Here is a 270,805-nt window from a genome sequence, read left to right on the forward strand (position 1 = left end):
GGGACACTCTTCTCCTCTTCCTCTAAGCAAATACACGTTCTTCATTTTTATTCCCTAACAGTCTCCTTTGGGGACTGATGCTATTCTCTTTACTCTGCATTCCCCTATGCACAATGAACTCCTTTAGACTGTATTTTCATTCATGCTTATTTTATTTTTCTTTCTCTTTGTTTTTCCCCACAAGGCCAAGTCCTGAATATTCAGTTTGACTGAAATTTACTTATAGAAGGGGCAGTGTGAGATGGTGGGTTAAGAGTATTGATTTAAAACCCAGGCCGCCCTGGTCAGGATAGCAGCTCTTCTGCTTACCAGCAGTGTACCCTTGAGTCAGCTACTTAAAGTCTGTATCAGTCAGAGTCCTGCCAGAGAAATAAAACCACTAGGATATATATGTTTGTCTAGGCCTATGTCTATCTCTGTATCTATCTACACACACACACACACACACACACACACACACACACACACACATACTCACAGGTTATTTCAAGGAATTACCCAACTGTGTGGACTGGCTGGGCAAGCCTGAAGTCCAGGCCTTTTCTTGCTATACCAGCTGACAAGATCCCAACCCGAGGCCATTCTAGCTGTCTATACTTTTCTTACCAATTGGTGACGGAGCAATTTCAGCCAGTCAGTGAGCAATTTTCAGGAGACCTCATCTTGTCTCTGGTCTCCTCCCCCTCCTCTTCCTCCCAGTAGTGATTTCAAGCCTTATCTATTCCTCTCTGCTCTGTCAGAAAGGGGAATCCTTTTTTCTCACTCTAGTACCTGTTTTTTTTTAACACCGAGTTTTAAGTCACATCCACACAGTTTTCTTCTAATACTCCTCCAAATTCTAGTCTATTTCTTTTATTTTCAAGCTTCCCTGTCTACTTTGTCTGAATCTCAGCATGCAAATGTGCTCCTACTCTTTCCTTTGTCAGTCTTCAGCTACAGGGTCCTCTTCTGTCAAACAAACACCTTGAGAAAATAGCATATTCTGCTTTCTTCATTCTTCTCATGTACTCTTTTATTTATTGAAATACGACTTCTACCTCAACCTTCCCACCGAACCTGGCTCACAAGGTTGATGACCTAAAGCACAGATCCAAGAGGTGGCTGAAAAGCCTCTTGAGTGATCTCGTTCAAGTCTCTGTAGCTCTGGACACTGTTGACCACTATGCTCTGCTTGAACCCCTCTCTTCTCTCATCTTCATGGCACTGCCTTCTCATAACACTTATCTCCTTTCATATTCACAGTAATTTCTCAGCCACCCATTTGCTCAAATTAGCAGGATTTCACGCATTTCTCTCTTATCTGCCAATTAAATGTGTAAGAACTAAGACTTACTTAGTCCAAAAAGTCCAGCCCTATGTCCAAGTGCCAGGTGAAGAAGGAACTGAAGACTCTGAACAATCCACTGGGACTCTAGTTTTTCTGCTGCTGTTACTTCTGTTGCTCCACTCAGCTTTACTGTGGACAACCTGGGAGATGTGGAGCCTTGAACAACAACAGAAAATGCTGACCAAGTTGAAAAAGTGGATTCACCTAGAGAGAAAATCAGTTAAGAATGTTAAGTGGCCAATTAAAAAAAAAAATCCTGCCTAACTGAGCATTATTACATTTCACACAGAAGTTACTTTTTAATTACATGAAAATATAAATATTTGTCAAAATATAGCCACTTCATGTAGTTTAGACATATACATATTATTTTATGTTTTGTCGGTGTGGCCAACCGAATTCTATTAGCATCAGCTCCCTTGGTTATTATTTATTGACTCTGTGATTTGGGCAGTTCCTGGCTTATGCAGGGTTATTAGTGTTAAATTTGTGGGCTGTAACCTTAGGGTGTAAATTTTATTATCTACCATCTGCTATGAAAATATATGTGATGGTTTTTAGGGGTGTGAAATTATCAAGTGTAGAGTAGAGAAAGCCACAGGGCTGTATAATAATCACCTTGACTGGCTGATGGGTAGCTATAAAGAAAATGCAGTCAATGAAAAGGAGAATGTGAATGCCTTGAGGTGACTAGAGTGAGTCAGTATATTTCTGGAAGATCGAATAAAAAGAAATACACTTAAATCATTATAGAAAGTAGGACACCAGCTTCAGTTTTGTTGTCCAGAGCAAAAATAGCTGACATTATTACATCATACTTATTATTATATGTACAGACACTACTCCAAATTCTTTACATCCACTAATTTTTTAATCCTCCCAACACTTCTATGAAGGAGGAATTTTACTCTCTTCATTTTTTATTTCATATACTCCATGATACACAGAAAAATGAATTATTTTTCCTGAAGTCACACAGCTAGTAATGGTAAAAATATCATTTCCGTTTAAACTCTCCAAGTTGATCATTGCAACAAAAGCAGGACAGAGCTCTATGCCTCCATTTCTCCAATGTGAATGACAACAGTTACCTCTGTTTTTATTTTAATATTCTTTTTATTGGTTTTCCTTTTGCCATAAGAAAAGGACAAAATGGGCAAGTGATACTGTAGAACAAGCTGTGTCTGGGATACTGACTCTATTCCCAAAAGGCAAGAGAACAAGAAGTGACTGATGCCGCTCCAGGGATGTGAAGGAGGGGAGGGAGGAAGAGGGCGGATAGCGTTGGGGGAGCAGGGTCGGGAGCGGACTCGCCAGAGGATCGGAGGGTTCCCAGGATGTCTGCAGTTCTCCTGAGTCATTGGCATTTCGGCTATCTCCAATTCTTTCCAAAGAAAGAGGCACATTGGCTTCTATTCCCCTTTAGATCATTGGAAGCTGCTAAGACAAATTACTGTGAATGCTCAGCAGATGTGGGAAAAAAATCTTCTGATGGCCTTTTACTGGCTACGTATAAACTAATGTCTTGTTGATACTCTCTGCAGAGGCCAAAGTGTTTTGATATTCGTCTTATTAGGGTTTAAAAATAAAGAAGTAGAAAGCGTTATAAGTGTATCAACAAGAGCATTTCCTAATTAGTGAATATATTTCCATTCTTAAGAGCAAAACCTTTTTTTGAATGACATGATTTTCCTTTTTTACATCCAAATGGCTTATTTTACCTTTTTGCTCTTTTGGACTGAGATCCCACAGGACTATAGATTTTATAAAATGTACGTTAACAAGAAATCTATTTTCATATTTCAATAATAAACCTGAACAGCTTCTGTTTGAATACTTCCTGTGACAAGAAACTTAGTATTCGGAGGCAGCTCATTCTATTTTTAAAAATATAACTTCAAGTATCAGAACATTGATATTATGTAAGTGTCAGAAAATATTTTCATGATGTGTAAGTATGAACTATTCATCATGATTCATGGCTAAACAAATGTTTATCTGATAGAGATATAATCAGGATGCTGTTTAGGATCTTTCATTACCAGTTTAAAGGACTCCTCATTTCCTCCCTCTCTCCTCACGTCCAGTGATTTCTCCCCTGGTTGCCCAAACACTTCTGCTCACTGGGGACTGGGACTGGACCCTGGGGACATGCTTTGATGCGGTCTTGCACCCAGGGACACCACCCTGCTCAGTTGTAGCAAGAGCAGTTCTTCATGTAGAATGTTTAGAATAACAAACTGCTACAATTTTATTTCCTAATTTTCTAGTTGAGATAATTTCTTTCTTTTAAAACTGAGGTAACTTCGGTTAGTAACATTATATACGTTTCAGGTGTACAAAAACAAATTCATAGGTACAGATAACAGATGGGTGAGGACCAGAAGGGAGGAGGGGTGGGAAGAGAGCAAAATGGGTAATGGGGGTCAAATATATGGAGGCAATTTCTAGTTTTTCAGGTTTCTAGCACAAAAAGCAGGCTTGTTTCAGAAACCCCATGAAGAAATCATACTGTACACAAGAAAACTTGACCTTGAAATTGTAATACTAACATAAACAAATTAGAATTCTAATAAGACAGGGGCGTTCTTTGTTTAAAAGAGAAAATAGCCACATTGATGCCCTGAGTGTGGCTCCAAGACAATAGGCACTGCTTCACACACAGCTTGGAAAAAGAGCCAGAGAAATGGTTACTGGAAGTTGATTGGGTAATATTGGATTTGAAAGTCATCCAAGGTGTTAGTGTTGTCTTAGAGAAGAAACTTATGATATCCCCAAACACCAGAGGTAATATCTGTTACAAATGGTACGGGAAGAATATGTGTGAGAAGGAAACATTATCAACATTTTTTTGCAATTTTCCTTCATGAGTGAAACAGATATGCATTAGAAGCAGTGAAATGATGTGTTTCCCTTTTATGTAAATAATAATGGTCCCGGGGGGTTTCCATCTGACAGCAAGTGGATTTCAGTTCTTCAAAGGAACTACTGAATAAGCTATTTATTGCACGGGTATTTAGGGTTCTTGTAAAAGCAGTCTCCTGAGAGGCAAGGTTTGGTGAGGGAGAAAAAGATTTCTATATTTTCAGACTCCTTCAGATGGAAGCTCTGAAATTTATATTATACTGGGGATCACAGGAAGAGGGGGCATAGAGGCTGTGATGTAGGAAGGCTGCTGTTTGTGTAAGAAGAATGAGAGAGTTTGTGTAAGAGCAGAGGAGGAAGGCCCTAGGGTGAGAGGCGTTAAAAATTAAAAAAAAAAGAAAAAAAAAAGGACCTGGTAAATGAGAAAAGAGAGGCTTTCTCCTCATTTCCCTGAGCACGGGCTAGGATTTCAAGTCCCCTCAGAGAAGGAGAACAACCAATAAAGTGTTTGCCGATTAGAATGGTTGAAGGCAGGGGGAAGTCTCAAGAGAGGAGAGGAAGAATCAGCTGGTCTTCTCTCCAACCAAGACCAAGCTCAGTCATCAAGGAGGGGCCACCGCAGGGATCTGATCAGGAGAGAGAAAAGACTACCAGTTTCCCTTCCTGTGGATTTCAGCGGCAGATGCCAGAAGAATGCGTAGTGTCCCAGGCAGGATTAGGGAGAGCCTCCCAGAGGTGTGGGGGGGTGGTGGCTAGGAGCACAGTGCAGGACCCACACCCAGAACCCCAATGCCGGCACCCTTTTCTCCTCACCTCCGCACCAGGCACCCTCGGACAGGAGACACAATCTGAATGACTGAGCAGTTATTGGACATAAAAAAAGGTAAAACTCAACTGACTTTTAAAAGACAAGGGAGCCTAAGTTACCTTTAATTGGAAAATTTCACGTCCCTTTTGCTTCAAACCCTTATTGGAGAGGGACCTCAGATCAAGATGAGAAGGCCTTCTTTATTTTCAAGAAAAATAGAGAATGCTCCACTTTCTTATTATTTTCCTTGTCTGACAGTACTATAGAAATGCTTCTTCCTCCACAAAAACACAGAACTCTAGAAGTATTTGTTAATCTTTTTTGGTCCAGGCACTAGCTCTTATTAAGTAAATTTTAGTTTCAAAAATGATTTTGTATTTCACATGTGACAGACATCTCCATATCCTCTCCAAGCCTTGTCTTCTTTTTCTCCTGGGCACAGAGTTAAATTATTTTTAAAGATTTTATTTATTTAGTTTTAGACAGAGGGAAAGGGAGGGAGAAAGAGAGGAGAGACATCAATGTGTAGTTGCCTCTCACGTGCCCCCTCCTGGGGACGTGGCTTGCAACTCAGGCATGTGCCCTGACTGGGAATCGAACTGATGACCCCTTGGTTTGCAGGCCAGCACTCAATCCACTGAGCCACACCAGCCAACGCTAATTACTTTTAAATTACATCTCAATCTCCCCAGTAATAAGGATCATATGACTATATTCTTACTCATAAAATGTGGACAGACAAATAGATGCTACTCTCAGGCTTGGCCTCTAAAACCCCCTATGCAGTCCATGTTGGTCCTTTCCTCACCTGTCAACTAGGGGCTGAAGATCATGGCAAGAACTCTTTGTTTGTGAGAGTCCTTAGAGGTAATATTTTTGCGTGGAACAGAGCCCCAAACTTCGCCTGTCAAGAATTGAAGGGATTTTACGCGACTCAAAAGATAACAAGTTAACCTGTTACTGTTTCATGGATCCTGGCAGAAGACACAAAACGCTGAGCCAGAGACAAATGACTTTATTATTCACGGCAGAAGGGAGAGCCAGAGCTTCATATAGTTTTGTGTCTGTTTTCTCTTTGTCCTCTAAGTTACATTCAGACAACACAGGACACATGAGAGGTGTCTACCCATGCAATGGCTACATTACAGGAAAGGAATGCTAAGGTTGGAGAATTCACACTTTTTTTTCTTCTTTTTCCTTGAATCTTTATTGTATTTTTTCCCATTATCATTTAGTCCCCTTACACTCCCCTCTCCCCAGCAAACACCACACTGTGGTCCATGACCGTGAGTCCTTTCTCCTTTTTCCTCAGTCCCTTCACCCGCTAACCACCCCCCACACTAGCTGTCCTCCTGTTCTCCACTTCACACTTTTAGAGGAAGCAGAAGTAAGCCTGTTCTTTGCCACCATGGCAAGCATGCTCTTAATCAAGTTTCTGTTTTCACAGGGTTCCATGCAAGTGGCACTATGACTGCATCGCACTGAGTTATAGAGGAATGATCTATTTTTCCCTCCTGCAATTGGTCATTCTGGCATTTTATATTTTATAAAAATAGAAATTACCTGGATTTCTGGATGGCTTAACTTATGGGTATCCTACCAACTTCAGTGACTGATTTCTGCTGTGGCAAAACTAGTGACTGTATGTTATGTAGACGGATGCATCTAGGATTTGACTATGACTGAAACTAAAGCTTCGGTTAGCAACTGTGTGAGCCTAGCCCAAACCTGTGTCATCATCCAGATGTTGACTTCCAACTTCATTACTTGCCAGTATCTTTGTGTTCTTGTTCTTCATTCAAGCTCTTTCCTCTACTCAGTACTCTGTTCTCCCTTTTATCTTTTCCTTGACCTGATAAGCCACCATTTTCTTCTTTCCATCTCTTTTTTTCCAGAAGTAATACTTACTCATGATAAAAGCATTCAAACAAAAGAAAAGTATTAAAACAAAAGTCTGATATGCAAAAAAGTAAGCATTTTTAGTAAGTTCTTTTGTTTCCTTGGATATATTTTCTATGCATATTACAGTGTAAATAATACATCTACATCTTTGTTTTACACAAAAGCAATACAACTGTACATACTATTTTGAAATTTTTCCTATTTAAAATATGTTTCAACATCATTTTGAATGAACACAAATAATCTCATCCCATTTTTTTATACAATGAGGGGCATTTATTATGTATTGAACAAAAATTCCTGAGATTAGAATGCCCCCAGTCTCTACTCAGCTATTATTGGCTTTGTCCTCCTGGTTACAAAATGGGTGTCATAGTAGGAGGGATCATATTCTGACATGTCAAAGCACAGTATTAGGAGGACTGTTTCTTTTTGTCTCTTAATGAGTGAAGAAACCTTCCCCACAAGGCCTCTGGTAGGTTTTGCCCTCACACATCATTGGCCAAATCATTCCAAATGCCCATATCTAGCCCTGACTGGGTGGCTTGGTTGGTTGGTCATTGTCTTGCAAGGTGAAAAGTTGCTGGCTTGATTCCTGGCCAGGACACATGCATGGGTTAAAGGTCTGGTTCCCAGTCTGGACATATATGAGGCAACTGATTGATGTTTCTCTCTCACATTGATGTTTCTCATCCTCCTTTTCTTTCTCCCTTCCCCACTCTCTAAATAAATAAATAAATAAATAAATTCTTCAAATGCTCATATCTAACCCAATTACTGGCAAAAAAGAGTAGGGCCACAATTTTTGCCTAAGACCAGTTAGAATGTACCCTAGGAATGATATGTATGGGAATGGGGTATTCTTTTAGTTACACAGAAGGAGGTAAATATAACTGGAGCTCTACTAATAAGGCAGAATGGGGAAATGGCTGTTGTGTAGGCAACTAACTTTGTCAGTTATATTCTCCTTACTTTTCTTTTTTCAAAACCGTGTCAGATATCCTTAGGCATTTATTCCTTCATCTGTATTTGAAAATTGTCATATATTCTCTTGGTTCACCTGGACTTTGATTGGAACCACAAGTTTCTAGATTATGTGTTTGTGTGTGCGTGAAAAAATATCTTTACAATCTAATTTTTTTCCAGCCACAAACATTGTTATCTCTCCATTGATTAAGTTCCTTTAAAAAAATCCTTATTAGAGTTTAAAATTGATTTTCATAAAACTCTATATATTCTTTGTTAGATTAGTTCCTAGTCATTTTATAGTTTTATTGCCGTTGTTCATGGTATAGTTCCTAATACATTTTCTAGCTGGTTGTTCCTGCTGTAGAGGAATGTTGTTGATTTTTTATGTTGTTCTCACATTGAACAAAGTAACTGAACTTCCTTATTCTAATAAGATTCTCTGTATTGGTATAGGTTATTTTGTTTCTTTCCTTCAAATTCTTATGCCTATTATTTATTTTTCTTGTTTTGCTTTTTTGGCCAGGATTTCTAATAGTATTTTAAAAAATAGATGAGATAATAGATAGTGTCTTAGTCACACTTTTAAAAAAGATTTTATTTATTTATTTTTAGGGATAGGGAAATGGAAAGGGAAAGAGAGGGAGAGAAACAGTGATGTGAGAAAGAAACATGGACTGGTTGCCTCTTGTATGCACCCTCACCAGGGACAGAACCCGCAACCCAAGATTGTGCCCTGACCAGGAATCGAGCCTGCAACATTTTGCCTTGCAGAACGATGCCCGCCCAACTGAGCCACAGCAGTTGATTGGCTCTAAAATTGTGGTCTTCAACACAACTTAAAACAGAATGTATCTTAAGTTTCTTCATGAAATAAGATGGTTGCTGTAGTCTTGCAGTAAGTAGCTTTGATTGAATTAAGAAAGTTCCTTAGTTATCTAAGAGAAGCACATTTTTTTTGAATGGTTGCATAATATCCTCTTGTACAGATACATCATAGTTTCAGCAATCTTCTATTAAGGAACGTTTTTAGTTGTTTTCAGAATTTTATTTTTTTCTATTATAAAAATGCTAGAGTAAACATCTTTGTATATATTTCTTTCCACATTTTTGTAAGTATATGTTCCATATTTTTGTAATTATATGTTCCACATTTTTGTAAGTATAAGTGTAGGAAGATTTCTAGATACATAATTGCTGAGTAGTAGGATGTGCACCTTAAATTTTTTTTGATAAGTGCTATTAAAGAGAGAAAGAGCTAAGTATGTATTCATCTTGTTCTGTACACTATTTCATGCTAATTAAAGAGCCTTAGGTGATGAGAGTAAGTTGGTTTTATAGAAGACTTCAGATGGAACTATAAGGAGGGCAGTAGCATTATAAATGCACCATTTTGCAACTTGTAAAGTAATAATTGATTTAAACAGTGATCGTTAATGGATGTCAAAATCATCAAGAGGAAAATTGATGATTATAATGGAAAGATCAGACAACACTGTTTGAACTTGTTAGTCTTAACATCAACGCAGCTAAACAACCAAACATAATGCAGTGAACAGCACAGCATGTGAAATATTCTTGCAAGAAAGATTGAACCTGAATCTCAGCAAGGTTATAGATTTAAATTTCAGTTTAATGGGAGAAGGGGAAAAAGAAAAAAGTTAAACAGCAATAGGGAAAAGCAATCAGGCAAATTCATTTGGGGACATTCTACGGAGGAACTATTCATTCCATCCACAAGCCAATGACATGAATATAAAAAGGGGAGGTGACTATTCGAAGTTAGCAGAAACTTAAGAAATGTAATATAACAATCAACTGCCATGTGTGACCTTGTCTGTTTCTTGTTTCAAACAAGTCTGCAATAGATTTTTAAAGACAATTCAGGAAATATTACAAATAAGGTGGTAGATGATAATAAAGAATTATTTATGATTTTGTTAAAAATGAAAATAAGATGTGGCTACATATGAAAATGCTCCTATTTTTTAGTGAAACTTATGGAAGACCTATGATTTTAAATAAAACAATACCAGGAATTTTCTCAAAAATACTATAGCCCCTTCCCCTGACAAAACAAAGAAGAAAAAAAGTAATTGAAACAGAAATGGAAAACTGTTGATGATTGTTTAATCTGAGAAATATGCCCATTAGTTATACTATTCTCTGTCCTATTTTGAATGCTTGACAACTTCTTTTTTAACAAGATTTTAAAAATTTATTGAAAACTAGATAAAATCCCAAAGGCTTTAAAATCTGAAACCAAATTATTCTGCTTTTGTGAATTATAATTCCACACAAAAAATTAAGTCCTAATAAAATTTTCTTGATCTTTTCAAAGTCCAAAAAGATTATAATCCAAATTACTTAAATTACACCCCCCATTCTAATTTCTCAATCTTTTTTCTGCTCAATCTCAGCCAGATAAATCTCACTTCAGTGTAGATATAAGGTTTCTTTAATACAGTAATTTCTTAATCTGATGTCCAGGTTCCTCCTCCAATTTCTGATTTTATTTGCTTGAGATGAGTTAGGGTAGTGGTCCTCGAAGTTTAGTGTCTTGGAGTACCCTGGAAGGCTTAGTAAAACAGAAATTGCTGGAACCTATCCCCAGTTTGCATTCCTAACCAGTTCCAGGTGATGCTGATATTCTAATATTAAAACAGCCTTGAATTCCTAGAACAATATTATTCTTTTCACATATTGCAGGGTTCTATTTGCTAATATTTTGTTGAAAAATTTTATGGTAGTGTTCTCTTCTTACCTTTTCAATGTCTGTATGGTCTATAGTGATATCTCTTTTTCCTTCCTGATATTAGTAATATGTCTTTCTTCTTCTTTTTCCTGATTAAACTAGTGAGAGGTAAATTAATCTATTTAAATAATTGGCTTTTGGTTTTATTTATTTTACCTATTTTAAAAAAATATCAATGTGATTGATTTCTTCTGTTATTTTTGTTATTACCTTTCTTCCACTTGCTTTGGTTTCAATTCGTTCTCCTTTTTCTAGTTTCTTAAGATGAGATGTTAAATAATTGATTTTATACCTTTCTTCTTTTCTAATACAGTCTGTTATTTTATATGTGTGTGTGTGTGTATTTATGCACACACACACACACATATATACATGCACTCCTTATAGTCGCTAATCATATATATAAGGAATGTGTTTATATTTATATATATGTCACTATTTAGCTGCACAAGAAAAATTTTGACATATTTTCATTTTTACTCAGTTTAAATGACTTTATAATTTTCCCCCAACTTCCTATTTAATCCATGTGGCATTTAAAAACAAGTTGTATAATTTCTATTATTTGGAGATTTTTAATATTTTTTATTATTGATTTATAATTTAATTCTGTTACAGTCATAGAACATACTTTGTATAATTTCTTCCAAGTATGTTAGGGTTTATCTTACAGGCAAATATATGGCTTGTTTTGGTGAATTTTCATGTTAAGTTGAAATAAAAGTGTACTTTACTTTTATTAGGTAGATTATTCTATATTCTGTAAGTGTCTATATATTTCAGCCAGGTCAAGTTGGTTAGTAATGTTCAAGTCTTATATGTCCTTGCAATTTGACTGACTTTTTGTTCTGGGAATTACTAAAAGAGGACTTTTGAAACCTCCAAATATAATTGTGAATTTGTTTACTACTTCTTTTAGTCTGCTTGTTTGACTAACATATTTTGAAGTTCTTTTGTCAGGTGCAAATTTAGGATTCCTATATACTTTTGCAGAACTAACTTTTCATCATTATGTAAGGATCCTCTTTACCTTCTTTATCATAAGGTATACTTTGTCCCATATTAATGTAACTCAAGTTTTCTGTTGTTAATACTTGCATGATAGCACTGGCAAATGTAGCTCAGTTGGTAGGAGTGTTGTCCTGTACACTGAAAAGTTGTGGTTTGATTCCAGATCAAGGCACATACCTAGGTTGTGGGTTTGATCCCACATTGAGGAGCATATGGGAGACAACCAATGGACATTTCTTTCTTACATCAATGTTTCTCTCTCTCTCTCTCTTCCCCTTAACTGTCCTCAGGTGAGGATAAAAAAAATAATTGCATGGTATATATTTTTCTATTCTTTACTTTGAACATATCTATATCATTAAAGTGAATTTCTTGTAGATAGCATATAGTTAATTTAAGCCTCATTCTTTAATCCAGTCTGAATCTTTTGCCTTTAATTGAGGGCTTAGATTATTTACATATGATGTAAATATTAACATGCTTGGGGTTCAATCTATCATTTTATTATTTTTCCCTGTTTTTCATTTTCTCCATTCTTTTAGATTGTTTGATTTTTTTTGTATTTTGTTCATTTTATATAACTATTGGATATATATCATGTATTTTGCGTGTGTGAGCACTCTAAGGATTACAATAGACATACCTAATTTTTCACAGTTTACTTAAAGTTAATATTTACACTTCAAAGTGTAGAAATCTTCTTTATCCTCTTACTTTTGTTATAATTGTCACATGTTTTAAATATAAATAACAGAAAACCCACATCAGAAAATGTTATAATTTTTGCATCAAATAACTATATATACTTAAAGAACTTAGGAGAAGAATATAATTTTTTAAAATAGTTATCTAGCTATATACCCATTGATACTGCTCTTCCTTTATTCCTGAAGTTTCAGGTATTTCTTTGGTAGCATTTTCCTTTGCCAGAATATCATTTTCTACCATTTATTTTAGAGAAAATCTGTTGACAATAGTTCTTTTAGTTTCCTTCATTTGAGAAAATATTTATTTTGCCAACATTCCTAAAGGGTATTTTTACTGGACAAAGAATCGTGGATTGTCAGTTCTTTACTTTCAGTATTTTAAAAAGGTTGTTTCACTGTCTTCTGACTTCCCTAGTTTTTAATGAGAAATCCTAGCATTCAAATTGTTCTCTATGTTCAATGTGTCATTTTTTTAAAAAAATGGCTCTTTTCAAAGCTTTTCTTAATATTTAGTTTTAAGCAATTTTAATATGTGTTTGTACTTAGTTTTCTTTGAGTTTACCTTGAGTTTGGTGTTGTTTGCTGAACTATTTAAATATATAGACTTAAGCATTTCTTCAAATTTTGGAATATGTCGGCTTTACACATTGTCAGTTTGCACATTATTGCTAGCTGGGAGGAAGAAAAATTACTTCAGTATAGGTGACCAACTTGACTAAAGGGTCTTGCAAAATTAACTCTATTTATCTTAACAGAGAAATAGAAACTATAATAACAAACCAAATCAAATTTTTAGAACCAAAATATATAATACTGGAAATAAAAAAATGTCAGTGAATGGGTTCAATGGCACAATGGAGAAGAAAGCGAGAAGGGTGAATTAGAAGATAGATTAAGCAAAATTATCCAATCTGAAGAACAGAGGGAAAAATAGATAAAAATTAGATTAACAGAGCCATAGGGACTTCTGAGATAATGTTTTTTTAAAAAAATTTTGCTATCATTTTTTATTTTTTATTTTTCAAAGTATATTTTATTGATTATACTATTACAGTTGTCTCAGTTTTTCCCCCTTTCCCCACTCCGCCCCAAATCCACCTTCTGTCCAGCAATCTCTTTCCCCTTATTTCATGTCCATGGGTTGTTCATATAAGTTCTTTGGCTTCTCCATTTCCTTTACTTTTCTTAACAGCCCCCGTCTATTTTGTACTTACCAATTTATGCTTCTTAATCCCTGGACCATTTCCCCCATTCGCCCCTCACACTGATAACCCTCCAAATGTCTCCACATCTATCATTCTGGTCCTGTTCTAGTTGTTTGCTTAGTTTGTTTGTGTTTTTGTTTTTTAGAGTCAGTTGTTGACAGTTGTTTGTTGTCATTTTAATGTTCATAGTTTTGATATTCTTCTTTTTCTTAAATAAGTCCCTTTAACATTTCAAATAATAATGGCTTGGTGATGATGAACTCCTTTAGCTTTACCTTGTCTGGGAAGCACTTTATCTGCTCTTCCATTCTAAATGATAGCTTTGCTGGAGAGAATAACCTAGGTTGTGAGTCCTTGCTTTTCATCACTTGAATACTTCTTGCCAGTCCCTCCTAGCCTGCAAGGTTTCTTTTGAGAAATCAGCTGACAGTCTTATGGAAACTCCTTTGGAGGTAACTCTCTGCTTTTCTCTTGTTGCTTTTAAGATTCCTTCTTTATCTTTAACCTTTGGCATTTTAATTTTGATGTGTCCTGTTATGGTCCTCGTTGGGTCCCACTTGTTTGGGACGCTCTCTGCTTCCTGGACTTGTATGTCTATTTCCTTCACCAAATTGGAGACGTTTTCTTTCATTATTTTTTCAAATGATTTTTCAATTTCTTGTTCATCCTCATCTCCTTCTGGCACCCCTTATGGTTCAGATGTTGGCACTTTTGGAAATGTCCCAGAGCCTTCTATCTCTCCTCATTTTTTTTGAATTATTGTTTCTTCATTCTGTTCTGGTTGATTGTTTATTTCTTCCTTAGTTCCAAATCGTTGATTTGAACCCCGGCTTCCTTCCCTTCACTGTTGGTTCCCTATGGTTTTTTCTTTATTTCATTTAGTGTAGTCTTCATTTCTTCCTTTCTGCTTTTGCCACACTTAATGAGTTTTCTGAGCATCCTTATCATCAGTGTTTTGAACCCTGCATCTGATAGGTTGGTTATCTCCGTTTCACTTAGTTCCTTTTCTTGGGTTTTGTTCTGTTCTTTCATTTGGGCCGTATTTTTTTGTCTCCTCGATTTGGCAGCCTCTCTGTGTTTGTTTCTGTGTATTAGATAAGGCTGCTTTGACTCTGTCTTAGCGTACCTGTTAAGTTGTATGGGGTGGAGCCTTAGGTATTTGCCACAGTAGGGCAACCTGCTTCATCACCTTGTTGCTCTGTATGTGGGGAGCAGTTGGAGAGGGAGAATGTCACTGAGTCTTGCTCAGCACTTGCTCCGTTTCCAGTCAGTTTACTTCCTTCCCATAGGTGACTGGCATCCCTCTAGTTGCTGCCCTGGTAGTGGTTCTCAAACTGGGTAGGTTTGCAATTGTTCTAGGACTGTATGGTCCCTTTAAATGGCTTCTCCCGAGAGACCAGCAGTTTATTCTGCCTTTCCAACCCCCACTGATTTTTTACAGCCAGAAGCCATGAGGCTTTATTTTCCTGGCGCTAGAACTCTGGGCTGTGTGATCTGGCCTGGGGCTGGGATCTTTAGCTCCCAAGATGTCCCTCCTAATTTTACCCACTATATGTGAATGTGGGACCACCTATTCTGCTGGCCACCTCACTTCTTCCACCTCACCAGTGCCACACCACATCCTTTTTGCCCCAGCTCCCCATCTCTGCCCCTCCTACCTGTCTTGATGAATATGGCTTCTTTAAATCCTTAGCTGTCAGACTTCCATACAGTTTGATTTTCTGGCAGTTCTGGGTGTTTTTTGTTTTGAGGGTAGTTGTGGTCCTTCTTATGGTTGTGCAAGGTGGTGAAGGGTGTCTACTTATACTTCCATTTTGACTGGAAGTGTGAGACAGTATTAAGTGGTCTAATATTCATATCATTGACATCATAGAGGAAGAGGAGATACAATTAGTAAGGAAAAATATCTAAAGAAATCACACTGAAAACTTTCCAAAATAATTCTGATATCTAAAATACCTTTATATTTTGGGTAATATTAGATTCATACCATAAGCAAGAGTAGCTCAGAAGAGTTGTATTAAAATTGAAATAGTATATATAGGAGCACCCCACTGGCTGTGGCTCTGGGGGTGTATATAGTATCCATAATGCTGTTGCCACCTGCCATTAGGACCAACAATAGATGCCCCACAAACTGGCAGCTCCTGGAGCTGAATAGTTTGAATCACAGGTTTCTCTCCTAGTTAAAACAAAGTGAATTTCCTGGTTTACTGATAGAAGTTTCCAACCTGAGAATGCAATGCAGTCTAGTAGTTTGCCCCATTTGATCAGTGGTTTGTAAAACCTTGGCTGAAGAAGCAAGTGTAAGTCTGAACAATAGTAGAAATTGAGGGCAGTGTATTATAGTACAGCAAGAACCTTACCTTGCCAAGATTTTGATGTATAGTCAGACAATGCTTTGTAGTGAATCCAATATTGGAAATCCCTGGAGGAATTTCAAAGATAAATTGAAGTGGGTTATGTAGATGCCAAGTAGAAAAGCCCAGTTGGTTGGCTCAGAAAGGAACTGGAAGGGAGAGGCTGCTCTAGTCTAGCCCCTGGAAATAGTTACTTATGTACATAAACTGAGTAGCATGAAATGCTCACATTATAAAATGTTAGGTGCAAAAAAAGACAGATTCCTTTGCTTACTTCTGAAGTTGTTAATGAGGTAAGAGACTGTACAAAATATCAGAAAGGAGTCTCCTGAAGATGGTTTTGGATAAGAATTTCTGAGTGTGACAACATTTAGTTAACAAGTAGATACATAGGGCTCTCACTAGTGGCCCCGGTTGGCTTCAAATGGGTCCTCCCTGGAGTAGACGTGTAATTCACTTTGGTGTGTGTTTACCCGGTGACCTAGGCAATGGCTGAGAATACCAATTAAGGTATGCAGCATCAGGATGTACATTAATTAGCTCTCCAGACCAGATTTCATTAGACCAAGGTACATATTTAACTGTTGGCAATGTACAAAACTGGTCTGAAAAGAGTAATAATGCATAGACAGATATCCTTCACCATACTCAGAGTAAAGTTTGGTTGAGAACTGGGATGAGAAACTAAAATATCTATTAATTTGGGAGATAATGCAAGAAAAGGTGGCTGACTCAATTGAGTTACTGTTTGTTTCACCTGATTGTATGGGTAATAAAAGGAAGACAGGTTTTGGACAGGTTTCTGGAATGTGGAGTTGAGAAGAAAGGAGGAGGGTTTTACACCAATTCTGTATTCTTTCCATATCACAAATTTTTTCTTTGTTTTTCAGTGTCCAGATGTCCTAGGTCTGGGACTGCCCTTCTGTGTCTGGAAAAGGGAGGTAGTATTTAGGACACTTTTATTTTATTATTATTAAAATTAAATGTGTTGGCATAACATTGGTTAATAACATTATATAATTTTCAGATATACAAGATTACAATTTGGCGCCTGTGTACTCTACTGCATGCTCACCATCCAAAGTCTGGTTTCCTTCTATCACCATATACTTGACTCCCTTGACCCACTTCAGCCTCCCCACATTCCTTTTCCTCTGGTAGCCACCATTCTATTGTCTGTATCTATGAGTTTGTTTCATTAATTTATTTGCTATTTTTATTTTATACTCCACAAATGATTGAATAGAGTACTCTTTTAATTCCTCGGAATTTGACTTAGTGTATTCTTAAGGGAACAGTAAATTGGAGAGCATGCCCCATGGGTAAACTAGGTCTGACTGTGAATGCTGTCTCACTGCCTAATGGTAGATAGTTTCATCATCCATAACGCTTCTAACTCTAGTCCTGTTTCTGGGAAGTCACAGAAGAGGAAACTCTTGCAAAGCTCTGGGGGCTACCCGCCACATAACTGGGCAGAGATTCCCACCCAGGAAGGCTGAAAAAAAGTAATAAATGGAGACAAGTGGAAACTGTGGGAGATCAGAGGAGAGTATGTAACTGAGTAATGATGCTAGAAAGAGGCCTCAACATTTTTTTCTTAAGAGAACTTATCACCAGAGCAAGAGAATCCTACATTCAGGTGTTTCAGATGGGATGCTGAGTCATGGCCAATGCTAGACAAGGCCCCCAGGTTTGTTTTCCCCTAGAAGAACTGAGTTGATGTCATACTACAAGATACATCTGAAGACTGTACTTGGGAACATAAAGATAAGACATTAATCAGTATTCCATGATGACTCACTTAACATTTTATGATAAAAACAAGTTGAAATTGCCACTTGGATAATTGGTTATATTGGTTGTGTTTATCCCATTGATTCTTTTGCAGTGTGAAGAGGAAACTTATCTTTGAATTAGAATATGGATTCTAGATTTGACATCTGTAACTGATGTTGTGCCTTGCTGTGAATCAAGATGATAGCCTGGTAAAGCAACTGTGTATGACTGGAGGTGATTTGCTGTGTTGCTGCCTGCCTTGTATGTATGTCTCCTTACTCTTTTGACACTACCAGATGTGACTATGGATAGAGTGCTATACAAGTCATCTTAACGAAATCAGGATGGTGCCCCAGAGGGTGAATACTTGCTTGCTATGATTATCATATAGTACTGATAATTCATCCCTGCAACTTCAAAAATAGCATTTACTGGAAGTTTTAAGGCTTACTCAAAATGAATGGAGCCTAGCATTTACATAGGCTCAACTAATATGTATCTTGCCTTTCATTCAAACTACAAATACATAGTGGCAACACCTGTGCTTTAACCAATATTGGCTGCAATGTGCTAAGAGCAACTTGCAGGTTTTGAGAGTTGGACTTGATATCTTAAGACAAGTGGAGATAGCTCTTTTGGAGCCTTGCCATCAGGATAGAAAATATGTTGCAATATACATTTTCAGTTAGTCTAAGTCCACCTTCAAATAATGCTATATTGCTTTATGTGTAGTGCAAGCACTTTATAGCAGAATGTTTCCAGTTTCTCCCTCCTGACATGTATTTTTGACATTGCTGTCATTTACTTTACTTTTCCTTATGCTATCATCACCCTATATATTATTACTACTTCTACTTTAAGCAATTATCTTTTATGTAAATTAAAAATAAGAAAAATAATTTTTATTGTATCTTTATTCATTCTCTGATGTTCTTCCTTTCTTTATGTAGCTCTGAGTTTCTGACCTGTACTATTTCCTTCTCTTGAAGAGCTTTTTAAAACATTTTTTGCAGGGTGGATATGCTGATGATGAATTCCTTCTTTTTGGTGGATGGGGAAAGTCTTTTTATTTATCTTTTGCTTTGAAGGATACTTTCACTGGCTATGCAATCTTAGGTTAGTGTTTTTTTTTCTCTTAACACTTTAAATATTTCACTTTATTGGCTTCTTGCTTGTATGGTTTATGTTGAGAAGTTGGTTGTAATTCTTATTTTTTTCTTCTATAGATAAGGTGATTTCTCTCACCCCTACTGGTTTCCTTTAAGGTTTTCCCTTTGTCTTTGATTTCTGTAGTTTGAATACAAGATCATGTGTAGGTGTTTTTTTCCTTTTCTTTCTCTCTTTCTTTCTCTCTTTCTCTCTCTCTTTCTCTCTTCCTTCCTTCCTTTCCTTCCTTCCTTTCCTTTCCTTCCTTCCTTCCTTCCTTCCTCCTTCCCTTTCTCCCCCTCCCTTTCTCCCTCCCTCCCTCCTTCTCTCTCCCTTTCTTTTTCTTTCTTTCCTTTCCTTCTTTCTTTCATTCTTTCTTTCTTTCTTTCTTTCTTTCTTTCTTTCTTTCTTTCTTTCTTTCTTTCTTTCTTTCTTTCTTTCTTTCTTTCTTTCCTTCTTTCTCTCCCTCCCTCCCTCCCCCCCCCCCCCTTTCTTTCTTTCTTTCTTTCTTTCTTTCTTTCTTCTCTCTCTTTCTCTCTTTCTTTCTTTCTTTCTTTCTTTCTTTCTTTCTTTCTTTCTTTCTTTCTTTCTTTCTTTCTTTCTTTCTTTCTTTCTTTCTTTCTCTCTCTGTCTTTCTTTCTATCGTATCTGGTATTCTCTGAGATCCCTGGATCTGTGGTTTGATGTCCATCATTACATTGGAAATTTCTTAACTATTATTATTTCTAACATTTCCTATTTTTCTTTCACAATTTTCTCTCTGATAATTTGATTTTATATTTAACACTTTTTAAGTCAGTGGTTAATCCAACCACATTTTAAATTGGGAAGTTCTTACTGACCTGCCTTCAAGCTTGCTAATTCTCTCCTCAGCAACCTGATGAGCTCATCAGAAGTATACTTCATTTCTATTTTAGTGTTTTTGTTTTCTAGCATTTACATTTTATTCTTTCTTAGAATTTTGATCTCTCTGCTTACATTGACCATCTGTTCTTGCATATTGACTACATTTTTCAGTAAAGGCTTTAACATCTTAATCGTAGTGATTTTAAATTCTCTGTTGGATACTTTCAACACCTGGGTCATATGTTTTATGCTGTATCTGGTTATGATGTTTTCTTTGTCTCTTCAGTCTATTTTTCCCTTATATTATAGTATGCCTTATAATTTTTTCTTGAAAGTCAGACATGATGTACTAAGTAATAAGAACAGAGGTAAATATGCCTTTAGTATGAAGTTTTATGTTAATTTGGTTGGGAGTTTGGCTGTGTTTAATGTTTGTACTAGTTAAAAGTGCCAGAGGTTTCAAATTTCTCTAGTTTCATTGGTTTTGGCTAGTCTATTAACTTTAGGCTTTCCTAAGTATTTTTCCTCAGAGAATTTGCATCTTGTTGTTTTTTAGCTGTAATGCAAAGATATAATTAATATTGGATCTCTATTAGTGTGGTGGTAAGTTGTGGGAGAGAGGAAGTGTTCAATGAGCTTATGATTAAATTTCAGTCTTTTAGTGGGCTTTTGTCCCAGGGCTGTACACTTCACAACTGTTTCATACTTTTATTTTCCCAGATTAGGTGAGATAGGAAGGCTACTGGAGACTGAAGTGGGGTAAATGCCCTTCTTCCAGAAAGGATAAGACTATTACAAGGTATTTTTCCACAGATAGTAAGACTTTGTTACGGAGACACCTCTGGTCACATTTCACAATGGTTACTCTTTCTTTACCCCTGCCAGGGCCCCAAGAGGACCTTTCTCAGTTTTTCACCCTGATAATCTGGTAAGATTCCTCGAGGTAAAACTCACTGAAGTTGGTGGCCCACCTAAGTGTGATTTCCAGAAGTTTCTCACTCTTGTGCTACTCCACTCACTGATTCCACTAATTCTATTTCTTGTCAGTTCCAAATTATCTGCTCCAAAAGAACAGATCTTAACTCTGGAGCTGGCCTATTTCTGCAGATTGAGGGTGGTTATTTGCCTTGTAACTTCAGTTGGTGATTTTCAACTTGTTCAGCTCTCTTGTAAGATTGGGAATTACCAGTTCCAAGTTATTTCTGAGCTGAAACCAGAAGTTATTGATTGTTCTTTTGATATGAGGCACACCAGTTTCCCTAGCAATTTCTTCTGTCTCTCTCTCCTGCATGAAAGCCCTGGATTTTTGGATCCTTAGCTCCCTCTTTCCTGGTAAATCTCTTATTTTAGTGGAGTATCACCAATATCTTCTCATGAAAAATGCATGAATATAAAGTTTTTAAGATGTTGTGTTTGAAAGTGTCTATTCTACCTTCATATCTGAATCATATTTTGGTTAGGCAAGGAATTCCAAGCTGGAAAAAAATTTTTCCTAAGACTTTTGATAGCTTATGTTGGAAACTCTTCAAATATCTGTGCTCCTCGATTTTCTACTCTTATTTCAGAATGAGGCCTAACAAAGAGGCTAGCAGGTCTGTATGAGTGGAGCTTACCTACTGGTGGGCTTTACTATAGGGTATTAGGCAGGGATATGACTGATTGGAGACCACCTGCACATACCAGAATCTGTAGGTCTTCTCTTTTGTGCTGGTTAATTTCTCTAGAGAAGTAATCTCCTGTCTGAAACCAGGCAGGGCAATGAGATCTAAAAGCTTCATTGTTCCTTTCAGAGACTTTCAAACAAACTCTTTATTTTGTTTAATCCATCACTCTACCTCCAGGAGTACCAGGTGCCTCTAACTTCTGACTCTTTCGAGAGCTCTGTTGTACAAATTAGCCTTACTCTTTTTGGTGTTACACACACAAAAAAAACACTTAACTTCCACAGCTGAAAGACTTTTTAAAAGAAAGGGTTTATTGAGCCATATGCTTACCAGAAAAGGATCACACCCTGGAGCATGAAGTCTAAACCACCAGCAGCAGCACTGGGTGGAGAAGGCAACATGTCTACCATCCAGGAGTTTATATGTTATGTTCTGGGGGAGAAAGATATAAATTGTTTTGAATGAATTTACATTGGCTCTAGATAAGGGGGGGGGGGATGAAGCATGGGAAGTTCTATGATAGAAGTACAGTCTTTAAAGAAGAAATATCTACTACTTTTGATTGGTTTCAGACAACAGTCTTGAAAGTTCAGGCATATTCAGGATGCGGTGGTCAAGTAATAGACTCCTGGGGGTTGACTCAAATCTCCAACATACATTCAGAAATGTGAGCAGTCTTGTTAACTGGTCCAGAGATATTAACTGGTTAATTATTCCTGTCTCTTTCTTTCACTCTCTGATAGATGTAAGTTAATTTAGAACATCTCAGAATTTTTCTCTTGTCATTGGCCTGTCTACTCTACTCGCCCCTCCCCCCAACATACACACTGTCACTTGAAGGCCCAGGGCTTTCTCCAATTCAATAAATTAGTTATCATTGTTCAATTGTTTACCTGCTTATGAACCTTTTGACATGTATGTTTGCTTTTGTATTCCTTCTTTTTCTCTTTCTTTTTTGAGTTTATGTCTCTTTTATTCCTTACCTGTCCTTTTAATGGGGTCACAAGAGGTAATGAAGATAAGCAAATACATTTATCTAGATAAACTATTTTCATTCTACAATGCTATTTGTTTTGGTGTTGTAACTGTTTATGAAAAAAGCATGTTTTTATGTTTTTTGCTTTCCACCCCAAGTCATTCTGACAAGAAGAACTTGAGAGGACACTGAAGAAAGGCTGGCATTAAATTTTTTTTGTCTCAAATCTTTGACAGTTTTATTTAGTCTTTTAACAAGACATTTCTATGTGACTATCAATGTTTGTCTTCACACCCATTAACATTCAAGCTAGAAGATAAATTGTGTGTGTTCCATTCCCTCTGATCATCTTTCTGCATCTTGTTCCCTCTCAATGTTTCAATGAGAGGTGCTTCTTTTTCTTTCTTCTCCGTGGCTTTAGTTCTGTGGTGGTTATGTGTCTTACACAAGCTTTCATTACAACTCTTCTGTCACAGATGCATTGCCCAACAAGCTTACTTATGGTATAAAGTAACTTTGCACATGCTGTTTACTAGTTCAATAAATGAACATTTACAGAGTTTTAAAAATTGTTTGTTTCCTGAGCAAACCTTTTATGTATACTCAAATGCAGAAGAATAAAACAATACCTAAACTATGTACCAACAAGCATAAAAACTAGTTAGCTAAGTATCAGGTAAAATATTTTATTTAAAACATTAAACTGTGGGAGTTTATGCTTTTTTGTAAACAGTGTTGCCTTAGCAACAGTCTGAATGAATCTGAGGCCTTTGAATATATCAAGCAAACAATCAAACAACAATTATTTGTTGAGTATGTATGTGCTCCAGCCCGAATTGGTACCTGGAGGAATATGAGTAAAATACAAAACATTGTTCCTGCTCTTCCCTCAGACATGTAGGCATGTCACGCAGAGCCCTCATTTGGACCAAATGCACAGCTTGTCATTTGATATGAGAGACCAGATACTCTTACTGCCCAGTTGCTGAGACAAAGTTACGTATGAAAAATGCTAGTAACACAACACACTTAAATGTTTTATTGTCTGTTGGAGCCAGCAAATACTATAGACATTCAGAACAGAAGGTCTAAGGAGAGAGCAACTGAAAATCCACAAGCATTTATGGAGTTCCTACCCCATGAAGCCTGTGTTTTAGCTGGTAGAGGAACACATGCAGAGAGAAATGCCTAGCCAGTCGGGTTGACCTTGAGTGATGCATTGGATTTGTATGGAGGAATAAGAAAACATTCCATGGGAGGAGGAAGAAGCTGTGCAACAAAACAGTAAGACAAAAGAAGGTATACACGGAGGTATCCACTCTGGCCTAAGGAGAAAAAGGTAAGAGTCACAGGGAGATGAAAAAATGTTAATGCGGCCCCATAGAGACGACAAGACACAAAGGTTCCTTCTCATCTGCCACACCTTCAGGTTCATGCTCCTAAGAGTGTACGACAGTGCTGGAAGAATGAGACTACGGTAGCTGGTTGGTTTTGGTAAATAACTTTCTATCAACTTCTTAAGTCCTACTTCTTTGTGTAGCAAGGCCGCATAGAAGTCAACGTACGCAGCACTCGGCGCTGAAGCCTGGTCGGCTGAGCAAATGGCGCTAAGGCCGTAGATTCCCGTTTTCTGATTACTCAGCCAACCTGGATAGAAGGCAGCCGCTTTATCTTTGCACACTTTACGCTTGACGATGCTTAAGCAAACGCAATAAGCAACCGCTAGGAGGTACTCGAGCTCTGCGTCGGTCGCCGAGGCAAGCAGAAATGGTTAACAGTGGGTCCATCCGCTCCGCGGGGCCAGGGGGGTGGCACTTTTCCAAGGTCGAGGTTGTGAAGAACTAGTCCGTGGAGCCAGATAGACACGTTAAGAACAACGGCCCTTTAATTTAAAAGGTGCAGTTGGCGGACGCACCTCCAAGTCACTGTCACGTCCGGAGGTGTGCGTGCTTGGGAACCAGGTACCTACACATCTGGATGCTGCAACGCCTCTCCCTGCTGGGCGGAGGCGAGGCGGAGGACTCCGACGTGCACGCTCTTCCTCATGCGCGCGCGCGCGCGCCCGTGAGCGTCGGTGTGTCTGTGAGTGTGCACGTGCGCGCGTGCGCGCCCTTTGGAGCTGCGGCTCCGGGACTGGGTAATGTGGGTGGGAGCCCAGGAAAAGATAAATCTCCGCTTGCCTCCTCGCGTCTTTTTGCAGGTTAATAACCAAGCAGGTAGAAAGAGACCAGGGTGACCCGTCAGGGTGACAGTTCCTGCATGCCGGCTGCATGTCCAAGAGTGGGGTTATCAGTCTCTGCCACGCTGAAGGGTACACACACACACACACACACACGTATATATGTATATATTTATATTTGTAGATGTATATATATTTGTGTATATAATTTTTTTTATTGTTTGCCACTATCTCCAGAGAGCAAAGGCGAGACAGAGGGCCGCACGCTCCAGCCGAGCGTCGCGGATCTGAACGGGTCGAAGGAGGCAATTTTGCGAGTGGGGGAGGGAGGGGGACCTTGATTTCCACCAATCCCGGGGCGTTTGTCTGCGAAGTCCGGGGCGCAGCGGAAGGCTGCGGCGCTGCTGAATTAACTGATGAGAACGAATTCTTTTCTTCTCCGGGAGGGGTGGGGAGCGGGGGTCCTGGCTGACGAGGCGGAGAAGCCCGGGGCAGGATAGCGGTCCCGGGCCGCCGTGGAAATTTCCAAGGACTTGGCGCGGCGCGGAGAGCGCGTCCGGAGGGAGGGTGCCTGGCAGCGCGGGAGGCGGGGAGAGACGGCGAAGGACGCAGGAGCATCTCTCAGAAGGGGACGCCGCGGGCCAAATGTCTGGGAGGGAGCCGAGCGGCTCCCCGGACCCACGCGGAGAGCGACAGTGATGCTGCAAAACCAGCGGGAGCGATTCACCGCCGTAGCTCTCCGCGCTCGCGGAGACCCCCAACGCCCGCCTTCTTCAGGGGAAGCTACTATGGCCATAGCTCGTGACTTTCCCCCCAGCCACTTCCCTTAGAAAGAAATCCTTGAAAAAGTTGCATTGAAAAAAATCCTTGTTCTGACCTTTGGGGCCGTGGGGGCTGAAGAAGCATTTGTGCAAGTGCAAGCAAGAAAGTGAAAGGTGTGTGTGCATGGGGGGGCGGCGCTGGCGACACCCTCCACTGTCACTTCGCCTCTCTTAGTGCGGAGGCTCTGGCCTTCGTCCCCCCCGCCCCTCCCCCGGGACCCTGGGGCTGCGATGAGCCCCTGCGGGCGGGCCCGGCGACACACGTCCAGAGGGGCCATGGCTGTACTGGCGTGCAAGTTCCCGCGGACCCGGCTGCCGGTGGGGGCTAGTGCCCTCTGCGTCGTGGTCCTCTGTTGGCTCTACATTTTCCCCGTCTACCGGCTGCCCAACGAGAAGGAGATCGTGCAGGGGGTGCTGCAACAGGGCACGGCGTGGAGAAGGAACCAGACAGCGGCCAGACTTTTCAGGTACTCTTGCCCTCCCGGCTCCTCCCCGCTCGAGTCCTTTCCTCCCAGGGCACCAAGAACAGGGTCACCAGCGAGGACCGCCTCACAAAGGCATCCCTTTTTATCCAGCCTTGCTTGTCCTTTCCGTTCCCAACGTGCAGACTTTAGTCAGGAGCCCTTCCCAAGCCTTGCTCCAAGAGATGGGCAGACACCTGCTTTGTCCATACAAAAAGCCTTGCACATTTCTGGCTAAACCTGAGTTGTATGCGACCATTAGAAGATGACTGGTGGGAAGGGGAACTCAGGCGAACTTTGTGCCTAGCACTTAATGAGGATTTAGTTCTTGGGCTCTGCAGACGTTTGAAGCAATGGAGAGCTAGAAGCAGGTAAGCGATGTCTTAATGAGGTTAGGTGAATTGTTAGCAACATAAATCACTAATGAGGGAGTAATGGCCAAGTCCTGGGCAGTGAAAACATGCACGCTCAGCCAAGATCCAGTGGCTTTGTGCAGTGTGCCCATAACAAACACAGGGCACCTACTGAAGCCCTACTAAGAGCTATGTGCTATATGATTTTTATGTCGAAGTCTCAACAACTTTCTAATAACAGATGTTAACCCCATGTTATGAACCACAAACTGAGTCTTCAGAAGGATGAGCTACTCTCCCAAGGTCATGTGCACTTGAAGCGAGGCTGCTGGGATTTTCATCACAAAACCTCTAAAGCTCCCAGATCTTTCTCTTGGCTTAGACTGGGGAAGCCTTTTGAAGGATGGGAGATGGGTTTAGGAAAGGACCTTAAAGCAGAAAACTATAACCAGGTTGGATACTGGAACTCTGAGGATCACTCAGAGGTTGCAGTTTCCTTTTTTTTTTTTTTTTGTGGGGGTGGTGGTGGTGAGAATTTCAGTTTAAGTGTCTAAAAATAAGTTCTTGGCAGCAGGGGTTTTATGTGGATTGAAGGGGAAGGCAGAGCTGTTTCCGCTTCCTTTCTACTTCCCTGGGCACTTTGGGGGACACACTGGTGCTTCCACCTCAGCCAGGCACCCGTTGGCTCTCTGTCCCTGGGGCTGAGGAGGCTGCGGTTGGCTCTTCCTGTGATTTTAGTGGTCTGAATGGGAAGTGCTTTCCTTTCCTCTGCAGAGGATCTTTCAAATAGTATATGGGCAGGTGAGAGCCAAATGTAAACATTTTTCATTACTGTTACAACGTTCAGAAATATCTATAAATTTTAAAAAACCTTTAAACACAAATGGTTTCCCTCTGCATTTCAGGCCTGCTCCTGGAAAGAAGGTCAAAGAGCTAATAGCCAATTCTTTCAGGGTAGGTTGCTGAATTCTCCTTTAAACCAGGAGGGAAGACTTCTTTTCTCACTCTTTTTAGATTTCTTCTTTCATTAAGTTTAAAAATCACCCCATTCCCCTTGAAAAGATATAAGGGTTAACCTACTCTCACCTCCACAGTATTGAGTGTTAGACTCAAAAGCACCCAAAAGGCGTAGCACCCAGCAATTCTTTTCTCTAAAGACAGAAAGCACTTTCATTTCGAGTAGTATAAGGAAATGAGTTAAGAACTTCCCATTGGTTTGCAGTGAAAGAGTCCTTTTTTTTTTTTTTTTCCTGTATAGGAGGAGGAATAATGAAGCTCTGTTAGAGAGTAGATTTCTTTTAGAGGACATAATCAAGTGGAAAATGTTTCATATTCTGAGAAACTCAGGCTGATAGTTTCAGAGACACATTTGCCCCTTGCTGTCTGGAGCCTGGCGTGATCTTCAGTGTGTTTGGCTGTCATTTGGTCTGTCTCTATGTGCGGAGAATTACTCACTGGAATGCATACATTATAAAAACTGCCTAAACACTTACCCCTCAAAGTTAGTGTCTGTAAAATGGTGTGAGAGGCACTGTTGTTTACTGAAAAGAGTTGGAGCTTTGGAGTAGAAGCGTGAATTTTTAGATCGACTATGTCATGACTAGTTAAACAGGAGCATCCTGGGCGAGTTACTCTAACTTTTTGAGTCTTAGTTTCCTTATTTATAAATGGGATAATAACATCTACCTTCCAGGGTTGGTATAATCTTTAAATTAAAAAAACAAAACAAAACAAAACACTGATGCTAAGTGTCTGGCATACTTACCCAGCCAATGGTGTTGTTATAATTGTTAAAATTATAATTTTCTGTGTATGTTACAACTTCAGTAAGGAAAACTTGCTAACTCATATGAACTTGGACTGTATCATCTGCCAAATTTAAGAAAAATTTGATTGGGTCATGTATGCCCACGTTTCCTTACACCCTTCACACTTAAGCTAATAAACAGGGACAAGGAGTGTAAAATGATCAGAAAAGTATGAGTTGTAGTGTAGTTGTTAAATATTAGACAGGTTATACGGAAGACTTTATTATGTTCAGGAGACCCTACTTTGGCAAACAGGTACCTGCATTTTCCAGTTTGAAATATCCTCTGTACAAATGTATGTGTGTGTGTGTGTGTGTGTATTTGTGCAGATTAGATTATAAATATACACACAAATGTACACTATGTACTTACTGTATGGGGATGTATGCATATTTATTCATAAACCATAGAATTATATCATATTCATATATACATATACACAAATGCAATCAATTGACCAATATTTAATGAGCAACTGCTATGGACCAGATATGAGTTAGATACTAGAGGATAGGAGTGAATAAGATGGACAGATTGCTTTCTCTGAGAAAGCTTACTTCTGCTAGGAGGCGACTGATGAAAACAAATGAGTAAAGAAATATGAAGGTTTAAAGTACTGTGAAATGCAATGAGGACGAAAGACACTGTTTCATTATGTTTATAGGCATGAGGATTTCACATTACATTGGCCCCCTATGTTTCCATTTACTCTTGTGATTTTCTACTCCCAGCTCACAACTTGTTAAGGGGCTACCTACCCCTCCGAGGGGAGCCTTGACAAATCTCATAGGAAAGGTCAACAAGAAAGTAACAAAGCTGCAAGAGCTTTGTACTAAATAGGAAGTTTTCCTAACATCTACGTGGCAGTAGAAAGGTAAAGAAATCAATGGACCCTATCGCAGAAACTTAAGGAAGTTTCTATGCAACTCTTGTTGTTTCTGATAGAACAGTCAAGTAGCGTGGGGAAATGCCAAACCAAAGTGGCTTTGGCTCTCCTGGTCCTTATCTATTTTATTTGCTTCTCAGAAATTAACTTATTTCAGAATTCATGTACAAGGCTTTATTCTTGGCATGTGCCATGGTGACAACAACAATGACAATAACAACAAAACCAACAAATAATTTGGTACTTATTAATTGTATAGCACTATGCTAAGTGCTTTAAATGTACTGTCTCATTTTATTCTCCTTAGAACTTTGTATAAGTGAATGCATTATACATTTATAAAGATGGACATGCCCAGGTCCCTGTCCTTAAGGGATTTGCTATACACCCATGGGACAGGCATGTATGTATAGAGTTAACTAACCAAGTGGAAATAGGGCCATCAAGGAGAGGCAGCATAACTGAGTGAAAGACCTAGGGATTCAGGAGCTGACAGAACGTGCTCAGAATTCTGATGTATCCCTTTCTTGTTGTGTGGTCATTGGTGAGTTCAACTCAGTGCTTCAGTTTCCCCATGTGTAAAATGGGGGTCGTAATCATGTTATACAAGTTTGTAGAGAAATTACATGATAGCGTACAGAAAGCACCTAGAATAATGCTCACCGCATACCTCCGGATACTATAGGTTAGTTATAACAATAGCAACACAAGCAAAGGGTTAGGAAAATTTGTGAAACATGGCACTTTATTATATCAAAAGGAGGGAAATCAGAGAGAAGGTGGCGCTTGTACTAAGCCATAGAGGACGGTAAGACGGGGCAGTAGTAGGAGGTGAGGACAGGAGGGTGCTCCAGGCCGAGATAATAGCGAAGGCCAAAGCAGGGCGGTTTAGAAGCGCCTGGTGTGCTTTTTTATGCCAAGTTAGTAAGTGGCCCATGGAGGACGCAGTGGAAAGGCAGGTGGAAGCCAGGTCACAATGTCTGAATGAGCTTGAGATGTGGCTTCTGGTAAAGGGGGTAAAATTTATGGTGATGGAAGAAGATTCGAATGTGGGTGGTAGACACACAATACAATATACAGGTGATGTATTATAGAATTGTGCTCTTGAAACCTATGTAATTTTATTAACCAATATCACCCTGATCAATTTAATAAAAAGATATAAAAACAGAAGCAAAAAAATTACCAATCCCTTACTTTATACCAGGCACTATAATAAACCATTAAATACATTATTTCACTTAAAAAAAAGAGAGAGAGAGGGAAGTGAATGGACATCAAGTATCCAAGGCCACTGGCTGTGTGCCAGCTCTCAGCAGCGATGGCACATCACTGTTATTGGTGGATTCCGGGATGAGGTACCACACCAAAGTGCTTTGAAAATCCTGTCTATTTACTGGGTGGTAGCCATTAGTCTGAGCAACCATGTTCCTCTTTCCTTTCTGAGACTCTGACTGAAACACTACCCTTAGCAGTTAGAGCTTTATATGGCCTTTTTTCTGAGTCTGTTTTTGAATCGGTGCACACCAGGAGCTTCAGGTGTTTCCACAGCCGCCCCGGGGCGCAGAGGGCACTGGCGGCGCAGGGGACGGGACGGAGGGGATGAGACGGAGGCGCAACAGTCTATGTGTATAGGATGTAAGTTTTCTGTTAGCGAAGTTGGGTGATTTGTGGAATTCACTGAGGAAAAAGATGGTTTACTAAGTGGTGGTGATTGGGAAAATAAGCTTCAATTATGTCGTAGTTTACAAATGTGAAAAAAACACTTCATAAACAATAACCACAATAACAAAAATAAATTGTTAGTATTCATTAGACACAAAATATACCAGGCCTGGTTCTTAGTTCTTGTATTTGTTACCTTTTTTCCCACAGCCACTTAGTAAAGTAGATATTTGTATGTTCCTTGTTGTACAGATAAGGAAAGAGAAGCTCAGTGAGATCCTTTAACAAATTGATAGGGTAGGTTTTCTAACCCAGAATTAGATTCAAAGCCTTAATGCTCCTTCCCTGGTAATCTTGGATAAATGAAACATTGCTCTATGTTATCCCTTATGATCTGGCCATGATTACTTCTCCAAAGTCATCTTTCCTCAGTTTTCCTCTTTAGGCTTTGGTAATGTTGGTAAGGGTTATAGTTCCTGAAATAAGCCAGGCTGCATTGACTTTCCTTGTGTCATTCCCTCTGCCTGTAATGTTTTCCTTCAAGGCCACTTCCACTGCTCTTTACCTAGCCAGTTCTTACTCATTTTTTTTGACTATGTAATGTAGTGGTTAAGAGCAAACTTTCTGAAGTGCTCAAACCCTGATTCCACCGTGTGCTGTGTTTTCCAGCAAGCCAGCCTTCATTGTCCGTTTCCTTGACTTCTTGTGGTTGTGAGCTTCTTGTAGGACTGTTGTGAGCATTTGAATACATAATGTGTTGAAAATGCTTAGAACTGTTTGACATATAATTAGAGCTTAATCCATGTTGGCTTTCCTCAAGGCAGCATCCCATACGCCTGCCTTCCTTCTCATGCTGTGTTAGTAGCTTCTTCTTTCTTTTTGCTTTTTTATACTTTGCACAGATTACTGCATTTCTATCATTTATCCAAAGTATCTACTGGTATGTGACTATCACCATTACTGTAGAAGATATTGGAACTATAATAGTGAACTTAACAGAATTCTTACTTTCTTGAAGTTTATTGGCTAATGAGGGGAGACATAATGAAGAGAAAAATATGCATATATCTAATATCTGCTTGTGACAGACACATTTTTCATGCTGTGTTAAAAGTACCAATTTGTCTGCCTTTTCTGTTGATTCATTCATATTTGCATTCCCAGAGCTGAGCACCATCCCTGGCACACCTAATTTTTGTTGAATTACCGTGTGAACAAAGGTTTTTGAAAGGTGTGGGACCAGCGAGCCGGTCAGTCAGTGAACAAATATTTACTGAGTTCCAGCACCCTCTTTGCCCATGTGGGAATCAAAGGAGTAAATGACATCCTCTCTGTTCTAAGAGTTCTCACTTTAAAGCAGCGTTTCCTAGTCTCAGCACTACTAACTTTCAGCACCACTAACATTTCAGGTTGGATAGTTCTTCATTGTGAAGGGCTGTTCTGTACATTGTAGAATGTTTGGCAACATCTATGGCTTCTGTCCACTAAATGAAACAAACACATATGTCTCCAGACTTAGCAAAATGTCTTCTGGGTCGGGGGTGGGGGGCCACCACGCGCAAAATTGGCCCTGGCTGAGAACCACTGCTTTAGAGAAGCAAAACCAACCAGCTGACAGGATTTTACAAACCCAGAAAATAACAGGTAATTGAGAGACAAATTTGGAAACTGCAAACTATAAATGCTTTGACCACTGGAAGAGGAGTGAGTGAATTGTACTTTGGTAGATGTCCAGGTCTTGGTTAGGGAAGGGTAGGGGGACGGCATGCATTTTGAGAGATTTTCTAGAAGCAGCTGCCTCTGTTGAAAGCTTGTGTGAGAGCTGGGTTGGCTTCCCATCAGTGCCCTCCTTAGACCCCGGCCAGGGGAGCCCATGCTCTGCTCCTCCTGTGGCTTCACTGCTTCTTCAAGAGGGCAGGCGTCTGTGGGGCCTTTGTAGACCTTGGAATTCGCTGCCCAAATGACCCAAGACCACTTTCACAGCCTGCCTGCCTACAGGGAGCGTTTCCCCCAGCCCTCGACCTGCGAGTGGCTGATCCCTCTGCTGTATGCACTTGTAGGCGCAAGAGATGGCCAAGGAACAGCTTTGTGGGAAAAGCAGGTTGTGGAAGGAGCTTGTATATGCGATTGGGAGCATCGCATGTGCACTTGGGGGGATTCTCTCCTTGTCTTGCCATGTCTAGTACCAAACTTCTTGGAGTCTGAGAAGCCTAAATATGAATTTGACATCCCAGGTTGTTATGCAAATATATTTGTCCAGGGAAAAGGATAGGGAGATGGAACACATTTTGTGTTTGTTGATTTCATTATAACTTTAAAGTATTTAAATACGTTTGTTCTTTTGTCCTTTGCTTTGCAAAGGAGAGTTGTGTTTTGTAACTTGGGAACCCTATTAATCTTCATTTTGGAGAGGGGGGTTTAGGAAGCTAGTTGGATCAATTGAATAATTATATATGTTAGTGTAGAGTACGGCCAGTTGGTCTTTTGACAGAGCTGTGAATCATCTTGGAAGTGATGATGACTGTATATCATCAATGCAGTCTCCTATGATGGAGTTGATAAATATTGATTAACAATACCTTTTAGTTTTCCATTCCATTTTGGCTCTATTGGGAGCTATGTGGCCTTGGGAAAGCTGCTTAACCTCTCTATTTCATTTTGTCACCTGAAAAATAGTATAATATGCTAACCCACTTCATAGTGTTATGATGAGAATTAAGTGAGATAATTAGTGTAGAATCTATAGCCTCCTGCACCTGACTGGTGAGATGACAGGGCACTTGTTCCCACATAAAAAGAGTCTGGACTTTTGGGCCTTGGAGAATCAGGTTTTGATGCTGGTTCTGTCATTTATTAACCTTTTTAACTTGAAAAATTTATTTGGCCTTTCTGAGCCTTAGCTGTGAGTGTCATTACTTACCTTGAGAGGATTAGGTGCTGAATAATTGCTAATTACTAAGCCATAACGATGAGCCAAGCTGCTTCCTGGGCCATATCCTCTGCCTATTACTTGTACCTTCAGTAATGGAATATGTAACAATGAAATGTGACCTCCTGATATACCGTCTTCTTCCATAGAGTTAGCACTAAGGATGTTATAAAATGGCCAGCGGAATTTTAAGGAAGACAGCAGAGCCCAGCCATAAATCACCCGTTTATTCATTCATTTGTCCACATTTACGATGCCTATTATGTGCCAGGTAGGTGTTGGGATAGGGTGATGGAAGTAGGACCTGGTTCTCGATTTTATAAAATTTACAGTCTAGTCTGGTGTCATTAATTAAATCAGTAAGGAATTGAGTAATGTAGTGTTCCAAGATTTATTGTTTGTTTTGGATAATTATGCTGACTTTCAAAGCTATTGATTTTTTCCCCTTTCTGTTAGATTGTCTTGTAGCTATAGCGTTGTGTGAGAGGGAAGTAACCAAGACTGTAAGAGCTGTGTCACTGCTTTAATTAGATGCCAGGAAGAAGCTGAAATGAATTCAGAGTTACACGTTCTTCATTATTCAGGGCTTAAGTAACAGACTCCACTATCAGAGATTTCCAAGTGAGTGTAATGAGAAGGCACTTTTTTTAAATTAAAAAAACAAAGTGCCTGCTTCAGTTATTGATACAACAAATACATACAAGACTTTATGTCCCTATGTTTATTTAAACAATTTATAGTGTTTATTATTTGTCTGATTTTGGAAGTAATAGATACTTACTCTAGAAAAATCGTAAATGTAGTAGAAAGGAGGAAAAACCACTCATAATTTCAGCCATCAGAAATATTTATTGCAAACATTGTTTCTTTTGTGCAAATTTGTTTGCATATGTATATGTATTACTAAATTGTGTGTATTTTGTGTGTTTAGTCTTCTCTCTATTTATTCAATGTTATTCTTCAACATTTTCTCGTATAGTTAAGTAATTTTTTACTTTCAAGTTTATGATAAAATAGCTTTATGGTTTTCATTTTGGAAAATTATATTTACAGTGAGTTAAAACATATTACTATATTGGAACAAATAACTCTCTCCAAAAAGATCCTTTAAAAGAATATTGAAACTTGCATGTTAGAGTTTAAAAAATTTCTCCATATATATTTGGTAAATAGTAAACATGAGAAATCAAAAACCTTCTTTAAAGAATTCTTCTTTCTCAAAGTTGGCATTTAAATGGCTATTTTCATTTGTAAAAAGGACTGACATTTAATCACCTAGAGATAAACATCGCTAACATATTGGTCTATAGTCTTCCAAACTAATCCTCGCCTGTGTGCGTATGTGAATAAAACAAAAATATAATGAATTTGGCAGTACATTGTGAATACTTTTCTGGTAACAATGGATGTAGATACATTATCCCTTTTTAATGGCTGCAAGATCTTCCTTTGTTAGGGTAGTTAATAAGTTACTTAACCAATATACTGTTACTGGATATTCATGTTGCAATTTCTCACCATTATAAATAACCATGTGATAAACATCTTTGTGTATACATCTTAAATATTTATCTGGGTTTTTTTTTTTTTTTTGGTATAAGTTTCTAAAAGTAGTTTCTTGGCAGTTTTTCCCCCCAATATTTCTTAAAACTAGTTTCTTTTGTAGTTCATAGAAAATCTTGGACTTTGGCTAAGGGAAGATTTGAGGTTTTCTCCATTTCAGTGTGAATAGTGACTATTGCATACATAGCAAATATACAATGATTCTTAATAGTAAACGATGAAATTCCCCTTAGGGAATATTTTTTTATTACTGTTTAGTTACAGTTGTCCCTGTATTTTCCCTGTTGCTCTCCCCTGCTCTATTCAACCCTTGCTCCCAAAGATAATCCCTACCCCGTTTAGGGAATTTCCAAGAAGCCAAAGCAACTAAGAAAGAATCCCATACAACCGGATATGTGCAGCGGCTGTCTCCCCTCGTTGAGCATCATGGAGACCTAGCTATGGGGCATTTACTTACTGCACCGGAACATGTGCCTTCATCTCCATTAGCACGGTGTTTAATCTACATTTAAAAAGCAATGCCTTTATGGGACCATTTGCATCATTTTTCTAGGACTTCAGTTGTTAAATAAAACTGCAATTTAAAAAGAAAAACACACTTTTGCTTCACCATAAGGCAGAGATTTCAAGGAAAGAGAAAAGTGTTTAAATAAAACAATTGTATTTTCTGACTTTGTTATTTTAAGTGTTATTTTCCCGGTTACTGTAGTTAAGAGTCTTAGGCTTGAGTCTGGAGCAGATCATACCCACCTGGGTGGAGGGTGAGGTAAAAGGGCACAAAAATCCCATGATGGCATTTTGGGGAGTTAGTGTTGGGAGGGAGAGTGTGGGTGGTTGTGCTGACATTGATCTGTCATCTCTACCCCATGTCCTCCTCCCTGCATCTGGTTTAGATCCCTCATCACAGTCTTACTAATTGTCTAATAAGGATTCGTTATATGAATAAAACCCGTAGAATGTCTGAAAGGCCTGTAGACAGCTTTCAAGGGTAGTTTCATTTATTGCCTAATGTTAAGACTCCATGCTATACATATTCACTACTAATTCACTTATTCACTCCTCCATTCATTCCTTTGTTTAACAAACATCTGCTCAGCGCCTTCTCTGTGCCAGGCACGGTGGCCAGGTGCAGTTAGCCAGGAGGACGTGACCTTCCCTCATAGGAACTATATGCGCATGGCACGCATTATTTAAAGGAGCAGTCATAGTCTCCACAAAGTCCCTCAACTCCTTTTTTATGGAGGAAAAACAGGCCAAAGTTTAACTTCACTTTCAGGATTTAGCTTGTCTGTGTGCCTTTGGTACAGTCCAGGGAGTCGCAAAGTGCCTCTGATCCTTTCAGAGCTCGGCCCATATTGTGACTGTGAGGCCGGAGGCCTTTGTGCAGTTTAGTGGTGTAATATCTTTTGAATCTGTTTAACCTATGCAACATGTGAACTGTTAGAGAGCAAAATGCCTTTAAAACACTGTTAAAAGTTACACGAGTCCATGGGGGAAAGCAAAGCTCAATTACCAGTAGAATAAAAGAGACCAAAGACAGGCCTGCTTGGATGGGGATTGCTGACTTTGTTAAGCAACAGACCTCCACTCAACTAGCCTGCGTGCCATGACACGGTAAAGACAAGGAGCTGGAGGTCACCAGGAAGGGACGGGGCCAAAAATAGGACTCAAACACTGTGGATTGGAGTAAAAACACATAGTCATTTTATTTTTCCCCGGTAACTGCTCCAGCGATGCCTTGTCTGGTCTCTTTCCCCTCCCACCACTATTCCAGTTTGCTGACTCTAATGGATCTCTGATCAGGCTGGCAGATGTTGTCAGTTTGCATCCACCTTGGTTATTGGGACAGGCTTATTCATTCTGGTATTTAGCTCAGTTTTCTTGATTTTAAAGCTTCGGCACCACCTGAACCTCCAGCAGCTCTGAGTGGAAGTGCGAAGGGGCCTTCTGGGATGCAGAGCCCCATTTCTCCCCTGGAGGAGCTACTTCTTCCCCATTGGGCAAAGAGGACATGAATATTCCCAGTCTTTTCTCTTGGTGATTGCAGCTACTCAGGTGCACTGTGACAGGCTGTTCCTGCCCTGTCAGAGCAAACTGTTCTGGTTCCTTAGCCTGGCGGGCAGCCCTCAAAGGCACAGTACTAGTAAACACACCATCCTTGCCACACCAAAGGGATTTTCACCTCCTACTCCTCTCCACCTCATCATCTCTTTCCATTTCTGTTCTCTCTTCTAAATAGCACAGGGCCAAAGCAGCTAATGATCCAAGAACAAAATGCCCACTTCTCTTTATTGCAGAACCTCTCAGTCTTTACAAGTGATGGGTTTTGAACTCCCCCCACCCCTTGCCTCTTTGTTGGCAGGAAAAGAAAGCACTTGTCTCCAGTCTCTGTGGGGGTGAACAGGCAATAGCTTCACCCACAAACAAGGTATTCCCAAGGCTACTCACGCCTCCCTGTCCTTCCCCAGTATGAATCACTTGTGTGGTAGTGGGGCTGGTATTCTGGTCTGTTACTGGTTAGAAAAGCTGTAGAGAGGTGGTAGGTTCTGACTCCTGGCAACTTTCTGAACTTAAAAGATGGGGTACTTGGTACACATTGGTCTCTGTTTTATCCGTGACCATAATTCCAAGATAGAGAAAACCCTCACGTTTTGTAATACTTATTGCCTTGGTAAGGTTTGGACCCTTACAAAACTCAGTCACTGTGCACTGTTTCTTAAAGGATCCATTTAGGCCCCAGAAATAGCAAAATGCTCTACTGGGTCAGTTCACTGTCATCTTGAGCAGGCGGTCAAGGTTTCTCATCACAAAAAGGCATCCAAACCCCCAACCCCCATTTTGAGGGTTTAGCATGAATGTCTCCAACGGTCACCTAGCCATTTAGAGTCACTCTTTTACTGCAAATTCTTTCTCCTTTCTCCATTTTTCTTGCTCAGGAAGCTTGGGGAGCAAACCAGCAGATGCTGGCCAGGTACCTCCAGTCCTGATTTTTTCAGTGTTCCCTCTTTTCAGGGAAGGAAAGAATTCCCACTTCTCAACATGTTCCTCTTTCCCCGTTTTCCCTTTCTGTTGACCGGAGTTGGAGGCTGGTCATGGCGGCGGGACAGGATTGCTGATCAGACCCTGCCCCCACCAAGCCCTGCGGGAAGGCTGCCCACGCACCCAGTGGCTCTCTCAGCTCAGAATGTGGGGTGCTTAGCATCCATGTTTCCAGCTTCAGACTTAAACCTTCATTCGAGCATAAAATCCCCCTGAACATCCTGTTGCAAAAGGAAGGAACCTATAAAGAAGCCAGATGATTGCTTGTTGTGTATCAGGTTTCAGGATCTATAACTTATGAGCAGTTCAAAACATCCTCTTTGGACTTTTAAAATAGAGATGCAATATGGAAAAGGAAGTTGATATTTAATTAGCATTTATTGGGTACTGCTTATGTACAAGCACTATGCTAGGTGCTTAACATATCAATCCAATCCTGGATTTTAAAATCAGTTCCACTTTTCAGACAATAACGATGGTAATTTTAGTAGCATAGTTATTATTTATTTTGTGTCTTCCATATGCCAGGCACTGTTTTAAGTGCTTTACATGGTGTTATCATTTAACATTATTCACAAGTACTCTGTGAGGGAGATACCACTGTCCTTATTTTACAAAGAAGCAGGCTGTAATTATTTGCCTAAGGCCATTTAGATTATAGGTGATGCCGAGATATAGCATTTAATGATGCTTACTATGCGTCAGATCCTCTTTTAAATAATTTATATATATTAATATCATCATAGCAGCCCATCTCTCCCTTCTCTTTACTCCCAAACAACACACAGTCATGAAGTTTCTGCAGGGTAGAAGTCTAGCATGCGTCTCAGTGGGTTAACCTCAGAGTGTCAGCAGGCTGCATTCCTTTTGGGAGGCTCTGGAGGAGGATCCATGCCCTCCCTATAAGGGTTGTTGGCAGAATTTGCTTCCCTGTGGTTGCGTGAAGGAGGCGGCCATTTCCTTGCTGGACTGCAGCTGAAGGCTGCCCTCCCTCAGCTTCCAAATGCCACCCTTATTTCCGGGCTCATGTTTCACTTCCTTCTTAACAGTTCCCAAGGGCAGGTTGAATTTTTGTTTGTTTTTTTTTTAAGACTGTATTTTTATAGACCAGTTTTTAGATCCACAGCAAAACTGAGAGGAAGGCACAGAGACTCCTAAATATTGCCTGCCCCTACACATGCATTGCTACCCCCATTATCAACCTTCTCCCCCCAGAGCAGTGCGTAGTTACAATTAATGAACCTACGCTGCACATTATAATCACTGAAAGTCCATAGTTTATGTTACGGTTCACTCTTGGTGTTGTGCATCCTATGGGTTTGAACAAATGTATAATGACATGTATCCATCATTATAGTATCATACAGAGTATTTTTATTGCCCTAAAAATCCTCTATACTCTGCCTATTTATCTATTCCTTCTTTTCCCAACCCTTGGCAACCCCTGATCTTTTTACTGTCTTCATAGTTCTGTCCTTTCCAAAATGTCATTTAGTCGGAATCATACAGTATCTAGCATTTACAGACTGGCTTTCACTCAGTAGTATGCATTTAACGTTCCGCCATGTCTTTTCATGGCTTGGTAACTCCTTTCTTTTTAAGCTCTGAGTAATCTTTCACTGTATGAATGCACCACAGTTTGTTTATCTGTTCACCTACTGAAGGACATCTTGGTTGCTTCCAAGTTTTGGCAATTATGAATGAATCTCTTATAAACATTTGTGTGGGCATGTGTTCAATTCCTTTGGGTAAATACCAATAAGTGTGGCTGCTGGGCTGTATGGTAAGAGTAGGTTTAATTTCGTAAGAAACCACCACACTGTCTTCTAACGTGGCTGTTCCATTTGCCTTCCCACAGGCAATGAATGAGAGTTCCTGTTGCTCCACATCTTCCCCAGCAATTGGCATTGTCAGTGTCCTGGATTTTGGCCATTCTATAGATGTGTAACGGTATCTCATTGTTGTTTTAATTTGCATTTCCCTGATAACAGATGATATGGAACATTTTTCATATGCTTATTTGCCATCTGGTGAGGTGTCTGTAAGGTCTTTGTCTCATTTTTAAAAATTGAGGTATAATTGACATGTAACATTTTATTAGTTTCAGGTGTACAACATAACAATTCAATTTTGTATACGCTGCAAAATGATCATCACACTAAGTCTAATTAACTAATCTCCATCATCACACACAAAGTTTTCTTTCTTGTGATGAGAACTTTTGGGATCTATTAACAACCTATTTAATCAAACAGTACAGTATAATTAAGTATTACCATAGATGTCATGCTGTATATTCTATCCCTGGGACTTACTTATTTTAATACTAGCTGTTTGGAACTTTTTACACCTTCAGCCACATCCCTACTCTTCCTACCGTCCTCTGGCTGGAAATATTCACCTCCACAAAGTGAATATTTCCAACTGTGAGTTCAGTTTTTTTTGCATGTTTAAATTGGGTTGTTTGTTTCCTTATTAAATTTTAAGAGTCCTTTACTATTTTGGAGAATAGTCCTATATCAGCAGTGTCTTTGCAGACTGTATGTAGTCTCTGGCTTGTCTATTCATTCTCTTGACATTGGTTTTCACAGAGCAGAGTTTTTCATTTTAATGGAGTCCAGCTGATCAATTATTTCTTTCATGGTTTGTGCCTTTGATGTTATATCTAAAAAGTCATACTTAAAGTCATTTAGGTTTTCTCATGTTATCATCTAGAAGTTTTATAGCTTTGCATTTCACATTTAGGTCTATGATCCATTTGAGTAAATTGTTGTGAAAGGTGTAATGCTTGTGTCTAGATACACTTTTTTTTTTCTGTGTGTGTGTGGATATCCAGTGTTTCAGCATCATTTGCTGAAAAACTAAGATAGTTCTATTTTATTGGTAGAAAAACTGAAACAAAAAGAGCATGAAGGATCTTGTTCAGAGTTATGCAGTTAGTAAATGATCTCTCTGGCTGTAAGATTCATGAGACCTAGGGCTCTAGGCTCCTAACTATCTGGGACTTCTTTGCATTCGGGGCCTCAGGCTACAGCAGTGTCTCAGCACAAAGGAAACAATCTCAAATGGTAAAATTTCAGTTTGCAAAGGTGAAATAACATGCTGTATTTTACTACTGTTAATATACAAGACTGTTTTTACTACGCACTTTGCAAGGATCCTGTAAATAAAGCCATGAACTCAAGTCATGGAGAAAATAGTCTTTTTGTTTGAGTTCTCTCTCTGCCTAAAGCCTCTGATTCATCCTGGTTGTAGGGTTTTTTTCTTTTCTTTTTTCTTTTTGCTCCCTAATCTAGCTGTTGTAGTTCACTTGCTTAATTCCTATTTATATTTCTCTTCTCGCCAGTGCTGAAATCCCTAGGGGATTTTCTTTTGGGGTCAATCACTGTTTCTGAAATGGAACCCATGTGATAATATTTTGTATTAATCTGGAAGATAATCTAGACATCTAATGGACAATTTTCTGTTTTATAAAATTCTTTATTAAGGTAACATTTTTTATTGTAAATGTTAAAACTTCATGCAAGTGTGTATTAAGCAAACATAAAAGTTTCAGTCGTATTTCTTAGTGGTAAACAGTGTTAATGTTTTGATGTGTATCCTCTCAGATATTTTCCTATTCAGAGTATAATGTATTATCCAAACTGGGATACTTGAGGTAAAAATGCTATCATTACTCCAGGACAGCAGGCATACAGTAGGGCTGTTGCAAACAAACCAGGATCTATAATCTTCCTGCTCTATGTGAGTTTTTATACCTACATCTATCAAAACAACCAGATAGACTCCATATATATATTACGAGTATACACGGTGACAGCTTCTAAGATGGCTCCCAGTGATCCCCATCTCTGGTGCCCGGGTGTCATTCCCTCCCTTTGTGCGTCAGCAGGATTTAGTGCCTCACTTCTAGAATAGAGTAGGTTACTGCAGAAGTGATGGTATGTCACTTCTGAGATTAGGTTACAAAGATTGTGGCTTCTCTTTTGAATATTTTCTTTCTTTTGCTATTGGGTCACATGCTCTGAGTGAAGCCAGCTGCCATGTTGTGAGGACCTTTAGGCAGCTTATGGAACTGAGTTGTCTGGCCAACAGTCAGGGAGGACCTGAGACCTGGACATCCATGTATGCGAACTGGCACATGGCTCCTCCAGCTCGAGGTGGCTGCAGCCTCCACTGACAGCTTGTCTCCAGCTTCCTGAGGCCCTGAGCCAGAGCCGTCCAGCTGGGATGCTCCCGACCCTCAGAAACAATGTAGGAAAATAAGTCTTTTTTGCTTGAAGCTGCTGATTTTTGGAGTAATGTGCTATCTAGTAACAAATAACACATTTGTTAAGTAATAATCAAATTATATTAAATATTTTTTAAAACAACATCCTTACATCCTCCTTTTTCCACCCACAACATATCTGTCAGTAGCTACCTTATTTTAGTATGTGTAGCTGAAAGCAGTACAATCTCAAAAAAAGATGGAGAGAATAAAAAATTCCATTTTACAGTTGAATACGGTGTTTTTCTTTTCTATTTTTTAAAACCAAAAATGGCTTAACAAATATTGTGGAAATATGTTTTTCTTCTTCTACAATTATCTCCACAGGATAGCTCCCTAAAAAGAAAATTTCAGGGTCATGAAGCAACATGTTTAACTTTAGATTGATATTTACAGATTGTCTTTCAATTAGAGTCATCTCCATTGTGATCGAAAGCCTGTTGGCTTTTCCAGTGCTGAATATTATTAACTTGAAAATGTTTTGCTAGGAGAAAGGAGAAATGATAATTTTAACAGTTAGTGAGATTGAACTTTATTTCACTTTTTTCCTAAGGATTTCCTTTCCTATGAAGAGCACTTCCATGTCTTTGCCTACTTTCTTCTTTTTTGATGCTCAAAGTGTCCTGTGTTTATTAAAGGAATATATTTTTTGTCATATCTGTGGCAAATATTTTTCCTAATTTTTCCTTTGTTTATGTACATGTGTAATTATTTTTTTCTTTAAAGACTTCAAAAATAATCAACTTCATCAGTTTTTTCTTCGATGGCTTTTGAACCTTTGTGTTATAATTCCTACAGCCCAAGATATTTTCACCTGTTATTTTTATGATTTAACATTTTGCATTTAAATTTTAGACCTGTTTGTGATTTATTTTAGTATAATTTGGTAGAGATTACATATTTTTCCTATTTTTTCTAACATCATTATTCAAAAACAGAAATTAAAAACTTACCTTCCCCCACTGATTTGAAATGTCAAGTTTATCCATGCTAGGTAATGCTATGTGTGGGTCTATTTTGGAAGTCCCACTTTTCTTCCAAAGCTTTGTCTTATTAGTTCTATTCTACAGCCATGCTGTCTCAATTACTGTAGTTTTATAGTAAGTTTTAATGTCTTATAAGTCCATTCACTGTTCCTTTGTCAGAATTTTCTTTGCAATCCTTTCATATTCTTCTTCTAGGTAGATTTGAGATTGCTTTTCAATTTCAAATGAGTGCTCTTGATAGTTTTCTTAATTGATATATTATTATAAAATTGATTACTTCTACCCAAGAATAAGACATGTTTACTTCTATGTCCAATAGTTATTTTATTTCACTAAACAGAGTATTTAGTTATTTTCACTCAGATTCTGCACATTTCTTATTGAGATTACTCCTATATATTATATATATTTTTGATTCTTTTATTTTTATACCCAGTAGCGTCTTGCTTTCATAATTATTCCTGTGATTATTGTTTATAAATAGGAAAGTTATTAATTTTTATTTATAACAATCCACCTTATTTAAGTTTCTTAGAGTGTATTTTGGTTCAGTTTATTCTCCTGGATTGTCCAGATTTTCACATGCATATTTATATATCATAAATAATGGTATTTTTCACTAGTATTTTGTGTTCTTTAAGGGCATGATTTTAATGTTTCTTCAATTTATCAACGCTGGATTTCTTTCTCCTTCCTCTCCTCCTCTCTCTCTTCAGCTGAATCTTACCCCTCATCAATTTCTAGTTCTGTGACCTTGGGTAAGTTACTGACATAAGAAGAAAATGGAGCTTAGATAGAGAGTGATGAGAGCCAGGATGTAAAGTCAGGAATTTCCGACTTCAAGTCTCACACTCTAAACACTCTTTCTTCTGGCTTCAAAAATCATTTTGGAAGTTTGCTTGCCTCTAGAATGTCTCCTTTTCCCTTGTCAGGCTTTTTATCTGTTTGTTTCTCCCTCCCTCCCTCTCTTTTTTAAAAATTTACTTTCTCCTTCTTCCCACCTTCCTTTCTCTTCCTCCACCTTCTCCACCTCTTTCTCTTTCTCTTTCTCTCCTTCCTTCCCTTTCTCCCTACCTTTTCTCCCTTTACCCTCTTCTTCTTCCTCTCCCTTTCTGCCTTCCAATCAGCCTCCCCCACCCTAATTGTTTATAGATTCTCTAAATCTAGTCACCCAACCTCATCCAAGAATGCCTTCTATTTGAGTCATTGTGGTGGAAATCTACAATTGAGATAATAGGCATCCAGCTGTACCATTAAGGTGACTGGAAGCACGTATGGTGGACCTCTGACTTTAAGAACAATGGATTCATCATATAACATTGCTCTCTGTGAGGGAATTTTTGTTGTTGTTGGGGGGCACTCTGATTTGATCTGTTTGTTTGCCCTAACCACTTTCATCCCTTCAAGATTATTTCAATTTCTTAATTCCTTTACTATTTCAAAGACTCTTTCTGCATATTCTTCTTACACTCCATTGCCATAAGGTCTCCTGTTTGACAGGAAACACAGTTCACTGTGAGAGTCTTAAATCAAATGAATTTGGTTTCTGGAAATGTCATTATTTTAGGAAGGAGCACAGGAGGGAGTGTAGGAAAATAGTTTAGATTTTTGTGGGGAAATGGAAAGCAAGAGGCAAAATAGAAGGTCTGTTCAGAAGAGAGGAAATGGTGATAGGTTTTAAAAATCAGTCTGTGTTCATTTTGCTGTACTGTCTCTGCATGAATCTTACTTTAAAGAAAGATTGACTGCTCTAAACCATGGCTCTTGTTAGTAAAGGTTTGTCATAGGTGCTTGAGATGGGGATGGAAAAGTAGTTGGAAAAATGACGAAAATAGAAATATCTTACTTGCAGGTGATAGAATTTACAACTCTGCTTAGCCCATCTTTTATTTAACAAATCATGTTGAGGTCCTACCATGATGGTAACTTTGGAGATACAAAGAAAGGGTAAGGCATAGTTTCTGACCCCCCAGTGTTTGTACCAAATGGGTTAGACAACTAAGTAATTGCACTTGGGGACAGAGAAGAGTGCTGAACTGTTCCTAAAGGTTGCGTGGATTTTGAGTTGGCATATTACGAACCTGGGGAAGAGCATGAGAATGGCTGTGGGTTTCAAGTAGTCCTTAATGGTTAGTTTGAACAGAACGTGTGAGTGTGAGAAATGAAAAATATCTTGAGCAGTTAAGATGAGGTTATATAGAAGTTTGAGAGCCACTGTAGGTTCCTGGGTATGGAAGTAACTTGACAACTATGATTAGGAGAACGAATCTGGTAGTGGTGTTGCAGCAGATTGGCAGAGGGAAGGACATAATTTAAAAGGCAGTCGTGCCAAGAGCCCTGACAATGGGAATAGCATAGAATGGGCAGATCAGTGCAAAATCTAGAGTTTTTTAAGTCTAGAAAACCCTCTAGATTAAAACATGGTTTAGTAGGGCTAAGATATGGGGAGCTGCCAGCCCCAGCTCGCTGAGATGCTTGCTGTGCTCCGCCCACCCAGGCTGATATTTGAAGAACCTGCAGCTTGCTGTGTTCCAAAATGGTCAAGTAGTCTGACAAGGCCGTCAAGGTCTACACCCTGGAAGAGATACAGATGCACAACCACAGCAAGAGCACCTGACTGATCCTGCACTGCAAGGCGTATGATCTGACCAAGTTTTTGAAGGCATATCCTTGTGGAGAAGAAGTCTTCAGGAAACAAGCTGCAGGTGATACTACGGAAACCTTGGAGGATGTAGGGCACTCTACAGATGCTAGAGAATTGTCCTAAACAGATGTCATTGGGGAGCTTCATCCAGGTGACAGATCAAAGATAACCAAGCCTTCGGATACTCTTTTTAGTACCGAGACTCTATTTCCAGCTGGTGGGCCAACTGGCTGATCTCAACCATCTCAGCACTGGCCATGGGCCTGATGTGTCACTTCTACCTGGTAAAAGACTACACACGTCCTCGGGAGCCAACGAAAGAAAAGACTGCTTTGGATCAGGGAGAAAGGAGCCAATGTTAACTTCTTTCACTTACAGAAATCTTTACCTGAAAAGTAATTTTAATACATCTATTTTCCTTCCCTCCTATATTAGAAACAAAAAAAAACCCAAAAAGAACTGTTCTATTCCTTCTACTCTTGAACTTTTGCTGTGTGCCTTTTTATTCATCAACTTTATTTTGATGTTCTATGACTACATAATTTACTTATTGTACCATGATCTTTTAAAAACATATCTGGCTTTTTAAATATAAAAAATGATTTAGTAAAGTTAAAGAAAGAGAAGGAAGATACATAATAAATAAGGCTTGAGCTTCAAGTGCTGCTATTCAAAACTGGATTGACAGGAGAATTTGACATTTATTTACATACTTTCATCCTGAGTCATAGAATGTGGGCTGGAATTGAGGCAGTTATCATTTCATCAAAAATTTTTTCTAGTTGTTACATGGGAATCTTCATGCATTCCCATAGCTCTTTTATCACTTCTGTGTTGAGTTGACTTCAAGGGATCCTTCAGTAGATGGTCCAGCGATCGAAAGTCAAAGCTATCACTAGGATGGCAAAAATAGAGGAGGAGGTTAAAACCTGTGTCAGGAGACATGCTGGATGGTTTCCTTCTTTCTTTTTGATAATACAGGATAACTGTATTTGAGCTCTTTTATGACTAACAATCTACAATGAATGCTAGTAATTGTGAGCATGGAGGAGGGAAAGCTAGACCAGTTCCACTCTGTCCATTGTGCAGTGGATGCTGGTGCACTTGGTGGGGTTGAACCTGTGGGGTCTGGATAGATGGGAGAGGCAGGCTGGCTGACATACCTTTCCCCTTCTTTTATGCCTCCTCAGATAAACCAACTCAATGCTTTAATGACCACAAAGAGTTTACTCCAAGTGTACCCCTTGCTTTGCAACACACCCAAACACAGACATTCATGGCGGAACAAATGCAATCAAAATATATTTTTTTCAATATACAGACATTCTAAAAAATGAAAATCTCTGGCCCTGGCAGGGCAGCTTAGGCGGTTAGTTGCTTAGAGTGTCATTGCAATACACTAAGGCTGTGGGTGCAATCCGCATTCAGGCACATAAAAGAATCAGTTAATGAATGCATAAATAAGTGGAAAAACCAGTAGATGTTTCTCTCTTTCTCTACCTTCCTCTTTCTCTCTCTAAAATCAGTAAATTTTTAAAAAAGAAAATCTCTAAATTTGGGTTATGAGCAAATACCAAGGTATAAATAGAGTATATCTGCTGGTGCCAGGTATTTGACCACTGACTATTTGGCTCATATGCCCTAGGACAGCTTCCTGCTGGCAACACATGCCCTTGGCTCCATGGGCATTCCTAGCATATTCCAGATATAAAAGCACCTGTGTGAAAAGTTAATGTTTTTACCATGAAATTGGTAAATTGAGCTTATGCATAAATTCATCAATATTGGTATAATTAAATGTACATTTCAAAGAGTCTATTTTGTTGTTGACCATCAGGGAAATCTGGCTTAGTTCTCCAGGTTCACTGAATAAGGTGACATTTGTGGACAAGTGGTTACCCGAGCCCTTTGGCATGTGCCGCAATCCTCTTGCTTCTTATTTTCTCCTCCCTTGGATATTGTTTCATTCGCGATCTCTGCTGGTTTCGGTGTGAAAATAACTCTTCCAGCACTTGTTCTGTGCATTTTTTTTGTTTTCTTTGTTGACAAAACTCAACGAAGTGTGTTTATTTGGTAGCTTTCATGCACTGCGTTTTCTTGTTCTCCTATTTCACTTGTTCTTACTTTATGTTGAAATGAACTTAGTAATAATAATAAATAATAATAATAATAATAGCTACCTGAGAAATGTGATAGGTTTGATGGAAAGGGATTTATATGTATGAGCTTATTTAGTGGCCTCTGCCAACCTGTTTTGTTTCTATTTCCCATTTGAGAAAATGAGGCTTAGGGGTTTATGAGACATACCCACTTACATGTAGTAAGAAACAGAAGCAGAACTCAAATTCATGATATCTTGTTTCTAAAGCCTGCCAGCTATGAGCTGTTACTACACCAGCACATTTATGGATGATTCATAGTTGAACTGTAGTTAGTACAGATATGTCTAAAATTAAAATTGTTTGAAAATTATAGCATAAAATATTGTTAATGTAAATATTCATCTGTACATACCAAAGGGTTAATCCAATAATGCACAAGAAGTTAAAGGGTTTTTTTGTTTTGTTTTTGCTAAATTAATTAAAAATACAACATGGTATTCTCGGTTTAGCAAAGTTTTTGAATTTGCCCATAATGAGTACTTCCAATCTTTTTAGGAATTCAAGTATTAAATTATTAGAAAAACAATTTTTAAAAAATTTCTGTGATACCCCTAACTTGGTTGGCATACCAAATACAAAGCCTGCCTTTTGTTTAATTCAGCAATGCCTAAAGTAACTTATATTTACAAAGAAGAACTGCGGCAGTTAAAAATCACAGCCAGTTCCCCACAACACTGATGATGCACTGATAAAATATGTCTTTTCTAACAACTGTGGGAATTTCACAACTGCCATGTGTCAGACACAAAAGAAGCATTTTCCTGCAGCCAAGTGTTGCGTGGCAGCCAGGCTTCTTCGCAGAATGTTGAATGAGAATCCTTGGTAAACTCTAAAAATGTGCTAATTCTGGTATCTGAATACTAAATTTTAATAATTCTTAACAGTTGTGGATGGTTAGTAGGTAGTCCTTTGTCACAAATAAAAATCAGGCTGTGTGGAGACATGCATTTATCTACCAGAAGTCAGTCAGTGTCTTTCTGTTTTCATCATTCCATGGCCATCACTAGTGTCTGTTGGTTTAGTATCCTGGCCAGAGTGACTGGGGCAAAAAAGCAGGAGGCCAGATTTTCCAGGCTGATTAATTTATATATTTATTTAGAGGAGAGGAAGTATCTTATTAATATGAACTTTTTACCTTTAGAGAATACATTGGTGTTTATGGAGGATTTAGCTTTGAGCGCCCACAAGCCTGGGATTTGGGGTGGTTGTCCGCGCCAGCATTTTACACACAAGCACGAGAGAAAGAGACATGCCCAGCATCAAGCTTGCCCCTTCCTCACCCTTTTGAATGTCGCTCCCCTCCTTTTTGCCTATGGGATAGTCTAAACGCCTTCACCAGCCTTAGGAAGCCCTTCATAATCTGGTCCCTGCCTACTCTCCGACAGTAATCTCCCTTGTGAACGATTGCACACTTATTTACCAGATATACTATGGCAAGTACTTGTGGTTTTATTAATTGTGCTCAGGGCTTCCCAAATTCAGGATATAATGGTTTAGAAAGGTACCAAATAAATGAACAGGTTGATGGTTTTGTATTTTGGCAAGTAAGGAAAGGATGAAATACAACATTTCATTACAGACTTTACATGTAAACATCAAAATGTAGAAAGGACATAATCTCGGGGTCGGGGGGGGAGGCTGCTCATTAAAATAAAATATGAAAGCCTTACTCATTGCTGGTGTTTCCTTTCTTTTTCTTTTTTTTTCTTTTTTTCTTTTTTTTTGCCAGAGACTGTTGGAAAAAGTGTTCTGGACTGGCACTGGCTGTGGTGTTTGGGAACTTTGTTCCTTTGTACACACTGTTTTCTCTGACAGGAATTTTCTCCTTCTCTCATGCCATTAGCCTTTGGCCTGTCTGACTAAATCCCCTTAGTCCTTCAATTCTCAATTTACATGTTGACCTCAGAAAAACTTTCCCATCTCCGATCACCTGTTCTCTCTCACCCTGCCCACCCCTTCAGTTACCACTTCTTGGTGGCGGTCCGTGCATCCTCTCCCTGCCCCCGTAACTGCCCTGGGCTTGTGGATTTGCTGCTCTTTCTGGCCATGGACCATGAGATTCTAGAAAACAGAGAATGCATCTCCTTCACCCTTGTTCTCAAAGTTTAGCATATAGTCTTTTACACATACTCAGTGCGTAATAAATATTTCATAGATGAGTGAATGAATGAGTAAATACTTGGGTGCTCTTCATGCCCTTTGTTTGTGTCTTGTATGTCTTTTGTGACCTGCAGTTTCAAAGGCAGATGATTTATTCAAGCACACTTACTGAGTTGAATTAATTTATGAGTTTTGACCTCATCGGTTCTTCTATTTTTCTTTGTCAAGGAAAACTAATTATGTTCTCCATTATCAGAGTGTCTGGGAACAGTCTGCAGCTGCTGTCTGAAATACTTCCATGGATAATAATGCTTCTCTCGGCTCTTCTGGTCAGCTTGTGTTTTTCTTTTGGTCTGTTCACTTTTGGTTCACCATGCTGATTTTCACATTTTTATTTATTTTTATGGCAAAAGGAATGTCAACACACATTATGAAGTACGTATGGAGAATAATCAGCATTTCTCTATTTATAGTCTGATATTTCTAAATCCACAGAGGCTTATGACACTTTGCCTTTTCATTGCTATTCCTTTACAAAAAACCCTTTTTTTTGCCCTTTAACAAAATTGTCAAAACATCTTATCCAGAAAGGATAACCACAGCCTCTCATAAGATTCAATGGTGATATGAGCATCCTCTTTTGGGGACATAGTAATCTCTAGGCAATATGAGTTACTGGGTCGAACATTTTCACAGCTCACAAGATGGCTGTTACTCATGTCATTTCACTGACTTTTGCTCAGTCACGAGGGGACATGCTGCTTTGCCTTTCTCATAGAGATGCTCCCCTGTAGACAGAGAATTGCTTAGAGCTTTTCTCTAAGGCTGTACAGCCACAACTGCCCAGGCAGGCTTCAACCTGGACTTGGAAGAAACATTAATTCTTCTTGAAACTCTCTTTCCTTTCATGGCATTCTCTTTTGTTATGAAGGTAACCTGCTTTTTTTTTAGAGTCAGAATAATAATAATCACAACTACTGATGAGCACTACCTCAGTACTAGGTACTTTACATACCTTATTTACAATTCTTTCATTTGTTACCAACTAATTTTGTCCTCATTTTATAAATAAGAGAGCTGAAAATCTGAGTGTTAAGTGGTTTAGCCAAAGAACCTCAGCAGTAAGTGGTGGAGGTAAAGTCACATGACCCCAGAGCCTCTGTTCTCCCCATTACACCAAATAAATTACACTACCTTCCTCATCAGGCTACCAGCTCATAGCTCTGTGTTCTTGTGCTGCTGTTTAACTCCTGTGAAGATAAACAAAGTATCTGACTCACAGGATTTTGTTAAGAACTAAATAGGGTAATATATACAAAAGGGCCTGGCATAATGTTTTGTGCATAGTTAAAAAATGAATTTTTTTCTTAATTCTTTCCTTTTTCTGTGTGTCCTCCTGTCTCTCTACTCACCCAATCATACCCTGCCCCCAACCTTAGACATCTCCTGATGGGTCCATCCTAGGTCTGTCCTGGTTTGAATCTCGTTAGGGGACATGATTGGTTCTCATGGATTCAATATAAGGAATGTGACCGTGACTGAAGCTTTCATATTATTAGAATAAAAAATGCTGAGAAATGAAATTTAAGCCTTGGGACACAACCACATCTAAGTAATGGGAGGAAGAAGCGCTGTTTTGTCAGCAAAGAGAAGAAAAGTAAATAGAGAGGCAGTGGCTGGATAGGTTAATAACCTGCCATGGATATCCAAGGTGGAGGAGGTTATGAGAAGGAAGGAATTGGTCAACAAATATCAAATGCCAGAGTGGGCCAGATGGCCAAGAAATGTGGAAAGGCCATGTCATTTTATTTGTCATTTGAACGTATTTGAAGACCTTGAAGAAGGCAGTGTCCGTAAGGCCTTGAGCAGAAATCAAGTGAAAAGGCCGATGAAGAAATACAGGCAGCAGTGTTTTAATACGTTTTTTTGATGCCTTAAAGAGATGGCATATTTGAGGGAACTTTTCTTTAACTTAGGAAAAGTAGAAGTCTTTTTATGGACAGAAATTAGGGATTTGGTAAAGAAGAAGACTTTGAAGATGCTGGAAGGCAGGGATAGTTGATTGATAAATTTATATCATGTTTGAAGAAAGCCTGGTAACATAACATCAAGATCACAGGAAGATTTTGATGTTTGGGCAAGCAAAGGAACATGTATAAAGGACCCGTGGACATGGGCAATGGTGGTGGCGATGACTGAATGTGGGAGAGGGGTAGTGGGCAGGGCACAGGGCAGGCGAGAACAATGAGAAAAAACGGGGACAAATGTAATTGAGCAACAATAAAATTATATAAAATAATTTAATAAAAAGTATAAAACCTATTAACTGCTTTGAAAAGAAAAAAGAGTGAGGTACAATGATGAGGCAACAAATTTTTTGTGTAGAAAAGTTAAAATATCTTTCTGTTTCCGCTTGCCATTATTTTTCTTGGTCCCTCAAAGAATGCTTCCATGCCTCAAAATTTCACATAATTCCTCTGAAACATCCTCAACAATATGTACTGGCATGACCCCCTCTCACAAAGATTTAGATCAATGTTAGAGAAAGGCATGCGTTTCTCTTCTTATCTCATTTTTTCTTAAGCTTTCTCCTTCTCTAAGCAGAATGGCACATGCAGGCATGTTGTCCTGCGGATGGACTCTTAAGGACATGCATGTCCCATTATCTCACTGAATTTATATGACCATGTGTAAAGTTCAGGGGTGAAAATAACAGTTACAGTGGGTAATCCATATTAAAATATCATACTCCCACTGTATAAAATAAGCAGAAGTTTTTGAAAATGATACTTTTTAACACTGGTAGGCTGCAGTGAAACAGGAACTCCTTAGTACATAAATCAGGAGGGATAAAAATAGTTAATATTTGTAAAGATTAGTTTGGCAATCTACATCCAGGGATTCTCATCTCAGGATGAATAATAAGGAAATAAAAAACAGATATAAATTAATAATACATGTTTTCAAATACCTATGTGGTCATAGTTTGTAAAAAATCTAAATTTTTTTAAAATCAAAAAATGGGAGAATATGTAATTTAATTAAGGTATAATCATATATGTGATGTATATTACATGGTAATTAAAATAGTATTTTCCAGGTTCGTTGATGTGAGAGGAAAATAAGCAAATACAATGTTAATTTCAGAAAGCAAATACAAATTTTTATGTACATCCTGATCTCATTTAATTGCAAAAGATAAATATACTAATATACAAGTACCTATACAAATTTTTGTGTACATCCTGATCTCATTTAATTGCAAAAGATAAATATACTAATATACAAGTACGTATACAAATTTTTGTGTACCTTCTGATCTCATTTAATTGCAAAAGATAAGTATACTAATATACAGGTATGTATATTAGGGAGTATTGGAATATAATAGTTCTCTGGATAGTGATTTCTTTTAGGCTTTGTGAGACTGTTTTTTTTTTATATGTACCTTTCCGTATTTTTAAAACTATTTAAAATGATGATTACTTTCAAAATTGCAAATAAAGATATTTTAATAAGTAGTGTTAATAAAGTAATTAGGCATGAAAGAAAAATTATTGTAGCACAAAATAATAGCTTTTAGAATTTTAAGAAATAAAGATAATAATAAACTCAATGAGGATAATGACATTTAAAGAAAATACTTAAGAAAATTTGTCCTTTGACATTTATAATTTCTATCTACCACAGTATATGTACATGCAAGTTTTATATAAGCTCTTTTCTCTAGTTTTCCTCATGTAAACTCTCAGACCTATCTAGTGACTTTCAAAATACAAATGAAAAATTTATTTTTAATTTACAACATGAAATTTGCTTTCAAATAATTAAGAACTAAAAAAATAATGATTTTGCATAAAGAATGCATGTTTGAATATTCTGCATATGAAACCCTAATCCCATTAAAATTAAGGCTCTTGAATTATTAAAAAAAAATCACAGGAAGAAAAAGTGGTCGTATTATTTGTTAACTTTTAATTTCTTCTTTATCCTTTTAAATATTTTTCCAGATTTTCTACAATAAGAATCTATTCATTTTTATTTTTAATAGCACTATTTATAAATTATTTAGATTTATATTGATAAAGTAACATAAATTCATGGCACTTAAAAACTATAGAAACATATAAGATGAAAAATAAAAGTCCCTACATATCATAATAACTCATTTCCATTTGTTTGAAACAACTGCCATCAAAAATTTTCTTGGTAACCTTTCACACGTATATATTTTTAATTGATATATAGTTTGCATACAATATCACATTAGTTTCCAATGTACAACATAGTGATTTGACATTCAAATACCTTACAAAATGATCATCTCATTAAGTCTAGTAACTCATCTATCATCATACAAATTTATTGAAATATTATTGACTGTATTTTTTATGCTGTATTTTATACCCTCATGACTTACTTATTCCACCACTGGAAGGTTGTTTCTCCTAATCCTCTTCACCTTTTTTATTCAACCTCTCCCATTTCTTCTGGAAACCATAAATTTAGTTTTTGTGTCTATGAGTCTGCTTCTGTTTTCTTTAATTTGTTTTGCTTTTTAGATTCCACATATAAGTGAAATCATATGGTATTTGTTTTACATCTGACTTATTTCACTTGGCTTAATACCCTCTAGGTCCATCCATCATGTTACAAATAGCAAGATTTCATTTTTTTTTTTTCTGATGGTTAGTGATGCTGAGCATCCTTTCAAATGCCTCTGGGCCTTCTGTATCTCTTCCTTGGAAAAGCATCTGCCCAGGTCCTTTGCCCATTTTTTAATTGGATCATTTGTCTTTTTGGAGTGGAGTTGAGTGAGTTCTTTATATATTTTGGAGATCAAACCTCTATCTGATGTATCATTAGCAAATATATTTTCCCATATAGTTGACTCCCTTTTAATTTTGCTGATGTTTTCTTTAGCCGTGCAGAAGCTTCTTATTTTGATGAGGTCCCACTTGTTTGTTCTTTCCTTTATGTCCCTTGCTTTAGGAAACATATCAGTAAAAAGAATTGCTGCGTGGGATATCTGAGAGTTTCCTGCCAATGTTCTCCTCTAGGACTTTTATGGTGTTGCGACTTATATTTAAGTCTTTTATCCATCTTGAGTTTATTTTTGTGTATAGTGTCAGCTGATGATCCAATTTCAATTTTTTGCATGTAGTTGTCCAGCTCTCCCTCCCAACAGCATTTGTTGAAGAGGCTATTATTTCTCCACTTACGCTTCTGCCCACTTCATCAAATATTAGTTGCCCATATAGACCTGGGCTTATTTCTGGGATTTCTATTCTGTTCCACTGGTCTTCATTCTTTTTAATGGCTGATAATATGTCATTGTATGTATATACCATATCTTCTTAATCCACTTATTGATAGATACCTATGTTGCTTCCATATATTGGTAATTGTAAGTAATGCCGCAATGAACATGGGGGTACCAACACTTCTCAAATTAGTATTTTCACTTTCTTCGTATACATACTCATAAGTGGAATTGCTGGGTCATATGGTAATTTAATTTTTAACTTTTTGAGGAACCTTCATACTGTTTTCCATAGCAATCATACCAATTTACATTTCTACGAACAGTAGACTGGATTCCCTTTTCTCCACATCCTCACCAACTCTTGTTATTTGTTGTCTTTTCAATGACAGCCATTTTGACAAGTGTGAGGTGATATCTCAATATGGTTTTGATTTTAATTTTACTAATGTTTGTGATGGTGATCTTCTTTCCATATGGCTTAATGGCCATGTGTATGTCTTCTTTGGAAAAATGTCTATTAAGGCCTTCTGCCCATTTTTAAATCATGTTGCTTTTTTGTTCTTTTTGTGTTGAGTTGTATGAGTTATTTATATACTTTGGATATTAACCCCTTATCAGATATATCATTTGTAAATATCTTCTTTTAAGTAGATTGCTTTTTATATTTTAAAATCAGAAAATATTATCTAAAGTCATAGGAGAAGATGTTAAACTTCAAAAGAATAAGATCACCTGACATTGGGTTTTCTGACTCCTCTTGAAAGACTGATTAGATTCTAAGAGAGGAATATAAACAGGAATGAACTTGTAAAAATGAAGTGAATAGAAAGGAGACAATAGCTGACAAAAGACATCAACTTAATTTTATGAGATGAAAAGCAGATGGCCCAGTGATTTCTGAATCGGAGAGTAGAGAAATCTAAAACTTGAGTGCTTACAGCAGGGAGGGCCACCAAGAAGGAAGCCAGTTCATGTTGCAGAATTCCTGAAAGACTCAGCGATTAGAAGTGATGCCAAAGAAAGTAAAAATAGGAAAATTGGTTAGAAAGGTTCCAAATCTTCCCCTGCCCACAGACACAAGTTGCCTTGCCTTGCCTTTGCCCCTTTGTTAGAAGCCCGGAGATGAAACAGAGAGACTCTAGACTTGGGAAGAGGGGAATCGAGATAAATGTTGTATTCTAAAGAGTAAGACTTCACCCTGTCTTCTCACTTAGCTCTCAGAATATTATCAATAGGCTTATACCTTATCCGGATATTAGAATATTCCTCTCTGGGGAAACTGACTAGTGCAAGAGACAAGGCTGTGAATACTGACATGTGGGGATCCTCCAGTGAAAGGGCTGAGTCCCTGATGGATCACACCCTCATTCTTTTTAATCACTACTCTTTATAAGTGAGTAGTGATTAGCAGATACTGGGGATGAACCCAGTATCTGCTAATCACTACTCACTTAATGAGAGCTTTCATTCAGCTCTTTAGTACCTCATTCTTAAATGTACATGGATAGCTAAGGATCTGTAAATATTCCTAGAAAGCCTCTAACATGAAAGATAGAGACCAAACAAACCAATAGGAAAAGCACACACGAAACAGACAATGCAGGAATAAGAATACATTAACAAATGATGTAGTTATGATTCACACATTGCATACACAAAGGATAGGATGTATGAAAATAAAACTTTTTGATGTTACAAAAGAATTTTCTGGTTTTATAAATATAGTAATGGAAATTAAAAGGTCAATAGATGGATTTGTAAAATAATCTTTAGGAAATAATTCCCAAAAAGTAGAAAAGAAAAATAAAGAAGTGAGAAATAGAAAAATTAAGTTTGGTTAAGAGGAATGTTAGAAAGAGAAATATCAAAGAAAGGGAAAGTAGACATTATTAAAGAAGTAATACAAGGCTGTTTCCAGAACAGAAACGCTTACTTTCTGGTTGTGAGGGACCACCAAGTGTCTAGCACAATGAATGCAAAAAGATCTGTCCAAGGCATATCATTGTTAAATGTCAGAATCCCTACTTTAAGATCTTAAAAACTTTCAAAGATGAAAACTGGCTACAATCAAATGATTTGATTTAAGAAGGAAGCCATATCTCTCAACAGAAACACTGCAAGTTAGAAAACAATGGACAATGCCTTCAAAATCTGAGAAAAATTATTTCTAAATTAGAATTTTGTATTCAGCCAAACATTCAAAGATTCAAAATATGTTCTTTGCTTGCACCCTTTCTTACAAAGGAACTAGAATATATGCTGTACCAGAACAAAGAAGTATCAGTAAAGACAAAAAAAATTGGTAAAGGAATCTGGGTAGTACAATACAGAAAAAAGAAGAAGGCAGTTTCCAAGGTGACAGGTGTTTATCAAGGCTAGCAAGAAAGCAGCCCAAGTTAGAGCAAGAGAACAGAAGACTCTGGAAGAGAAATTAAACTGATGGATTTCTTGATGTGTTTGCATTGAGAAAAATTTCACAGTTCTTTGAAGAATTATAAGGAGAACTATTGAAAAGTACCTGACAAATGAAGCAAATGAAAAGTTAGGTAATAACTAACTCCAGAAAGAACAAATTTAGAGAGGCTACAAGAACGGAAATATAGTACACTGCATGACTCAGCTATTAAAGAATACTTATGACTTAAAATATTATAAACATAATTACTTTAACTAAAAAGTTTTATGTAATTTTGTAGGGAGTGTGGGGTGAAGAAAAGTCTGTTCATGTCTGTTAGGGGTAGGATTAGAAAGTGATTTCTGGATATTAGTTTTGTATCCTGCTACTTTACTGAATTCGTTTATCAGTTCTAGTAGTTTCTTGGTAGAATCTTTAGGGTTCTTCTTATACAGTATCATGTCATCTGCAAATAAAGACAGTTTTACTTCTTCCTTTCCAATTTGGATGCCTTTTTATTTCTTCTTCTTGTCTGATTGTTGTGGCTAGGACTTCCAGTAGTATGTTGAATAAGAGAGGTGAAAGTGAATATCCCTGTCTTGTTCCCAATTTTAAAGGGAACACTTGTAGTTTTTGCCCAGTGAGTATGATGCTGGCAGTGGGTTTGTCATATATGGCCTTTACTATGTTTAAATATGGTTCCTCTATTCCCACTTTGCTGAGAGTGTTTTTTTTTTTTTAATCATAAATGGGCACTGGATTTTATCAAAAGCTTTTTCTGCATTTATTGATATAATCATGTGGTTTTCATCCTTCCTATTTGTTTATATGGTGAATCCCATTTACTGATTTGCAAATATTGTACCATCCTTACATTTTTATATGCAAATTGTGAATTAACAGAAAGGGAAGCTAAGAAAACAATCCCATTCACAATTGCCTCAAAAAGAATAAAATTCCTATGAATAAACCTAGCCAAGGATGTTAAAGATCTGTACTCCAAAAAGTATATAGACACTGAAGAAAGAAATTGAAGAAGCTATAAACAAGTAGAAGCACATACCATGTTCATGTATAGGACAAATGAACATCATTAAAATGTCCATGTTACCAAAAACAACCTATAGCCTCAGTGCAATTCCTATCAAGATTCCAATGACATATTTCACAGAACTAAAACAAATATTTCAAAAATTTTTATGGAACCATAGAAGGCCCCACATAGCAACAGCAATCCTGAAAAAGAGGAACAAAGTTGGAGGACTCACGCTACCCAATATCAAACTATACTACAAGGCCATAGTAATGAAAACAGCCTGATACTGGCATAAAAACAGACACATAGATCAATGGAGCAGAATAGAGAGCCAAGAAATAAAACCACACCTTTATAGCCAGTTAATATTTGACAGAGGAAGCAAGCACATGCAGTGGGCTAAAGACAGTTTATTCAATGAGTGGTGTTGGGAAAATTGGACAAATACATGCAGAAAAATGAAACTAGACCACCTTCTTACACCACACACAAGAATAAATTCAAAATGGATCAAAGAATTAAATGTTATACCCCAAACCATAAAAATCCTAGAAGAAAACATAGGCAGCAAAATCTTGGACATTGCTCGTAGCAGTGTTTTTTTTTTTTTTTTTTTTTTTTTAGGACTTCATCAAACTAAAAAGCTTTTGCACAGCAAAGGAAATCATCAAGAAAATAAAAAGATAACCCACAGAATGGAGAACGTATTCACTGATACATCTGATAAGGGGTTAATATCCAGAATTTATAAAGTCCTTACAAAACTCACCACCAATAAAACAACCTAATTAAAAAATGGGCAAAGGATCTGAATAGACACTTTTCCAAAGAGGACATACAGATGGCCCATAGACATATGAAAGGTTGCTCAACATCCTTAATCATCAGAGAGTGCAAATAAAGACCATAATGAGATACCATCTTATACATGTCAGAATTGCTATGATCAATAAGTCAAAAACAACAAATTCTGGTGCGGATGTGGAGAAAGGGGAACCCTTTTGGACTGCTGGTGGGAATGCTGTCTGGTGCAGCCACTATAGAAAGCAGTATGGAGATACCTCAAAAAATTAACAATGGATCTGCCTTTTGACCCAGCAATACCACTTCGGGAAATATATCTGAAGGAACCCAAAACACTAATTCTAAAGAAAATACGCACCCTAAGTTCACTGCAGTGTTATTTACAGTTACCAATATATGGAAGCAGCCCAACTGTCCACCAGTAGGTGAGTGGATAAAACAACTATGAGACATTTACACAATGGAATTCTACTAAAAAGAATAAAATTTTACCTTTTGAAACAGTATGGATGGAACCTGGAGAACATTATGCTAAGTGAAATAAGCCAGCCCAGAGAAAAACAAATACCATATGATTCACTCATATGTGGCATCTGATGAACAACTAAACTAACAAGCAAACTAGAGACAAACCTATAGCTAGGGAGCAGGCTGACAGCTATTCAGGTGGGGGAGGTTGGAGATGGAGGGATTGAGCAAAAAGGAAAAAGAACTCTTTGACATGAACAATAGTGCGGTGATTGCGGGTGGGGGGAAGGGGGTATATGGGGACAATGGTTGGGAGATTGCCTGAGGGAGGGAGTAGGGGGTGCTGCGTGGGGGAGGGAAAAAGGAGAAAAATCAGGACAACTGTAACAGCATAACCAATAAAGTAAAATTCAAAAGAGAAAATAGAAAAGAGAAAAGAAAGTGATATCTTCACCTTTCATAGCAGTAAGTAAAATAGTAGGGTGGTACAAAATATTGGAAAATAGAAACAGCACTATTTAAATAATAATCAGAAATATGAAAACCATTGTCTTTTTGGTCCAGACATGGAGGTCAGAATATGAAAGGGAACTCTTGCTTGTGTTGCCTTATAGTAGTTTAAATTCTGTCCTATTTTGCTTTACTAAAAATAAAAATTAAGAAGAAATCAAAGAGGGTGTAACATCTTTTCTGAAACAAGAAGAACCCCATTAGTATTTACTTTTTAATTCAGCAAATATTCATAAAAATCTATCCCAGGAAAATGACCATGAATACGTTCACAAATTTAAGCATGGGAATGTTTACCCCTGAGTTGTTTGTAGCATCAATAAGTTGTAAATAGACTAAATTCCCATTTCAAGAGTGCAAGCAGTGAGCCTATCTTTTACTGCTGTATCTTCAGTTTCTAGAATTGTATTTTATTAATACTACATATACAATAAATGTTGAATATTTATTGACTAAGGGAGTAATTGAATTAATGCATAAGAAAAATGCACACAAAGCAATCTATTAATAGTGGTTATCTTTGTGTGGAGAGGTCATTGTGGTGTTTATTTTTGTCCATTTTCTAATTTGTATTTTTGAGAATTTCTAAAATTAAAGTTTTAAAATTTTAAATGTAAAAATACAGTACATTGACATTTTAAAAACAACCATTAATAAAGAGGAGAGGGATAGCAGTCTCTGGAATTGAGGCTGAGATAGTTTTATAACTGTACTGCATTTGCCGTGCGTCACATGGGGAAGCGCCAGGGTTGCTGCTCATCTCTGGTCCCTGCTGCGGGGACGGAGCGTGTAGTGGGGAGCGCCTCGCGGGGAGCGTGGCGCTCTGGGATCTGAGGGTTACTGTCCGGGCCGGTGGAGGAGAGAGTGGGGAATCCTGCAGAGCCCATCCAGGGGTTGTCATGGATGGGGGAATAAACACGAGTTGTCGCAAGCGCTCCTCTCTTTGCCAGGAGAAGGGACATGGCACATTCCCATAGTTGGGGAGGCCCGGAGCCCCTTTGTTCAAAGACTTTTATTGAAAGGGTTATGAGTGGTGCAAGGTAACAGGAATACACATGTTATTTCATTACATCAGTATGTTAATGTTTACGGAGACTAGATGATGCTTTGAAGAAAACAAATGGCAGGAACACACTGATTTACATGGGTCTGAGAGGAGACTAGTAAACAAGAGATGACTAAACGTGAGAGCATAGTAAACATGAGAGCGCCTAAGGGTATAGGGTTAGGGTCTGTGAATAATGTGAATTTCCTTCCCAGCATGAGCTGGCTATAGCTTCTGAGGGGAGAACAAAGCACACTTTAAAGAATTTACTTTGAGGCCTGATTTCCCCTGGGAACCGCCAGATCCAGTTTAGGGCTGTCTCCAGGATTGTTTCGAGCCTGAGCCAGGCAGAGCGGGGAGCCACCAAGAGACAAGGAGACCGCTTTCAGATAGAGTGAGGACTCTGGCTGAGCCTCAGAGTCCGAGCTGAGCCAAGGGCTGCGGGCCTTTTTGCCCTTTCTCTATGTCCCCCAAGTCCATGTCTGCTGCCCATACCAGCCAATGTTTGTCTTAGGTCGTTTTCCCCTCATGACAAAAACTTACCCGTCATCAACAAGAGACCATCACAGGGCCAAGCAGGGGGATCGGGGACGGGCAGGGGCGGTGCCCCTGCCGGGGGGACAGGTTTCGTCTCCTCAAGGACCTGTTTTCCGAAGGCCTCCTTGATTATTTCCAGCCTTGGGGCCCTCCCACCTGTTGGCAGGGCTACAGTTCCTGAGACCAGACAGCACATTTCCCAACAGTATTTACCTCTGAACTTTCTGATGACCTGCACCAGGGGAACATTTAGTGAATGGATCAAAATAATTTGTATTGTTTGATAAGTAGAAGTGTACATTTTTATTGAATTACAAAACATTTTCCTGACACCAAATTCAAGGAATAAGTTATGTAGATAAACAAGACTCTGGATACATAATAAATTTTATCCTCAACTTCTTTTTCATTGAAAATTGACTGCTACCTTTTATATTTTATTGATTATGCTACTATAGTTGTCCCAATTTTCCCCCCTTTGTCCCCTTCTACCTGGTACCCCTCATGCCCTCTGGCAATCCCCTCCCCCCGCCTTAGTTCATGTCCTTGGGTTGTGCATATAAGTTCCTTGGCTACTCCATTTATTATACTTGTCTTAACACCCTCCTGTGTATTCTGTATCTACCAATTTGTACTTCTTAATCCCTACACCTTGTCCCCCATTCTCCCCTTTCCCCCTCTTGACTAATAACCCTCCAAATGATCTCCATTCCATATCTATGATTCTGTTTCTGTTCTGCTTGTTTGCTTAGTGTTTGTTTTTTAGATTCAATTATTGATAGTTGTGAATTTATCGCCAATTTTAATGTTCATAGTTTTGATCTTTTTCTTAAATAAGTCCCTTTAACATTACATATAATAATGGCTTGGTGATAATGAACTCCTTTTGCTTTACCTTGTCTGGGAAGCACTTTACCTACCCTTCAATTCTAAATGATAGCTTTGCTGTATAGTGTAATCTAAGTTGTAGGTCCTTGCTTTTCATCACTTTGAATACCTCTTGCCAGCCCCTTCTAGCCTGCAAAGTTTCTTTTGAGAAATCAGCTGATAAGTCTTATGGAAACACCTTTGTAGGTAGCTGCTTTTCTCTTGCTGCTTTTAAGATTCTCTCTTTATCTTTAACCTTTGGAATTTTAATTATGATGTGTCTTGTTGTGGTCCTCTTTGTGTCCATCTTGTTTGAAACTTTCTGTGCTTCCTGGATTTGTCTGTCTATTTCCTTCACCAAATTGGAGAAGTTTTCTTTCATTATTTTGTCAAGTAAGTTTTCAATTTCTTGTTCTTTCTCTTCTCCTTCTAGCACCCCTATGATTCGAATGTTGTACGTTTTAAGTTGTCCCAGAGACTCCTTAACCTACCCTAGCTTTTCTGGATTCTTTTTTTTCTTCCTGTTTTGACTGAATGTTTTTTTCTTCCTTATGTTTCAAATCATTGACTTGCATCTCAGCTTCATCCACTCCACTGTTGGTTCTCTGTAAATTTTTCTTTATTTCACTTAGTGTAACCTTCATTTCTGCCTGGGTCTTTTTTATGTTGTTGAAGTATCCAAGGAGTTCCTTGAACGTCCTAATAACCAGTGTTTTGAACTCTGCATCTGATAGATTGCTTTTCCATTTTGTTTAGCTCTTTTTCTAAAGTTTTTTGCTGCTCTTTCATTTGGGCCCTATTTCTTTGTCTCCTCATTTTGCCAGCCTCCCTGTATAGCTGCTTCACTCACTATTTTAGTAGCGAGGTCTACTATAGATAAGTGCACCTGTAAGATGGATGGGGCAGGGCCTTAGGTAAATGCAAGGGTGGGGCAACCCATGTGAACCAGGTTGGTGGAGTTCTAATATGGTGTCCCGTTCTTTGGCTCTGTGTTGGGGAGGGCTCAGAAAGGGGACAATGCTGCTGCCTGGCCTCTAGAGTTTTGTCCACAAGGAAGATGTCCCCTGGCACTCACCCTGATGTCAGACACTTCAGTTTACCCCTGTATGCCACTGGTGTGAGCCAGGTTGATGGAGTCTGAGATATGGCACCCACCTGCCAGCTCTGTGGCTCTGTGGGAGGAGGGTTCAGAAAAGGAACAGTTGTCTCTGCCTGCCTTTCTGTCTGGAGAAAAGTTGTGCCCCAGCTCTCACCCTGATGCCAGGCACTTCAGTTCCTTCCCATATGCGACTGGTGCCTTTCAAGCTGCTACCCTGGTTCTGAACCCCAGAGGGAGTGAGTCTGTCTAAGTCATAAGTTCATTGTGGGCCCTTTGAGAAGAGACTCCTGAGAACCCCACAGTTTCTAGTGCCACCCCAACCACTACTGGTTTTTACAGCCAGTGGGGACTTATCTTCCTGGTACCAGAACCCTGGGCTCCTTGATCTGGTGCGGGACTGGGATCCCTCACTCCCAAGGTATCCCTCCCTATTTTTATCCACTGCATGTGGGTGTGGGACCACGCATCCTATGTCTCCATGTCTCCACATTTCTCTGCACATCTCTGTGTCTCCATCCCGCCAACCCATCTGGATGAGTGTGTCTTCTTTAATGCCTTCGTTGTTGAACTTTCATACAGCTTGATTTTCTGACAATTCTAGGTAGTATTTGTTTTGTAGTCGTAATTTTTGCTGTGGTTGTGTGAGCAGGTGAGTCATGTTTACCTATGCCTCCATCTTGACCTGAAGTTATAACTGCTATCCTTGATGTAGCTGTTTCTTTTACTGACCCTTAATAAAAGTATAACTTTGTAATGTAACTTGGTGAAGGCATTTTACAGGATGGTTAGTTAATTCAGAGACTTCTCAACTTTTGTATATGTTACAGGTCCAAAAGTTGTTTCTAAGTCTAAAATGACGAAAGGAATTTTTAACCTTGCTTTCCCAAATACATTTCTGCCAAATAGAGTTTGGGACTCTCCCTTGAAGGTATGCTCTTTGCTTTTGTTGTATAGCCAGTTAGATACATTTCCCCCAAATGTATCATTTGGTTTTGTCTGTGTTGAGGCAGGTAAGCACTTCCCTTTATCTCCTCAGATGTTGTGAGGGATTCCTCCTCAGCATGTACTCCATGAACATTTGCCTCTGGCTCCTGTAATGGACAAATTCAAAGAGACTTTATGGTAATCAGTGGTACTTGTACAGCCTCCTTTAAATTTTTTCATAATGCCCATCGTTACTCTGAATTATCATTGGGTTAATAGGCATTTGACAACTATGCTTTTTCTTTAACAATAAACTCAACATTTTTGTACTTCTGCCAGCCTTGTTAGTTTCTAAGCACTGAATATGTCATAGTCGGTTTATCTAGTCTCCGGTTTTCAGTCTCTTCTAATCCTTTATTGACAAACTAAAAAAAATTGCCCATTTCATGTCTTTTTCCTTTTTTTATGCTAATTGTTGTTTCTTTTATTCACTTTGTCAAATGACTCATTATATCTACACTTGTAGTATCCTTTATTTTCTCAATGTTTTCAGTTTTGAAAAATCATCTCTACTTTTGTTTCCATTCCCAAGCCTACGCTTCTCTGTACCTGTTGCTGTCAAGTCTCTCAATACCTCTGTGCTTTTCTATCACAATGGGGGGCAATGAAATGATATTCATAAAGCAATTCAAAATTAAGTACAAATGTAGCAAACATAGCAACAAGGTGAGGATGCTGGATGGATGAGATGAAATGTCTGCCTGACTGTTTTCCCAGTATGTTGATGGTAAGCTGAGTTGACATGTTTGACCTGAAGAGTAGCTGTGTTCCTATTTATGAAAGTTCATAAGTAGACACTTATGAAAAGCTACTTTATTTATTTAAAAAAATTTAATTGTATTTATTCCATTTCCATTTAACCCCCTTACACCCTCCTCCGACCTGCAATCACCACACTGTTGTTCATGTCATTTTTCCCTTTTTGCTTGATCCCTCCACCCCCTAACCTCCTCCACCTCAATAGCTGTCAGCCTGCTTTCCATCTATGGGTTTGCCTCTGTTTGCTTGTTAGTTCAGTTGTTCATTAGATTCCACATATGAGTGAAATCATATGGTATTTGTTTTTTCCTGACTGGCTTATTTCACTTAGCAGAAGGCTCTGCACTTCCATCCATACTGTTGCAAAGGGTAAAATTTTCTTTTTTTAAGGCCGAGTAGTATTGCATTGTATAAATGTCCCATAGTTGTTTTATCTTCTCATCTGCTTGTGAACACTTGGGCTCCCTCCATATCTTGGCAATTATAAATAACACTGCAATAAACACAGGGGTGCTTATTTTCTTTTGAATTAGTGTTTTGGGTTTCTTCGAATATATTCTTGGAAGTGGGATCGCTGGGTCAAAAGGCAGATCCATTTTTAATTTTTTGAGGTATCTCCATACCGCTTACTACAGTGGCTGCACCAATCTGAATTGCCACCAGCAGTGCACAAGGGTTCACTTTTCTCTACATCCTCGTCAGCAATCGTTTGTTGATTTGTTGATGGTAGCATTTCTGACTGGTTTGAGGAGATATTTCATTGTGGTTTTAATTTGCATCTCTGATGGCTGGTGATGTCAAGCATCTTTTCATATGGACCATCTGTATGTCCTCTTTAGAGGAGTGTCTATTCAGGTCTAAAAATAGTTGTTGACTTGCTTGTGATTTGACTTAAAAGGATATAAAGAATCTGGCTCCTACGGGAAATCAGCTAGCATCCCTTTGTCTCTCCCAATACCCATTCCTTAACCACACATTTAATGGGGACTAGATTATAGTCCACTAAAGGTTGTTGACAACCTGAAATGTTGATATTTTGTGCTGAGTAAAGAAAGCCCTATGTTTTAGATAAGCAGGTGGCATAGTTACTATTCTGTTAAGAAAATTGAGGAATTCTGGCTCATGTTGTTACACAGAATCCCATCCTGTGGAAATGGGTCATAAGGCAGAGCCAAAATTTTTCTCAGAAAATAATTTTGAATCTGTTCAAATCCTGGAACAGTTACAGAAATACCAAATGTGTGTCCTGTAAATCACGGAAGAGGCAATTATTGTTTGGAAAAATTGGGGGACAAATGCCCCGGTCCTGCATCTGTCTAGTAGACATTGGAGCTGAGCTGAATCCGAGGAGCTTGACTCTTAGACTTCACCATCTAAACTTTCCCACTCTCCCGCTCATCCTAATACTTGTTGGTTCTGTCCCCTAGTTTAGAAAAATCTTTGTGACTTGGAAAACTTGTGATGCAGTTTCTGTAATATTTGTCTTCTACTTTTTATTTGCTTTGCCTTCCACTCAGATGAACTTCTGCTCATATTTCACAGAAATAGTCTCAGATCTAGGTGTCATTTAAACAAGAAAAGAAAAGATGTTCCTGAATAGAGCCGTTAGTTTTGGTATGTAAGGTCTTGGTCTCCTAGTGCTCTCCGGTGACACTGCTGGTCACGGTTACATAGAGGAATGCTGCTGCTTCCCACCCTCTGTGGAAACTTGTGCATTGGAGAAACAGCTCAGTTGTAAATCCATGTAATTTGTAATTTGGAATATGTGCCACCTGGGCATCATATTAAAACCTAGTGGAGTATGGGGTTTATACAGAACCTCATGTTCTCACGGATGACTGCCTGACCGTTTCTTGGAGTGGATGCACCTGCCCGCTCCCTAGGCTCCCACCCAAGCCTCCAAAGTGAGTTTGTTGCATTCTCCCAAACCTGAGTTTAAGTTTCAAACCACTGAAAGCATACTATCCAAATTTGGTATATATCCATTTAGCTGTCTCATTGTGATGCTGTGAATAGTCCAAGAGAGAAATAATTTTATTCATAAATATTAAACATACATAATTGAAAAATTTTCTTTGTATCCATGTGATACATGTATCCTCCTCACCTCCTTCTGGTCTTTCCTAAATGTCCCTTATCCAATGAGGATTACTTAGTCCCCTATTAAAAACTTGAAATATTGGGGGAACGTATTGTAAAGTATATGGTTGCCTAACCACTATGCTGTATGCCTGATAGTGATACAAAATAATATTGAATGTGAACTGTAATTGAAAAATAAAATAAAATAATTACATGAATACAAATCTCTGCCCTACATTGAGTGTGCATTTTGACTCTCTTATGTGGACAGAAGCTATTCCCTTTGCCATGGAGCTGTGGCTGCCGCCTCCACTGCCTCCCCACAGGCAAGGCCCTACTGCGTGTTCGCTTCAGGGCAAACCCTGCAAGTTCTTGTCCTAGATCCTGGGCCCTCAGCCAACAGTGACTCCTGACCTAAACTTCTTTCAAAACTGATCATTTAAGACACAGATTTCTTTAGGTTGGAGGAAAAATAACTTATGATAGCCCAAACTTTACCTTTCACTATCTCTTATTGTGAATTTGCCATTTAGAATAAGAAACTTTGATTTCTTTGCAGGCCACCAGATTCTTCACTTAAAGAAGAGCCCTCTTTTATTGGATGCCAGCTGGTTAGCTTCTACTCTTAAAAGAGTGACTATATAATTTATCATCTAAATAGGGACATGTTTGGGAATGGAAGGGGTAACTATTAAAAAATTATATCTAAAAATAATAGTAAGTTAGGATACTGTGAGGTGAGCAGAGTTGCATGGTTCCTAACTACTGAAGAGAATGAAATGAATACTTATCAAGACCATATAATGTGCTTAGGTGCTTTATATACACTATATCAATTTTAAGCCATCTCTGTGGTGGAATGTGTCCATATTTTCAGCAATAAATCTGAGGCTCTGAGATATTAGCTCAAGGACTTGACATAGAATAGTCTAAAAGGAATTTTAGGAACTCAATTCAGGACAGTTTACAATGACTATTGATTTAGCTGTTTGGAGGAAATGCAGTAGATACACATTTTGGCCAAAAGCCAAATGTTAAAATCAATAATTGACTGAAGTTAGATATTAATGGAATAGAAAGAAGTTTTTGGAGACAAGATTAGATCTGAACCCTTATCAAACATTGAAAGTTTGACCCTATGGTGAAGGAAACAGTTTATTAGCAGTCAGTTCCTGTGGTCCCTCTGTTGCAATTCTGCAATCCTAAAGGGATGCTAGGTTTAGTCAGACTAATGCTTGATGCTCCGTATAAGAAACTTGGGATTCACCAGTCAGCAAATCTCAAAAATCCTGCATCTGCTACTACTGGAAATGTTTACCAGTCTATAGCAATTATTTTGACAGTCTTTTGTTTTTTGGTCTCCACACACTAAAACTATAAATAACTGACTTCTTCAGTTTGAACTTTGATTAATGAGAACAAAATGTGCATTGAGATTTCTTGTTTCTCTGATGTTTTCTTTTTTCTTTCCTACTTGTTATCTATTCATTCAATCAACATTTATTAAACACCTGTTCAGAGTATCAACCACCATTTCAGGAGATGGGGATACAGTAGTTAATAGAAGACAAAAGTTCCCCTCCTCATGGTTTGTAATCTGGGATTGGGGAGACAGGAAATACACAAACTATAAGTATATAATGTATAAATAGTGTTAAGTGCTGTAGAAAAGAATAAAGCAGGTAAGAGGGATATGATTAATTCTCTGTTAGCACTGAGACATGATGATTTCTGATGATATTTTTAAGAGCTTTTTTCCCCGTCATGAATTCTTTAGGGCCAAATGTGGCATTTAACTATTAATTCTTCATAACAAGATATAAAGAGTTCCCAGCTAGGACATTTTTTCCCTTGAACATCTCATTGTCCAAATGAAATTAAATAACTGAAAATTAAATATAGTTTTTAAAGGTTATTTTCTTTAACATTTTGAATGCTACTACATCAAATAAGTCTACAAAGATTTGATTTCTCATGTAACCTTAACTTTTTTATTCTGCCTTACATTATTTCAAAAAATTTTATAAATATCATTGGCAGAAAAATGATGTAGTATTTTTCCTAAGGTTATCTATTTTCCATTCTCTCTCCGCTGAGCTGAATTCGCCTCTTTTTATTTAACGAATACTTACACTGTGCCACTTATGTACAATAGAACATAGAGCCGGGCACAGTCCTAAGAACTTTACAAATACTAACTCATAGTCCTTTTTTTTTTTTTTTTTTAAATTTTAGGACAAGGTAGAAAAGAATGAGACAGAGAGGATCATAGTCCTTTTAACCAAGCAGGTATTGCTGGTTTTACTCTCAGGTTTGAGGACTTGAGAAAGGCTGAGGCGCTTGCTCCGGGGCACATGGCTGTAAATAGGACGGCCAGGTTTCAAACACAGGCAGTCTGGCTTCAGGGGCTGTGCTCTTAATCAGGATGCTGCATTGCCCAAGATTTGTCCTTGGCCAGGCACATGGGTCAGAGTCTACTAGCTGACATTCACTTAGCAAGGTTCATCCACTTGGCCTTTCCTTTTAACATATATTTACAGATGGCTTCTTTATATGTTTCTCTTTTTTCAGCTTCCATTTGTTTGTCAAAATTCACAATCTTATCTTTCGTTTCCTCAAACATATTAAACACAATTATTTTAATGTTTCTGTCTGAAAACTTCATTATCTTTACTCCTTCTTGTGCCTATTTTCTATTGTTCCTTTTCATTTGTAATCATATTTTCTTGTATCCTTTTTCTTGTGGGTAGTTTTAATTATGTACCAGACATTGTATCTGAACATTGAGAAGACATTTGAGAACTAGGATGATGTCATCTTCAGACAGCAAGGGGTATAATTAAATGACCTCAATCCGGTCAGAGATTGAGATCATTCAAAGTGGGGCTTCAGTTCCTTCAAGGGCTGGTCTGTTTCTTGCATACATGTACTTTTAAGTCATTTGTACCAACCAAGAGGCTGGGAGACTCTCAGGGTGACATCTCCTTGACATCCTTTGAACCTCAGTTTTCCTGCTTCCAGTTCCACACGTCTTTTGGAAGATTTTCTCAGCTTTTCAGCCTTTCAGCTGCCTCTTCCAGAACTGCCAGATACCCTTAGAAACAAAGAGGTCCTAACTGTGGGACTGCCCATTCTGAGTTTCTTTATTCTCCTAGATCTTGCCCTCATTTTTTTTTTCTATTCCTTGTTAGCTCTCAGATGCTTTCAAAATGATTTTGTTTTTTGTCCAACTTTTCTAATTGTGTTTTTAAATTTATTAATTTGAGAGAGAGAGAGAGAGATACAGATAGAGACATTGATTTATTGTTCCACTTATTTATGTATTCATTGATTGATTCTTGTATGTGCTCTGACCAGAGATAGAACTTGCAACCTTGGCATATCGGAATGATGTTCTAACCAACTGAACTACCCTGCCAGGACCTCTAATTGTTTTTAATGGGATAGTTTGTTCAAATTACCTAGACCACCCTTAATAAGAAATCTTTGTATAAACCATTTTCCAGCTGATGAACCAGACACAGTCTTGCCACCAGAGTCAGCGATGGCAATAGACCTGGAAACACACAAGGTTCAAGTGGAATAGAGTAAGAGGCCATTGAGTGCATTGGCTAAGACCATGGTCCCTGGAGTTAGATCAGGGTTTAAATCTGAGCTATTCCACCATGTGGCCTTGGTTAATAACTTGGTTTTATCATGAATACATGATAAAGAGGAGTGGCTAGGTCATAGAAGGGTCTGAATGTCAGGGTCCATAGTAGGCGCTGAAAATCTAGGGAAGATTTTTTCAGTTTTATTGAGAAATAATTTATATATGGTGGGTTTTTTTAAAATTTACAAAAGCAGATGGCAGGCTATAGTTTTTCAACACTGTTACATTAAATTTGAGAGATGACTAAAACCCCTCAGGGGCATATATTTTCCAGGAACTGTTCTAAAGAGATAGGAAGAAGTGCATGTTGAAAGAATATAAGTATTAACCTCTCCATTTCCTTTAAATTATAGTAATTACTATTTCCATTTCTATGGCCCTATAAGCTTTTCAAGGTATATTTAACTGTAGTGACTTTTATTTTATTTATTTTTAACTTTTTTGTTAAATAGCCATTTACATTCAATATTATTTTGTATTAGTTTCAGGTGTACAGCATAGTGGTTAGACAATCATATACTCTACAAAGTGTTCCCCCTGATATATCTAGTACCCACCTGACACCATACATAGTTGTTACAATATTATTGACTATATCTCCTATGCTGCTTTGGCTCCATTTTAAAATGGCCCTACTTATGTCAGCTTTCACAAATCTGTAGATGGCTTTTGGTGGTATTGCCATTTTAACAATATTAAATTTCTCTGATCCATGGACATGGGATACCTTTACATTTATTTATGTTTTCTTTGATTTTTTTCATTAATGTCTTGCAATTTTTAGAGTAGAGATCTTTTACTTCCTTAATTAAGTTTATTCCTAAGCATTTTATTGTTTTTGATGCTGTTGTAAATGGGGTCGATTTCTTTTTTTTCTTCAGAGAATTTGCTGTTAGCGTATAGAAATGCTACTCGTTTTTGTATGTTAATTTTGTATCCTGCAACTTTACTGCATTCACTTATTAGATCTAATTGTTTTTTAATTAATAAAAATCATGTCATCTGCAAATAGAGACAATTTTACTTCTTTCTTTCCAATTCTGATTCATTTTATATCCCTGATTGCTTCAGCTAGGACTTCTAGGACTATGTTAAGAATGGTGAGAGTGGGAGCTTTCAACCTTTCACCAATGAGTATGATGTTAGGTGTGAGCTAGTTATATGTGGCCTTTATTATGTTGAGATATTTTCTTTTCATGTCTGATTTTTAAAGTGTTTTTAGTTTTATTATCTTAAATGAAGGTTGAATTTTTTTAATTTTTTTTTTTTGGTGTCTATTAAGATGATCATATGTTCGTTTCTTTCTATTCAATGTCTATCACATTGCTTGATTTGCATATGGTGAACAATCCTTGCATCCCAGGGAAAAATTCTCCTTGACCATGGTGTATGATTTTTTTAGCGTGCTGCAAAGTTCAGTTTGCTAGTATTTTATTGAGAGTTTTTGCCGCTATATTCATGAGGGATTTTGGCCTGTACTTTCTTTTTTTAGTGGTATCTATTTTTCTTTTTTGTTTTGGCATCAGGATAATGCTGGTCTCATAATATGAGTTTGGGAGTGTTTCCTCCTCTGATTTTTTTGGAATAGTCTGAGAAGGATTGGTGTTTGTTTGTATTTAAATGTTGGTAAATTCACCAGTGAAGCCATCTGTTCCTGGGTTTTTCTTCACTGGGAGGTTTTTGATTACTGATTTAATCTCCTTATTAGCAGTTGGTCTACTTTAATTTTTCTATTTCTTTCTGATTCAGTCTTGGCAAATTGTGTGTTTCTAGGAATTTTTTCATTTCTTCTAGATCGTTCAGTTTGTTGGCATATAGTTGGTAATAGTAGCCTTTTATGATCCTTTGAATTTCTGGGGTATCAGTTGTAATGTTTCATTTTTCATTTATACGTTGCTGGCTTGAGTTCTTTTTCTTTTTTCCTTGGTTGTTCCTGCTAAGGCTTTGTCAATTTTGTTCATCTTTTCAAATAACCAAATCTTACTTGGTTGATATTTTCTATTGTTTTTCTGTTTTCTATTGTATTTATTTCTGCTCTACTCTATATTACATCCTTTCTTCTGCCAATTTTGGGCTCACTTTGTTCTTCTTTCTCTAATTGTTTACGGTGTAGAGTTAGGTTGTTTATTTGAGATCTTTCTTGATTCTTAATGCAGGCATTTATTGCCATGAACTTCCCTTTTAGAACTACTTTTGCTACATCCCACAAGTTCTAGTATGTTGTATTTTCATTTTTGTTTGTATCAATAAACTTTTTAAAGACAGATTTTATTTATTTATTTTTAGAGAGAAGGGAAGGGAGGAAGAAAGAGAGGGAAGGAAACACCAATGTGTGAGAAAAACATCAATCAGTTGCCTCTCGCATGCCCCCAACCAGCTATCTGGCCTGCAACCCAGACATGTGCCCTGACTGGGAATTGAGCCAGGGATCTTTCAGTTTGTGGAACAACGTCCAACCCAGTGAGCCATACCAGTCAGGGCTGTATCAATAAACTTTTTTCATTTCCCCTTTAATTTCTTCTTTAATCCATTGATTGTACAGTAGAGTGTTGTTTGATTTTCATGTGTTCATGAATTGCCTAGTTTTTCTCTTGCTATTGATTTCTAGTTTCATTCCACTGTGGTCAGGGAAGATACTTAGTCCATTTCAGTTTTCTTGAATTTGCTAAGACTTGTTTTGTGGCCTAACACTGAATCAGTTTATTCATCTCTGCAGTGAGGTTGGGGTTATGTAATAACAACAACCTGTATAGAACCTGTACTCTGTTTTCCACCTGTACATTCTCAGCAAATTCTTAGAAACAGTCTCTGAAGCCAGTTCTGAAGCCCAATAACATTCTCCACTTGTGGAGTTAGTAAATGGCAGAGTCAGGATTTGAACCCAGTGCTCTACATTACTATCCCATTTCAGCTCTAAGTTTCTGTTCTGTGGGTAGCAAAAATGTCTGAGCAAGCATGTCTCTGTGGGGTTGTCATTCAGAACTGGAATATGTCAGCAGGTCCTTCTAGAGGTAGGACTGGGGAATATGCTCTTTCACTCAGGAAAGCTCAGGGAATAAATGGCATTGGGGTTCAAAAGGCTTTTGATTAGAGGAGAATATAAAGACTGGCCTGTGGAACATTATCAGGGCTTATATTGGAGGGCCAAGTAGAGGAGCAGCCTATACGGGTGAGGTGACTTAGGAGATCCTGGTGTTCTAGACATGAAGGGAGTGAGGAGACCTCCCCAGAGGTCACGTCCTCAGCTGTGTTGAACACTGCTGGGAGTTTAGACAAAACGAGAACTGAAAAGCCCCATGAGGTTTACGACTTAGAAGGCGGGTTGTTTCACTAGTGTCTCAAATCACATCACCCATCTCATTTTCTTTCTATTTTTAAGTTCCCCAAGAGTTGTTCTTTAATCCTGTCTCTAGATGGGGAATGCACCCTCTTTTCAACCCCTGTGTGCACTCTCTACTCTACATGGCTCATTTAAGATCCCTTGTCACTGAACCTAACTACCTGATTTCACCATAAAGATGCATTTTGGCTATAGCTGAATATCTCAACGGTCTCCAAAGCCACCTTCTGGAACTGGATATTGAAATCAATCAATAAATATGCAATTACGATGATTATTTTTACCTTTGGACATATTTCACCTGCATCTGAGAGCCGATGCATTTTTCTTAAACTATTTTATTATGAAAAGTTCCAGTCAAGCATCCTGGTGGCTGGAAGAGTGAATTAATAGTAGTCTAATCACCCTGGAGACACAGATGCTTTTGTGAGTTGGCACTGAGGTAAGGCTGCACATCTCTGTGGGAATGACAAGTGAATGAGTCTGCTGCTCACTTAACCTGCTGTTCTTTTTTCTCTCTATTTTCTCTCCTAGGAAACAGATGGAAGACTGCTGTGACCCTGCCCATCTCTTTGCTATGACTAAAATGAATTCTCCCATGGGGAAGAGCATGTGGTATGATGGGGAGTTTTTATACTCATTCACCATTGACAATTCAACTTATTCTCTCTTCCCCCAGGTTCGTATAGAGCTTGTTGCCTTTCAGTATAGGTTCTTACATGTCTTGATTTTATAGGAAAGATATCATTGAATTTGTCTAACTAATCAGATCTACTTATTTTCATCTTCTCTTAATTTTAAATGTTTTCTTTATAGTTGTTATTTTTGTGAAGAAATCACATAATGTTTTGATGCAAGGGCAGAATTAAGATGCTATACAGTAACAGTTTTTCTACCCCTTCTGATTTGAGTCATATGAGACTGAAAGAAGAAAGCAGAGAAGGAGGCAAGGACAGGGAATTGTGGAATTCTAGTGTTTTGAGGTTGGCTGTGGAATGATCTCAAAGGTTTGCAGTACTGTGTTTCCTCCATGCTGATGTTGATCTTGGGGAGTGGGGACTGTATGGTCAGACATTTGCTTCTTAGAGCTCTTGAACCTTCACCATGTGCTATGAAGTGGAGAAGAGGTGGACATGGGGAGAAAGACTTTGACCACTTTTCAAATGGTCTAAAACAAGCTCTGCCTACTCAATGTTTTTCTTCTTGGTTTCTTGAGCATTGAAATCAAATATATTATTAAATTATCTCTATATGGAAAGTGGATAAAAAGGAAATATTTTCTCGGGGGGAGACCAAGTTGGAGAGGGGGTAGATCTTAGGTGATACTGCCACTAGGGAGAAATGGAGAAATGAATCTTGGCCTCCCCAAGTCTTCTACCTACTCTTGGTTTGGCCAGATGGTTGCACAGAAAGAGAATTCATGGTCAGAGTTGGAAAGTGGGATTGAACCTTTGTGTATCTGTATTAACAGCAAAAAGTCTCCAAGGGAGAGATTCTATAAAGTTGAGGCACAGGCTCTCCTGGATCCAAAGTCATGCTCTCTGTGAAATAGCTCATATTTTTTATTTTGTCCTTAGGTGTTTTAGTCTATTTTAATGGCTTTAGAGTGTTCTTGTAAGTTGTTTTTTAATTTTTATTTTTCAGTAGGAAATAGAAGGTTTAGTCATTGCCAGTGTTCATGTGCTTACTCTTCATTTGCCCTTGGGAGGCTTTCTGGTGTCAAAGGACATGATTAGAAGACATAGTCAGTAGGTTGTACACCTAAAACTAATATCCTTTTTATGTCAGCTGTAATTTAAACAGAAAAAAAGAGTCATAAAATGTGGGATTGAGTTTTGTATCCACCTCTTACTAAGTAAATGTCTTTCTAAGTCACCTAAATCTCCTGACGCTCTGCTTTCTCGTCTGTACAATGGGGAGAGCAGCCTGTCCTGCCACCTCTCAGAGCTGGGGTCAGGATTTATGTAGATAATTCATGTGTATGCACTTTGTAAACTACAACGCATTCTGCAAGTGTTAGGTATTAATGTTGTTTTGGTTCATACATTGCATCTTCAGATGGGGAGATGAAGAATATAATTATATTAGGAACAGAAGACTTCCTAGGTGTCTTTCACAGGAAGATATTTCATGTTGGGAACTAGGCACTTAGAAATCATTAGAAGAATGGAGGTGTGGGAGTCAGGAGGCGGCTCCTGGACCTGCTTAGTCCTGGAATAAACCGCAGTAGTAAGTGCGGTTTAGGGACTAGAAAGCCGCAGCTGCCATTGCCATGAGTGTGGCCAGAAGTGCCTCCAACTGAACCAGGGCCAGGGAGACAGGTTCCAACTCACCCCTTTCCTTCCACATCTCCTCCAGTGCATCTAATAGATAAGGTTAATTTGCATCTGGACCAAGAGTAGTTTAGCAGTCCTGGAGAGGCAGTCTTTAAATCAAGCTTCAGCAGGGAGCTAGAAAAAGGGTGGACTACAGGGCAAATAAGCCAATCCACAGAATCCTTTCTGTTCAAAACCTGATATCAACTTGCTATGAATTGAAGAAGAGATAAGGAAGCAATCGCTTTAACAGCTCATCAAATGGGAAAAAAAAAGTAAAGAAATCCAAAATAGGCTTTATATACAGGAGGGCTTTCAGTCATATGAACTGACTTCTAACTTTGTGCTGGAAAACAGATTTGAAGAAAAGAGACGCTTAAAGATATTCAATCTAGCTTGCCATCTTATCTGTCGGTTGCAGTAGGAGGATAAACATTTCCTTTTAAAGTGTGTGCACAGAACTCTGTGCCCCTTCATGCCATTTGAAAGGCCAATGAATCATTTAATGAGAAAAAAAAGAATGCTTTTTTCCTTAGGAAGCAGAAGTTATTGCATCACTGTGTGTGTGTGTGCGCGCGTGCGTGCGCGCGTGCACACGCACAGACTATGCAAACAGCTGAACCAGTTCAATGAGTAGATTTTTACAAATAGTGGTGTATTTTTACGCAATAGTTGCAGAGGTTCTGAAATGACTAATTAATTTATAAAAATCCTGGAAAATCAGTTTGCATCAACAAAAATGATGGAGTATATCCCCATACACTTACCACGCTATTATCTCCTAGTGAAATGTTTCTATTCTGATGCCAGGAAGCTAAGTTGCCAGTTAACGGATATGCTTTCTTCATGATTCTCCTGGGAAGAAAGTTGTATGTGTGCCAATTAGGCAGAAATGCAGGTGAGTGGACTGGGCTCAATGTTGGCATTTAAACATAGTGTCTCTCCTTTCCCTGGGTTTCAGAAAAACCATGCCATATCACTCATTCTCTAACTCAGATGTATATTTTTATATCACACCTTTAATTATATATCTTAATATATTTATTTTAATTATACAGTATAACATTTCCCTGAAATGCTCAATACATATGAGCCATCATTATTATTGTTTTTATTCCTTTGTCTACTTTTATCCGCTATTCTTTTGTTGTCATTGCTGTTGCCACCAGGCTATACAAGATGCTCTGTGTGCTGTGGAGAGTTAGCAGGTCCTGACAGTGCTGGAGGGTCCAGGAGGGTCCTATTGAGATGAGGTGCACTTGGAGATGCTGCACTGAATCTCCTTAATTACAATTAGTAGCTCTTATGTGGACCTCCAATGACACTCCATAGCTTTATCAAATTTATTCACTTCTGCCTCACGTGAAGTTATCGATGTATCAACATATTACAGTTTTCTTAAAGTCCTTCTCTGCTGATCTCAGTACCATCTTGTGAGCTTTTGAGGAAGAAGAACAACTTTTTATTTTTGTGCCTAGTGCAGTGCTTCCCATTCAGATGTTCATTTCCAGCTGCTCATGTTTACCAAGCGCTCCCTTTCTGTGTCACGCCCGGGCTGGACAACTGCAGCGCCCTGGCCTGCACTACAGGAGACCAAGCAGCACACATTGAAGCAGCTATTTCCAAATGGCTCTATAACTGTATTTTGGTGAAATAGTTGTTCAATGTTATTAGGCATGAAGGGCAGCAGTTTAACCCTCACAAATGTTTCCTAGAATATTCCGCGTATGTGTTGGGAGGGGACAGTGTGATGGTCTTCCACTTTGAGACTCTCCCCGCCCCCTGGGTTGGGGTCAGCCAGGAACTGTCCCTTTTAACCCTGCACGGTCCCATATCTGCAGATAATTACTGAGTAAATGCTATTTTAGCCTAAAACATTTATGCTCAGAAACAGCATAAGTTTTCTTAGAAATGAGTGAGGGTGTAGCAGGAAGGTTAGAAACCACATCTGTACTGATATAATTTGAAATATATTTTCTTTTGGTGTAATAAAAACATGGTTGGCTCATTATTCTCTTCCATTGTACTGAGTAGTCATGTGATATAAATCACAAACTAGTCTAGGCATTTTCCCTCAGAAGAGCCACCCAAGGCCGTATGTAAAGAATCACAGAACATCATTAATGCATCTCTAATGGACACTCATTTCCAGCTCCTGTGGTTATCATGAGCTCCCTGACATGTTCCACTCGGCCTGGACTCACAGTGCTCTTGGCCCATAAAAAACCCAGCAGGACACCTTGAAGTGCTTTTGTCAAAGTGGCTTTGTTAAAATGAATCCTCTGGGCTCCCGAATATCCCTGAGTCTCACAGCCATTGTCCCCCGCCCCCAGTCGAAGGAAATTTAGATCATACCGTATAATCTACAGCATTTGTGAGCTTACTTTTTAACTTATTAATATTATTGTAATCATTTTCCCAACAATGTATCTTTTCAAATAGAAGGAAACTAATGTTTGTTTAAGATTATTAACAAATAATCTTTGTTAATCATTTATGAGGTTCATGTTGTCAGGCTTGTGTTTGGCTACTTTATAACAGAAACCTGACACAGGAGCTTAGCCAAATAGGTGCTTATTTACTTCAAGCAATAATGAATTAGGAGGCGGGCAGTTCAGGGCCGGATGACAGCTACACAGGGCCATCGAGCTCCCAGGCTCCTATCGTCCTGCTCGAACATCCTGATGGCCAAGCATCTCCAGTTTTGGTCCAGCATTCCAGTAGAAAGAGGGAGGAAACAGAAGAGGAAATATGGACAGACTCCTGTAGATGTGTAATTGGTGAGGACTAAATCACATGGGCATGTGTACCTGCAAGAGAGACTGGGACTTTCAGTAGTTCAGCTCTAGGCAAATGCACTGCATGTGTCGACCTGTACCATCTGCCTCAATTTCATCACATGTTAATCCCTTCATCCGTACGACAACTCTGTGTGGTTTTCATTATTGTCTTCAATACATGGATAAAACTAAGACTGAAAAGGGTTAAATAACTTACTGAAGATTCTAGAACAGGAAGGTAGAAGGGCTGGGATATGAAACCTGGGCCATCTGGTTTCAGAAGTTTTGTTGTTATAGTCTTTTCAAAGACATAGGTTCTAGTGGATCTGTTGTTTATTTTTATCGCTCAGTCACTCTGAAACCATTTTAAGGTTTTTTTACCTCTCTTATATGAATATTTTTAGAGGAATTGAAAAAAATTCTTTCATAGCTGTTTGAGAGGAAAAAATAGTATAGATATGCAGGCTATAAGACCTTTTATGACACAATAGTTTCTTTTGACTTTGAGCTCCCTAGTGGTCCACATTGAAAGGACAAATAAGACCAGTTACATTTTTTCAACATCTATAATAGAGAAAAATAGGTTCTCAAAGGAAAGCAAAATTATTTTTTGCTCACTGTTTCTTTATTATAGGAATCTGGAACATGGTTTCACTACCACTCAATAATTCAGGTCATTTACTCTATCATTCTTGGGCCAAATGCCAGCATTAGAGAACTATGTAGGGAAGGGAGTCTAAAGATCTGGGTTTTAGACCTGGCCTTTCTGTCATGACATATGTGATCCCAGACAAATCATGTAACTGTTTTCAGACTGAATTTTATAATTTTTCAGCTTAAGACTGTTAATACCTGGTCTTTAGATTTCAGTGTTACTATGAGAAACAGTTAAAATGAGATTATGCATGTAAAGATGCTTTGTAATGAATGCACTATACAAACATATAATAATGTTATTGTTATTATCTGCCAAAGCTTTTATGGCACACAAGTATTTCCTTGGCATTTTGGTACTACCAGGACCTGATGGGAGGCAGGAACACCACTGGAAAATGGGGGAAATGACATTTTCCAGGCCAGCTAATGGTGAGAAGAGATAAGCCTCCTGAGTCTGGGACTCAGGGAACTATAAAGCATTAATGGGGAATCCTACAGGCTCTGCCAATTGCACATTTGCATCATTATAGATGGAAAATAATTATGATAAACTCAAAGGTCAATGTGAGGTAAATTATGAATTTCTAGGGAATTAAGATTGCATATATGAACAATGGCTTAATTTCCACTATTCTTCAAATTGCTCTTTAACTGAGATGAGGAAAGTGGATCATCATAGCTGTCCAAATATCTGTTATCTTTGTAGGAAGGGAAAGCAAATGATTAAAGTGAGGTAGTACAATGGAGTTGCCCCACAGAGGAGCTGAGGATAAACTATTAGATGCCTTGTCTGTGAAACTTAGAAAATAATTACAGATCAAGACCTTTCTCTAATAAAAATTCACAGGTTATCTATGGTTGGGAACAAAATGAAAGTAACATGTAAGGAATGGTTTATCTTGCCATGGTGTAGACCTTTCTAAAATATTTGACAGTGTGTAAAATTTAGTACAAAGCGTGATTATGACTCAGGCTTGTGGCTCCCTGGGACCTATGGAAAAGGATGCATGACACCAATTACCCCTGGGGCACATCTCATCCTGTAGGTCTGATGGAGTGGTGACTCTTTTTTAGGAGGTGTTAATGTTCCATATAACATTTTTTTTCTTAGTTTTGGTGACAAGACAAGGTGTGATTCTACAGAAAAAGCTGGTATAGCTTTTTTTTTTATTTTCCCCTTCAATTATTTTCTTCATCTTGGTCTTTCTCCTGGCAAAGGTCCAGGTGTAGAAAGGAATTTCCATCTTATTTTGATATAGTTTTGAGAATCTCTTTGCATACCAGGAAGCCTCTGTTTCATTTATGCTATTGATACGCTCATTGGCACTTCTTAACTCTATTAGAGATCTCTTAGATGCATAAATATACATTTGATTAATTTATAGAAAGGTATATTAATAATGAAATTTTCTGTGGCTTAACTCAACCAGGGAATAAAAAGATACAAATAAGTACTGAGAACATTTTCTTAACGTTTATATCTGTTCAAATCAATTCATTCATCTTCTTCTGCCCATTGACTGGTAATCTTTTGATCCCATGGCAGAGAGCATAATATTCTTGTCATCTCTCATAGCCTGACTAGTCATACTCTGTTAAATGCAGGGTTGAGACTTCGGGTAGGCTTGCCCAACGGAGTGGAAGGAGGGGTAAGATGGGAACGGGATGCAGAGTGAACTTAGCTGTGGGAACCAAAAGGAAGTCCAGCCAATAGCCAGAAGGGGTATCTAGATTCTAATCGGAAGATAGTAAGTGCTAACAAGATATGCCAATGCTGTGCACAATTAAGAGATGAAGAATGAGGGAGAATGGCACTTAAACAGAGATCCAGTTTAAACAGCAATTTATGTCAAGTTTGGAGGCACTAGCCTGGTGGTTTTAGTAACTGGCAGCTTCCAGGAGGTACTGGTCAAAAGAAGGCAGGACCCAACCCTTTCAGAAGCTTGGGAAGCTTGGGAATTAGGGACTGTTTTAGAGAACAAGACTGAAGCACATTTCTGAAACTGAGTATGAGCTGGGCATCAGGAAGGGCAACCCTGGGGCTGTGTTCTGAAGGTAAGACAGAAGCCAAGGGGGCAGAGCCACACCTCAAAGCCAGGGCTAGAAGCACAAAGGCATCGCTTGATGCTGAGTCCCACAGCTCTGAGTGAGCACTCCTCGAAACATCCCCCTGAATCCAGGATTGACCCACATTTCCCAGGGCTCAGCTGGGTCCACAGTTGATTTAGATTGGGGCTCAGCATATACACAGCGGCTGAGAAGTAGGCCTGATGAAACAGATTTTTTTTTTAAGACAAATGCATTAGGTTCTTACCTTCTCCTGTGTCTAGCTCTGTGGAGGTTGACAGTATCGAGTGAGCAAAAGCTAAGTGAAGGAAAGAATCTGGGCAAATTGTTAATAAGACAATATATTAGCAGCTTGTCAGGAAAATAGAATGTGTCGCGGAGAAATTTAGGATAGGTGGGGTGTGGGTCAAGATCTGCTGAATGTAATGGAAACAGAATTGCTTTTCGAGGATAGCCAACATTTGATACTCTGAAAACTACAATGGGTAAGATTCTTCTAGCTAAATTTTATTTTCCTGTCTACCTAGACTCAGAGTTCTGTTTGCTAAGAAAAAAAAAAGTGCTGAGAAAGAGACAGTTGCAAATAAAATTAATTCAATAATCTTTTTACTTGAGGTGGTCTCTATTACTAAAGCACTGGCTAACAGATTTTTATAAAATATAAAGTATACATTATTGGATTATTTTGCCTGAATTTTTCTCTTCCTAGTGTTCAATCTACTCTCATTTTATATACATTTTGGGTCTAATCTATTCCAATGTTAGTATATTCACAAAGTGTTGTCAATTCCAGATCCATAATTTATGAATTTCCTATTTTTTTGTTACAACCTGACATGGACTTTGAAATATACTAGCTCAATGAGAACTGAAGTAACTACAGTTTGCAGGTGCTTCCAGATGCTGAAGATAGAGATTGTCAGAGGATTTATTTCAATCAAAGGCCAATGATATCTATGAACTCAGGAAAAAACATAGTTCTTCTATACAAGCCATAAAATTTAGTTAAATCAAGCGTCTACAAAATAAAGTCAGAGTTGAAATTAAATTTAAAATACAGGTATTATACATCAGAAATTCCCTTTCATATTTGTTAGAGTCGTCGACCCAATGAATATGTCCTTCTGCCAGCAAAACTTTGCTTTCCTAAAATTTTGATGATTCTATACAAAGCAAGTGTTCAACCATTCATTCATCAGGGGTTTATTGAGCAGCTGCTTCTGTGTGCTAGGGACTGTGCTGGTTCCTGGGGGAATGATAGTGAGTAAACACAGACCCAGTCCCTTCTCTCATTTCTTCCATTGGGTGCTGTCTTCCATGTCGCCTGCTGCCACTATGGTCATTATAAGGATCTATTTGTGTAAATTCTCTGAAGTGACTCCTCACTGCCCCTCATGCAAAGAGCAGTGGCCAAGCAGCACACTCACCAGGCCTGCGGGGGGCAGCGTTCACTGCAGGGAACTCATGGGGAGGGGCGAGTGGCAACCAGCAGATACTCTGTAGCCTTTTCATGATTAAAATGATTAAATTCTAGATGTCCTAGACTCCAGGAAAGGGATCCTGAGACTGGTTTGGGATTTTTAGTGTTCTAATTAGGAATGTACAAACTCCTGCCCTGATATAATTAAAGGGCTGTGATTTCATAGTACTAAGAGGGTATGGCAGAGTCTTGGCTTTAGCCTGGTTTATAAGTTGTTGTTGTTGTTTAACCATTGCCCCTCTACGAGCTTATTTCAAATGACAGTGACCTCTTGCCTAGAATTCTAAAATAGTCTCTTACTGACCTTCTTGTGTCTAAACTAGCCTCCTCTCCAGGCCATTCCACGTCGGAGCTTCAATTATTGTTTTAAAATATAAATTTAGATTATGCCATCACTTTGATTAAAACCTGCGATTAGCTTCCCGCTGATTTCAGGAGAGACAGACTTCTTAAGGCCCACAGGCTCCGCTCGGCCCGGTGCCTGCACGTGGCTCCAGCATTAATCCCGGCGGTGTTCCCTCTCGCCCTTTTCACTTGCCTGCGCCAGACTTCGGCTCCCGAGAAACACTGTGCTCTCTCTTTCCATGGAGCTTTTCAATATACTGTTCCTATTCCTGGAAGACTGGTCTCCTATTACTTAGTTCATGTGTGTTAATCCTTTGGATCCTATTTGAAGTGTCATTTCCTCAGAGGAGCCTTCCTCATAGCACCTACCTGGTACTTCTCGTTGGCAACTTTGTAGTCAATTGTTTAAGTATTTAATTCAAGACCTTCTCTTTAGAGCTGTTTAATTTTGAGGGAAGAGGTGCTCTGGTATCTCATTATTATTAATATAACATCTGGGACATAGAGATTCAGTCAATTTTAGTGGAACGAATGAATGAATGGAGCTGCTTGGTTTTGTTTTATAAATTCACCGGTTGTAATCCTGGAAGACCCCACAGCCTATGCTTTGGTATAAACATAAAGAGACTTAGAGTTCACTGTCAGAGAGTGGAGGGGAAAATCTACACATTGGAAGCAACCCACGTAGGAACTCTGAGAATGACTGTATCAGGCTGAAGCTTTTAAGGAAAGACTGTTGAGGGGATTAAACAGGGTTACAGTGAGCGCCTTTTGTCACTGCATCTGCGCTTTGCCCTCATGTGGTTATTAACCACATAAAACAGGGTCTCAGGTGTTGCAATGAAATCAATCTTCCAAAAACACCATTATGGAGAAATGACTGCTCTTTCTGAAGATTTAAAATTGCTGTCAGAGATGTCAGCTCAGCCAGCCTCTGCCCTCTGCCCAACTAGAACTAACGAGCAGGAATAGTGATGGAGTCAAAGAGGAGGTGACTCTTGAGTCTCTTCCCTGCCACGAGGCGATACCCCAACACTAGGGCCCTGTGTTGAGGCCTTGGTGCTCTCTTTTCTTCAATCTCCTAAGTATCAGATAGCCCTGCACCAATTTTCCCACAAAATGAATTTGTGGGTTTTGCACTTTGAAATCACAACTCTTTATAAACCACCATCTTTCAAATTAGCAAACAGCTTCCTGCTTGTTTTTAAGCTATCTTGGCTCAGCTGATGGAGGAAAAGATTTTTTAATCTTTGTAGCACTTCAGAGCCAACATGTTTAGTAAACAAAACAACTAGTATACCTCCTAAATAACCTCTTGCTAGAGACTAATAATTTTTTAACCCATTGGAACTCTAACCGGGAAAAAGATTTCAGCCAGGTACACACTAGACTTGTGTGTAGTATTGTCAGTTAGAACAATTATCCTTTGATTTGAAAACTTTGTGACTTTTCTGGAAATTAGTTAAAACCATAACTTGATCCTCTGAAACATCTTTTTCAGATTGTAATCACAGTTCATGGAAATGACCTTGAAATAGAACTAACAAAATGATCTGCAAAGTTCAGAAGGAAGAATTTAACAGATCAAAAATTAAAAGTAAATAGCAGTCATCAAATTCTTAAGGCATGTTATAATTTCATTGTTAACCTTTTGTATTATGAGCAAATAAAGATAAGGAAGGATTTTAGAAGATGAAGACTGGGTTTAGGGAAACAACTAGTTAGCAGGAAGGATTTGTAAGATGTGAGGTGGGTAAAGTGAGGGCTAGGAAACCTTAGGGAGAAAGGCAAACTAGTGTCATATTAATAAAAATAGTGGCAATAGAATGTCATAGGTGATGTCATGTCTTTAAAAAGAGAATGCCTGAGGGAAGCACATTTTTTGTTTTAAGTCTGTTAAAAAACAAAATTCAACTGAGTAAATTTGAAGATCTAATTGGCTTTATTAGGCAGTTCATGAATTGTTAAGCATGCCTTCTGGCAAATGGAAGGACACTCTTAGGGGTTGTACAAATGGAAGGGTTTTATAGGAAGAAGGGTGTGGCAGAGGAGTTATTAGCGAAAGAAAAGACAGGACTGATTTAGACCAGAATATCTTTTTATTGGGGTGGGGGGAGGGACCACAGAGGTTTTATCATGCAGGTTACTGTACTAGTGCTAATCAGGAAATTTTAGATTGTTACACCTCACATTCCTGGGATAGATCGAAACTACACTAAGCCTTGGTTTGCTCTCATGGGGGCAAATCACTCCATTTTGGGCCTATTTCTTTTGTTAACAGTTGTATTACATTTAGTACACTTGAAAGGAAATCATTCTGGCCTCAGAAATTACCCTGTCAATGCACATTTTTGACTCACTGAGTCAGGTAAGAGACGTGGGAGCCAGATAAATATGGTCCATCAAAGCCACTGCTGACAAAACAAGGAAAGCTTCATTTATTTGAGAGTCCTATTGATAAATGCAAAAAAGAAAAAGAAAAATCTATGTATCTATTGGAAATGCAGACATTGTGAAATAATCCTGCAGCCAGTGAAAGGCTGCCACAATCACAAGAGAGACATGCGTGCAATGAAGAGCGGAGACAAGTGACTATGGCCAAATAAATAGGAAAGAAGACATTTTAATGAAGTTTCGAAGATGTTTCTGTTACCATTGCTGTTTACCTAATTATTAATAAGTGAAAGAGAGCAAAGGGAACTAGACATTGATTTTAATAAACTGGAGAGCATGAGCCTGCCTGCTTAGCCGGGAAGCTGCAGCTTCGCACCCCAGGGGACCACAGACCTGCTCCTTCAGGGGGATTAACGCTCCTCCCTCCCCACTTCATACCTAATTGTTGCGAGGTGCCGGGGGAAGTGCTGGACCAGAGAGTCCTGTCAGTCTAACTAGGGGGTATAAACCTATCCAAAGACAGCAAAAACTTGGGAAGTTCATCGGCCAATTTGAAAAAGCTTGTGGTTTTTTCCAAGCCCACGCTAATATAATCTAAGGGGGACAAAGAAGCACTCTCTGGCCCCCTCTCTTTCTCTCTTGTTCCTGACCTGCACTTCCACTGTGCAATCACGCCCTGTGATCCTAGCGGCCACGTGGCTCCTGGCCACGCTGACGCTGCATGCAGGCTCCGGCGGGGATCACAGCGATGGCCGGCAGCGGGAGCGCACAGACATGAAGCTAGCCACGCGCTGGATTGGACTCTGCTGTAACACGGAGCATAAACTCTGGGCAGTGGCCTTTTTACTCGCCTTATTGAAGACATGACTGAACTTTTTCAAGGGCAAGATGGGTGGAGATGGGACATCGAGGAGTCAGGAGAGGAACCCCCTTAATTTTACATCATCGGTAAAGTTTACTATGGAAATTCATCCTCCCATAGGGGCTCAGGAAATTATTTTCTTCAAGACACTACAAGAACTTGTTTTCCACTGATAACATTTCAATTGGCTACTTATGACTCTAAAACAGTGAATATAAACTGCTTATAACTCCTATAAAAGTTTCTTAATTGAAATAATTTTATTTAGAAGAAAACATATTGAATACATTTTTTTGTTTTAATTCTGTGTTTTTATTTTAAATTGTAATTAATAGATAAGTTCATTTAAATAAGTTAATTCAGTTTCTAAAAAAATGTAACCTTTAGGTAAAATGTCTAAGAAATATTAATGCAAATGAAATGTATTGGAGAAAATCTACTTAAAAATGATTTAATTATGTTTTCATAATGTGATTAGATTTTGTGAATACATTCTAGAGCTATATTTTGCTGAGAACTTACTCTGTGTTTTGCATATATTACCTGATAATTTCAACATAATGCTTGGTATTATTTTCTCCATTTTACATGTAGAAAGTGAAGCTGAGAGATGTTAATGACATGCTTAGATTAGCCAGCTAAGAACTGGTTTGAAGCTATGATTCCAAGCTGAGTCAGGGTTCAAACTCAGGCCTGTTGAAGCTAAATTCATTGAATTTAACCACTTAAACTGCCTTGCCTCTTCTCTCAGATTAAGTAATACACCATCGAATGATTACAACACGCTGGAGTCTCTTCCGATAAATCTGAAGTAGCTGTAATAGTATATAAGGAGTTTCCCATTGTGGTTTTTTTTTTTTTTCTCATGGAAGTAGATGAATACTTGCTCTGCTGCTGAAATTTATTGATATGATGCAAGTTGTTTCCCAGCAGCCAGATGAGGAGGCTGAAAAGTAGATGCTCTCAGGCACAATGGTACCAATGAACCTGGTACAATTTTTCTGGTGAGTCATACAGCAATGTGTATCAAAAGCCTTAAATATATGCTTATCATCTTAATCAGCAATTCCACATCTAAGGATTTTTCTTAAGTAAATAATTGGACAAATGTTCAAGGTTATATGTATCAGGTCAGTGACGATTCCATTTTGGTGAGAAAACAAGGTGGTTAGGGTAAGAAGCCTCAGCCACAGAGGGCTGAGAAATCACCGTAGGTAGTAGCTGAATATTCCTTAATGTAATTTTGAACTGAAATTAGGGAGACTTTCCAAGGACCCTTTGGTCTGTTCTTTGTCTCTTAGAATCCTGAATTTTTCACAAACAGCCTTTTGAAAAGCCCAATTGTTTCATTTGGGCCTGGCAAGGAGAAGGTCTCTCTAAATCTTTGGTTAAAAATTCCCTAAAACATGTATTTTTTTCCTACATGTTTTTGAATAATTTAAGATTTATACTCATCTCTAACCTCCCACTCTTTAAATAAATATAAGCCAGCCAGGGCTCTGTCTGGGTTCTGGAGCAGGAAATGCAGACTGGCTACCTGCAAGCCAAAACTGGCCGTGACGTGTGTTTTGACTTCTATTGTTTCAAAAAAATCATTTGAACTGTATTTGCCATATTAAAAACTAGGAGATGTCACATAAAAATCTGGATTTTTAGTGTCACTTGGAAAGAAAAATCAGAATATCCCTTGTTCATCCACAGGGCAGGAGAAACGCCCGACCTCTGTGGTTTAGTCCTGTCCCCTGCTAACCGCAGTCCTGAGCCCTCCCTGCGGTATCTTCCTTCCGCTGGCTCATGCTCTCTGCCTGGAGCCTGTAGGTATTTGATTTTGCAACTCTTGAGTTCCACACTCTCTTAGCTCATCTATATACCCTTAGTCTTCATACCAGTGGTCTGAAAAGTGAACAGACTTGCTTCGTTTGCTTATATTTCTGGCATTTTGGGGGGGGGTCAGTTAATCAGTGAAAACATCTGTGTGCTTGCTGTGGTCATAATTCACAATTGAGGACACTAAGAGTTACTAGACATGATTCACACCCTTGAGCATCTTATTCTCCCTTTGTGGATGATGGGCACATACAAAAAACAATGGCTAGCACCCGGTCCCAAATGCTAAGTGCCTAGACTATCTGGTTAGAAGGAATGACAGTGTTGTCTGTTTTTTTGGGGGGCCGGAGGGGAGGGCAATGGGCAGGATTGTGGATGCCGATTCCAGTAGGTGATATTGGTCAGGAAAAGTTCTGGGAAGAGGGGACCTTAAGTTGTAATTGAAAGGTGGTAAGATCTAGTGGGTCACAAACGTCACTGTGCACGTGAATTGCGTAGGGGAACTTTTCAGCTTTCCACGCTCTACCCAGAGATTCCATTTCAAGAGGGCTGAGGTGGGACCAAAAATATGAATCTTTTATATGCATTTCAGAGTGATGTTGATCTATGTGGGTTTCATTATGAAAAGAAGGGAAAAGATACTCCAAGCAGGTAGGGAGAAATAAGCATATGTGGCTCTATGAGTGGGGAATTTAGAGGCTATCAAATCCAGCTGATTGGAGGCTTGTATGCAGGAGTCTTAAGAGATGGTTAAGGAAGGGTGCCAGAAGAAAAGGATGCTCTGGAAACTTCTTTCCATTATCTCACCAGAAAGGATCATGGATACTGTTTATAGGGAGGGGCTGGGAGGTAGGGAAGCAGCAGGGGCCAGGTCTTCTCAAAGAGAATATTCTCTGCTTGATTTCTTTATTTTAAAATGGAAGTTATGTATGAGACAATCTTTGTTAATACTAATTAATGGTTAACCAACAGGCAGTTGATCCTGGTCCTGCTAGTTCAGGTGCTTAATCAGTTAACTTGGATTAACAGTTTAGCAATAAGCTGCATTATTGAGTAATTGCATATTATTTATAGTTGAAAATAAAATATATATCTGAATTCATACTACATTTTAGTGGAACAAACATTGAATTCAGAGTCAGGGTTTTTGCCCCAACACCTCTTACAGTGACTGGTATGTGGTTGGTTGTCATTCAGTAAACACCTGCCACATGTTCTTAACTGAAATGTGCTTGATATTTATAGTTCATTTCTGAAAAAACCTGGAGTTTGATTAGATGAGTGGTTTTCTGCACCAAAAATTTCTTGGGGTGTCTAAGTGTCACTTTCAGAAGTAAGAGAGAAGCCAAGAGATCAGGGAGGGGCACCCACCCCCTACCTCAAAGAGCATCTTTTGTTGTTTTATTTTTGTTGTTTAATGGGGTTTTTCTGCATGTGATCTTGACTTTCATTGTGAGACAAACAAAATAACACCAACGATAATAACTTTGAAAGTCTCTGAAGTATTGAAGAAATGATTTGATTCAATTGCACATATATTTAGAAGCCACTGTGCACAGCTTAGTACATAATTCTCATGACTCATTGAGCACAAATGAATTTTAATGTTCCTCTGATCTGTTTCATTTTTTGAGCATTCCTTGAATTTGTAGGGGATCTTATTGAACACAATATTTGCAGGCACTTTACAGCTCTTAAGGATGAAAAATAATGTGGTAGGTGGAAAATGGAGTTGGGAAACTAGGGGAATGGAGGGGAGGAGGCATTTTAGCATCCTCAACAAAAGCAGGGAGACAAGGAGTTCAGACTATGTTGGAGGAAATACAAGTCAATAAAATGGTGTGGAGGGAATCTTGGGAATGTAGATGATGTAGTGGGAGAAAAAAAATGAGTGGGGGTTTGGGCTCTCGGTGGGTCCTGAGAGCCTCAGTGAAGATCTCAATAGTTTTTGTCTATGGAAAGGGGTGAACATGACACATTTTGCACATTTTAAAAATAAGGAGTGATCTGTACTACCTTTTGTTTATTTAAAGATTTATTGAGAGATAATCTATATATGAAGGACTGCGCGTATTTAATGTGCATAATTTGATGTGTTTGGACGTTGCAAACACCTGTGATACTATCACCTTCATTTTAGAAGAATAACTAGCATGTGAGAGTGAAGGATGGACGATAGGCAACAATTAGAAGGTGACTAAGTTATAAGCCATTTTTTTATATAGGGTGGGGCAAAAGTAGTTTACAGTTGTTCTTACCAAAAATAATACAATAATAAATAATAATACAAGAATAAACTCTGTTTCGTATACTCACAACTGTAGACCTACTTTTGCCCACCCTGCATGTACAGTGAAGGTGGAGAGAGGAAAACAGAAGAGTCCCCGTAGAGGAGGTGTTAGGACAATATTAAGAGATGGGCAAAATTGACTCCCAGGTCTCTAGACTGTGTTGCTGAGAAAATGTTCCCCCACTGCAAATAAAAATAACTGTTATTGATCCCTTACCTTGTGCCACACAGAACTCATTTAATCCTCACAACAACTGCACAAGGTGCGGGCCATTATTACAAATGAGAAGGCTAAGACACTAAGGATAAATACCTTGCCGGGGGTCATGGAGCAAAGATTAAGCATGGATGCAGGCAGGCAGGCAGGCTCTAGGACCATGCTCCCAAACAGAAGACACACTGTATCCACAGGAAAAGGGTCCCTCAGTAGCACTTCCATCTCTGGAGTTGAGAATACGAAGTTTAGCGGTGTCATGAGGCTTAGTTCCTGCTGCTGCTGTGGCCATTTTCTGCTCCACTCCTAAGAATTACTAGCCAGTGCCTTTGAAAAGTTCTGCATGTTCCCCACATTTCCTTTTTATTCCACTATGAAAAAGTACCCCGCAGTTTTGAGAGCTCTTGTAATGTGGCCAACTTCAGGCCTAAAGTATGGTCATAGCCTTCCTCACTGTTTTGGCATTCATAGGTCAGAAACAACATGAGTAACGAATTCCACTTAACCAGGAATGGATAATGAAATGTTTAATGAATCTGCTGACTAGTCACACAAACGAATGTTATATTTGGTTTCTGAAGTCATACGCAGAATAACACATAATATGTGAAAAATACGTAATACTCCCTGCAATGCTTGTTATTTTTTAAAATTGATTGAGTAAACATTTTAATAGGGAAATAGTACCCATTATATAAATATTCACACCATTCAATTTTCAGAGATGCATCCTATGTACAAAGAATATTAATACTGCATATATCCTTTCAAAATCCCAATTTTATTAGTGGAAATGGGAATATAAATCCGAGCAATAGTGTTTGGGAAATTTCAGCAAATAGTTCATCTATTTGAAGAACAGTTACAACTTCCTTTAATGTTAGGGGTGTGCAAATATTCTATAATTAGTACTTATAAATATTTATCCCCAGGCAAAGTTTTGGGTAATGTGTTTTTAAGGATGCAATAATATCTGTAATGAGAAGCATTTGTCTCTGAGGTAAATTACTTACTGGACATTTTCATCATAAAAATGCATATGCATATAAAGTAAGAAAACAGCTGAAATTTTAATTTGAACATCCAAGGGGCTAGTTAAATGACTGAAAAAGTAAATACAAAGTTGCTTATTTACTGGGAAGGACCAAAGCTGTTTTTGATTTAGCTGTATCTTTCATTATCTTGCCTGTTTACCTGGGCACCATGCTTAGAACTAATTCACTTGTGGGAAGTTGTCATCTTTAGCTGAAATAATAAAATAGGGCACAGAGATAGAGAGCTGTGCATCTCAAGGATATTGTTAAAGGTTGGGGACTTAATTGATGCACTGGTTAGAATGTAAGCAGGTCCTTGAGCAGGGCAGTACAATTAAATATGTCAAGGAGGGCATAATTAGGTGGGTGGCTGAATGGTGTAATTACATTCATAAGAGGGGGATTGTAATTAGATGTGAGGCAGGGGGTGTATTTAGATGCCTAGGTTGAGGATTTAATTAACATATGGGTGAGAAATTATGTGTGGGGGTGCAACATAATTATGTGTGGGAGTCTATGTGGATATGTGGGTGAAGGTACATAGAAATGAATGGCTGAGACTGCAATTAAATATGTGAGTTCATGTTCTTATGGACAAAAGCTTGAGATTTCATCAATAAGGGCAAACGTATGTTTTGACATTGTGACTAATAGCAGCTGGCACTTAGTGACGGCTTTTCAGGCCGCTCTGAAGGATTGCAAATCAAAATCTTTGCTTTTCTACTAAGATTTGAGACCCACATCTAACAATGACATTGATTCCTCTTAATAGTGGTGCTTGATGGTGTTCTAAATACTGAATGGTTTGATAATTTTGCTAACTTCCAAACACAACTGCTTGGCTCCCCCTTCCTATCAAAGAGTTTGGACGGTGCAGTAAAGCAAAACAAACAAAAACAAATAATTTTTCTTTGAATTTTGACGTATGAAAATAAAAGAGCCAACTCTTTTAGCTAAGAGGTAAAATTACCTGTGTAACAAAATCAGCAAAATTTAGCTTGAAAGTCTCACTTTTTTTAAAGCTATGAAACAATGTTTATTCAGAAATATTTATGGCATTTCTCCTTTCCCCCAAGTATAAAAGCACCAAGGCATGAAATGTAGGTTACTTGTCAAACAGGAGCAGGGAGTGGTAGAGGGAAGCTAGAACAAGGGAGGTGAAAAAGTTATTTGGTGCATCTGAGAAATCAATATTGAAGCAGGGCAGTATGGTGAGAGATATCTGATAGTATCTGATATATCCTGTATTAAATTTAAAACACAAGAATCTGTTGTCATCTTCAAAAGTAAGTGAGCATTTAAAAATATAAGTTTGTTGCTTAGATAAATTCTTGAAATAAAGATATTTAATTGGCTACTAGTCTGCTTAATCTGACTTAGTCTGTTGTTCAATTCTCATAAAGGTGTGTGGTTTAGCACCTCCTCCCATCTGTTCGGGACTTAGATTGTTTCTAGCCGAGGTTCACTGGAGATGGAATCTTTAGTAGGCTGCTTCTGGGACTTCAAAACTTTTTGGCTTCCTTGTACTCCCAAGATTCCTAGATTCAAGGTTATCGAGTTTTTATAACTTGGATGCAGGGACATTATAGCCTGCCTCTTAATTTCTGCTCTTGTTCTTTTGAACACTTTTTGTTCTTTGATTCTGATTTTGTATCAATGCATGATGCTAATTTTTCATATTGTAGACATGCCTCAAAGCTATCCTCTTTCAAAGACTATTGTAATTTAATTTGTAATCAGAGGTACTTTCTTTTACCAAAATGTTGAGTATTCCTGTGAATGTAGTTATCACGGCATTGTTTAATTCAGTTCTCTTTCTACTAAATGGTTTACATGTTTCTTTTTCTCCATGCACCTCCTAACTTCTCCCCTCCTCGCCCCAAGTCATGCTCAAACTCAAACACAATTGGTGAGGACAGTTGCTAACTTGGTTGCTTAGAGAGGCAGTATAATTTTCATTCAAGACATCTAGTTAGGTCTACGGGATGGAAGATGAGCAGGCATGATCATACTGGTCACTGCCTCTTAGTGCTCTGCTGCCTTGTGTGGATTACACATGAAGAGGAGGGTGAAGTAGGAGGGTGAACTGAGGTATCTGGCTTTGGAAATGACTGGTAAATAATGTTTCATTCACTTAATTGTAAAAGCTATTCTGGGATACTCAGGAGCTACTTACATGTGGCACAAAAAAATAAACACCAAGGTATAAATTATCCAGATTTTAATAATATTCTTCCAAATATCATATTGTCAACCAGGAATTCTTTCAGAGTTTGCATTGGTGGTTAGTTTTCAAAAAAGTCTTCTAGCCAATAATGTCTTTTTACCTCTATTCATGCCATAAAACCTCAAAGGCCCTAACTTTTGCCTTTTTATTTAACCTTCCTAAAGTTATCTAACAGAATAGAAACCTCTACTACTTTTCTTATGTCTAAACTTCTGACCTCAGATCTCAGTGTTACTTCCCCAGGGATATTCCTTGGGGTATATTCCCCAGGGATATCCTGTTAGTCCTGGTAGAATATCAGCTCCACAAGTGGGGTGCGGGTGTGTGTCTATTTTGTTCACTAGTGTATTCCCAGTATCCAGAACAGTTCCTGGTGGTCCATAATAGGTGCTCAACAAATAGTTGTTGAATGGGAAGGAAAATTAGGCATCAGAGCTATTTAAGAAGAAACAAAGGCTATGTAGGTTGTTGGATGATGGTAAGGACGAGGGGTATGTCAGAAGCAAGATTCTGAATGGTTTTATTAATTGGCTTGTATTTAGATAGTGGTGGGGCTCACATTTGTTGTTTAATTTGGGGGATTAAATTATATATCCATCAAGATATTAAGTAAATGATTTTAGGTCAGGTATTGAAAATTGATTAGATGCTCAACATAAATCTGATGATTAAATGATTAACTTATTGAACATATTGTTGGTCTTCTGTGCTTTGTTTGGATATAGAGAGTAGAGCAAAAAGATATGTTACCTGCAATGAATCATACAAAATGTACATTTAAAAACTCATCGGTTGATTGAAGTAGGAGATATACTCTCAAAGGGCCAATGATAAAAAAATTTTTGTTCAAAATCTACATAAATCTTTGAAATTGAAAGTATCTCACAAAAAGATAAATGGCACTGGTCTAGCAATACAATGATATTTTCCCATAGAGTTCAATTTTTTAGTGTGTTATAATATACTCACATCATACATTGATATAGGACTTCAGAGTTTTCTGAAGTTCAATACCTCACCTTTTTCTAATTCTTATTATCATACTGGGAGATACATGGGATAGTTATTACCATTCTTGACTTCCATTGAAGCACTTAGAATTTGAGGGACCTGGCAAACCAGAATCTGAATTTAGATGATTAATATATTGAATAATATGCTCATTAAAAAGATGGGCAGAGTGATAGGTGAAAATATTTGGACAAAGATCTGTAAGATGAATTTGAATTTGAGCAACAGTTTGAGCCCATTGCTGTAGTCAATCTGCCTAGTTCATCTTTTCACTCAGAGTAGTAGTTTTTAAAGTTAGCAGAAATAGTGTACTATAGTCTCAGATCTAATAGATATTTACTTGCCTGGGCACATGAAGGTACCTTTGAGGAGAAAGGATGGAGTTTCTTAACAAAAGTACTTCTTGCCAAAAATCATAATATTCATGTGCAATTGGGTGATTAAAAGTTCTCGCTATGCAGTATACCCAAAAAAGAGAATGCCTTGTTTATATACTGTTCTGGTAAGTATTGGCCATTGTCAAGTTGAGATATTCTGTGCTCTAAACTAGCATAATGATATTACTGCAATTAGTTTTTTAAAATTTCAGTATTTTTTCAATTAAAATTTTTCTCTCTGTAATGCATCAGTGATTTCTTATTGTTCACTGATGTGTTACCAATGCCCAGAAGAGTGAACTTAGGCACTGAAGGAATATTTATTGAAATGAAATTGCTTGTGTGAGTGCTACAAATTGACCAAATGAAGAAGTAGTAAATGAATATTGCCAGGAAAAAACTCAGAAATGGCTTTAGTTTTTCTCATTGTGCATTTGTTGGAGGGCTTACATTTTTTGAGTTTATTGGTTTAATAGTTAAATGTTCTGATAGTAACCTATTCCAATTGTTAAGACAGCGTTAGATAAATCACTGTTTTACCATGTATCCACCAAACCCATGGACTCTAGGTATTTCACAGCTTGAACAAGTTAGTAAACTCTGCCGGAAGGAGGAAAGGGATGAAAGAAGTGAAGGAAGATGAGTGGATGACCATACCAGTGGCTCTGAGAGGTGGCTTACATATATCATCTCTCTCATGCCCTGGCCGAATAGCTCATTTGGTAGAGCGCCATCCTGATACACCAGAGCTGTGGGTTTGATCCCCGGTCAGGGCACATACAAGAATCAACCAATGAAGGTATAAATAAGTGGAACAACAAATTGATGTTTCCATCCCTCCCCACCTTTCTCTCTCTCTCTCTAAAAAAAGGAAAAAAAAGGCAACAACAACAAAAAATCCTGTGTAGCTTTATCCCCCTTTAGAGACAGGAAGTAGAGTCCCAAAGGGTCAGACAGGCTGCCCCACAATCCCACAACCCTACCACCTGGACATTAGCGGGTAGTGCTAGCACTGAGGTTGATGCTACTGCTGTTGCCGCTTCCCAGAGCTGCTTGCTCTGGGCCCAGATTCTTGCCTGGAAACGGGATTACCAGTCATCTTTGTTCTAGGACCTCTCTTAGAATAACGAGGGGGCATCTAACAAAGGAAATACTAGTTGAGGATGAGTGAGCCCACACTTTTCAAATAAACTGTAGTGTATTCAAATATATGTATATAACTCACTGAATTCAGATCAGTATTCTGTCCTCACTATTGAACCTAATCTGTCCTTGTTAAAGTTACCAGTGACCTCCATGTTGCTAAATCCAGTGGTAATTTTCAGCTGTTTTCCTACTTAATCTATCATAGCACTTGATGCAATTTTTCACCTTCCTTCTTGAGATACATTTTTTCACTTGGCTTCCGAGACACCACACTTTCTGTTATCTTCTCCTATTCCCTTGGTCACACTTTCTCAGTCTCCTTTACTGATCTCTCCTCAGTCTTCTGAGGGTTGCCCCAAGATTCAGGTCTGAGACCTCTTCTCTTCTCTGACAACACTCATTCACCATCTAGTTGCCTAACTTTAAATACCTATTGTATGCTGATCACTCCCAACTTTCTATCTCCAGGAAAGACCAGTTTTCTCACTGTATTCTCATATATCCAATTACCTAATTGACTTTGCCTCTAAACTGTCCAATGGGCATCTCACATTTGACATATTTAAAATTAAGCTCCAGGTCATCTACCTAAAACCTACCCCTCTTGTAATCTTCCATATCTTAATAAATGGCAAGTCCATCTTCACAATTGTTCAAGCCAAAAACCTTGGCATGATGCTTGATGTCTCTCGTTCTCTTACCTTACCTATTTCCATTGCATCAGTAAATCCAGTCAGCTCTTCTTCCAGAATATCTCCAGAATCTGCTTACCTCTCACTACCCTCACTGTTATCACTCTAGTCTAAACCACCAGAATCTAGTCTTCTGTAATAGGAGACTCCTACCTGGTCTCTTTTTTCTGCCCATGATATCCTATAGCCTATTCACACAGCAGCAAGTGATTGTTCCAAAATATGGCATATTATCATTCCTTTGCTCACCATTCAGTGGCTTGATTGTCATCTTAGAATAAAACTCAAAGCCTTCACCATACACTACAAGGCCCTATAGAATTTGTTCCCCAACGTCTCCACTAGTGAACTCCCTGTTCTCTCCTACTGTCTCCCTTGTTACCCATCTCCAGACACAGGGGGCTCTTTGCTGTTTTTTTCAAACCCCAGAATGTTTCCTCCTCAAGGTCTCTACCACAGGTTCCACCAGTATCTGTAAGGCTCACAACCTCATCTCCGTCAGGGATTTGCTTACGGACTCCTTTGAGTTCCTCCCTGCCCACCTATTTAAATCACAGGTCCTCTTCAAAAGCATTTCCTGATCCTCTGCTGCCAAGGATTTTGCTCCCTCCACAGCCCATTTCACCACCTGATGTGCTGTTCATTTTACTCATTTATCTTTATGTATCATCCATTTCCCCACTAGAATTACCCTCCAGGGAGACAGGGATTATTACTTATTTCTCTGCCACCCAGGACAATTCCTGGAATAGTAGGCACTTAGTAGATACTTGTGCAATACATGGAATAGCTGACTTGAGCATAAATACCTAAATCTTATGTAAGAATTTATAAATCTAATTAATGAGCTTCAACTGTTGGTTTCAACCCCTGCTCGCCCCCCCGCCCCTGCCAATCTCAGGAGTGACTGACAAAAATGCCACATATCATCCTGGATCATCCTGGATCATCCTTGATCATCCTGGATGTGTTAAAGTGCTGACCTTTGCCCTCCCCTCCTCTGGGTATCCTGCTCTGGAGTTCACACGAGGCATCGGTGTTGTGTTCATGCAGGGAATTCTTAACTCTCTGCAGGCAAGTGCTTAGACTTTACACTTTAAGTACTGTGCCGTTCTCAACTGTATTTTCATAGCTCTGGGTTGTTCCTTTGACATACTAGAAACCAAGGAAGTAAAGCTGTCCTCTTGTACTGCATTAAAAGCTTATCCCAGCTGCTAGGGGCACAAAGATTTCTCTAATCTTTTTTCTTGTTTAATTATTTTATGCCTGGCCAAGGTTTTTATATTCTACACTCATGTATTTATTCTAGTCAATATTTATTCTTTTGGTATAGTCCATATTATTTACTTCAGACTCATCCAGGATGGCCTACTTAATATCACTGTAGTTATTTTATGTACAGTTATATACAGTACAGTCGCTCGAAGAACCCCAGCCATTATGCACTGTTTCAGCAAGCAGGAGATTCTGTACCTGGTGGTTCTTGCTGATCTAGCTGAGAGACCAAATGACGCATTTCACTTTCAGGGCCTGGTGCTGGGTTTTGATATTCCCTGGTGCTATAAATAGAACTTCAGAACACTCAGGTACAGTGAATATTTTCTTTGCAGTCCAGTTCCATGTCTGCAGAAAGAAAGTCACATGCTGTCTGGTTCAGTTATAAGTCACTTGCTTCTCAGTGCCTCCTAAGTTCTAGACAGACCTACCCAGCATGTTTAGTTGCTCATAAACACAGCATTGGCTCTCAGCATACTTTTGTGCCTTTGTTTAGGCTGCTTTCTCTGCCTGGTCAAACTGCTCATCCTTTAAGATTCATCACAAGTAAAAAGGCTTTCCCTGAGCCGACTGGGCAGAAATGACTTCTTTCCCTTCTATAAGATTCTCCACAGTGTTTGGAGCAGACCTTTCCTACAGCGATTTCAGCATTACATTAGAGTCTGTTACATAAGTATGTCTGTTCACACTCTCCTCATGTCCCAGATTGTGAATCCTGAGGCCTGTGACTTCTGTATCCTTGTATCAATTCATAAGAGTTAGCATAAGAAATGCTCAGCAACATTTGTTGAGTGAATATAACCAATTGTATGAATAAATGAAATTGTATTTGAGTTTGTTCCCAGTTTAATGCCTTTAAAAATATTTCTATGTGTAGCTTGGGTTTTTCTTTTTTCCCTAGCAGACACTACTGTGTGCATGGCCAATTTGATACAGAAAAGTGTTTATTTAAATACACTTCAGAGAGTTAGTGTTTTGTTTTTTTTTTCCAAAGGAACAGGCTAGTTTGTTCCTTACAAACTTCTTGCATCTTTCTTTCTACATGTTCTCTTCACTCTGCCCAGCCTTCAGTCAAATTCCTCCAAAGGGTCTGCTGTAAACAATGATGTTGTGAGCAGTTGTATGTTCTCTGCAGTGAAAACCCGCCTTGTTTTCTGTTGCTAGGCAACCCCATTCCAGCTGCCCTTGAAGAAATGTGCGGTGGTGGGAAATGGTGGGATTCTGAAGAAGAGTGGCTGTGGCCGTCAAATAGATGAAGCAAATTTTGTCATGCGGTAAGAGAGAGCACCCACAGCGTGGCCTCTGACTTTCCTCCTTCTCCCCACCCCTCCCGCAAGCCCTGGGGCCTTTCGAAACTAGTCACTTGGGATTAATCAGTTGTAGCTGCTCTTTAGCTTCCCTTCAAGTTCCTATACACGTGAGTTCAGGAGAAGGGCCAGGGGAGTAAGAGAACCTGCCCCAAGGAAGTACCAAGCAGAGGAAGGTTCAGAAGTCTTGGGCAGACCCCTGAAGTGCAAACTCGCAGATTTTATTTTAGATTACCCAGCTGGGCAACTAAAACTTTAAACATTTTTCTGAAGACTGACTCTCTATAAATAAACACTTTAATTTATTCATTTCACTTTATACTGTTCTTTGTTCTTTTATAAAAGTATTTGTAAGTAGCAGGTAAGATTTGCAGAGGGATTTGCTCTGTGCCTGATGAGGAACTGGAAGCAGGAGAAGGAATACATTTTGAGCAAGGAGTAAGCTTGGAGTAAAGGACCGAGCAGAGTGGCGATGTGCGCATCACCTCCAGCAGGAAACAGGAGGCTTCTGCAGCAGCAAGGAAAAGGATTGCTAAAACACCTCCAGCCAAGGGTGGAGACCATCGCACTGTAGTGGCACCGACCTGTCCTGTTAGGTGATTTTGACAAGAAGTAAGGACAGCATGTGACTGAATTGACTCCTCAACTCAGACAAGTTGAGGGTTGTCTGAGTGAAAGGAAAGAAGGACAGAGAGTGACAGCATGTAGGGTCCTGGCTGGAGAGCGTGCGCAGTGACACACCTTGACGTCTGGCTGGCCAGGAAGTGGGCCCTGAAAGGCACGGAGAGAGGGAGGGAGGAACCACATGGGGCAAATGCTGGGGTCCTCTAGAGCCTTCTAGGGGTGTGTGGTGAGGATGAGAGAGATGTGGGATATAAGAGCTAAAGTCAAAGAATGGCTTGCTGGGGCATGTGATTGGGAGCTTACCTTCTCCGGGGATGCTCAGAGTGTTGTGGAAAATGAAGACATTTGTTAATGAAAATATTGAAGGAACTCAGAGGATGGAAACCTGAGCAAAAGAAGGAGGGGGATTTGGGTTTTGTGTTCACTTTTAAGAATAATAGTAAAAGTCCAAGTGGCAAAAAGTAGGTAAGAGAACACTAAACCACTTTTGAGCTCTGAGCTAAGCGGAGAAGGAGAAAGTAAAAACTCTGAGAGTATTTCAGGGGAAGCCATGTACAGGGGGGAGGACCAGATTTGCTCTCCGAAAGAAAGTTAGGTTTCTTTTCTTAAAAGATTTTATTTATATATTTTTAGAGAAAAAAGGAACTAGGGAAGAAAAAGAGGAAGAGAAACACTGATATGAGAGAGAAACATCAATCAGTTGCCTCTCACACATGCCCCAACTAAGGGCTGAACCTGCAACCCAAATATGTGCCCCGGCCTGGAAATCACACCCATGACCTTTGGCTTTGCAGGACAATGCCCAACCAACTGAACTATACCAATCAGGGCTTGGGCTTCCAGAGAATTTTTTTCTCACAGGTGAAGCCTGCAGCAGAACGGGGAGATCCTTTTATATCCGTCTTCCCTTCAAGGAGATGTCCTGCCATAGTTTTTCCTATGTAGGACAGCATTTTCTTCTCCGTTGCAATTATTTATTATTATTATTATTGTATAAATAAGAAAATAAGAGAAGATAAAAATATAGTTCTGTTCATTCAAGTCAATATAACTTCTGTTTATCGGGTGCCTACACTGTATTAGGCCTTAGCCAGACCTGGAAATGGCATGTTGAACAAGTCTGTCATGGGCTTCAAACCTGGAGGTGTGCTAGTGCTGAGATGGGGTAATTCAGAGACAGACAGACAGCTGCAGGAGCGGGGAGCATAGCTGGGACTTTCTGGGGAAAAGTGGTGTCTGGGATGAGCCAATCCACCCTTGGCAGAGGAATAGCCTTTTGCAAGGCTTTAGTGTCGGAAAGGCACCAAGGGCCAGCAGCACAGAGTCATAAGAGTGGTTTGGGGGGGCGGGGCGGGCAGAGACGTATTCCAGCCACAGAGGTGGAAACAGTGGCCTGAAGAGGACAGACAGGAGAACAGAGACCCTGGGGCAAATTCCGGTACTCACTTCAGTACGTTGGCATTAGGCAGAGGCTGAGAAACCAGCAAAGAAAGGGAGGTAGGAGGGCAGGCCCTCACCACAAACCAGCTCTATAACCCACAGTAAGTCACTTTACCTTTCCTGGGGCTCAGCTTTCTAATGTACTTCAGGAGGTGGGAGCAGGCAATTCCTCAGGCCTTCCCACTGTAGAAACTCCGATTCTATCTGTGATTGTATGAATACTATGTCATTGTAACACAGTTAATGTAGCCTAGTTTAAACTTTGAAATTGCTCTTGATTATAAATTCATTTTTTCTTTCCAAAAGCAATGTAAGGAAGAAGGAATGGATAATATTATGCTCACAGATTTAGGGAAGTTAAATGACTTTAAGAGGTCTTAAAGAAATGCAGAAGGAAGCAGTACAATAAATGTCTTTTTATATTGTGTTGGCCAAAATATTTGTTTGCTATTTTTCTGTAAGATGGGCCTAGCAGTGCTTAGTTGTTTTTAACTTCATTCAAAATAATTTTGTTAGATTGTATTGTGACAGCTGTCATATCAGCATGTATGTAAAAAAAGAAAAACATCAAGTTCGGTGAATTTTTGTGTAGCCATTTTAATAGTGAAAATAGAAAATATGTAACATTTATGGTATATTATGCTTTATTATTTCAAGAAAGGTAAAAATGCAATGGAAATGCAAAAGAATTGTTCAGTATATTGAGAACGTGCTGTGACTAAATGAATGTGTCAAAAGTGGTTTGCGAAGTTTTGTGCTGGAGATTTCTCACTGGACGATACTCCATGGTCGGGTAGACCAGTTGAAGTTGAGAGTGATGAGATAGAGACCTTGAAAACAATCAACATTATACCAGATGGGAGGCAGCTGACATACTCAAAATATTACAATCAATAAAATTATTAGTAAAAATGAAACATGTCTTTTATTTTAAGAAAAAATCATGTGGCCTTTTTGGCCAACCCAATATTATTCCTGAGTGTGTATGTGGGTGCCACTACATTTAGGAAGATGGATATTTTAAAGTTGAAGATAGATATTTCTAGTTGAAGACTAGACCTAAGTGTCTTAGGGGGTTATCTTATGAGGCTGTATTTATTACAAATAAACCAGACTGAGTTTGAGTTGTATACAATCTGGCATTGATATATTCAAGTTCAGAATTGGTGAGATCCTGTGATTAGAGTCCCCAGCACAGTAGTAAGCGTAATGGTAACAAACAGATGAGGGCAGTGAGGATTGAAAAGGATTCGAAGAAGATAGCATCATAACTAGCGCCACGTGTCGATGTGCCTTTAATTTAATTTCAAGGATAATGCTATTTTCATAACATATTTGAATTTTTTAAAACCCTCATTTATGGCCTACAGTATGGAAGTAATTAAATTTGATAAGTTGTTTAAAATTATTGGACCATTTATCGATCTATTTATAAATGGCTGCTTACTACACATTTTGGGGTACCTTTAGAAAATTAAAATGGTTCAAGATTCAACATTTAGGGAGTAAATGTAACTAGAAACACATAGTATGTCTAGTTCTAGACTGTAGGATCTAGGGACAGGTGCAGTCACAGCCATAGCCTCGTCTCTGCACAGGGATATACCAAAGTGGAGTTCAGAATGTCTCTCGGGACTAGAGTATAACAATGCCATAATTTTCTTTGCTTATACATTTCCAAATACACTGCTAATGCTAAAAAATCAATTTGCCATTTTTTGAAGTAAACATTTGCTCTATAACCAAAAACAAAACTTTAAAAATAATATTGTAGAGTAAAATTTATCTGGAAGGTCTGTAAGACAGAGATACGAGTGACAGCATCTTAGGAATTGGGAGGCTCAGGAACACAAATGAGAGCAACATAATTTTGGTGCCTTTGAATTATGCTCAGGTGTGTTTTGTATACTTAAAGTATACATAAGACTTAAAAAGTAATTTTATGCTTTTTTTTCTATTTAAAGATTCCTCTCCATCATGCTTATTCTCCACCCACCTCCATATCCCAATTCAAAGAATATTTCATTTTTCATCATTTCTGTGATTATATCTTTTAGGATTATGAGCACAGTTACTAAGATACTGTAGCCATTGATATCTGTTAATTGTGCTTACAAGTGATAATACAAAATTTGAAACATTATCATATAGTTTTGCCTTATTAGAAACAATCTGACTGTATTAAATATACCTTTATGTAAATCTATGTAATTATCAATTTAAAAGTTGAGGAGCTAAAATAATAGTGTGCTTTTTCTAAGAAAGGAGCTACAGGGGTGTGTTATAGACATTTTCACTTGAAGAGAAAGTTTACCCAAGGAATTTAAAGCAGATACACCAAACTATAATTTCATTATTTTACAGAAAAGCATTTCTAAAATACTGTCTTTATTGTTTTAAACATTTTCCTCTGTAGTAGGATTTGGCAGTCAGTATTTGCAAGTTTTTCTTGAGTTTTTTCTCTGGTAGGAGGTATGAGGGAGCCTAGACATATGAGCCATTGTTCTGCCTACAGGGAACACACAGAAAAACAAAGTGCTTTCTTCATTTAATAGTGACAAAACAGGTAGACAGCACTTAGCAATATTCAGAATTTATAATTGTAATATAAACTTATGAATTCTCAAATGTCATGAAGGACCACCAAGGTCAAAGCTTCTTCAAGAGGCAAATCTCCAAATTTTAGCCTGTGTTTTACCCTAGAAGTTATCTTCATGTTTGCAAAAGATCAATTAAGTCACAAGACCACAGTCAGCACCACTGCCGGATGAGCCTGGTTGTTAATGCATAAGTTCACTCCCTCCTAAGGGTCCTCAGAAACCACATGGGATGTGGTGTGACCACTGGGCAAAAGACGCCTCAAGAGTAGGCTCTGTGACTTGGCTTCCCCTGGCCTCCCCACAATGCGAATTGTGTTTGTTCTCAGTGGACACTCGGCAAAGTTCACTGACTAGCTGACTATCTGTGGGTAGCTGCCAGAAGAACCAGTATCACGTTACCAAAGAACGGGTGAAAGGAAGTTTCCAAATCAACTGAGAAGAGGTTTCCACCTAGGATGCCCTGAGGGGGTGGAGGTCACAGGGTGAATAAGAAACAACATCTGGGAACTTGAGCTGATCAGCTGAGTGGGTGCCCAGACAATTGCATGTTCTGGGGAAAATCTGTAGGAAAGGTGTATCAGTTGGGGAACTGCAGAGACATTAATATTTGTAAGATCTCTTTACCTACAAATAAATATGCTTTAGTGTGTGGAAGTAATAAGAAGTTACCAATGCGCCCTGATTTGGTAGGAGCCAGGTTAGATATATGGGTGGAGAGGAGAAATTAGGACCCAGAAATAAAATACAAACTAATGGAAACTGTAGATTCATTTGGGGTTGTCATAAATAATAGATTTATGTAAAATTACACTTATATGCCACTTCTGGTATGTGGCATTCTTAAGCTTTTACTCTGTGTGAGACACCAAGGTAGGGACTATTTATACATTTCTTCCTTTAATCTTTACAACCTTCTTAGAAAGGCAAAGTCACTATCCTCATTTTGCATAATAGGCAAACTGAGGCCAGACAGATAAATTAACTTGCCTAATTCCCCACTGGCAGACAAGCCATGGGATTTGGATTTGCAGTTGCCATTTCTTCCATTGTAAACATTCATAACACATTGTGGCCAAGGAAAGCAAACCAGGGTGGAGTGGGAGGTGTGTGTGTGCGCGCATGTGCGCTATTTCTGTCCCCAGGGAAACATTACCTATATACTTTCCTTTGGCAGAACTGAGATGGTGGAGAATCATTACATTTTTCTAGATGACATATCATTATGACTTCATCAGTAATCAACCCATACATTAGTCATGTACACAAAAGAAGGGCATACTTTGATTTCGTACTTTATAATAGTACATTCAAGGCAGAGTTTGTTCTGAATGTACTATTATAATTTAGAATTTGGGAAAGGGAGGAAAAACACAAACAAATACAATTCTCCTCTGTCTCTTGAGGTTTATAGGTATGCAGAGAACAGTGTAGGACCTGTGTCCCCTAGTGTACCACACCCTCCTGGGCTCTAATTTCAAGTCTAATACTTCCTGTCCTCCCACCTCAAAAATATTTTGAATGGAGTAAATTCATTCTAAATACACCTCTTTCCTTTCATAGATCATTTACCTCTCTGGCTGATGTTTTCTTTCATTTGTGAATCGAGCTAGCCTTAGAAAAATTCCTGTTTGTTATGATAACTGATGATTTGAAAGTAGGAAAATCATTCCCAAATGCTTGTTCTTGTTTCTCTAGATGCAATCTTCCTCCCTTGTCAAGTGAATACACTAAAGATGTTGGATCCAAAAGTCATCTAGTGACAGCTAACCCCAGCATAATTCGGCAAAGGTAAGCGTTTATGACTTCTGTTGGTGAGGAGCTAAAGAGGAAGCTTTATGAAGTCTTTAGCATCATAAAGGCAGTGAGCATAACTCATTTTAGGAAGCAAAGAAGAACGCCATCTGGACAGGCGGGAAGGATGAAGGGAATTGTAAATAACCTAGGCAGCACTATGGAAATCCAAACACTATTTCACACTTCGGCTGGGATTCTGTTTCTTGCCTTCAGAGATGGTAGAAATAACATGAGGATCCATTGTTTTGCTTGAAGAAGCAACACGATATCCTGCTGACTCGTTACTACTGCTTTCCAATTTGTTGGCTTCAGTCCCAATTCATTGATCAGCAGTGATTGTTGAACTGAATTAATATCAGATTTACTAAGAACAAAAACAAGGAAATGGCTAATCTACTGCATATGCATGCATGAAAATAATAATATTGTCAAATGTAGACGAATCTGTGGTGATATTATATTACATTATATCTGATCAGATTTGGGAAAGCAGATGGAAAATTCTTGCTCTAGTATTGACTTCAGAAATGTTGGCAGCTGCTGTAGGAGCTTCTGTGGGACAGCCTCTAGCTGATGAAACCCATCAATAACCTGTGGAGAATGAGTCAGTCTCCTTGCAAAGACGATTCAGACATGGCCTTTAGACTCTTGTGTAGCTCGCAAGTAAGAGTGAAATACAGCCTTCCAAAATGTTCCATTTATATCCTCTTCAGTCATGGATAAGCCTGGCTGTTTCCTAATCCTGAAATCAACATTATGTATTATTAATCTTTTAAATTTTTGTTAGTTTGTTGGGTGAAAAATGGTACATTACTTACTTGCTTATGTATTTTTCCTGAATACAAGAAGGACTGAGTGGGTATTGGTTATTTGTGCTATGTGTGCTTTTGTGAATTGCATATTTATATTTCTTGTTCATTTTGTGCTTTAAAATATTTTTCTGTTGATTTATAGAAAATGCTTATATTATAGACATTGTCTTTGTTTGCTATATATATAACAAATATTTTCTTCTAGTCTATCAGACATCTTTTAACTTATGTCCTATCAAAATTTAACATTTTTTATGCAGTGAAATTTGTTAATCTTTTCCTTTACTACTTCTTTTTATTAAAAAGTATTTTTGGGGTCAATCTTTGTTATCCACATCCCCTTCAATGAGAAAATATTATACTATATTTATCTAGTACATTTATAGTTCCATCTTTCATATTTAATTTAGTCCATGTCTATGTATTTATTTTTATAATAATAATTTGATTGTCTTCAACAAAACACATGTTCATTATCAGAATGTAAAATGAAAGAGAAAAGTACAAAGGAGGTGAACAAAAATATCACCCCAAACCTAACCATTTAAAAATTATGGTAATTAATAATAGGTAAACTTTTTACAGATATTCCATATGTTCTCAGAATTTTGAAGCTATTGTTCCATTATCTTCTTAGATTCCAGTGTTACCAATCTGAAATCTAATATGAATCTATTTGTTTTTTGTGCAAGGGAAAGCTTTCCTCTCTCCACTGTTACCTTTTAAAACTTTCTTTTTTATCATTTAAATTCAGATAATTTACATATATATATCTCTTAGAATGAGTCTTTTTAAAATTAATGTTGCCTATCACATTAATGAGAGGTTCTTTAATGGTAGAAAGGAGGCTCCATTAATGGAAGACTTGAGGGTTTAGTGGTGAAGATTCTATATCTTAAAGCATGATGGCTTGGGTTTTACTCCCTGTTCATCCACTTATGAGCTGTGTGAGCTTGGCTAACTTACTTAACACTGTCTTCTTCAGTTTCCTCATCTGTAAAGCAGGATAATAACACTTTTATTATAGTTAATTACACTATATATGCATGTATATGTATGTATGTGCATATATGTGCATGTATGTATATATCGCTATATATTAAAAATATATAAAGTGCTGAGAATAGTGTCTGGTATACTGTAAGCACCACTTAAGTGCCAGCTATCATTAGCATTTTATTTTTTTCTCTGAACATTCTCTCTCTTATGTGTGCAACATGCTGCTGAGTCAGCTTCGATTCCTGGCAACCTTATGAATGGGTGATGTCCACGATGTCTTGTCCTCAGCAGTCTTGCTCGGCTCCAGTAGACTCATATTTGGTCTTCCTCTTTCCTGCTGCCTTCTATTTTTCCTAACATTGTTGTCCTTTCCTAAGAAACCTGCCTCCTCATGATGTGCCTGAAGTAGGATAGATTAGATAGTCTCTCTTATGTGTTCGGTTATTTCCTCTTACTCATTGTAGTTGCTCTTTCTTTCTGGTCTTCCTGTTATGTGGATATTAGAACATCTAGATCATTTATCCAAGGCTTCTAACTCTTCTTGTAGTTGTGTGTGTGTATGATGTATGTTTTGTGTTTCAAGAATAACTCTTCTTAGCTCACTAAATCATATTCCAGCTGTGTCCATTCTGCTATATAGAATACCATTTTTTAAAATCATGTTTTTATTTTCTGTAAGTCTAATTATTTTACTTTAAAGCAGCATATTTTTATGGACATGATGTCCTGTTAAATTTTATTAAGAATATTAATAGACTTAAAATTTTTGTGGTTTCGCTTATTTCTGTGTTCTAGATTATTTCCTTTTTTAAAAATTTAATGTTACATATATTATTTGACATTTTTAAAATTTGAATTTTAGTTTTCTATTCATTTTTGTATGATATCTGTTTGTCAGTGAATATAGGTATATTAATTAAAAAATAAACACTTAGCTTTTAAAATGTCACTGAAAACCAAAAATGCCATTCGAATTTATGAGTAAATAAATTAAATGAATAACCAAAGATTAGCTCGATGTTTAATTTTTAGGGTGGTTTGTTTTTGATGTACCTAATGTAAAATGAGAAGACAAAAACATCATTCTTTATAGTTAAATTATTGACTTGCACTCAATTCTTGTATGCATGCATTTATTTATTCACTTTTTATGGGAGTGTGATCAGGAAATTGGCAGAAAATCACAATGTTGATGGTGTCTCTTTAATTAAGTGGTTTGGGGTTCTGGGAGTCCTAAGAATGTGCAGTTTTTTAAATTTGAGGTGCATTTACCTCAGGTTTAAGAGATTGAACAAAAGGGTGAGAGAACTTACATGAATATTTTTTGATTATTTACATTTTTTACTGTTAAATAATTACAGATACACAAGAAGTTGCCCCCCAAAAAAAGTATAAGAAGATCCTATGTATTCTTCATCTAGTTTCACCCAATAAAAACATCTTGAAAAACCATAGTATGACACTTTAACTATTATTTTAATTTGGAAATAACTTTTAAGAAGTAAATGTTCGTGTGTAGGAAAATGAGACATTCAAGGACAAAAGATTTTTTTCCTACCTGAATATGAGGAGTTGGTGGTAAAATTTTAAAAGCAAGGTGAAAATAATATTTAGAGCAAGATTTAGAGCAAGATGAGATAGAGGTTGTAATTGTGTTTTTGAGAAAAATTACAGAAGCTACAGGAGAAAAAAGGAAAGAGTAAAAATGTAAATACTTAAGAGGAAAAGTAAACTTGTTGGTTAAGATTTAAGTGCTACATAAAGAATTAATGCAAGGTAAGTAAGAATCATTATGATTAATGTTGGTCAACATTTAGTCAACATTTCTATGTGCCAGGTATGTGCTAATTATATACAGTGCCACATTTAATCCTCAAAACAATCCTAATAGGTAGAATATTTTAATGTGTATTTACGGAAAAGGGAAATGTGATGTGGTAAGTTTAGTCACCTGCTCATACTCACAGCTGCTGGGAATCCCTCCGGGACTTCACCCAGACAAGCTCAATCCAAAGTCCATGCTCTTAGTCAGTGACCATACCACCAGGAGATCTTTCCAGGTGACTCATGTATTGTACAAGGAAACAATTGAGTTTTCACAAGTGATAAGTTATTTTGGAAAAAATGAATGAAATTTTTTTCTCTTAAAAATGTATTCAATGTAGCAAGGTTTTTAGATTCTTAATCAAAATGCACAGAGCCATCCTATTTTATGAAATAAGGAAATAATATACCATTTACAACAGAAGCAAGTAATATGATGTACTTAACAACTGAACAAAATGCAAGCCTTATAGAAAAATTACGGAATTTTATTGAGACATTTCAGACAACCTGACTAAATGTACTGCTGTGCCATGTCCATGACTGAAAGACTCAGGGTTGTTAAGGTATCAGTTCTTCCCAAATTGATCTATAGATTCATTGAAATTCCAGTAAAAACCCCAATAGTGATGTGTGTATATATAACTTGACAAGCTGATTCTAAACTTTATGTAGAAATGCAGAGCCAAGAATATCAAAGAAGATCTTTTGAATAAAAAAATGGTTGGAAGAGTTGCTCTACTATGTTATATAATACCTATATAGCGTTCCTGTAATTAAGGCAATGTGGTATAGGTGCATGGATAAACAAACAGACCAGTTAAACAGAATAGGGCCCCCCAATCAGATCCACGTACATAGAGACTCTGAATATATGACAGAGGTAACATTGTAAATCAATGAGAAAAGGGCAAACTTTTAAAAATGACATTGAGACAGTTAGGTGTCTATATGGGAAAAAGTGAAATTATACCTCTACCTCATACCTTATACCAAACATTGTTCCCAGATAGTTATGACCTAAATTTGAAAAGCAAATTAAGAAATCTTTTAGAAAATAACATAGGCCTCATGATTTGTTAAATAGCGCCAATTAAAAGGGAAAAGACTGATAAGTATGATTTATTAAAATTAAGAACTTTTATCTTAAAAAGACATGCTAGAAGTAGAGGAAATACAACCACATAGTAAAAAGAAGACCACTAACAAAGGACTTGTATTCAGAATATATGAATAACTTTCATATTTAACTTAGAAAGAAATTAATATGAAAAACAAATTCCAATAGGAAAAATAAGTCAGAATTGAACCAGACTTCAAAGCACAAGTCCAGATAGCCAGTAAATGGATGAATATATGGCTACCTCACTAGTAAAGAAAGAAGTTATTTCTGAAGGAAAACCTGAGATGCAGAGAAATCAGCTAGTATATAAACAAATCTAAAACAAACCTCATATGTATAAATAATTATACATATCTTTACACATGACTTGTAGTGTCAAAATAAAAGGCACAACTTAAATACTGGAAAATAATATCTCATATGGGGAGATTGGAGTTGAAGTGTTTTGAAGCTCTTGTTTTGGTTATTTATTGCTTGGTAACAAATCACTCTTTGGAGCTTAAACAAAAATAATTACTTTAGTGTTGTCACATTTTCTGTGGGTCAGGAGTTCAGGGAGGTCTAGGATGGGCAAATCTGCCTCTTGATCTCTCACCCCGTTGAAATGGTGCAAGGTTGGAACAGCTGGGGCTGGCTGGGCACCTCTCTTTCCCCATGTGGTTTCTCCTTGTGGCCTAGCTTGAGCTTGCTCACTGCATGATAGCTTCTGGGCAGCTGAACTGTTTACATAGTAGCTGGCTTCCCCAAAGCTTGTGCACTAAGAGAACAAAGCCGAAATGCTTGGCATTATTTCCTTGATGAGTTTACAAAACTCGTAAATTTTGATGCCTTTTTAGTGTTTCTGCCATTTTTGTTTGTTTCACCTTTTCCGCATTGGCAAATGTTTCCGAAACTTCGAGGACTTTTTTCGTTGGGGGAGATTAAAAAAGGTCACTGGGGGCAAGATATGATGAATAGGGAGACTGGGGCACAGGGGTCATGCGTTTTTGGTCAAAAAAGATAAACACTCAACTGGAGGTGGGCAGATGTACTTGTAAATCACCCACCATGAAATGGGCAAACACGTTGAAAGTCTTAAAAAAAAATTCAAACACGTTGAAGCCGAATGCAGCTCCTCACTCCACCACCAGCTATTACACTGATACAGATGGGTTCCCAGAAACCGACCCAGCATGGGAAGCCTGTGCTTCAAGGGGCCCATCCTTCAGAAGATAATTCCAGTTTTTGGGGTCCCCCCTCCTACATCCATCTCTTGTTGGAGACTTATGAAAGTAACATTGTTAGAAGAGTATGATAGTAGATGTTGTGACGGACATCTTTGGAAAATACCATCTATCACAATCTACCCTTAGGCCAAACAGTTCATATCTGTCACACATTCAAAATAAACTCAGCCCCTTCTTGAAGAACCCCCAAGACTCATCTCATGACAGCATCAACGTAAAGTCCCACGATCTCCAAATAGTTGAGAAAAGAAGAACAACAATAGCAAAACCCCAGAAAATAACCTAAAAATAAAAATACAACAGAGGGGATCCAAAAAAATCAAAGTAGATTTTCTGAAATCACGAAGTTGATTCACTGAAAAGTTGACAGTGGCCAGAGGGGAGGGGGTTGGGGAGTAATGGTGGAAAGAAGGGGAAGGAACTAGTCAAAAGACGCACATGAATGAGCCAAAGAGATGGTGTGGGGATTGACTGTCCCTGGACATTCCCCTTGTGGGGATTGACTGTGGGAGCCGGGTGGGGGGCAGGCTGGGCAGAGGATGGCAAAAGCAGAAAAACTGGGACAACTGTAATAGAATAACAATAAAAATATAAGAAAAATTATTTTAAAATATACTTTTTTATTATTTGTCTACAAATCCATCCTAAAAACAAAGAAGAAAACCCTTATGTATACAAATATACATATCATGTATATTATATAATTTGAAAATAATGAAACTCTTTAAACATATGAAAGTATATCAGTGGTTTTGTAGCTTATGTTATATATGTAATGATGGAATAATGTGCAATGATATTTTGAGATAATGTATAATTTTTAAATGGTAAGTTGCTCAAACTATAATATTTAGTGAAAATAAATATATATGTATGCTCCAATTATATAAAATTATATGCATAGAAAATTTTTAAGAAAAAATATTTTCCAAATTTGTGCAAAATTATATAATATGAAAAGAACTTTTAAGAAGCAAGCCTTTCAATTTTACATTTTCTTCCAATGAAAATTCATTTTGCCAATACAGAAGTCTTGTGAGTTAGAGGGGCAGACAACATGAATGAAGCCCTGATTTTGTTTGTGTAAGTGTGTGCCTGCCCCTCCAGATCTAAGAGAAATTAGCTTGGACCCCACATTTTATGTATTGAATTAAGAAAGTTAAGGTGTTCCCTGCATCTTTCTGTAACGTTGTCCTGGGGGCAGAGGAATTGAGTATGGCACCAAAAAGCCGGCTCCCGACTAGAGTAATTATTACATCAGTGTCCACTGGGTTTTTCTTTTTCTTTCCCTCTGTGACCTTCTGATCCTCAACATTAAATAGCAGATCAGATCTCTAAGGCCATAATTAGCACATAGATACTAGAATAGACTAAATTTTCATGGTGCTTTCATGCAAGTGCATTGAGAGTGGGTTTACCCCAGTGTGAAAACATTGGGGTGGACGCAGCATGGGTACCAGGTTAAGATCCTTTACACGAGATTTATATTGACTTGCAACATACTGAGACGACCGGACCAATCACTGTACCCACTTTCTCTGACCCAACCCTCCTCTGCCTTCTTTTTAATGTTTACTTCGATTGTATATTATTCTTGATCAGCAGAATATCAGTGAGTTTTAATTTCAGTGGAAGGAAAAATGTGCAGAAATATTTCTGGAAGCCAGTAGGACAGCATTGGCTGTGTGGTGTAAGATAAGTTACTTAACTACTCTTTGCATGCAACATGGTTGGAAAAAGTTTGTTAGCAGTTGGCACCAGCTGCTAACTGCTTAGAGAGCGTGCAGTTTGGTATAGAACTCTTTCTTGCCACCTCTGGGGCTCAGGAAGAGACTAACGGGCCTGGCATTGTTCCAAGGTTGGGTCTGAGTAATTGCAGAGGGTAGAACTGTTGGGATGCGCCAAAGAGAAGAGATAAGAAAGCGAGAAGGGCTGGAAAAGGGAGAAGCAATGAAGGACCAGGAAAGAAATCTTTGGGAACCTTAGGCAAGTTGATTAGAAAAGAACTGAGATGTCTAAAATCAATTGTAAATTATTTTTCAGAAACTGTGTATTTCTGAAAGACATAGGGATATTGTTTCCCCTTCACTTACCTCTCATTTTTCTCGGTCTTCAAATTTCTAATATATCTGTGCATTTTTTATATATCAGAATGTATGCATGTATGTGAGTGTATGTATAAATGATGAAGTGACTGTTTTGTCCGGGATCAATATGGTTTGTGCTCTGAATAATAGCACTTTCTCTGGCTGGTATGGCTCGGTGGACTGAGTGCTGGCCTGCAAACTGAAGGGTCACTCGTTCGATTCTCAGTCAAGGCCCATGCCTGGGTTGTAGGCCAGTTCCCCAGTTGAGGGTGTGCAACAGGCAACCAATCAATGTTTCTCTTGCTCATCAATGTTTCTCTTCCTCTTTTTCTCCCTCTCTTCCCCTCTCTCTGAAAATAAATAAATAAAATCTTAAAAAATATATAATGGCACTTACTGGGCAGACAGGGCCTTGAAAATGTAACTCTCCCGGGAATGTCCTGATTGAGACCCTGCCTGGAAAATGCTGCATTTGGACAGACTGCATGCCCTTTTTGGAATGTAGACACACTCTTGATTCACAAGGAGATTTTGTTACAGCCAAGGCATTTGTGTCCCAGCTTAACTGTGGGAGGAAACCTTAAAAGTGAAGCCTGAAACGTGCTAATTATTTTACTAAAGTCCTTATGTGCTCAGAGCTTCTTTGGGCAAGATAGTAGGTACCCATCTGTGAACACTTCCATTTCACAGAGTTCATTATGTATTCAGTGGTTTCAGATTGTTTGGCTATTAATGAGCTTTCCTAATATCCTCAAAAGAAAGGATAAGATAGTAATAATTATTAGTATGTATATGAATATTTCTGTAGTCTTTGAAAATTACATTGTTAAATTTCTATGTGTGATTAATTTTACTGGAGAATACGAAACAAGTTGAGTGAAAGTATATAATTTTAGAAATTATTAATTGTAATTGTTTTGATCATTTTGGTTAATCAGTTATATATTCTTAATGAAAAATGTTTGCTTTCCCACTGGAAATATAAGAATGTCTTTAGAGAGCACTATATTGGGTTGGCCAAAAAGTTCACTTGTGTTTTTCCATAAAATGGCCCTAGTTAGTGTTTAGTTGTCTTTAATTTCATTCAAAATAATTTTGTCAGATTGTATTGTGAGAGCTGTCATATGCATTAAAAATATGCATATGATTTAATGTCATATGCATTAAAAAACATCAAAATTGGCAAATTTTTGTTAAGTATTTTAATATTGAAGATGGAAGAAAATAAGCAACATTTTTGGTATATTATGCTTTATTATTTGAACAAGGTAGAAACACAACTGAATGCAAAAAAAATTTGTGCAGTGTATGGAGAAGGTGCTGTGACTGATCAAATGTGTCCAAAGGAGTTTGCAAAGTTTCTTCCTGGAGGTTTCTCCATGGATGACGCTCCAGAGCCAGGTAGACCAGTTGAAATTGATAGCGATCAAATTGAGATATTACTTGAGACCAATCAACATTATACTGCATGGGAAATAGCCTATATACTCAAAATATCCAAATCAATAAAGTTATTTGTGAAAATGAAAAATGTACCTCTCATTTTATGGAAAAAACTATATAGGCTTTTTGCCAGCTCAATATTATAGAAAATATTCTCTATAATTTTCTATTACTAAATTGCTTTCATTTGTTTAATAGAAACTTTTTCTTTAAATCAGAGCTTTAGTGTTTGGTTAGATCTCTAAATTGGTATGCATTTTAACTTAAATTTTCAGTATTATCTTTCATATCTGTATCTATATGACAGACCTGCACAGTAACACCAACACAACAAAAATAAGTCTTGATATAAATTATTGACAAAGGCAGAAAATAGATTGGTAAGACAGATAGCATATTTGATCAATACAATTGCATATACGAATGAAGGGCATAAGGAAGGGATGCCCACAAGATATAATTACATATTTTATCGATTATGTTTTGGTGTTTCAACATCTATGAGACTGAGTTGCCTTTTACTGCCTGTTTTGACCAAGTAGAAGCTGAAGCTTAGTTGGCAATGCCTGAGCGAAGATGACCTTGGTCATAGCTGCTTCTATACTGTCATTTCACCTGAGCTTTGTGCATCTTTGGTTCTACAAATGTTGAGTTTGGCATTTAAAATATCTCCAAAAAGATGAAATATCTGTTGTCTATAATGAAAGACATGGAAACAGAACACTGGGATGCCAGTTTGATTTACAAGCAAATTATTATTTTAGAGAAATGATGGAAGCAATTCTATATTTTCTTGTAAAGCAGCAAAATAAAAAAAAGAAAATACCCACAAGTAGATGAAGCTGAATTAGAAATAGATACTTAGCTGTGTTCAAAATAATTGTATTGATGTCACATGCCAAACAATGCAAGTAAAAATGGGAAAAATCTCTCAGTTCCTTAGAATGGATGAGAGAAATGTCAAAATAAGTGGTTAGTGCAGGACTGTTTGTATTGCTATTATAGAACCATTGACTCACAGTTCTATTGGCTGTGTTCTTTTTTCTGTGTTATTGGTAAATAATATGATAGCATCTTAGATTTGATAAAATATGATTTCTTTTAAATAAACAATACCTCCCACTCACTTAGAAATAAAAATGGTTAGATAGAAAAGTACGAATGTTTGGAGGAATATGTAAAAGAAAGAAAACATTAAGCATTGCATAACCATTAGGTATGTAGAACTGACACATGGAGAGAGAAGTAATGCAGGTATTAGCATTATCCTGATTTTTTTTCAGTGAAAACACTTGTGATAGGGTAAGTGATTTGCATCAGTCAGATATTAACTGGCAGAACTGGCTTGAACCTAGATCTCTGTATTCTTTTCTAGGGAAGTGGTTGGAGAGGTACCACCTGGGGGTTTACAGTTGGAATCACAGCCTAACTAGGTTTCACTGGGAGAGAAAACTCAAGAGGCCAAGAATGAGTTTATCACTTACAAGGGAAAGTATAAGGGAAAGGGAGGATTTATTGATTTAGAGATAACTTGGTGAAACTCCTGAAGAGGCAAAAAGAGTGATTTTATATTACTATGTAATCACTTTGCAATACTTTATTACAAAGATTCTGACAGCAACAAGAGATATGAAAGAGTGAAAGAATACATGTTCAATAAATGTTAAAAACACCAGAGGAAGCCACAAGATTACTACTTAAACACAATAAGCCAGTCGGAAAAAGACCACAGGACACTACTAAGTAATACATGAATTTTTTTTTGTTTTGTTAAAGTGTAATTCACATTATCTTCTATTTCCACGTGTTTTTTGGAGCTGATTAAAACAGAAGCATCCTGCCATAAAATAATTGCTTATTGTGGTAGCTCTAAATGAACTCCTAACCATTTTCCATCTGGGTAAAATGTAATTACTTTTTCTAGGATAAATTGTGATTACCCCTTATCAGGTTCTTTGTGCCTATTATCATCTGCCTTTTTACAATCAATTCTCATAGCCAAACTACCTTCTGATATTTTAACCATGAGATGTTCAAAAAAAATTTCTTCAAATTACTTTCCTCTAAATGCGGCCAGGTTATCCTCAGTTTCAAATCAGTAGGAAAAAAGCCACAAGACACTACTGAGTAATACATGAAATCTGTTTTGTTAAATATAATTCACATTATCTCCTATTTCCACTTGGTTTTTTTTTTTGGGGGGGGGGGGGGGGGGGTGTTTAAAACAGAAGCATCTTGTCACAAAATAATTGCTTGTAGTGGTATCCTTAAACTACCCCTAACCATTTTCCATCTGGATAAAAGGTCATTTCCTCCAACGTGTTTTGTAGCAATACTCCTCCACCGGGCCCCTCCTCCTCTAGACCACTCCTGCCATTTCTCCACTGGATTGATCTCTACCCTTGTTAGTGACCAAACAGGCTTATGGGCCACACTCTGCTTAGCCTTTCTTTCTCATACTGGAATAGTTTATGTTTGTCATACCTGCCATCACCTTCCTTAAGAGGTGTTTATCAGTCCAGAGAGATGGTAGTTGGCTAGTTCTTTCAGGTGCCACTAAGAATTGGTAGGCAATCCCACAGCATTTCTCAAGGCCATTCACTCCCCGACTTTTAGGTGATGATGTTGTATCTTCTCTCTCATACCTCCAACACTTACTTCTTATCTCAGGCAATAATTTTGCTTTCCACTGCTTTAATAAAATAGAAGTGATAAGAAGAATTTGCATATCTAAAGTTATCTTTATTCTGCTTTCACTTGATTGATATTTTTGCTATGATTTTATTTCTAGTTTGGAAATCCTTTTCTTTTAGCTTTTATAGACATTCCTCCATTGTTTTCTAGATTCCAGAGTTGCTTTTGAGAAAATTAATGTCATTCTGATTCCTGACCTGTTATATAGGATACGGATTTTTTATTTCTCCGTGCATTCCATGCTGGTCTTCTCTTTACTCCCTCATCACTCCCTCCACAACCCCAGTATTTGAAATTATACAATTACATGCCTTATTTTTGGCCTACTTTTATTCATTATGCTGGCACCCAGTGGACCTTTTCAATCTGCAAGTTCATTTCCTCCCATTCTGGAAAATTTTCTTGAGTTATTTCTGTAACCCCACATTGCCAATTACAATTGTCAGTCAGTTCTCATCTTATATGACCTGTTAGTACCACATGACCCATTTCATCCTTCTCTTTTAATTCACTTTCTTCGCTTAGGCTCCAAGTTGACACTTTTGATTCTCCTGCTTTTTAAAAAGCTCTGCTCCTTAGTAGCTTTTGCTGGTTTCTTCTTATCTCCTAAATCTATAAACATTGGAGTGGTCCAGGAATCTATCCTCTAACTTTTCTTTTTTTCTTTCTTCATTTAGTCCCTATGGGGACTTTCTGGTCTCATGGTGTTAAACGCTATGTTCCAAATAATCCTAAAGTTTCTATGAAGCCATGAAAGACCCTGAATCTTGAAAAAGAAGAACAGTTACAGGTATCACATGTCTGGATTTAAAACTATGACAAAGCTACAGTAATCAATAAAGCATGGTTCTGGCACAAAAACAGATACAAAAATCAATGAAACAGAATAGAGCCCAGAAATTAACCCTTGCTTATATGTGCAGTTAATCTAGAACAAAGAAGCAAGAATATGCAATGGGGAATAAAACAGTTTCCTCAATAAATGGTGTTGGGAAAACTGGACAACTACATGGAAAAAAATAAAACCAATCACTTTCTTACACCATATACAAAATAAACTCAAAATAGATTAAAGACTTAAATGTCAGTCCAGAAACTATTAAACTATTAGAAGAAAAACTAGGCAGTAAATCGTTTGATATTGGTCTTAGCAATACTCTTTGAGGGTATATCTCTCCAGGCAAGGACAACAAAAGGAAAAATAAAAAAGTGGAATTATATCAAGGTGAAACACTTTTTCACAATGAAGGAAACTATCGGCAAAATGACAAGGCAGCCCACTGAATGGGAGAAGATATTCTCAAATTATATACTATAAGAGACTAATATTCAACATGTATGAAGAACTCATATGATTCAACATAAAAAATTCTATTAAAAATGTGCAGATGACCTGAACAGACATTTTTCCTAAGAAGACATACAGATGGCCAACAGACACAAGAAAAGATGTACAACATCACTAATCATCAGGAGAATGCAAATCAAAAATCGCAATGAGATATCATTTTACACCAGTCAGATTAACTATTTTCAGAAAGACAACAAGTAATAAGTGTTGGCAAAGATGTAGAGAAAAGGAACACTCGTGAACTATTGGGACTGCAAATTGGTACAGCCCCTATGGAAGGCAGTACGGAGCTTTCTCAAAAAATTAAAAATAGAAATATTATATGATCCAGCAATTCCACTTCTGGGTATCTGTCTGAAGAAAATGAAAACATTACTTTGAAAAGGTATATGCATCCCTGTGTTCATTCGAGGATTACTCACAATAGCCAAGATATGGAAGCAACCAAAGGGATCCATCAACAGATGAATGGATAAAGAAGAAGTGGCATACATATACAATTGAATATAACTCAGCAAGAACAAAATCTTGCCATTTGTGACAGCTTGGATGGACCTAGAGGGTATTATGCTAAGTGAAATAAGTCAAAGTAGGACAAATATCATATGACATCACTTATTTGTATAATCTAAACAACAAAATAAATGAACAAACAAAACAAAACAAAAGCAGACTCATAGACTTAGAGGGCAAACTGGTTGTTGCCAGAGGGTAAGGGGGTGGGGAAAGGGTGAAAAAAGTAAATAGGAATAAGAGGTACAAATTTCCAGTTGTAAAACCAGTAAATCATAGGAATGTAATGTGCAGCATGGGAAGTATAGTCAATAATATCTTAACCTTTTATGATGTCAGGTGGTTATGAGAGTTATTGTGGTGATCACTTAAATATATAAATGTTGAGTAACTATTTTGTGCACCTTAAAGTAATATAATATTGTATATTAACTAAATTTAAATATATACTATTTTCTAATGACTCCTAAATTTCTATTGCATCTAGTACCTATTTTTTTATTTTCAGACTCATAAACTCAACTCCCAGCTTGGCTAACCTAGTTGGATATCTAATGTGAGTATCAAACTTATAATAATTAGTACAGAACTCCTAATCTCCCCCCAACACCTGCGTTCTGCCCTCTTCCCATATCAATAAATAGGAACTTCATTTTTACAGTTGCTCAGTCCAGAAAGCTTTGAGGTCTCCTTGGCTTATCTCTTTCACACCTCACATTTGATTAAGCCCCACTGCCACATTTTGGTGAACCTGCTTTCAATAACTATTCTTACCTCCTCCACTGCCACTACTCTGGTCCAACGAAGCAACCATACCTCCTTCCTTGAGTTATTGCAATTGTGTCCCAACAAAATGTTATGCTTCTACCCTTACCACTGTGCCAGAAACCTTGACTGTCTTAGAGTGGGGGACTGGGAGATATTTTAGGTGAAGAACTGAGAAGGAATCTTTAGTGTTATTTGTATCGCACCATTTATATGACTAGTTATCCCAGGGCTGGCTCTGTTGCCACTAGATTAACAGTGGCTTTTGGAGAACTAATGGGAAACATTCTCCATTCTTCTGTATTACAAACCCCATGGAGCACAGGATTCAGAGACCTACTGCTGTCCTCTAAGACCACAGGCTCTTAGAAGGTTGTCTCCGTTTTGAGTTACATTCCACTCTACCAACTCCGTGAAACAGAAAGGCTGCATTTTTCAAATATTTCCTAGATAATAACTTGTGGCAGATATCACCAAAAAGCCTAGAAGGCAGAGGTTTCGTAACACAAATTCTCATTGAATAAAAAAGGTTTCTAATTAGAAGCAGTTGTGTTATTTTGCAAGAGCTTTCTGGTATTATTTGTTCAATTGCAGTTCTTATTATTAAATAAATGTTCACAAATAGGGATTTTATAGAAGACTGAAACTAGTGGTTATCAGTATGTATATTACTTGATCTCTGCTACACTTAAAGCTGTTATTTCATGCTTCCCTGAAATTCTTTTCTTCTTGAGTCTCAACACATCTCTTTGTCTTGTTTCTTGTTAGCTCCCTTTGCTGGTTTTTTTTCACCTACCCCCTTAATGTTGCTATTTTCTCCCATGTCACCCCTCAGCTCTCTTTTTTTCTTACTGTATTTTCCTTCCCTTAGAGAAAACGTCCACAGCTTTCCCACTCAGCCATTAGCTCCCGAGCGCAGATCATCCCTATGTGTCTACTGGCCCCTCCATTTAGAAGCCCCACAGGCACCTCACACTCATCGTGTCCCCAAAGTGAAATAATTATCTTTCTCATCAAACCTTCCTTGTCCCTGGAGCCCCTATTACAGTTATGAGCACCATCTATCAAGTCACCGAGGCGGTAATTAAGTCATTCTTGTTCCTCCTCGCTTCATCATCCGTGTCTACTCAACCACCAACCCTATCAATATTACTTTCATATTATTTATTAGCTTTGTGCTATCTCATTATTTCCTCTAATATTGCCTTTATGGAGATCATAACAATCCTTTACCAGGATTCAAATAGTGTCCAAAGAGCTTCCTGAAATCTGATTTCTTTCTCCTATAGTACAGATTTGTCTCCTAAAATAAAAAATTAAAATTTTTCACTGGCTCCCCAATACTTTCTAGGTGAAGTCTCAGCTTATCCCCCCTCACCACTCTCTCAGTTGCCTCAGACGCCAGCATCGCTCTTCACTCCCCCAAGACCCTGCTTACCAGTACCTCTGCACACATGCAGTGCTCTCAGCCTCGATTGTCATTCTCAGTGTCTCTTATAAGGCTTAGCTCATAAGAAATTGTCCAAAGACAGTGACTCGGTCTTTTTCATCTTTATTCCCAGTGCCTACCAGAGTGTTTGATGCAGAGTGAGTCTTCAGCAAGTAACTAGGTTAATATGTGCCATTCTGGTGAAATGCTTTATTCTAAATTTTAAATTAAAACATCATAAATTAATCCATGGACCAAAATATTTACAAGAGAACTGAAAAATAAGGATAAGAAGAAGTCAAATGCTGGATCATCAGGGAATTTCCACCAACTGCAATGAGGAGAGAGTTCAGCTGAGAATCACACTTTTAAATTAAGCCCACTGAATGAGAATAGCCCAGAAATCTGGGAAGAAGGTGGGGAAAGGCTGTGCCTCAACCCCACTCTACCCACTGGCAAAGAAACACAGAAAATCCTAAAGTCATATGAACTCTGCCTTAGCTTGATAAAGTCATGCCCTTCCTTCATCAGTTTCTCTCTTTCTTCATTCACTTGGAAATCATCCTTCACAATACATCACAGGGCATGATTAGAGAGTAACAGGTAAGGGCGGTAGCACTTTGCAGGCCAAGTTGTGTAAGAGCTAGAAAATGTTCAGAAAGGGAAGATGAAGATGAGAAGAAGAGTCCTAAGAATAGCATCGGTGGAGGTGCAAGTTTTCCTTCTATCTGGGACTGAAGAACTGAAGCCTGCACATGACTCCCTGGCAGTTCGACACCTGGCCAGCTGGGGTAGATGATCCTCCCTTAGTCCAGCAGAAACATGAGGGGAATGCTCTCCAGGCACTGGGAACCAGGCTCAGGACTCAGTGCTTTTGCATTCTCCCTAGGCCTGGATTCAAGAGCGAGAATGTACAAACACCTCATGATCATTAGCTGTGGGTAAGAGGATACCTACCATTCACCCATTGTGTGGCCAGATATTGTTTTGGATCAGGGTGTGTGTGTGTGTGTGTGTGTGTGTGTGTGTGTGTGTGTGCCATCTAAGATAAATGAAAAAATATATATTTGGTATAGATCCTCCAAAATATTCTTCAACACAAGGGAATGTGACCTAAAGACTCAGAGGAAAAACACAAAAATTCTTTTCCATACAGGGGAGGAGGGGCTGGGGATGGGTGGCGGAAGGCCAAACAGTTGGAGTAGGGGCGGGGAATGGAGACATCTGTCATAGTGACAATAAAAATAAGGTAAAACAAATACAAAAAAAATCTTTTCCAGAGGGAATAGAAGAAAAATTTTCAAAGCCTTAGCTTGACGCACTTAATAGGAATTGACTCACTGAGTGCCAGAGATTTTTAGAAGAACAGAGAATGAGCTGAAAGAAAGTGGAGAGGCAAAGGGAGATGACTGAGAGCAGGCAGGGCTGCAAAGAAAGCAATAAAGAAAGAAAGCAATAAACTTCACATGAGGTGCAGCAAAGAGCAGAGTTAGAGTGCAGGAAATAAAGTCTAACATTTCAACTTTAAAAATACAGAAGGAAGAAAGATGTAGGTGATAGGAAGTAGATGGGGGAAAATAAAGGAGAGTTAACCTATAGGTTACAGGTTTTCTGAAGAAGAAGCAAAAAAGAATAAAAAGTAAGTTATAGACCCACTCAGAAAAAAATTTAAAAAAATAGTACACTAAAAAACTATTCTGAAACAGCCTTTATCACATTCTGGGTTAAATGAATGGGAAGTGACCCCCATTAAACTAATCCTGACAATATATTTACATTTTAAGGATAAACAGAAAAATTTGACAAGCAAACGTGATTTGCTTATAAATGAGGAAGAACTGCAGTGGCTTCAGATTTCTCTGTATCATTAAATTCCCAGAGAAACGTCACAATAGGTACAGAGGTTTAAAGAGCAGAATTCTGTATGCAGCTAAGTTATCACTCATATGTAATACAAAGGCTCAGAAAATACTTTCTCAAATACCATTCTTGAATTACTTATTATGTTCTATGTATATATTTATTATAGCTGTGAGCCAAATATCAAGATTAAGAAATTTGCTGTCTAAAGTACTATTAGTAAAATTTAAAAGCAATTAAAAATGTAGGAATCGAATAGTGGTCTACTGGTAAATATTTTAAAACCAGCTCAGGGATGGAGAGGAAAGATGGGATTTGCAGTTTACCTACTTCTATGGTGCAAGTTAATTGCCACTGTGATCAATTTCAGTCTTCCAGTATGATGTCCACATGGAGGTGGGGAGAAATGTGAGCAATTGACTCTCACATGCCTTTAAGGAGCTCTCACATGCTTTTAAGGAGCTAGCTTCAGGTAGACCTTTAGTTCACAATTTGAGAAAAAAAAATTTCATCTCAGACTGTATGCCAAAATCAATTGTATACTCGTATTAGTTTCGTAGAGTTGCCATAAAAATTACCACAAACTGAGAGATTTATTCACAAATAGGTCTGGAGGCTGGTACTCTGAAATCAAGGTATTGGCAAGGTGGCGCTTTCTTTAAGTTTCTAGGTGAGGATCCTTCCTCATCTCTTCCTACCTCCTGGCGGTGGCCAGTACCCCTTGGCATTCCTTGGTGTATAGACTCATCTCTCCAATCTCTGCCTCCATCACCACGTGGTATTCTCCCTGATTGGGTCTGTCTGTCTGTGTCTGTTTTGTCTTCTTATAAGGACACAAGTCATGGGATGAGGGCCCATGCTAATCTGCTATGACCTAATTGTAATTACTTATATCACAAAGACCCTATTTCCAAATAAGGTCACATTTTCTGAGTAGACGTAGATTTGAAGGAGACACTATTAAGGATTGACACATGAAATGTAAAATATAACACAAAAATAACATCAATGTGAATTTTTATTTGTTCTGAGGACAGAGTACTTTCTTCTAGAAGAATTCACAGAAGGTGAAATATATGTTTCACATTAAATACCTTTTAAATTTGTTCTTGTCAAAAACGTAACCTAAACTTAAACACCCAACAATAATTTGGAAAAAATAACATCAGGTATAAACAAAAAAGGGTAAATCTCTTTCATATACAAAGGTAGAATATATCAATAGATATGAAAAACATTTCAGTATCAGGAAAAATTGGATACAGAGGTTTAAAGTCATGAAGAAATAAATACAGATGGCTCATGGAATATATAAGTATTCAACCATATCAACAATTAAGTACAGTTACATTGAAAGAGCAGCAAGCTATTTTTAACCATCAAAGTTGCAAAAATGGAAAAGATAGAAATGGTGAATATTGTCATGGGAGAATAAATTAGTACAACTTCTAGAGAAACAAAAGAATTGACATGTGTCAAGAACCTTTAAAATGTTCTTACATTTTGAATTAGTAATAATACCTAAAAGCCAGTCTTAAGTTTTATGAAGCATAAAGAAGTAAAACATGAAAAAAAATGGTATCAAAGAATTATGTATTACCTTGAACAGTTAGAAACACTCTGTTGAGGATTTATTGCAGAGGATGTAATCCATTCTAGTTAGTTTAAGAATAAAGGGAATTACTTAAATGGGTTTTAGAGTTGGTGGAAGGGTGATGAAACATTGGGGAACGGAGAACAGCTCCCAAAGCCACACAGCAGAACCTGCTGCAGTTGAAGAGCGCAGAATCAGGGAGCCAGATGCCTCACTGGGAAGCAGCAGCTTCAGCTGCTAGCTCCATACTCAATATTACTTTAAGGAGAATCTGACTTTGAAAACTAGCCCCCCACCCTCTCTCCTCATTTAACTCAGTTTAGAATTCAAAACACACAGTTGTATCTCATTGGCTGAAACCTACATCACAACTGGAACCCTACCTGTAAAGAAGCTTGGGAAGTGCAGTTGTTAGCTCTCCAGCTTCCGAGTAGAGGAAGTCACAGAAGCAAGTTGCGGTGGACCTTGTGTGAGCCCATCCGTGTATTTGCCACACCCTGAACATCAGAAATATAGGAAATATACTCAATGGCTTTAAATGTCTTTGGAAATACTTTCAATTTAACATTTAGTTAAGCATGAAATGGAAACAAATATAATGTATGATCTCAACTATGTAGAAACTGTACAGTGGACAAAACAATGTAGAGAAATATGCCAATGCATGAAACACTTGCCTTAAACTATGAGAGATTTTCTTTCTCATAAGTTTTCTACAATGATCATATATTAATTGTAGAATCCTCATTTGCCATGAAAACAAGCAGATATGTATCTGATAAATAAATGGAAGAATAAGTGGCACAACCGAAAATAAATATCCATTGCTATTTGTTTTGCTGTTTTAGGGTTTAAAGAAATCCAAGCAAGTCTTGTTCATTTCCCTTGGAACTTTGCTTTTTCATAGCAGCTCTGAGTTGAGGTAGCACAGTTTAGCCTTTTAGATATACATTTAGGGTTTTTTGTGGATATGTTTGTCATAGGCCATATATAAATATATGTAAATATCAATATTAATATTTGTGTGTATAACATTTACAAATATATAATTTTGTATAAACATATGTGTGTATAAATATAAATATATAATGTCTATGTTAAAGTGTATGACTAGAAGAGTAGTTAGGGTTCTACCAAGAAACAGAACCAATAGGAGAAAGGTAGACAGAGACAGATCGATTGATTTGTTATAAAGAAGAGACTTACGCAGTCACGGAGGGCAGGATGTCCACCTTCTACTGTCTGCAAGAGGGAGGCCTGGAAAGCTGGCTGTGTAGTTCCAGTCTGAGCCTGAAGGACTGAGAACCCAGAAATCCAATAGTGTACATTCTAGTCCAGATCTGAAGGCCTGAGAATGAGGGGTGTAAATTTTAGTCTGAAAGCCAAAGACTGATATCCCAGCTCGGGTAGTCAGGCAGAGGGAGTGAATGCTCTCTTTCTCTGATGGTTTGCTTCATTCAGGCCCTCAGCAGGTTGGTGATACCCACCCACAGGTGGAACGCCATTTGTTTTACCTAGTCCACCAATACACATGCTAATCTCATTGGGAAACACCCTCCCACATGCATCCAGAAATAACATTTAACCAAATATCTGGGCACCCTGTGACTTAGTCAAGTTGACACATAAAATTAACAATTATAACTATATAGAATCTTATTTAATATTAATATATAGAGAAACTAATTTTAATTATTAATCATAATTGTAAATCAATGAGTAAATGTATTTGCTTGTAAAGAAAAACAAAACCCAGAAATGCAGTATGTATATGGTCTTTTCCTTAACTAGCTATAATATATGTCTCCTTCTCATAGAATGCTGTTTTTAATTAAAATTCCATTAGTCACTTAAATGGGTAATTTTCACTGTTTATCATAAGTGACAAAAATGATGTTCTTCAGTGTCTTTTCTCTTATCTTCCTTAAATATTGGAGATTTGCTTTTTGGAAAATTAGCAATTTTCTCATTTAAATCAATTTATAGAATGAAACTACCTAAGTAGAGCAACAGTGTTTTTCCTGTGGTTCTCCCTTGTGAGGCAGCTTTTATTGCTAACATCTGCCTGTAGCCTGCTTTCCAGCTTAGCATGTGAGCTAGCACATGACTTTCCTCAGAGATTCTGGGGAGGACTTGACTGCCTACCTCATTATGAGAAATCCCTACCCAGTAATGCTAAAAGGTATAGACTAACGTGTGAAAAAATTATACCCAATAACAGGTATAAACCTTTTTTCCTTAATTCATTCTTAATATATTTGGTCTCTTATCATAACACATGGTGATTATAGGGTGTGCTTTTAAAAAGTTTCCAATATATGCACTGTTCTTTTTTTAACTTTCTTTTCCATTTTTGAATAGTGGGTGAAGAAGGGTAGTATTAACCATATTTTAGAGAGATAGGAAAATGACTACTGTGTGTATATAACATAAAATTTGTTACTCAAAATGCATTTGAGCATAGGCAGACAGTCATGGAAGACAGAAATGGAAGAAATTGCTATTTGTACTGCGTCTAATATAGATGTAGGTGGAGAAAATGGTTTACTTTGAAAGCTGATGTAACCTACTAATACTTGAATCACAACATGAAATGAAAATAGATGTTCTGTTTTCAACAACTCTAATATCATCAACTCTTCAGCTGTTTTCATCTAGCCACAGAATCAACAGCTTTGCAGGCTGCTGAGGTTTGTTAGGGGCTCTTTGCAGTTCATGACTTGAAAGAATTGGAGGTGAAATGAAATGAGTGTGTAATTAGTCCTTGAAGTTGAAGAGGGCAAGTGAGACACATCTCACCTCCTTCTTTGCTATTTTCTTTGCTTTGCTGATTCCCTCTCCATCTTTGTTCGGTGTGACAGAAAATAATGGGATGAGTGATAGGGAGGGAAGTGATTTTTGTTCCTTTTCTCTCTTAGTATCTCAAACTCTGTATTACACAAGCTTCTGATTGCCTGATTTTTGTCTTCCCATTTGTTTTTTTTTGTTTTTGGCATTTTTAAAATTGACCTCTCGTCCTTTTGTCCTTTCGTTTTTGTTCTTCTTTCGCCTCCATCTGTCCTCACTCTTCCTTTTTTCCAGGTGATGGGATAAATTGCAGAGTTAGGGCAGTAATAATGTGATGAGCAGGGGGTGTGCCTGAAAGGCCCGTGTACCTCTCTAAGAAGACCTGCAGCTCAGGTGTAGTCCCTCTTGGTTCTGGTAGGGAAATTAAAAATAGCTCAAAGGGAGGGCCCAAGGGGAGGCTTGAGATGGTAGCTCCAGTGTGTGATGTAGCCTGCATGTGGTATGTTGGGAGTCATGACATTTCCACAGCTCTGGTAGAAGATACAAAAACACTAAAGGTACTGATGGAGAAGAAGGGTCTAGGCTGGGAAACGGTAGCCATGAATTACAGGGACAGGGGAGAGGACCACCGACTTAAGGAGTGGTGGCCAGCTGGTGTCCAAAAAACCAGAGATACCGACCCCACCTCACGGACACCGGTGCCGGGACAAGACAAAATCAATCAACCACATGAGAGGCAGCCTAAGGATCTAAGATGTGTCAGGATGGCCGAGTGGTCTAAGGTGCCAGACTCAAGGATCTATTATTTCTAGGAGGAGCCAGAAGGTGAGGAGGCAGCGAGATCTCCTGAGAGGGGAAAACCGTTCTGAAGGAGGTTTTCATTTTAAGTAGATGTACTATTTACCCCAAAATCTGCTTCACTTTGAAGACCCTGAATTACTTTTAATTGACAAATGTAAGTATTTCTCCTGCCATTAGTAAGAATGGGAACACTAGAATAAGATGAAGGCAGTTGTAATGGGAAAAAATGCCAGACTTTTCCACATGTGAGTTGTGAGTAAATTTTAATCCTGCCATTGGCGGTGTTGTGTGTGTGAAAGATAGAGATCGGAACGTTAATCAAGGTCAACTCTGAATTGTGGAATCAGATGATTGTTTCATTTTTCCTCTTCCTTCTCCTCTCTCTCTCAAATTCAATATATATATTTATTGAACATTTACTATATGCCAAACTTCTTTGTGCTTACCTTTATTTTGCAATTTCTCAAGAATTATACAAGTACAATTTCTGCTTTTGTGAAGAGAAACATATAATTCAGTGTTATTTAAAAATAAATCTATCCAATTCCCTCATTGTGGTATTTGATGGATACATGTGCAACCATATGGGTTATAAACCAGGCCCTGGAGTTCATCTTCTGTTCTTGAATATATGCTTTTGAGGTTGGTTAATTGTAAATTCAAGGTTTTCAGGAATCATTTTGTGCAGCTTATATAGAGCTAAATTCCCATGTAAACCTTTTCAATTGCAACTTTAGACCCTCTGTGTTGTGATTATGTATAAACCAGCATCCTGCCTTGATCTTCAGAAGCAGAGCACATTTGCCAATTAGCATGGTTACCCCAGTATTCAAATGGTCATACCCAAAATGGATTAGAAGGTTCATGTTAAAGTCAAGTCTAGTAGTTGATTCTGTTATTGAGATAATGATCTCTGTACTGCACCATCTACAATGGGTTGTTTTGCAGACAGGTCATGGACACAGTGGCAGCCTGCAAAAGTAGCCTCTACAAGGTACAGGTGGCACTAACCACTGAGGTAGTTCCATCTGCTTTCTCACGAGTATCAAATACACACTCTGGTAGCTTTTGGGATTTGCAAATGACCAGTTAATGATGATTTCCTTTAAAAAAATTGTCATCAAGAAGTCTCCTCAAATTAATTATATCTTTTGGCTTGCAGTAGTCAGCATTCAACCTGCCAAGCTACCCAGCCAGAGGCAGCATGGGTGGATTGTTAGGTCCTCCTCTGTGTCTCAGGTTTAGTCAGTGGGTTGCACAATGGCATCAAGTGTTCTCGTGTTCCACTCGGTGCTGGCTCTGAAGTGCAGTGCAGCTGGCCAGCCCGCTCCTTCCCTGGAAACTGAGGGTAGAAGGACCCCTGTCTTCACACCCTTCCTAGGTTTTCAGTTTGAATGGAGTTCATGTCACAACAGAGAAATTCAAGTTACTTTATAACTCTTCAGTTGAGAAATAATCAAAGAAATCGAGACTCTAATCTAGAAATGGAATAAATTTAAAATATGTGATGTAGATTTATAACAAAGATCTTATAAGCAAATTTTAAAATTATAATTGAGTAATCAAATATGTAATTAAATGTGGTGCCTAGAATAAATGTGTAGTATATTAAAAATATACATGCAAATGGTTTCATTAATTGCTTTAAATTACATTATGAAGGGCATAGATAAATTCTTTGTGCTAAAATAGATGGTTATCTTTAATAATTTTTTGGACAGATCTCATTCTTTCATAAAACTTAGCTTATGTTTGGCATTTCCATTATAGAAAAGAGATTTTTTTGATATTCTATTTCTGCTCTAAATAAATCTCTGACAAACTACATGAAATTGACCATTTTCACTGGCCCCTTGCCTTGTCATTTCTGTTTGCTGACAGTCTGAAACATCAGTCACCTATTTATATTTTTTTTCAACACAGTAATTAAAAAAGTGAGGTCAGCCTCAGTATTACAGTAATGACTGCATAGAAACTTGCCAAAATATCCTGACTAGGAAGTGTTTTTTTAATTGTTAATTTGTAACTTGCATTCTTGGATATAATGTTTATTTCTCTAGAATTCTTTAAGAACTGGTTTCTCATCACCTGTTCTTTCAGAGAGGAGAGGAATGGGATGATGATGGTTATGAAGAAGATGATGATGGTGACGGTGGTGATGGTGCTGATAGTGAAATTTTAGATGAAAATAAAAAACGATAAGACTTCTTATGCGCCAGGCACTATTCAAAGGACACCACACAGATAAACTCGTCCGGTCCTCACAGCGACTCTGGCTAGGTGCTCTTCTTCAACACATTTTTTTCAGATGAGGAAATTGAAGCATAAAGAGATGACATAACTTGCTGAAGGATGCCCTGTGCCTGTGGAAGAGGCTGAACATGCAGTCTTGTACAGTACCCTCTATGATTGGAAGCCGCATTTTGAGACCATCATCTATATTACAAAATTCTGTAAGATATTGTATGGTTAAATCAGTGGGCTTCTAATATGCAATCTATTTTTTTAAATGCAAGATTATTGCATTGTGTGAACATTGCCATATTTTTTTTTAATTTAGAGTTAAATTCACAGATTAGAATATACCTCACTTAATTTTATCTCTCAAAATGAATTACTATATGTTTTTAAATTTTAGAATAGCTTTAATTTCATATTGAAATTTAAGGAAATGAAGATAGTTGATATTTTGAGAACTGCAAAAGTGAAAAAACCATGAAAGAACACCTATGATCAGAAAAACAAGTACGATTTTATTTGTCCTGGAAAAATATGAGATTTTTCTAAATGGTGCTAGCGATTGAAAATGATTATATACTTCTTGGATGTTTGTCAGAAATTACCGTATTCTGTTTACAAGAAAATGAACTAGTGCCTAATGAGAGATTTGTATTTCAGAATGCTATTCAGTTTCTAATTACTCATTTTTTTCATTCAAGGCAAAGAAATGGTTTGCATAAAAAACATTGCAAGAAAACGTTGCTTAACAAATATGAAGGCAATTGAAAATGTCTCTTACATTACCTTACTATTCCTGAAAGACAATTTTGTGTTTTTTTCCTGTAGCATATTTTGTAAAGAGTTAAATGCATTTGTGAAAAAGTTGCAAAGATGCTTAGAAATTCGTTCATTCCTTTATGTGTTTATTCATTCTGCAATGAATGCCTACACTGTGTCAGCTATAGTATTAGGCTTAGAGAACACAAAGATAAAGGACATTAGCTTTTTCTGAAGGAACTCAGTAAAGGAGTCATAAAAATTAAAGAGCTAATTATATGACAAGGTAATAAGTACTTTAATAAAAATAAAGCACACCAAGTTAGATACCTAATCCAGGCTTGGGGTCATGTAAGATTTTCTACAGCAGATGCCATCCACGAGTTGAGTCCTGAAAGATTAATAGGAATGAGCAGGGCAAAGGTACCTTTCACTTCAGACAGAAGCAGCATGTGCAATGGCTTAGAGGCATGAGTGGGCAATGACCCATTTGAGGAACCCCAAGTAATTTGGCCAGGCAAGGGTAGAGAGTGCTGATAAGTCACAGCAAAATGAGAGGCTAGAGATGTAGGCAGGGATAATATCACAAAAGGCTTTGAGTATGCACATTGCTTAGACTTTATTTGAACATGAGAACGAGCCATGGAAGAGCTTACTCTAGATAGTGACACAGTCAAATTGGGCCTTGGGACACACCTTGGGGAGCCTTGAGAAGTACGTACTGGAGACTGAGAGATCAGTTTGGATGCTGTTGTTATGGTACAGAGGAAGGTTGGTGGTTATTTGAAATAAAACCATAGTACTGAGAATATGCATTAGTTAGGGTGGACTCGCTGCTGTAACAAACTGCCCCAAACCTTCCTAGTTTAATACAATAAAGGTTTTTTTTTTTTTTTTCCTCACTCACGCACACAATATAAGCAGGGAAGGGGAAGAGTTCTGCCCCACCCTGTTACTTGTGGACTCAAACTTCTTCTTTCCAGTGGTCCCACCATTCTTCTAGGGCTACATAATCTTTGACTCTTTATTCAACGTTGCTGACACAGGAAGGACCAGAGCATACTATATATTGAGGGGAGATTTTAAGGTCAAGGCCAGGAAATTTCATACAAACATTCTGTCCAGAGCTTAACCATAGCACTACTTAACCGCACGGGTATCTGGGAAGTAGTCCTTCTGCATGCCCCAGAGGAAAACAAAATGGATTTAGTGAGCACATGCCAATATTCAACTGTTTTTGATGAGAGGAATGGCCATTTCATATGGCTCAACACATAAGTAACAGGTAGAAAGAGAAAAGTAGGCTCAAAAGATGTTATAAAAGGGGAACTTAGTGACTGAGTGGATATGGGAGTGGTGAGAATGGGAAGAATATATGTTTATAGCTGGGCTTGGTTGTGTCATTGGTGTATGGTTGTGCTATTTGTTTAGCTAAGGAATGAGGTTGTGCCACTTGTTCTTGTCTACAGAGCTGAAATCTGACCTACCCAGCACCACATAGAAATCCAGGCCATACATACCATTGCTTGGATCATATCTGATCCCCAGAGCAATGTGTTTCTGGGCCCCTACAGTTTTTGGAAAGAAGATGCTGATTTTGAGGTGCTTCCCACATATCTCCACAAGACTTGCTTCTTTTGTGTTTTCAGACCTCTGCTAAAATGTCAATCTAAATAAAATAGCAACACCTCCACCTTCTCTTTTCCTATGACCCTATTTATTTTCTTCATGTACTGCACACACACGGTTCATATTTTCATTGATTGTTTGTTGTTTGTCTCTTCTCATTTGAATGGAAGCTCCATTTGTCTGTATTGTTCACTGCTATATCCCATAGTGCATAGAATAGTGCATGACACATAGTGAGTACTCAAAAAATAACTGTTAAGTGTGCGAATGAATCCAAATAGAAATTTCTAGTGGCCTTTTGGTTATAATAGTAAATGTTAATATTTTTGAGTGTGTATTGATGCTATGGAACAGATATTTTTCTAAATACCTTGCAAGTATTAATTCATATAATAAGTAATCCCTATGAGCTAGATACAGCTAATATTTATATGTTACAGATGAGGAGACTAAAATAAATATGGCTTAAGAAACTTGACCAAATTCTCAAAGTTACTAAGTAGTTGAGAGGAGATTCAGATCTCCTAGATTCAGATCTCCTAGATTCAAATCTAGGTGTTGGGGCTTCAGAATTCATACCCTAAATCATTTAGCTGTTCTGCCATGCAATTTTTAATGTTAAAGAGTAGAACTGGAGATAGAGATTAGAAAGTCACCAGTATGGATTTAGATATGAGTAGAGATCAGCTTGTCCTGGAGGTTTTTTCAAATTGATTTGGAATTCCTAACCTGTATCTGCCAGAGAGGCCAATGCTCTCTCCAATTTTTGGAGAATTTCCCTAAAGTTAATTATATACGGTCATGGTTTGTCCCACTTACCTGTTTCCTTTGATTACCTTCAGTTTATTCATCTCCTCCCCTTGCCTCCTGTGACTGCTCCGCTCTGTCTACTCCACAGCAATGTAGACATCGATTAAGGCTCTCTTTTCTTGGTTTTTCCAGAATACCATTCCCAAAGGCATTATAACAAAATTTATAGAAGTTTCACATTGAGACAGAGGAAACACTGAAAAGCGATGAAGCAAATAATATAAAAATTGAGCATCAGACAACTCTGTTCTTAATAGTATTTCAACTACTCTGTCATTGAGAATGTTCAGCTTTTGTTACATCTTGTCTCTAGCCTTCCAGGATGTTGTCACCCTCATTCTTCCCTTTCTTTCTCCTTCTTCTCACCCTTTGGGTCTCCCAGCCCCCAAATTCCTGTTAACTACTTGTGCTGGAGAGGTTAATTATTACTTACTGTCCTTTCTGCTCCTAAGACAGGATCTAAGAATTTCACCTTCAACACACAATACACCCTGTACACCTAAATGAAGAGAATTCTTTTTCCACAGGGAGCTCTGATATCTCTTGTTAAAATAATATTTTCTACTCCCTTACCAGTTTAGGCACTAGTTAAGGTCATGGAAGTGAATGAAATCTCTCAGAAAGTATGAGTGAAATAGGAAGGAAATCAGCAATAGATAGGTAGAAGGGAAAATATCAGGAAGCAGCTAGAGAGGAAATTTTTGTTGTTTGTTTTCATTTGTGGAGACTTAGGCAAGAGCCCATGTGGGGAAAGCGTCCGTGAAAGGGCATGGATGAAGATAAAGGCAATAAAGAGGATAAGGTGGACCAAGTCCTTAAGAAGGTGAGAAGGGGTAAGAGCCCAGGTTACAGGTGAATGAATTCACACAGGACGGGAGCAACATGCCTTCCTTCTGGGAAAAGATACCCATTTGTAATTGAAAGAGTGTTGAATCTAGAATCAAACTGAACTGAAATCAAGAGTCTACCGCATTCCTGTTATGAAACTTTGCTAGAGTACTAAACCACTCTGATCCTCAACTACAACCAAGGGTAATTCTCTCTTCATAGTGTTACTACAAAGCTTAAACAAGATAACATGTATTAAGCAGGAATCTTATAATGTGCTGATATTTTTGTAATTTGATTATTGTCTTCCAATTCTTGTCCCAGGCTGCCACTAGTGTCATAAATGAACAAGAGGCCATGTCTATTACATTTTTTCCCATCCTTTCTAATGGGATTTCTGATTCCATGGTCATTGTCATTTAGAATTTTGAATAAGTTTTGAGGGTTAACATCAAACTTGTTTCTAACAAGCCAAGGCTGGTCTACATACTTGCTTTACTTGGCTTTTACTTTCTTTTTAATTTGAAATCCTTCAGATGGGACATGAACATTCCATTTCCAGATCCATACCCTCTTGTCTTATCCCTGGCCCTTTGACATATTTTTGTAAGCTGCTTGGCCCCTGTATGCAGTCAAGTTTTCATTCTATGATGTAGACTGATTTGCACTGAAAAAGCTCACGCCACTGAAAATTTCCATGTTGCTAAATCTCCAAATAGCATTTTGCCTTTATTTCATTTGATTTCTTCTCAGCATTTGCTATTGCTGATAAACTTTTTAAACTCTTTCATTTTTCTGTTATTGAACACTATTCTGACTTCTTCTCACCTCTCTGCCCATCTACCCTGTGCTACCACTCTGCCTCTTCTGCCCACTGTTTAAATGTTATAATTTGTCAGTGTACTGTATATTGGGCCATTGTTCTTCTGGGTGATCTTATGTCCATGGGTGGCTCAGTGTGTTCAAAATTGGGTAATATCTTTCCCTTCACACCACCTCCTCCTTTTATGTTACTTATCATGATGAAAGAAGCCACCAGAAGTCCAAGCCACTCAACCCCCCGAACTGAAACTACTGTCACACCTGAGAGGGATAAATATATATATATTTTTTGTCAAACATATATATATACATATATATATATATATATATATATATATATATATATATATATATATATTTATCCCTCTCAGGTGTTGTTTTATATATATATATATAAACAACATACACAGAATTGACACTGAATCAGGAAGGACGCTTATCCATACACTTCACCATTGAAGATTAACCCTGCTCCTCCCATTCACCAAAGTTGGCTTCTCCTTCCTTCCCTCCACTCCCTGTGGTTAAAACCGTCATCACTTCCCCCATGAACTAATGCATGCTAATTAGTCCCTATTTTTCCTTATGGGTAGAACTTAAGCTTGATTGGCAGTACATTATTCTTTTATTCTGCTCTATGCACTAAGTTAACCTCATCTCTAGCTACTCCCGAGGCAGTAAAGCTTTATTGTATTGAATTGTTTGCATTTCTCTGAACACTTCCCTCTCTCACCGCTGTGCCTTTGCCCACACTGCTCTCTCAGTCAAGAATGCTCTTTCTTTTCAACTCCATTTACATAGCTAATGCCTATCTGTTCTTCAAAACACAGTTTGGATGTATCCATCTCTGAAGGGGTTGTCTAAAATTTCTATCCTCTTAAGATCACTCTCCAGTGTAGTTTGGAATGCCCATTCTACAAATATTTCAGAAGTTTGCATTGTTAGGACGTATTTTAACATGCACTGTGTATGAATAGAATGGCTTGGTGTGATGTGTTTCTTTAAATCTGGTAAAATGTGTCCTGTGGAAGAGACACTCCTACAGGATAAGAAGATACCGAGGAGGAAAGATTTGTAATCAACACAAAGTTAATGTTCATTGACAAAGGAAAAGAAGGCAACAGCTGTGTAAACAAACAGCTGTGCAAGGAGATGGAAAAATGACAACAGGCAACCATGAATATAGCAAATGGTCTAAAATATTTTTAAAAGCTAGTAAATAATATGAGGAAATGAATTAAGCCACTGGAAATTACTGGGAGGTTTGAACAGGAAGTAAATAATAAGGAAAACATTCAAATAAAATTATAGAGAAAAAATTAGAAAATATTTTATGTAGAAGTGAACTTTTAAAATGAAATATATCTAAGATAAATTAACTTGAGCATTTGTAACTTTTTGTAAATGTGTTTTATATCATACAAACAACATTATATTAAAAACATGAAATTACAACAGTTCTAATTTACTGTGTTGAAAAAAGCAAACTAGATACAATGGTTTTACTTTGCACTTATGCGATTACTAAGGTGACTGACTTTTCGAAAGGAAATATTTAATAACACAAGTAACACATTAGCATACCTTCCTTCTGAAAAATGAAAGCATTCCAGATGAAGCTCATTTTCCTTGACCCTCTATTCAGACCCTCATCCCCACTCCTCTCCCCAGAGGTAGCCATTATTTTCAGCTTAATATCTATCCTTCTAACATTTTCCCATGCATCTACATGTGTAACTATAGAAAATATATATTCTGTATGATAATCCACTATACAAATTGCCATAGTAATTATGCAATTTCTTTGTTTTTCCTGTAACATGTCTTGGAAATATTCCTATTTCCATACAAATAGAGCCGTGTCATTAAACGGACTGTCTTGTATCTATAGTATGAATGTAATTATTTGTTTCGCCATTCCCTTAGTGACAGACTTTTAGGTTGCTTCTGATTTTCTGCATACTTCAGCAAACATTCATGAATATTTACTTAGTGCCATTCCTCAGCATCCTTTCCGGCTCTGTGGTTTTAACAGTAAACAAAACGAAGTTCTCCTTATGAACATTCAAGATGACAAAAACAATAAACAGACATATATAAAATAAAATGTCATGTAGTGATAGGTACTATGAAAAACTGCAACAAAGGTGAGAGACAAGGTGGGTGTTCAGGAAAATCTTCTCTGAGGTAATTTATTTGAGTCAAGACCTAAGAGAAGTGAGGGAGTTTGCTCTGTAAATATCAAGGGCACCAGCTGAGAAATGGAAGGGCTGGGTCAGTAAGTGTTTACTCAAAGTGCCAAATCACCTTCCAAACTGTCTGTAACAATTCATACTCCCATTTGAAGCATAAAAGTACCTGTTTCTCACACTTTTTCTAATTATTAACATGTTTCTTAATTTTTAACAATTAGATATGTGGAACACTGCTCTTTTGCTGTAGTTTTAATTGGTATACATTTCATGTTTGTGATTGTGCATATTTTAATATGTATGTTAGCCCTCTGGATTTGCTCATCTCTGACTTGGCAGTCCTAATTTTATAATGTATCTTTAATTTATTTTAATTCTCTAAAATGTGATTGCTATTGTGTGAAGAAGATATGATGGGCTTTTTAAATTATTTTATTTTTTTAGAGCAGTTTCAGGTTTGCAACAAAATTCAGAGGAAAATACACTACAAAGATTTTCCTTATACCTCCTACCCACATACGTGCAGCCTCTCCCATTAACTGCATCCACACTAGAGCGCTACATTTGTTGCAATTGATGAACCTGCATCAACACATTATAATCACCTAAAGTCCATAGTTTACATTATAGTTTGCTCTTGGTGCTGTACATCCTGGTGGTTCAGACAAATATATAATGAATGACATGTTTCCATCAATATGGTATCATGCAGTGTGTTTTCACTGCCCTAAAATTCCTCTGTGTCCCACCTGTTCTTTCCATTCTCCCTTCCCATCTCCAAGCAACCACTGATCTTTATACTGTCTCCACAGTTTTGCCTTTTCCAACACGTCATTTAGTTGAAATTGTACAGTATGTGGCCTTTTCAGATTGGCTTCTGTAACTTAGTAATATGAATTTAAGGTTCCCCCCCCCATCTTGTCGTGGCTTGATAACTCATTTCTTTTTAGTGTTGAATCATAATCCATTGTACTCCACCTAATGAAGGACCACTTGGGCACTCCAAGTTTGGCAGTTATGAATGTGCTTGTCCAGGTTCCTGTGTGGACATAAATTTTCAACACTTTTGGATAAATACCAAGGATCATGATTGTTAGATTGCATGGTAAAAGTCTGTTAATTTTGTAAGAAACCACCAAACTGCGTTCCAAAGTGGCTGTACCATTTTGCGTTCCCACCAGCAGTGAATGAGAGTTTCTGTAGCTCTACATTCTCACGGGCATTCGGGTACTGTCAATGTTCTGGATTTTGGCTCTTCTCATAGATGTGAATGTCATTTTAATTTACATTTTCCTGATGGTATATGATGTGAAGCTTTTTTAATATGCTTATATGCTGATGTCTGGTGAGGTGTCTATGAATGTCTTTGGACCATTTTTATTTTTTTTTATTACTAAGTTTTAAAGAGTTCTGTGTATATTTTGCCTAACAATTCTTTATTAGCTGTGTCATTTGAACATATTTTCTCCAAGGCTCTGGCTTGTCATCTTATTCTCTTGATGTTGCCTTTCATAGAGCAGAAGTTTTTAATTTTAATGAAGTTCAGTTTATGAACTAGATCTTTCATGTATTGTGCCTTTGGGGTATCTAAAAAGTCATTGCCATAGCCAAGGTCATCTAGGTTTTCTCCTGTGTTATCTTCTAGGAGGTTTATTTGCATTTTATATTTAGGTCTGTGATCCATTTTGAGTTAATTCTTGTGAAGGGTGTAAAATTTGTTTCTAGACTCATGTTTTTGCATGTGGATGTCTAGTTCCATTTGCTCCATTATATTGCCTTTGCTCCTTTCTCACAGATTTATGAGGGTCTATTTCTGGGCCTTCTGTTCTGTTCCATTGATCCATTTGTCTATTCTTTTGCCAGTACCACCCTGTCTTGATTACTGTAGCTTTATAGCAAGTCTTGAATTTGGGTAGTATCAGTACTCCAACTTTGCTCTTCTCCTTCAATAGCATATTGGCTATTCTAAGTCTTTTCCTTTTACTTATGAATTTTAGAATCAGTGTGTTGATATGCACAAAATTTCTAGGAATTTGATTGGGGTTGCAATGACTCTACAAAAAAGTTAGAAAGAACTGACATCTTGACAATATTGAGTCTTTCTATTCATGAATATCTCATATTTCTCAATTTATTATATATTTAGTTCCTTGCTTTTATTCAACTAGAGCTTTGTAGTTTTCTTCACATAGATCTTACACAGTCCATATTTTGTTAGATATATGCCTAAGTATTTCATTTTTGGAGGTACTAATGTAAATGGTATTGTGTTTTTTATTTCAAATTCCATTTGTTTGTTGCTAATATATAGAAAAGCAATTGACTTTCATATTAACCTTGCAAGGTTATTCATTTTTGGAGGTACTAATGTAAATGGTATTGTGTTTTTTATTTCAAATTCCATTTGTTTGTCGCTAATATATAGAAAAGCAATTGACTTTCATGTATTAACCTTGCAGGTTATCCTGCAACCTTGCTCTAGTCATTTATTAAATCCAGGAGGGGTTTCTTTTTTTTTTTTTGGTCTTTTAAAAAAATTTTCTACATAACAATTGTGTCAATTGCAAAGACAGTTTTACTTATTCTTTGCCAGTCTGTATAACTTTTATTTCCTTACTAGTCTAATTGTGTTAGCAATGACATCCACTATAATGTTGAAATCATTATACATCCTTGTATAATGATTTCAACATTATACAAGAGAGGATACATCCTTGGCTTGTGCCTGATCTTAATGGGAAAGCTTCAAGTTTCTCACCAAAACGTTCATTCGGTGAAGGGTTTTTGTGGACAGTCTTTATCAAGTTGAAGAAGTTCTCCTTTATTCCTGGTTTAGAGGTGGGTTTTTAAAAGTTGATCTTGTCCAAGTCTTTATTGGTTCCAATAAATAATTTTTCAATTGGTTCTCCTGTATATTCTAGATAGGTAATTATATTTTCTACAAATATTGACAGATTCCTCTAATAATCTTATGAACATACTTGAACTATGTTTTAAAATGTATTTTCTAATGTAGTATATGTATTAATGTATTGCTAACTTTTTATTTTATTATATTTCTGATTAGATGATATGATCTATATGATGATAATTACTTTAATATATATATTTTTTCTTTTGTGACATAATGTATAGTCATTTTTAGGAAATGCCTATTTATGTTTAAAAATAATAGACTTTTTAAATTGAAAGCCCTCACTATGATTGTGGATTTGTGAGTATCTATTTGAATTTTTATCAGTTTTTGCTACATATATTTTAAAACTATCTTGTTAGGTACATAAAGTTTCTTGAGTATTACATTGTACTAAATTGTTCATTTGATCAATGTAAATTGCTTTTTGCTTTTTATGATTTAAAATTTTTAATTTTCATTTTTAACAAAATAATGTGTACATAGTTTTAAAAATCAAGTAATATTAAAATAGAAAGCAGAAATCCTGTCCTGAAGTAAATCCTGAAGTAAAGTTCTAAGACTTTCAAATTCTCTGTTTTTTCTCTTGTTACACTTTAAAGTGTCATGCCTAATTGGAATTTTAAAATTTTCCATTTATTTACTCATTTATTATGGAAAAATAAAGATTTATTTTTCTTAAAGTGCTCCTCACAGCATCCCCCACCATATACACTTTCCCTTTTTGATCTCTCAGTCAAGATATATCACAATCTAAATCAATAGTCAGTACTTACCTTAGTGTCTACATAAGGTCCTGTTCACATCTGAGATAAAAGTCTATTACAATTATTTAATATGCTTTTCAACTTTTAATTTTTTCCCCAGAGCAAATAAAGATTTCTCATAAAATAGTCATTTTTTCATCTCTAGTCTCCACTAGAGCTGCAAATCTTCTTTCATTACTGCCAACATGTTAGTCTATCAGGGCCACATTTTTATTGTTGTTGAGACATCCTTTCAGAAACTATTTTTTTCTCTCACTAGAATTGGACTGATGACTTCCAATTCCTGCTGTGTAGCCATTTCCCGGAGCCCTCCTTGATCAGCATCCATCTGTTGTTATATGTTTTAATTGCCAAGAGGTCTCTCTTATTACCTAAATTCTCTCTCTCTCTCTCTCTCTCCTTTTTTCTTTTGTAGAGTATCCTACTCTTGGTTTATAGATGCAGTATCTATTATTATTTCCAAAAAACTAATTATAGATTATGATTTTTTTTCTTGCCCCTTGAATAATATTGTTTTCCTCTGAATTCTTTTGTTCTTCGGTTTTGTTTACTGACTCTCATGTTGGAGACTTCCTCAGTGTCTTCTGATCTTGGATGTCCTTGTTTGGTGACAGGAAGTTCTCTGCAGAGTTGAAAGCTCTTTGCATGGACAACTTCTTGACAGGCAGTCTTTACCCTCAGTTGAAGAGAAGGTGGTAAGGTGGCTTTCTTTTGAGTGACTCCCAAGTGTCACTATCTACTGGTCTTTCTTTTGGCCTTTCTGAGTCTATATTCTACTTGAGAACTATGAGTCTGCCTTCCAATATTCTATGAGTTGAAAAGTATCCTCAGTTTCCCCTGGGTTGTGCTAGCTATTTTTGTACAGTTACTCTCCCTAGAGCCTAGCATACCCTCACCCCCACCCCAGCCCTGTCTTTAAATAATTATTTTACTTATCTAAAATTATTTTATAATTTTCTTATCAGGTATGAATCTATTCCCCCTCAAATTTCAAATTGTTAACTAGTTGTCTTGGCATTGTTTATTAACTAATTTTTAAAATTTCATCAATTATGTCTCTAATATCACATATTAAATTTATTTGCAGTATGTGCTGTATTTATGTGTTTTGTGCTCTGTTTTATTAATACATTTTTCTATTTCTTTCCCATATTCACTATATTAATTTTTATTTTTAATGGCTAATCTGGGTTCACTTGCTTCTTTTTCAATTATTATTTAATAGTTTTCCATTCATATAGTATACCACCATTCTGAGCTAGGTTATAAAGATTAAAAGATGAATAAGATATTTCCCTGTATTCAAGGAGTACATGTTCTCAGATGGCACGATCAGTTCATATTAAGGAGTTTAAAGAAGACTCTTGAAAGATGAGGTTGGAAGTGGGGAATAGACTGTTGAAGGAAAAGCTTAAGCTGAGTCTTCATATATAGGCAGAACTTCACAAGTACATTGAATGATGAGCAAAAATATGGATGTAAAAATGTGGAAAGGTGTATGTACAGGGGTGGTTGGAGCATAGCGTGAGGGCATGGAGGGTAGCTGAGTATGACATGGCTGGAGAGATAAGCTAGGGACCTCTCTTTTATCATTCTAAATGAATTTTAAAATAATTTGGTAAAACTCGAAACTATTCTTATTAAACTCTTGATCAGGATAACATTAATTATATTAGTCATGCCACAAATAATTATTAAGTTGAGCCAAGTAATGTCATTTGTTGAAGAATGGGATAGGCAAAAGTAATAAAATATATACTATGGGATGGTTTTTTAGTAGTGCCAATGAAAGTAAGAGTCTAGTAAATCTAAGATGTGTGATTCTTTCCAAAGTTAAAACTCAAGTAAGGAAGACAGCCCTCTTCAAGAATAATCAGTCACCTTTAAGACAAAGAACGCAAAATCCACTGCCCTGATTTTATTGGCGCTGTGTGTGAGTCTCATTAGTATGCGGTCCACCAGAAAAAATGAGGAGTTTCCATCCACCAGCGGAGCCCTGTGGAATAGGAGTCATTCTGTACAGCAATAGGAAGGAATTCTTTGCAGGAAACAAAAGGGAACAACTAGACGTATATTAGCTGCTCTAGAATGTGGCTGGTGCAATGAAACCTAGAATGTAGCTCTGGGGACAGGGCAGACATCAGAAAAAATTTATTTCATTAAGTTTAAACAATGTTAAAAGGAGAGAGGGAGGTAATTCAATAGAGATGGAGAGGCTGAATGTTTTAAAGATCGGAAACCCACTTTGGACAAGAGTTCTTTAGAAAATGTGAAGTAGCTTGTTCCATGACAAGAGGGGAAGAGGGAGCACTCTTCCTCCTAGGGTTACAACAAGGATAAAATTAGATGAAAAGAAAGATGTTGAGGAGTAGATGGAGAGAGCTAGACAGATTGCACTGGCTTTGAGCTTGTAAGTATATCCCCTGGACACCAGCATCATGAAATCACTGGAGAGTGCTGGATATAAATTCAGATTTTCCAGCTATCATTTGGGAACCACCGTTCAAATGAAGCAGGATACTATCTGCAAGGTGTGTCTACATTATTGAGAATGAATTACTGTTGTAGGAAGAGAGTAGAAAATAGGGATGGGCAATTTAAAAATGAGAGCATTTAAAATTGTCTAAGAAGAGCCTATTTGGAAGTTGGAAAGCGGGAATTTCTGTTGGAGAAGCAGGCTCAGCCCCAGAATATGGTTCAATATGTTTCCATGACTTCTATGGTAAAGGGATTCCACCTAAAAACCCTGTGATCATTTCTCTATTTGTCAGGACCCAGTAAAAATTGCTAAAGCAGGCTGCTGAATCAAGGTCATGAAGAAAACTTGAGCAATTTCCCTTCCTTTGGGCTTGAGAAACACACCTTTCTTGGCAGGCAGAGTTAATAGCACTGATTGTTGCATAAAATCCTGTGGATTTGTGTATTCAGAATTTTGGTTTCACATGTTTCTGATGAGCCCTGCCAAGATGTCAGGCCAGACTCGCTCTGCTAGTTGTGGCTCAGTTCCATTCCTGGATGCTGCTGCAAGGCTCTCGTCTATTTCATTGTCTTTCTCTTTGCTCTCACTTGAGCTGTATCAGCAACCTCTGAACTGGTTTTTAGGCCACTAACCTCTTCCTTCCCCAGAACATCTTCTAACTGCCAGAGTTACCTTTTTGACATAGACTGACCACTAAACAAATAATGAAATACTTGTGTCCAAATAGTACTCACTGCTGTGAAGCCTCCTCGTCACTAGAGTGAAATCCAAAGACACACAAGTTTTTTTCAACATGCCTCATCTTCAACCACTGCCCTAGTCAGTCCCGCCTTGCTCATCACAGGAACACTGAATCCTCATCCTTGTTTTAGTACACTGTATACCCTCGTCAATGACCAAAGTATCCCTTCTAGTTTAGTTGCTCTCTTTCCTGTTGTTTCCCTGAAGAGGTATATTTAAATGTCACCTCCTCTCTGTAGCTTTCTTGGACCCCACATCCTCTTCCAAAGCAGAGTTAATTATTTTTAACTGAATTTCATGTTTTTTTTACACATATCAATGTTGCATTTAGGATATTCTAGTGCACTCATTTATCATTTTGTTTCCACAACTACTTGAATTTTTTGAGACCAAAATTTGGTCATTAAATTTTTAATTCCTCAATTACTGATATATAGGATGTGGACCATCCATTTTAGGGGAATATATTTAAACTTTCATTTCATGTAATCCAAAGTGAAAGAACATAGGAGAGAAATGTTCTTTAGTGCAAGCAAAATGGGCAACTCCCAACATCCTTTTATAATAACAAGTCTTTTTTTTCCATGTTATAGTTACAATATAGCGTTGGTTAATCTGAACACTGGTATTGTAAAATCATAGAATTTCAATGGGAAGAATTATTTTAGAAGAGGATCCTTTGTTGTGCAGTTGAAGAAAGCGGTCCTGTGCTTATGTCAGACCTCACAAGTAGCTTTTATTAAAATCTTATCTGATAACCAAAAGCTTTTTGAATTCATGAGTATTAAATCATCTTTACACTTCAAACAAATAAAATGAAGAGAACAAAATTTACAACGTGCTTTAGTTCTGAAGGAATTCCATGAAGGAATCTTAACCTGAGTTTAGAGGCGAGGGAAAGCCGCGTTACATGATGAGAGATCATTGGAAGTTCAAGGACGATATGAACTATTAAGGCCATCAGAAAAACAACAGAGTAGGTGTTGATGAATTTCTTTTCTTCAGGTTCATTGAGTCTCTCTTTCTCTTCAATAGGTTTCAGAACCTGCTGTGGTCCAGAAAGACATTTGTGGACAACATGAAAATTTATAACCACAGTTACATCTACATGCCTGCGTTTTCTATGAAGACAGGAACAGAGCCATCCCTCCGGGTTTATTATACACTGTCAGATGTCGGTGCCAATCAAACAGTGCTCTTTGCTAACCCCAACTTTCTGCGTAGCATTGGAAAGTTCTGGAAAAGTAGGGGAATTCATGCCAAACGCCTGTCTACAGGACTCTTTCTGGTGAGCGCAGCCCTGGGACTCTGTGAGGAGGTGGCCATCTATGGCTTCTGGCCCTTCTCTGTGAATATGCATGAGCAGCCCATCAGCCACCACTACTATGATAATGTCTTGCCCTTTTCTGGCTTTCATGCCATGCCAGAGGAATTTCTCCAACTCTGGTATCTTCATAAAATTGGTGCACTGAGAATGCAGCTAGACCCGTGTGAGGACACCTCACTCCAGCCCACCTCCTAGGGACAGTGGAAAAAGGAAAAACTAAGTCAGGGTATTTTTGTTAGGTTTTCTACATGACTGCAAAAGGAAATGGTGAAGTTGTTTCATGAATTTGCATGGGTCACTTGCACACAACAACCACCAACCATGGGAAACTCTACTTTTAATGTTGGCTTGGAGGACAAGTAAGAAGTAAAATGTCCTGTGAAATATTTTATAGCACATTGTGGATTTGCAATCTTAACATTCTGATGAAATAATGTTGGTAAAGCACATTTACATGGGTTAAAATCGAGAAGGTTCAGTTCACAAATAAGACGGAACTCTAGTTGTTGAAGTTGAGGAGTTACTTAAGGTTAATAAAGTAAGTGCCAGGGCAAAGTGTTACTGGTTGTCAGTACAGACTGGCTTAATTTAAACAACAACAACAACAACAACAACAACAACTATGTATGAAAACTGACATTAGAACCATAAGTTTTTAAAAAATTATTATTTATTTTTGCTCTATTTAGGGGCAGTGAGTGAGTAATGAGATAGATTTTTAAAAATCTAAGGATACAAAGCACTACAGCTGATATTGTGATTTGTGGAACCAAGTCTATGTTAGCTATAGTCTCCTCCCATTGAAAAATGTTAAATAAGAATTGCTTCCTCCCCTTTTGTCAGGTCTACTTAGACAATGTGAAGCATTGTTGAATTTAGACTGTGTTGACTCATAGTCTGGATAACATGAACCACTTTTCCTCCTCCTCAGAATTTAGGGCATAAAATCAATTTTAGGTCTGCATTTTGTAAGCCTATTTGCATTATTATTATTTTAGTGCATAAAGACTACAATGTGAGTGCATTATTTATTTGCAAACTATTTGCATAATTGTCATCATAATTTAATGTTCGCAGTGGTGTAAACTTAGTCTCTGGAAGACAGACTGGAAGGTTCTTCCCTTTTCTATCTACCATGGTGTGTTCACTTGAAGATAAAGCATTATGTATGCATATACACAAGCATTCATGTGTTGATGCACACACACACGCAATTAAACAAAGCTCATTCCTGTGCAACCATGAAAGTTGAACCCACATGGCCTGGTATTTTAAAAAATTTGTAACCAGTGTTGGAGAGCTATAAATGTATTATGTACTACCCACTATTCTCTGATGTAGGATAAGCCAGCTTACTGGTTGCTGCTCATAGTGCTCATACCAGCATGAGAAGCCTTACTCCCAAATGCTTACCCCAAATGAACAGAATTGTTTTACTCATTCTGACTCCCATGAGTGGACCCTGTGTTGAGTAATCTCATACAAGGCAGATTCATACAAGTGAAGGGATGTGAGTTAGTAGCTATCTAGTCTCTTAGTAGCAGGTAGGACAACTTAGAAAGCCAAGCTCTGACAGACTACAAGCAGTTAAATGTGTTTACATATAAGAGAAAGGTAAAGGAAGCCTTTCATTGTCATTGTTCTTTGGGATGCCTTAATCTAAAAGGAGACACTGGAAATCATTTTTTTTTTAAGTATTGCCAAAATTTAGATGAACTGTGCCAAAAAGGTTCATTTTTTAATGTTAGAAACTTAGTACACAATATAGATTAGAACAGGTAGCAGTTTTTGGTAAATTAATTTAAAAACCATCAAGATAACAACACCCTTCAAAAAAATATCTGTATCATTTTTCTAAATTGAATTTTGAGGTTATGACAGAAATCAGCAATTGAAATATGACTGGTTGACATGACACAGATTATTCTGATACTTAGAAAGTTGAAAATTTGAGAATATTGATTCCATGCAGAACTGATCTACTATTTTGATCCTATATGGCAGCAAAAATGTACTGAGAATGTACTATTGAGTGAGCTGTGTTATTCACTATGTGCAACCCTGAATATATTTCCTCTCGAGCTATTGTTATTATTTAATAATTACCTTAAAAAGGAATACATTTTAACCTATATACTTCATCAGAAATATAAAAGGGCTAATGAAATACACATACAAATGTTAATGAAATGTCACTCAAATTAGTGCTTTAATTGTTAAAATTGTTAAAATGTAATTAATGAGCTACAGAAAGCCAATGAAACACAGTTCCATTAAAAGCATACCTGGAAATGTTAACAGCTTGTTTGGGGTAGATTTGTGCAGTAGGTTTGTACAATGGTCAGTCCATAAATCTGTGGCTTCTGAAAGGCAAAACTGAAATATCCTAAAATGATAATGTTTACTTGGACCAGTGCTTCTCAAACGGGTGATTCTCCTCTCTGGTGACATTTTTGATTGTCATGATTTAGGGGGTGTTACTGACATCTAGTGGTAGACGCCAGCGATCCTGCAAAACACTCAAAATGTACAGGTCAGATCCCCACACAAAAAGAGTTACCCAGTCTAACATGGCAGTAGTGTCGAGGTTGAGAAACTCTGGATTAGACCAAAATATTTTGATTATTGCATATTGTCTTCACTTAAGGATGCACATGCATGCTTATGTCATTCAAAGTCTGACTACAGGTTAATGAGGATATTTTCTTAGAACAGATTAAAGTTGGGGATTACTTTATAGTAACAATTGGTAGGTATGGCATACATATTTCCTTTTATGTCGTTAGATAGCTGTAACTAAACCTAAGATTATGAGTGTGTGCTTATATGTGTGTGCATGCATGTGTGTGTTGAATAAACTTATGCATCTCTATCCTTATCAAAATATGTGTGTTTCTAAGTGAGGATCTCTCTAGAATTATCTTGCAGAGTACTGGAATACTCTATTACTATTAAGAAATTGAGTTCTAAACTCTGATTATTTTATTTTGTTTTTCTAAAGTTGAGGACTTCAGAATTGTGCCTCATACTTTGCCGAATTTAGTCAATTACATTTTTATATTGCTGACTCTTAAGATTCAGTTCAGAAGGTATTCAGGTTATGGTAGACACATTCAGTAAGAACTATTTCATCACTTTCAATGCATCTGCCAAGAGAGGACATCACTCTCAAACATCAGTCTAATTTTTAAAGGTTTTTTAGTGACAAAAATTAGGTTGCTCCACGGGGGCCAAAGAGGGACTAAAGGGATGGAAAATGATTTTCCGATGAGACTTTTTATTAGCTCCAATTTGAGAATTGTGTTGATGTTAAGGATCATGAATGAGGATGACTTCTGTTTAATTTTGATTACACTTCAGTAAAATTAATATAGGTAAAGGACTAAGTCATTCCATAAGAAAGAAAAATCATTTATTTTTATTTTTTAATTTTTAATTGAATCTATTGGGGTGACATTGGCTAATAAAATTTATAGGTTTCACATGTACAATCTTATAATACATTATCTGTATATTGCATTGTATGTTTGTCGCCCCAAGTCAAGTCTCCTTCCATCATCATTTATTCCCGCCTTTACCCTCTTCTACCTCCCCTCACCTCTTTCCCTCTGGCAATCTCCATGCTGTTGTCTGTCTATGAGTTGGGATTAAGCAAAAATAATAATAATTTTATATGAAAGGTTTTTATATGGAAGAGGTCACTGGGCATAAAACCTTTATACAGAATATTTGACTAGTAGTTTAGACAACATTGTCCATCTAAACTGCAATTAACACAGGAAGTTAAACAGTGCTTCCTGTTTTTGTTTAGTTCACTTTTAACTATTTTAACAAAGGTAAATGATCAAAAATGATCCAGATGATCCCAAGTGACATATGTTCAGACAATACTCTGTGTTTGGCTTTGTGATGTTTCATGCCCTTCTTCTGCCTAAAAAAATTGTTTAGTTTAGGTATAAATTACACCTGAAGCAATAGACAACATGGCTTTAGAATCTACTTGGAAAATAGCTGAAGAAATCCTAGAATTCTAAATTTACCAAAAATATTCTTAGATTAGTCAAAAGCTTTACAGAAGTATTATAAATGATTCCAACTGGAAACAATAACAATAGCATCCCTCTTGGCAGCAACAATGGTAGTTGTATACTTTTTTATTCACAAACTCTTCTGTGTGTGGAAACTCAATCATGTGTGGTTTTAATTATTTTTGTTTAAAAATATTGACTTTGTAAAATTTTTTAACTGTCAAGTCCTTGTTAGGAGGGACCTAAGAGGAAGAAATGTCACAGTCCATTGAAAACTGTACAAAATTTTTACTGTGTTACATGAAAACTTTCTCACCAGAACCAGGGAACATATTTGTTTTATGTTTGCAGGATTCCAAAGATCAAAGCTATAAGGATTTTTGTGGGAACTTGAGGACAAGTTATGTGGAGAAATAAGGACTGAGACCAAAATTGTGCTTTGTGTTTCTTCCTCTTCCCAGCGTAGGCAGAGGTTGATGCTCCGATGATAGGACTGCTGATGGGTACACGTCAGGGCTGGGAGTGGGTGCACAGGTCCAGGCACCTTCAACTCAGGCCAGGTTTCTAACCTTGTCAACAATAACTATAAATACGACGAGCAGTTTGACAACTTCAAACCACTACGTGCCAGGGAGTGGATGAGGCAAGTGGAAAGGAGGAGACAAACTTGATCTCAAGCTCTCAGCATACAAAGGGTCAGAGAAGTCTCTGCTCTTGACCTTGGCTTTCAAGCACTGTCTATCTCTGTTCAGTCCCATAGAAGCTGGTCTCACCCTGGAGTTGAGCTAGAAGCCTTGTGACTAGAGAGCTGGTGTGGAAATTTGCTGAGAAGCTTAAAATTTTACACTGCCTTAAATAGTTTTTTTTGTTGTTGCTGTTGCTGATTTTTTTTTTTCTTACGCTTGTGCTCTCTAAATTTGGGTATCTGGTGACAGAGTTCTGGTCACCCTGACCTAATTATGGCCCTGCCAGTGATTATTCAAAGTGGAGCTTTTTTCCCCCATTCTGATGGGTTTTTTGAGTCCATGAAGGCAGGGAGATAGCAAATATTCCACCAGTTCCTACGGAGCCTTTTTAGGGCCCTGGAGATGAACCCAAAAGAATCCTAAAGCCTAGAGTATCTGTTTATAAACTAAACATGAGGCCATAATAATTAGGTTAAGTGAGTGGAAGAAGATACATATGAACCTATAATTGCCGTAACCGTTTTTTATTTCTTTCCTAAGAAAATGGGTACTATCGGCATTACCCCCAGCTTAGTCTTGTCATTTGAATTTTTTACACACACCTTAGAGGTGAGAGATTGAAGCAAGTGCTTGAATGGAAATCTCATTCAAACGCAACGCAGCCTCTGCTTGCCTGCAATAGGAAAATGTGTGGTTATGTTTCCTTCTAATTTTCTTTCTTCCGGTGCCAGCATTTCTGATTTTTTGTATCTCTAACAAATAAGAAAAAAATAATTTATTATAAATTGGTTTATCATACCTGTGAGCATTTGTGTGATAGCCAAGGCCTATAACTATAACTTTTTAAAGCACAAAAGATGAAATATATTTTGTTTATGGTTTACCTACCTCCTCCGTGTTCTTATTGATCTATACAGTGTGCTGAAATTCTTTCTGATTTTTGTTTTCCTGTTGAAGTTGTGGGATGTAATCAATGTTGCAAAGCTGTCTAGGAGTTTTATGGAATACTACCCAAATATATTGATCATGTCTCTCTGTGTTTTATGCAATGAGATTTTCTTCAGATATTTGTCATTTTAAAAGCTTATGCTTCACAAGATACCAATGAATATCTGCAAGATGTGATGTTATCCAGGACAGAGAAAATCAAGTGTCAGATATGTTTGTTTTTCTCTGCACAGTAAGAGAATGGAGCATTATAATATTAAAAATGGCCTAACCAAAATGAAAAAAAAAAGAAGATAAAAATCAGGGTTTTAATTGTGGAGGACCATTTAGAGGGATCTTAAAAGGTGGTGAAGCAGAGAACACAGAGGCTTTTGTCCTTGAAGTGCAGTCCCCAAAGTAGGACCTTTTCAGACATTTTAAAGGCAATATACTGTCATGCAGTTGTTATGACCAATGATGGAAGATGCTGGAGGAGAAGTGTGAGAGCCAGATTGTGAGACACTTGGGAAGGAGACCAGAAGAGGGGAACCTGTTTATCGACCAGGACCCTCACAGTCTAAATGCCTCCCCCTGTCCTATCCCTCTCCAAGTTCTGCTCTCCTTGGGATTTGAGCCTGGATATGCACATGCTCCCATTTTCATATTCCTCTTTCATTTCCACTTTGACACGTACTTCCAAAATAAGATTATTATTTAGATCTCCTCTCATGATGAGGCAGAAATAATAGTAGGAAACATCACTTTGAACTTGATGCTTTGAAACATAGTCACATGTCACCTTATGCCATAAAAGTCTTTTATATTAATTATTTCGTAAGGAGACCTAGCAGTGTTTTCTTCCCTATGTTCTTGTGTACACACACACACACACACACACACACACACACGCACACATACACTTTCCATTATTTATGCCCATTGAAAAGAGAAAGATGGCCGACCTGGTGGATGGTGGCAGAGGGTGCCTTAACATTTTCTGGCTTTGCTCCAACTTTCTTAGCTATTTTCTTCATGTACCCTAGTGACTTTTGAGGTATAACAATGTCTGACCCAAGTTGTGTCTTTATCATCAGCAAGAACTCTTATAAATGTAGTGAATGTGACTATTTTATATAAATGCCTAATAGCATATAGGCCTTGGAGATGTCTGATAACGGTATGTAAATATCCTTTGTTGAAGCTATAGAACCTTCTCATAGGGAGCTCCTTAGGTGATAGCTGCAGGAGGGTGCATAGATTAAGAATGTTTTCTCCAGTGAATTCTAGCATTCATAGAAGCAAAGAATCAGTTTGCTTCTGTTTCTCATCTCTTCAAAACCACCCATCCCCTGGGCTTTCTTGTTGGTAGATTAGTGTAGACATCCCCTTATAAATTACAGGATTCATGATTTGGGATGATTGATGGCCACAGGGGCACATCAGAGCCATAGACATTAGAGGGAAGATGGAGAAAACAGACAAGGAGAGCTCTAGTGCAAAGCTTGCCTAATTTTTAAAAAGTCTGGAATATTACTAGAACTCTAGTGACCATACAGCATAGTTCTGAAAAGCTTTGAAAAAGAAAGTTTTTCTTTGATCTCTAACTTGATTATTGCATACTACATATCATTCCCCAGGTGTGCAAGCTGTCTTTCAAGAGCAAAGTTGCAGAGGCTGGAGTTAAGAGGAAAACAGAAAAATTCAAATCATCTTTTTCATGCAATGTAGTCTATCAGTCCACAAATGCAATAATTCTGGAAAAAGTTTTAGCTTAGAATATAAAATAAAATAACCTTTGAAGTGTACATAGAAATACTTCTTCCTAATCATGACACATTCTGCTGACAAGAGGCATAGGGAAAATCAGTCTTCACTTTTTTTTTCCCATGTAAAATAGAGCGGGTAAGAGAAAACTTTAATTGGTACTTTTTATAGTGTGACTTGAAAAAACCATACCTATCTCTGTTGGTTCTGCTGAATTGTTTCTTTCCACAGAATCTAAATGCAATGTCATAGGAGGAGGTTTGCTGTAAAAACATGTCTTTTTCTTTGGTGTGTTCATTGTAATTATGGCTGGTAGTGAGAAGGTTCAGTAAGTCTCGATTTCTCTACCTCCCTTACTTGGAGAAAACTTGGAAATGTACCCTGTGAATAAAATGATTTTTTAAAATAATTTGTGAAGTCTTTTTATTTCCCAGAAGTGTATGGGTAATCCTATATCCTTTTCAGTTCCTCTTTTATTTTGTATCCATATGAGTAACTCTGATTTTTTTTTCCTTCTGGATGAAAACTCATGCTGCTTAGTGAGAAAATTACTTTAGAAATACAGAATTATAGCTGCCAAAAATAGAACATAAGAACACTATTGGTGTCTCTTATTTAGGTGAAAGAAACTATCCATTGGGCAAGTTAAAATAGAGAGAAAATTGGACATTTATTTCATATGACATATGTATATGAACTTACTTTTTACAGCAAAGAAAATTTTCCTTTATGTAGTAAGTCAATATTAGTATGTGTGTCCTATAGATACTTTAATACATTCCTAATAAGATTCAAAGCATTTAGATTCTCCTTCTGCTCATTTGGGTGACTTTCACAAGCCCAAGTGTGCCTTCTTGTTTGAATTATTTAGATAATTGCTTCAAACTCCAATTCCCCTTGGGCTTTAGTGGCCCAGTTCTGCCAGATGCTTTCTCAGAGGGAGGGATGGCAGGAAAAGTGACCTTGGTCCATCCTTGATCATACATTTCTCCTCAGAAATTGATTAAGGTGCTGTATGCAGATCTTATTAATCCTTTGACTTTATACTCACATAACAGCCTTTGGGGCTACAGCTATTTTAGGAAAGTACATTCTATTACCTAATGTTAAATTTTCATGATGTTTAGCTGAATCATTTGGAAGGAGAGGCAGAGCTCTAGTATAAATGTGGGTACCCTAACCTATTCTCAGACCATATGAGGGAAACAGATTTAACTTGTTTTCAACAACCATCATTAAGTACAAAAAAATCTAAATATTACTGGGTCCTGCTGTTCTACTTTGTTTCGATTTAAGCATTCAAAAACAGATATTAAGAATCCAAAGGCATTAATTACTCAAGAATTCCTAAACCTAAAATGTGGGTAATTACAAGTCACAGACTATATTTTTACTTGAAAACTTATTATTTTGGATACACAGGTTCTTGATATGAAAAACTAAAGATGCAGGCTGATTGAATTGAATCTTGTGAAGTTAATTGTGAATGATCAGGAGAATATGGGATGAAAGAGAGGCCATATCTAATTATGCTTACCATTTATAAATATAAACCATGTTATCTTGTGTCTGGGACTTTGAAAACATGGAGAAATAGGTCCTTTGTCATTTCTTTTATATGAAAAGAGTGAAAGTTATCTCTTTTCTTCACAAGAGTCATAGTTTCCTAACATGGATTCAAACCTCAATATCTGTGATTTTTTTCATGATATAAACTGTGCAGTCAAAAGTTAGATTACAAGGCAATCAAGAGTTTGTTTGTCTTAAGGAAGACTTCAATCAAGAAGATTCCAAACTTTCGTGTGTGAAAAAGGGGACAGTAAGAATGGAGTATGAATATTTATTTGGTGGGTTCATCATAGTCAACTTCCCACCAGATGGATTGCTGATCTCTTGGAAAATGGTTTTCTACGGAGCATTCAGCATTGGCCTTTACTGTTATTTGTTGGGCACTCAGCAGTGGTGGATGCCAGATGATTGATTCAATGTATAACCTCCATACCTGCTACCAAAACCATGTTGTGTGGAAGTCCATTGAGAAAATTGCAGGATGAGAAAAGAGATAACTGATATCCAGTCAGCATACCAGACAGAATGGTTAATGCCTTGAGATGTCAAGAGTGGTTATCATGGAGCATGCAGCAATTTCTTCCCACTGAAATAGGCATTGATTCTGGGTTTGCCTTTCCTGTCCTCAATCCTTCTGCCAGCACCAGGCATCAATGAACTGACAGAATGACTTATTTACCTTAGTAGGATCATATTAGAACATGCAACACCCTTTTGATCAAGGGACACATTTTATAGCAAAAAGAAGTATAGAAATGAGCTTATGGAATTAATGAGTATTGTTCTTTACCATAATGTGCAGAGCATTCATTTTCAATGAAAGTGATATTGCCTCCATAAGAAAAAATGGTTTTAGGAAGCAAAAAAATTTTTAAATGTTACAGTGATTAAGGAAAAAAAAGTCTTAAAAGTTTCCTTTAGGGCAAGGGTAAGGGAATAATTAAAAAAGAGCAATGGGTGAAATTTAAAAAAAATAATTGAATAAAATTTTATTTTAATTCTATTAATTGATTGTTAGGCCAAGAGGCTTGAGCAGATTCAAGTTCAATTATTTTTTGGTCAAGATAAATTCATAGGTAGTGTTGCTTTTATTTGGCCATGTGAAATTAAGAATATACAAAGTGAACAACTTATATATACAGTACAGATTTGGGATTTTTAAACTTCAATTTCAAGAAACAAATGTCACCGAAAGGAACTACAGTTGCTGGTTTCTTTACTTCCTGGCCATCATTAACACTGGAGGCATGATTCTGCAAAAAGAGAGTTGAACTAGGGTGTAGAGAGACTGCATTATCATGCTGGCTTGGACAGATCTTTATAAGTCCATCAAATAGAAAATTCTAATACCAAGGTTACCCCTTCATCCATGTTTTCATTAGCTCAGTTATTTAATTCATTGAGTAAGCAGTCTGAAGCTTCTAAGCCCCTCATTCGAACAAGACTTTTAAAGTCTAGGAACACATTCATTCACATGGTCACATGTTTTTGTTTTTTTATCAACTTGACACAAGACATTTTAACCACAACCTGATAATGGCTGTATCTTTTTCATTACAATTTCCCAACTGTCATACTTTCCTTGTGCTCAGTAGTGTTGAAGTGGTCACAGGCATTTTTAGAATGGCTAAGTGGAAGTTGAATTGGAAGATCTATTTAGTGAGGGCTTTCTGGGAGAAAATAAAAGAGAAATGCTGATCGAGAAGCAGCTGCCTTACGAAAAGTGAGCAGGACCTAACAGAGACTCATATTAAGGACCATGTGAGAGAGAATGTTGTAGGAGGTTGTGGTATGATCTCACAAAATGTGGTGTATGTTTCAGACAGTGACCAATTTCTCCCATACTTATTGTAGATATTTGGACCATATTTAGAATACTTGGATCTGGGGACCAAGGGCTAGAAGTAGAAGTGACTTCCATAAATTATGTTGTGCTTGTATTATTGTTTAATCCAAAATGCTTTTGAATTAATTACCTTATGATTCTTTTTTGACCCAGTTGCTTTTAGAAGTTATTATTTTAATGGCCAAATATATAAGATTTACTGGTACCATTTTAATCTTTTCATCTCTTTCTAATTTAATTTTGTCATGATCAGAAAATAAACTATGATTTTAATTTTTTGAAATTTATTGGAACTAGTTTGATGGCCCAGCTTCAATGAGTACTTCAAAATAATGTACATTCTACAGTTGTCATCAGTGGTGTACTGAACATTTACACTAGGTCAAGCATAGCCTCACTGACGGTGTTAAAGTGCTAAAGTCTCCTAGCATGATATGCCCATTTCTCCTTTAGTTCTGTGAATTTTAGCTTTATACACTTTGCAATCCTATTATACATACACTGAAGAGTCTGATTTTATGCCAAACAACTAGGTGTGATACTTCGTGCCTGACCAGGCCTCATGTGGGAAGCGGTCCTGCCCGCACAAGATTTGTAGCAAGCCAGTGCGTTGGTTTTCTGGAGTGAACTACAATCAAGAGCTTAGGACCACCTGGGACAGCCCTTCTCCTAGCCCCGCCTGCATTCCTAGCCCAGCCTCTTCATTTGAAGGCCTTTTTGTCAGGGGTTTCAGCTGAGGTACTTTTCTCCTTTGACTCAGTACCTTTTCACTCCTAGCCTTTTTCTCTGTCCTTCCCCCTGAGCTTCATGTCCAGAAGGATGCAGGAGGCTTTTGTTTTGGGCTCCTTGACAGTGAGACAATTCTCCCATCTACACTGTGTCTACCTGACTCTCACCCAGTGCCATTCCATGAGGAAAAATAAAACCCTGTTTTTTAAAAAATGGTACTTTTCAATTACAGTTGACATTCAGTATTATTCTGTATTAATTTCAGGTGCACAGCACAGTGGTTAGACAGTCATATACCTCAAAGAATGTTCCCCTGATGTTTCCAGTATCTACCTGGCACCATACATAGTTATCACAATATCATTGACTATATTCTCTATTCTATACTTTACATCCCCATGACTATTTTATAACTGCCAATTTTTACTTTGTAATCTCTTCACCTTTTTCACCCAGTTCCCCAACCCATCTCCTCCCTGGCATCCATCAGTCTCTTCTCTGTGTCTATGAATCTATTTCAATTTTGTTTGTTCATTTATTTTGATCTTTAGTGGTGCCTGTTTCTGCCTATTGCTTGCAATACCCCAGTAAGTGACTAAGCCTTATCGTTACCTTCAGTTTGGCTCATTGTCCTAACTGACCACTTGGACACCTGATTGCTTCAAATACGCATTTAAGACATGCTTTCTTCATGAATTGACCATTTTATTAACATTTATGAAAATGTTAATTTTCATAATTAACATGTATCTTAATAAGTATTTAAGATAAATATATAAAATTCCCTTCTTCTGATAATGCTGCTTTTGAAATCTACCTTGTGTGACATTAATAAAGACCTATGAAATTTCTTATGATTACTATTTTCATGGTACATTTTTTTCATCTTTTTACTTTCACTCTATTTTTGTATTTCTTTATTTATTTATTATGATTTTTCTTTTTTTATTTTAATTGCACTTTATTTTTATTCTTATTTTATTTTTTTAAGATTTTTAAATCATGTTTATTCTATCACAGTTGTCTCAATTTTTCCCACTTTACTCCCTCCACCCATCCCACCCCCATCCCCCGCTCCCACGGTCAATTCCCACTCTGTTGTCCATGTCCATCGGTCATTCATACATGTTCTTTGGCTAGGCCCTTGCCCTTCTTTCCACCATTGTCCTCTTTCCCCATCCCCTCTGATCACTTTCAGTCTGCTCCATGTTTCCATGCCTGTGGTTTATTTTGTTCATTAGTTTATTTTGCTGAACAGATTCCACTTATAAGTGAGATCATATGGTATTTGTCTTTCACCAACTGGCTTATTTCCCTTAGCATAACATTCTCCTGTTCCATCCATGTTGTTGCAAAAGGTAGGAGTTCCATCTTTTTCTTTCTTTTCTTTTCTTTTCTTTTCTTTCTCTTTCTTTCTTTCTTTCTCTCTTTCTTTCTCTCTTTCTCTCTTCCTTTCTTCCTTCCTTTCTTTCTTCCTTCCTTCCTTTCTTTCTTTCTCTCTCTCTCTCTCTTTCTTTCTTTCTTTCTTTCTTTCTTTCTTTCTTTCTTTCTTTCTTTCTTTTCTTTTCTTTTCTTTTCTTTCTCTTTTCCTCTCTCCCTCCCTCCTTCCCTCACTCCCTTTCTTTCTTTCATAATGCAGATTGATTTTTTTTATTTTTTTAAAAGTCAAAGTCAATTATAAAATATTAAAAAAATTGAAACCATTATAGTCTCAGCAATTAAACCAACATGACACCACCACAGAAATAATCAAGTAGATCAATGAAATATAATGTGCATTCTAGAGACAAATGTATATATCTAACAGTGTAATATATGATTAAGTTGCTATTTCAAATCAATGGGGAAAATAAGGCTTATTCAACATATAAGGTTCATGGACCACTATTACTTGAAATAAAACAAATAGAGAGCCCTATTTCACATGTTATACAAGAAACACTCAGGTGAGCTACAAATCAATTAGTAGAATCTAAGGAGTTTTAGGAGAAAATAAAAACTAATATTTTTCTTACCCTGAAGTAAAATATTCAAACCCAATATTTAATAATATATATAATAATATACATATAAAAAATTAAAGGACAACTAATAGAATGGGAAAGTACTTGCCACACATCTAAAAAGGGCAAATAGTATTTTTAAAACAATTTTTTATTAATTTTAGAGAGAGAGGAACAGGGGTGGAGGGAAGAGAGACATCAATTTGTTGTTCCACTTACTTATGCATTCTTTTGTTGATTCTTGTGTGTGCCCTGACAGGGAATTGAACTCACAACCTTAGCATAGCAGGACAATGCTGCAACCAACTGAGCTACCCAGCCAAGGCTGTTTTGTTTTTTTTTTAGGGAAAAAAATTCAACAAACCTTTAATCGATAAATGGATAAATACAAAAAAGTCATTTAAAGCTTTTTTTTTTAGTAATATAAATAGGCAAGAAATACAAAAACAGGCTTGGTTTCAACAAATAATAAAGGAACAATGGAAATAACACATCATTGTCACAGTCAGATTAATGAGTATTAAAAATATTGGTAATATCAAGTATTGGCAACTGTGAAAGAAACTGAGTATTCATAGACTCTTTTTCTTCATCTTAAAGCAGCGCCTTTAGCATATTTTGCAATGCTGGTTTGGTGGAATTGTATTCTTTTAGCCTTCTTTTGTCTGGGAAACTCCTTATTTCACCTTCCATTTTAATTGAGAGGCTTGCTGGGTAGAGCAGTCTTGGTTGCAGGCCTTTGCTTTTCATGATTTGGAATATTTCTTGCCACTCCCTTCTGGCTTGCAGTGTTTCCATTGAGAAGTCAGATGCTAGCCGTATTGGAGCTCCCTTATATGTTACTACCTCTTTCTCCCTTGCTTGCTTTATAATTCTCCTTGTCTTTGATATTTGCCATTTTCATGATGATGTGTCTTGGAGTGGGCCTCACTGGGTTCCTCTTGAATGGGACCCTCTGTGCTTCCTGGACTTGTGTGACTTTTTCTCTTCTCAAACGAGGGAAGTTTTCCATCACTACTTTTTCAAACAGGTTCTCTATCCCTTCCTCATCATCTTCTCCCTCTGGTATCCCTATTATACAGATATAATTACATTTCAGGTTGTCCTGCATTTTCCTAAATGCCTCTTCATGCTTTTTGAGTCTTTTTTTATTTTCTTGCTCTTTCTGGGAGCTTTTTTCTACCTTGTCATCCAGCTTGCTGATTCGTTCCTCAGCTTCATCTAGCCTGCTTTTGATTCCTTCTACTGTGTTCTTCAATTCAGAAATTGTATTCTTCATTTCCTCTTGTCTCTTACTGATAGTTTCTATGTCCTTTTACATGCTGATATAGTTTTCAGTAAGGTCCTTGTTGTTTCCTTGTAGATTTTTGTAATTCTCTTTGAGCTCACTGAGCTCACTGAGCTTCCTTATAACCGTTGTTTGGAACTCAATATCTGATAGTTTACTTTCCTCTATTTCATTTAGTTCTCTTTGTGAGGATTCCCCCTTTCCTTTCGACTTGGGGGTGTTTCTTTGTCTTCCCATTATTTGTGAGACTCTTTTTTGACTTCTGCTTCTTAAATTGATCTGTCTCAATTTTATGACTTTGTGGTGTGAACTTCTCTGGTAGGAGACTGCTGTTTTTACTTTCTAAATCTGCCTCTGATAATGTCAGATGTTGTCACTGTTGACCTTAGGCAGTCTGTTGGAGACTTTCAGGAATCTACTGTTTGTGGCTATCTCCTTCAGTTGTTAATCTAGTCACTCTGCACTCAGCAGGCAGCTTAGACAGCACAGGGCAGGGCAGAATCCCGCCTGGGGGCGGGGTTATTGGGTCCTCTGACGCTGCTGCTGCTCAGGGGGGTGGTCTCTGCCTGAACAAGATGGCTGCTGCCTCATGGGGGTGGGGAGTGAGCACTGAGATCCCACCAGCTACCCTCTCGGTTCTCTCCCCAAAGCCTTCTTCTCCTGTTTCTCCTTAGCAGTCTCTAGCCCACTCCGTCCCCATCTTTGCCAGAGACCAGGGCAAGTGGCTGCAAATAAAAATTTATGCATTGGCCCTTTAAAAAGCTTTTTGTATCTCCAGCCACCCATCTCTGGCAGAGAGCAACTCTGCCATTTTTCACAGCTGGCTGTTTTCTGTGTACTTTTTGGGCTCTGGTGCTGTAGGCTGGAAATCCCTGCTTTTGCTTTTGACTCCACTCTTCTCAGGGGAATACAACCGGCCTTTTCGGTATCCTTCTGGTGCTGCTGCCCATGAGTGCCCCGCTCGCCTTCTTGAGTTTCTACCACACTCCTTACCAGTTAGATTGCACTAAAGCTGATTCTATGGTCTCCAAAGGTGTAAGACTCCTCTCTTGCTATTGTTCATTGTTTGTTTCAGGTGATTTCTCCACAATTTAGTTGTAATTCCAGGTTGGTCCTGGAAGGAGGTCAATGTGACTTCCACTCACTCTTGCGCCACCTTGATTCTCCTGATTTTTCCTTTTTATTCCTGGTTAACAAAATTATACAGGTTTTAAGTGCACAATTCCGCAACACATTATCTGTTCACCGTACTATGTTTTTACCACCCCAAGTCAAGACTCCTTCCATTATCATTTATCCCCCTGATACCGCCTCACCTCCCTCCACTTGGACTTATTTTTTAACTGCATCTCTTGCAAATGACATATAGTTGGATCTTGTTTAGTTTATATCTATTTTGACAATGTCTACCTTTTATCAGAATGCTTAGCTCTTTTATATTTGATACGATCATTTATATGGCTAGGTTTAAATCCACCACATCTTGCTGTTTGTTTTCTATTGATTTACTCTGTTTCTTTTTCCTTTAATGCCACTTTCTTGCTTTCTTTTAGCTTAATCATGTATTTTCTTAGTATCCCATTTTATCTTTTTGATTGGCTTTTAATTTATAATTTTAGTTGTTACTCTAAGAATTATAACATGCATCTGTAATCACAGTATAACTTGAATTAATATTACACCATCTCACATGTAATAAAAGAAGGTTACAATTGGATAAATCACTCTGTCCCTCCTGTCCTTTTCTCCTATTGTCACATGTTATGGGCTGAATATTTTTGTTTCCCCCAAATTCATACATCAAAACCCTATTCCCCAATGTGACAGTATTAAGATGTGGAACCTTTGAGAGGTAATTAGAATTAGGTGAGGCCATGAGGGTGCAGCCCCCATGAATGGAGTTAGTGCCCTTATAAGAATCACCAAAGAGCTTGTTTCCTCTCTCTGCTCTCCATCACATGAGGAAATCTACTTCTGGTCAAGATGGTGGCATAGGCAGAGATGGCCCGCCTCTTCACATGCCCACATCAAAATGACAACTAAAATATAGAACAATCATCACACATAACAGTCAGAAATTGAGTTGAACGGAAGTCTGACATCTACGGAATTAAAGAAACCACACCCATCTAGATTGGTAGGAGGGGCACAGATGCAGAATGGGGTGGTCCCTGACCTATGTGTAGTGGATGAAAATTTGGGAGGGATATCTTGGCAGTGAGGAGTCCCAGCCCCACCAAAGCTCCCCTAGTCCAGGGTTCCAGTGCCAAGAAAATAAGTCCCTACAACTTTTGCCTGTGAAAACCAGTGGGGATTGAGTTGGTGGAACAAACTGCAGGAGCCCCAAGCAGTTCCTCTTAAAGAACCCACATGTGGACTCACCTACTCAGACTCACTCCCTCTGAGCTCCAACACTGGGGTATCAGCTGGAAAGGCACCAGTGGCATAAAGAGAGGAACTGAAGTGTCTGGCATCAAGGCAAGCAGAGGTCATTGACCCTTTTCTAAATCCTCACTCCACAGACCTGGGAAGCTGGTGCCATATCTGATGAGACTCCATCAACCTGGCTAACACTGTTTGACCAACCTTGGAGATGCCCAGAGACTTCACCCCACCCAACTTATGTGCCCACCCAAACTGCTTTTCCATATCAATGGCTGATCTTGACTTATGTTTTACGACTTTCTAAATTTGCTCAAACAAGCATCAGCTGGACTAAGTGAGCCCCAGGTTCAGAACTAGCAGCCTCCATTCACAGCTTGGCTTCACCTGGGAATCTCCAAGCCCAGAACCAGTAGCAGCCATCTCAGATTGCTTTATAGCTCAAGCAAGGTGGCCCCAGGTAAAACACAAGTGGGAGATGACCTTGGCCTGTACCACTGGGAAATCCCAGGGCCAGCATACCCAGTACAGAGCTACAGACCATGTTGGAGCACCACTACCATGCCTCTGTACAGCTAATCCTCCATGGAGAGTGGAGGTTGTTGGTAACTGGTCACAGCCAATCCTTGTAGCTGACTGACCTGGGTAAATCCCTCCCATTCACCTGCCAACAGCAACCAAGGCTCAACTACAAGAGGAGGGTGTATTCAGCCCACATGAAGGATGCACCTTGGGTACCCAGCTTGGGCCATAGGAGAGGCTGTGCCACTGGACCCTACATGACACCTACTACATTAGGCTATACTACCAAGACGGGGAGTCATAACAGTTCTACCTAATACATAGAAACAAATACAGGTAGGCTGCCAAAATGAAGAGACAAAGAAACATGGCCCAATGAAAGATTAAAACTCCAGAAACAGTACTAAAGGAAATGGAGATAAGCAATCTATCAGATACAGAGTTTAAAATATTTGTTATAAGAATTCCCAAGGAACTTAGTGAGGTCCTCAACAGCATAAAAAAGATCCAGTCATAAAGAAAGGATACACTAATTGAAATAAAGAACAATTTACAAGAAAACAACAGCATAGTGGATGAAGCCAAGAATCAAATCAATGATTTACAATGCAAGTAAGCAAAAAACAACCAATTGAACAACAAGAAGAAAAAGGAATCCAAAAAACTGAGGATAATGTAAGGAACCTCTGGGACAACTTCAAGAGGTCCAACATTCGCATCATAGGGGTGCCAGAAGGAGAAGAGAAAGAGCAAGAAATTAGGAATCTATTTGAAAAAAATAATGAAATAAAACTTCTCTAATTTGGTGAAGGAAATAGACATGCACGTCCAGAACACAGAGAGTCCCAAACAAGATGGATGCAAAGAGGCCCACTGCAAGACACATCATAATTAAAATGCCAAATGTTAAAGATAAAGAAAGAATCTTAAAAGCAGTAAGGGAAAAGCAGTTACCTACAGGGGAGTTCCCAGAAGACTTTCAGCTGATTTCTCAAAAGAAACTTTGCAGGCTAGAAGGGATTAACTAGAAATACTCAAAGTAATGAAAAGCAGGGACCTACAGCCAAGATTGCTCTACCCAGCAAAGCTATCATTTAGAATCAAAGGACAGATAAAGAGCTTCCCAGACAAGGTGAAGCTAAAAGAGTTCATCATCACCAAACCATTATTATATGAAATGTTAAAGGGACTTATTTAAGAAAAAGATCAGAACTATGAACAATAACATGGCAAAAAAATTCATATTTATCAACAATTGAATCTTAAAAACTAACTAAGCAAACTGGAAGAACAAAGACAGAGTCATGGATTCGGAGAGCATTTTGATGGTTGCCAGTTGGGAGAGGTTGTTGGGGAATGGGTGAAGGTGTGATGGGATAAAAAGTACAAATAGGTAGTTACAGAATAACCAAGGAGATGTAAAATACAGCATAGGAAATGGAGTACCCAAAGACACGGACATGAACAATGGTGGGTGGGTTGCCTGAGGGAGTGGGGGTACTGGGTGGAAGTGGTGCAAAGGGGGAAAAATCAGGACAACTGTAATAGCATAATAAAAAAATGCAATTTAAAAAGAAAAGAAATCTGAAACCTGGAATACAGTCCTCATCAAAATTCAACCATGCCAGCAACCTGACTGCAGACTTCCAGCCTTCAGAAATACGAGAAATTAATTTCTATTGTTTATAAGCCACCCACATATGGTACCTTGTTATAGCTGCCCAAATTTACATAAAAATATCATATATAATACTCCCATATATTTTATAAACCTTACAATATAATATTGTTGACTTTGCTTTAAATAGGCAAGTATCTTTTAAAGAAATTAGGATATTAAAATGTACTTTTGCATCTTTATCCCATATGCACTAATTTCATGCTTTGTAATTCTTCTTTTGGAACTGGTATCATTTCTCAACAGCCTACTGAAATTCCATTAGCTTCTCTTGTGATGCTAGCAGTAAATTCTCTCATTTTATTCCTCTGAAAATGTCTATAGTTTATCTTCATTTTTGAAGTATTATTTTAACTGCATGCAGAACTCTAGGTAGACAGTTTTTACTTTCCGCATTTTAAATACGTCATTCCATTGTCTTCTGGTTTGCCTTGAGTTTGATGAAGACTTTATTTTAAATTATTAACACTGTGTTGTATGTGATATTTGCTTTTTTTCCCTCATCCTCTAACTTTTAAAAAAAATTTTTTCTTTATCTTTGAGTTTCAGCACTTTGACAGAGGTTTCACCTTTGGATTTAGCAGTAGCAGAGTCTCCAGTTCTAGGTATCACCAGAATGTGCAAAACTATGTGAGTTCCTATGTTTTGGGAGTCAAGCTTAACTAACATTTCTACTTCAAAATGGTTTTTGGTGGTGGTTTAGCAGGAAAAAAAGATATCAGGCTAAGTAAATTGTTGCCACTGAGGATTTTTCCAGTCATTCCTACTCCAATTGCCCAGCAGTCTCACCAGAAGCAGCTTCTCCTGCTCCTCCTTCTCCTTCTCCTGCTCCTCCTTCTTCTTCTTCTTTATTATTATCATTATTATTATTATTATTATTATTATTATATACACAAGCTGCTCAAGATCTGTGTGGGAGGTACACATTACACGTCAGTTAAAGCAGAATTGAATTGCTAACACATTTTTAACAGCATTATTTAGGAACTGTAAATGTATAGCTTGATGATTTTAGTAAAATTTATAGTTGTGGGACTATTACCAGAGTCTAGTTTTTGAAGGCTTGTGTCATTCCTAAAAGTCTCCTAATTTCAGTTTTTACTCAACCTCTGCCCTAACCCCAGACAACCATGGATCTTATTTCAGTCTCTATAGTTTTTGCCTCTTCTGGAAATTTCATATAAATCAAATAATACAATATGCAATCATTTGTGTCTGTTGTGTTTCATGTATAGTGTTTTTGAGGCTCATGTGTGTCATTGCATGTATTAGGATTTTGTTGCCTTTAATTGCTGAGTAGTATTCCACTGTGTGCCTTTACCACGTTATGCTTATTAATTCAACAGCCGAGGTACATTTATATTGCTTCCAATGCTTGGATGTTTTGAATAATGCTGCTATAAATATTTGTGTGCAGATTTCTTGTTCACATGGTGAGATTTCCCTTTTAAGAAATTACAAAACTATTTTTACAAGATAATTATACTATCTTGTACCACCCAACATAAGTGTATGACTGTTTCTTCACATTCTTAGCAACACTTGGTATTGTTTGTCTTTTTAAAAATACTCATGGTAGGGAGTGGGTAATAATATCACTTTGAAGTTTTAATTTTCTCTTCCCTAATGACTAATGATGTTCAATACATTTTGGGGGTTTATTAACCATTTATATATCTCCTTTGGTGAAATGACTATTAAATTTTTTTGCATTGCATATTTGTTGGGGTTTCTCTTATTATTGAGTTCTTAAATTTTTAGAAATATATTTTGTATGCATGTCTTTTTTCAGACATAATATTTGCAAATAATTTTTTCTTTGTCTATGAATTATTTCTTCATTTTCTTATTGTTCTTGTTTCTTCAAGAAAGATACCAGAATGACAACATATTTCCAATAGTTTTTTACTATTAAGACTACTAATCAAATTTCTAACTAAAAATACTTCTAACAATAACAATGTATAAAGATTAGTAATTCATCAGATAATTTCAGTAGCAATATTCAAGACCCATCTTACATTGAACGCACACACACATTACATAGCAGAATGTTGCATGAATCTGATTGCCAGGTTCTGGATATTGAAATATCTTCCTCAATAATTTTAACAGCTTCACTGAGGTGTGATTGGAACACAGAAAAGAAACTGGATGCATTTAAAGTATACAGTCATCATATGTACACACCTGTGACATCATCACCACAATCAACGTAATAAGCATTTCAATCACACCCAAAGACTCCTTGTGCCACTTCGTATTTTTCCTTCCTGTTTCTCCCCACCTCTTTCCCAGCCCCAGGCAACCACTGATCTGTGTTCTGTTATTATAGACAAATTTACATTTTTTACAACTTCATATAAATAAAACCACACAATATATACTCTTTGTTTTCTAGTTTTTTTTTTTTATATCCAGATAAACTATTTAGAGATTTATCTATGCAGTTGCATGTATCAACTGCTCATTTCTTTTTTTGGTGACTACTATTCCATATGGTATAACATAAATTGTTTATCCATTTACCTGATGATGGACCTATTTTTTAGCTTCTTCTATTACAAATCAAACTGCTATGAGCTTTCAATTACAAGTCTTTGTGTGAATGTTTGTTTTCATTTTTCACACCGAAGAGCTGGAATGGCTGGATCATGTAGCAGGGATATGTTTAACATTTAAGAAATGTTCTATAAAACGGCACTACCATTTTACTTTCCTTTTTGTGGTTATAGGAGTTCTAATTCTTCCACATTCTCACCAAAACTGGATATAGTTAGTCTTTTTAATTTTAGCCAATTAAATTTAGTCATTTAATAAGAAATTTGTGGCAGTATTATTGGATAAACTATCACTGCCCAACGTTCAAGGTCTTGAATACCATTGCTCCTTATATCTTCATATATATATTTTTTGTTTGTTTTGTTTTACCTCAAAAGGTAATCTGATTATAAATTTCTAACTTGAGCAGGTCATGGTGGGTAGTCATGCTCTGGGTACAGAACATGACTTTTAAGTGAAAAGTTTTAAACAAGCCTTGCCCATTGTCCTGGTGCAGCTAATATACCTTTAAAGTTAATACACCTTTAAAATGCCAGAAGTAACACCCCTCAAAGGCATAACCATCCTGAAGAGAGCACATCATTGTGATAACTATCCTGTAATCCAATCCCTGCCTTGATTCCCCCACTTTCACGTAATCTTCCCTAATTCCTTCCTAATTCCAAGTGCATTCTTAAAAAAACTGCAAACTGTAATCTTGGAAACATTTGAAATCTTGCCTCCCAGCAACTGACTCAGTTTTGAGTCAAATAAAAATTCTCAGCAGGCTTGGACATTTCTTATGTTGACACTGCACCCTTTATGACTTTATTGCTTGTGCTATCTATGAACCTTTCCTGGTATTGCCTTGTTATCTGATTTCTTTCTGCCAGCTACTATTCTTATTTTTTCACATTTCCTGTTCTGGAATCTGTTCTATCCTGGCACTTAAAGTAACCATCAAAAAACTGCAAGGAAAGAAAAATAACCTCATTCCTTGAGTTTATTATTTCTGTAAACAATAACTGCACTTCATGTTGGGGTATTTTCTTTTACACCCTACATCCTGATACCAACCCCAAACATTCTTTCCTCAGAGTTCCATATATAAAAATGCCTTTCCATAGCTTTGGCTTCCTGCTCATTTCAAGAGAAACTTTTTGAAAGATGTCTTAACTAGACTCCAAATGAGAATTTCCCAGCTGAGTGCAATAATATTATAAGCTATAAGAGATATATTATTGTCTTATGACAATACTTTCTGGGAGTGGTTTGTTATTCAGCAGTAGGTTATAAAACAGAAATTGATACCTGTATGTGAGGTGTTTTGTAACAGAAATCTAAAAAGTGAGGACAAAAAGAGGGAGTGTATGGAAATCGCAGATGATATGATCATAAATTCTTAACTGGGCAGGTCATGAGTAATCACACCTCATGCATATAACTTTAAAAAAAAATTGTATTTATTTATTTATTTTTAGACAGAGGGGAGGGAGAAAGAGAGGGAGAGGAACATTAATGTGTGGTTGCCTCACCCCCATCCCATGTGCCCTGACTGGGAATCAAACCAGAGACCCTTTGGTTCGCAGGCTGGGGCTCAGTCCACTGAGCCACACCAGCCAGGGTTCAGACATACAACTTTTTAGTAAAAGGTTCATCTTCGCCTTACACAAGCCCTGCCCATTGTTTGTGTTCCTCTAGATTAACACATCTTTGAAATCAGGCAAACCATCCTCAAGAAAGCATATAATCCTGTTAACTATCCTGAAATGTTTTTTCTGACCCACATGTTATCTTCCTAGTTACCTTCTTAATTTCAAATGCATAAAAGAAACTGAAAAACTGTTATTCTCCAGAGCATTTGAGATCTTGCTTTCCAACCATATGTCATCAGTTTCATGCAAACAAGCTCATAAAATTTCTCTATAGATTTGAACATTCTTACGTTGACATACATAATGTTAACTTTGAAGTGAAGAGAAGCTTGACAAACCATGAGGAAACTTCTGAAACTCTTAAAGATCACTGAGGAAGTGATTATTGGAGACTGAATCAAAGAGGGTATGAGTTATATATTGCAGAACAATTAGCGACACCAAACCCTGAGTAAGAATGGAAAATAGAGTACTGAACAAACATGTGGCTTTGCTAAGGATATTTTAAGGCAGGATGTTGAAAATGATAACCAACTTCTTCTAGTGTCTATAATAATAATAATAATAAAAGAAGAATAAAGAGTTGCACCAAAGAAAGGACTGCTGAGATTTTAATTAGAATTTAGTGGAAATTAAGTTTAGTGGACAGTCTTTTTGTTAGCAAAAAGTTCTCAAAGTAAGACATGACCTTAGAAAAAAGATCACATCCATGACACTACCAGCAAAACATGGTGTCAGGGTAAAGATGAAATCAAGAATGTGGCCATAAGAAAGATTATGGGCACCTCAGAAAGATTAAAATGTGTACCTCATAGACCTCATAGGTAGACAAAAGGCTTTTAATTATATTAAGAGAATATCTCTCAGACCTTACTTGTTACACAAAAAGTCTCTGAACATCTCAAAGACATCATCTCAAAGCACCCTGATGCTCATTCCAAAGGAGAATGTGGCTAATCCTGGAAATATTTATGGGTGTGGTTTTTGTCTCATAGAGGAAGCACCAATAATATTCACAGGAGACCTGTACTGTTTTTAAGAGCATTGTGTTGAGTGGAAAAACCCAAACAAGCAAATGGAAAAGCAACCACCCACCTACTTGTACTTAAAAGTTGCTAAAATACAGAAATAGAGTTGAATTTCATGTATTGACCTCATAATCCTGCAACCATACTCAATTTATGTATTTATTCTAATTGTTTTTACATTCTTTGGAATTTTCTATGTTGTCAACATAAGAAATGTCTAAAAATTTCAGAGACTTTTTATATTTATTTGAGTCAAACAAAGGATACACTTGGAAACAAGATCTCAACAGACTATTATAAATATTTCTGACAACAGCAGTTTCTTTTATGCATTTGAAATTAAGGAGGGAGAAAGCAACAAGATAGTTAAGATTATGTGAGTGAATAAAATAGCTGTGGTACATTTATAGAGTGCAATACTACTCAGCTCGAAAAAAGAATCTTAGCTTTTGCAACAGCATGGATGAGCCTGGAGAATATTATGCTATGTGAAATAAGCCAGTCAGAGACGGACAAATACATTTGATCTCACTTATATGTGGAACCTAATGAACAGAATAAACTAACAAACTGTAGACAGACTCCTGGATACAGAGAGCAGGCTGACAGCTGTCAGGAGAGAGGGAGGTGGGGGCTGGGTGAGATGTGTTAAGGGATTAAACAAACAAACAAAAAAAGAGATTTAAGGACACTGACAACACTATGGCGTTTGCCAGAGGGAAGAGGGGTTGGGAGAGAGAGAAGAGAGTAAAAGGGGCATAAATGGTGATGGAAGGCGACTCATCTAGGGTTGGTAAACACAGAACACAACATACAAATGATGTATTATAGAATTGTATACCTGAAACCTACAAAATTTTGTGAACCAATTCACTCCTATAAATTCAATTAAAAATAAAAATAATAAAAATAAAAACATAATCTCAAAAAAATATCGATGTGCTCTCTTGGAGCTGGTCACATAGAGATTGGATTACAGGGTAGTTAAGATAATGTGTTCCCTTTCGGGTGGTTACAGTTTATTTCAAGAGTGTGTTAACGTAGATGCACAGAAACAATGGACAGGGCTTGCTTAAGACAAAGATAAACATTTTACTAAAAAGTTATAAGCCCGGTGACTACCCACCATAATCTGTCTAGTTAAGATTGATGGTCAGATCACCCTGTGAGATTACTTCCCATAGAGCCTCTGTTTTGTCCAAAATGTGTAGATAATCATTCTACATTTCATTTCTGTCACTATTATGTATGTCTTTCTTCCTTTGTTATATCTTACACAGCAGACTTCTACTTTTTTGTGCTCATTTAAAATGCTGATCATTTCTTGGCTGGTATACTTTTTTTTTTTTTAATGGCTAGACAGCAAACAAAAAAGACTCAACTGTGGTTCACTGAAGTAACCAAGCACTTCATTGCCATTTCTAATTGAATCTGGAAGATAATAATATTAGTGACAAACTAAGAATGACTCAGAGTATGTCAAAGCTTTGTATGTCTCTTTTCTGACTTGGGTTTCCTGATAACTCCGGTTGTCCTTTGTTGCCTGTAAGGTTTATATTAGTCACAGATTTATCTGCTAATTCCTAGAAGATCTTTTTCCTCATTCTATTGCTCTCCTCTTCCCAAAATACAATACTATCTACTTCCTCTATCATGTGTTAATATTAACAAGTAGTTCAATTTTCCCAATCATTTCCACAGTGATGTAATCTATTATAGCTGCTAAAAATCTTTCCTTATTTAGGCCAAAGGATTTGCTTAACGTTAGTTCCCTAAATGATTTTATTTCAATAGCTTGAAAGCTTTGCATATAAGCTATTTTGAGTAACAAGTATAGGAAATATTTTGTAATGTGTGTTATCAGTGAAATTCAGGCAACGTCATTTTCACAGTAAACTTTGGCTTGGTTACAGTTTAAAAATTACTCTCGTGGAAATTGCAAAAGGTATATATATATATATATATATGTATATGTTCCTCTAGTTGGAATACCACCTCAGTATTCTAAGATTCCATTGTTACTGAGCTAGGACCACACTTGCTCTCTGCCTTGTATATTAGTGTTTAGTAAATAATTTTTGATTGATTTGAAGAAAGATGTCATCCCAGAACCAGTCAAGTGTTCTTCATGAATTCAAGGGGATCCTCTTTTCTACTAAGTCTTCTGAAGAACTTCTAAGTTCCCTGGATTCTTTCAATGCAAGAGAAGATGATGTGTTTCTGGTTTCCTATCCAAAATCTGGTAAAATTTATTTTAATGTATTTTGTAAATTTTGTAGGAATATAATAACAATAATAATAAATATAATAATAATTTTACAAAACATTTGTTTTTCAGAATTTTCCACAGGAAATTAAAGTATCCTAACTGCTTATTCTAATGAAAAAGTTTGACAGTAGAGAAGCAAAAATCGTGTTTTGAAAAAATTGAACTGGAGAAATTAGAGCTTTACTACACTTTTGTTTCTATTTTATTGGTGAAGACATAGAAATGTTGACTGATATATATAATGTATATCTAATACATACTAAGCATAATATCTCTAACATTATAAAATTTTCTTTGTACTTTGTCCAGGCATGGGGGTGGTGATAAATAGTGTTTGTTCTATTTATAATCAATAATTGATTTATAAATAAATAATTTATTTCTTCTGAGCTAATAAGAACCAAAAATACTTTTTTATTATAGGTTATTCTTTATTATTTAAATTAATAATACATACTTTTTTATTCTTAGAAGTGACCAGGAATATAACATCCAACTACCCGTTACTATGTCCCGAATAGCGGATGTGTGTGAATAAGCACATCCCTGCTATCCTGGATTTAGCCACTAAGGGTCAAGCTCCCTTTAATTGTATGTGTACTGTAGTCCCCTCTTTGGATAGTAAGTCAGGCCTGAGAAACTCTTCCTCTGAGTGATGCAGAGTTCACACAAGGCCTGGTTTCCCAGGGTGTTTTTAAGAATAAATAAAAAACATATATGTATCTCTTTTACTGAAAAATATTGCCAAAAATGAAAATTACATGATTGCCTCCAAAATACCACAGTATTCTTGCTATGCAGGAGGCTGCTGTGTGAATAAAAATACCTTATCTTAAATTGATATGTTAATTTAGAAAGTAATTAATGATACTTTTAAGGTTCTTTGAACAGGTGGCTAATTTATACCATATATAAACAACCATATATAAGGTTGCCACTGTACCTATTGGTGCCTATAAGTTGACATCTTTCCACCAGCTGCTGGTATGTCTCCTTCAGCAGCACAAAACTGTATTTTCTCTCTTTCCTCAGAAACAGTCCATGTATTTTGTTAAAATAACCTAACTATCACTATTATATGAGTCATGTTTATATGAATATCATAATTATAAATATTTAAGATAGTAACATCCTAGCCTAAAATAGTTTTAAATTTAAAACATATAATGCAAACAAGAGCACTGTTTAAACTATGAGTATTTATTTGAATGTAAAATTATAATTGCAATGAGACAAATGGAAGCTAAAGCCGATTTAAATTCTTCAGGGACATTGCTTTTGAATTAACAAAGCATCATCCCCACCAAAATTTCTGCTCCCCTACTTCCATTTATTAGTGTCTACAACATTGGAGCACATCCGCATTTGCTCTACATAAACATAAAGTGGTATTCCTTCCAGACTTTGAGGTAACAGGCTTGCATCTCTATGATGGCTGAATAAACCATTGGTTAATTGTTCTAATGTTTTGTTTGCACAACTTCTCTGTATTTACACACAAACAAAAAATAAGTTTTAATGTCATCTTCAGAGGGGAACTGGGGAGATAGACATAAATAAGCAATGGCAAGTACACTCTGGTATGTGTTACTTTGGAGGGACCTGAAAGGTGAGCAATTATACCAGAGGAATAGGGACTCAGAAGAGCAAGATGATGAGCTTGCAGGCCGAATAGGAATTATGTATGAAAAAGTTTTTGTATTTCTGAATTGGAGAAGGTGCTAGAGGTGAGTGATAGCACAGAAGAGTATTTCACGCTGAGGAAAAGAGCATATACAGTTCTCACTTCTCTTCACACTTTTATTCCTGTGTAATAAACTAATATTTTAAGAGTTTCAACAGGTTCCAATAGGTGTCAAGAGGTAAAACTATTTATAATAAAATCAATCCACTCACTGCTTATAACCTAATGCTAATTTTCTATATTCATTCATTAAAAGTGCCATTTAATTAAAAATGAATTTCATTTTATTTCTGTGTGAAGGCACTCATTGGATTGCAAAGGTCATTGAGAACATTCCCAACGCTGGAATTACTCTAACATCTCCAATTGAATTGGGAGACATTTCTAAATTTGAAGAGCTAAAAACGTGTTGTAAGAGAAGAGTTATTCCAACACATTTGAGCTATAACATGCTACCAATGGATATTAAACAAAAGCAATGCAAGGTAAGTTTAATGGTGAAGGGTGGAAGTTTGGGAATACCACAAAACCAAACTTGGATTCTTGCTCTGCCACTTGCAAAATGTGTGACCTTGGAAAATTGCTGATGATCTCTGAGCTTTGCTTTCCTCATTTGATACAGGGATAATGGTATCAATCTCATACCTATGGTAAAGATTAAACAAGACAATACATGTGTCAGTGTGACCCTGGTATCTAGCTCATAAAAACTTGAATAATATTTCAGCAAAGAAAGAAATGTGGACTATACAGTAGACAATGTCTTATTCTATTTTGAATCTGGTTTTAATCTTTTTAGTTTAAATATTGATGTCTAGAGAAAGAAAAATTGCCTTAGTATTATTTTAATTATTTTACCTATCATTTTTACAAGAGATTATATAGGAAAGGAATAAAAAAATATTGTACATAAAATGCTAAAAAATAGTTACCTCAAGCTATTTTTAAAATAAACTACCACATTATTAATATTTTAAAAGTTAACCATAATTTAAAAGAATATTTTATATTTTCATATATTTTATATTCAAATTTATGTTTTCTTGGAGAAATGCTTACTGAATAAGGTCAAGTAGAAAGTATGTTTTGAATACATATACACTGAATAATCTCAGTTTAATTATAATATACATACACACACACATAGAAAAAAAGTCCAGGTGTAAATACAATATGCTGACAATATGGCTTTCTATGGTACGACGTTAGAGTTGGATTTTATTTTCTTTGCAAATGTCGTATAAGGAGCACTTCAAAAATTCTGTTTTGATCAGAAAAAAACAAAACATTTGAAAAACAAAGGTGAGATACCCATGTTTGTTTTAACAAGTTCCCAGTAATGAAGCCGCTTTAAAAAATGTCAGCCATATTTCAAAATTAATAAAAATGACCTACCAGTCAATGTGCGTAAATCAAAGCAGATCTTCCTATGACTACAATTCTATAACCACCATGCCTCTATGCATGCCATCTATTCTTCTGCCCAAAGAAAAGTAAACACAATCAACCAGAGGTAAATGTCAGAGTTTTGCCTTTATTCCCAGAAAATCTATCAGGACAGACGAAGATGTACTATTTGATTACACTTTCACTCAAGCAAGCATGTTCATTTCAGACTGTTTCTAAGACAGAGAGAGAGTTCTGGGGAGAAAAGGAGTCTGGTGAGCTCAGAAACCCTCACTCAGGGCAATGCAGTAACATTGAAAACAAATGGCTCTCAGAGGTTGAACTGTGTTTTATAAACACACTACAAAAATGAGAGGAGTGGGTATTTTTCTTTTCAGAAACAAAGAAACCTAAGCTCGTAATGGCTCGGGGGCTTCTTTAAACTACGTACCACACTACAGGTACAGCCTTAAGGTACAAGCCTCTTAGGGTGACCTCTAATGGGGACTGAGACTCTGCTTGGCGCTGGTCTCCCAAAAGGATGAGCCATCCTCTGTTGCTGATGGCCTAGCCCTAAGGGCTTGGGGCTGGACAAGCCTTGAATTTTTTAAAATTAATTTTAAAGAGAGACCCAGGGTAAGGCAGTGAATTTTAAAACTGTGCTCTTTGAGCCTTGGGGTTTAGAAAGCCTAGAGCAGTTAGAAAAAGCCTGCCATGTTGAGTTGCTCCACGATAGCCTATTGGGCCACAAAAGAGGATAATGGTGGGGGGTGGTGTTAAGGTGGCTCTTCATTCTTGTTCACATCCTTCAGCAACGGAGGAGCAGGTGCTGTTTGTGTGGGTCAAGTATAAGACCTGTGCTATGAACGCACTACAGAGAGATACTTAGGTATTAAAATGACTCAATAAACACCTTTTTCCTAAGGAAAATGTGTCCACCCTGATTGCCAGTTGAAAATCAAGTAGAACATCTGGTTCTCATGCAGTGTTGACCATGACTGAATAATTGTCCTTTCATATCTAGCTTATCACACTGGTTTCCTATGATTTCTTATACGCTCCTACTGCACTCTACACTTAGTATCAGAACCCTCAGAACACTGTGTTGTCAAGAGTGTTCCCTGCCTGACTGAAAGTTTTGAGGGGACTAGAATCATTTCTGCCTTGATCATCATTATATTCCTTGGGCCTGGAATGTTATACACTGCCTGGTATACAGTAGCTATTATATTAATATTCATTGCATTGAATTAAATTGCAGTTGCAGTGTTTATGTAAATCTGTAGGGTATCTCAGATGTCCTCCACTTTGGAGGATTAAATTGTAGAAAAAGGAAATTCCAAAGCATCACTCTTCCTATAAATAAGAATAAACAATTTGTAAGAAGTTGTACTGTATGTGAATCATGTTTTATAACAAATGGATATTTAAAAAGTAATCTCATTCTATAAATGAATAGGGGTTTCTCAAGTCTACCCCTAAGAAGATAGGACCAAATTTAACACATAAACTGAAAAAGTATGGTTAATGAGCTGGCAGCAAGCAGCAACATGTCCTGGGAACTTGTTGGAGGTTTATCCCAAACCTCCTGATTCAGAATCTGCATTTTCACAAGATTCCCTGACAGTTCATATGCACATAGTGTCTTGAAGTAAGGGCTTACACCTGTGTTTAATAATTAGCTGAAGCTGCCAAAAAATCATGACTGGTGCAGGTAAGTTTAGTTACAACTTTTTTTCTTTTACTATTTTTATTTACATTTTTTAAAATTACAGTTAACATTCAATAATACTTTGTATTATTTTTTGGTGTACAGCATAGTGGTTAGACAGTCTATACTTTACAAAGTGTTTTCCCCAATATTTCTAGTTCCGGCTTCTACCTTCTTTTAGGAAATGTTTTGTGTTGTGGCTATTTCTACACCAAAATAAACTGATTTCTTTTTAAACAGATTATCTACATCATCAGGAATCCAAAAGACACAGCTGTTTCTTTATTCCACTACTACAGAGATAACCCTAATCTCCCTGACATTGAAACCTGGGCTGCATTTTTAGAGCTATTCCTAAAAGGAAATGGTAAATATAACAATGATTTTTATTCATAATGTACAGTGAAACTTTATGCTCAAAATGAAAGCATTTCCAAAAGTTTAAATAGATCCCAATGCTGCTTTCAGAAGTACATCCTTCGATAGATTATTCCTTTACTTCTAAACAATTCTTTCTCAACGTGCTTCTTCACAATCTTTCTTATCACCCATGGGCAGTACATATTAGCAAGTTCTTATTAAGCTTAATGCTGATCAAGCATCTATGTTTTTCATATACCAGCAATCTTTTCAGTGAAATAATTATGCACTAATTGGAGTACAGTAAGATATGGCTGAAACCTAGAGAGGTAGCCTGAAACATGCCTTTTATATACCTGCATGGAAAATAAAACAAAGAATCAACACACACACATACACACACACACACACACACACACACACACACGAAAAACCCCTCAAATCCCCCAAATAAAACCAATATGAAAGAATTAATCATTCTCCCTGGTACATGGTTTTATAAAAACTAATAGAAAGTAATTTATCCTGAAAATACCACAATGAGACATCATTTGATTGAGCTGTGTAGCATATGTTGGTCCTGCTACCATGCATGACCTTTGAATTTGTTCACATTTTTTATACCTCAGTGGTGTCTGGAGCACTTTAAAAAAAAACCCCCACAAAACCCTTCTAAATTCCCAAGGTGTAAAAAACAAAAATAATATACAAAGACAACACTGAATTTAAAAGAGATATGATTTAGAAATGGTGTGTACCCAGAAGATTTTCTCTCTAACTGGGCTTGAAGTAGATCTTAACTGCTGTTCAATGTTTTACATGTAAATTATTATGCTGTTGCTTGTTAATTTAAGAGAGGCCACAGCAAGTATAACCTTAACATGAAGACATTGGGAAGTCACCAGCAACAAGATTTAATACTTTGTTGGGCTATATTCCCTTTGGAAGAATATGCTTTTCTCATACTATTTCAACTCCTCTATTTCCTTACTTAATGGCACACATTTAGTAGATTCATAAAGTTCCAGGAGTGACAGGTGTACTAAAGGTCATCTGTTTAAACACTCACCTGATGATTCAATCACTTTTACAACATCTCCAAGATTTGTAGATGCTAAGCTTGAACTTGTTAACCTTGACAACAGGTTCACACTCCACACTCCTGCTCTGAAAGAATAACATTTCATCTTGGAACTTCTAAATGTAAAAAATAAAATCTCTTACCATGTCACACAGACACTTAGCTAAGTGCTATGCAAAAATGATCTCTTTTCATCCTCACTAGACCACATGAGGTAGATGTTATTATCATCGTTTTACAAGTGATAGAAGTACTGACCTCAGGAGGCCAAATAACTTGTCCATAGAGGCGTGACTAATAAGGAGCAGAGCCAAAATTTAAATTCAGGTGTTGACTCCAAAAATATGTGCTCTTACACTGTGCCATAACTTGTCCAGCAAAAAATTGTGCCCTGATCATTAATTCCTCTTCCACATGTTAGCCTTCTAAATATTTGAAGATAGTTAGCATGCCTCACTCTGCCTCAATTCCATTTTTGGAATAAGCAGAGTATAAATACATAAATTACATTTTTTAAAGCAGATCTTGGGCCTGCTTTTTCTCAAGGAAAAAGAAGTTGCATTTGTCCCCTATTATTACGCACTGTGGTTTACCATCCCTCCCTCGGCACCGCGGGAGCTCAGGTTTGGCCATGTTTCTATAAATTTACAACGCCCTGAAGACCAAGCTGCATATGGTCTGACTGATTCTGTTCGAGAGATTCTCTTTCTATGAAAGTAGCCCCAGAAAGGCCGACCCAGGCCATACCCAGGGAAGCAAACTAGAGTCACCAAGCATTTACTGTTGTTATCATAGTACCAGGAGTTGCAGCAGAGTATCTGGGAAGGGCAGAGTGCAGTTGGAAAAAAACGTTTCAGGTGATTCTTTCATACCTTCTTAGGTGAGTTAATGGATTTTTAGTTGTAAAGAGATTTGACTCGAAAGTATTCTACAACTGGGTAATCCAGCCTGGGCAAACCCTGTAGGCACTGGGAACAGTTACTGAATTACTAAAGCTTTTTAAAAATTTACTCAGGTGAGAACAGTTGCTTTACATTTTACTGCTTATGAGAGAGGGTTGTTCGTTTTATTATGCATGCGTGTGTATGTGTGTGTGTATGTGTGTGTTTTGTATATGACTGTGTTTCAGGGGTATTCTTCAATGACTTTTGAGGAGAGGGTTATTTCTCTTGCAAATGACAACATGATAAAGTAGAAAAAACAGGTTATAAGGGCAGAAGGCCTGGGATCAAGACCTGACAATAATTTATTCTCTGTGTGATTTTGGACAATAGCTTAACAATTCTAAGGTTCAGACTCCTAATATAAAATAGAACTAATAAAATCAAATATTTTGTAGGATTATTTAGAGGTTCAAATTAAGTAATGATTAAAATTTGCTGTGAAAATCTACTGACTTATTCTATTAGACATGACTTTTAAAGACACACAGACTTTTAAATAATTTCTCATTAAGGTGGAAATGTTACAAGTAGATATTTATCTAGAAAGATTATTTTACAAGTGAGGCATCATGATATCTAAAACCTATCTTCAAAATATAGACATAATTACACATTATATGACACAACACTACAATAAAGATAAAAATAGTGATATTTATTTAATCATCTAATTTATCTTTCAGACAGTTTACAAATATACTTTAGGTTTTTAAATGAAACAGTAACTATAAATTGTATTCTGGCAATATCCTAGAAGATTAATATTTCAATGAAACAGTATCTTCGCATTATACTTTTAATTCCCTATAGCCGGCCCTTCTCCAGTTTTATATTAAAACTATTTCCTAGGCCACTTCATCCCAGTGAGTTTTGTTTTTCTGCATGATTATCTATCATCAGGATGCTTTCTAGAGACTAGACACTAAGATGTTTACTGTAATTGAATATAAGAGTGGGGTAGAGGGTTTGCAGAAAGTATAGGGGTTTTGAAACAGCTAAAGAATAGGATAATGTGTTAATGCAGGACAAATTGGTTTGCTAGGCAGCCTCGAGGCCCTTGAGGCTGGAAAAATGAATTTGCAGTGGTGTAAATACAGAGTGGTATGAACTTCTTCAGCAGAACTCAGCAGCAGTAGATGAGATAGAAAGAAGGTGAAGTGTTTTGATCCAATACTGAGTGTTTGGGTGGAGGGTGATTCAGATAAACTGTAGGGGGACAAGGAAGGTATTGGTAAAAAAAAAAAAAAAAAAATCCTCAAGGGAATGTACAAAGGAAGAAAGTAAGGATGGAAAGGGACAAAAGTAGTCAAAGATATTGGGGAAATATCCATTAAAGTTACTACAGCTGGTAGCAAGACCTGAGACGACACAGAAGATTGTAATCGAAAATCAGAGTCTTCAGTGACTGTAGGGGAGAGATCAGAAGGTCAATTTCTGACTGAAACCAGGATGGAAAGAGTGGCATAGTCAAAGGACATGTTAAAGAAGCTTGGATGGTCTAGGAGGGAGGCGTTCTAGGAGGGAAAGCTGAGGTTGCTGACTTGCTCTTCCTAAGATACAGGAGTTGGCTGAGAAAGAGCAACTTGTATTCAAGGCCGTCTCAGGGGAAAGAGTAACTTTTGGAAAGCAGGAGGGCCATCCAATCATACCTTAATTAAGGCCAGGACGTGGCGGAATAATTTTGTAATTCAGTGAAGGATATGCAGAAAAACATTTCTCCTAAAAACAAGATTTCAAATCTCTATTTTGGAAACTATACTTTTTTTCAAAGCCGTAGGTCTACTGATGACCTGGAAAATGAGAATTCTGATTAAAAAAAATTAACCCTAACTGTAATTTCCTACATTAGTGAGAAAGGCACAGGCAGCCGATGTCTTTATATTCTTTTGGCTAGCTTGAGTCCTTTTGGAACAAGGTATAGTATAAATTAGTTAGTAATAGGACAGCTGGCTATCAAATTTTGATCAGGCAAGGAACCAAAAATTTATTCTTAAATCTGTTTTGGATATGTTGGAATATATTTTCTATTCAATAACCATAATGGGCAAGGTCAATTACAGTACTTGGCCCACCCCCCGACCCTGCCCACTAAGTGTGGCTCTGGGTCTCTATCCCGATCTAACTTTTGTCCAGAGAAGCACGGGCTGCCCCTCCCCCTACACACACAGTATTGAGGGCTCGCATTATCGGTAACTCCAGGCAGTGCGTTACCCAGGAGGGCTGGGCTGTGACTGCTAATGGGATTTGGAGAGGTAGGTGGAGACTGTGAGGTAGTCTGGAGAACTGGAGACTAGTTAACTTCCTAAATTTATGTGAGAGAAAAAAATCTGTCTTCTTCCTACCCTGTGTTTGTGCCTGGGAGAACATTGGCCATTCTTAGGAGATAAACCCTTGTCATTGAGATAAGGTAATTCAGGTAATTCTAAGCCAGTATTATGTAAGGCACTGAAGCAGTGAGATTGCTGGTAACTGAAAACTTGATCTGCACGGTTCTAAGAACCAGTTATTGCACAGCCTTTTGGGTCCAAGGAGTAGTAGAAAATTGGGCTGACTTTAACGATACCACAGTAGTCCCAGAAATTCTTGTTTCAAAAATGTTAGTTATTTTCTTGCTTTTTGCTTCCTCAGGAGCCAAAGCCATGAAAAATTGCAATTCGTTGGAAGTTAATTATACTTGAATTTATTAAAGGTTTTAATGTTCAAAATGTATATAGCACAATACCTGGCTTTTAATATATGTTTATTAAATGAAACAACAGTCAGCAGATCTTTAGGAAATCGCTTATAGAGTAGCTCTTGTATGACTTGGGAACTAACTAGTATTAAATCTTTGATAAAGTTCATGGAAAGATGTATATATAGTATTTTAAATTTTCATTTTATGCTTTATTTTGTCAAGCTAGTCAGCTTTTTGTGTGTTTAATCATCACTGCTATAGAGGTTACTTTATGTGATATTTCACTTTTAAGCCCTGGAGATTTTTAAGTCTGTCAAATTAACAAAACATTAAAGAGACAATATCAACTACTGGTAAATCCCTAAGCCTGTATTTCTCAACCTTGAACTAACATACTTGAATAGAATTCTTTGTTGTGGTGGTGGAGGTAGGGAGTTTATGAAATTTTTATGCTATGAACTTATAATTATGTAAAGCATGTCATGTTACAGAAAGAAAATCACAAATTCTCAATGTTTCTCTATTTCTCCCAAGATCCAAAGCAGTTATCAAAGCACAAATTGGACAAATGTTTATCACTGTATTTCTGTTGTCAATTTTCTTGATGATAAAAGCATTTACTAAAAATAAGAAAAAAAATCCACACAGCTCTATTAAAAGATATCACTATCCAGTTTCATTTCACAATATTGTAATTAATTGAAACAATAGTGAAATTGAGCTCTTCTAAGGAAAACTTTTTCATTCCAGAGTCTAATATGTGTATGCCTTGCTTTGACAACTTTGCTGAAGTGGGAAGAACCCAAAACCCAAAGCCATAATGTTTAAATATTAACATAACAATTCACTTTTCTTCTAGTTGTGTATGGATCCTGGTTTGATCATGTTTTAAGCTGGGAAGACCACAAAAATAATAAAAACATTCTATTTATATTCTATGAAGAAATGAAGAAAGTAAGTTTTTCCTAACATTTCAACAATCAAAATTTAAGTCACAGTATGTTAATACAGCAAGTCAATCAATGAATCCTGTTTTTTGGGTTTCAGGGAATAAACTTAGTATTTTGATGAGTAACACTTTTTTAATTTGCTTATTGTTTAGGATCTTTCTAAAAGCATAAAGAAAATAACTACTTTCCTTGGCATGAATGTGAGTGAAGGTGAAATTAATCAGATTGCTGGGAATTCATCATTCAGGGAAATGAAAAATAATGCAGCCAAAGAAAACTGTGATCCAGAAAAGACCATCTGTGCACTCACATCTAATAGGAGCCTGGTATTTAGGAAAGGTAAGCCAGAAAAGGAGGCGGTGCTTTGCCTGGGGCTCATATTTGGAAGTAGTCCTATTTTATCTTTTTAACCCTTATTTCATCATAGTGCACCCCATCTTGCACAACAGATGACATCAGTGAATGTTTATTAAATGAAATTTTTGAATTTCATTCTTTCCAGATTTGAGATTTCCATGCTCAGTTAGGAACCAATTGAGAGAAAAACACAGATGTCAAACAGATAGAAGTGATAAAATTACTTGAAGAATGTGTCTCAGGTCTGCAGACCAGTGTGTTTGCTAATAAGTGACCCTGCATTGTATAAGCTACTCTTAATCACAGTCAATCAGGTACAGTCCTGTCCCGCTGCTGGAGCAGATCCTGTTTTTTTCAGGAGAGAGTAAGGAACTGATAAGTGTGGACAGTGCACTTTACTAAAATCACCAATCAAATAACTTGCTCTGCAGAAGTCGGGGTGGAGAGAGAGCTGGGAATGTTATCTAAGGAAGTTCATCAGCATGAGAACACAGAGAGAAGGAAACAGATCTCCAATAATTCTTAACTTGTAACTTAGAAGGAGGTTGGGTAGTAAAATCTAACAGCAAGAAGAAAAGCTCAGAACCAGCACGGAATTGGACGGTATTTTATTATTTATTTTATTTTATTTATCTTATTTTATTTTTTTAATTGTTTAAATTCATTTTAGAGAGAGAAAGAAACGAGAACAGAGACATCAATTTGTTTTTCCACTGATTTTTGCATTCATTGGTTGATTCTTGTATGTGCCTTGACCAGGGATGGAACGTACAACCTTGGTGTATTAGGGTGACGCTCTAACCAACTGAGAAATCTGGCCAGGGCCTCAGTGGTATTTTCTAGGAAGAACTGGTAGTCTCTCATGTGCTAGAATGGTATGATGTGCGAAGCAGAATGAAAGAGATTAAGATATTGGGGCCAGATAGCAAAAGCTTTGATGGACATCATACAGAGGCCTTCTTTTTCCCCCTGGTCTGTTGGCACTTTTAAAAAGGGATCTGACATAGTCAGACGTGTGGAAAATTTATTAGAAGGGGATAAAAGCAGAGGCAGAAAGTCCAGCAAAGAGGTTCTTGTAGTAGTCCAGTTACGAAACAGTAATGATTATAATTTGGGCAGTGGCAGTAAGTCACTGTTGGGTGCAGCTCAGCTGAAAAGTCAATGAACCATCAGTAAATTGTAGAATTTGGTAAAGTTGTTCAGGGCAGGTGAGAAGGGCTTCTGGAGAAAGGGACAGAAGGGGGAACCCCAAGGGCCCTGACATCAATGGGAATGAAACAGCCCTTAGAGAAGCCAAGCAAAAAGATCAGCCAGAATGGGGAAGAAAGCCAGGTCGAAGATGACCATTTATTTATCATTCTTATATTCTGAAAGTGCAGATGGAAGGCAGATTGAGGGTTTGAAGAGATGAGATGTAAAGAAAGGAGCAGCAAAATGAACACTCTTCTAAGATGTTTGATAGTAGAGGATGGGACCCATATGATATGGGAGTTGGAGAGAGGGATCGGATCAAGAAAAAATTAGGAGAGGTGGGAGAGAGAAGATAAAGGGAAGACAGACAGAATTTAGAAGAGGATGCATGAAGGAAGGTAAAATGAACAAAAGGGTAAGAAACAGAAAGAGATTAGGATAGGCTGTGGTAAAGAGGATGATGAGAAATGAAGTTCTGATGGTTACCAGAATCTAGGGCTATCATTGACATCATTTATCACTGTCTTTTGACATCTAATTAGTAAATTCTCAGTATTCACGCATCTTATCTAACAAACTTGAGAAATTTTAGTATAAGGATCTCTGACGTGACATTGTGACCCTAATGAAAATTTCCAGGAGAAATCATATCAACATAGTTGTAGCCAATAACATTTATTCTAATGCATTTTCCCTTTATCTAAAAGTGGTTTCTTTATATTGTATCTAATGCAGCACAGAAAATTGACAGTAGAAACATCTTCATTAGTACTAGTCACCATGAGCACCAGCTGGTAAACTTGGACCCTGTGAAGAACTAAACACAAGGATGGGTCAATAGAGACCATTCACTTTATTTTTTTTAAATATTTTATTTATTTACTTGAGAGAGAGGAGAAGCAAAGGAAAAAGAGAGAGAGAGAGAGAGAAACATCAGTGTGCAAGAGATATATGATCAGCTGCTTCTCGCATGTCCCCATCTGGGGACCTACACAGGGCAACCCAGGCATGTGCCTGGACAGGGAATCGAACTGGCAACCTTTCACTTTGCAGGCCAGAGCTCAATCCACTGAGCCACACCAGCCAGGGCAAGAGATTGTTCACTTTAGCCCTTTTGTTTGGTGGGCAGTGTTGGAGTAGGGGGATCCATCCTCTGAAAGTAAGAGTTTCAAAGAAACTACTGAAGACATTGATGCAGAATCCTTGGCACACAGAGATATTCTTCATAGTGGGGGATTTGTGCCTGCAGCTATCCTTACTTTAAACTCAGAATTAGAGCTGATATTCCAGACAATGACTATGGTGGTCAGGGAGATAAGGTGACAAGCAAGGATAGTCCACACAAGTGTTGGAAGTCCTAGGGCTTCTGACATACTAAAGTCTAGGGAGAAAATTATAGAAGTATGGAACGATGCACTTAAAATATCATTAAGCAGAAACTGTTAAACATATTAAGTCACATCCATACAGGGGTTTACTATGGAGTCATGAAAACTATAGAGTAAAAATAGCTAGCATTTACTGAGTGCTTTACTATGTGCCGGGGACCTTGCTTCATTTGTCTAGATTTTAACAGCAGGCTTTTGAAGATAATATTTATGTTATCCATATTTTACTGAGACACCAAGTGACTGATTAACTCATCCAAAGACACACAACTAGTAGCTGGTAGAGTCAAGGTTTGAATCCAAACCCTCCTACTCTACTCATCATAACTTTCATTGTTGGTCTATAAAAACTAATATGAGAAGATGATCAAACTGTAATAAGTGGGAAAAATTTGGTTATAATTGTGTGATTTAAAATGTAGTTTATATGCATTTATATGTTTGCAAAGAAGAACATCTGGGAAAATGCATACCAGCCAATTTGATAGCCATGTTACCCGAATACAAGTTCCTTGATATTTATCCTCATTGCTTATATGTATTTTTGCTAGCCTATATATATAGCTACTATTTTACTTTTAAAAAGATTTTTTTAAGTAAAAGAGTAAAAGATTAAATCATAAACCAAGAAAATAAAAGGTCAAAGAACAAAGACAGCAGGGGTCTAGATGGTTGATATCAGAAACTAGAAGGAAGAAAACAGGAAGAACCAAAGAATATTGAAACATCTTTTGCTTCAAGTGGGGTGTTTTAGAAGCAGTGCCATGCAAGAAACTGATAATATTTTTAACTCTTTGTTATCAATATTGTAAAATAAATTTCATGAAAATGAGACCAATTACCCACCTCCAGGATGTGTGATCAGCACAGCTCCAGCTCCGGAGGTACACACACAGGGAAGTAAATGAAGCGTCATTATGTCCACTTTATCTGCTTTATGTTTTGATTAGGTTTACGTGAGATACTTTTTGCTCATTATTGTAAAACCTAGGACATTTGTGTACTTTTAATCTTCCTTTCTTTTTAAGAAATGACTTTTTAAACTGTACAAGATGACAGGCAGCTATTACTAAAGAAATTAGAAACAACAAATAAACAAATGAAGAAAAGAATAACTCCCTTATCGTCTTATCACCAAGAGATGAAATTGTTCACATTTTATTATAAATCTGAGAGGTTTCCTTTGTGACTACTATATATTTAAATTGGTTCTTGTCTGATACATTTCCAATTTTTCCAGGAGCAGTGGGTGATTGGACAAACTACTTTACTTCAAAGCAGAAGAGAGTATTTGATGAACTGTTTGCAGAGAAAATGAAGCACAGTGAACTAGCAAGACACTTTGAAGATTACTCTTAATACAAATGGAAAATGAAACCAATTTCCATTTTATGCAATATAGTGTTTGTGGAATACATAAATATTTTTTACCAATGTGGAAAGCAGATATTTCTTTCAGTGAGAAATGGACACTTTATGAATGCATCAGAAGTCCCATATGTGAGAGACTATTATTATCATATTTGATGGTAGCAGGGAATTACTAATAAAAGGAAGTATACAATTTTTGAATAGCTGAATTATATATATATATGTTTTCAGGATACTTATAAGGCAAAGGGGTTGTTTCTATTCAGAGAGCATATTACTGTGGGTATCCTATACACTGCATGCACTAAGGTACAACAGAAGAGGTAAGGGATTATCTAAAATAATCAGTGTCTCAGAAGAATGTTTTTGCTGCCTTTTGGACTGTCATGACTTCTAGACAAATATTTTTATTTCAACATTCCCTAGTGTCCACGTAGAAATATTCTGTAGTGTCATAGAAATGACAAACATAATCTTACTAAGGTGCAAACACTTATAGGTAAATTATATCAGATGATCACAATCTGGTATTTTGGTAAAATGAAGAATGAAAAGACACCCTTTCACATTACATTAACAGCATGCTGGTAATTCCGGTATGTCCTTTATTTTAGAGTCATTTAAGTTACAAAATTTTTTATTTCCAGTTTCAAAAAGTGTAATTTTCCTGAAGTATTCATTATTTTAACAGTATTTTGAACATGTAATCTTTCTCCGAGTAGCATTTCTAGCATTAATATAATCTCTATAATTCTTTCTCACCCGTAATGACTATTATTTTGTAGCTTTAACCTAGAAGACATTGTAATGATATTTCAGTGAACTTATTTAAGGATTATTGCCTAAATAACAATATTGTCTGTGAATGTCTATGTCCTATTGTTTATATCTGTGCTATAGTATATAACTAAAACTAAGGGGAAATCAAAACTGTATATTTCATATGACTCTGAGCTATGAAACCAAAACAATGGTTTGAGTGAGTTAATTCAGCCAATACCAATGTATGGCGAATCTTATTTTTATTAACAAATCTGTTGGAGTTTCTTGTACCAAGTTTATCACAATTCAGTCAGTATTAGCTCTTCATGAATCTCTTATATATATGTATGTGTTTATATATATTTGTTACAAATAAAATATGTTTCCATTGACTTCATGCAATTCATGTGGTGTGGTTTTTTAGTGGTTTTTTTTTTTTGCAAAATTAATATACACAGAGATTTACTAAAATATCTCCCTTCCCCAAATAAGTGAGATTAACGAATATCAAGGCAACCAGGTGAGATCTTGGTCAAGTCCTCATTTCATGTCAGAGCTAAAATCACACTTTACCTTGCCTGGTGTTGATGTGCAGAGAATTAGAAGGCTGTCAGACTAAGGTCGTAAGGATCAGATACAACTGGCAAGTGAAGAAGACAGCGACTGTTGTGCTAAGAGCACCAAATCCTGCGAGGCTCTATCACCTTCTCACAAGATTAAAATGATCAATGAGATTAGCCCTGGCTGATGTGGCTCAGTGAATTGAGTGTTGTCTTGTGAACTGAAAGGTTACTGGTTCGATTCCCAGTTATGGCACATGCCTGGGTTGCAAGTGAGGTCCCCAGTGGCGGGGGTGGGGGTGCAATGGATTGATGTATCTCTTGCACATTGATGTTTCTCTCCCTCCCTTGCCCTCTCTCTAAAAGTAAATAAGTAAAATGTTTTTTTAAAAAGATTAAAATGATCATTGAGATCATGAGGGAGAAACTAGGACTTTATTTGATGGCATCATTGTATTTTAGACGTATAAGTTACTTTGGGGTCATTGCAATCCAGAGTTGATAGAAAATTGCCTAAGGTCAGTAATCTAAAAGTGTAACTAAAACCCTTAGTTCCCAGATTATTATCAGTCAGTCAAAAATATTGTATCTCTGTTCATAGCAACATTACACAATCCAAGAGGAGGAAATAACCTGTGTCCATGGATAGATTAATGGATAAACAAAATGAGGTATATACAAACAATGGAATATTATTCAGCCTTAAAAGGGAAGGAAATTCTGACACATGCTGCAACATGGATGAAACTTGAGGACGTTATGCTAAGTAAAGCCAATCACAAAAAGACAAATACAGTATGATCCCACTTCCATGAGGTATCCACAGGAGTAAAAGCCACAGAAACACAAAGTAGAACGGTAGTTGCCAGGAGCTGGGGTGACAGGGAAGTAAGGAGTTGTTTAATGAGTACCGGATTTCAGCTTTTCAAAATGAAGTTCTGGAGACTTGTTGCACAACAATGTGGATATACTTGATGCTACTGAACTGTACAATTAAAAATTAAAGATGGGCCCTGGCTGGTGTTGCTCAGTGGATTGAGCACTGGCCTGCGAACGAAAGGGTTGCTGGTTCAATTCCTAGTCAGGGCACATGCCTGGGTTGCGGTCCAGGTCCCCAGTAGGGCGCACATGAAAGGCAACCACACATGGATGTTTCCCTCTCTTTATCCCTCCTTTCCCCCTTTCTAGAAATGAATAAATAAAATCTTTTAAAAAAATTAAAGACAGTGAAAAAATACTTTTTAAACCTTTCCTATCTGTCAGCATTATTGTTGGTTGTAGAAACACATGAACTTGAAAGAATCCCATTTTTTAAGAAACATTTTAATGGGGATAAATATATAATTTTTAATAAAATTTTTAAAAAATATTTTACTTATTTATTTCCAGAGAGGGGGAAGTGAAGGAGGAGGAAAGGGAGAAAAACATCGATGTGTGGTTGCCTCTCACACATACCCTACCGGGGACCTGGCCTGCAACCTAGACATGTGCTCTGGCTGGGAATTGAAACAATGACCCTTTGGTTTGCAGGCCAGTGCTCAATCCACTGAGCCACACCAGCCAGGGTGAATAGAAAATTTTTAATAAAGGAAATATCTGAGATACGGCAGACACCAATACGTGCCATAAGGAAGATAACATAAGGTAATGTAGTAGACAGTGACTAATGAGCTGTCTTAGCTGGAATGTTCGGTCAAGGGCTCTGAGGAGGTGACATAGGAGTTCCAATGCAAATGGTGAACAGGGCTCCCTGTGCTTGGAGTCATGCCAAGGAGTTTGGATTTCACCTTGGCATTGGGGGCGGAGGGTGGGTTTTCCACAGGGGAGACATTCCGACAGACACTTCCACAAGATCACTCTGATCACCAGATGGAGGATGCACCCAATACAGGAAAGGGGTGTGAGGACTATACAAATCAGCTAAAGTCAAACAAAGCTACGTCAGGAGTCTGCTATGTGCTGCCTGCCACAGAACCCAGCTGATCTGAGATGCAAGCCAACCACAAAGAACCTCTAGACAAAGGAAATTCCTGCAAAGATTCATTAATAGATACTTACTCATATCTTATCATTTACCCATACTATAAAGGGAAAACAGACCACAAAATATACCTTGTAAAGGTTAAAGTTAATCCCAATTTTTTTCCCACTCTCTGTTTCCCCATACCAGCAATTTTCTGTAGAAACTGCAAACAAACCTCAACCTCTAGAAACGGTTGGGGCCTCACTTCCTTCTCTTGCAAAGAGAGTCTGCTACTCTGTCTATGGAGTAGTTTTTCTTGCTTGTCCTCTCCACTCAATAAAACCTGCTTTTACACTTTAACCCTTTGTTTGTCCTAAGTCTTGAATTCTTTTCTGTGTGAAGCTAAGAAGCCTCTTGGCTTGGGACTCGAGTCTCCCCTACGGACTTGCCCCTCTGACATGAGACCTAGGGGTCATGGGAGGGAACAGGGATAAGTGGCAGTTACAGTGGTGTGTGCATATGAGAGAGGCAGGGCACGTAGCAGTGGAAATCCTGAGACAAGGCCAATTTGGGGATATAATATGGATATCGAGCCAGCTAACCTATTAATATGGAGTGAGAGACAGAAAGGAGTAAATGAAGCCTAGATTTTTAGCTAATCAACTGACTATCTGAAGGTACCATTTACTTAGATGTGAAGACACGGTAGTAGAATGACTTTGGTGGTTGCGGTGAGGGTGGAGTGGGCTATGGATCAAGCACTTCTGCTATGGCCATGCTGTTTAACATGTCGATTTAGACACCAGGTTATTGGTTGGATGGAAGAATCTCTCTGCTGACTGCTGTGTTGTTCCCCGGGGCCCAGTGGGAGGGTTCAAGAAGCGGGGGAGGCGTGGACAATTGAGGCAGTTTAGATTTATAGCGCACTGTGGCAATGAGCATCATCATGACGATGGTGACTGCTGAGGATGTGCTGCTGACTGATTTCCTGGATATCCATGCCCACTTGGGTTTTCCCCTTTTCAAAGTTCAGTATCTCTCTGAACTCTGACCTGCCACACTGCTTTTTTTTCCCCTCACTTCCTTGAGGATGCAAAACAACTCACATGCATTTCCTCATCCAAATTGCCTCCCACTATTCCCTGATGATTCCCGTTACTTATTTTTCACTCTTCCTCTTTCATTTCTCTGCTCTACCCCCTCCTCTCTGTAGTCATTAAATAAGTAACTGCTAAATCCTAATGATTCTTTTAAGGTTTCATTAGGTGGTACTTTCTCACCTCGGGATATTTGTTTGTGCCTTAAAGGCATTTTACCACCAGCTCTCCAGTTCTCTGAACTCCCTGTCCCTTGTCCCATTATTATTTATTTCTTCCCCATTGGCTCTCCAATGGCCCTTCACTTATATTTTACTTCCCACACTTAACCATTCAGGCCTCATATTTTTATATAAATGTCTGTCTCCTGTTTCAGTGCACAAGGTTCTAACTCTTGGAGTCTATGACTTGTTCATTTTGTATCCTTCACCATGCCTAGCCCAGCACAGCACTCATGGTAGATGCTTTACAAATGTTGGCTATGAATTGAGTTCATGGATCAGTTTAATTCTACGTCTTCCAGAATGCTCAGTTCCAATATTTTAACCCACTTTGATACTAGTTTCATAATCTCCTAATCCTTCATCTCTGCATTAGTCAATTATTTTTAACCTAATCACATACTCCCTTCTATTGTTACTTAACTGTTCCACATTTTGTACATCTTTCCTTCCCAATTTTATTGTATACTTAAATGCAGAGCTTGTAGAAAGTTTCTTCAGTGACTTAAGTAGTGTGTTGCCCTCAGAAATTGTTCAATAATGGTGTGTTGAATGGAATAATGAATTATGAATGAATGACCTAAAGAATCAATGAACACCTTTCTACCTACCAGCTTACTTTCTTGGTTTTGTAGGCATAAATGCTTAGAGTTGTATATAATTATTTGGTTTTTTCATCACTTTCCAAATCAAACCAGAGGCAAAATACTATTGATTCTTGCATTTCAATAACTTTTAATCCATTCTGCCTTCCTTCAGACATAAAGGTAAGGAAAAATCAATTATAAATGATAAGAATAGCCTATAGCTACCACATGTAGGGAAAATAAATCTGGTGGAGAGGTCTGTGGTTGTTTACACAATGTGCGTGTGCTTTTAACCTTTCCTCTTTTTTGGTAATTTCTCCTTTTATTGTGTAAAACTACAAAGTAGAAATGCGTTTTGTCTCAATCCGCTCATTTACACATTTATAAAATATTAATTAAAATTAGGTAGTTGAAAACCAATGTCAAAGAAGAATAATAACATTTAAAAAAATGTTCACGTTGGTTTTATTTATTTTTACATTAGTTTAATGAAAGAATTGTTGACATTTTCTCTAAGTGCACAGGTACAGGCCCAGATGGAATTTTCTAAGGAGTTAGCAAATGAGGAAGTAGGAAAAGCCTTTATGGCTACTGTGCATGAAAAGCTCTAGAGCAAAGTAAATAAGGAGTCATCAATCTACCTACCCCCCCCCACAACCAACCTCCCTCCATCTCTGGTACCAATTAGAAAAACCAAAGGCAAGTAAACACTGATTAGGCCTCATTTAGACAGTTTGAATTATTGCCCTTCTGAAGTGTCAGGACCATAATCTCAAACTCTTACTACACAGATATGGACAAATAAATATGGGCAGTTTTTTGTTTTGTTTACTTGCAATATAACCATTAGTAATTTAAAATCTTTGTGACTATTGGTATATAGCTGTGAGAGTTTACTAATCCTTAATTGTTCACTCACTGGGCTATCATTATCATTGGAATAAGAAATCTCAAGCTATAATTAATAATAAAAGTGCAAATCTGAGCCAATCTATGTAGGTGATATATAGGTATATGTGTATTTTAATTAAAAATATTATCATGACTTATGCTTCCTTTATTTTAGTTTTTTTAATTGAATTTATTGGGGTGACATTGGTTAATAAAATACATAGCTGATGTATTATAGAATAATTATTATTCTATATTATTCTATATAATATCCTATATTATATCTATATTCTGTATTATTCTATAATACATCATCTGTGCATTGTATTGAGTGTTCACCATCCAAAGTTGTATATTTCTAAAACTATAATTTTGTTCATTTCAAATGTGTTATTTATTTCAATGGTTTATATTAATTTATGGTATTAAAGTAGCTCTAACAGAGATGAGAAAATATATGTCTTTAGATGTTCTCAATTATTTAGGTCATGCCTTCATTTTGTGTAAGTTCCATAGTCCACCAGGATCTATATAAATGACAAGTGAGGGAGAGGAAGGTAGGCAGAGAGGAACAAGACATTCTTGTGATAATTAGTTAAATTTTAGATAGAAAGGGTATAGTTTTCAGTAACTGGCCCAAAGAGAATTTTAATTAAAATAAATTGATGTGACCAGCTAAATTGCCTGCTAGGTTGTATTCAGCTGAGCAGGAAAATGATCTAGAGAAGTTTATTCGTGCCAGACAGAAATATTTAAAAATCATCAGGTAAACATGCAAATTAATAACATTTACTTTATTTCAAAAGGCAGTTCTAGCCAGTCCCATCAGTATCTCGTTTCATTCTTCACTATTTGTATATTGAAGGTCAACTATATCCTTCCCATTTTGTGAGAGTTCAGCTTCTGATTAGTAACTGAGGTTAAAAGGCTTCAATAGAGACGCGAGTCGCCAGTGGGTGCGGTGAGGCAAAGCTTCTCCCCTGAGATTCAGGAAAGCTAAGCAGGAATTCCTTGAGGCCTATGGAATGCGAACAAAACTGCGGGCCGGGCCGAGGGTGTTGAAGCTGCAGTGACAGGCCCTGCCACAGTGTTTTCTCTTTGATGTCAGTTAAACAAAGGGCCCAGTGTCCCAGGAAGGGTAAATCACAAGTGCATGGCTGGGTCTCATTTGTTACCTCCGCTGTCGAGGACAGCAATTTGCTCGTTCAAGGAAGTTCCTGGCTTCCATCAGAGGGGCTGGCTTTCCAAAGTTTGGCCAAGGCTCGGGTCTCTGTATGAAATGAAAAATCTGACATTCGAAGAGAAAGAACTTGGGTAGTAAGGTTTATCCCTAAAAAATGAGGAGAGTATACTAAAAAGACTGCCGAGCGCTCATCCGGATTAGCACTTTTCCATGCCCTGAGTTGTCTCCCTGGGGTAATATCCCTGAGAAATGGGAAAGATGAGGCGTGTGGGTGCAGGCAGAAGAAACCAGACAAAGAGATGTCCTGTCTCCAGCCTCACTGGGCCCTGCCTTGCCCGCGGCTCCCTGCTCTGTTGCTCTCCCGCTGCTGGTACTCCAGCCTTTCTGATAAGCAAGCCTCAAAAGGGGGTCATTCACTATTTTTACAGGAAGAGGATTGGGAATCCCTTGGAATAGATTTCAGGCGCTGTACCAAATCCTGCAAATACTGATGAATAAACTGAAGGTGTTGTCTCTTCAGAGATCACGTCCAGAAGTGGAGGGTGATCATTAAATGAGGAAAGTGCAACGACAAGCTCTGGAGGCCTGAGCGTCAGTGCACAGGACCAGGAATGGGGTCCAGAAAGGAGCTGCAGGGATTGCAATTGGGAGGCAGCGGTCCCCAGTGATGGATACACCTGACGCGCAGCTGTTCTGGTGTAAGAGTACCCAGAGTGCCCTCGGAGCCGATCAGGTCTCATCTTTTGCAAAATACAATTCTCTGGCCCAGGGGGTCTTGCATCAGGAAAGAGACTAAGGCTAAACTAGCTGGCCCCTTGACAGGTCCCCTTTGCTCAGTCTCTGACATGGGTTCAAAACTGCCTGGTTTCCAGATCTGGAAACGCAGCCACACTTTAATATTGCCTAGAAGGGTCTTAATCAAACATTTTCCCCTCCTTTTCTTGGCATTCTTTTCCCAGCTCTGTCTTCTTATTTTTTAAGACAGCATCTCAAAGTGTATCTTGCAGAATGCATGCAAGTCACCTCTAAGGTATTTGTTAAAGATTCCATGTGAGAACGATTGCTCAAATCAGGAGTTACCAACTCTGGCTGCATCTGAGAATGGCCTGGAAAAGTACCATATCCAGCGCATCTGATGTGATTGGCCTGGGTTAGTTCCAGGCCTCTGGATGATTTTAAAGCTCCCTGCCTTGCTGGGTGTGCGGTCAGGTTTGAGAGGCCCGTAGCTGACGGAGGTTTCCGCAGGTGAACAGGTGTGCGTCCCACGGAGGGAGGGTTGGAATGGGACTAGAGTCCTGAGACCTGCTGGCGGTCAGGAGGATGGTCTCCAGGGCCCATGCAGTGTCTCCTAAAGAGGGTTTGGGGTGGCCCCTGGACCCAGACTCCAGCCCTGCTACACGAACCCATTCTCTTCCCTTCCCAGGGAAGGAGGTCTCCTCAACTTTACTCCTCTGACTAAAGGATTCTCAAAATTTGGTGTGCCTAAACGTCACCTGACACAATTTTATTAAAGTGAAGATCCCCAGACCTTATCCCAGAGGTTCAAATTCAGTCTCTCTGGGGTACAACTGGAATATACACTTTAACCAGTATTATATTTAATGATGATTGTGTATCATTTTGATGAAAGTGGTTGAGGGAACACCGTACTTTGAGAACACTGCCTGGCCTTCACCAAAGGTATAATCTGCTACCTCTGGGAATGTTCTCTGTTTTGAATTCTGGCTCTGCCACCTCATATGTGACTTTGAGGTTACTAACCTCTCTGTGCCTCCCTCTATTTCTCCATCTGTAAAATGGAAGAAATCAAAGTACTTACTTTATACAGATTATGAGGATTAAAAGTTAAGGCGGGGACAGAGCTGGGTGGCTCTGGGAACACAGCTATTTGGTGGTTTTGGTCCTCTATGAAGGCAGTAACTATCTGCTGCCACATGGTCATCCGGCCCAAGCGTCCTGCCCCGTGTCCCCACTCACTCATGGTCCATTGCGATCATCATTAACAGAAACTTTATTTCCATGAGATTTGTTGTGAAGAAAAAAAATACTGAATTTTTACTTTACACATCATTTCTTCTAGTGGATATTCATGTTCAATGTAAAAGGGTTAAACAATGAAAATATATTTTTAAATTTTATTAGATTTTATTAGTTATTTCCAATCAGGGGGCTAAAACCCCTCTTTTAAAAAACTAGATCCATCATTACACCCAGTGGCCAAAATCTTAACCACTGAGATTGAAAATATATAAAGTCTTTTCCTTAGCATACAAATACTTAACATCACACCTGCTTTGTCTTTACAGTTTGAGGCCAAATACAATAACAAAGCATGAAATAGTTTTGCATGAGGAATATGGACAAACGAAAATCCTTGAGCACTATTTTTTAGTGTAGTACAACCTTCCCAACCGGTTCAGGCAGAGAAGAGCACCGGGTCATCAAATGTGACATTTCCTTATTAGATTGGCACAGGACCTCTTCTTCTGTATGGTCATTCAGTTACTCACTCAAGAAGTATTTCCTGGTGTCCTAGATTGAGAGGTAGATTCCGAGATGGAGATTAGTGTCCAGGGGGTTTCTGAGGGATCACAATTGTGGAAGGGAAAGCAGGGGAGGAGATTGGGCAGAGGGAGGGGAGAAGCTGCTATAGAGTCTCAGAAAAGGCTTCAGCTGACCCCACAGGGAACTCTGAGGCTAGCATGGCCCCTCAGTGTTGTCTCTTATTGGGGCAAGGGGACAGGTCCTTTATTCTCTACATCCATCCAGACAGTGGATGTGGGCTAACCCAGGAAGGGGGTAACCTTGAGTGAGGCAACTCTCTTTTGGCTAAAGCAGTGCTGAGACTGGCTGGCCGCTGAGGCTTGTCTGTTGGCAACACTCCCAGCCGTTGGGGGAGTATATCCTCCAGGCTCAAGGGGGATCTGCATGGCCCATCACAACAGTCACCACACTGAAGTCATGTGATGCCAACAAAACAGTCAGGCTTTATGAACTTCTGGAACTTAAAGAAACACATTAAAAATGAATGAACAGCCAGACAAATTCTCAGGGCTGTGAAGGGACAGTGGGCTTTAAGAGAATAATGAGAAAGAAAGGAGTAAGGAGAGGAAGACCAATGCTTAGCTCTCTGCTGGTTTTCTCATGAGAGTAGGATGGCAGGGATGATATCAAGAACTGTAACATTTGGACTGAGAAGTGTTCGCTTTATTCTGTGGGCCATTTGGGGTCACTATATGGTTTTTCAAGGGAAATAACAAGCACCAAGTAGACAATTAAACTGGTATAGAATAGATTGAATTGGAAAGACATTGGGCACTTTAAAGCCAAAATAAGGATGAAGTATTTTCTTTTAAAGGTCACCCCTAATTTAGTTCGATATTTCTGGTCTTATTCCTCACCATTTCATTCTAGATCCCATAGGTCCTGTATACAGTGCGCCTCTTACATTCTCTGAACACAACATGTTAAAGTCCCATTTTTCTGACATTATTTGACACCAATGAAATTTTCTGCAGCCATTAAGGCCCAGTATAGATTTCACCTCCTCCTGAAAAGCTTTTATTGCTTCAAGCCCTTTAAAGAGCCCTCTCTACTCTTATTCTTAAAGTAAAAATTATTTCATATAACTCAGAATTCTGTATGATGTGGTCTGTTTATTTGCCTCTCTAGACTAATTTCTCATCCCATTCCCCTAAGACCATTTTTCTAAATTTTTCAGACGCTTAGGTGGTGAACTTGTATCTTACTTATTTTTTTCTATTTTCAGGGAATATCACAATGTCTTTAACATGATAGATCTTCCATTGCTGAATTGAAAAAAAGTAAATAGTTCTTACCGATAAAATTACTTTACTGATAACTACTGTCCTCCAAAGAATTATAGAGTCTAATAAAGAGTATTCCCTTTCCAAATTCACTGATGTGCTAAGAAATTTAAAAGACTTCTGCACTTTAATTTGGTAGAATCCAAATATATTCATTGCTAGATCAGTCACCAGCATTAACACCATCATCGTCCTAATCATTGCAGTCATCATCGACATTCAGAGGCCCTACATTAGCCAGGTACTCTTCTAATTACACTACTTACATTATCTAATTTAATTTTAATAATTCTGTGAGGTGACACTATTATTAGCTTCAATTAGAGTTAGGAAGCTAGGGCGCAGAGAGATCGGATAACTTGCCCAAAGTGAAAAATGCATGATACTACAATAAAAATCCTCAAATGGATCTCTTTTTCCAGGTTCTCCAATTCATAAACCCAGGCATATCAACGTATGTAGTGGGATAAAATAGAACTCTATCTACTAGTAAGTAGACTCTTTCTCTTGACCTCTTGATCTGGGCTGGACAGTCTGCAACTTGCTTCACTTTAACCAGTATGGGGCTGAACTAACATTGTGTGACTTCTAAGGAAAACCTCAAGAGGTTTTGGAAACATCCAATCTCATCTTCTTACTGCTCTTAGATTGTCCTGTAAAGAAGCCTAGGCTAATTTCCTTGAAGTCAAAAGATCTCAAGAAGACAAAAGGCCCAAACAACAGCCAGCAAGTGAGTAAAACGTGGACCATGTGGCCATTCTAACCACCGGCTCACCGCAATCACAAGAGTGAGTTGAGGTGAGACCAGAGCGACCCTGCTGAGCTCTGCCCAAATTGCTGACCCACACTTGTGAGAAAATTATTGGTGGTTGTTTTAAGCAAATACATTTTGAGGTAGTTCACTATATAGCAATAGATAACAGTGTATGATTCTGTTACACTGAACAGTGTATGAGTATATCATTTGACTAGTGCTAGCATGTTTCCCCTCTATCTCTTTACTTTTGAGTCTTTCAAGTGGGTTTGTGGTAGGCAATATATAGTTGGGAGTAGTTTTTTAATTGAATCTGATAAGCTCTGTCTTTTAACCGGTGTGTTTATACCGTACACATTGAAAGTAATTATTTATATAGTTGGATTCAAATTTACTATCTGTGCAATTGTTTTTTTACTCATTGCATTCATTCATCATTCCTCTCCCCCTCCCTTACCCTCTTTTTTCTGGACTCTCAGGCAGCCACTGGTAAAGTATGTAGTCAAGTGCCTTCTAGGGAAAAACTGTAAGATGAATGTTTTTGCCTGCTCAGCTGCATCAAGCCCTGGAGGGGATAGCCACAGTGAGCGTTTGTGTGCACATTAACATTCCTTGTTTGCTGTGGTCTTTTGTGTCTCTTGTCCAAAAGCCCTGTTGGCTTTCCGAGTTATGCCTTTTAGGTGCTGGTTCCTCGGATGGGAATCTTAACAGTTGGGGCACTACATATGGAGCCCAAATCCTCCTGGAGAAGCTGAGAGGTGGGAGTTCCCTCACAACTGAACGGTGCTGTGCTGGAGTTTATGGCCAGTGGGCCTCAGTCTTTCCTTCCAGTTTCAATGTGGGTATTTTCTCATTTGCCTGATATATAGGAGTTGCTCAGCTGGTTTCTGGATTTCTCTCAAAGGGAATTACTTCATGTGTAGCTGTATATTCAAGTATGATTGTGGGTGGAGGGGAGTTCAGAGGTCTCCTATTGTATCATCTTGGACTACGTCACGTATCTGTGCTTCACTTGACACATTCATAATGCATGGATTAACCTAAGTGTCCGTCAGTGGATGACTGGATAAAGAAAATGTGTGCACACACTTGGTAAGTGAAATAAGTCAAGCAGAGAAAGATACTGTTATGATCTTATGTAAGTGGAATTTTAAAAAAACTGAATTAATAAAGAGAGTGTATTTGTGGTTGCCAGGGGCAAAGGGGTAAGGGAAATGGGTTATGCTGGTCAAAGGGTTAACTTCCAGTTACAAGGTGAGTAATTTACTGAGACCAAGTGCACACTACTGTACTATATATTTGAAAGTTGCTAAGAGAGTAGATCTTACAGAATTTTGGCACTTAAAAAAAAAGAAATGGTTACTGTGTATGAGGTAATGGATGTGTTGACAACCCTATTGTGGTAATCATTTTGTAATGTATATAGTGTGTAGCTATATTTCAAATCACATATTACATGTTAACCTTATACAATGTTATATGCCAAATATATCTCAACAAAGCTGGAAAAAATGTAATAAATGTAACATATGTAATTCAGACACAAAGAGAAACAATAAAACTGGCCAATACTTAAGTTGACCTATTCTTTCCTCTCTACTGATGCACCCATTAAAGGCATTCTTCCTTTCTTTTGCTATCTGACTTCCAGCATTTTCTTGAGTCTTTCTTATAGTTACCATATTTCTACTGATATTTCCTATCCGATATTTTATGTTGTGTACTTTTTCCATTACATCCCTTTACATATTGTTCATAGCTATTTAAATTGCCTGATAATTCAAACATCTATATCGTATCTAAGTCTGATCTGATGATTGCTGTCTCTTCAGACTTTTTGATTTTTCTTGCCCGTTGGTATGCCATGTAACTTTTTGTTGTTGAAAGTCAGATATGTGGTTGGGTAATAAGTACCAAGACAAACTGGTCTTTAGTGTGAAGATTCATTAATCTTACTGGGAGCTAGGCTGTACTTAATGTTTCTTGTACCAGAGATTTCAAATTTCCCCCCGAGTCCTTGTTTTTGACTTTGGGACTTTCTTTTGTATTGTCCCATGGTAAAAGTTTGTGACGTATAGTCTTCCAGCTGTATACCACTCAAGGGCATATACTGGCAACATATTGGGGTGGAGCAGGGTGTGAAAGAGAAGGAGCCTGTCACGGTATTTACTGGGCTTGTCTTGGGAGTATGGATGGGGGTGTTCCTGTCCCTCTGCCTGAGATACAGCTTTCTTCCTTCTGTTCCTACTGTCGTCTTTCCTGCCTGGTACGTTTACAGTCTGTTTCCTTGGTGCCCTCTCCTTTCTGTTAACTATGGGGTTTTTCCCCCTTCAGGTGAGAGGAAGGCTGGTGTGGACTGGAATAGAGCGGAGTTCCCTTCTCCCAGTAGGAGGACTGTACTTTGCTGCATATAACGCGCATCCACGTTTTTGTGCACATTACATGGGATTATTATACCTATTATTATACCCATGGCACATGTAATCATTATACCTAGGTAGAATGCACATCCTTAATTTTCCATCAGAAATTTGGGCAAAAAGATTGTGCATTATACACGACAAAAATACAGGAAGTTTTCAGTATCGCTCTCTGGGGAGATGTCCTTCTTACTAGAGGGCAGGCCTTTGTTAGGAAGAAGAATCTGGGAGGGTTTCCCAAGCGCTATTCCCCTTCTGTCAGGGCTGCAGGGGAAATTTTCTCAGATCTTCAGATCCACCTTGTGAGAACTTGCTGGCATTTCTGGAGGGAAAATTCCCCCAACCCTGACTGTGGCTCCAGGAGTTTCTCACTGTCACAGCAGTCCACACTCAACCTCTGGCAGGTCAGCCAAATTACGGTAGGTGTTGATTAGCTGCAGCACCCAGGAGCTTTTACTCCGGCTGAACAAGTGTCAGGTGCTCTCTCTCTCTCTGGATGTTCCTGTCTCCTCAAATTTTGGAGTGGTTGTCCGCCCTCTGGCCTCAGTTCTCTGATTAAGTCCAAGAAAAAGTTACTGAGTTCGTTTTTCCAACTTTTCTTGTTGTGAGGAACGGGTTGGCAACTTCTAAGTTCTTTACATAGAGGAGCAGAGTATGTATTTTTGACTAAGGTGCACTACAATTGGGAACACAGGAAACAGGAGTCACAGTGAGGACTCAACTGTCTTCTTATACTTGTCTTTGGTCACTGAAATGGAACAGGCTCCAGTATAATCTAGATTATGCATATTTACTTTGGGAGGTATTTTGGCAGGAGTGTTTTGAGAATGATTCATGTGGCTGTTAAAGGAAAGACTTGAGGATAGGCTCAATAATAAAGGCATTGTAAGAGAATTCCACACACTAGCTCAAGGGACCCACAAAAGTCAGCAGTAACTGGGCTGGAAATACTAGGTTGTGTCCAGAGTACATTTGGACTAGGGAACGTTTTACCACATTGTGTGGTCAGCATGGAGTCACTAAAAGAATTTTTTTTTTAAAGATTTTATTTATCTTAAGGAGAAGGGGAGGGAAGGAGAAGGGGAGGGAGAGAAACATTCATCAGCTGCCTCTTGCACACCCCTAACCAGGGACTGGGCCCACAACCCAGGTACGTGCCCTGACCAGGAATCAAACCAGCAACCTTTTGGTTTGTGGTACAATGCCCAACCCACTGAGCCACACCAATTGGGGCTGAAAGATCTTTTAAGGGTAATAGCAAATGTGGACAATTAGACTTCGCAATTAACATTGGATAAACTGAAAGGACACCAGGCTAGTTCTTTCAAGTTCAAAATTCGGTAACTGACTAGAGATGAAAAGGAGAAATTGTGAAAGCCTGTGATGTCTCAATGATAAGATCATCATTTGAGAGGTAAAGTCCAGGAGTCTGGTTAATCACATGAAGAGTTTGAGACGCAACCAGAACTCACAGCAGAGATAAGATTTCAGAGTCATGCGATTGTGGAGTCATCTGCGTGGAGGCTGCAGCTGAAACTGTATAGAGATGGGATCTCTGGGAAGAACAAGTACTGGGGTTAGAAACTTTGGGGTGTGTAAATTTAAGGGGTAGGAGAAAATAGAGCCAGAAAGTGGAAAAGCCAGAAAGATGGGAGTAAAACCAGCACAAGTTGTTAAAAAAATTTAGATACAAGATAATCATTTTCTTCCAACTTCTGTCCGGCCTATAGGGGCAGACTCTGAGCTGTACAAATCCATCCAGTCCTGACAATGGAATGCAGCTCCCAGTATAGCTTGGCCTGAGTGAATTGCTTCTTTCCAGAGTTTTACATGAGCTTTTCACTTGAAAGAAATTCAAGTGTTCCACAGGAAATGGTTAGTGTTTATTAGGTAAGTGTCCATATTTATGAGATAAGGCCCCATTCTAACAATTTAATTAGGTGAAAGTCATCTGTGGTAGCTATAACGTTGTAATAAGTGCGAAATATAGGACACATAATCACCATGACCTCAGTACAACTGCAAACAATTTATTCAAGTCAAGCTATAACCTTTGCATTTCTTCAGATATCTGTACTGTGTACATATGCTAAATGTATACATGTAGAAAGTATAATCAGGAGTTTTACACCTGGTATGTAGTGGTTTGTTTCTTATACTCATGGCATGGTCAGTATTTAAAGGATATCAGGGCATGTTTGGTTTTGTCTATAGCAACAAGGCAGTTTTCATCAAGTCTGTGAAATGTCATTTTATTAAGAGAAGAGCATACACTGTCCCCAAATAAATAAAATATCAGCATCATTAAAAGCACACAAACACAGTTTTACAGGGTACAATACAAAGTCAATTTTGATCATGTTCTTACTTGCATTTACTAAAAATGTGAGGAAGATAGTAATCAATCTCTAAATAGTTATCTTGCATAAAGAGAAAAAAAGTACGGCACAATTATTTCACAGAAGGTTTTGGAGTGACAACTTGAGAAGACCTTGCTTTAAAAGATATGAAGATATATCACAAATCAAATCACATTCTCGGTAACATTAGAACATGGAATTGTATTTAATCAAAAATAAAAGTAGCTGAAGAAGGCTGTATATTTCTTTTCCAACATTATACTAATTTCTATTTTTGGCAGGAATTAACCACCTTTTCCATCAGGAGGAAAATGTGCTCTGCGAACTCTCGGAGGGCTCCCCGGCCACCGTTAAACTTGCAAATATAGCCAACAGCCTTCTGGGCAGTGGCGCAGGCGTCAGCAGGAGCTGCGCTGAGGCCCACTTTCTTCAAGCACTCCTCGTCGGACACTTCGTTTCCTAGCAGGTAGAAGATATACTGGCTGAACATTCAAAGAGACAAAGACGTTCTTTCCAAATAATGCAAACAACAACCAATATGTAATTCTGGTAATTTTAGTAATTTAAAGCATTGCATGTAAGAATACTATGAATCTGGGGTGTCCAACCCGTGGCCCACAGGCCACATGTGATGCAGGATGGCTACGAATGAGGCCCAACACAAAATCATAAATTTACTTAAAACTTTTTTTTTTTGTTCATCAGTTTTCATTAGCGTTTGTGTGTTTAATGTGTGGCCCACACACACTAAAGGCTGGACACTCCAGATGGAACAAAAATGTGTTAAAGGATTTAAAAGTATAATTGAGGGGGAGGGTTTTCCTAAGCAATTCAAAATAAACCCATATCAGTTAAAGGAGAATGGAGTATGCTCTTTGCTTGCCATACACATTACAATTACTAAAAATTTTATATATAAATTATGAATTATTTAAAAGTTCAAAATATTTAAGAACCCAAGTTCATGTGGAATAATTATCAATGTTTTAGATCATTTACAAATGTCTTTCCTCTCTTCTCTGCCACCTAGTTTTTTGGAGGGGAGGAAGAAAAAATTCCCAGATATATTTTACCCCCCAAACTCTTTAGCATCTATCCGTAATAGATACACGTTTTTTAAAAAGTGATATATCATCAAACTAACAAAACCATCAAATCTAATAATCTAGTACATATTCAAATATACCAGTCTCAAAATTGTTTTTTTCTAGGTGATTTATAGTTGATTCATATAATCAACTATCGGTCAGGGCCCCAGATCATTTGCTTCCAAAGCAGTCTGTACTCTTCTGAGGCCCATATTACCCTGGTAAATATTTAGTTCACACATGGCTTATAGTTACGTATTTTAATAACATGCCATTATTGATATTTAAAATACTGATATCATTAGACTGTGAGTTCTGTAAGGATTATATCCTAGGAACCAGTTCAAAGCCTGCATATAGTAGATATCTGAGAAATATATTTACTTAGTACTATGTGAAAAACTTGGGACATCTGACCACATCAATGAATACAGTTTACAGCACTGTTTTTAATGGTTGCATAGTATTCAATCTTATGGATATTCTATTTTTGTAGGATATTTAGGTGATTTCTTTTTTTCCTCCATTATTGGCACATTTGTCCAATTTCTTTCCTGGAATTGGAATTTTGGGGTCAAAACTATGTGCATTTAGTAATAGCTAAAAATATTCAGTGTACTTTTTATATATTAGAAATCTGCTAAATGCTTTACTCAGATTATATTATTATTCTCTATAACAGACCAATGACAATAGGTAATTTTAAGAGTTCCAGTTTACAGATAGGAAACCAAGGTTTTCCTTACCAAAATTGGCTAGTCAGTGTTGGGGTCTGACCCCATGGCATATGTTGGTAAACATGCTACTAGGCTACATTTGATAAATATTGTCAAAGTAAACTCCAGAAAGGCTATCCCAGTTAAATACTTTTTTTGTCAGTAGTGGAAGAGTTTCTGTTTCCTTACAATATGCTAAACCTGGGAATTTTCTTCCTCATTTTCTATTTCTTTTAAAAAACCCAAGGGTCGGCTTAGCTCAAGCAGTTACTTCGTCATGGCAGTCACTAAAAAACCCTGGTTCATGTTATTATGGCTGAATGAAAAGATACCAACCAAGATATGCCACTTCTTTCCAGCACAGGCCCATTTCTTTTCTCCATTCATCTACAACTGCTAGCTTGTCTGGCACATTGACCTCCATTTTGCAATCCAGTTTTAAGGAAGAGAGTGTCTGCTTTGAACAGGCCCTTTCTGAGATTAGCCTCACCTTAAAAAAAAAAAAAGAGCAAAATGAGAAAATAAAGGAAACAGAAATCTTTCAGAATATGATAATATCTCATAAATAATACAAGTCACAACTGAGTAGTCCTTTGACCTTTTGAAGGGGAAATTAAGTAAAATTTGCCTGTTACTTAAAAATAATAAAGCTTTAAAATGTTTTACATCTAGTAGTTCCATAAAGGTGAAAGACACTGTTTTCTACAGTGGAAAGGATTCTATCTATAGCTTAAAAAAATACAATATATACTGTCTGAAGCCAATCTAAGATTCTCCTGTAATTCAATTTATCCAAAGGAAAGTTTATACTCCGTCTCTTGTCCTGCTCAGGACACACATGTAAGATTTTTAGTGAATTATGAGAAATCATCTTAGCCTTCATTTTTTAAGATAAACAAGTATTGTTATTTTGAATTAAAATTTTTAATCATAAGCATAAGCTACATTTTAAAGTCTGCAAGATATCTGCCATTTTTCTAAACACTAATACCTATTTTTTATTAAATCTTTATTAATGCAAATCCTATGGCAATTAGATAGCATCTGTTTAAAAATAATATGTTCACATTTGTAAAACAAAAAATAAATATTACTTGTTGGTTGACATTTTACTCATTTAAAAGTAAATAGTATGATAATTTTCTAGGTATGTGAAGGCTAAATAGCATATTTTAATAGATAATACTAAAAATGTATATCTCATTTCCCTCACATATTCCTTGACCCTGAATCTTAATCTTAAAAAAACATTGCTATATTCAGGGGCACATACCTCAATACCACTTTTCTTTAATAAACTTATGCCAATAGCATCTTTTACATCATAAGATATTATTTCTTTTTGGTCTCCTGATACATAAATGTGGCCATTGGTGAGACATCCATCAATACTGCAAACCAAAAGTTTTATCTCCTTAAACTTCTCTTTGCCAAAATAGCCATATCTAAAAGAAACCAAATAGACCTTTGAATACAAGTGCAATACTAATCGCTACTTCTCATCTGGCTAACGCCAGTAAACTTAACACATTCCCATTCAATTATTCAAAGATTACCTTTCATATTTACTTCACATATACACTTCACCTTACAGTGGAGCCTAAGTAGTGTGGTGTAAGTGGACGATGTGTTTCTCAACTTATTGAATAGGTCATCTAAAGGAATATTTTATGTATATGTCTTCCTCACATGAGCAAACTAATTACACAGACCCTAACATGGCTGGAATATCACAAATCAGTGTTCCTAAGTACAATTAAACATATCTATTAAAAACAATGTTAGAGTCTCGTGCAAAGACTATATAAGTCTTGTTTTTACCTTAATACTCTTTGTTCTGCAATAGGCCAATCGATATCCACATCTATATCCACGCTGTACTCAGCTCGCATTTCGTAGTAGGCCATTTTTCCACCCTAAGCATAGTACAAATTCCATGAGTACTGTTTTAAACATGCATTACATACATCAAAAAGTTTCTAATAACAGAATAATGAATTCATTTCTACAGTACTAAGAAAAATGATTAACCCAGTAATATTAGTGACATACAACAAATTGCCTTGCTTTTTGGGGTAGAGAAAGCTTATCTTTGTGTTTTCCATATATTCAAACCAAACAAATAACCTTAACATTTTATCTATATAGTGCAAGTTCTTATTTTTCTTTGAATAGGTTTCTCTTTTAAGATCACAAAAATTACAATTAATACCCATCCTCCAGTATTCTGACCACAAGAATTTTCTGTTCTAAGTAAGTCTCTCTCATCACCATTCAAAAGCAGTATAAATATTTTTGGAATTTTTTCCTATTTAAAACTAAGAGGTAAGATGGGGGAGGAAACAATAACTGTAATATCTATTGTACAGAATCATCTTAGATCCCTGTGCTGCAGATGGGAGTGGGCAATAGTGTGCAGGTCATATGTGAGCAAAGGTAGGGATGGTCTCCTGATCCTGGAATAAGGGAGCAAGAGGAGAAACCTTTCCTATGATTACATTCATTTCAATAGCAAAATCAATTAGTGGAAAATTTTGTTTTTCAGAACTGCTAATCTCTTCACAAGTCTAGTTATGATGAGACACTTCATTTTTCTCCACACTTTAGGGAAGGGCCAGACCACAGTTAGGAGGGGTAGTATCTCTGTCAAATTGGATTTTCCTTAACTCTCAAACTTAACAGTCAGTCTACAGTTTGCCTATACAATGACTAGAAGATTGGAAAAATACTGTTCCCTCAGAGCATGAGTCGCATTAGAATTTCTACTATAGAGAAGTGAGTTTTGGTGTGTGTTTGTTCTTTACTGCTATTTTTTGAATAACATAAGGATCTGAAGCCAAATCCTGACAGCACCATTTACCACTTATTTTTGCCTTGAGTCAATCATTTCATTTTTCAGAGCTGCCATTTCTTCTTCTGAAAATATAGGCTAGGAATGTCCACTTTATTTTGTTGCTATGCAGATCACAAGATCCACCCTATGTAGTGTTTCATAGAGTCCTTGGTGCACAGTAAATGCTGAATAAATAATGGCTATAACTAAAATGAAAAAACAGTATATGATATAAACATGTAGGCTCTAAAGACGAGTCATCCAACGTCTTTAAGATAAGAGCAAAAACAGATAAAATGATATATTCAATGTTACATAGGGATAGAGACAAAATTATAATTGGTTTTCGCAATACCCAGGTTGGTGCTATTTTACCTTTACTGGATTTTTTCCTTTTTTTGTTTGTTTGTTTTTGTTTTTAACTGAAGCAACATAAGTTATTCAACTGTACAACCACAACCTGACAGTAACATAACCATATATTAAGTAGTCTTGAATGGAATAATATGACTATCAGGACACTTGCAGAACATTCAACTCTTGATTTATTTCCTATCTTAATGCTACAGTTGTAGCAGAATTCCTTGCATATTCATTGAATGGATTCCAAAGATCAGTTTGGGGTAAGCCTGTAGGACAAATGCCTCAGATAGTAAATCTTGTTAGATACTGCTTTTCCTTAGGGGGTGATATTTTCCATTATGAACTGTGTCATATATCTTTCCTAAAATTCAAAGCATACACACAAAAGGGTTTAAAAGGTTTTTGCAAAAGGAAGGCACAAACCTGTAAGTAACCCATCTCTATCAAATGTCGTTTAGCAAAATAAAACGAGCCATTTTCATATAATTCTCCATCCCAATCTTGTCGACGAGGTCGTTTAGCTGGATTCAAATTCAGAGGTTCAGTCACTTCACGAACTAAAAGCAAAAAGCTATAGTGAGTCCATATTGCTTTGGATACTAAAAGTGTTCATTCAGCATAAAAATAAACTCAGAATATAGAATATTTCTGTATCTAGACAAATAATTAAAAGGATCTTAACAAAATCTCTACTAATTCTGATGATTTATCTTTGTTTTCTAATAACAACAACAATAATAATAGAAAATAAAGTATTTCATAGAGCAATTCTGCATAATAGGATTTTAAGGTATTTATAGAAATATAATGTTTTGGGAGGACGTCAAGGCAGCCTTAAAGTACAAAGCTTCAAAAAACCTGATTTGTTATAAAATACTCATATTCAATATTTGACTCATATAATGTATGTATTATTTATCTCATGTGGTTTATGAATGACTTTCATGGAATTATTATAGAAAAATGAAGATTTCACCATTAAATTACTGAACCTTTTATAATGACAGAAGTGTTTATATATTATGCATTCTTACCAGTGGTTAAAAAAGATGCTAACCATACTAATAAACAGCATTTATTATTAATCTTGGTAATGAAGGCTCAGCAATATCAACATTAATTATCATAACATGATATAATTAATGATGCCCTCAGTATTGGTATACAGGGATACCCTTGCCTTTCACCTAAATTGTGTTTGTGGATACATATGGGTACATATGCACTTGTGTTGTGTGTAATAGCTGGTAATTCTTCAGAATCTTTCTTCACTTTTGGTTGTATATAAATGCTTCTGGAAATAACCTCTACATACATCCGTTTCTAACTAAACCATCCTCTGCTCAACTCCACCCCAATGCTTGATATAGCTAGGAAAATACACAGCAAACATATATTGAATATGTGGTATAGTTTTACGGGAGCTGGATACACAGCAAACAATACTCTCCCAGAGTGTGCAATCTAGTGGTGGAGACAGGCAATAAGCAAATACACATAAGCTAGATAATTCAAATGGTACTTTGAAGAATGGAAAGAGTGATAAGTCTTTCCTAGGTGAACAAGAATCAGTGGCTGAATTCTCACTGGGGGTATTTGCTTAGTCTGAGGACCAGATAAGAGAAAGATCAAGCTTGGTACAGGCAGAGGGACTCTGCTGGGATGAGGAGAAACCAGAAGAGTTTTTAATGGCCCCACGGACTAGAGTCACAGATTGGAACCTCAAACACAGAGCTAGTTCTCCCCACTCTATGACTCCCCTGACAGAACTTCGTTGAGTGTGCTGGGGCACGGGGAGCAGGGAATCAGCTGGGAGGCAAGAAGAGATCTCTGCAGTTTCACAGTGCTTAGATCCCAACGTCCTCCTAGCAGAGGGGTATTATCAATACATACAAGGTACCTGACAGACACCTGCAGTAAGAGGTGAACTAAAATTATAGGTGCAATCCAGCCCAGCTCCTAATTATATCAAAGTGATTAGCCCCTTACCCTGTCAGCCCAATAGAAGAAATATATACCCTAGTCTCTATGTCTGGAATATAACATAAGATAAAGAAGCAGAAATATATGATATTGGAATATGCAATCAAGGATTTTCAAATAACTATCATGAACATCTTAAAGAAATTAGAGAGAAGGTTTTTAAAAAAAGGAATGGAAAGATGGAGCTTTTTAAAAAAAGAATGGAATCTCTAAAAAATAACCTAAAGGTGTCTATGTTCTACAATGGAAAAACACAGTATCTGAAATAGTTCACTGGACAGAATTTACAGTGCACTGGACAAGTCAGAAGAAGTGATCAATGAACTCAAATATAAGTCAATAGAAATCACTCAAAATGAAGCACAAAGAGAAAAACAAACAAATACAGAACAGACCATGAGAGACATGCGGACACCATAAAATTGTTTAAAATCCATTAAAATGGGAGTCCCAGAAAGAGAGGAAAAATGTGGCAGGAGAAATATTTAAAGAGAATTTTTGAAAACTGATGACAGATTATCAACCTACAGATATAAAAAGTTCAAAGAACTCCTAACAGGATGAAGACAAAGAAAACCAGAGCAATACAAATTAGAGTCAAATTATGGAAATTAAAGATAAAAAGAAAATTTTAAAAGTAGCCTGAGGAAAATCCTATTCAGAGAAACAATGATAAGAATTATAGCTGATTTCTTATAAGAAACATGGATGGTAGAAGATAATGGAATGACACGTTAAAGATACATCTTGAAAAGAATAACATCTTAAGTTACACATATGTTAGAGACAATTAGGCCAGCTTCCCTACATTCAACAAATGTCAAGGCACCTAACAGAAACCACAATGTCTTTCCCGAAGTATTTTACATTTACCTATTTCTTGGTGATTCTATTCTTGTTAAATATTTTGCTAGTTTATCTGGCTAGAAATCAGGCTCTAGCTAAACCCCATGGGCTTCTTCTTAAAGAGTTATATCTTTTGGGAAGTAATTCCACAATTTACTCTTGCACTCCTCCAAAACTTCTTGGTGGATGCTTTCTATTCCCACAATTCTATATGACTTATATGGAGTTTGTCAAACATGTCTAGAACCATAAAAGTATTCGATCTAGAAAAATTGTAAGTCAATCTCAAAAGGTAAATAAAGGGTTAAAAAGCAAAAAATTTGCTTTTTTAAAAAGCAAAGCAAAGACTTAATTTGGGCTGTCTTGACTCAGTAATCACAAGATTCAGAACTGATTAGAAATGTCATTACCTACTAACTGCAGTTAGAGACTACAGTTAAGAATCACATGTTCTCTTTTACTGCTCCCTTTTATCCTCCTTACTCCTAAAGAATATTTGCATATGAAAAAACTGATAAACTGATTCTCCATAAAATGAGCTAAAATAAAGACTGATGTAACAGATTACCTCCTTTCTGAATTTCACTCCATCGAAACTGATGGCGTCTCACAACAGAGAAAACAGAATCATATCCTTCTTCTCGAATCATTTCTGCAACTTTTTGAAGGTCAGCAGGATGTAAACATGGAGAAGTAGCCTGAATATTCCCTACAATGTCAACCTCTTAAAAAAAAAATTAAAAGGACATCAGAATAAAGTTCTTTGCAAGCCAGAAATCTTAAATGTAAATGTTAAAACAAGTCTTGTGAAATGATAAGCAAGTTGGAAATTACATAAAATTTTGAATAAACTATTACATTCATACCATTGTGATAATTAAGAAATTCTACGATGGCATCTAATGAGGTAGAGCTGTCTTTTGAAACTTCAGAACTTCTTCGATGTACTTGTGCACCAAATTGTTTGGCCACATTCTCAATTTCATCATGATCTGTTGAAACCCACACACTGTATAGGTATTAAAAATAAAAAAAACGCCAAATCACTAAAAGAAGTCATTAAATATAAAAAGGAGCTCTAAAACCCCAAAATACAGCTTACATAATATTAGAATAGGTTTTGTACCATCAAAATAATGTTAGGGATCCAAAGTACAGTCATACCTCAGCACTTGTCACCTTCAGAATTTATCAAATCCTTTACTCATCGCATTTGATGAGAAAAAAAAATGTTTCAGCACTGGTGCTTGCTTGGGACTTGTCCCACTTGCTAGAACTTTTGTGAGTTGTGATGCCACCTCATAGAAGAAAATGTTTGATTGTTCAGTACTCGCCCATTCTGGCACTTGTCATGAGCTCCAGAATGAATTAATGATGAGTACTGAGGTACCACGGTACTGTAAAATTTTAAATTATCAAGTATTTTGAATATAAGCAATATTTTTAAATATCTGAATAAAATATCCTGGATATATTTGTATTTACATATAGATTTATACTACCTATAACATATATTGTTATTTATATAAATATTACTTATGTAGCTCTGGATATAGTTTCATAAAATTGGAAAGATACTTGTTTGTTTTTTTTTGATACTTGGTATTCTTAAGGCCACTGGTATATTAAGCAAAATAGTAACTCCAGAAGTTCAAATTTAAATAAAATATTTTGCTTCTTATTCCTCATCCAAATCTAAAATATTTTATATAGCATTTTAATATACTTGTTAAAAAAAAGTGGACTTGGCTTCGCCAAACCACCAAGCTGAAAGTTTTAAACTAAGAAGAAACTAAATGATAAATCTGGGCTCAAATAAAACAAAAACATGCAACTCTTTTTGCCAATTAATAATGGGTATATAAATATTTGGACACAATCAACTGGGTGATAACAATTAGAACATGACCTGACTGGCTCCGGAGATTTTAGCTTAACTGCTCTACTAACCGCAGCTAAGACAGTTGCCCATTTAGACTTTAAATGAATGACGACTAAAAACCAACTGGTATTATGGAGAGGTACACTAGTCTCTACTGAAAAGTTTCAGGGACCTTTACAAATTCCTACTGCTAGAAATGGAAGATGTATCATTCTAGCCATGATGTTTTAATGGTGTCTTACATAAAGTTCATTTAATGACTTAACAGTCTTTTGCCTGTGCGTTCACCTCTTCATTCAACATTCTCTAAAGAGGAATTACAAGTGTCAAATGTCTCCACTTAATTGCCAAGAATGAAAAGAAAATAATTGAAGAAAATTTTCTGACATCTCTTTTTCATTTATTCCCTTTAATATTTGCAGAAGGAGGATTTAAATCTAGAAGTCAATTAATCCCCCACCCCATTTTTCTCTAAGGAATCCTAGTAAATGAGTCACTGGCTAGGGGTCAGGTGTCTCGCATCTACTCATGTCACTCAGACCTCATCTTCCTCCATCTCAACATCTGAAATAATTTGAGGATAGATTTTTCTATAAAGGTCAAGTCAAAGAGTAAAGTACCATTGAAAATCTAGTGAATTTTTTAAATAGAGAAAGTAAGGGAGGGTGGTACGATATTAGAATACAGCTAAAAGTAAATACTAAAACCCAAAATATGGGTCTTTTGACATATAATTTACACCACTAATTGAAATAAATTACTGAAGCCATTTACTTTATTATCCTGGTCTTTACTGTATGAAAATTTACCACCACAGGATTCAGTGATGTTTCTGAAATGTTTAAAAGATAGATTAAATAAAATAGAGGTTTTTGGAAGAGGTTTGTTTGCTTGTTTTTCTCTTTACTGCCATTTATCACTCATTCATTCCTTCACTCATGAAATGTTTTATTTAGTCCTATTCTGTTTCAGGCACTAGGCACTAGTCTGGACACTGAGATATACAGACCATAGACAGAGGCCAGCACAGCACTGTAATTCCCTTTAAGCATTAAGGAAAGAGAGGTAAGGAAGCAGTAACTAAACTTTCTATTAATTCTTTACCTTTCACAAAGTATTTTCATAGTGCCTGCTGTATAACAGGTGCTTATATATATTTGTTGAATGAAAGAGCAAATGGTTGCGAGTATGGACTTTAAAGGAAGGGGTCACACTCCACCCTAGCTATATGACTATACAAAATCCATACTCTCCCAAAGCCTCAATTTTCAGTAAAATAGAGGTGATAATAGTAATTATCTCATATGGTTGTTATGAGGATTAACTATAAACCACAGCACAGAATGAACATTAAGTAAATGTTGGCTATTCAAAATAATAAAATAGAAGTGGTAATAAAAAACATTTACACAGTCTCATTTAGTCCTCACACTGACTCTGTTTGAAGGAAAATTAAAGTTGTTTTCAGACTATCAAAGGTCCAAATATCTAATTTATATGTATTATGTAAGGCAATGGCTCTGGGAATATAAAAATAGCACCCAATATGTACACTTAAAATCCAATGATCGTCATCTATTATTAAAGGATCTAAGTAAATAGATAATTTTCCTTCGGTTTAGGGGAATTAGATGAGGAAGGGCAAAAGGGAGAGAAGGGGCAAGTGAACAAACAGGCCACATAAGATTTACAATCAGGTCTAGAGTAAATGTCAAAGTCTAAATGCCAATGGCTTTAGCCTCACATGAAGTCATTCCACATTTAACAGGATAAACAGGAATGTCAACCATAGTGACTACAAAAGTTATTTCAAATCATATGCCGCCAATTTTAAAGATAATACAGCCTTTCATTAGTCATAAGTCCACACCCTAGAAACACTTATTTTTTTACAAGTATGTTAGGCAACAGTTAAAAAAAAAAATCAATTTGTTATGTGTTTTACTTTTACAGATCTGAACCACTGTTGAAAACCAAGCTTTTACAAACTCAACTCTAACAATACTTTTTACTAAATGAAAATAAGGTTATCACAGCGTTTTTCTTGACTGCTAAATATCCAAGTTAGTAACTTTTAAAGTATTGCTAGGCTTTGATTTTGATGAGCCAGAAAAATCTGCCTCAGCGAAGTCAAATCATTCCTTTGAACAAAGTAATCTTCAAGGTGCATTCTAGTCCTGAAAAACACAAATCGGTCAGAATGCCTTCATTTCCTTCCTGGGATAAATGTTTTCTGAAGAAAGAAAGTACAAGATGAGAGGCAGGAAGTCTGCTCCAAACTCTAGCTGCAGCTTCAGAATAAGTCAATTAAACTTAAACCAGCACACTTCAGTTGAGATTGATATATAAAGCACACCAAAGTGAGTAAGGTAGGTAGTACCTGCTCACAAGAAGCATTTCACTTAGTAGAGCAGGGGTCATCCCAGGCCAATCTTACTCAAAAGAACATTAGCATTAAAAACACTTTGAAGATAATTACATCTTTCCCATTTTACCTGTAACAACACTGGTCCATGGAAGAGATGAAGAATATAAAAACCTTCAATACAAGGGGAAAATGTCAAGGATAGATCACAAACTATATGCCAGGCACTAATCTAAGGGTTGGATATACTTTATCTCACTTAATTCGCTCAGAAAGCCTATGAGACAGACACAAATCCATCATGAAGATGATGACACAAAGGCACAGAAAATATTGATTTATTCAAATTTGCACTTAACACACTTTGACTCCAGGGTATATGGCCTTGCTTCCCAGCATAGTGTGGATGCTTAACAGCAAGCAGTTCTATGACTTAAGAGTAAAATCACATTAACAGACAATGCTTTAAGTTAGAAAAGGGAGTTAGAAAGATTATACTTTTTTTGCTAGTAAGGGAAATGCTAATTTTATTACTTCTAATTACTATTATTGATACAGTGACAGATAAAATAAGTGGCTCAAAGTATAAAACATTTAGGAACTTACTCTCTAGTCTAGTTGTACTAAATAAAACTGGCACAGAAAAAGTTAAGACAGTACTCCAGTCATTTATTCTTTCATGGAATTTCAAACAAATGCATTTCAATATATGAAGACAGGAAAGTCACTGTTTAATATACTTGTATACATGTCTTTTCTAATAATTTCATGGCAAATTCCCCAACACCTGCCATAACGGCTGTTTACTGGGTTTTGACGTACAGCACCTATTCCCTCTTCTGGTAACTGCACTCCAATTCTCTTGATGAAACTCTCTGTTTCAGGGGTGCTTCATTATTTGCTCCAGGAGTAGATAGGGCTAAACTATACCAGGACAAGCACTGTGTTTTCACAGCCACTGGCTCAAGGATGAGCAGGGAACGCAGTGAGACCTAACGAGATTTTAAGTTGCAAAGAGGAAAGTTCTTTTTGACTAGGCTTAAACCTGGCAGAATATGAGAAATCCTGTCAAGGATAAACAAAGCCAGACACTGGTTATAGCAGCAAGGATAGGTTTTATTTGTTAACTACTGCAATAGGAAAAAGAATCCAGCATGAACTGCACTTAAGTACCCCCAAACAAGGCTGGGGTACGCTAAGGGAAAGGCACTTAGGGGTGTTAAAGGGGGTTAGGTCCACATAACTAGGCCATTCTGGGTTTGCTAACTGGTGCTTAACCAGCGGAGAAGCAAACTTCTAACTTTACGACAGGAGGCAAGGTGCAAGTTGAAGCAAGGCATCTTCATCCTCCCTAGGGACTGGGATGGAGTGAACTATCTCCCAGAATGTTGGCATTTCAAAGAGATGGCTGTCAGGTCCTTCGGGAAAGTTTTGAGTATTAAATTTAGATCTCACAGGGCAGAAAAGAGATCTATAATTACAAACTTTCTAAAGTAACTGCTGTAAGTGGGGGTTCAGGAGCTGTATGTTAAAAGTAAATTCTCCTGGCAGAATTGGGCTTTCTCAGGCAGGCATTTTTAAAGAGGTCTAGGATCATCCTAGACTTAAACTGGTCTTAAACTGCTACAAACTATGCTGGAGTTTGGTTGAGTACAGAGGTTTGGATGGAGTTGTAATGTGTGTGGAAAGTTCTGCAGTTCTCAACACAATCACCTTGATACCAAAAAGGGAGAGCCTATTTAGAAGATCCAAGAAAAAAAGGATTCTGGTGACAGAGTGTACCATCATCTTAATTTAATTTTAAAATATCACCACCTGATAAATGTACTTTTAATCTGTTCGCATATTGTTGGTCTCTCCCTATTATAATGCAAGTTCCAGAAGGCTAGGGACTGGCTCTACTGCTACTGCTGTAACCTCTGGTTAAGGATGTAGAACAGTGCCTGTCACAAAGTAGGTAGTCAATAAATACAAGGGGTTGGCAAAAGTAGGTTTATAGTTGTTTGTATGGAAAATAGTACAATATAATAAATAATACAAGAATAACCTGTTTTGCATACTCACAACTGTAAACTTACTTTTGTGCACACCTTTATTTGCTGAATGAATGGGCCATTCTTTGCCCCTGAACCTGATGGTACTTCAAAGGAGCCTTACCGTCTTTTGGTTAGCCAGTTTCAAAGGGGTTTCTTCATCTATGCAACCAAAGAGTTGTGAGGTTTGCTTTCAATCTGTAATTTTGATTTCTAGTTCATTTCACAAAAATAGAACTTTACAACATCACTGCTGTGTGGGTGCACCTTCTCAGTCCTTATTTTTTAGTATATACCCTTTGTTAGGAGGTAAAAATTTTCAAAAGTCTGTAGGCTGCACCAGAAAGAACCATGTCACATTCACCCTGGTATTATTCCCTTGGATGATGAATATGGCAGAAATTAGGTCTCGGTAAATGTTTACTGAATTGAACGACATCCTGAAGTCTTTCCCTATCTCTCCTTTGCACACTTCCTGTTACATTAGTGTTATCTTCCGGGTGCCAGCTCATATTTACCTCGCTCCACCCAGGCTTCTTTTGGGTTAAGAAAATAAAGAAATTAGTACATTTATACTTTTTGGTATCTCCTCTTTAAACAAGGTTAGGTAAATGAAAGTCACGTATAAAAATGTGGGTAATTAATATGCTTCAAAAGCAGCCATCTCTTTAAAAAACGAACCCAAACATCAAACGTTATAATAATTTACTCCTCACAACCAATGCAAATATAATTAGGCTGAAGTTACTAGGTGTAAATTCATTCTTGGCACAGATTTCTACCTCCCATCTTTTATGAACGACATCAGCTTATAACTCCTAATCCTTATGGTATTTGGCAATGCCTCTATATGATGCTGTCTTTAGGGCAGCCAAGGTTCCAAAGGTATGATAAAACCATTTACGAGCTGATGAAACAGCCAACTGTACACTTTTCCCACTGTCTCTCACCTACGTACAAATGTAGGGAGCCCTAGATTGTGCTGACTCACAGGCAGATAGCGTTGAGTATTTTTCAAAGGTCAGGAAAGGATCTCCAAGCTGAGCTTCAAATTAGAAAGCCTTTACATTTACACCCCACTCCATTAATGAACCCGATGCCTCCCTATTGGATCAGCACCAAGTGGTTATCAAACGCTGAGCAACAGTGGATGCCCAACGGCCTCCGTCTAAAAAAATTCACATATTATCGCAGTAGTTTCACAAGAGTGGCCTTTTTTATCTAGCGAGGTCAACCAGAGCGGCAGAAGACGGTTAAGGAAATTTCCGCCTTTATGGATGGCATTCTCAAGGGAGGGGACAGGAACTGACCCAGGTCAAGACCATTAGCATCTACAGAACAAGGAATAAGCGGGAGCCCGTTCTCCCTGGGCTCTCAGCCGGGGCCCAGACACGCCGGATCTTCCACACCCCTTCCAGCAGCGATTTCCCCCGGAGACCCAGCTTCTCCCGTGGCCCGGCTCCCACTCCGGACCCCCGCCCAGGCCGCGCTGCCCATTCTAGCACATGCGCACCTCTGGAAGACCCCCGAGTCCAGGGCCGCACGCAGGACCCAGCCAATGAGCGGGACCCCCGCCAGGTGCTTAATGTTCTTCAGGGGGATGCCCTTGCTGCCGCCCCGGGCCAGAATTAGGGCCGCCATGTGCGGGGGCTTCTCCACACCTCGGCCCTGGCCACCGCGGGAGTTGCGCTGCAGCTTCGGCGGCCGGCCCCGGGACGGCCGCCCCCGTGGGTTGGAAACAGAGGTGGCGGCCCCCTTCTCCACCGAGTCCATCTTCCTCCCACGCCTTCTCCCCAGCTTCTCCACATCCGGGATCTCCTCTCTCGCCAACTCAGCTCGGCACCACCAGATCACTCCGCCTCACCGCTCGCCGGGTGGCTGCTCCCGGTCCAGCCCCCACCCCGCCCCGTCCCTCCTCCTTCGCGGAGTACGCTGGGAATTGTAGTCCCGGGCTGCCTCACCAAGGTTCTTATCATGGACTCCAAACGCACCCCTAACAGTGAGAATCCAGCGACGGCTGGAAGAGCGGCTTCTGAGGGCGGGCGGTGCAGAGGAGGATGTTGTACGGAAATTCCTAAAATAGCATAGATTATTGCTAGAGAATTTACCCGAGTAAGAATTGTAGTGGGTTTCCCACAGCATACCCTGATGCACCCTAACACGAATCAATTTTATATTAAAAATTATATTTTCAAAGTATATCTTTCTGTTATGTTCCCGACACTCATTACTTTCAAGAGCTTACCTCATTCGAATGTCCTGCAGTCACCTTCAATTCAACATTTTAAAAACTCAGCTCTCCCTGGGCTCAAAATGCTTCTGCCTCTACATTTTCTATCCATTTCACCAGCCACCTGGCGGCGAAAACCTGAAAGCCAACCTGACTCTTCCCCTTAGCGTAGCAAATACCTATTCTAGTTATTTTCATGTGTTTGTTTGGTTTTGGCTTTTTGGTTTTAATTTTTAGTTTCTTGCTTTTTTCGTCAAACTTATTTCCCTTTTAGGAGGTGTTACCTGTCTTACCTGGTGGGGCTTCCTTCCACTCACATCCCCTGCATTGTAACGGAGATGTGTGACCCAAGCTAAGTACCTCATCTACCTGAACACAGCTGTGGTCTAGACAGAGCCCTACGATCAAACAGAGCCCACCAGAGTCTTTCCCAGACATCCCGGGAAAAAAAAAGATTCTTTCTCTTGTTGAGTTTTTGGGTCGTAAAGGCCACATAAACCTAAATGCTCAGAGCAGGCTGTGGGGGAGGGAAAGAGGGAAGGAGGGGTGTTGCTGATTTGAAATGGGCTGGCATACTGACGTTCACTCCGAAGAAATCAGGGCCAAGATACGCCGAGATAAAAGAGGAAGAGCCCTGATGGCATCATTTAAACCTTTTGATCCAGCCAAGAGGTTCAAAGATGTGCGCGCGCGCGCGCGCACACACACACACACACACACACACACACACACACACACCCCCCCCCCCCCTGCTGTTTTTAATAGATTTTTGTGAAGGTACCACTGACCTACAAAGCGTTTTGTTTTTCACCACTTTTGCAAGCCTGTATCTGGAAGTAGAGAATTTCCTTGTATGTCCTACGTGGAGGCCAATGCATCCAGAAGGAATGAAAAGTGGTAGTATTGCTGTCCCTTCTCAAGGAGAGTAAAAAGACGTTTGTGCTTCTCGGGTCTAGGCCTTTTGTGAAAGATACAGAATAAGCCTTTAATGTTTTGGGTCCTAGGACGGTCACTGGAAACTTTAGACCTTGTTACTTGTGAAGTAGGGGATGGATGGCCCAGCCCTTCCCAGGACTGGTTCTAAGAGAAAAAGCTGTGCTCTTCTTTCAGATGGGGAAGGATGGCTATGAACAAATATCAATGCAGTGCCTGAAGAAGGCGCCAGATTCCAAGAACCATCCCAAAACTGCAGCTCAAGTTGTCAATTTGCCCATACACTGACTTTTTGAACAGGACCTTTGTAGTTACTGTGCTTCAGAAACACCAACACTGATTTTTTTAGTAACTATGTGAGAAAGACATCTGCTTCTTATGTACCAAAAACTCTTTTCGTCTCTCCACCAATATAACAATCTTAGTTCCCACTAATAATAAAGTTGCCATTCTCCACAGTAATTCCCTAGAAGCTCATAAACTTTAATGGGCCCCTGAAACCTGAGCAGTTTGATGCTGGTGGCACATTGGTGCCCTTCAAGCTGGGAACAGAGCAAGTGGCACACAGTTACTTATCAAAGGAGATTCCAGCAGTTTGAGTGAATGCAATGAGATTGTGAACCCCTCCAGGAAAAGGACTGTTCCTTCTTCGTAATCACATCTAGAACGATGTGTGGGTCACAGTATGTACTCAGTAAATGTCAGTGAGCTGCATTTCATATTACTTTCCCAGTCTCTGCCCACACATGCTTTCGTACATAGTAGTTGCAACCTTATGATAATAAAGCATTTTTTATTCTTTGTGTTGTTACAGTACAATTTTGGTTAGAGCTGACAACTGGCTGTCTCAGTTGTGAGAAAGAGAGGGAGAGATAGAGATAGAAAGGGAAAGAAAGAGAGAATGGTAGTAAAAGTGGAAGGTGATTCATCTAGTTCAATACATGGCACAGAAAGCCTGATGAATATTTTTTCAATGAAATTTGAATATACTCATTTAATATATTTTTCTCCTTTGTAATCAATGGGCATAATGTTTCAGTTGAGCAAGATGGATAAACTCTAGAGATCTGTTCTACAACATTGTACCTGTAGTTGATACTAGTGTATCATATACTCTAACATTTTTTTAGATAGTAGATCTCATGTTAAGTAAGTGTTCTTAAAAAATAAAGTAAAATTTAAAAAGAGAATAACTATGCTGGGAAGAGGAAATATTTGCTTGTCTTTGGATTGCTTTGGAGGAATAAAAATAAACCACCCTCAAAGCAAATTTTCAACTCATTCTTCCTTTAAAGATACATGTTAAATGTTGCTACCAAAGAATCATTCATTCATACTTATAATAAAAATATCTTTATATTACCTCTTGTTTTATGATTTCATATATGAACAAATACGATATACATAAGAATCCTTTTACTCATTCATTTGCACACATTTATTGCATTCCACAAGCCAGGCCCTGTGCCACACTCTAGGAATACCAAAGCAAGATGAGCAAGACACAGAACTCAGATCTCTGATGGGGAGACAGGCCAACACATCGGCAGAGTGTGGTTTGTGCTGTGGTAAAATGTATGTGTGCTGAAGCAGGCAAGCACCAGTGGAGAAATAGTTAGGTTAGAATGAGATTTTTGTTGGCCGAGATAAATCTTGAAATATTCTTAAAGTGTGAGAAAGTTCTAGGGTGAGGGAACGGTATTGAGGAAGGCACAGAGGAATGAAACAAAGTAATAAATTGGGGAACATGAGGTAGGTCACTACACTTGGAGCATGTGATACTTGTTGGTTAGTGGAAAAAGATGAGAAAAGAGATGAACAAGTGAGCCAGATTACAGCACATAAAGGTATTTTGGGCCTAGCATGGTCAAGAGAGTTACAGAGAGCAAGCATATGACATCATTCATTCTTTCTTTCAAAAAATTATTATTGCATGCCTACTGTGCTTCAGGTACTTTTTTGGGCACTGGAAGTCTATTGCAGGTAATGAAAAGTGCTCAATTTCTGAATATATCTTAAAAACATAGTTTAATAGGGTTTTCTGACAGGTCATAGGGGAGTGAGAAAAAGAGGAGGTACGAGTGATGGCAGGATCTTTAACGTGAACATTACTGCCATTCACTGAGATGGGAAAAAGTATAAAAGGGCCAGTTTGGGGGCAAAGAATTAGGAATTCTGTTTTATACACGTCATGTATGAGACACCTGTTAGACATCCAAAGAGATATAAAAATGTAATTAAATATATAAGTCTGGAGGTCATGGGAGAGGCTTGAATACAAATATAACTTCAGAATCATCAGCATACAGATAGGATTCAAAACCATAATAGTAGATGACCTGTAGTCAACAACCTGTAGGTAGAAAACAAAACAAAACAAAACAAAACAAACAACCCTGCATATTGGCTAGAATGAAAACGTTGATAGAAAAGTCCGAAGTCTGAGTCCTGGTCTCTCTACCATGCAGAGGTTAAGGACATGAAAAGGACACAGCAAGAGAGACTGAGATAGAATGGCCTAAACAGAAAGGAAACCAGTGGGGTAGCCTGAAACATACATGACTAAAAATATTAGAAGGAGGAAAATGTGATCAATTATATCAAATGTTATGATGGTGATGTAAAAGGAGACTGGGGCATCCAGCAATCTAGAGCCATTAGTGATATTAGAGAAAGCAGGTCCACTGGGTTGGGGTTGACAGAACCCTGACTGAAGTGGACTAAGGAGGGAATGAGAAGAGGGAACATAGAAATTGTAAATGCAGGCAACTAAACACAGAATCGTGTAAGGAACAAGAAGGAAAAAGAGAGTTGTTGAAAGGCTAAGTGGGGCCAGAAGAGGTTTTTATTTTATTTTTTTAATTAAGAGGTCAGAAATAATAGCATCTTTATGAGGTAGTAATAGAAAATAGAGAGGGAAAGAAATTAATGATGCAGAAGAAAGAGGAAAGACTTGCTGAAGCAATTTTTCTTACGTAGACAGCAAGGGAGGTGGCCAAATGTTAGGTGGAAGAACAAGCTTTGGCTAGAAACAAAAGAGAACATAGATTTTACGGGCACAAGTTCAGGGATGTGGGTTACATCGCCAGTACTCAAAGCTATCTCAAGAAAACTACAAATCAATATGCCTTATGAATACCAACATAAAAATCTTCAAGAAAATACTAGTGTGTTAGTTTCCTATGAATACTATAATGAATGGTCACTAACGTGGTGGCTTAAAAGAAATGTATTTTCTCACAGCTCTGGAGGCCAGATGACCAAAATCAACATTACGGGGCTAAAATCAAGGTGTCAGCAAGGCCACCTCCGTGTCGCTTCTGATGGAACTGGCATTCTTGGGCTGGTGGCTGGATCACTCCAGTGTCTGCCTGTCATCACCTTGGCTTCTAGAATGCTTCCTTCTGCCAATCTGTAGATTAGTTTAACATAACTAGAAACAGTGGAAAGGGTGTCATGTAGCACCATCTGACAGCCATGTCTAAATCTCAGTTCTGGTTTAGGAATCATTTTTACCTTAGAATTAATTAAGATATTATAAAAGTGCCTAGCTCAGAATTTGGTCCATTACTGAAGATCACTGAATAGTATTGTTCATTATAATTTTGTTAATGTTGATGAATTTCACCAGCAAGTGTGTAGGAATGAAGCCATATTAACATCTAAATCTAGCGTAGTCAGTATCTGGTGCTGCAAGAATCTTAGTTCCGTATAAAGTCCTCTTTCTTTTCATATTTCTGTGTGTCCTCAAGGGCTGTCTTACATACAATGAAAGCCCTGGCTACTAATTATAGTGGCTGCAGTTGTTAGAAACTCAGACTCTAAAGATCTCACCTCTACCTCTGAAACTAAGCTAAGACTTTCTTACTAGTTTTTTAATGAATAGAATTTTACAGAGTTGTAAATGCAATATAGAAGCAATTTTAGTTTCTTTTGCTATTTGTATCATTACAAAGTCTTTCAACTTACTGTTAAACGTTGTATAAAATTACTTGACGTTGACAGACCATAATTTATTTAGCTCAACAGTTTCTTATTGCTCAACATTTTTATGGAAGGAAATAATCCCTAATAATTTTGTGTATAAACCCATAATTATGTAGGTGAAAATTCCTGGAAAAGTTTCCCATAAACAAAATTGTTGGATTACAATGTAGTCATTATCCTCCTTTGAATCCAAATTAAGATTCAATGTTATGTGGATGTGTTGGCAGCTGTTACTAGTTATGTGTAAGTTACCTCTTGCTACATAACAAATTACCCTAAAATTTAGGATCTTAAAGCAACAGACATACAGATCTCACAGTTTCTAAGGGTTGGAGAGTAACTTAGATGGACGATTTGGGCTCAGGGCTTTTCATGAGGTTTTAGTCCTGCTGGGACCACACCCGCCTCGAGGCTTAACTGGAGCTGGAGAGTCCAATTCCAAAATGGCTCACCCACGTGGCTGTTGGCAGGTCTCAGTTCCTTGTGGTCTCTTGGATTAAGGGCATCAGTTCCTTGCTGGCTGTTGGCCAGACGCCTCTCTCAGCGCCTTTGCACATGAGCCTCTCTATGGGGCAGTTCTCGGTATGGCATTTGGCATCCTCAGAGCAAGTGACTCAAGAAAAAGTGAAAAACAACCACCAAGTTGGAAGCTATAGTAATTTTTAAAGACATAGCCTCCCAAGTCCCATACTGTTACTTTTGATTCACTCTATTTTTGAAGCAAGTCACAAAGTCCAGCCCACACTCAGAGGGAGGGCAATTGAGCTTTACTTTTGAAGGGGACTTACCCTAATGAATTTATGGGCATATTTTTTCAAATCACTATAATGTAAGAGGCAGGCCTCCCTTCCTCCATCCCTTCTTTCTTCTTTCTGTTTTATAGCTGAAGAAAGAAGGAGGAAATCCACCCCAGCCCCAGATCCCTGGGAAGGGTCTTCAGAAAACTAGATTAATAACTCCAAATAGGCAATAATTGGTACAATATTTTTTAAAGCCCCTAACAGAGCTCACACAGCCATCATATCATAGGTGTCCCCAGAAGGTGTGATGGCAGCCCCTGAAGGGGAGAAACTTCAACTGAAGCCAACCCTGTTGCTGGGACTCAAGACACATGTCCCTCAAGCAGAGATAATAAACAGAGTGCAAGCATTCCGACTGAGTCACAAGTTGCTAATCGTTTGGTATTCGGGGGCTTATAATTATTAAGATTTGAATTGACATTTAATATCTGGGATAAGCAGATTAATTTTTTAAAAATTTGTAGCAAGATAAATTTTTAAAACATGGATATGTTAATGCTAAGAAAATTATTCCAAAAAAGCAGGCTGGAAAGAAGCTGTAGGAAATAAAGTCACATGGAGCAAGTAAGGGAAGAGTTAATCTGCAGAGAAATGTTTCAGTGGAAGCTCATTTTATCTACTAGACTCGCTGGATCCTTGTCTGACTCTCCCTACCACACTCGCTGATAATGATTTCAGAGGGAGGAAAAAAGGGAGGTGCCTCAGAAATATTGAGCTCTGAGCCAGTATGGCCTTCAACTACTTCAGTCTTTGGGAAGTCTCCATGGGAAGAGTTGATAAGGTGAGGCCTGAAGGTGGCAGGGCTCTTGTGGTACTAAAAACATCTGATAAAGACCATAATTAAGGAGCAAAATATCAGGTTTTTACAGACATACCCAACCATTTTTCTGTGACAGGCATGAGAGAATAGAAAGTGGAGAGAAGCAGATCTACTGTGTTTGCCAAGGGAGTCATCCTCTGTGCCTGAGAAATGCCAAGGTGAGTCAGGAAGCACTTGGATTTACTGTTCCCTAAAACTGTGGAACAGGTCCCTCAAAGATTAGATTTAAGGCCAAGAAAATCAGAGAAGCTTTTGCCTAGCCATGAATGGGGAATGCTTTCGGAGCAATACTCTGCAAATTGGTGACATAAAAATGCCCATTTTGATCATGTTTACGGAGAGGGATGTACTCATAATCATAGTCAATATTTATTGAAAACTTGTGTGCCACACAGACTGCTGAGTTATTGCATGCACTATCTTATTTCATTCTCATGAGAACCCTAACCACCATCCTCAACTGCAGATAAGAACACTTAGCTCTCTAAATAACTTTAACTCCTGTTCCAAGTCCCACAGCAGGTGGTCAAGGAGAGGTTTGAATGCATACTCACACACTCTTTAAGCTAGATTCTAAATCCCTATCCTCTGAGGGTCGAATGATTTCATAGTTAAAGGCTAACTTGATTGGGAGAGGAAAGAACAGAGAGAGCACCTGATTTAGAACAGGTAGGATCTAGTAACAGGTGTTTCTGTAGCTAGCTTGTTCACCTGCCTTGTATAGATGGGGTTCTTGGGCAAGACGGTGGAATAGCTATGGAAACCATGAGACCTTAGGAGTGAGCTAGTGCTGATCATATCAGGTCTCACATAAACCACTTCCCAATAGGGGACTGATGGAGAATTTCACTGTTCACTATGCACTTGCTGTAGAGATGTTAAGGCTGGTATGGGGCGGGGGGCGGGGGGGGGTGTAGGAGGTATTCCAACAGGAGCCTTCCAGCAAGTAGAGACAGAGGAGTCTCACCCTGATTAGAGGATAAAGGGTGGGTCACATGATCAGAATTTTGTCCCCAGATGTCATCTTGTGCAGAAGACAGATGCTAATCCTGGATCACCAAGGTCTAGCCCCATTTCTGAAGGAGTCTGTAAAGGGGAATATGAGGCTGTGGATAGAGGTGAATAATCGACAGAGGCCGTCACAAAATTGCCCAGGGCCCTGGTCATGTGCACTACTCCTTCTCCGCGTGGGCGTGGGGCTGGGCAGCGTTGCTGCTTTCGAGCGTGTCGGAGTCTGTGACTCTGGGAGGAAGCCAGAAATACCAGGGTACCCCAGTTAATACATTGTGCATTTCTGAACTGTGACAATGGGACGTGTGGATGGGGTGCAGATCTCTGCATGGGATTGAAAGATTCCAAAAGACAGACTGTCACCTGCCCATGCTTTGTGCTCAATGGTCTGTGTGTTCAGATCTTCCTTTATGACCCATTTGAAAATGTTAACAGAGTGTATAACATATAACCAATCTTATAAACGGAGTTAATGAAATATTTATGTACTAGAGAAGAAAATGTTAATTTAGGAGCTGGTACAGTGTTTCCTATTTCCTAAGAAGCTATCTGAGTCTTCTTTTTAAAGCACAATGCCTTGAGAGGCTATTTGGGTAGAAAAGTTGAAATTTGAGTAGAAAAGGTGAAGAGCATGGTCTGCCTACATTGGTTAGAGCATTTTAAGATGTTTTCTGTGCTATGCTGTACTGTGCTGAGCTGTAAACGCCTGCTATGCCTTTCTACCTTCAGCTAGACTCAGCCACCCATGCAGCCTCCGTCAGGGACCTGGGTGTATGTGAGGAGAGTGCAGTCTTCAGGGCTGTGTCTAGCGTGTGGGAAAGAGTGCTACGGCGGGAGCGAGTGCACAGGACGCCAGATGTAGAGTGGGGTTGGGAAGCTGCAAAAGCAAGAAATCATGAGTAGGAACGACCACTAAAGACGGAAGCCTCCAAAGAGTCTGTGAAGGAAAGACATGCCAGCTAGATATCATATCAGAGTTTGAGCAAGTTTTCTTTAAACCTTGAAGTACAAGGTGCGGCAGAAGGCTCAAGGACTTTGAGGACTTATAAATAAGTGATACCTAGGTTACAGTTATTCTTAGTTTGATTCCAAACTTAATCCTATTGGTGAATCGCTGGCAAAAAGGGTGATGGGCCTTGAAGTACTCAGTTATTTTGCTTTCATGAAGGCACTTGCATTTTGCTGATAGAGGGCACAGTAGGCTGACTAGCAGCTCCCCAAAGGTGTCCAAATCCTAATCCCTAGAGCCTGTGAATGTTACGTGGTAAAGGGCTTTGCAGGTACAATTAAGTTTGGGATCTTGAGATGAGCTTATCCTCAATTATTCAGGTGGCGTCAGTATAACCAGAAAGAGTCCTTAAAAGGAAGGGAGGTATGTCTGAATCAGAAAGAGACAATGTAAGAATAGAGGTCAGAGGAGAGAGAAGATGCTGAACTTGCTGTCTTTGAAGACAGAGGAAGGGGCCACAGGCCAAGGTAAGCAGGCAGCCCCTAGCACCTGGAAAAGGCAAGGAAACAATTCTCCCCTAGAGCCTCCAGGAGGAACAAAGGCCTGCGTGTGCCCAGTGAAACTAATTTTGGACTTCTGACCTCTAGAATGGTGAGCTAATTGGAGTTGTTTTAAACCACTAAGTTTAAAGTAATTTTGTTATGGCAACAATGGAAACTAACACAGAGGAGGAGTTTTGAGTATTTGGGAAAGAATGGGAAGGCAGAGGAACAGTGTGCTGTCAGTCTTCTGCCAGGCACTGTGGGCTGGCATCTGGGTCCTGTGAAAGGAAGGATGCAGACGGCAGGTGAAGGCGAATTTGAGGGATGAGAGCAGAGGCAGCACTGCTTAGGGCTCTGGATGAGACAGTGTGACATACACCAGGGAAAGTGGAGAGCTAGTGCTGCTCTTAGGTGAAGAGGTTGCTTCTGGATATGTTCACTTTCTGGGCAGAGCAGAGGGAAGCTTTAGAGTCTATGATGGGGGTAGGAGTTGCGGGAGGTAGGGCCAGGAGCACCAACGATGTCATTGGTGGGCTAGGACTTATTATGAGTAATATTAGACATCCTGAGATTGAAAGACTTGAGGGACATTGATGGAAGAATGAGTTTTCACATGTGCAGGGAAAGCCATATCATTTGAATTACTAACATTTCTGTCACTTCATGTATAGGGCCTGGAGAAACTTGGATAACAGCAGCCTTTTTTTTTTTTTTTTTTTTTTTAAGAATCCTGATCTATTTAGTCAAATTGCTTTCCAGGATTTATTTACTCTGCTTCCAGGGATGAATGCAAGCCTTTTTAAAAAGTAGGCCTTTTAAAGGTGAAATGTAGTGAGACCACAAATTAAAAGGGTGCTGGTAAATTATGACCACTAGGTGGCCCCATTCCTGTGGGCTGGAGAATTCGATAACCATCAAGCGTTGAAACACATCAAAATGTGTTTTGAGTTCAGTAACCTGAGTACCTGGGTGCTCTGGGTACATTTTTAAAAAATTTTGGTATATAGGGTCATATTAATACAGGGGCTTTTTTCCCCTCACTATCCTTTATGTTTACAAGTGTTTGGTCATGGGCACCATAAATAGGGCCCTCTTATCTATGAGGTCAAATAGTTCTGTGTTCCCTAGTAGGCTTGAGATGTGGAAGAGAAAAGGAGAAAGGCATTGAAATTCTCCTTTTTCAAATATTTAATTTCTCTGTTTGATAATGAGGGGATGACAGAATATGCAAGTCCTTAACTCCGTTTTTCACTTTATACTTTATTGGCCACAATATATTTGTATAGCCAGTTACCTCATCATCCAAGAAACATTTATTGAGAGCCTATTCTGAGCAGACTAAATTTCCTAAGTACTATGGTGGATGATACAAGTAACACACACACACACACACACACACACACACACACACACACACACACACAGAGCTTGAATTGTAAAGAAACTTAAACCCTGGCTGGTGTGGCTCAGTGGATTGAGTGCTGGTCTGCGAACCAAAAGGTCATTGGTTTGATTCGCACTCAGGGTACAAGCCTGGGTTGTGGGCCAAGTTCCCAGTTGGGGGAATGTGAGAGGCAACTGTTTCTCTCTCATACAACAGCCTTTTCCTCCCTCTCTTTGTCTCTCCCTTCCCCTCTCTCTGAAAATAAACAAATAAAATCTTTAGATAAAAGGAAACTTCACATTTCATGGAGAAGAACAGATATGAAAACTATTGAATATGACATTTGGGGAATAAGATGGATAGGGTAAATTTTCTTCAGTCTTCATGCATGGAGTCATATTCACACATTTATTTTCACACGTGATCCACTGGCACTTCCTTTTACTAACATTTATAATATTATTATACTAGGAAAACGTGCTTGAGTTCTAACAACTGACACAAAAATTAAATCTTGAAACACAGCCATTTTAAACTCACCATCCATATCTTTAAGCATAAAGAGAAGTGACAAGTATCTGTAAAACTGATCTGAAATACATTAGAAAGTCTGGAAATGGGGAAAATAGAGAATGTTTACAGTGGCCAAAGAAAAAGAAGTGGAAATCAATAAATGGAAGTTATTGTAATGTGATACTATTTTGAAAATACTTGTAATGTTTGAAAAATATAGATATGTTCTCTCTATTACTTGATTGCCCTCACCACTGTTTTGGTAGAAGACTTTATTTCCTAAGTTCAGGTGCCAATATTGGAGATAACAGTCCGCTGTTCATTATTTTATATTATGGTTGGTCTATGATAGGGCCCCTTTCTTATTTTTCCCCTTTTCATTCCTAAACCTCACTCACTGTGCTCTCTCCCACAGACATTTACCCTGAAGTGTTTCATATATGTCCTTGGCTGTGTATGTGCATGTATGTTAATGTAGCTTTGCTTTGTGTAATAGTTTTAAATGTGCTATGTGAAAGAGGTTCTTCCCTCTTCTTTTTTGTCCTATACTCTACCAGTATAGAGGAGAGCAAAAACACTAGCTAAAAGCTTCAAAACTCTGCAGGCAGAAAGGAAGGTGGGAGAATTGGGGAGATGCTGTTTAAGGATACAAACATGCAACCAGTGAAGCCACCTGGGCCTTGTCTTTTCTTTGTGCAAAGTTTTTATTACTAATTCTCTCATTACTCATTATAGGCCTATTCAGATTTTCTATTCTTTCTTGAGTCATTATTAGTAGTTTGCATCTTTCTAGGAACTTGTTCACAATTTATTTAGTATTATTTTTAAAACTAAATTTATTGGGATGACATTGGTTAATAAGAAGAGATAGGGTAAAATTCTATGATACATCACCTGTATATTACACTGGGTGCCCACCATCCAAAGTCAAATCTTCTTCCATGACCATATATTTAAACCCCATTACCCCTCACCCCCCTTCCCTCTGGTAACCACCATGCTGTGGTCTGAGTTTTGGTTTTTTTTTTTCTTGTTTGTTCACTTGTTGCTTTCAGTTTTATATCCCACATATGACTGAAAATTTTCCCTCTGACTTATTTCATTTAGCAAGATATTCTCAAGATCCATCAATGCTGTCACAAATGGCAGTTTTCGTATTTTCTTACAGCTGAGTAGTATTCTATTGCATATGCACCACATCTTCTTCAGGACACTGCAGTTCTTTCCATGTCTTAAACTTTTTCTGCCTACAAAGGTTGATGGGGGAAACTTACCTTTAAAATCACACCAACATATGAGGTACATTCTCCAAAGAAAAGTGTAGTTTTTGTTTGCTTATTTTATTTCGTGTGAAAGTCTGCTCCTCAACTCAAACTGCAACAATTAATTATTAAATGTTTTCCTCCTATTATAATTAAAAATTTTAATTTCTCTTGACCCTTCCAAGATATTAATGAGATACATAATATCTAGGTCTTTAAAATTACCTTCTTTGTGTATGGCACATTTCCTCATTCTTGCTATAAGAATCAGAAAGAGAGCTTGTGCCAACTGAGTACCATATTTTTGGCCTCATTATGAACATCAGTACAATTCTTTGTCCTGGTTCTTCACCTTGACATCAGTATAGTGCTTTGTACTGGCTTTTAACTTACCCTGTGTTGACAACTTGGTCAAGCCCCAGTCAATTTTGAGTGAAAGTTTTCTCATGGGCTTGAGTATATATATAATTTCATATAAAATATATAAAACTTTTCTTATTCCAAAGTGTTAAGGCTCTACCAAGCTGATGGAACATAAAAAAGCATTGTATTATTTGACAAGGTTTATTTTACCTGGTCTACTTAATCTTTTTTTATTATATATTTAAATTTATTTGTAAATAGTGCATTATTCATTTTCTATATACATAAAAATTTCAATATGCTCATGTACTCATAATTCTTTTTTTCCAGAAAGCTGGTTATTGAATATTTACCGACAGAGGATGTTTGGGGCTATAAAGAAAAGGGTATTTTATGGTCTAGGGATGGAAAGGGTCATAAGAAAAAGTTAATTAAGCTTCAAGGATTTTGTTCTTGACTCATTTACAACTTGGATAACCTCTGCTTCTCTCTTTTCTATGCTCTGATACATTACTGACCAAAATTTAGAGGCAGGCTCCCTCTGGCTGTATGAGCTGGGACAATTTACTTACTTGTTTGAACTCTTTAAGCCACACTTTCCTCCACTGTAAATTAACAATGACAGTCATGATCATGATGAGAATAACAGTTTTAAAAGGGTAAAATACACTTTTTCCTTACTTTGTGTTTTGGACTGTACCAAACAATTTCTATATATTAATTTATTCACTCTTCACATTTCCATGAGGCAGTTATAATCCCTATCCCTGGTTTACAGAGGAGGAAAACAGAGACCCAGAGGTATTAAATAACTTGGCCAAGGTTTCATGTCAGCTGTTGGGTTAGGGGTACATAGCAGAGGTAGGACACAAATCCAGGCAGGTTGCCTCAAGTGGCCACTGTCTCAACCAGAATGATGTTCTTCCACCTCAAAAAAGGTGAAGATTGAATAAGGTAAGATACAAAGATCTTAGCATTGCTGATTAATTATTAACTATGATTTACTTTTACTTCACTCTAATTTTGTATGTTATTTCTTCAGCTAGAGTTAAAGGGTTTTTTTATAGCTTTTTACATCATTTTTTTTCTTTTTCAATTACATTTGATGTACACTATTATAATAGTTTCAGATGCACACGTTAGTGCTTAGATATTACATAACATACTAAGTGATCATACTGATAAATCTCTCACCCACCTGACACCATACATAGTTATCAGAGTATTAACTATATTTCTTGTGCTGTGCTTTACATCCCCATGACTATTCTGTAACAACAAATTTGTACTTCTAAATCCCTTTACTTTTTTTACCCATCCCTCAAACCCCCTCTTTCACCTTGGCAATCATCAAAATGTTCTCTGTATCTATGAGTCTGTTTCTGTTCTGCTTGTTCATTTATTGTGTTTTTTAGATTCAATTGTTGATAAATATGTATCTTTTTGTCATTTTATTGTTCATATTTTTAATTTTTTTCCTTCCTCTTCTTCTTAATGAAGATCGTTTAACATTTCATATAATATTGGTTTGTTGCTGATGAACTTTTTTTAGCTTTTTCTTGCCTGGGAAGCTCTTTATCTGTCTTTCATTCTAAATGACAGCTTTGCTGGGTAGATTAATCTTGGTTTTAGGTCTGCGCTTTTCATTACTTTGAATATTTCTTGCCGATCCTTTCTAACCTGCAAAGTTTCTTTGTTTAGATCTTTTTCTGTTTTGTTCTGTTCTTTCATTTGGGACAAATTGCCTTGCCTCCTCATTTTGGCAGGCTGCCTGTGTTTGTTTCTATGTAATTAGGTAGAGTGCTACATCTCCCAGGCTTGAAAGAGTTGCCTCATGTACTAGGTGTCCTGTAAGGTCCAGTGGCACAGCCGCCCTGATCACCCAAGCTGGGCACTCCAGGTACATACCCTATGGGCTCTGTGCACCCTCCTGTTGTAGTTGAGCCTTGATTGCTGTTGGTATGTCAGTAGGAGGGATTTAACCCCAGGTCGATCAGCTGCAAGAACTGGCTGCAATCGCCAGTCATTGACCTCCAACTACCATGGAGGATTAGCTGTGTAGAGGCCCACCCCACAGAACCCACAGAGCAGGATTTACTTCAGCAGGGCTCCAGTGCTTGCTGAGTTCGCCCCTTGAGTGTGTCACTTGTGGAGGTGGTTGTAGGGTGGTGCTTTGACATAGCCTGAAGATGTTCAGTGGGTACACCAGCTCTGGGGCCTCCTGGGAGGTGTAGGTCAAGGTCAACCACCATCTGTGGTCTGCCCAGAGCCACCCGGCATGAGCTACAAAGCGATCTGCAGATGGGTCCTACTTGTGATGGACTTAGAGGTGCCCTGGCACAGCTAAGGTATGAACCAAGGCTGGCTGCTTGACTAGGTGTTTACCCACTTCACTACAGGTGTGAGTCAAGGCAGCATCTACAGGAAACACTTATTTTGGGTCATATTTTACATGGCCAGTATCTTAGTCACCATGATGGCAATTCTAAATCCATTTTGATCCCTTTGGTTTCCAGCTCTAAACACTTTTATGCTTGTTCTAATAATCTAGACTGTTTCTCTGACTATCTACATCACAACAGGCCACTTTCCTTTGAGTTTTTAAAACTTTATTCACAGGCATTGTTTGCAAAAAGTTTGCAGAAAATTTGTGAAGAATCCTTCCCCAGAGATGATAAAAATTGTGATTATTGTATATCTTCAATTTCTGGATGGTATGACAGATTTTCTAATATTGTTCAGTTTGGTAGGTAAACAAAATTGTTTAAACCTTACTTTTGTCTTTTTTGTCTGCTTCTGATTTGATCTTTCAAACACAAGTACCCTTTTATATGCCTCACACAATTTGGGGGAATGATCTTCTATTTGGTTTCAGGGAACCAAAGAATTTTTATCACAACTTTTATTTTCCTCATAAAAGTTTATGAATTAAAGATAAAAGCTCAGTTACCTGGAAAAAGATTTTATTTTATTCAAATGGGTTCTGTTTCAGAGCACGCAGGAAGTGACTTTTATAAATTTAATGTGATCCCTTAGGAACTATAATAGTTTATACACTGGAACTATTTACTTCATGTGTTTATATCACATGAAATATATATAGATAGATAGATAGATAGATAGAGAGATAGATTATATGTGTGAGTATATTAAATTCCAAGCTTTTAAGTTGCCATGGGTGGTAAACAAATTAGGTTGATTTGTGTAACATTTAGTTATAGGCAGACTAGTTATAAATTTTTAATGTTCAATCTTATCAATATTTATTAAGCTCTTATTATGTAGAGGACACTAGAATGTGTAAGAGACAGCTTTTGTCCTCAAGGAATTATTGAAGGGTATTATACAAATAGAATTAACAGAAGTGGGTAGTGAAATATGAGTACCAAAATATAAAAAATAGAGTTTGGTATTTAAAGGGGAAGCAAATGACTTCCAGTTTAAAATGTCAAGAAAGACATCAAGGCGTATGTGGCCTTTTGAAATGAGTCCTACTGAGGGACAGGACAGGATGGGACACTATATGCTATCAGATATCAGTGTGACAGGTATCCTCATTTCACTGTCATCCCTGCTTTTCTCTGTCCCTGGGCCTCTTCCCAAGCTTTCTCTCTCTCTCTCTCTCTCTCTTTCTCTCTCTCTCTCTCTCTCTCACCTGCTAATTAAGACTCAGGTGAATTTGAGAGCTCATTTTTCTTTAATACATGGGGAGTATTAATTGGGTTGAAGAAGAGCTGGTTGAAGTAAAAATGAAATAAAAATCACTAGGACCTTCAATTTATATACTGCTGTTTTGTTTTCTCCTTGCCACGCTTCACACTTAGCTCTATGAGGCCAAAGTTTGCTCACCATTGTACATGTAGAGCCTGCACATACAGGAATTCAGTAAATATTTGCTGAGTGACTGAACAAACAGAAGGATAGAGGAAAGGAAGAGAGGAAGAAGAGAGGGAGGGAGTGAGGGAGGGAGACAAGGAGAGAGAGGGGAAAGCATCAGGATAATTGCACTTACAATTTCTTCATTTCAATTTTCTAATCTCATGTTTAAAACTTACTATTTTTCATTTCATAAACGAATTGTAGAACAATTAAAGGATTGACAGGTAAGATGACACTCAATTTCCTTATAGATACAGAGTGATTAAAACACAGGAAAGAAAACTAAGCCGTAAAACTATGATTTTCTGCTTTTATGAAAACACAAAGACCTATGTTCTAGTCGTCTATAAATTCTTATCAAATGAAGAAGATATTTTTGTGTTGATTCCAAGAGAAATAAAAAAAAGGAGAATAAGAACAGAAAATGTTGAATATAACATTTTGTTAAGGCCCACGAATATCTGAAATGAAATGATAATTCAGTTCATTGTCTATCAAAGCTGAGGAGAAGAGTCTGTAAGCACACAGCAGTTATATAAATCTGGTCCTTTGTCTCCTCAATGTGGCAAAATTTACAGGCAGATGCCCACGGAATTCTCCCTATTAAACATTTTTCTATTAAAAATTATTTTTTATACCTCAACTTTATAGAATACATGTAACCTTCATTACAATGTTTCTGTAAGAATTTTTTTATTCACACTATTTAAATTTTTCATTGCTTTCACCTTATTTATTGAAGTTCCCTTTCATGTTTAATTGTGCTTTATAATTATGTAGTTGAATCTACTGAGCAAAATATATTTAAGGAAGCCTTGCTCTAATCTCTCCCACTATCTAAAGGATGCTGCTTTTAATCATTTTATGACTTATCTGTCTTACAAATAACATATATGTATGTGTGTATATTATATGTTACATATAATAACACATATATATCCTTTCCTTTTTCCTACATAAATGACACACAAATTTTTCTACCTTATTATTTTTTATTTAACAATATACCCTAAAGACAATTCTACAGTAAATATAACATGTTAAAATAATTAGGGAAAAAATAAGTTACATTCCAAATAAAATTGAAATCACTTGTAGACTTTTTGAAAAATAAGTCAGTGGTCAACAAATTTCACTGCATGCAAAACGGTTGTTTATTAAACAACCATGTTAATTTTTTGGTAATCAGAAATTAACTTTTTAAGCATTTATTCACATAGAAGTTTGTTGCATACATATGTATGCATGTACACTTGCATACATACTTATACACGAGCTTTAGTGAACTTTTAGTTATGGTTTACAAAATTTGTAAGGGTTTTGGATTGCTGTGTAACATGTTATAGTTTTTCAATGAGAATCTCATTGAAATAATGGAATACAGTCTTCAAGTTGGTGTTGCCACATAGAACATGTGATTTATAGAAAGGGATTACTGATAATAAAAAAAGATAACTGTATTTTGTATCTTTATCCTAATTTGTCAGTTATGATTTTAAATCAAACAGTAGATGGCGCTCTAAGTATGTACTCAGAGAACAAATTAATTTCTAATAGACTCCAACATGTAATTTATATTGTTTAATATTTGAAATTGGTGTATCTAATGTTATTAAAAAGGAACGGACCTTTGCCTGAGGTCTACAGATATATTCTTGATACATTCAAAATTTCTTTGAAATATTATTAGTTATAATTAAGAGATTTTGTGGAGGTAAAGATGATGTTACTGGTACAAAGTCCAGACTTTTACATTTTAATTCGGTATGATGAATAATTTACCAGATTAGTCATTCCAGTGTTAGATTACCTAAAACACAGACTAAGTATATTCCTTAACTATGAACAAGGGACTACCCATCCCCCGTTTTTAAAAGACTTTAATAATTTAAAAAAGAAATGAAAGTTATCTTAATATCTGAATCAGAATTTTGTTAGCCTTCCTTAACTTATATTATATATAACATATATCATTTTACTTTGAATTTTTTTATGGTGTGTTTGAAAATTTACCAATGGTCTCCATGTTGCAAAATCCCATTTTTATTCTTAGGTCTCATTTTGTTGGACATGTCAGCAGGATCGCACGCAGCTGGTCACTCCTTCCTTCTGAAAACTCTTTTTGGCTTGGCTTTCAGGACACTGACACCTCTTGGTTTTCCCTCTCCCTCACTGGCTCTTTCTTTTCCCATTTCTCCCTAATTTTCTAATCTTTTGATATAGGAATGCCACGACATTGAGTAACCTCTTTTTCTTCTTTACTGATATCATTCAGGTTTACAGTTTTAAATTTAAGTAAAATATCCACATTTTAAGTGGAGTCAAAAGATTCAAGTATATAAAAGGAATTGCTGGGTTATTTTAAGGCTTATCTGATGCAGAAGAATAGTGGTTGTTAATTGTGTTATATTTAAATTCCACAAAATTATGGAAGGTGTTGTTGTGGGTCTGATATACCATCTGAATTCAGCCATTATCTCTACAATGACAATGTTCGTATATATAGTCTTTAGCTTAGACCTCCTCTCTGAATTCTGACATATTCTCAACTGTTTATCTGGCAATTTTACACGGACGTCTAATAAAATTCTTATATGTGCCCAAATGTTCTTCCTACCTCCAAACTTCCTCTGTCCTAGTCTTATTTATTTCAGTTGCTGGTAACTCCATATCCGTTCAGTCGATCAGGCCAAAACCATTGAAAGCATTCTTGACTTCTCTATTTCCAACCTGTCATGAAGTCCTGTGGGCTCCTGTAACTTCAACATATATCCAGAATCTGACCATCACTTACCACTTCCACTCGTACCACCCTGGTTCAGTCATCAGCTCTCATTTGGATTATTGCAACCAGCTCTCAGCGACAGCTCCAACTGCCTCACAATCTGTTTTCAGCTGAGCAGCCAGGGCGGTTCCGCCAACATGTTAGTCAGTCTGTGTTACTCTTCGGCCCAAAACACTGCAGTGGCTCCACATTTCACTGAGAATAAAATCAAAGTCTGTACAATAAAGATCTGTCCCTCACGACATCTTTGAGGTCATGTCTTAGTACTCTTCCTCTCTTTCACTCCATTCCAACCATGCTCGCCTCTTTGCTTTACCTCAAACACAGCAAATGCACGCCTACCTCAGGGGCTTTGAACTGGCCATTCCCTTTGCCTGAAAGATTTTCCCCTTGTAGTCTCATGGCTCCCTCTCTCATCTCCTAGCTTTCTTACTTCTCACATTGAGGAGTATATTGAAAGTCCAATATACAATTTCAAATTTTATCACTGGCCTCGGCAGCCCATCTCTCTTCCCTGACTGTCTATTTTTTCTCCCCAAAGCACATATCCCCTTTGATACAACATGTATTATGGTATTTATTTCCTGCACTAAAATGTAAACTTCACTTTAGTAGAGGCTACTGTCTTTCTGGATAACTTCTCTGTCAGTGCCTGGAACAGTCCCTTGCATATTGTAGGTAACCAATAAATATCTGTTAAATGGTGATGGAGTAAATAAATGAATGGTAAGGGTGCGAGTACACCATAATATTTTGAGTATTAAAGGTCTCTATCACTCAGTTTTCCCTTAGAAGCTGCCACTTATTTTGAAGGATGAGTCACTGTTATAATGGGTTATTTTCCTTTTAAATCTGATTGAATCAATGGTGGGCTCCCTAGAATGAAATTCCAAAATAGGTGATAGCTGGCCTAGTTCAAAATACACCTTATGCAGTTCCAGATACAATAAATAGGTGACTAATATTTGAGAAATGTTCAATATCTTGAATTGCCTAGTAAGGAAGGAAATTGACTTTAACTGGGCTGCTAACATGTGTATGGACACCAAAGGCTGTTCATATCTACATTACCATTTACTCTTTGCAACTCGATGGGGTAGGTATTGCCCCAATGTTTCTGACTTAGAGGTTTGGCTAAGAAAGAGAAAATTACTTGATCAACATCACAACTAGCTGGTAGCACATCTGGGATTCAAACTTAGTTTTGATTCCTCAGCTTATAATCTTTTCATGACACTACCCTGTGTCCCTTTTTAAAAATGTTTAAGAGGAAAGATAAATATATGTGTATATGTCTGTATGTATATTTTTATGTATTGTACCAAGACCAGGTATATTAAAAATCAGATAGTCCAGTGATTCTCGAGCAGGTATAGCCCAGAGGTGACCCAGCTTCTGGACTCATCTCTAATTTCAGTCTTGTCTGGGCTGAACTTGATTTCATTTGATTTTAATTTAGATAAAAATAGATTAAAAGAAAACACTAGTGTTGGGTCCCTTTATATATACCCTAGATCTGGATAAGTAGAGGTAGACTATTTCACAACATTATACACTGAAACTTTTACTCCTTTTATAAAGAACAGCTCAGTTTAACATATAAAATAAAATTATCCTGATAAGGATACAGTCAATTTGGCTATTTTGACCACTCCAAAACCAAGCTTAATTTTATTTTGATTCCCATAAAAAATTAACCTAGCTCTTGACCTAAATTTGGATGGGAAAATAATATTTGAACAAAATACTTTTGTCTGAAGTAGAGTCTTCTTCCGGTCCCAGACTCTGACTGATAATGACTCAAAGGGCAAAGCGTGGGCAAAGGTCACATGCTCACACAGCTGCTCCCACACCTGGATCTCTGGAGACTGCTTATGATCTGACAGAGCCCAAGCTCTCCCCTCACCCATTTGGAAGCAATAGCGTCAGGAAGTGCTCTTCCCCTGACCTTTAAGCTATAGCTTGGAGTCACAGAAAGTTCTTTCCTCTCTCATGCCCTAGTGTTAATAGAGTGACTTTTTAGGTCTGAGGATGTTTCACGTCACTTTTATTTTGAGATCCCATGTCTTCAGACAGCTGGGGAGTGTTAATGACCAGGCCACAGTGCTCAGGTCTGCACGTCCCCTTTCCTCAGTTCAGAACAAGGGAAACCTCCTGGGATGTGGTTCTCACAGCACAAAGGAGACACTGAAGCCTTGGGACGATCCTCAGTGGGAGAGGAGCTATTTTTCAACTTGGCTTGGGACCAAGTGCTGAAGCACGTGAAGCCATCGATTACATATTATTCCTTGTGGCCAAAAAGTAGAAATTATACAAACATACAAGAAAAATTTATTGCATTTTTCCCACATTCTTTCTTCTCCCTGGTTATATTGTTTAAATTTGAACAGTGGTGCAAAAGGACCCATAGGAATGACACTTCCCACATGAATAGCTTCCTGGCTTATAAGAGATTTAATTCCATTCTCTGGCGGCTGAGGGGCTGATTTCAGGCTATATTTTCACCACAGAAATCCTTACATGCCATTATTTGAAGGAAGAAAAGGAAAAGAAGACTAAATCCCAATTTTCTGTAAGTTTATTAAAATTGTCCTGTGCGGTTTTGAGTTTAGCATTATCTTCATGTCCTACGTGCCTATGCCAACACAAAGTCCTGGGGCCCAGAGGAAAGACAAGGAGGACTGAGATGTGCCATCGTGCAGTTCAGATCAACAACCACATACCAAGACCCGCATTCCAGAAACCTAGGCTAGTTGTTAAAGATTCAAAAGTGCGTTGCATTCAGTCCTTGCCATATGCTTTCCTATGAGCTAGAATCTGAAGACTATACTTGACAAACCAAAAGCAAGAATCAAACTTAGAGCAGGTAGACGCGATGAATCACCTTGCAATCCCTTTCAACACAGTGATACGACCCTTGTGGGCCACTTTGAATCACAAGGGTGTTATGAATTAGCAATTTTAGCTACTGAACTAGCTAGACCAATAAACCATCCAAAGCAAATTAAAATAGAGAAGCAGTTTACCTATCTCCAGGAGATAACCTATGTTGCTATATAACTTTATTATACTCCCATGACACTGAAGGTATGCTCCCTTCTAAACAGAAAAGTATTTGAAATATGGATAAAAATAGAAAGGTTCAGGGAGGTATTCTGTTTCTTTGATAAATGTTATTTTAATCATTATATTATCAGAACCCTATAGGGTCCCACAATCCACATATCTCGAAGAATGGGAAAGAATGTATTCTTTCCGTGCTATCAGGATTCACATTACTTAAAATTTTCATAGCTGTCTTTTGAGCTACAGGCTTCAATCTACAACAAAGCCTATTGAGAAATTTATTGAATGCTACTTTATGCCAGGTCTATGTCAAGTGCCTGTCTGTCTGTCATCTTATTTCCTCTTTATAACACCTCTCTAAGGAAGCTAATATTGTTCAAAGAAAGAATCTTTAGAGATTAACCAACCTGCCCAAGGTTACTCATCAACTAAATGGTGGCGCCATGACTCAGAGTCAAGATGGTAACCGAATATGAAAAAATAAAAAGTGCTCAAATTTTAAAAATTTCATTGCAAATATAATTTGTTATTAAAAAACATTTTTTCTTGCTATGTAATTATTACTTGAGAATATCTTTGCATTTTCCAGAGCAGCCTGGAATTTCACAAAGCGTAACTCCACTCGAAAGAACAGTTTTATCAATTTACTAATTAAGGTCAAACACTTTTCTTAAACAAACAGATGATTTAGGGCAACGGATTGCAAAGTTAAGAAAATGTGTGTGTGTGTGCGTGCGCGCACGCTTAATTCTTCTTTTTTCAGGAAATCAACTAGGGCTTTGTTGTTGACATAATTTCTGCTAAGACTTTTAAAACTATCATAATATGTACAATATACATACTCTATGTAACAGACAAGGAAAGGGGATATTTTAATAGTGTTTGAATGAGAAGTAGGAAACCAGTCTTAAACATAGAATCAGGTTATATGATTCAGTTAAATTCAAAGCCCAGAAACTGCTTTTTCTTTTGCTATACCTTAATAGCCTCCTTTCTTTATTCTTTTTACAGTGCATAAATTGATTTTGAACTGTGAAGAAAGTATTTGTTCAGTAAAAGTATGTGTAAGAATCAATTTTTAATACAGTGATCAAATCCCACAGAGCACATTGATAAAACACACACCACAGACATACATAAACAATCCTTAGAAAAACAGAGAATGTAAAAACCAATGAGCTTTGTGCTCTTCTTGTATCATCACTACCTTTTCTGTTCTAAATCCCCAATGTTAGAATGAGAATGGCGGGAAACAAACTCAGTCTCTGAATGCTGCTGCTGGAGATCTATTTATTTACACCTGGCTTGGTTTATTATCTCATTTTACAGCTTCCATAATACGCGGAGGATATAGAACAGCTCCCTTTGAATCATCTGTGTGATTCCAAGTTTCAGGGAAAGTGTGTTTAGTGTCATTTAAATGATAATGGTAACATTGACTTTTAACATATTAGGTATTTTACCTTTTAAGTAGATGTAACTGATATTTAAATTAGGAGAAGAAAGCTCTTTCCTTTGTAGTGAAGCTGGGAGGATGTGAACCTGCAGCACCATATGCCATGACGCCAGCCATGTGGAAGCAGCTGGTTCACGTTGGGGAAAATAAACCCAATATGCAGGTACAAAAATGAGAGGGAGACACACATACACACACACACACACACACACACACACACACACACACGCACGCACGCACGCCCGCCCGCCCGCCCCCTGGTGACACTGGATTTCTGGTCCTAGTTGCCGAGGGAGCTGAAGCTGCTTTGACTCTCGGTGTCCTGACACCTGGCTCCTCTTCTTTAATTCTGCAAGGTGTGCTAATAGCCTTCCAGTAAATATCATTTGTAGTTGCTGTTGTTGCTGCTGCTGTTTTTCTTGTGAATTTTGCTTAAGTTATCTTAAGTTTAGTTTCCAGCATCTTCAACCAAAGATCCTTGTACATATGGGAACACGTTCATCTCAAGGTCCGAAAGTATAATGTGAGCTCCAAAGGTTCTGTGACGAAGAGGGAAGGGGTCACACAATGTTCCTATGGCCTCTGAAATAGTCTTTAGGGGCTGAACACCAGAAGGCCTACAAGAGTTCATGATAATAGTGCAATATAAGAGATAAAGTTATATGTTTTGCTTTGCCTGGAATGTTCTAGTTTATGCCAGTTGTCCCGGTTTTCTATCTGGCTTAGCATTTGTCTCAGCATTTTAATTTTCTAAATAAGCATTACTATATATAGTTGCATTAAAATAATCCAGCATCAGTTTGTTAGAGTGCCACTTCTCATTTCCAGCTTCTGCAATGGTCTCAGCAGATAGTGTGTGAGATATGTGTGCAGTGAAGATTCTTTTTAACCTATGATCAAGTCTAAAACACATCCAGCAACAGCCTGTCTCTCTTCTCCTAGTCTATCCCACGTGGGGAGCAACTTACACTTCTCTTTATTTTATTTTTTTATTCTCACTCGAGGACACTCTCACTGAATTTTAGAGAGAGAGCAATGGAAAGGGAAAGAGAACAACACTGATATGAGAGAAAAACATCGATCAGTTGTCTCCTGTATGTACCCCAACTGGGGATTAAACCCACAACCCAGGTATGTGCCATGACCAGGAATCAAATTGGTGACCTTTTGGTGTACAGGACGACACTCCAACCAAACTGAACCACACCAACCGGGGCTCACACTTCTCTTTTAATGGCGGTTTGCAGAATGATTGAAGGTGCATCTAAAGACAGCAAACTCTTGCCCTCTCTGGTGCTGGTAGAGACGTGTTCAAACTTGCTGCCCTAATCAACCAGTTACAAGACCTGCCAGTTATGCTCTGAGTCATGTTATTGCCTGCAAGAGGCAGGAAGCTTCTAGGCTCCCAGTTAAGAGACCAGAATTAGGATGAACTGTAGGAAATTGTAGGTTATGTTTACATGAAATACATGCAGGTCATTATAGGCAGAGCAGTCTTCATGTAGGTCCATACAGTACAGTCTGAACACCTTTCCTCCAATGATTTTGTCATTGTTGTATGGAGGCTATCTGCAGTTACTTATTTATATTTTATTGCTCTGTGACACTTTTATATTTTGCCATAAACTCTTTTAGGCAATGGTGAACTTCAAAATACAAAAGTACATATCCATTAGAAAGTTAAATACTTAATTTCCAATTATTAAGAAAATGCATAAAATATATATAATTTGCAGAAAATGTTTGTTGATATCTACCATCACCAATGGTATGAAAACTAAAAGATACAACCTAATGAAGGAGAATCAGCATCTATTTCAAAATTGAGTTGTTATTTCAAGAAGATGTGCCGTTTTATAAAGTCAACAATAATATGTACATTGTATATCACTCATTTAGGTCAAATAACTTTTCTTAATGGTTTTATTATGTTTTCAACTTGGTTGTGCATATTGTAAAGAGAAACCATAGTAGGTGCTAGAAATTTTTTTACATGAGTGATTTGTTGACATTAAGAGCAAGACAGAACATTAATATGAGAAAGAAATGCAGGTATCATTGGAGAGACTAAACCTTAAGTACTTAACTATAAAATAGTTATTTAATAAATACTTGTAGACCAAAAGGACAGGTTTCCACAGATCATTAGATGTTAAATATTTTTCAAGGCCATTACAGTCTAATTAACAATTTTAAAGCTTGCTAGTGCTTTCATTAACTTGTGCAAGAAATAATGTTCAAGTCATTGATACCTGTGAATTTAGAGGACTTAAATATAATTTAGTAGGTTCTAAATATAATTTAGGAGGTCCTAAATATAATTGCAATAGTTTCTTTTGCTGATACAGATTATTTCGCAAATGGCTATGAGCAAGTTTCAAGAATAAAGAACAGTAGTTGGCCAAATTCTTGGTTAAATTTAGGATTTTTTGTGTGGTATTTTGCCCATAGTTATGACTATATATCAATTTACTAGTTTTGCCTGTAAGAATTAGGTTAAAATCTTATTTTTTAATAGGTCTTCAAAATACAATACTAATTCTTTGAATTTTCTTCTGTCAATCCTATCCTTTTATTGACCTGCAAATAAAAAATTACTCACTGAAAGGATCTTTACAATTCTTTTAGAAATCAAAAAAGGCTTCTAGCATGTTCATAGTTTCCTAATTTAATACTCTTACCGATTGAGTTATTTATAAATTATATTCTACATGTCATTAAACAAGGAATTATGATAAAATTTATGTTTTTGAAGAATTAAAGTTTTGAAGTATTACATAAAGATTCACTTGTGTCCCCAGTTTCAAAATCTCTTTCTCTCTGTGTGTATTTCCCTGTATATGTGTGTATACATCAGACTTTTAAATTATAAATTATATTCTAATTTTTTGGAAATGCGTGGCAAGCTAAATTAGGAGTGTATTGGGCAATTATTCAATGGATTTAGTCACAGGAAATAACTAAGCCTGATAATGAGCAGATAGCTCATTCATTGCCTAAACTCAACCGATAATTGCTCATAAATTTATTTTCCTTTGTTTACATAATGTAGATTTTCCCAAGTGTACCAAAATATGTTGCTGATGGGGAGAATTCTAAATATTCTAACACATGAACTTGCTTTTACTTTTCCCCTTCTATGCAAAAAACAATGATGAATAAGACAATTACATGAGCCAATTTATCATCTTATTCAAGAACTGTGCTCCAGGCATTACTGGTTATTACTGGTTCATGGTTCTCTTTTGTATCCTCTACCCAAGCTCTCCCCTAAAGCCTTAATTCTCCATTGAGGTTTCCTGCATGGGAAGAATAAAGTAGGAGTATTTGCAAATTGCGATAGTACAGTGATGTAGTGGCCTGGAGTCTCATGCTCCACACCCAAAGGTAAATAGGCAAAAATAATGATAAGCAAGCATTCACCAGAAGAATCAGACTAGGGCATAAATTTCAAAATGTCAAAAATTTTACTTTTTGATAATAGAAGTCAAAGAACTTGAGGTCACCAGTCTTCTTTCCCAGCAGCCTCATCAAGGAAACAAAAAGAAAACTGCTAAGATCCTGAGAAATGCTTTGTAGTTATACCCTTCAACTTGGAGAGAAGCTGGCTCAGGGGTGAGAAGAGAATGCGAGGAGGAGAATCTATGGCCAGGTCGAGGAAAGTCTCTCAAGAGTAGAAAACCCTGCATGTCATCAGAAGACTTTAGTAGAGGCTCAGAGGCACTGTGCTGAAATGGAGGAAACGAGTCACAGCCTCAAAGGGTCACACCCTGCCTGAATTGAAGCGTCTCTGATCTAGGACAATTAAGGGGATTTTGAAGACTAAGCAGAATCTAAGTCCTTAGCATATATTTTATTTAGCCCCATCTGGGTTCTCCCCTTTCTTTTCTCTACACCTGTAGATCATAGCCAAAGTATAAACTATCCGGTACTTCAGGTGTAGAATAAAAGGGGGGTGAGAGAAATAGTCTGGGATAACTGGAAAGGATATTTTTTACTATCCCTTTCCAGAAAAATTTTAAAACCAATCATTTAAGGAAATGTCTCTTGTGTATAGAAACCGTTGGGATTGGTTTAAAAGTCTGTTTCACATGAACAAACAGCCAAAGGAAGAATTTTTACATTAGTCCTCCAAGTGTGTCAATACAACATAGTTATATTTTTCTAACCCCAAAGAGTATTCACACTCTTTCCCACAGTCATTTTGACTTTTCTGGTGTTTCCTTTTAATCAAATTGTCATTAACATCTGTTTTAAACAACAAGACATTCCCACGGTAGCAAAACTATGATGATTTTTTCATATGGAGAATGTAATGAAAACACATGAGTTGAGGAAAACAAACCAACAACTTTAAAAACTTAGGATTAGGGGGAAGATATTTGATCTGTTAATATAAACCTTACTCTGTGGGTAGGAAAGTGAGAAGGAGTCACTACTCCCAGGAAGTTCTTCCTTGCTAAAAGCTGCAGAGAAGAACCAACCAGTAACAAAATTTCAGTTATTCTAAGACAAGCCTCAACTAACTCTTCTGTCTTGTAGGGACTCTCCCAAGATGGAAGGAGCCTTTCATTTTTAGTCTTTATTGTTATTAGTGGGTCTTTAGTGTCATAAGCAATGTAGTAAAACAAACAAATTTTTCTTAATAGTGCTAGTACAGGATAAATCTAGGGGTCAAAAACTACTAGATGATGACTAGGAGGAGCACTTATCTTTGCTATTACAGTCATTCCATGGATAAGACTATAGTTATCTTCCATCTCAACTAGTATACATTTTTTTATCCAGTTCTATCACCAAGTACTAAAAGTAGGCAAGTATCACAGAACTAACTTTGTCAACATGTTCTTTTTAAAATAGTTCCTTGATCACATTCCACAAATGAGCTCTCCTCAGGCCCATCAAAATTCATTTAAGGCTTGCGTCTCCTTTAAACACTGTCCTATGGCATTATACCCCAAATATGTACATTTCACAAAGGGAAAAGGAAAAAATGGTTTAACGAAAGTTTTTTATATAAATACCCTGAGATGTTGACTAACAGTCTACAAAATTTTTTATGAAATCAGACTGTATAATTAGAAGCTCAGAGGTGGAAAGAAAATCTCAAAGATATTTAGTTTTGCTCTCTCTAGTCTACTCTTATTTGATGTGTACTTTCTTTTTATTTCATTTCTTCATTTATCTGTTCAACAGGTATTTATTGGGAGCCTGAGAATCTCTGGTAGACACTGGGTATAGGGTGCTGAACAAAACCCATAGTCTCTGACCTCATGGAGATTCAAGTTTACTGGGAGAGGCAGAACTAAATTATCATGCAAATAACTATATAATCCCAATTTGGTAAGCCTCTGCTGTTCCAGTTGCATGGAACTTATTATTTTTATACATAGCCATTCTGTTTGTATAATACTGACTATGAAAAAGTTCTTCTAAACCTATTTTGACCTCACATAGTGTGGGTCACCACTTTTCACATGCTTCTGGGAACCATCCTAGCAGGATGTTTGTACCATCTCCTCAAGTCTTTGCCAGAGTTTTATACTCTGTATCTTAGGACAGTGTTCTTTTCTATTCAAGTTTATGTTCTACTCATCTTGTTCTAGTACCCTCAGAATACATCGCCATATGAATTCTCCCAGTTTCTTCTAGTATAAGTTGGTTATATCCTACAGCTCCTTTCAGATAGAGTCTCTTTTTTTTCCTCATCAGCTCCTACATGTTCCAGATGGGTTATTATTATCCTGGCAGCCAGGAGGGAAGTGGGGACAGATCCTGATTATGACTCATTGTGTTGCAAGGGAAGACCTCTGTATAATCTTCAAGGAAGGGGGAAGTTTAGACCATTAATGGAGAGAAGAGGGCCCCTTCTGAGGCTCACAAGGCAAGGGAATCTGGAGATTCAAGAATTTCGGATAACCACAACTATGTGTAAGGATCTCATTTTTTTTCCATACAAGGCCTGATCTTGGCATAGCAAGCATAGCAGAGCCTTGGAGTTGCCTATTCTTGTTAAGTGCTGACCTTGGTCCTCAGCTTTCATTGACACTATCTACAGATTAAAATCTTTTGTATGCTGCAAAGAATGCATTCTGTCTTACAGGTTTGATTTTTAATTATCAATTAATTACTCTCAGCATTTCCCAAAGAGCCAATAGAGTTTAACATCCAATTCTTCTGTTTTTATTGTTATTACTTACCCTATATTTTTCAAATGCCAAAATACCGTTTCAGATCACCACCAATGAAAGTTTTAACAGAAGCATGGGTACATTATGCATGGACTACCTGTGTTTCAACTACTACCAGTGCTGGAGTTGTCATTGCCAAGTGACAGGTAGCAAGTAGTTCAACTTCAAAATCCCATCTTGGTGTTTGATTTCTTCGACTCTTCTTCTGGTATCAATTGTTGCCTGATTAGTTCCCTTCAAAGAGAACGTGGAGTTTATTAGGGGATACTTGGGATCAACATCTATAGAATGGAAGAGAACTAAAAAGGATAGGACTGTATAAAAGAATAAATTGGGCTGTGCCATAGTATCTACAAAGGCCTCAACTGACCTCATGGGAAGTCCTGGAGCTGGGATGGTCCTTTAGAGTGGTCTCAACTTAGGCCAAGGGGGCTAGACTTTTATGCCCCTGAGTCAACCAATCAGTGAATAGGGGCTACCTGGGAAGGAAGCATGACCTTGGGCAAGGTGAGATGCTTCAGCATAGGCTCTTACCAAAGATATACCTGGACCTGTCTTCTGCGAATATCTCGTATCGCATTTATTACTGAGCACATGAGGGAACTTTTGGATGTGGTCCACTTTAACGAGGAACATAAGCAAAGGCAGGTGGAGTGACTGGGGCTATCTCTAATATTCTCTCTGTTTAAAAACACTGTATTTCACCACTGTTCTCCTCTGCACTAGTTAATTGCTTCATGATGCAAAAGTGTGTTTGTACCCATGAGATAGTCTTTCTACAGAGTACCAAAGAGGCCTTGTTTTATCCTCTCTTTTTGGGCTTTCTACCATCTTAAGAGCACTTAAATATTTTTCAAAACTGAGAAAGGAAGTAAGAATCTTTAAATTTGACCTTGTTTTCTTTCCTCCCCTATCGTGGTTTTATATATATATAAAATATATCCATAAAATATAGCTCCATTGTCAAAGTCTACCGGATTTGTAAATGGCATTTTGGAATTTAGAAATTCCTATTCACTTTAGCAAGTCTGGCTTTCAAATCAAGACTTTCTACAGAGTAAGAAATAAAATATATACCTTAACAATAAAATCTGATTAGGGGCCTTAAGGTTCTCCTGATGCCTTAAAACCCAATGTTTTAAAGGGTGGGAAGTCACACACACACACAAAATCACATTTTAAATGAAAGGAACATAACTGTGCTTAAAGTTTTACAAATATTATAGTTACTATGATAGTAGTGTTCCAAACTTTACAGATATAGGAATAATATATTGACATTCTAAAAGTTATTTGCATCACACCCTTATTTTTGTATCCATTGTCATCCTCCATACAAGTGGTAGAAAAACCTTTCTAAATGCAGTGCCTTCAAGAGGTGGGCAGAGATAGTATATGACAAATAAGCCAATTAAAATGCTTATAAACATTTGTAAATCTATATCAGAAACAAATAAGCTTGAAAACAAAGCCTTTATTTGAAACAGTAAGGCTCTGTTGAGGAAAAAAAATGGATAAGTAAATTCTGACTTATCTGAACCAGTGTAACTTGAATCAGATTCTAGGAATACAAGATAAAACACCAATGTACAAGTTACACTAACCTCCCCCCGCCCCCCACAAAAAGCCTAATGAGATGACAGATAGAAATGAGGGTGATATATTATTGAAAGCTTAGAATAAGTTGGTTTCTAAGAAAAAAATTCTTCTCTACCTGCTTTTTGAGTAGAAAAATTGAAATTCCAGATATATTGGAAACTACTGGAGAACATATGGTAACCATTTTCTGGACTCCTGAAAGTGGCCTAAGAGACCACAAGCTTCATAAAGAAGTTCAATGTGTAATACTGCACCTTAGAGGTAGATCCGCGATGACTAAGGGAGGTGACTAGGTTGACGGGCCTGAGGGTGACCTTACAGAGTCACAAGCAGCTCACAGGAAAAACATTACCAATTCTACCCAATACCCAGTTCTCCTTTCTCCTCTGACATATGAAAGATACATTTCCTAGGCTGTAATTAGGTGGGACCATGGGCCTAACTTGGTCAACAAAATGAGATTATAAGTGATATGTCAATTTGGGGGCCAAGGTACCAAAACCCCCCTGCAGTTGATTCTACAGTCTCTGTCTTCCCCTACCACAGTGACAGAGGAAGCCAAATGGTCTAGATTAATGGCCCCCAACCTTTTTGACACCAGGGTCTGGTTTCTGGAAGGCAAATTTTCCCATGGATGGGGTCGGGGGGGTCACAGCCAGGCTGTAATGCAAGCAAAACTTTGCTCACTTGCCCACTGCTCACCTCCTGCTATGTGGCCTGGTTCCTAACAGGCCATGGACCAGCACTGATTCATGGCCCAGGGGTAAGGACCGTTGGCCTAGATAGTATAACTACAAGATGGTTGGTGGAACCCTCCTCAGCATGGCTCCTAAGTGGCGAGAAGGAGCCAAACTCCCTAGAAAACCTCAACAGACATGCAGCATGAGTTAGAAATAGATTTTGTATGTCATATCTGAGATTTGGTGATAATGTTCTCCCCCCTACTCCTTTCTTCTGTTTTTCCTTCTTTTCTGCAGCATAGCCTCTCCTATTCTAACAATGGGTAATACCTGAGAATTCTCAGGCTTCCAAGTGAAAAGACTTGAGGTTAGAATGAAGAGGGTTTCGAGTATGTGGATTTCAGCAGTAATCACTGGCTTTGTGATGGCAATAAAAAGCCTAGATGTGATAAGAAAAAGCATAGCAAAGGCTAGAGAACTTCTTTTGATTGCAGAATAATATGTAAGTAATACTTATGTAATTAATATGTATGTAACATGTTCTTTGGACATTTAAGTTACTCTAAGGAAAGGGAAGAAGAGGAGGAGGAGAAGAATTAAGAGTAGTAAGAGGAAAAATCTTGAGCAACTGGATTTAAATACTGACTTGACCACTTTAAAATCAGAAATGATGGCATTACTTTAAATTGGAAAATTTCTTTTTTCCTGCCAGTCTCAAAAATTGAGAGCTCATCATATAAACTGAGTAGCCAAAGCAAAATCAAAAATAGAACAAAAAACTTAACAAAAAGCAGAACTGGCTTTTACATAATTGAGCCCATAAAGATAATTTTTAAAACCCTGAGAATAAATGATAATGCAATAATTGGAAAAGAAAATATTTTATTTCCAGATGATCTGATGATTAACTTTAAAAAGGACAAGGATTCAACATCAAAACTACGAAAACAACAACAAAACTCAGTAAGTTCTCTGGTTTCAACACAAATAAACAAAACCATTAATTTCCTAAATTTAAAAATCAGAAGTTATAAAATACCACTTTAAGATGTTCTATTTGTATTAGTGTATCAGTTATATTTTGCATTTTGTTGCTAATAACAGCTTGGTAAGATGTCTAGTTTTTGAATAATAAATAATTTTCCTACATAAAAAATAGCAAACTCTAAAATGCAACTTGAAAATATTCCTTTTGTAATAGTGTGTTAGTTATGACATGGATCTTGTCGCTAGTGACAGAGATTGAAAATAAAAGCTGCATAAACAAGAGAGATGTCTCTTTATCTTTCACTAGAAAGAAGTATAGAAGAGATAGGCAGGTGAGGGGTGCTGCGACTGTGCCACTAGCAGGCTTCTCATCTCTTTCTGCTCTGCAGCCCTTCGAGAAGGGCTTTGCTGTCATCCAGTTTCCCCGCTATGTGTGTTAGGGCTGCTCGAGCTCCAGCCGTCATGGCGGCTGTACCAAGGCAGGAAGGTAAATGTCACGTGGTGGACGTACCCTCGTCTGTCCCCGCTTTAATAAACCTTTCTAGGAGTTTCATCTGACAATTTTCACTTATGTCCCACTGGCCAGGAATGATCCACCAGCCGTACCTAGCTGCGAGGTAGACTGGAAAATGTAGTTTTTTAACTAAAAATTCTGTCACCTTGAATCAAACTAATATTGTTTTATTAAAAAGGAGAAAGGGAAAATGGATATTAGTGCTGGAAACTAGCAATCTCTGTCATTAATATGTTTAAAACTGCATAATACTTAGAATTATTGAGGATCTTTTATTGAAAATTTGAATAAATTAAATTATAATAAAGTTGAAAATTATAGTTAGAATATAGTTAGAAGTGCGGTGATGTGGCCATGGCTGGAGGAATCCTGAGGATGGAATAGATTGTCATCAAGGTTGTAGCTTTTGTTTGGGTGGTAGGTTTGCAAGTGCTTATTTCATTATTAAAAACTACTAGCTAACTAAACAACTAAACACAGATGCATGAACAAACAGCAAGAATGTGTCATGAGCCAAGATGCATTATTATCTGGTTTCAAAAATGAAACTGCAATTTGAATCCTAATTTTTTAATTCAAAAATGAAATGACTCTAAAACACACATGGAAGAATAAGTGGTGGAAAAAGAAATGAAAAAAAAAAAACAGAATAAAGAAAAAAATGTTCACTGACTGTCAGATTTTTAAAAATCCTAACACATCATTTTAATGAACCATTTTATTCTCAGAAGGAGGGACCAGATCCCAGTCATAAACCTATGCACTCGTAGATTCAGGGGTGAAGCTCTTTGCTATTTTATGGGGAGCAATGAAAAGGGATTAATTGTTCTTTCTTCTACACTAAAGAAAAGTTATTACTGCTGTGCTTGTTCTACTACATCTACCCATGACTCATTTAAGGATTTCAAGGTGCCTTTTTATGCTGTGTCATTATCACCTTCTGCTGCTAAAACTGTTGGTTGCCTAACCTAGTATCTATTCTCTCTCTTTCTGCCCTGATCTTATTTAGCACCTCAAAATACAGAGTGGAATTTTGTAATTTCTAGGCAATTTTCTTAAAGAACAATGGAGTGTACCCTTTGATCTATTCTGCCTCCTCTTTGTTTCTGCTTGGGACTGTGGCTGTGATGGCTGGAGCTCAAGCAGCCATTATAAGCATAGGGGGGAACTGGATGACAGAAAAGCCATTCCCTAAGAATAACAAAGCAGAAAGAGATAAGAAGCCCGATAATTGCACAGACATATCACCTCTTGACTGCCTATCTCTACACTAGTAGAGATAAAGAAACAGCTATCTTTTTATGAAGGTTTATTTTCAGCCTTTGTCACTAGCAGCACAATCCATTTCATAACTGATACACTATTGTAAAAGGAATATTTTAAAGTTGCGTTTTATAACCTGGGCAGCAAAAGTTAATGCATTTGTTAACAGAGTGGATGGGAGAGCTTGGTGCATCTCTGGGGTCCCTGTGACTTCATGGAGCCACCAAAGCAAGCCCAGGCTGTACTCTCTGATCTCTACCTCAGCAGAAATTACTGCTTTTCGGCTTCCATAGTAGGGTTGCTATTATACGCCATGGAGCCCAGTTCTAACTAATACACTTTCCTTGTTTTGGTTATATATCAAGGGATTTTTAAAATTAGAAGCTGCAGAGAACAAGCCCCAGAATCTTAGGCAGAATCCACATTCTAAAGTAGGGTCTCAAGAGTGTGGTGGAGATTATTTCTCCTGTTCACTGAAAAAGACAGAGTCTCTAAGACACGCATTATATTTTACTATGATATTCTCACAAGTGAGACAATTACCTTTTTCAAATCAGTATCTTCCACCTTGGAAATCTGTAAGAGGTCCTTGTACTAGCACTGCATGGAGAACATTTTGTATTTCAGAATATAACATGGACATCAGTAAACCAAACATTTCCAGGATTAATTAATATGATAGTTAAACCTGAAGTCCAGAAAGCACATCTGATACAGTGTAAACTATCTATATAATATCCAGGCAGCCTTTCCTAAAAGTCTGCACTTGAGCAATTAAAAAAAAATGTGTTATTTAACACAAGGGATAATCTTATCTAATTCTTCTAGATAGACTCCAACCCTGAAAGAAGAAACCCTCATTACACTCTCATCTTGCCTTATCTTGTTGTGTTCCTGTGACTGACCTGATAGAAAATTCCTTAACTCTAAGCCATTTACCCACACAAGCTACCTTGTTCTGCCAATGCTGAGGCTTATTCTTAAAGGAGTCTTTGTAAATATTGAAGGGAAAGCTAAGAGTTATCTGTTGTTTCCATAATTACAGAGGCATCGAGACTGTTTTTAACCCTTATTTAAACATTCAGAGAATAAGCAGTATAGAAATTATTAGAGGTATTTTTTTCCCCCTCATGGGTATAAGTATCTAAAATATCTTTTCATTTTTTTTTCTTCTCCAGCCCCAACACACACACACATTAATATGATGGGTAAAACATTTTAACACAAGGATGTTCTTAACCTCTCTTTTACTTTTGCTCACTTAAGAGTTATTAACCCTGTCTGGAAAGTTTCCTCTTCTTCACCTTCTGAGCACAATTCTAACTTTCCCAAATGGATTTTCCTGAGCTCTGCCTGAGAAATAAAGACACAAGTGAAAGGAATAGGACAAATACTAGGAACATCTGTGGAATGAAAGAAACAAAGATGGAAAGGAGAGGAGTCATATAAACTTCACAATGTTTGGGAAATAACAGTAAAAACAGTGAGTTATTTTGAGATTACTACTTTGTAGTTGAATTACGTAATTTGAGGTATCACTCTGAGACTTTAATAAGGTCATAGACTTAAACCCCTTCTATAACTCTTTATTTATTTATTTATTTATTTATTTATCGTTCAAATACAGTTGTCGCCGTTTTCCCACCACCACTTTCCCTGCCCCACCCACCCCCACATCCCACCCTCGATCCTTCCCCACTGCGGCTTTTTCCAAGGGTCCTTTATCCCTGTTCCTTGACTTGACCCTTCCCCTTCTTTTCCCCGTTTCCCTCCTTCCTCCTCCCACCTAGTTACGGTCAGTTTGTTTTTCCTTTCAGTGTTGCTGGTTATATTTTTCTTGCTTGTTTGTTTTGTTGATTAGGTTCCACTTATAGGTGGGATCCTATGGTATTTGTCTATAACTCTTCATAGAAGCCTCTCTAAACTAGATTCAGATATTTCAACTGTTGAAAATCCATGCTCTCTTTGATAAACTTAATATTTTGTGATCACTCTATTTCCCGAGAGTATGACATGGCCCCCCTGGGGCATAGTTGAAGGCCACTGGGTTACCTGTTTTCCCACCAGCCAAGATGATCTGGCCAAGATGTGCTTTCTGCAGATTGAATTATAAAAGCAATAGAATGCTTTTTCAAATGTATAGGTATCTTTTAATATATTGAGTAGTACAGTATATGACCCCCTATGCCAAAAATTAAATACGTCCCTTACTATCATTGTTACTTCAAATGGAAAGTCCTTGTTCCAAATCTAAAGTGACAGTTGTAGAGATTCTAGCCAATAATGTAACAGTCAAAGAGCAAAGTATGGTCATTTGGGGGATGAAGCTGCAAAGATTTGAGGACATTGGGAAGAAAGGCGGAAGTAAAGACGTGCAGTGAAGGGTTGACTATTGAGAGTGCATGAGAACTCTCGTTGGGTAGGTCCCATTCGGTAAAGTAAGCTTTGCTGAAAGTTTTCTCCGGCCCTAATTGATCGTGGGATTGATTCATGGCAGTTCAGTAGTCTAGACTGTGACATGCAGATGAGTTACTCAAAAGCCTGGAAAGCACAACATTCAACTGTCAGAATCACTGCTAAGTTGGAAATTAGCACTGCTAAGTTCCTTCTTTCCAAGTATATTTGAATCATGTGCTTCATTCTTGAAGGATGTAAAAATATTCACAAATGATTTTTCCATTTTTTAATATTAGTTAGATAATGCTGATTTATGATAAGATGTTTCTAAAAATTTAGGTCCTACTATACAGGCACACTTTAAATTTAAAAATTAAAATAGAGACAGAGGCTTAATAATTTTTTCTCCATTCTATGTATTCTCTTGGCAGTTTGGGTCAAAGGATTCTTGATGGAAGTCAATGCTACACTCACTGCTCTATATGGGGGTGATGAATAAGACCCTATTCCTGACTTTCAGAAATATTTTTAATATGTAAATGCTAGAAGGTAATAAAGAAGGCTAATAAGAAAAGAATTTACTCATTTTAAATATGGTGTTAGGGGAGAGCTCTCCGAATACCCTGAACAGGCCAGAAAGACAAACAAGTGTGTCCTACAGAAAATGAAGCCTGAAAACACGTCACTGGAGGCACAAATGACAAAACTGAAGCTATTTAACGTCAGGTATATCAAGAGAAGGCAGAGTTCATTGAAAAAGACAACAATGCTAGGGAAAATAGAAGGTATCAGGAAAAGAGGAAGGCCAAATACAGAATAGATTAACTCTATAAAAGAAGTCATAAGCATGAGCTGAGCAGGGCTAGTGAGGATGAACATCACTCATCACTCATTGACAGGGTCAGCAGGAGTCAGAGCCCACTCAATAGCATGCAACACGCATAATTCTTTCTGCACTTAACCTTTCTTTATAGTTAGATTAGCAAAATGCTTACATCGCCTCATGAAAATTCAGTGTCTTCAGTCAACACTAGGGGGAGCAACGCTGCAGAACAAGAGCTGTGAAAACTTGAGCTACACTTTCATTCTAGGAATATTAAAAATCGCAAAATTTCAGAAAGGAATGACTGGAAAGTGGTAGGATGTCGAACCGCCTGTGATAGTGGGAAACTTCTATAACCAGAGAGGGAAGCACTTTCTAAGGGCGTTAGATGGTGGGAGCTGGGGATACTGCTTTGGAGAGCTGAAATCTTCGCAAGCGGACTTTTTTCCAAGGCTGTGGCTTTTCAAGTCTATGCATTAAACAGTATTCGGAAAACTAGGACATAGTGCTCTCAAAGACTTTGCTGCCACATTTTGCAAATTAGCAGAGATACAGCAAGGATAAGTAGGTAGAAGAATAGTTGAGGCCAAGAGTTATACAATTAAGACATAGTCTTAATAAGTAGACCCTTGAAAACAAAGAACTTTTAGAATGAATGATAATCATATAATACAAAGAATACACTATGTTCTTTCCTTGCAAGAACGTTTTTTTAAAAAAGAAAATTCAAAAAATTTTGAATCAAAGACAAAGAATTAGGGGAAAATATTACAACACTGAGGATAGAAAAAAAATAACTAACATATACTAAATGCCTGTCTTTGTGCTTTGTATGTGTTATTGTTTTAAGCTTCACTATGACCCTAATAAGGTAGTTAGGGCCGATCATATTTTTCAAATGAGAAAATAAGCTCAATATGAGCCAAGTAGTATACTAATAATTATGTGTTCATCATACTCTAATATATTTACATAGTAGAGATGATAAGAAATGACACACAAAATGTTAACTTTATTTTAAAATTTAATACAACAACTGGAAGTATATGTTTTCTAAGAAAATTTTTGGCATTTGACATTTAGTAGAGAAAATAATCTTTCCAAAGTTAACTATATGTCTTATTACCGAAAGAGAAAGCTTGACTCGTAGTGTTCTTGATTATTAGAACTGATGGTTTTAATTTGCATAAACAGGATATGTTTATTATCAGAAGTCACTAAAACCTATAAAGTCCCTGTAATTCCTTATGTTGATGCAGGTGGTACTGACGTCACTTTCTTTCCGTGGTTTCATAGCATGAATGTGTTGATGTGGACATGAAGATATGAGGTACCAACTCCGATCCTTTTGTAAATTAATTAGGCATTATTGCTTCTGATTTTGCCTCTTTGCCATTCTTTATTCTCCTCTCAGGAACTGCTCTTAGACCTATGGATAAATTTTTCATTGTTTCCCTGTATCTCTTTTTTATTATTGAATTTATTGGGGTGATATTAGTTAGTAGAACCATGCAGGTTTCTAGTGTACAACTCAATAACACATCACCTGTACACTGCATCATCGGCTCACTGCCCCAAGCAAAGTCTCCTTCTGTCTCCATTTTCCCTTCTTTGCCTACCTCACCCTGCTTTGCTTACCTCCCTGTTTTGCTTACCTCTACCTGCTTAGCCTACCTCCACCCAGTTTGCCTACCCCCACCTATTCCCACCTCCTTTTCCCTCCGGCTATGACTACACTGTTGTCTGTGTTCATATATATATGTTTTTGTTTAATGACTTCACTTTCTTTCATCCAGCCCATTATCCTCCCTCCCTTGAGAGCTGTCAGTCTCTTCCCTGAATCCATGCCTCTGTTTCTATTGTGTTCATCAGTTTGTTTTGTTCATTAGATTCCCCATATAAGTGAGATCATATGGCATTTGCCTTTCTTTGACTGCCCTATTTCACGTACTATAATAATATCCAGGTCCACCCATGTTGTTGTAAAAGGTACGAGTTCCATCTTTTTATGGCCAAGTAGTATTCCATTGTGTAAAGGTACCACTGCTTTTTTATCCACTCATTTACTGATGGACCCTTGGGCTGGTCCCAAATCTTACCACCATACTTTAATTTTTAGTTCTTTCAACCTTTATCCTGGATAATTTACATATCCTTTCAAATTGCTTTTCTATTACATGGAGTCCTTAGTAGCAATAACGCTTCTGTTATCGTGCCTACAGACTCGGTCTCAGATAGATTTTATTTTCTCTTGTGTGTTTTGTAAATTTTTTTAGCGAGTTTGTCTTTAGAGGTGCTTGTTTATTTTCCTGAGAGAATCCCATGGGAGTGTGTTGGGCCTTGCTCCACAGAACCAGGCACTTGAGATGAGGATTCAGTGGTAGTGCTTATTAAGGAAATGTTCCAGGAAGACTGGCAAAAGGGGTAGGGACAGAACAGAGAAGAGGAGAAATCCAAATGTGTGTGATTTCAGACAAAGCCCCACAAAAACATGATCTCGGGCTGATGCTGCAGGGGACTCTGGAGTTTAAAAGCTATGCCACAGAGTTGTAACTGAGGCTAAGGAGCTATGACAATTATGTGGGTAGGAGATGTGTTTTTGAGGGCATTTTTTTTTTAAAGAGGCCCAGTAGGTGCAGGATAGGAAAGCACAGCAAACAGGGCACCCCATTCCCCCCACCATGCTGCACCAAGAAAAGGTAAAAATAGATCCAGGGATCTGGGTGAGGCACAGACTCTGACATTATCCACTACAACCTCCGCAGGACAATTTTGTATTCACCTCTACCAGGCATTTAAGTGTGTAACTAGCTGAGGACCATTATTTATGTTTGCTTCTCAGTTTGGAGATTTTCTGATGCCATATGGGTTTCCATTTTGTAAAGTAGCAGGCCAAAGGAACTGATTTCTCATTTAAAAATTGCTTTTACCCAAAGTACAAGCCACAAGAAGCTTGTATGTTAGCTCCCTGGGTGGCTGAGACATTTTCTTTCTTTCTTTCTTTCTTTTTTTTTTTAGTTTATCTGTACATGATGGGAATAACTCCTCTATGAAAAGCCTTTAAGCAAGGTTTCAGTTCAAATCCCTAATCTGTTCTATGCAAGAATTAAAATCCCGATCTAGGCATTAGCTGATCAAATTATCTTCCATAGCCCATTCTACAGAGGCACACATTTGCACACAAGTCTGGTTAAAGGCTTTGAGCTGTGTCTGTGAAAGGGCTCTTCTTACTCCTGTTTTGGCTTTCTGCTTACATCATCCTTCAATTTTAGATCTTCTGTCACTTCTCCCTTTCAGGTGAGTTTTCTGTTGGAAGAACTTCAAATTTGAACTGAAAGTAAGATTCTTGCCCTTCCAGTCTCTGGACACCAGTAGTCTTTTAGTGAAAGCTAAATTGTCCCTTAAGATGAGTGATGGAGGAAAGTTGGAGGGAGGGTATAGAGAAAACTGTGACATCAAAGAGTTCCAGAAACTTAAGTGTGGAAAAGTTGATATCCTCAAGAGGGGTAAACAGGAAAGACTTGTCACTACTCTGACTAGAAGGCTAGATGAGCATGTTGGTTTTTCCTAAAGCCTACAAATGTATTTGATTCCTGTAGCATGAACAGAATTGATAGGAAATTCTCTCTTTTATACTCTTTTCTTAGAAAATAATGTGAGATTTCTGAGACAGCTGGAGAAACAACTGAAATGCAACCTACCTCAGTTTTTCTTCTCTCCTCCAAAACTGAAAAATCCCCATATGCCGAACGTATGACAGAAACTAAGACTGAAGTCTAGAATTCTGATTTTTTTTCTTTAGCACTTTCAGAAGAGTACTGACACAATACTGCCTCTCCTAACATGTCTTATAAGGTAACAGCCCAAATAAAGCCATAAAAGAAATATTTAAGCTTCCAGCAAAAAAGCTTTTAGCAAATGATTCAAATACAAACTGTAGGACTGATACTAAACCATTTAAGCTACAGTTCCAAAGTACCAGGCATTACTTTAACTTTCTCAAATGCAAGTATATGTACTGAAAACATAAGTTGATATTAATGTAACATATAGAAAAATCAAATAGAAAATTCAAGACTATTTATGAGGATGGTTATACACCGACTCTGCTCAGTTTGACCAACACACTTGTAACAATCATGGTCATGTGGGACACACTGTTCTGTCAGGAAGAGTTTGAGGACTTTTATAAAACTCTTTAGATAGAAAAAGGTACTGCTGACAATAGCTTTATTCACACTGTTGGTGTAGATGATAGTTGTATTCAGGTTCTTACAGAGATTATGCTATGAAAATTATCAACTACTCAGATTCTGATATTAGTTTTCCATTCCCCAGGAACTGAAGGAAGCTCTTAAAGAAATACAGCAAGTATCTCAGCCTGCATCCAAAGATCGAAGAATATCTGCAAAAGTCTGGAAGACTGGGAGTGGACAAAAAAGCAGGATCTGTTTTCCTACGAAGAAAGAATTTCTCCTAAGGTAGGAGGAAGTAGAAGTACAGAAGTTTGGTCAAGTCCAATATGTTATTGTTAGAAAGGAGTGTATTCGCATTTGTCACTTAGAATATCAGTCAACCTGGCTACCCTCAGCCTGAGAGTAAAAGACCTGCAATGAAAAATAAGCTAAGTCTTAAGAGACCCTGAGTCCTCCTGGAAGCACTAGCATTGTTGACACAAGAAGAGAATCTTATCAATGTTAACAACAGCTGCTTGGGTCGTAGGGGTAATGATAAAGTATTTGCTCCAGTGCCTTCTATTCTCTGGATATAAAACATCAGAACACCTGACTAAAGATGAGACTCTTCTGCCTTGGGCTACTTGGCATCATCAGTGGTCCTGCCTCTGGGCAGTGGTGCTGTCAGTGCGTAACAATGGCACCACTGCTAGTCTGAACTTAGGTGCTTTTAGATACATTTTCTCAGTGATCTGGATTGGGAGATAAGAAAAATGGTAGGTTGCTCCATGGTAGTCAACGGAATGCTATTGGAACTTGTGTGAGATACTGGATATTCTTAAATTTATTTGGGAAGATCTGGGGCTCATATTTGTTTTTCTTTTAATTTATAGAATGCTTCATGAATTGGTGTGTCATCCTTGCACAGGGACCATGCTTATCTTCTCTGTATTGTTCCAATTTTAGTATTTGCACTGCTGAAGCGAGTCCTATGGTTTATGTATTTTGAGGAGTAAGCCAATAACTTGTCCATTACAAACACATACTTCAAACAACAGAACAGATGATTGTATACATGGTCATAATCAGATGACGAATATGGAAATCAAGTAGGCTATGTAATTGGAAGCAGGATATAAGAAGCTGTATTCTCTCTGCCAAAACAAGACCAGGAGCAGATTGTGATACTGACCACAAACTGCTAATATCAAACATTAGAGTAAAGCTGAAGAGCACTAAAAGAATCATAGTGCCAAAATATAATGTAATAACATTCCTAATGGATTTAAAGTCCACATAAAACACAGATTTGCACTGTTAAATGTAATTGATCGAGACTCAGAAAAACAGTAGACTGAAACTACAAATATTATTGAGATGAATGTAAAAAGGCAGTACTGGAAGTAAAAAAAGGGAAGGAAAATTGAGATGGATGACAGGATAAACACTGAAAATTTTTAAAGACAGGTGAGAGGCAAAGGTAGAAGTTAGAATCCTGAACATAGTTTTTCAGTGACTATCACATAGAGATAAAGAGAGCTATTACAATAGGCAATGCAAGGAGATAGAAGAAAACAACAAAAAAGGAAAAACAAGAGCTCTCTACCAGGAGATTCAAGAAATAAAAAGGAAATTCAAACCTAAAGTAGGAATGCTGAACAACCAACAAGGAAGCACATTACCTAAATAGGAGAATATAAAGGGAAAGTGTAAATAGTATAATGAAAATCTATAGAAGAAACAAAAGACTGGCAGATAGCTTTGAAGAAGTTCCCTATGATGAAGAATGTGTAATTCTAGGAAGTGAAGTGAAAGCTTCTCTAAAAGTATTAGGAAAAAATAAATCACCAGGGGTAGATGGGATAGTAATAGAATCATTTCAAGCCACAAAGATTGAATCTGTCTAATTCTAACAAGAACATGTTTACAAACTTGGAAAACAAAACAATGATCTACACAGACTGGAAAAGTTCAATATACATCAAAATCTTCGAGAAAGACAATGCCGAAGAGTGCACACAGTATTTATAAGACTATTACTCTAATTTCCCATGCAATTAAGTGGTGCTCAAGGTGATGCAACAAAGGCTTCTATCTTATACAAAGCAAGGAATACTGGATGTTCAAGTTAGAGTCTGAGACGGAAGAGACATTCAAGATCTAATTGCAAACATCCATTGAATGCTGGAGAGCTCCAAAGAACTTCAGAAGTCAGTCTATGTTTTGTAGACCACAGTAAAAGCTTTGTGTTGATTATGAAGAGCTATGGGTTTCTCTGAAAGACATGGGCATGCCTCAGCACATGATCATCCTGATGTGTAACCTTTACTGTGGACAGGAAGCCACTGTTAGGGCAGAATATAGAGACACAGAATGGTTTCCCTCTAGGCAGAGGTGTTAGACAAACATGTCTTTTATCTCCCTATTTATCTATATGCAAAACATATCATTCAAAAACTGAGCTAGACTCAGAGGAAGGAGGAGTGAAAATTGGTGGAAGAAATTAAGATAACTTAAGATATGCAGATGACACTATCTTACTGGCAGAAAGTAGCAATAATTCAAAATGACTTCTGATGAAAGTGAAAGAAGAAAGTGCCATAGCAGGACTGCATTTAAACATCAAGAATATAAAAATCATGACTACAGAAGAAACACACAGCTTCAACATAGACAATGAAGACATTAAATTATTTAAAAAATTTTTGCTTAGTCATCAATTCAAATGGAGACGGCAGCCAAGAAATCAAAAGAAGGTTGAGACCTAGAAGGCTGCAGAGGAAGACTTAGGAAAGATCAAGAGCAAAGGTCTATCATTAGAAACCAAGGGTAAGCTTATGCACACCCTCTTATTCCCAGTTACAGTGTATGATGTAAAAGTTGGACAGAGAAGAAGGTTGATAGAAAAAAATTAATTTATTTGAAATATGTTGTTAGAGGAGAGCTGTATGAGTACTTTGAACCTCCATAAAGGTGAACAAGTGGGTCTTAGAGCAAATTAAGACTGAAACATTGCTGGACGCAGAAATGACAAAACTGAAGTTGTCCTATTTTGGGTACATCCTGAGATGAAAGTCAGGGTTCGTTGGAAAAAACTATAATGCTGGGAAAAATAGAAGGGAGCACGAAAAGAGAGAGGCCAACTGTGAACTAGATTGACTTCATAAAATACGTCATAAACATGCATCTACAGGAGCTGAGCAGGGCTGTTGAGGACAGGACATTGCAGACATCACTTATTTGTAAGGTCACCAGGAGTCACAGCCAACTCGACAGCATATAACACACTACAGTAGTATACAGATAGCTTTTTTTCTTTTAATGGTTATTTTTGTAATCTTGTTTTTAAGTCCAAACTACTGTGACTCAGGAAATGTAGGTGACACATTTACAGTCAGAAGAATTATCTTTGTTCAGCATTATTTTCCCAAGCCGTCCAAACTCTGTTGGCTCTTGTGTTTGTGAATGGTAGACACTGAAGTATGTTGCTCAAATTTCCCTTCACAGGGGTCTGCTGCCCTACCTGGAAGAGTTCAGGAGCTAACAAGTGGCCCCTTTAGGATCTGCCTCAGCTTTGGAACAAAGGTCAAGCTCTCAGCTTGCACTGCTTCCCCCACCCCAGCCAATAACTGAGCAAAGTGGTGCTACAGGTGGTACAGAGCTTACCTTTGAATAATCTTTGCTCTGGAGATCCTCACCGAGTTGGCAGAGTTTTTGTTGGATCTCTATCATGGTATGACAGTACCACCTTCCCAATTCTACTTCTACTTGCCTTTGAAAGCATATTTACCAATAAATTCTAACTTCATCTCAGAAACTGCTTTCTAGAGAGCTTAACAGGAAGAATATCCGACACTGTCGCATGCCATACAGTTTTGTTATGAAACTCTGTGCAATACAATATCTGTCTGCCCCAGGACCTTTATTCTTAATTATTTTTTATCAGGCAGTTAAGCTGGTACTGTTAAAACAAGGAGACCTGGTAGGGATTCAGACTTATTTTGGGTTTGAATCTCAACTCTGCCTTATATTTAACAATATGAATTTGATCAAGTTAGTTTATATCATCCTCTATTTTGTCATCCTCCCAGTCTAGGCCTGAACTAGAAATAGATCTCCAATTGAGTGGAAACATGGATGCATGAAATTGCTGTGCAAAACAATTAAACATCCCCTTACCAGTGTCAAAGAGAGAGAGAGATCTCATTTCATGCTCACTGTGGACTACATGGATTTAGTTATATTTACTCTTTTCATTTTCCTGTATAAGAAGCATTTACCACTGAAATTGTGTAAAATGTGTTTTTCTTCTTCTTCTTCTTCTTCCTATATAACTGAAATTACCTTCACTGTAAAATTTGCTTGCACATATTTTCCTTTTTCCTCTTGGAATTACTATTTTTAATCATATCTCATCTTCTGCCTCTGTTGGAATAAATCCTTTCTTAAAGTTTTATATATCTTCCTATCCTTTAACTAAGTTTTATCATTGTTATTGTTTTTGCTTTCCAATGAGGAGCAGTATTAGCTCTTGATCCTTATAATTAATAGGTCAGTTTTCAGATGTAAGTTATCTCCATTGTGTTATTTATTGTATTTCAAAAGAGAGGTTTTATTTCATTTAACTTCCTCTTTGTCTGTTAAAATAACTACTTGAAATATTTTCCCTGGTGTTTTTCCATAGAAACAAAAAAAAAAATTGGGACAGAGACAGAAAAAAAGGAATATTATGGAAAATGTTTCAAGTGAAGTTAGTTTTTTTTAAATTATTTTTATTTGCCTTGCCAAGTTTAAACCCATGAAGCCATAACTAGATACTAAATACAGAAAGGCCCCAAACAAATTGAACCT

General features: G+C 37.6%; 3 protein-coding genes, 1 non-coding gene and 1 pseudogene across 4 annotated transcripts; 3 read left to right on the plus strand and 2 right to left on the minus strand.

The window, feature by feature from the left end:
- The first annotated feature begins 25,527 nt into the window (after positions 1 to 25,527).
- ST8SIA1 (ST8 alpha-N-acetyl-neuraminide alpha-2,8-sialyltransferase 1) lies at positions 25,528 to 148,791 on the plus strand. Its single transcript, XM_054591339.1, has 5 exons — positions 25,528 to 25,781; positions 75,559 to 75,703; positions 101,182 to 101,291; positions 107,684 to 107,776; positions 148,305 to 148,791. The coding sequence occupies exons 1-5, from the start codon at positions 25,546 to 25,548 to the stop codon at positions 148,789 to 148,791; spliced, it is 1,071 nt and encodes a 356-aa protein (XP_054447314.1). The 5' UTR covers positions 25,528 to 25,545.
- Positions 45,811 to 46,280, plus strand: LOC129085070 (cytochrome b5-like; annotated as a pseudogene).
- A 26,548-nt stretch (positions 148,792 to 175,339) lies between the features above and the next one.
- Positions 175,340 to 190,599, plus strand: LOC129084708 (sulfotransferase 6B1-like). Its single transcript, XM_054590904.1, has 6 exons — positions 175,340 to 175,484; positions 177,496 to 177,680; positions 180,533 to 180,659; positions 186,214 to 186,308; positions 186,457 to 186,643; positions 190,481 to 190,599. Exons 1-6 carry the CDS (start codon positions 175,340 to 175,342, stop codon positions 190,597 to 190,599), a joined length of 858 nt encoding a protein of 285 aa, XP_054446879.1.
- A 16,424-nt stretch (positions 190,600 to 207,023) lies between these two features.
- Positions 207,024 to 223,198, minus strand: CMAS (cytidine monophosphate N-acetylneuraminic acid synthetase). Its single transcript, XM_054591340.1, has 8 exons — positions 222,859 to 223,198; positions 215,932 to 216,074; positions 215,634 to 215,789; positions 212,660 to 212,793; positions 210,862 to 210,956; positions 210,314 to 210,485; positions 209,377 to 209,530; positions 207,024 to 207,695 (listed from the first exon to the last, which is right to left on the minus strand). The coding sequence occupies exons 1-8, from the start codon at positions 223,116 to 223,118 to the stop codon at positions 207,505 to 207,507; spliced, it is 1,305 nt and encodes a 434-aa protein (XP_054447315.1). The 5' UTR covers positions 223,119 to 223,198; the 3' UTR covers positions 207,024 to 207,504.
- A 43,639-nt stretch (positions 223,199 to 266,837) lies between these two features.
- Positions 266,838 to 266,944, minus strand: LOC129085149 (U6 spliceosomal RNA). Its single transcript, XR_008530653.1, has one exon. It is a non-coding gene; the product is annotated as a U6 spliceosomal RNA (small nuclear RNA).
- Between the last annotated feature and the right edge of the window lie 3,861 nt (positions 266,945 to 270,805).

This window comes from Pteronotus mesoamericanus, unplaced genomic scaffold (genome assembly GCF_021234165.1).
Source record: "Pteronotus mesoamericanus isolate MK-2021 breed Mesoamerican mustached bat unplaced genomic scaffold, CSHL_Meso_final scaffold_21, whole genome shotgun sequence".
Classification (NCBI taxonomy): Eukaryota; Metazoa; Chordata; class Mammalia; order Chiroptera; family Mormoopidae; genus Pteronotus; species Pteronotus mesoamericanus.

Bases quoted from the DNA above. Each gene is read 5' to 3' on its own strand.
- LOC129084708 (XM_054590904.1), top strand. From the start codon at position 175,340: ATGTCATCCCAGAACCAGTCAAGTGTTCTTCATGAATTCAAGGGGATC. The intron at 177,681-180,532 runs GTAAGTTTAATG...CTTTTTAAACAG, and splicing joins TTAAACAAAAGCAATGCAAG to ATTATCTACATCATCAGGAA. The intron at 186,309-186,456 runs GTAAGTTTTTCC...CTTATTGTTTAG, and splicing joins TCTATGAAGAAATGAAGAAA to GATCTTTCTAAAAGCATAAA.
- ST8SIA1 (XM_054591339.1), top strand. From the start codon at position 25,546: ATGAGCCCCTGCGGGCGGGCCCGGCGACACACGTCCAGAGGGGCCATG. The intron at 25,782-75,558 runs GTACTCTTGCCC...TTTCTCTCCTAG, and splicing joins ACAGCGGCCAGACTTTTCAG to GAAACAGATGGAAGACTGCT. The intron at 107,777-148,304 runs GTAAGCGTTTAT...TCTCTTCAATAG, and splicing joins CCCAGCATAATTCGGCAAAG to GTTTCAGAACCTGCTGTGGT.
- CMAS (XM_054591340.1), bottom strand. From the start codon at position 223,118: ATGGACTCGGTGGAGAAGGGGGCCGCCACCTCTGTTTCCAACCCACGG. The intron at 212,794-215,633 runs GTAATCTGTTAC...TTTTGCTTTTAG, and splicing joins GAGTGAAATTCAGAAAGGAG to TTCGTGAAGTGACTGAACCT. The intron at 209,531-210,313 runs GTATGTGCCCCT...TTTTTTTTTAAG, and splicing joins TAAAGAAAAGTGGTATTGAG to GTGAGGCTAATCTCAGAAAG.